At 42.6% G+C, this 218,115-nt stretch overlaps 4 protein-coding genes and 2 pseudogenes across 13 annotated transcripts; 2 read left to right on the forward strand and 4 right to left on the reverse strand.

Annotated features, from left to right (window-relative positions):
- Positions 1–52,375: 52,375 nt before the first annotated feature.
- Positions 52,376–134,176, reverse strand: LOC106603632 (probable ATP-dependent RNA helicase DDX10; annotated as a pseudogene).
- Positions 134,177–136,151: 1,975 nt separating this feature from the next.
- LOC106603635 (centromere/kinetochore protein zw10 homolog) lies at positions 136,152–145,013 on the reverse strand. 6 transcript variants are annotated; one of them, XM_014197522.2, is made up of 15 exons: positions 144,683–145,007; positions 142,560–142,694; positions 142,341–142,442; positions 140,527–140,764; positions 140,070–140,288; positions 139,662–139,856; positions 139,373–139,509; positions 138,987–139,169; positions 138,480–138,709; positions 138,254–138,325; positions 137,976–138,145; positions 137,634–137,764; positions 137,001–137,132; positions 136,666–136,868; positions 136,152–136,437 (listed from the first exon to the last, which is right to left on the reverse strand). In XM_014197522.2, exons 1-15 carry the CDS (start codon positions 144,803–144,805, stop codon positions 136,317–136,319), a joined length of 2,391 nt encoding a protein of 796 aa, XP_014052997.1. In that variant the 5' UTR covers positions 144,806–145,007; the 3' UTR covers positions 136,152–136,316. The 6 variants fall into 6 exon arrangements, with proteins under 6 accessions (XP_014052997.1, XP_014052998.1, XP_014052999.1 ...); XM_014197523.2 differs by having other exon boundaries at positions 140,070–140,255; positions 144,683–145,006; XM_014197524.2 differs by having other exon boundaries at positions 140,070–140,222; positions 144,683–145,000.
- A 286-nt stretch (positions 145,014–145,299) lies between these two features.
- Positions 145,300–149,571, reverse strand: LOC106603636 (G protein-activated inward rectifier potassium channel 3). Its single transcript, XM_014197526.2, has 4 exons — positions 149,151–149,571; positions 147,780–148,036; positions 146,405–147,620; positions 145,300–146,234 (listed from the first exon to the last, which is right to left on the reverse strand). The coding sequence occupies exons 2-4, from the start codon at positions 147,957–147,959 to the stop codon at positions 146,041–146,043; spliced, it is 1,590 nt and encodes a 529-aa protein (XP_014053001.1). The 5' UTR covers positions 147,960–148,036; positions 149,151–149,571; the 3' UTR covers positions 145,300–146,040.
- A 133-nt stretch (positions 149,572–149,704) lies between these two features.
- Positions 149,705–184,220, reverse strand: LOC106603638 (ubiquitin carboxyl-terminal hydrolase 28). Of its 5 annotated transcripts, none has more exons than XM_014197533.2 (26): positions 183,979–184,220; positions 179,100–179,174; positions 176,643–176,766; positions 176,459–176,540; positions 175,947–176,109; positions 174,350–174,436; positions 173,808–173,945; positions 173,577–173,647; positions 169,767–169,840; positions 169,338–169,486; positions 169,080–169,207; positions 166,120–166,215; positions 165,625–165,810; positions 164,981–165,204; positions 164,502–164,572; positions 163,624–163,852; positions 161,038–161,340; positions 160,522–160,676; positions 158,225–158,530; positions 157,822–157,917; positions 156,672–156,850; positions 156,364–156,442; positions 154,504–154,583; positions 154,236–154,359; positions 153,250–153,448; positions 149,705–150,417 (listed from the first exon to the last, which is right to left on the reverse strand). In XM_014197533.2, exons 1-26 carry the CDS (start codon positions 184,024–184,026, stop codon positions 150,242–150,244), a joined length of 3,642 nt encoding a protein of 1,213 aa, XP_014053008.1. In that variant the 5' UTR covers positions 184,027–184,220; the 3' UTR covers positions 149,705–150,241. The 5 variants fall into 5 exon arrangements, with proteins under 5 accessions (XP_014053008.1, XP_014053007.1, XP_014053005.1 ...); XM_014197532.2 differs by having other exon boundaries at positions 169,767–169,843; XM_014197530.2 differs by having other exon boundaries at positions 173,787–173,945.
- Positions 184,221–191,884: 7,664 nt separating this feature from the next.
- LOC106603619 (5-hydroxytryptamine receptor 3B-like) lies at positions 191,885–195,420 on the forward strand. The gene is made up of 6 exons (XM_014197502.1): positions 191,885–192,079; positions 192,384–192,428; positions 193,262–193,371; positions 193,618–193,709; positions 194,035–194,192; positions 195,151–195,420. The coding sequence occupies exons 1-6, from the start codon at positions 191,885–191,887 to the stop codon at positions 195,418–195,420; spliced, it is 870 nt and encodes a 289-aa protein (XP_014052977.1).
- A 5,162-nt stretch (positions 195,421–200,582) lies between these two features.
- On the forward strand, positions 200,583–213,196 carry LOC106603620 (5-hydroxytryptamine receptor 3A-like; annotated as a pseudogene).
- The last annotated feature ends 4,919 nt before the right edge of the window (positions 213,197–218,115 follow it).

Raw genomic sequence — 218,115 nt, forward strand, 5'->3', positions numbered from 1 at the left:
TCTCCATCCCTAACTACAACATTGTCAGACAAGATAGAACAGCCAAAGGGGGCGGTGTTGCAATCTACTGCAGAGATAGCCTGCAGAGTTCTGTCCTACTATCCAGGTCTGTACCCAAACAATTTGAACTTCTACTTTTAAAAATCCACCTCTCTAAAAACAAGTCTCTCACCGTTGCCGCCTGCTATAGACCACCCTCTGCCCCCAGCTGTGCTCTGGACACCATATGTGAACTGATTGCCCCCCATCTATCTTCAGAGCTCGTGCTGCTAGGTGACCTAAACTGGGACATGCTTAACACCCCAGCCATCCTACAATCTAAGCTTGATGCCCTCAATCTCACACAAATTATCAATGAACCTACTTGGTACCACCCCAAAGCCATAAACACGGACACCCTCATAGATATCATCCTAACCAACTCGCCCTCTAAATACACCTCTGCTGTTTTCAACCAAGATCTCAGTGATCACTGCCTCATTGCCTGCATCCGTAATGGGTCAGCGGTCAAACGACCTCCACTCATCACTGTCAAACGCTCCTTGAAACACTTCAGCGAGCAGGCCTTTCTAATCGACCTGGCCGTGTATCCTGGAAGCATATTGACCTTATCCCTTCAGTAGAGGATGCCTGGTTATTTGTTTTAAATGCCTTCCTCACCATCTTAAATAAGCATGCCCCATTCAAGAAATTTAGAACAAGGAACAGATATAGCCCTTGGTTCTCTTCAAACCTGACTGCCCTAAACCAACACAAAAACATCCTGTGGCATTCTGCATTAGCATCGAACAGCCCCTGTGATATGCAACTTTTCAGGGAAGTTAGAAACCAATATATACAGGCAGTTAGAAAAGCCAAGGCTACCTTTTTCAAGCAGAAATTAGCTTCCTGCAACACAAACTCAAAAAAGTTCTGGGACATTGTAAAGTCCTTGGAGAATAAGAGCACCTCCTCCCAGCTGCCCACTGCACTGAGGATAGGAAACTCTGTCACCACCGATAAATCCACTATAATTGAGAATTTCAATAAGCATTTTTATACGGCTGGCCATGCTTTCCACCTGGCTACCCCTACTCCGGTCAACAGCACTGCACCCCCCACAGCTACTCGCCCAAGCCTTCCCCATTTCTCCTTCTCCCAAATCCAGTCAGCTGATGTTCTGAAAGAGCGGCAAAATCTGGACCCCTACAAATCAGCCGGGATAGACTATCTGGACCCTTTCTTTCTAAAATGATCTGCCGAAATTGTTGCAACCCCTATTACTAGCCTGTTCAAACTCTCTTTTGTGTCGTCTGAGATTCCCAAAGATTGGAAAGCAGCTGCGGTCATCCCCCTCTTCAAAGAGGGGGACACTCTTGACCCAAACTGCTACAGACCGATATCTATCCTACCCTGCCTTTCTAAAGTCTTCGAAAGCCAAGTCAACAAACAGATTACCATCTATTTCGAATACCACCGCACCTTCTCTGCTATGCAACTTCGTTTCAGAGCTGGTCATGGGTGCACCTCAGCCACGCTCAAGGTCCTAAACGATATCTTAACCGGCATCGGTAAGAAACAATACTGTGCTGCTGTATTCATTGACCTGGCCAAGGCTTTCGACTCTGTCAATCACCACATCCTCATCGGCAGACTCAATAGCCTTGGTTTCTCAAATGATTGCCTCGCCTGGTTCACCAACTACTTCTCAATTCTTGGGCTGACTCTTTTCTCTGTATACATCAATGATGTCGCTCTTGCTGCAGGTGAATCTCTGATCCACCTCTACGCAGACGACACCATTCTGTATACTTCTGGCCCTTCTTTGGACACTGTGTTAACTACCCTCCAGAAGAGCTTCAATGCCATACAACTCTCCTTCCGTGGCCTCCAACTGCTGTTAAATACAAGTAAAACTAAATGCATGCTTTTCAACTGATCGCTGCCTGCACCTGCCCGCCCGTCCAGCATCACTACTCTGGACGGTTCTGACTTAGAATATGTGGACAACTACAAATACCTAGGTGTCTGGTTAGACTGTAAACTCTCCTTCCAGACTCACATCAAACATCTCCAATCCAAAGTTAAATCTAGAATCGGCTTCCTATTTTGCAACAAAGCATCCTTCACTCATGCTGCCAAACATACCTTCGTAAAACTGACCATCCTACCGATCCTCGACTTCGGCGATGTCATTTACAAAATAGCCTCCAATACCCTACTCAATAAACTGGATGCAGTCTATCACAGTGCCATCCGTTTTGTCACCAAAGCCCCATATACTACCCACCACTGCGACCTGTACGCTCTCGTTGGCTGGCCCTCGCTTCATACTCGTCGCCAAATCCACTGGCTCCAGGTCATCTACAAGACTATGCTAGGTAAAATTCCCCCTTATCTCAGCTCGCTGATCACCATAGCAGCACCCACCTGTAGCACGCGCTCCAGCAGGTATATCTCTCTGGTCACCCCCAAAGCCAATTCCTCCTTTGGCCGCCTCTCCTTCCAGTTCTCTGCTGCCAATGACTGGAACGAACTACAAAAATCTCTAAAACTGGAAACACTTATCTCCCTCACTAGCTTTAAGCACCAGCTGTAAGAGCAGCTCACAGATCACTGCACCTGTACATAGCCCATCTATAATTTAGCCGAAACAACTACCTCTTCCCCTACTGTATTTATTTGTTTATTTTGCTCCTTTGCACCCCATTATTTCTATTTCTACTTTGCACTTTCTTCTACTGCAAATCTACCATTCCAGTGTTTTACTTCCTATATTGTATTTACTTCGCCACCATGGCCTTTACCTCCCTTACCTCACCTCATTTGCTCACTTTGTATATAGACTTATTTTTCTACTATATTATTGACTGTATGTTTGTTTTACTCCATGTGTAACTCTGTATTGTTGTATGTGCAAACTGCTTATTTTATCTTGGCCAGGTCGCAATTGTAAATGAGAACTTGTTCTCAACTTGCCTACCTGGTTAAATAAAGGTGAAATAAATAAAGAAACAAAAATTTGTCTGACAGGTCATATAGCTGGCTTCACACTGTAGAGCGCCTAGAACTCCTCGTATTTGTCGTAGATGGTGAAAGGGTTCGAATCCCACTTTAGTTCCCCCCCTTTGAAATGTATAATTACATTTGTGATAGTGTGTTAAGAGAAGTGCAGCCAAAACCTTGTAAATGAAGATTACGAATGCATTTAATGAGGAGCTTCTTGTTAGAGTCCCTCTTGCAGACCGAGACACAGGCTACTGGCACTGCTACATAAATAATCGTCCCTGCTATAGGCTATATTTACATGTACAACATTTCATATGGATTATTATAATCATCCACGGTCACATATGCATTATTTTACTGAAGCGTTGAGGAGCAGCTGTAACAAAAATGCTTGATGCAAGGGGGGCTAGAATTAACAGTTAACGTGCACTATTGTTTTAGAGTCAACCGCTTTAGTATCACAAGGACCCAATGATTAAGATTTTACATGACAGCTATTTGAAGTCCATAAGGCTCTTTAATTTCTTCTACGATGTACGACAAACTTAAAATGTTGTCGACTTCCTCTATCTTTTTTTCCATTAAATCGTGGTATTTTGTCATGTGTGAATTTGTCTAAAGTTAGTAGCTAATAGCCTAGTCAAGGATGCATCATCATGCAATATTGCCACTCTACACTTGAGACAGATGATTGGAACAAAAGTAAACCTTGAATTTAGAGGTTTAAAATATCCCTCTGGTGGCCAAGTTGACCTATTTTAAGTAATGCCATGGATATAAAGTCTAAAATATTTGATTGGGTGATGCAGAATTTGTGACAGGAAAAAAATCACTGTCAGCTGGTGAGGTTAGCATAGGGCTAACGTATGCCAGGTTATTTGATGGGACCAGCTACAATGTAGCGTTCTATCACCTGCAACTACGTTGACGATTGTAATTGGCAGATGCACATTTTGAGAAGGAGGTCTAATTGAATTGAATTTTTGAAATATTTGCAAGTATGGACCCCTGTGAGGGTCAGATAAGGAAAGGGAAGGTTAAAGCTGAGCTCCGCATAACATGCTGACCACACCACTTGCATTGGGTGTGCGAGCATTGCAAAATAAATGTACACAATCATGTTATTCAATCATTGCACCCACACTGCTTTCGTTTGCGTTGACGTTCGACGCGCTGCAAGTCCTGCCTCTCCCATCTCATTGGTTTTTAGGAGCATATACCCACGTGGGTGATTGGAAGATGAACTGGGGTTTACACTCCAGTCCAGTCGGTTGTGGTAATGCACCTTAAAGTTGGTTACCAACCGCCATATAAAGTCCAAAGAAGAAGAAGCCTGAAGGAGGAGATTACTAGAAACTGATTAATTGTCGGAGTAGAGGACCTTGTGCATTTCAGGTAAAATAACAACCCAATGTTTATATCGCAGGACAAATTAACTTGCAACAGCAAGCTAGCCAACTAAATTGCCATAAATGTTTAATGCTTTTTGACCTGTCCCCAAATTAATATAGTTGGTTCAGAGTTTGTTTTGATATTTCAACCTGCATGCCTTGATCATGTTTGGTGTGGGGGGACAAAATCAACATGCGCGCAATAGCAGACACACGCAAGCGGTCTGGTCAGCATGTAAGGTGAAGCAGCAGCACTGATCGCCCCAGGCACATTTGTTATTGTTTTTTAAACAGAGCAGAGGAGCATCTTGCATCGTAGTAAAAAATAAATAGAACAGCAGTGTATGTACTATTGTGCGTGTGTAGCACATGGGGATGTGTGAAACTTACTCCTCATTATCTAGCTTTTGATGTGGCGCGATCGGCGGTGAGATGCTTGAGGGCGGTGGTCACGTGTGTTTGTGAAGCAGAGGTCCCGCGTTGGTGCCATGTATGGGCAGAATTGGGAGGAAGTGGTACGCGTTAATGAAGCAGCGTGACATCTTTTACAAGTGGAAATGATGTCCGAGGGGGATTTTTTTGTTTGTTTTAAGTGATGTCTTTGTTGTTGCAATATCGCAAACGGACGTTGCAGTTTCACTGCTATGGATTCCAGAAGTATAGTATAAAGCAGGATCAATGAGTTAGCCAGCTAAATATTCTGAAATAACTTATTTTTAATAAAGATAAGCTTGAAATATGCATGGTCTAATTGATTCAACAAACAAAAACACATGTTTAGCTTCCATAATAAATCAGAAAATCAGTAGTTATTTTTGGTTGTTTATCAAAGTTAGCTGGCTAACTCATTGATCCTGCTTTGTAGTATACCCCTCAGTTTCAAGATCACGGGAGAAGTTAAAATAGAAAACATCATTTTGTTCGACAGACTTTCAATTTTTTACCTCAAATCAAGGAAGTGCCTGCAATCCAAAGGAAACCTTTGGCAATCCCATTTTGGGGTCAAAACCCCTGGTTGGGAACCTCAAACTAGAGGATAGTAGCAGCAAACACTCCTGAGTCAATACACACATAAATTATTGTTGCATCTTGGGGCCTGGCAGAGGTTCTCTCTCCACTGTGTTCAATCGTTATCAAGGTGAACTCGTTAGACAAACAGATGGAATCATTGTTTCTCATTGCCGTGACTGATAATGACTAGGAAAATGACACACTATTTACAAAGATGGGGAGATTTTCTTTCTCCCACAAAAATGCCTGAATTGAACTCATCACTCACAGTGAAATGTGACTGATATTTGAGTCACACTGCATTACAGCAATCTTTACTCTGTTGAACACTCCCGAGGAGCCACAGAAAACATTACCATGAGATGTGGATGGAATGTCAACATACTGCACACATTCAAGATGACAAACTAGACCTTATAACATCAACAAGGTAATGAGGAAAATAAAAGTCTACAAATGGAACCATCTACTCAATGCTATACTATGGCAATGGTATATAGGGGCAGGGTTATTCTCTACCCCTCTACACTGTTACAAGGGCCAGTTGAGAAGCATTGGTAATACTGAGACAAAGATGTTGATAATAAGTGACCAAAGAGGAACTTGAGGGCTATGGTCTTTTGGCCATATGAGTGGATTGGAATGGGTCAAGCTTGTCCTCTGCGCATAAAGAAAGGAAGGAAGATAAGGATGGAAAAGGTTGGAAAAATTGGGGCGAAGTGGATGGCGAGGCGAGTGGAGGGCACACAGCACTGATGGATGACTGTGGACACAGACAGCTTAAAACTTAAGGAACTGCCTCCATCCGCCCCCATCACACACAACTTCATCAGCTCCATTTGTCACTGCCGTGAGCAGGGCCCGACTGTTTGCTGCTCCGGCTAAGTTTGATAAGGTCATTGTGGGAGAAACTCACTTTGCTGCTCCGTCTTCTGCAGTCTATATTTTCCCCCTCTCTAATTATGTAGATTTAGTTGGAAAGGACAGGCAGAGGACTCTGCGCTAAAACCCAGTAATCCAGCCTTCCCTGGATTACACACTCTCTCAAAGCACGGCAAAAGGGGGAGTCAACACCACAAAAAGGCCATCTGCTTCATTCCCAAAATTGGGGACTGATTTAAAGGCCATATATTATACAAAGGGCAAAAGCCAGATACGCTTCTAATAAGTGGGTAGCATCTAAACATTACACCTTCAGTCTTTTACTGTATAAAAACCCTGACTGCATTGAAAAGGGGATTTACTGCTGTGCAACTTTCAGGTCCTAAAGAGGTATATTCAAATAAAACAACATTGTTCCACACTTGTTATAAGTAGATATTACCATACATCTTTCAATAGCTTTTCCACAAAAATGAAACAATTACAATGACAAAAGGAGGCCATTTTCAGTACTGAAGCAACAATAGAGATTTGCTGACTTTCTATTTTGAGAGTACATTACCGTAAAATAGCTGTGAAGATAATGCAGCTCCCCTGGTTAACCACTGACATGTTAAAGGGAGAGTAAGACGAGTGCTTATGGGCTTTGCAGAAAGGAAAAACAAAGTACTGCAGAGGAAGGTGACCTCTCAAGCACACAAAGTGGGTTTAAAGACATCTTTCATACATAACTACTCATAGAAATAAATGAAAAACTATTGGATTTCAGGAAGTAAAATCTCTGTCCCAAATATTTTCAAGTGATCAGTTCTGTAACAGGAGGAGACAACAAATGTCAAAAACACTAAAATACACTCCGGGGTGGAAGATTATGAAAAAGCCCATCCTGGCATTCTACAGCATTCGGGATTTGCTAAATTACAAAAATAAAAATGCAACATGTAAAGTGTTGGTCCCATGTTTCATGAGATGAATGTTCCATATGCACAAAAGGCTAATTTGATCATTACACAGGTGCACCTTGTGCTGGGGACAATAAAAGGCCACTCTAAAATATGCATTTGTGTCACACAACACACAACACAATGCCACAGATGTCTCAAGTTGAGGGAGCGTGAAATTGGCATGCTGCCTACAGGAATGTCCACCAGAGCTGTTGCCAGAGAATTGGATGTTCATTTCTCTACCATAAACTGCCTCAGTATTTTTAGAGAATTTGGCAGTACGTCCAACTGGTCTCACAACCGCAGACCACGTGTAACCGCCATCACGTTTCAGCATAATGCACAGCCCCATATCGCAAGGATCTGTACACAATTCCTGGAAGCTGAAAATGTCCCAGTTCTTCCATGGCCTGCCTGCATACTCACCAAACATGTCACCCATTGAGCAGCTTGGGATGCTCTGGATCAACGTGAATGACAGCGTGTTCCAGCTCCAGAAACTTCTCATAGCCATTGAAGAGGAGTGGGACAACATTCCACAGGACACAAATCAACAGTCTGATCAACTCTATACGAAGGAGATGTCACACGCTGCGTGAGGCAAGTGGTAGTCACACCAGATACTGACTAGTTCTCTGATCCACGCCTCTTTCTTTAAGGTATCGGTGACCAACAGATGCATATCTGTATTCTCAGTCATGTGAAATCCATAGACTAGGACTGATTTCCTTATATGAACTGTAACTCAGTCAAGTCTTTCAATATTGTTGCATGTTGCTTTTATATCTTTTTTCAGCGTAAGTTATGTTAATCACAAGGGAGTCATAGGCAAGGCCTACGCCCATGTAATCTTTGAACATGATGTGCTGGGAGCTGGAGGTCTGAATGCTGCCTCAGGCGAGCCTCAGACATGAAACCACTTCCTTCTCTGTGAAAGGCATAACAAGCTGCACCACCGATGCCAATAAAAGTAATGGAATACCTTGAAGTCCCTGTCACCAACTGTGCCCCATTATTCTGAGCAAATGCCTGGGGTATCTCTAGAGGTATCGGGACTAAGTGCACTACAGATGCTCAGATGTAAGTGTAATAGCAGAGCTATACTATTATGACATGTCACACAGAAGTCTAATTTTGTGATGTCCCACAATTTGCATTGGGTTTTGTCATACCTAGGATTACAAAATTACCGTAACTTTACCAACATTTTTCCAGAAATCCTGGTTAGAATATTCCTGTCATCAAGAATAAGCAGGACATCTGGGAATCCTTCATCCAGGACTTCTGGAAAACCTGAGAATCTTACCAGAAAGTTAAGGGAATTTTGCAACTCTAGTCACACCTATTTTGATATTACAGTCAATGACATGGATCTTTCATTTCTATCAAGTCAAGAGGCGCTACAGCCGAGCATAAAAAAATAAATGAATAAGCCCCCCCAAAAAGTGGGATAAAGCAATAACAGCACACAGATGGCGGCTGGGACTTGAAGGTATTACATTACTGTTGTTTCTTTTGGACCAGTGATGCAGCAATTTATGCTTCACACAGAGAAGGCAGTGGTTTGAAGTAATCTGAGCCTGCACTGGCTTAAAGCCAGAGAAAGGGCAGCTTTCAAAGCTGGAACTGCAGTGAGGGGAGAGTGGGAATAGGACAAGTGGAGACAGAAAAAAAACATGATGAAAAAGCCAGTGAGAGCTAGAGAACAAAACCGAGAGAGGAGTAAGATGTAATGGGGGGAAACAGTGTGACAGAGAGCAACAAGAGTGAAAAAGAGAACCAACGGGACAGCAAGAGAATATTTAACACAAAAAGTTAAAGGGTCAGAAAATAGAGAGTGGTTTTGGGATCTGGGACAAGCATGTCTGCATAATGTACACTGCCAGTCAAAACTTTGAAAACACCTACTCATTCCAGGGTTTTTCTTTTTACTATTTTCTACATTGTAGAATAACAGTGAAAACATCAAAACTATGCAACAACACATATGGAATCATGTCGGAACCCAAAAAGTGTTAAACAAATCAACATATATTTTAAATTTCAGATTCTTCAAAGTAGCAACCCTTTGCCTTGATGACAGCTTTGCACACTCTTGGCATTCTCTCAACCAGCTTCACCTGGAAAGCTTTTCCAACAGTCTTGAATGAGTTCCCATATACTCTGAGCACTGGTTGGCTGCTTTTACTTCACTCTGCGGTCCACCTCATCCCAAACCATCTCAATTGGGTTGAGGTCGGGAAATTGTGGACGCCAGGTCATTTGATGCAGCACATCATCACTTTCCTTCTTGGCCAAATAGGCCTTACACAGCCTGGAGGTGTGTTGGGTCATTGTTCTGTTAAAAAAAGAAATGATAGTACCACTAAGCGCAAACCAGATAGGATGGCGTATCGCTGCTGTGGTAGCCATGCTGGTTAGTTAAGTGTGCCTTGAACTCTAAATAAATCCCCAACAGTGTCACCAGTAAAGCACCCCCACACTATCACACCTCCTCCTCCGTGCTTCATGGTGGGAACCACACATGCGGAGATCATCTGTTCACCTATTCTGCGTCTCACAAAGACATGGCGGTTGGAACCAAAAATCTCAAATTTGGACTCATTAGACCAAAGGACAGATTTCCGACCGGTCTAATGTCCATTGCTCAGCGTCTCTTGGCCCAAGCATGTCTCTTTTTCTTATTGGTGTCCTTTAGTTGTGGTTTCTTTGCAGCAATTCGACCATGAAAGCCTGATTCACGCAGTCTCTTCTGAACAGTTGATGTTATGTGTCTGTTAATTGAACTCTGTGAAGCATTTATTTGGGCTGCAGTTTCTGAGGCTGGTAACTCTTATGAACGTATCCTCTGCAGTAGAGGTAACTCTAGGTCTTCCTTTCCTGTTGCGGTCCTCATGAGAGCCAGTTTCATCATAGCGCTTGATGGTTTTTGCACTGCACTTGAAGAAAATGTCAAAGTTCTTGACATTTTCCAGATTGACTGAAATTCATATCTTAAAGTAATGATGCATTGTTGTTTCTCTTTGCTTATTTGAGCTGTTCTGCCATAATATGGACTTGGTCTTTTACCAAATATGGCTATCTTCTGTATACCACCCCTACCTTGTCACAACACAACTGATTAGCTCAAATGCATTAAAGAAAGAAATTCCACTAATTAACATGGCACACCTGTTAATAGAAATGCATTCCAGGTGACTACCTTATGAAGCTGGTTGACAGAATGCCGAGTGTGCAAAGCTGTCAAGACAAAGGGTGGCTACTTTGAAGAATCTCAAATATATTTTGATTTGTTTAACACTTTTTTGGTTACTACATGATTCCATATGTGTTATTTCATAGTTTTGATGTCTTCACTATTATTCTACAATGTAGAAAATAGTACAAATAAATAAAAACCCTGGCATGAGTTGATGTGTTCAAACTTTTGACTTGTACTGTACATCTGTCAGCCTGTCAGTCCCCCCTTGTAGTGTGTGGAGCAGATCTCTGGTGAGACCACAGGGGGTAGAAGGAATTATACATTCATTTCCTTCTAGAATGTGTCATTTACATCGGTGAAAAGAAAAACCTGAAAGTGGGCTTCATGCTTTAACCAAGTGAATGGTGGCCCCTGCATCGAGCTAGAATCACATCATTCCAGTCAAGGTGCAGCATGTTCCATGCCATTATATTACAATAGACATCACTTGGAACGAGATGCAGAGAAACACGTACGCCAAGGAAATGGCTGTGTGATATTACTTTGTCATAAAATGGATGGGTACTTGAAAGGTTATTTTAGAACAAAGAGAAACACTTGAGAAGAAAAGTAAAACAGTATGTGGATAGGTACTAACTAAAGCATTTATCAAATGTTTTCCATGTTAAATTTGATTTTTTTTTGCAAACAAGCACAGGGAACTACAATAAAACAATCACATGTAACAGTAAATTGTATGTTTTATTTGACAGTTTGGGAAATCGCTAATGTTCCCAAAATACTGGGGAACATCCAAATAATGATGACAAGCCATTGAAGAGGATCCTCCATAACACAGAGTGTTCGGTAAATGTCCTCTCTTTCGCGAGCCCTAGTGCCGGTTCCCAGGCAGATGCAGGACCAGCTCTTCGTCCTCAGCCAGAGAGAGACCAGTGTCCAGGGGCTTGGCAGCTGCCTTGGTCTCTTCCTGCTCCCCTCTGCCTCTTCTTCCTCACCAGAGTCATCGCTGCAGTCACTGAGGCTGCGCTTCCTCCTCCCAGCAGCAGGGCTTTAAACAAAGAGGAGGAGAAAGGTTTCAACCATCAGTTTAGCTCACATCAATGGGAGTGCACTTTATATTGAGGGTCGGTCTATGGAGATGGGCTTTGAAAAAAAGGTGTTATGAGACATTCTGTGGTTCATGGGGATCTGCGTAAGACAGAGGTAGAGGATTGCAACCCTGGGAGGTACCTTCACTAAAATTCTTCCAATGTTGCTAGCTATTTGATTGCATGAGGCTGCTCAAGATTCTTTGTAATTGAGAGGGATGGAAAGAGGCACCCGTCTCATATCTATCTGATAGGGGAGATAGCTGGCTCTCTTTATTCAAAGGTGTGAGATGGCTTGGAAATAAGCAGTTCTAAAGAGATCTCCAAGACCTTGTGTCGGGATGATCAAACACCAGCAATGGCATAATGGGATTAATTGAACAAAGGAGCCGAAAAAAAAAAGGTCTAAAACTTGGGGAACACAACTTAACTTTGATTAAGTCAATTGGTGTGGATCAAGAGAGTGGGGAATGCTTTATCATGTGAACAGGAAGCAGAGTGAAACACAGTTATTGCTGATAGAGCTGTCTCTCCTATTATCTGAACCTCTGATTCTTGACACTCCACAGCTCAGGGGCTGGGTGGTGAGCATTAGGAATACAAAATGGCTACCATGCATGCAGAACCCCATTGGGGGTCAATTCATTAGGACACACTGTAGGAAAACGGTTCGCAACAGAAATATAAAACAAGCATTTCTTTGTTGGATGGTACCGTCTCGTTTCGCCTGTTTCTTCCAATTAATGTATAATGCGTTACTTTTAAAGTAACCTTGCCAACCACAAACATGCAGGCAAGTGCATTTTCTTGACACAGTCTTTCCGCTAGCCATAAAGAGGAGTAATTTCACCCAAAGTAAAAAGGAAGGGGAAAACCAGTGGTACATTTGTCTTGCTTTGCTGTTTGTTAGTGCTGACAGGGTGGTTTTCTCTAACCTTAGCCCCTGGTAAACACAACCTGAGCCCAAATTAAGAACTTCGTTTGTAGAAAATCTGTTTTCCTGTAGACTCAATTGAATTCCAAAGGCCAGCAGGTCTCATATAGTGAAAACATGAGAATTTGGGGAATGGTCCCACCTGATCAGAGTAAGTTGTTTGCAATTTTAATCTATACTGAACAAAAATATAAAACGCAACATAAAACATTTCAACAACTTCGCTGAGTTACAGTTCATATAAGATAATCAGTCAATTTAAATCAATACATTAGGCCCTAATCTATGGATTTCACATGATTGGGCAGGGGCGCAGCCATGGGTGGGCCAGGAGGGCATATGCCCAGCCAATAATAATGAGTTTTCCCCCACAAAAGGGCTTTAGAGACAGAAATACTCCTCTGTGCCCCCGACCCTGACGATCCCGCTGGTGAAGAGCCGGATGTGGAGGTCCTATGCTGGTGTGGTTACACGTAGTCTGCGGTTGTGAGGCCGGTTGGATGTACTGACAAATGTACTCTATTAAACGACGTTGGACACAGCTTATGGTAGAGAAATTAACATACAATTCTCTGGAAACAGCTCTGGTGGACATTCTTGTTGTCAGCATGCCATTTGCACGCTCCCTCTAAACTTGAGAAATCTATGGCCTTAATGTCCCCAGCATAAGGTGCACCTGTGTAATTATCATGCTGTTTAATCAGCTTCTTGATATACCATACCTGTCAAGTGGATAGATCATCTTGGCAAAGGATAAAATGTTAGCTAACAAAATTTGAGAGAAATAAGCTTTTATTTCAGCACATGAAACATGGGACCAGCACTTTCTTTGCATGTTGCGTTTGTTCAGTATAAAATAGCTAAAAGAGCAGCAACAATAGACTTCAAAGATCAAACCTCTGACTCATTCTTCTGGCAAGTTTTGAATTTACCCCTTAACTGACCCCTGTATCATGCTCTTATCGTAAGTGTTTTTCCTGTAGACTCAATTGAATTCCAAAGGCCAGCAGGTCTCATATAGTAGTGTGTTTAATACACTCCTGGGCGCCATCACACACCAGCCAAGCTGTGTCTTCTGAGAACAAGAACCTGACCAGGGGAAAATATCATACCCTATACAGCTACATGTCTATGATGGAATAATTGGTAGTGTATCTTAAATAAATAAATCTTTACAGAAGTTCCGAAGGTAAGGAAAGCTCAGAATGTCCTGTACAAGCCGGCTGGTTGTAAATGTTGTTTTATGCATGACTGCAGTCATATGCATTTCTGCATGGATTGTTTAGTTAAATCCAGGAGTTGGAACCAAAATTATTTTCCAATCATTTCATTCAGAACCACAATTATTTTCATTCCATTCCACTGTTCCGACCTGTATAATAAAGTTCTGAACCGGTTAAAACCAGAAAAAGTACTGGTTTATATTGTTCCTTTCTATTCCTTTTTTAACTTGTTAAGTCAACAGTTTTTACAATTAGCTCATTTAGCTTATTAAATGAATCCACCAGTCAACGCAGATTGAGCAGCTTTCTATGGACCAGGCAAGCTATTTGTTTACATGCTTGATGGACAAGTGTAGGGTGTGAGATGCGATTGAAATTTTGCGAGGTGAGTGCGAGATGGGGTGGACATGGAGGCTTGGCTTAAAGCTCTGAACACCATGATATGACATGCATTATAAAGTGTTTAGGATATTAGTAGGCATATAATTACTTCACTGAACTGCATAATTATATGCTAGCTAGATAACTACACTGAACAAAAATATAAACCATTTCAAAGATCTTACTGAGTTACAGTTCATGTCAGGAAATCAGTCAATTGAAATAAATTCATCAGGCCCTAATCTATGGATTTCACGTGGCTGGGAATACAGATATGCATCTGTTGGTCATAGATAACTTTTAAAAAACAAATAAGGGCGTGGATCAGAAAACCAGTCAGTATTTGGTGTGACCACCATTTGCCTCATGCAGCGAGACATCTCCTTTGCATTGAGTTGATCAGGCCTGTGGAATCTTGTCCAGCTCTTCTTCAATGGCTGTGCTTAGTTCCTGGATATTGTCGGGAACCGGAACACACCATTGTACACGTCGATCCAGAGCATCCCACACATGCTCAATGGGTGAAATGTCAAGTGCGTATGCAGGCCATGGAAGAACTGGAACATTTTCAGCTTCCAGGAATTGTGTACAGATCCTTGCGACATGGGGGTATGTTATCATGCTTGGAACATGAGGTGATGGCGGCGAATGAATGGCACAATAAATGGGCCTTAGGATCTCGTCACGGTATCTCTGTGCATTCAAATTGCCATCCATAAAATGTAATTGTGTTTATTGTCTGTAGCTTATGCCTGCCCATACCATAACCCCACCTCCCCATGAGGCACTCTGTTCACAACGTTGACATAAGCGAACTGCTCGACCACACAATGCTATACACGCGTCTGCCATCTACCACCTTTTGTTCCTTGCACAAGATGCGCCTGTGTAATGATCATGCTGTTTAATAAGCTTCTTGATATGCCACACCTGTCAGGTGGCTGGATTATCTCAGCAAAGAAGTAATGCTCACTAACAGGGATGTAAAACATTTTGAGAACAACATTTTAGAGAAAAAAAGATTTGAGAGGAAGGAACATTTTGGGAATCTTTCATTTGAGCTCATGAAACATGTGACCAACACTTAACATGTTGCTTTTATATTTTTGTTCAGTGTAGCTACGGAGGAGCGGCTAATATAGAGTAAATTTAAACATCCGAGAGTTGGCTCAACGCTGAGGCTAGCTCAACGCCCTGGACCAGAGCTTGCTAACAAGCTTGTGTGTGGAGTGGCACCAGACTTCAAAACATATCTTAACTTTTTGTTATTAATAAATCCAATGTGAAACATACAATAATAACTATAGTATCCTTAACAACCCTAGAAAACTAGATGGCAGGACGGCACTGGAAGGAGAGGTTTGAGTGACAGTGCCTTACATAGGCACTTTGATGGCCTCGGAACATAAAAGGACATTATTAACCAGTTCCCATGCATTTAAAATAATGGTTCTGGTTAAATCATCAACACTTATGCCGTGTTCACATTGGCAGTTTGAAGTGACTCATACCATTTTTTTTGCATATCTTATTCAAATATCTTATTTGTCCTGCAGTCTGAACAGCCAAAAAGCACATGGAATCAGATATTTCAACACACATTTCAAACCACCTTTGTAGCTATTCTGTTGACAGTCTGACAAGAACATGTGGTAGCTAATTAGATAGTTAATTTTTTTACAAACAAATGAGTGAATGTGCTAGAAAGCTAAACAGCTACCCAGCTAGCTAGTTGACTGCCTTGGCTAGCCAAAAAGGACTTGTTTTGAAAGTTAGATCATCATATCCTTTGAGGCTTAAAAAAAAAGTGTTCTTACACTATGATTTTGAACATTGAGAAATGTTCATGGCAGGCATTGTCGTCACCTTCGTTTGCTACATAAACTACTGAGTGATGGGAAGCACGAGCCCACCACCACCAATCAGCCTACACCATTGTGCACACACCCGTCGTTACTATGACAACTAGCATAGCCATGTCAACAAATGACTGCTGTCTGAACACACACAAATATGATTTGGTCACTTGTAACTTGCTGTTTGGACCGTCAGTACTCCAAAACAGATTTGTCTTGCAGTGTGAACAAGGCTTAAGTCTATTGAATCATTTAAGGCTTTTCTCCAGTGGATGCACACAGAACTGTATATGGTGGTAAATAATGTATAGACTTGAATGGGGTTAACAACTGATAAGAGGGAATGTTTCATATGTTATGGTCCTCACGTCAGTCATGGCTTAAGTTGTGTTTCAAACATAATTTATTCCGATCAGGTGGGACGATTCCCCAACATCTAATGTTCTTACTATCTGCACCAAACGGATTTTCTACAAAATAAGTTTTTAATTTGGGCTCAGGTTGTGTTGTTCATCATGGGCTAAGGTTAGAGAAAACCACCCTGTCAGCATTAACAAACAGCAAAGCAAGACAAATGCACCACTGGTTTTCCCCTTCCTTTTTACTTTGGGTGAAATTACCTCTTTCTTGTTAGCAGAAAGACTGTCAAGAGAATTCACTTGTCTATATGTTTGTGGTTGGCAAGTTTACTGTTAAAAGTAACTCGCCTTACCTTATATCCTCACAGCTTATCAGCTTATACTCCAGAGTTTTATGTTTTCTGTATTTATATTGTATATTCCGTATGTTGATTATGTTTCTGTATTCTGTTTGTACATTGTCTATCGATGGCAGCAACTATTCACCAAGTCAAATTCCGGGTATGTGTATTGGTTGGTTTATTCGGATCCCCAGTAGCTTTTGTCAAAGCAGCAGCTATTCTTCGTGGGGTCCACACAAAAACAAGACAAGTAACAAAACACAGATACACAGACACACAAATCTAAAATACTACGGTGCCCTCCTGAATTATTGATCCTGTTCACTGCTGTTTATCAGCTATATCTTACACTCAAAATATCATATGAATCTAACCTTTGAGTTAAAACATTTAAGAAAGAAATGGTCATCAAGAAATAATTATACTTAACAAAAATATAAACGCTACATGTAAAGTGTTGGGCTGCAATAAAAGATCCCAGAAATGTTCCACAAGCGCAAAAAGCTTATTTCTCTCCAATTTTGAGCACAAATTTGTTCACATCCCTGTTAGTGAGCATTTCTCATTTGCCACGATCCATCCACCTGACAAGTGTGGCATATCAAGAAGCTGATTAAACAGCATGATAATTACACAGGTCCACCTTGTGCTGGGGTCAATAAAATGGCACTAAAATGAGCAGCTGTCACAACACAATGCCACATATGTCCACATTTTTGAAAGAGCGTGCAATCAGCCCCCTTTTTTTATGAGCGAACTACATGACATTTAGTGTGAAGTCACCCAGGTACATTTGGGCAAATCGTGAAGGAGACATTTGCATTCATACTACATTTTTTCTGCAAGAATATCGTCAAATCTGTATACTTGGACTTTGATTTAGCTTTTCCAGTATTAGTAGCCATATTATAAGTTCAACATTTGCAAAACAACCAGTTTTCATAACTTCATAACTCTGAATATTCTTATAATTCTTGTCCAAAAGGAAAAGGCATGCTGTCGTACAAGGTTAGTAGCTACATTTTCCGACAGATACAAGGTTTCCGGATACTCCCGTAAAGCCCAGCTCATTGGCTATCTAGCTTGCTTTGTTTGACCCCAATTGGTGCTTATTTGACAAAGTTAGAGTCGTTCAAGTGAAGAGCGTCCGCATCACCGGCGTGCCATGAAGGCGTCGCTCTCTGACCAAATATGGTGTCCTATAGGATATACTACACCCCTAATGATATAGTGAAGTGTTGTTACGTTCTAGGATCTCTAAGGAATACATACTAACGTGATTTGACTGGTTGAAACAACGTTTAGGGTTAGATTTTCACAGATTCCTTTCTTTGCTAATTGAGCGAGTGGAAATACAAAACCGATCATGCATGCTATATGGACCTTTTTAGGATATGAAAAAGGATTTTATCTAACAAAACGACACTTCATGTTATCTCTGGGACCCTTTGGATGATAAATCAGAGCAAGAAGATTTCAGAATGTAAGTACACATTTTACCTTCAGAGGTAAATTTATCAAACCTAACGCGGTGAAAAATTTGTTTTGTTAAGAGCTCTCAAACAACTGCATGGCCTTTTTTCGCAGTAATAGCTACTGTAAATTGTACAGTGCAGTTATATTAACAAGAATTTAAGCTTTCAGCCGAGATAAGACACTTATATGTACCGACATTGGTTGTTTCTCTAAAATCTGCGATGGTGACACAAGGCCCTGCATGAACTGTCCCGTTGACGGGTTGCCGATCCCTAAGAAGTTTTTAAGTCGTTAGCCATGACTTCCTGTTTCACTAGGGTATAAATATGAGGTGACAAACTCCCTTTGTCCTTTTCCATGTTGATGGATGACTGAGTACACACAAATGAAATAAGACAAAAGGTTGTTAGCCTTCACAAATCAGGTAATGGCTTTAAAAAGATAGCTACACTCCTGAAAATATCCATCTCCACTATTAGGGCAATAAGACATGTAAAACAACTGGAGCAGTGATGAACCTGCCTGGAAGAGGACGCAAGTGTATTTCGCCCCCACGCATAGTGAGAGGGCTGGTTCAAGTGGCAAAATAAATCTCCAAGAATCACAGTTGGAGAATTGCAATAGTTGGTTACATCTGGTCTCCAAAACTACAATAACACCACCTCCATGCCAAAAAGTTATTTGGAAGGGTTGCCTGAAGAAAGCCTCTGCTGTCACCAAACCACAAACGTAAGCGCCTGGAGTTTGCTAAATGTCTTTGGAACTTTGATTGGAACCAGGTTGTATGCTCTGATGAGACTAAAATATAGCTTTTTAGCAAAAAAACACCAGAGGTGAGTTTGGCATAAAAAGAGCCATGGTCATGCAGAAAATAACCTAATCCCCACTGTGAAGTATGGTGGTGGATCTGTAATGTTGTGGGGCTGTTTTACTAACAAAGGCCATGGAAACCTTGTTAGGATACACGGCACCAGACTCCATCTAGTGTCAGGAGATTTTAGGCCAAAACCTATGACAGTATAAAAAAAAAAAAAAAAAAAAAGAATTGGACGATATGATGGTATTTTGTTTTTTAATAATAAAAGTTCTAAATGTGCTTTATGAGTAATGAGTGACCCTAGGGTGGCAACACATTCATTGTAAGTGATTTTAATGGGTCCTTTCGCCACACTGTTCAATTCAATTTATTTATTTTAAAATATAATATAAAATATATAAAATTTATCAATTTTATACATTTCTGCATTTCCTGCACTCATTTGAGAATTTCCACACTGCCACGTAGGGCTGCACGATATGGGGAAACAATCTAGGCCTTATTTTTAAACAAATGTTGCAACTGCGATTTGACATGTGATTTAGGAGCAAAACACTTGGGTAAACTGTTGGAATTAGGGATGCACGATATATCGGTGAACATACTGGAATCGGCCGATATTAGCTAAAAATGCCAACATGGGTATTGGACCGATGTCTAGTTTAATACCGATGTCAAAGCTGACGTGCATACCTATATAAATGCAATGACGCCACGTAAAATGTTGCGCAACACGTGCAACACAGCATTCCTAGCCCACAATTTCTGCTGTGTGGATCGAGCAGTCAACAAGTCGAGCAGTCATTTGAAAGAGTAAGAACATTTCAGCGAGACAACTCAAAGGCGAAATCCATTAAAGTCAAGATAATGGAATTCATTGCCCTTGACAATCAAGCGTTCTCTGTTGTGGGTGATGTTGGCTTTCGCGACTGGTCTAGCACCGGTACACACTAACTTTACCAAGTGCGCTATTGTTCAGATGTTGCCGTACCGGAGTTACACAGTAACAGCGTCACTGCTATTAGCTTCATGACATACTATGGAACGCTGCTTGGGTCTTTGCGTGTCAAAAAAGATACACGTCAAATAACTATTGACAATAACACGACTTGACGCGTTAAATAACACCGTTTTATTATAGAATGTTGTGTGTTCTGAATTTGCACGTGCAAGCCAAGCACCACCACTACTATCAGTAGCACTGTTAAAGCTGTACAAAAAAGTGTACAAACAAGCAAACACCGGCCACGAACAATGCATTTACAATACAATAAAGCATTATTTGTTTGACCGCAACTTCTGGGTAGCTAGCTAGCTTCAGCTTGGTACCTAGCTAGCACAAATACAACCAGCCTGAAAACAATGACCAGTAGAAACTGCAGTCATTTTCACTATTCTTAGCAATGATTTAGGAATACTTGTGAGTAAATATTAGTTAGGTAGCCACTTGTTCACCTATTGAAATTGAACTTCAGTTCATGAAAATAAACAGCTAGCCAGCTACTTAACCCTGTTGCCCAAAGCTAACGTTATAAGCAGCCAGCTAGCTTAATCTGGCTAGTGAAGCTCAACCTGACCGGGTTATGTTGTGAAGCTAGCCACAATAAGGATTAGGCACAATAGTGGAATTTGCGATTTGCCTTCAAAATAAAAGTACCTCTGAAAGTGATGCAGAAGGTTACAATTGGTGGAATCATGCCATATTTAGACTAGATAATGTGAAGCAATGAAATGGGGGTAACAGTGACACCCACAGAACACAACTGTGAAGACTTTACGCAAATATTAGTGTTGTAGAGCTTATCGTGGGGACTGTGACAGTGTGTGAAATCACCTCCCCAGTCAGCCTGTTGTGTGTATTGACATTCATATTTCACTGAACAGCTTTACCTAAAGATTGGGGATCAATGAAATGGGGTATTAGTCTACTCAATACCCAAGATATTTCTTCCCCAAAGTCATCCTCAGAGTAATCAGACTCCAAAACACCCACGCAGTATTGTTTTTCCTCGGGAATAGGGTTCAATACACATAGGTTGACAATAAATGTGGCTCAATTCACAGTCCCGCAATAAGAGCTACAATGCTAATTTTATCTGGGTGTCACTGAGTAGACTGATACCCCATGTCATTGATCCAAAATCCATAGGTAAGGCTGTACAGTGAAATAAGTATGCCCCCAATGCAATTCTAAAGTATAATACATCCAGTGTGATTTCAACAGATTTTTGTCAAATTAACAAATGATTGTCTTTTGTTGATTTTATATAACATTCCAACCTCGTTTAGCATGATCTATTCAATTATGGAATAATTATACTATTTGTATTCATTTGCATGACATACTTTTATTCTGAAGGCTAACTGCAAAGTCCACTATTGCTGCTAATCCTTAATGTGGCTAGCTTCACATAGATGGTTCCGACCACCATTAAATCAAATAACTGTCTTATAAATGAAGGTTATTTTACATTAATGACACCTAGCTATATAGTCAGGTAGCTAACTATAGCTATTGAAACATATGTCATTTTGCTATGTTTTTGGGGAAGAACATTGTTTGCATCCATGACCTAGCTAGCTTTTTTATGACCAGCACTGTAGGTGCTCGAGACAACTTTACCAGCATCATAGCATACATATGAAATACGAGTGATAGTGTAATCAATGTGTAATAACTACGTAAAAAATTAAGTAACGCGTTAAATTATTACGTGACGTTCAGTCATATTCAGGTCCTGATTTGGTCAACAAGCTTATTTGACACGTCAGTGTTATTTGACGTGTATATTTTTTGACACGCAAAGACCTAAACGACGTTCCACAGAAATCCTGGTTGAGAATGAAATGACTGAACAAATGAACAACCAAACAGCACAGCAAGTAAGTGAAAGGAATAAGTCTTGATTATGTTTTACTGGTAATGGGAACATACGTAAATGCCAACAAAATACCTTTTGGTCAGCGCGGTGTGTGTAACCTTTATTTAACTAGGCAAGTCAGTTATTAAGAACTAATTCTTATTTACAAGACGGCCTACCCTGGCCAAACCCGGACGACACTGGGCCAATTGTGCACTGCCCTATGGGACTCCCAATCACAGCCGGATGTGATACAGCCTGGATTCGAATCAGGGACTGTAGTGACGCCTCTTGCACTGAGATGCAGTGCCTTAACACACACACATGGACGCAGTGGTCTAACTATTTAACTGCACTAGAATGCCGCTAAAATGCCGATATCGGTTATCGGTATACATTTTTAGTTGGAATCATGGAAATAGGATGATTATTCTAATTATATAGTTAGAATACAGTGTTGTTTCACATGACAACGAATGAAAATGCCAGGGAGGAGTTATTGTGACAGGGTAGGAACCAAAGTGTTCTTTTTTTTCTTCTTTTTTTAGGAACCACAGTGTTAATAAGTGTTTCCTAGGGGACCCTATAATCTTTGGCTACATTGAAAGTTCTCTCTTAACTACTTCATGTAGCTAACCTACCGTAAATTCCGGACTATAAGCCGCAACTTTTTTCCCACGCTTTGAACCCCACGGCTTAAACAATGACGTGGCTAATATATGGATTTTTCCCGCTTTCAAAATGTTTTTCTAAAAAACAAAACATTCTGTGACGTGCTCAGTTTTTTGGCGGCATGAAGCTTTCATTAGACCAATGAAATTGCAGAACGGGTAAAGGTCAAACAACTTTTTTGTTTACTGTTTAGATTAAATCGAGCGCTCTCAAACTTCCCATCATTCTGATTACGGTAGTCATTTTGTCACCCTCATCATGGCAAAGACACGGAGAAATGCATATGATGCAGCTTTCAAGTTGAAGGCGATTGATCTGGCTGTTGGAAAAGGAAATAGAGCTGCTGCACGGGAGCTTGGTCTTAATGAGTCGATGATAAGACGTTGGAAACAGCAGCGTGAGGAATTGACTCAGTGCAAAAAGACAACTAAAGCTTACTGCTAATTTTTTATTTTTTGTTACAAGCCGTGTTTCGTTAAAGCCTATTTATTTTTGTTACAAGCCGTGTTTCGTTAAAGTCTGTGTAAAGTTTATTTGTTTCAATGTACCGGTAGGCACCTGCGGCTTATAGACATGTGCGGCTTATTTATGTTCAAAATAATATATATTTTTTTAATTCAGTGGGTGCGGCTTATATTCAGGTGCGCTTAATAGTCCGGAAATTACGGTATTCATGCTTTGCATATTCCTGTTTGATTTATTAAATACTGTTGCACAAACAACATGCTGATTTAGGTCTACACCATCAATGGTTTTATCAGGCTGTATAGCTAATTACGTTTGCTCTGACATGTATAGCTAACTAACTTGCTATTATCATTAGCAGCTAACAAGATTTAGCTCAACTTGCTAAGAAAAGACAAACTAGCTGTTTGCAGATGTGTTTCTTACAAACTAAGTGTAATTATAGAATGCTAGTGGATTTATTAAGAAGCAAAGTGAAAACAACACCATTGTCATCAACATTGTTGCATGTGCGGCATTGACCATGCAGACTGAACGCAAGTGTCTCCTGGTCGAGGAACAACAAATGCGCTCCTTGAGTGACATGGGCCGGCTAGGTCTGTGTGGAAAGCAGCATGGAGAGGAGAGATGACTCAAGTAGCGAAGTAAACTATAAAAATGGACGTTACACACGGTGTATCACATTTAACAAACTAAACATTCAAATACTGTTATAGAAGGTAAAGTAAAAACCCAAACCTGTCCGTGTATCAATACAGGTATATCGCAAAATACAGTATACCGTCTAGCCCTAGTTCCAATATGGAGGAATGATCTCAAATCCCTTCCTTTGTGTCCTCCAACCTCATCAAACATTATAGCAGATGACTCAGATCTGTTATCTTGGCAAAGGGAGGGAGCACAAAATACTACATGCTGTGGCGCCAATAATTGTGACATGTATGTTTTTGAATAAAATAATGATTTATTGATGACGAAAGTTTTTCTTTTAACAATTTTAACTCAATTAAAAGGTTAGATTCATATGATAGTTTGAGTAAAATCAAGTTGATTAATAAGGACATTTTTTCACAGCCTTCTTTGTTCATACAGTATTTACCTAGTGTGCCAATAAATCAGGAGGGCACTGTACAAATAATACGTCTAAAGAATAATGTGTGTGTAGATTGTGTGTGTTAGTGTGCCTGTGTGTGTTTTTGTCATTTCACAGTCCCCACCGTTCCATGAGATGTTGTTTAAATCAGTATTTTAAAGGTCATTTAGCTGTTTGCTTGAGTAAATGGAGATGGAAGGGAGTTCCGTGTGATCATGACTCTGTATAAAACTGTGCCTTGCTGTGAATTCGTTTTGTACTTGGGGACTGTGAAGAGACCCCTGGTGCATGTCTTGTGGGGTATGTATGGGTGTCTGAGCTGAATGTTATTTGATTATGCAGACAATCTGTCATTTTCTTCAGTAATATTTCTCATAAAAACTACTGTAGGAGAGAAACAGTTACTCTCATCAACCCTCAACCAGGAGAAACTGGCATGCATGTTGTTGATGTTAGTTCTGTATGCGCAGTTAAGAGCTAGACGTGCTGCTCTGTTTGGAGTCAGCTGCTGCTTTGATAGGTCTTTCTTTTCTGCACTTAACCATATTACCAGACATATTACAAGACTGGACAAGACCAGAGTCTGAAACTAGTACAGTTGATTTTTATACTTGGCGAATAATGTGATTCTGGTGGTGGTGATACATAGTTAACACAGTGTCAGAAACGACGGTAATATGGGCTGCTAAAGGCTGAGCATCAATCAATTGCACCTCGATGGTTAGCGAGTAGCATGCTAATGATCGTCTATATCAAGGTACAGCCAATTGGCCTTAGAGCTGTCCTGGGGACATCCATCCATCCAAATACTTGACGGTGCTGCTACTCATGTCACCGGCTGTTGACCTGGAGATCACGATCAAATGACTCAGTGATTACGTCAGCCAGGGAGACTGTCAATTACACTGTCATTCATCATCACCACAGGATATGATCAGTGGAGTGAGTCAGAGGAATAGGCCAGTACAGGCATGGATGGACTGAGCAGGGATATGGAATGGATACAGTACATCCTTGGTGCGCTGTAACAATGGTCAGGCCATAAACCAGCAGCATGGGGGGGTACTCTTACAGATAGTACTGGTGTGTGGAAATCTGCCAGGGGAAGGCACTAGGAGGTGGTGTTAATATACACTGGAGGAAAGAGACGGAGCGAGGGGGAGAGAGACGGGAGGGGGGTGCAGTAGAAGGTGTCAATGTGAGGGTGATAAATAAGTGGTGGTGTTCTGAGAACCCCCTCCATGGTATAAACCAGCATCCCAGTGAGAGAGGCAGGCAGGCTAGTGGTAGATCTCCGTGGTAACGGGCAAGCGTAGTCATGCAGTGAACGCCTGGGGAGCATAAATCTGTTCTCGCCCCCAGCCCTGTGGACTAGTGGGCTTACGGAGGAGGAGGAGATGGAATTAACATCACCTGCTCCTCCACACTCCTCCACACACAGGGGAGAGGCAGAGAGAGAAAGAATTGTATGTGAGGAAGCGAACGGAAAAGGGCCAGAGAAAGGTAAGTAGAATCAAATCAGAGAGCGAGAGCACAAAGACAATACACAGGAATAGACACCTAAGACACTGAGAAAAGAGAGGAAGCAGAAAACCAGAAGCCTCGTACTGCCTGCCTCTCTGCCTTTAAATCCTTGGTGCATTGCCCTGTAGCGAGAGGCCGCGTTGCCCTTCACCCTCGGCTGCCACTTTTAATCTGTCTCTAATTACACACTTTATAGCCTAGCTGCCGCACGCCCTGCGATCAATGCCTCGGCCAGCGGGCTACAAGGGAGTTCTCCCTCCTGGAAAGGGTATAGTTCTTCTCCGGAGACAATTACACCCCAAATCCCAATAACCCTAGGCAGACGAGCAGTGATACAACATTGCAAATCTAATGAATCTAGGAATGCTCGAAGGAAACAACCATCACTACAACAGACTGCTGGTCCAATAATGCTGAGCAGCTCACTGTTTTCCAATATGGATTTCTTGAGAAATGTCAGACCATTGCTGAAATGAAGCCCATGGCTTCTCGATTCTGTCTGGTAGTTTTTAAAGGATTGGACATGTAACAGTGATATCCAAACATCTAGGCTTGGTCGAATTGATGCCTGTTCTTTCAGATCTACTAGTCACAAAATCCTTATGGGTAGGGTCTGCATTGTGAAGTGATTTTAAATGCTTGGGCTGGAGCTTTTAGTCTATCATACATTCAGTTTCAGCCTAAAAACTAGCTGGTACAGTAGCCTATAGTTTTTACCTGCTCTGGTCATCATCTTCCTCTGAGTCAGAGCATAGTTTGTCCGGGTCGGGAAGCGTGCTGGGGTCAAACTCCTCTCGATCGGCACCGTCCAGGTACGCTACCACCTCCTCTTCATCTTCTTCACCGGACTTCTGCTCCTGGGACAAACGGGACAAAATACAGTTACTTCAAATACCTCAGGTGTTGGATTCAATAAGCAAATCAACCAATTGTGCTAAGACTATATGAAACCTGATGAATGTTGCACCAGATGTCTTGAAAAAGGTCTTACTGACCGAATAATTTACACATCATGGTGAGTGGGAAAATCACAAGCCGCGTGCGATGTCAACAGCTTCACTTGGCATTGGCAATGCAATCAATGAATAGATGAATTAACATGGCAAGGAGGAGAAACATATTCCCCATACAGAGTAATGTATGGGTACCGATGTCAGTGTACCCAATTACTGGAAGCTATCTTTCACGAGGTGAAAGCTTGCCAAACCACACTAAAATCACACCCCTATATGAACTCAGCAATAATACTAAGTCTGAAGCTGGCAAGTAGCAATACTGCAGGGCGGACAGAAATAATAGCATGAAAATGTATTCACAGCGAAAGCCAGAGGGATATAAAGCAGTATAAGATAAGAAAAAAGTCCAACTGCCTGGTGCAGGAGTAGGTTAAAAGAAGATGGAGAAAGATAAACGCAGCTCGATATTGAGGTTTACAGAGACCGGCAGAAAGGTAACCCTAGTAATGTGAGCATCGTAAAGACCGAATCGGGGGCACCAAACAACTCTGCTCGTGTGTGTGTCACTAATAACCTGTGGCTCTCCCTCACACAATGTAACCTATATGCATAAAATAAATAATAAAACAAGTGGAAGTTCTATGGAGTTTTACTGTGTGCTCTTTAATGCAAGCAGGGAATGAGAGGGGAGGTATAGAGAGAGAAATAATTGATCTACTTAAAATGGATGAAACTGCCCAGTGGAACGCACTTGTTAATGAGCTTGGGTTCTCAGACACACAGAGCCCCCATCTTATGAAAGAATCTGGGACAAACACGGCTGTGGTAGATTTCTCTATGGACAGTTATAATGAGAGGGTGCTGTTTGTTCCACATATCTGAGTCCATGTCTCTAATCTCACTGTTCAACGAGCCTTATTCGCCCCACACGGACAAGTCAGACTTAATGGCTTCCAGAAAACCATGAAGAAAGAGAGGAGAACATTGCTGTTTTTAACAAAAGTCGATGGACTTTCTCAGACCGTCTGATGTGAGAATGAGACCGATCCACAGAATGTTTGAAAATGAAAAAGGTCAAAGGTATCATGACTGTTACTTCAAATCGGGTAAACGGCGTTACTCCAGAGGCTACCGCAGAAAACAGAGGGTCATGAGCACGAAACGTTGCAGATGAAAGAGTTAGGGCTGGAGTGCACTGCTGTAGCTTTCATAGCTTTCCAAACAGAATCTGCAGTATGGATTTTCCTACGTTCTGGTGGTTATACACAATGTATAAAACATTAAGAACACCTGTTCTTTCCATGACCGACTGACCAGGTGAAAGCTATGATCCCTTTTGATATCACTTGTTAAATCCACTTCAAAATCAGTGTAGATGAAGGGGAGGAGACTGGTTAAAGAAGGATTTTTAAGCCTCGAGACAATTTAGACAAGGATTGTGTATATGTGCCAGTGTGAATGGGCAAGACATAAGATTTAAGTGCCTTTGAACAGGGTATGGTAGTAGGTGCCAAGCACACCGGTTTGTGTCAAGAACAGCAATGCTGCTGGGTCAACATGAAGCTGGTAAAAACTCAATATTAGGAAGGTATGCGCAGCTAAGTAAATAGTTCAATGTACTTCGCTGATTTAATCAAGTGATATTCACATGAAGTAGAACGAAAGGCAGAGTTCTAAGCTTAGTGGATGACATTGAAGCAATAGCCATGCCGCATATGTAGGCTTAGACAGACACATTATGCCATAGTATTTCACTCTTCCTACAGTACTTTAGATTCTATATACTAAAGCTGGACGATATGGACCAAAATCCATATTGCGATAACGTGCCTGAATTGATGCGATAACGATAAACAGAAGTTCATGATATTGCGTTTTTATTTTTATCCTTTAAAGTTCTACTACTAGTTTGATGGTTGTAGCCATCAATTGTCTCATTAACAGTCACCCATATTAGCAAACTTATTTCATTTAAAAACGTCACATCTCTCTAGTATAGGCTACTTATCGTTATGAACGATATCAAACTGCCTGCGATAAGTGATTGGTGTCGATCATTTTCGTTTTAGCTTCCTTGCTCTACTATCTACTCATATATCCTATCGACTCCTATACCCATTTTCTACCCAGAGACGACAAAATGGGGGAGGTAATGGAAGAGGCGGGTACTTTATTGTAGTAATTCTTGAATCTAGGGAGGAAATCTAATCTTTGCTTTATCTAATATTAGAATACGTTACAATTAGCTGCTGTTTCCCGCCACAAGTCTTGCTGTGCAGGGAGACAGATTCAATGTCTGTATGTGCTGTAAACCAATCCTGTCTGGAAACCTGGCTTTGTGCGATTCATTTGAAATTCTGCTGACAGAGACTTGCGGTAAGAACAGTCCTGTCCATGTGAACAGAATAAAAACAAGAGTTGGCCCTGCCTCATGCTGACGACAGGGAGACTGAAAGAAATCCAACCCCTGACAGAGAGCAGGGAGAACTCAATGAGATTGACACTACCACTGTGTCCCAACACTAGTTCTTGAAATCAGGTGAGTACTGTATTTTTTCCCTAACCTGATCATAATATACAGATTAACAGCAAACATGCATAGTTTCATTCACTTTGCTCAATAGATAAGTAATTACGAAAAAACCAAGCTGACAGTATCATAAACTAAATCTACTGATGAACTGGCAGCATAACGCCACACCACCATGCAGGCCTGTGCGTGGTTTCATATCATTATCTTCAGTATAGTCTCAGATGTTCAATACAGCCACAGTGCAATCTCAGCCCCCGCTAGGGAGACTTCTGGACTCATCATAACAAGAATGCCTTATTTAGCTGAGCGAGGAGCCAGTAGTTCCTTAGAAACTGAAAACCATTTTAGGCATATTACAGATACTGTGTGGAAAATAACTGACAATATGTTCAATAAAATACTCAGAGCACCTTTAGTTGGAAATGTGTTAACATTCGACAGTATATGGCATGCCATGCATATGGATGGAAACAGGATATATAATATTATAGAGTGCATTTGGAAAGTATTCAGACCTCTTGATGTTTTCCACATTTTGTTACGCTACAGCCTTTTTCTAAAGTTGATTAAATTGTTTTCCCCCCTCATCAATCTACACACAATACCCCATAATGACAAAGAAAAAACAGTTTAATAAATTTGCAAAAATGTCTAAACACTGAAATATCACATTTCCATAAGTATTCAGACCCTTTACTCAGTACTTTGTTGAAGCACCTTTGGCAGCAATTACAGCCTCGAGTCGTCTTGGGTATGACGCTACAAGCTTGGCACACCTGTATTTGGGGAGTTTCACCCATTCTTCTCTGCAGATCCTTTCAAGCTCTGTCAGGTTGGATGGGGAGCGTTGCTGCACAGCTACTTTCAGATCTCTCCAGAGATGCTCGATTGGGTTCAAGTCCGGGCTCTGGCTGGGCCACTCAAGGACATTTAGAGACTTGTCCCGAAGCCAGTCCTGCGTTGTCTTGGGTGTGTGCTTAGGGTCATTGTCCTGTTGGAAGGTGAACCTTCGTCCCAGTCTGAGGTCCTGAATGCTCTGGAGCAGGTTTTCATCAAGGATCTCTCTGTACTTGCTCCATTCATCTTTCGCTCGATCCTGACTAGTCTCCCAGTCCCTGCAAAATATCCACACAGCATGATGCTGCCACCACCATGCTTCACCGTAGGGATGTTGCCAGCTTTCCTCCAGATGTGACACTTGGCATTCAGGCCAAAGAGATCAATCTCGGTTTCATCAGACCAGAGAATCTTGTTTCTGGTCCAAGCGGGCTGTCATGGTCCAAGCGGGCTGTCATGTGCCTTTCACTGAGGAGTGGCTTCCGTCTGGCCACTCTACCATAAAGGCCTGATTGGTGGAGTGCTGCAGAGATGGGAGAACCTTCCAGAAGGACAACCATCTCCACAGAGGAACTGGAGCTCTGTCAGCGTGACCATTGGGTTCTTGGTCACCTCCCTGACCAAGGCCCTTTTCCCACGATTGCTCAGTTTGGCCAGGCAGAAAGCTCTAGGAAGAGTCTCGGTGGTTCCAAACTTCTCCCATTTAAGAATGATGGAGGCAACCGTGTTCTTAGGGACCTTTAATGCTGCAGACATTTTTTGGAACCCTTCCCCAGATCTGTGCCTCGACACAATCCTGTCACGGAGCTCTCTGACAATTCCTTCGACTTCATGGCTTGGTTTTCGCTCTGACATGCACTGTCAACTGTGGGACCTTACATAGACAGGTGTGTGCCTTTCTAAATCATGTCCAATAAATAGAATTTAACATAGGTGGACTCCAATCCAGGATGATCAATGGAAACAGGATGCACCTGAGCTCAATTTTGAGTCTCAAAGCAAAGGGTCTGAATACTTACAGTTGAAGTATTGTTTTGGCAAGCCAGTTAGGACATCTACTTTGTGCATGACACAAGTAATTTATCCAACAATTGTTTAGACAGATTATTTCACTTATAATTCACTGTATGACAATTCCAGTGGGTCAGAAGTTTACATACACTAACTTGACTGTGCCTTTAAACAGCTTGGAAAATTCCAGAAAATGATCTCATGGCTTTAGAAGCTTCTCATAGGCTAATTGACATCATTTGAGTCAATTGGAGGTGTACCTGTGGATGTATTTCAATGCTTACCTTCAAACTCAGTGCCTCTTTGCTTGACATCATGGGAAAATTTAAAGAAATCAGCCAAAAACTCAGAAAAAAGATTGTAGACCTCCACAAGTCTGGTTCATCCGTGGGAGCAATTTCCAAATGCCTGAAGGTACCACGTTCATCTGTACAAACAATAGTACGCAAGTATAAACACCATGGGACCACGCAGCCGTCATACCGCTCAGGAAGGAGACGCGTTCTGTCTCCTAGAGATGAATGTACTTTGGTGCGAAAAGTGCAAATCAATCGCAGAACAACAGCAAAGGACTTTGTGAAGATGCTGGAGGAAACAGGTACAAAAGTATCTATATCCACAGTAAAACGAGTCCTATATCGACATAACCAGAAAGGCCGCTCAGCAAGGAAGAAGCCACTGCTCCAAACCTGCCATAAAAAAGGCCAGACTACGGTTTGCAACTGCACATGGGCACAAAGATTGTACTTTTTGGAGAAATGTCCTCTGGTCTGATGAAACAAAAATAGAACTGGCTATAATGACCATTGTTACAGTGCCTTGCGAAAGTATTCGGCCCCCTTGAAATTTTCGACCTTTTGCTACATTTCAGGCTTCAAACATAAAGATATAAAACTGTAATTTTTTTGTGAAGCATCAACAACAAGTGGGACACAAAAATTACAGTTTTATATTTTTATGTTTGAAGCCTGAAATGTGGCAAAAGGTCTAAAAGTTCAAGGGGGCCGAATACTTTCGCAAGGCACTGTATGTTTGGAGGAAAAAGGGGGACGCTTGCAAGCCAAAGAACACCATCCCAACCGTGAAGCACGGTGGTGGCAGCATCATGTTGTGGGGGTGCTTTGCTGCAGAAGGGGCTGGTGTACTTCACAAAATAGATGGCATCATGAGGAGGGAAATTATGTGGATATATTGAAGCAACATCTCAAGACATCAGTCAGGAAGTTAAAGCTTGGTCGCAAAAAGTGTGTGCGAGCAAGGAGGCCTACAAACCTGACTCAGTTACACCAGCTCTGTCAGGAGGAATGATGACAAAAAATTCACCCAACTTATTGTGGAAAGCTTGTGAAAGGCTACCCAAAACATTTGACCCAAGTTAAACAATTTAAAAGGCAATTCTACCAAATACTAATTGAGTGTATGTAAACTTCTGACCCACTGCGAATGTGATGAAAGAAATAAAAGCTGAAATAAATAATTCTCTCTACTATTATTCTGACATTTCACATTCTTAAAATAAAGTGGTGATCCTAACTGACCTAAGACAGGGACGTTTTACTAGGATTAAATGTCAGGAATTGTGAAAAACTGAGTTTAAATGTATTTGGCTAAGATGTATGTACACTTCCGACTTCAACTGTATGTAAATAAGGTATCTATTTTTAATATATTTGCAAACATTTCTAAAAAGCTGTTTTCGCTTTGTCATTATGTGGTATTGTGTATAGATTGATGATAAAAAAAAAATATATATTTAATCTATTTTAGATTAAGGCTGCAACGTAACAAAATGTGGAAAAAGTGAAGGGGTCTGAATACTCTCCAAATGCACTGTACCTCAGATCCTTTTAAGGCTCCATTACGTTAACTCCGTTCCGACTGACATTTTGCACTTTAGTTATCGGTCTTAGATGGCTTGCATTGAGCGGTAGCCCCGGTTCTCAAGGACACAGGAGTATATATCTTCCGCCTGTGTGATGTAGGATGTGAAATCTGACACCACTTGAATATGGGATGTCCCTCCTACCATTTCATCCGCTCTTCCGACCGTCCAACTCCTGGCTGAACCCTACGTCACCCCTGACAAAGCACATGCCTGCAATCCTGACATCGTAGCACAGCAGGAGAGTGTGGTTTCGTCAATCTAGCACATTTAGACTATAATATAATCTAAAATAATTCAGAGATTTGAAACAAAAAAACACTATCAGACTGACAATATTAATATAAGATGAAAGGAGAGTTCCTAACGAGTTCAGGAAGTGAAGCTAGAGCTCTGTTTGATGTTCACAGTGGTGGTGGCAGATGTTTGATCGAGAGAGACCATTAGAAAATATGCAAATATTTTCCAACACTAAACCCACAAATACGTATTTTACAGTAATAAAGGTGAAATCATAGTCATTTTATAATTTGATTATACAATATTTAGAAACCAGTCATTTCAAGCCTTATACAGTTTTGTTGAATGGGAAATACATAATATTACAAGCTATTGTTTATGAACCTCATGATAAATAATTACTTTACGAAATTACGTGGATTACATTTAACTGGTTAAGGTCAAAGTAAAAAGCTGACATTCAACATCAAGCAATGCTTATTTCCCAAGTGTTTGAGTGAAAGTGTCTTGTACAAGCCTTTACTGTGTCTGCTGCTTTAACACACACACACACATCTTCAGAGGCACCCCCTGGGATGTCACGATCGTTGAAGATGTCTGACAGTGTACGCACGCACACGCAGAATCCATACCTGGTGCCAGTTTAGAATGGCTCCAGAAAGAGCTATTGCCTATAAATATTTAAATAAATGCTGCAATCACTTAACATTAAGGAGACCATCAAATGTATGTGACGTCTTCCCCATGCCCTATATTAACTTGTCTATTCCTTTTGTGATTATTCTGAAGGCCATTGAAGGCCGCAACGTCAATCTTTTAAACTCGTCTAATAAAACTATGCATTTTTAATAGTGAGCGAGCATTGCACCTCTTCCTGTCCAATGATGTCTACACATTTTTAGTTTCCACCTCTACTCACATTGGTTGAGCACCTTCTACTTCTTTCCAGCAAGCTAGTCAACCAGCTAACTAGTTATTTGCCTAGCCAACTACCACGGTTATGGTCACTAAGCTAGAGCCCAACTACTGGAGACCAGCTAGAACACAAATAACAAAACTAGGACTGTCCCCGACCCCAAAAAATATTGGTTGACCGAACGTTGTCTGTTCTTTCAACCAATCGATTGCCCAATTTTTTTTTTTACATGCATTTTTCCATATATATACACACACACTACGTGTTTTAGTAAAATCAACTATATGCATTGAGCTTGTCTGATGCTTATGTTTTGATGCCTCAAGAGGGTGCCAGAGATCTAGATAGCCGGAAGAAAAAAAACCTGACCCAACTATTCTCCTTCCGCTCCTGCTGGTTTTCGCAAATTCTGCTAAAAGGCTACAGGAGGAGTCGGCAACCTTTCTCAGGTGGAATGCCAATTTATCTTATCATTTCTACTGATCTGTGTGCCAGTAATGTTTTTTATATGCACATTTTCCTAAAACAGTTTCATTTAATTTAGAATGTATCTCAAAATCATTGTCACGTGGTTAATCAAAATTCTATCCAAATCTAAATGGAAATGATAAACCTAAAAAGTAACTTGAGCTGAGTACCGGCACCTCAAATTTGCTACTGCTTGAGCTCCTGTTCCTCTAATAGAATATTAGCTCAAAAGTATTGTGGAGCTCCTGCACCTAAATATTAACAGTACCAGCACCCAAAATGAGTACCGGAACCTATTTTAGTCCAAGTCAAACAACGATAAGAAGCCTATTTTATGACGTATCCACTGGATCAGAGCCTGACATTTTTCCTTTTCAGGCTGAGTGGTTATCCAAAGGGAGAGAGCTGGAAAGATTTTTCAAATAAATTGAGGAACTATTATAATTCTCAATGGATGTAAAAACAGACTTCGTTTGCGGTGAATAAAACATTACTTTGAGAAGCTCCACAAGTCATTAGTGTTGGTGCGTTAAACCAATCAGAACTACTATCAGATCCCCAAATGGGCACATTTATATGCCTACATTTGTGCGCAGGCCAGGCAGCCTATAGACTTACTTCTATGCTTACTCAACATTGACAGGAGCGCTCCAAACAAAAGACAATGACTAAATTGACAGAAATCGTAAATGGAATTAAATAAACCAAAACTTGTTTCTCACAAATGTAGCATAGGTTGTGCACTCTGCAAACGTGTCCACTCCAACAATGAGAACAGGAAGACTGGAGTATTAATATTGAATTCATGAAAATAAATTACCATAACCAAATTATAAAACATTGTAGATTAGAAGTAATAGGAATTAGCGATAAATGTACTACTGGTGATATATGTAATGTGGAATTGATATACACTAACAATCAATTCACACAATTCATTTATGAAACAATGAATGTACACAAATCGTCAGGAGAGTGTGCATTCTGGAGAGAGCATTGCATTGTGCATCTAGGCGCATGGTCAATCTGACATCTGCATTGGCCATGCAGCATTTAAGGTGATATGGCCTCAGCAGAAGTCAGGGCATTCATACTTCTTGCGCTTTGCAGAGCAGTGCAGAGCTGTTGTCAAGGAAGTGAGTTTGTGTTTAACCTGTTGGGGCTAGGGGGCAGTATTTGCACGGCCGGATAAAAAACGTACCCGATTTAAACTGGCTACTACTCTTGCCCAGAAACACTCTAACGTTTCTAAAACTGTATGAATGGTGTCTGTGAGTATAACAGAACTCATATGGCAGGCCAAAACCTGAGAAGATTCCATACAGGAAGTGCCCTGTATGACAATTTGTTCTCCTTCTGTGGCATCTCTATCGAAAATACAGCATCTCTGCTGTAACGTGATATTTTCTAAGGCTTCCATTGGCTCTCAGAAGGCGCCAGAAAGTGTAATGGGGTGTCTGCAGTCTCTGGGCTAAGTACAGCAGCTCTGTTTGTGAGTGGTCAGGCTGGAAACAGTGACACTGGAGATGCGCGTTCATGAGAATTCTCCATTTTTTTCTTTCAGCCTTTGAATGAATACAACGTCGCCCGGTTGGAATATTATCGCTATTTTACGAGAATAATAGCATAAAAATTGATTTTAAACAGCGTTTGACATGCTTCGAAGTACGGTAATGGAATATTTTGACATTTTTTGTCACGAAATGCGCTCGCGCGTCACCCTTCAGTTACTGACCTGAACGCACGAACAAAACGGAGGTATTTGAATATAACTATGGATTATTTGGAACCAAAACAACATTTGTTGTTGAAGTAGAAGTCCTGGGAGTGCATTCTGATGAAGAACAGCAAAGGTAATCCAATTTTTCTTATAGTAAATCTGAGTTTGGTGAGGGCCAAACTTGGTTCGGTGTCTAATTAGCTAGCCTTCATGGCTCGGCTATGTACTCAGAATATTGCAAAATGTGCTTTTGCCGAAAAGCTATTTTAAAATCTGACACCGCGATTGCATAAAGGAGTTCTGTATCTATAATTCTTAAAATAATTGTTATGTATTTTGTGAACGTTAATCGTGAGTAATTTAGTAAATTCACCGGAAGTTTGCGGTGGGTATGCTAGGTCTGAACATCACATGCTAATGTAAAAAGCTGTTTTTTGATATAAATATGAACTTGATTGAACAAAACATGCATGTATTGTATAACATAATGTCCTAGGAGTGTCATCTGATGAAGATCATCAAAGGTTAGTGCTGCATTTAGCTGTGGTTTTGGTTTTTGTGACATATATGCTTGCTTTGAAAATGGCTGTGTGATTATTTTCTGGCAGGGTACTCTCCTGACATAATCTAATGTTTTGCTTTTGCTGTAAAGCCTTTTTGAAATCGGACAATGTGGTTAGATTAACGAGAGTCTTGTCTTTAAAATGGTGTAAAATAGTCATGTTTGAGAAATTGAAGTGATAGCATTTTTGAGGTATATGTATTTCGCGCCACGCGATTCTACTGGCTGTTGACTAGGTGGGACGCAAACGTCCCACCTTGCCCAGGGAGGTTAAACAGGATGTACCGCCCCCACCGAACCGTCAAACAATCATGTCAATGAGGAGCTATACAGAGCACTCAGCATTGTTACAACATTTGGAGCCGTGGACCACATTTTCTAATCAAGCATAAATTGGCTTTTAGTTCAGGCATCCGCAATGGATTAGTTCACTGAGATGGGCACAAATATATACAGGTGAAGTTGGAAGTTTACATACACTTTAGCCAAATACATTTAAACTCAGTTTTTCACAATTCCTGACATTTAATCCTTGTAAATATTCCCTGTCTTAGGTCAGTTTGGATCACCACTTTATTTTAAGAATGTGAAATGTCAGAATAATAGTAGAGAGAATGATTTATTTCAGCTTTTATTTCTTTCATCACATTCCCAGTTGGTCAGAAGTTTACATACACTCAATTAGTATTTGGTAGCATTGCCTTTAAATTGTTTAACCTGGGTCAAACGTTTCAGGTAGCCTTCCACAAGCTTCCCACAATACGTTGGGTGAATTTTGTCCCATTCCTCCTGACAGAGCTGGTGTAACTGAGTCAGGTTTGTAGGCCTACTTGCTCGCACACGGTTTTTCAGTTCTGCCCACACATTTTCTATAGGATTGAGGTCAGGGCTTTGTGATGGCCACTCCAATACCTTGACTTTGTTGTCCTTAAGCCATTTTGCCACAACTTTGGAAGTATCCTTGGGGTCATTGTACATTTGGAAGAGCCATTTGCTTCCAAGCTTTAACTTCCTGACTGATGTCTTGAGATGTTGCTTCAATATATCCACATCATTTTCCTACCTCATGATGCCATCTATTTTGTGAAGTGCACCATTCCCTCCTGCAGCAAAGCACCCCCACAACATGATGCTGCCACCCCCTTGCTTCACGGTTGGGATGGTGTTCTTCGGCTTGCAAATCTCCCTCTTTTTTCTTCCAAACATAACGATGGTCATTATGGCCAAATAGTTATATTTTTGTTTCATCAGACCAGAGGACATTACTCCAAAAAGTACGATCTTTGTCCCTATGTGCAGTTACAAACCTTAGTCTGGCTTTGTCATGGCTGTTTTGGAGCAGTGGCTTCTTCCTTGCTGAGCGGCATTTCAGGTTATGTCGATATAGGACTCGTTTTACTGTGGATATAGATACTTTTGTACCCGTTTCCTCCAGCATCTTCACAAGGTCCTTTGCTGTTGTTCTGCGATTGATTTGCACTTTTCGCACCAAAGTACGTTCATCTCTAGGAGACAGAACGCGTCTCCTTCCTGAGCGGTATGGCGGCTGCGTGGTCCCATGGTGTTAATACTTGCTTACTATTGTTTGTACAGATGAACGTGGTACCTTCAGGCGTTTGGAAATTGCTCCCAAGGATGAACCAGACTTGTGGAGGTCTCCAATTCTTTTTTTCTGAGGTCTTGGCTGATTTCTTTTGATTTACCCATGATGTCAAGCAAAGAGGCACTGAGTTTGAAGGTAGGCCTTGAAATACATCCACAGGTACACCTCCAATTGACTCAAATGATGTCAATTAGCCTATGAGAAGCTTCTAAAGCCATGAGATCATTTTCTGGAATTTTCCAAGCTGTTTAAAGGCACAGTCAAGTTAGTGTATGTAAACTTCTGACCCACTGGAATTGTCATACAGTGAATTATAAGTGAAATAATCTGTCTAAACAATTGTTGGATAAATTACTTGTGTCATGCACAAAGTAGATGTCCTAACTGGCTTGCCAAAATGATCGTTTGTTAACAAGAAATTTGTGGAGTGGTTGAAAAACTAGTTTTAATGACTCCAACCTAAGTCTATGTAAACTTCAGACTTCAACTGTATCTATCTATATACACATTTATCTATCTATATACACATCTATCCAAATATACACACACAGTAACAGTCAAAAGTTTGGACACCTACTCATTCAAGGGATTTTCTTTGTTTTTACTATTTTAGTGAAGACATGAAATAACACATATGGAATCATGTAGTAACCAAAAAAATAGTTAAATCAAAATATATTTCATATTTGAGATTCTTCAAAGTAGCCACCCTTTGCCTTGATGACAGCTTTGCAAACTCTTGGCATTCTCTTAACCATCTTCATGAGGTAGAATGTATTAACAGCTGTGACTTGTTAAATGTGAATATGTTGAAATCCGTTTTGTCACAAAAGCCTCATATACTACCCATCACTGCGACCTGTACTCTCTCGTTGGCTGGCCCTCGCTTCATACTCGTCGCCAAACCCACTGGCTCCAGGTCATCTACAAGTCCTGGCTAGGTAAAGCCCTACCTTATCTCAGCTCACTGGTCACCATAGCAGCACCCACCCGTAGCACACGTTCCAGCAGGTATATCTCACTGGTCACCCCCAAAGCCAATTCCTCCTTGGGCCGCCTTTCCTTCCAGTTCTCTGCTGCCAGTGACTGGAATGAACGGCAAAAATCACTGAAGCTGGAGACTCCTATCTCCCTCACTAGCTTTAAGCACCAGCTCACAGATCACTGCACCTGTACATAGCCCATCGGTAAATAGCCCATCCAACTACCTCATCCCCATACTGTATTTATTTATTTTGCTCCTTTGCACCCCAGTATCTCTACTTGCACATTCATCTTCTGCACATCTATCACTCCAGTGTTTAATTGGTATATTGTAATTACTTCGCCACCATGGCCTATTTATTGCCTTACCTCCCTTATTTGCACACACTGTATATAGACTTTTTTTCTCTACTGTATTATTGACTGTATGTTTGTTTATTCCATGTGTAACTCTGTGTTGTTGTATGTGTCGAACTGCTTTGCTTTATTTTGGCCAGGTCGCAGTTGTAAATGAGAACTTGTTCTCAACTAGCCTACCTGGTTAAATAAAGGTGAAATAAAAGAAAGAAAAAAAGGTAACCAGATCGGGACTCCGACTACGTTACGTCTTTGACCACACTGTGTTGTTACATCGGTGAGTAAAAACTCATGCTTCTACATCTGCATTGCTTGCTGTCTGGGGTTTTAGGCTGCGTTTCTGAATAAACACTTGGTGAGACATCTGCATCTGTAAAATGGGCTTTATAAATACAATTGATATGATGCTTCCTATCCTTTAAAGAGGTAGGACACGGAATTATTATTGAAGGTGGAACAGTGTCTAATAGTCTTGAAAGAAAGAAATATTGATTAAAAATCTGTTCATGGGTAGTTCAGAGCTACACAGGGTTGAGGTAGGACCATATTCCAATCAATGAAGGAATTTGCTGATTAATGTATGGACTCTGTATCAACATTGGGCCAACAACTATGCACAAAACACAAACCTAAGTGTGGCCACATCAGATTTAAATCCCAATGTGGGAGTAATAAGAGAGACTGGTGGACAGATTGATGAGACGAGAGCAAGTTAGTATTTTAGGAGACACTCTGGCATGACACCACAGCTCACTCTCACTGATGGACTTTTATCAAATCTCTTCAGGCCCCTGGGTGAAGGATTCTCATTTAGAGCTTCATGTCTGCAAGTCTAACTCCGGAAAATGTGTAAAGCAGTCTCAGGCAGCAGGGAGGGAACATTTATTACTAACCTGTCAGACATTAGACTGTCTGCACTCAATGGTGCATGCAGATCTCCCCCCTGCATTTCTCATTGGTATTATAATCAAAGTTAGACCTAAAAGCCTTTCCGGGATAAAAAAAATGAAATATATGCTAAATGTAAGAGGATTTATAGATAATATTGTGAAGGTTATGAGACTAGATAGTGAACACATCTGAAAATCATTGAGTTTACATTGATACAGCTCATTAGATAACATTCGTATCCATCTGGACACCTAAACAATATACAAAACGAGAATCTGTTCCTTGGTCGGACAAGCAAAGTAATAAACAATACTTAATTTGCTGTGCTTAAAAATAACACTTAAGAGATGGGCTTTTGGCTATCGATTGAAAGACAGTCATTCGACGACAATAAATAGTAACTTCGGTTCAGGTACCAAATAGATGTGATAACTGAGCACATAAAGCACCACCAGGTCCATTGAAAACAGGCTGTCAAGGGGTGGGATGGATACCTCTTCCCTGTGCCGAGGCATCGATTGGATGATTAATCGCTGCATCCACACACCTGCATTTGCATATGCTTGCTATGCGAGGTATCCCCAAGTGAGACTGAGAAAAGAATGGACATGACAGCTGCCATCCTGAACCTGTGGACAGCCTCCTGAAATGGATGACAACAGCTGCTTTCAGGCATCTCTGACTCAGTCGGATATAACCATTCCAAGGGGAGCAGAGAAACACTTTGGATTGGCCATCACTGGGCTGCTGCCAAATTCTCTGCAAAGCTGACTTTTAAAATGGCAACAAAGAGCGGTTACCCCTTCCAAGTTCAACTTCTGATGCAGAGTCCGGGCATTGTGGCTTTCTTGGCATGACATCACAGTAATACACTTCTCTTGGGTGGAAGTGAATCGAGCAAAATGCCATCTGTCCGAAGTGGGGGCTTTGTTTGATAAATCTTGGTCTTAAGAGATCTCTATTTAAAAGCATGGGAGTGGGGGTCCATCTGCTCCCATTGGTGTTTTAATCAGATTCACTCAAATGTCAGCGAGCTAAGTGAGCTAACTGGCCTCAGTAGGGCCAGTATCAAAATGTTCATGTTTGTGCACTGGTCTGTGTGACGATGATAAAGGTCTCCAAAGCCTTACAGATTTGTATATGAAATATTCTTTACACGACTGCACTGTGCAACATATTGGGAAGCACTTCACGTGAAGTACATAAAATCAACAAAGTGTATATATAAAATCATCAACCAACTTCAAACACATGGCAACTGAAATAACTCCATGATAAGCATTAGCATTTTAGTTTGTTTGAGGACAGTCACCTCAGTTGACAGAAGCACATAGATTATTTCCATGACTTGTTATGACAGGATTCAATGTCAATATTATCACTGGGACAAAGCCTACATGAGAGAGGCCGTTAAATGAACTGTTACAATCTATTGCTTTGAAAGTCAACCTCCTCCTTTCAAGACACCAAAGCTCTTGTGTAACAAATCTTTCAAATCCCTTGCTTCTGAAGACCAGCAGAGTCTGCAGCAGGGGAGTTCATAAGAGCCTTCCCCATGAAGATAGTTTAAGGGGGCTGGAGGGGTGAGAAGAATTTGAGCAGTCTCCCACTACTAACAAAAAATAACAGGGTTGTTCCATCAATTTGGTGCCTTTTGAGAAGTGCAAGTTCGTCCAAAAAACATTTGATTTCACCTAATTTTAACATTCTGTCTAAGAGCACATTGAAATTGATGAAAAACAAGTTCTCATCTCAAGAGGTTAAATACAAAAATGACTATAGTATGTGCCTATTAAGTGCCAAATAAAGTAAAAAGGTTGACGATTTCTTAAATCAGCCATAAATCCCCTCGTGACCGGGGAATGGAAGTTTGTGTGCAACAGAGAGTGGCAATTGAATGCAAGCTTCAAATGTTTTTCTCCTGTTAAAACAATTCTAGACTGTCTAAGGGTAATAGGGTTGACATGTTATGCTCAACCCGCTCAGTTTCCCACATCAAAACACCAGAAAATTTACAAAAATAGTGGTAGGCCTGATCACCAACAACGATGAGACAGCCTATAGGGAGGAGGTCAGAGACCTGACCATGTGGTGCCAGGATAACAACCTCTCCCTCAACATAATCAAGACAAAGGGAGATGATTGTGGAGTACAGGAAAAGGAGGACTGAGCACGCCCCCATTCTCATCGATGGGGCTGTAGTGGAGCAGGTTGAGAGCTTGAGGTTCCTTGGCGTCCACATCATCAACAAACTAACATGGCCCAAGCACACCAAGACAGTTGTGAAGAGGGCACGACAAAACCTATTCCCCTCAGGAGACTGAAAAGATTTGGCATGGGTCCTCAGATCCTCAAAAGGTTCTACAGCTGCACCATCGAGAGCATCCTGACGGGTTGCATCACTGACTGGTAAGGCAACTGCTCAGCCTCCGACCGCAAGTCACTACACAGAGGGTAGTGCGTATGGCCTAGTATATCACCGGGGCCAAGCTTCCTGCCATCCAGGACCTATATACCAGGCGGTGTCAGAGGAAGGCCCTAAAAATGGTCAAACACTCCAGCCACCCTTGTCATAGACTGTTCTCTCTGCTACTGCACGGCAAGCAGTATCGGAGCACCAAGTCTAGGTCCAAGAGGCTTCTAAACAGATTTTACCCCCGAGCCATAAGACTCGGGAACAGATAATCAAATGGCTACCCAGACAATTTGCATTGCCCCCCCCCCCCCCACCCTCTTCTACGCTGCTGCTACTCTGTTATTATCTATGCATAGTCACGTTAACTCTACCGACACGTACATAATTACCTCGACACCGGTGACCCCGCACATTGACTCTACCGGTAGCCCCTATATATAGCCTCGCTACTGTAATTTACTGCTCTTACTTTTTTAGGGATTTTCTTAAAACTGCAATGTTGGTTAAGGGCTTATAAGTAAGCATTTCACTGTAAGGTCTACACCTGTTGTATGTGGCACATGTGACAAATTAAATTTGATTTGAAAAATAGTAGAACAAGCTCATCTGCTTTCATACTATGATGTTCAATGTTTCTTTTGAAAACATTTTTAAAAGAATAGTTTCATCATATTAAAACGAAAGTTCAGTTCACATTACATGGTTGACCTTAAAATGGTTAAATATCAAAATGCTTAAGTAGAAATTGTGTATGGAGATTTCTATCAAAATATTTAATATATATGAGCAGTAAGTCACAAACAAAAGATGTGTTTTGAAAATAGAGAATGCTACTTTTTTCCAGATTAACACTGCACATTTGCAAACAACTCCCTTTCCTCCTCACATTTCCTAGACCCTATCCTCCTATCCTTTCCTCCTTTCCTAGCTCATTTACATTTAAGTCATTTAGCAGATGATCTTATCCAGACCGACTGTGAGTGCATACATTTTCATACTGGTGCCCTGTGGGAATCAAAACCCACAACCCTGGCGTTGCAAGCCCCACGCTCTACCAACTGAGCCAGATGGGAGATCCCTTTCCTCCTTTCCTAGCTCCCTTTCCTTCTTTCCATTCATAACTCACAGGAAAGAGAGCAAGGAAAGGAAGCTTGGAAAGCAGTAAAGGGATCTAAGAAAGGGACAGTAAAGGAAGCTTGGGAAAGAAAAGTAATAAGGAAAGGAAGCTAGGATAGGAGGAAAGGAAAGGGAGCTAGGAAAGGATAGGAAGAAAGATCTAGGAAAGCTAAAGAGGTTTAGGAAAGGAACAGATCAAGGAAATTAAGATAGGAAAGGAGGAAAAGAAAGGGAGATGAAAGGATAGGAGGAAAGGGAAATAGGAAAACAAAGGAGGGGAGAATGGGAAGGAAAGGGGGCAAGGAAAGTACGCTAGGAAAGGAAGAAACAGAACTAGGAAAGGAGGGGAGGAAACCATGTAAGGAAAGGGAGCAAGGCATGGAGGAAAGAAGCTAGGATAAAATATAAGGAAAGGAGTTGGGATTAAAGAGCTAGGAAAGCAAAAGAGGGGAAGGAAGGAAAGGGATCAAGGAAAGGAAGCTAGGATAGGAGGAAATTAATATAGGAAATGAGAAAAGGAAGCAAGCATACCAAAAGGATACATTTCTAAAAGTAATTGTGATATATACAATTTTATCTAATGACAATTTAGGATGTCCAGTATTTTATTTCTGCACAAAATGACCATTAAAACACAACTCATATACTCAGTATATGAGGCCACTCACAAATATGTGGAGCAACCTACAAATGTGAGACAAGTCACAGATGTGTAAAATGCAGGTCACAAATGCAATCCGTAGCGTCACAAATGTTGTCACACTCACAAAAACATGTGACCACTTGTGCTTGCAAAGCAACAAATCTGTTTGTAAAACGTTCTGTGTTAATCTGAAAAAACCTGTCCTGCATTCATTTGCTAATCATTTGGTTTTGTTAACAATGACTGATTTGTTTTCGGATCATGACATGCAGTGCGTTTGGAAAGTATACAAACCCCTTGACTTTTTCCACATGTTATGCTACAGCCTTATTCTAAAATTGATTAAAACAAAAACAGGTTTTTACAATTTTTTGCTCATTTATAAAAAATGAAAAAAATGAAATATCAGATTTACGTAAGTATTCAGACCCTTACCTCAGTACTTTGTTGAACCACTTTTGGCAGCATCAAGTCTTCTTGCGTATTATGTTACAAGCTTGCCACACCTGTATTTGGGGAGTTTCTCCCATTCTTCTCTGCAGATCCTCTCAAGCTCTGTCAGGGTGGATGAGGATCAATGCTGCACAGCTATTTTCATCTCTCCAGAGATGGTCGATCGGGTTCAAGTCCAGGCTCTGTCTGGGCCACTCAAGGACATTCAGAGACTTGTCCCAAAGCCACTCTTGCGTTGTCTTGGCTGTGTGCTTAGGGTCGTTGTCCTGTTGGAACGGGGACCTTCACTCCAGTCTGGAGCAGGTTTACGTCAAGGATCTCTCGTACTTTGCTCCGTTCATCTTTCCCTTCATCCTGACTAGTCTCCCAGTCCCTGAGCTGAAAAACATCCCCAAAGCATGATGCTGCCACCACCATGCTTCATGGTAGGGATGGTGCCAGGTTTCCTCCAGACATGAAGCTCGGCATTCAGGCCAAAGCGTTCAATCTTGGTTTCATCAGACCAGAGAATCTTGTTTCTCATGGTCCGAGAGTCCTTTATGTGCCTTTTGGCAAACTCCAAGCGGGCTGTCATGTGCCTTTTACTGAGGAGTGGCTTCCGTTTGGCCACTCTACCGTAAAGGCCTGATTGGTGGAGTGCTGCAGAGATGGTTGTCCTTCTGGAAGGTTCTTCCATCTCCACAGAGGAACTCTAGAGCTCTGTCAGAGTGACCATCGGGTTCTTGGTCACCTTCCTGACCAACGCAAATATCCCCCGATTGCTCAGTTTGGCCAGGCAGCCAGCTCTAAGAAGAGTCTTGGTGGTTCCAAACTTCTTCCATTTAAGAATGAAGGCCACTGTGTTCTTGGGGACCTTCAATGCTGCAGAGATTTTTCTGTCAATCTGTCAATCTCATGGCTTGGTTTTTGCTTTTAACATGCACTGTCAACTGTGGGACCTTATATAGACAGGTGTGTGCCTTTCCAAATCATGTCTATCAATTGAATTTACCACAGTTGGACTACAATCAAGTTGTAAAAACATCTCAAGGACGATCAATGGAAACAGTATGCACCGGAGCTCAATTTTGAGTCTCATAGCAAAGGGTCTGAATACTTATGTAAATAAGGTATTTCTGTTTTTATTTTTAAACCTGTTTTCATTTTGTCATTATATGGTAGATTGATGAGGGAAAAAAATATTTAATCAATTGTAGGATAAGGCTTTAACGTAACAAAACGTGGAAAAAGTCAAGGGGACTGAATACTTTCTGAATGCATTGTATGTTTGAAAAACTTTATGGGCATATTCACAGAAAAACATTTGGTTTGTGACTCACTACTCATATATATGAAAGATTTTGAAACCTATGAAACCTGGGTCCATAATATTGCACTTTTCTCATGGAATGACCCAACGCGTTAGGGAAGAGAGACTAGTAATGTGACTTGTCAAAGAAACAATCCTCAATGGATGACGACCGGTCATTCTACATGGAAGGAACAGATTTATAATTAATTTTGTGGACCAAGGTTGAGCTCAATTTTCATTTTAAATTAAATCAGTTTGGGAGGTGAACTAAAATGACAATTCAAAAGTGTGTTGGTAGCTAGGTTTCCAACCAATTGGTGACAGATTTTCATAAAAAAAAAAAAATCTAGTTAGGGATATTTTTGGATGATATTATATTGATATTTGACTCCAGATATCGATGTGTTAAAAACAAAAAAATAAACACTACTGTAGATAGCGCTAGTCGGCTGTGCCTGCGCCAAAACTCAGCTATTTTTCATCCTATTGTTTGTTCTCCAACTTCTTTTTAAATAGTGAGCCAACGTGTTTTCAGAACTTATTTCTCTGACTGATCAAATCTACTTTTCAAAGCTCTTGTTGCTCTGCACTGAGTGTACAAAACATGACAGACTGACCAGATGAAAGCTATGATCCCTTATAAATCCACTTCAATCAGAGTAGATGAAGGGGAGTAGACAGTTTAAAGAAGGATTTTTAATTGTGAGAATCGCAATACATATATCAGCACCTACGTATTGCGATATCGTATCATGAGGTCCCTGGGAATTCCCAGCCCTATTAAATGGGTTTCCATCTCAACTGGTGGTTTCATCCCAATTTTTTGGGTCGTTAAATAACAAAATGTGCCCACACTGGTCTTGGCACGCACTAGCCAACAACTCACAGTACAGTGTGAGTAGGCTACCTACAGTTGAAGTCGGAAGTTTACATACACTTAGGAAAACTCGTTTTTCAACCACTCCACAAATTTCTTGTTAACAAACTATAGTTTTGGCAAGTCGGTTAAGACATCTACTTGGTGCATGACACAAGTAATTTTTCCAACAATTGTTTACAGACAGATTACTTCACTTATAATTCACTGTATCACAATTCCAGTGGGTCAGAAGTTTACATACACTAAGTTGACTGTGCCTTAAAACAGCTTGGGAAATTCCAGAAAGTGTCATGGCTTTAGAAGCTTCTGATAGGCTAATTGACATCATTTGAGTCAATTGGAGGTGTACCTGTGGATGTATTTTAAGGCCTACCTTCAAACTCAGTGCCTCTTTGCTTGACATCATGGGAAAATCAAAAGAAATCAGCCAAGACCTCAGAAACAAAAATTGTAGACCTCCACAAGTCTGGTTCATCCTTGGGAGCAATTTCCAAACGCCTGAAGGTACCGCATTCATCTGTACAAACAATAGTACGCAAGTATAAACACCATGGGACCACGCAGCCATCATACCGCTCAGGAAGGAGACGCGTTCTGTCTCCTAGAGATGAACGTACTTTGGTGCGAAAAGTGCAAATCAATCCCAGAACAGCAGAAAAGGACCTTGTGAAGATGCTAGAGGAAACAGGTACAAAAGTATCTATATCCACAGTAAAACAAGTCCTATATCGACATAACCTGAAAGTCTGCTCAGCAAGGAAGAAGCCACTGCTCCAAAACCGCCATAAAAAAGCCAGACTACGGTTTGCAATTGCACATGGGGACAAAGATCGTACTTTTTTGGAGAAATGTCCTCTGGGTGGATGAAACACAATAGAACTGTTTGGCCATAATGACCATCATTATGTTTGGAGGAAAAAGGGGGAGGCTTGCAAGCCAAAGAACACCATCCCAACCGTGAAGCACGGGGGTGGCAGCATCATGTTGTGGGGGTGCTTTGCTGCAGGAGGGACTGATGCACTTCACAAAATAGATGGCATCATGAGGTAGGAAAATGATGTGGATATGTTGAAGCAACATCTCAAGACATCAGTCAGGAAGTTAAAGCTCGGAAGCAAATGGTTCTTCCCAATGTACAACGACCCCAAGCATACTTCCAAAGTTGTGGCAGAATGGCTTAAGGACAACAAAGTCAAGGTATTGGAGTGGCCATCACAAAGTACTGACCTTAATCCTATAGAAAATGTGTGGGCAGAACTGAAAAAGCGTGTTCGAGCATGAAGGCCTACAAACCTGACTCAGTTCACCAGCTCTGTCAGGAGGAATGGGCCAAAATTCACCCAACTTATTGTAGGAAGCTTGTGGAAGGCTACCCAAAACGTTTGACCCAGGTTAAACAATTTAAAAGCAATGCTACCAAATACTAATTGAGTGTATGTAAACTTCTGACCCACTGGGAATGTGATGAAGGAAATAAAAGCTGAAATAAATCATTCTCTCTACTATTATTCTGACATTTCACGTTCTTAAAATAAAGTGGTTTTCCTAACTGACCTAAAACAGGGAATCTTTACTAGGATTAAATGTCAGGAAATGTGAAAAACTGAGTTTAAATGTATTTGGCTAAGGTGTATGTAAACTTCCAACTTCACCTGTATATGAGATAATTATTATTTGTCAAACAGCAGTGAAGTGTGGCTCATCATGTCACCAGAATAAGACCCTCAATATTTATTGGAAAGGAGCATCAGGCTCATCACCATGCACTTTCACCACCCCGTGAAGATGATCATAACTCATGTGTAGCCTAATAAACTGCGTTTCCACTGCCAATTATCGCATTATTAATTTTACAAACAAAAATATCACTTTGTTTAGTGTATTTTGTTTTGTCAACATTTAAGTTCACCGACAAATTAGCTCTTTCTATTTGGCCTGTTGTGATTTTTATTCATCCGACATGTACCTTACTCGCATAAAAAGGTTGGCTGGAAACCTGGTGAGTATGCCATTTATTTTTAACTTAAAGTGGAATTTAAACTCCAATCGACTAAATTGAAATGGAGTTGACTCCCAATCCTATTGTGGACATTAAAGATTCTGATTGTAGTTATGACAATGTCAGAGGCTGTTTCTAGACTTGACAGTCATGCAGCTTTTGTATTCTGATAATGGAGTTCTGATCATTCGTCCACATGGTGTCCGTTCCCGCGCTATATTCAAATGCCAGTATCTATTGATAATAACAATAATAACAACAGCTGATGGCAGTAGCTAACTACTGTAGCTAAGTAGCAAGCTAACCTCTGTTGCTAGCCAGCAAGGAAACAAGCAACGCTAAAGGGATTGCAAACGAGTTAGCATTTTTTTAAAAGCTTTATTTAACTAGGCAAGTCAGTTAATAACTTCTTATTTACAATGACGGCCTACCCCGGCAAAACCCTAACCCAGACGACGCAGGGAAAACTGTGCGATGCCCTATAACTCTTGCCAAACATAATGTTTTCCCCCTTCTAAACATTAGCTAGCATTTATGAGGGCAGCAAAAGCGTTCTCCACACTCTAGGAACATATTTCATCCAACATTATAATGAAAAGGTGCCCCTCTGTCCAAAAACATACTATTTTTGGAAACTTGTGGGAGGAGTGCTGATGATGTCGCCCACTGTATGTGCTTTCGGATGCCACCTCCTGAAGTGGTCAGACAGATATGAACACAATCAGACCACAAAGCAACATTTGTGCGTCGAGACTCGTCTTTTCAATGCGAGCTTCGTATTCTGATAGCAGAAGAATGTAAGTGTCAAGTGTAGACACGACTAGAGACAGTAGGGTTTGAGTGAGGACTCATCAGGACTTTTACCAACATAGAGCCTATAAATTAGATATGTTACGAAAATAAAATCAGATAGGTGTCACTTGAAACGTAATCTCTCGTGGACAGATGCATTTAACATAACGGGTATCTTTGAATCTGTCAGACTGCGGGATGCGACAACTAACAATTAACTTCGTTCCGGTGCGCAGATTTCTTGTCACTGGCCCACAGACTTGACCGTAACTTGCAAAAAGAGGACAGGTAGAACTACCTCCTGCTTCCGCTCCTCGTTTTAGGATCTTTACTAACATGTCTCCCCCTAGAACTTAAACATCTGATGCAATTACACAAGATTTTACTTTTGTGCTTCTGGAATTAATGGGAACCAGAGGAAAAAAAATGAATCGTCTGGATTCAACATATTCCTGTGAGAAAACATGAGCCCTGTCATTTGTCAGAGTCAAATCTTACATAAAAATGTGTATAATATCCTTAAGTTATCAAACTACTGAGCATTGTGCCTAAATAATCCATAATAGCACCCTTAGAAACAAGATGGTGCATCTTATGTTTTATTTTAATCCTGCCCAGAGAACATCTAAATGAAATATGTAAGAACTGAAAAAAACTAAGGGACCACACAACTACACAAAACTTCAAATTACTTTTTTTTTTACACTCCCTCAAAGGCATGGTAGAAGGCACTAATTGTTGTTAACATTCTATATCTGATCCAAGATATTCCCAATTCCCTCCAAATCCTTAACAAACCTATAAAGCATAACACCTCCAACATTTTGATCCGCTTTAGCCTGGATAAGTCTGGCCTGCTGCCTTATTGAGGCCACCAGTGTTGCGCTGGCAGGCTTCAGGAACAGTTTTACGGATGATAAATTAGAGGACGGTGGAGAGTTGAAGGCCCTTTGCCCAGTGGAGACAGCCTGTAATACTCAAATTGTCTCTGTGTGCGAGTGGGAGGACGGCAGCGGGAGAAGTGTTCGGCATGGCGGAGCATGGGTCAATACACACAGCCCCCATTTATACCAGGACGAACCGGCCTGGCTTAACGTGCAGCTGGTAAAACATGAGATTAGACTTGGAATGGAGAAGAAAGCTACTTTAAAAAAATTGCCTGATTTAAAGAAAGATGGGAAATGTGGCTTCTGAACCCAATGAAAGGGAGGATAACTGGAAAATGTCAATAAATGTCTGATTTAACCAATAGGAGGTTTTCACGTGGGGGAGAATCCACTGAGTCGAACAATGGTCCCATACATCATGCCGCATTCAGATGTTGCATTTTGGATTTGTCTCCCGCGTCTCTGGCAAAGCCAAATAGGAGGGCTAAAAAGAGCAAGAGACGTGAGGTAGGCTATACACCAGAGTAACAGGAGGCAACAGAAGACTTGAGCTACCGGAAGCAGGATTAGAGAAATGCCGCCCTAACACCTCCAGAGTATCTATCGCCGGAAACCAACATTAATGCAATGGCATCGGGTGTGTTGATTGACACAGAGGGAGAGAACGCGAGAAGGAGAGAAATGAAGAGAGCTTGGTAATCCTGCTGAGGCTGAACACAGTTTTAATTTCACATTACGCAAGACGAATCCAGAAGGCGAGCAGACTGACGGGCTGAGAAGAGGGGGATTTAATATTACACTGAGAGGAAGAGGGGCACTCTTCTCTGCTGAAGACACCCCGGATGCTTTGTGACAGGGGTTTTACATAAGACAAGGCACTTCTCTCTCATCCTCCCTTGTAGGTGGCATAAGTGGAGCTGTGACTCAGCTGGAGATATTCTCTAAAGCGTTTGGCATTTGTCTGCAGAAAAACATGTCCCCTTTTGTGAAGATATAACAATTCACATAACTCACTAGAGGGGCTGACATTGAAGACAATGTAAAGTACTGTACCATTGTGCTCAACCCATTCTCTCAATGTATTCTGTTCCAATCTGAAGGCTAAGTGCTACATCGGCGACAGGGGACTCAGCATTCCATGTCTGACATACAGTAGGGTGAAGAGGAGAGAATGTTCTTCTGCCTTGGTTACAAAGAAGAGAGGGAAGAGTGGGCTCCTCACCTATAAAGACTGCCTCCCCTGTTGGAACTAAACTGGAATTCAATCGCACCCTCCTGACAGAAGTATAACTAAACAGCCAAGGCTGAATGTAGCGTGAGTGAAGAGGAGCTAGTGCCTGGAATCAAAACCATTCACGTTGTGATGGATATGCTTTTCAGGGTGGGAGGGAAGAAATGGTGCTGTAAAATGGAGGAGAGGGGGAGACTTACCTCAGTGTGCTGCTTGCTGACTTCTCTTCTGGCAGCCTTCTCCTTCAGTCTCTTCTGTGAGAAAGGAGAGAGAATGAGTTAAGAGCAATGTCAGTCTTAACAGACTTTGGTGTTGTATAGAGCAGTTTAATCCATGCCTTTCAGGGCAAGTCGTTTTTTGGTGAAATGGATGTAATTCATTTGATTGTCAGAGATTCCATGAGAGGATATGCTTTAACTTTTTTGTTCCATGTAGCTTTTCATTTTATGATGAGTTACATTCTCTGGGAAATCGGCCAGGGGTCATAGGAGAGAGAGGGAGCGAGAGGATGGAAAGAGAGCAGAGCGACAGAGGAGTGCTTAGACAGGTCGCAATCAGAGTATCAAGAGGTAGCCACGTACCTCAGGTGGGAAACCAACCACTAAACAAACTGACATGCAAAACACAGTTCAAAATAAAGCAAACCTCTGCCATCATTAGGCCAAAACGGCACTTTTCAGGGAGAACAACTGATCACAGTAAACAACTTGACACTGGAGTGAAACCCCCCGCTGGAGGGGGAAATAAGGATAGTGTGTGAAAACAGAAGCCTAATTAGATGCGTGGGGAGACTGCTTTAGAAAATTCAGAAGCTGATTCATGAGTTTTTCATTTCTGCTCCAAATGTCACCCTGTGAAAACCACAGTTTGCATTATGCGTGTGTGGTGGAATGGGGGGGACAGCCGATGTCCTCCAGCCATCCCATCCCTCTTCATTTGTCCCTGATATAGGGCCCTATAAAATACGTTACATTTTGTCTTATTCCATTTAGTTTTTCCCCTAAATTCTGTTTTCTTTTTTTCCAGACTTCTGAAACGTCCATTTTTTCAGGTTTTTGCTCTCTGACACTTTTTTTATAACAAAAACTAAATTATGTTCTATGTCCACAACAATGCTTAAACTACATCAGGTGACCATTTGAGGTCTGAAAAAAAATACATGAAAATATTGATTTTGGTGTGTAGCTAAGTACACACCTAGCAGGAGGCTGTTATTTAGCTGTGCTTCTGTAGAGCACGTGATGGTAGATTTTTCTGAACAAATATCCTTGACTGACGCAAATAATCATATCATTCTGCAAGGTAAGCATAGGTTACTTTGTAATTAACTAATTGAGTTTTTTGGGGAAATCCTTTCCATCTACCAGAAGACTGTTTTCATTAGAATCCTTGCTAACGGCTACACAAAGTGGAAGACGCGCACCGCACACACACACACAGAAGCGGAATTCTCGTGCCATTGCCTCTTCAGAAGGTTGCAGGAAATACGAGTCACTGATGCATTTTGTTAATGTCTTTTGATGTAAATGTATTAATTTGCCCAAGTTTAATACATTTAGTTGATTCCCAAAATGTTTTAATATTGCTGAATTCCGTTATGCTGTCTGCGTTCTCTGCACACACAGATTTTATATAGGCCCCTAGAATATGGGAGGAGGGCTAGCTCCTGGCTCTCATTGGTTTTCAGGCCCACTAGATATGAGCGGTGGGGGAAAGGTGTCTTGGGGGTGTCTAAAGCATTTTACAGAGCTAGCAAGGAGCACTAGGCCATGACTAGGGTTGCAAAGGGTCGGAAACTATCCTGTAAATTAACAGAATTTTCCCGGAAATTTTCCATGGGAAGTTAATTTTGCTTAAATTCATCAAAAAAGCTAGCTTATAACAGTGAACCTTTTTTGCGGGATACAAATAAGGCAATTCTAGGTCTTGTGGCATATTTTGGTTAAACTATCCCCAATTCAATGGAATTGCAACCCTCTGCATGTACAGTGCATTCTTCCATCACATGTACAGTGCACTCTTCTATACCATGTACAGCTGATTCTCAAGATCTTGCACACGAATGAGATGCTATTGAGCCCACACTACTACACTGTCTGAGCCAAGGACTACATGCTTTCTGGGAAGTTTTGATTACAATACTGGGTGGTGTGAATATATTTTATATGACATACATGATTTTTTGTTAACTAGTAAATAGTAGCCTACAGCAAAGTGTGTTTTAAATCATTTCTAACTTGTTAACAATTTCTGCTAGTTAGTTTTTGCTACCATGTGGTTTTAGCTTGCTTGAGCCTGCTATCTGAGGAGTGTAATTCACCTGTTTCCATACATGTTTCATTTTAAATCATTTATCTTACAAAAGAGTTGTTTAATCTAACTGCTTAACTATTTATCTGTACATCGAATTGTATTTGTTGTTTTTTTACAATTTATTTTCTAATCTTTATAGGAAGATGCCAAGGGCACCATCTGATGTGTGGAGACATTTAACTGCAGCTAATGTAAAAGGAAAAGCTGTGTACATTTGCAAATACTGTGCCAAATCATATGTGAAGAATGCAACAACCCTGAAATTTCCATCCCTAACTACAACATTTTCCCACAAGATAGAACTGCCAAAGGGTGCGGTGTTGCAATCTACTGCAGAGACAGAACTCTGCAGGCTGTCTTACTATCCAGGTCTGTACCCAAACAATTCAAGCTTCTACTTTTAAAAATCCACCTTTCCAGAAACAAGTCTCTCACCTACGCCGCTTGCTATAGACCACTCTGCCCCCAGCTGTGCCCTGGACACCATATGTGAATTGATTGCCCCCCCATCTATCTTCTGAGCTCGTGCTGCTAATTGATCTAAACTGGGACATGCTTAACCTGTTAGGGCTAGGGGGCAGCATTTGCACGTCTGGATAAAAAAAAATGTACCCGATTTAATCTGGTTACTAATCCTACCCAGTAACTAGAATATGCATATACTTATTATATATGGATAGAAAACACGCTAAAGTTTCTAAAACTGTTTGAATGGTGTCTGTGAGTATAACAGAACTCATTTGGCAGGCAAAACCCTGAGACATTTTCTGACAGGAAGTGGATACCTGATGTGTTGTATTGACTTTAAACCTATCCCATTGAAAAACACAGGGGCTTAGGAATATTTTGGCACTTCCTATTGCTTCCACTAGATGTCACCAGCCTTTACAAAGTGTTTTGAGTCTTCTGGAGGGAGATCTGACCGAACAAGAGCCATGGAACGATGATGTCCCATTAGACACCTGGCGCGCGAGTTCATGTTGGGTACCCTCGTTCCAATACGTTATAAAAGAGTATGCATTCGTCCACCTTGAATATTATTCATGTTCTGGTTAAAAAAAGGCCCTAATGATTTATGCTATACAACGTTTGACATGTTTGAACGAACGGAAATATTTTTTTCCCCTCGTTCATGACGAGAAGTCCGGCTGGCTTAGATCATGTGCTAACTCGACGGAGATTTTTGGACATAAATGATGAGCTTTTTTGAACAAAACTACATTCGTTATGGACCTGTGATACCTGGAAGTGACATCTGATGAAGAGAATCAAAGGTAATGGATTATTTACATAGTATTTTCGATTTTAGATCTCCCCAACATGACGTCTAGTCTGTATCGCAACGCGTATTTTTCTGGGCGCAGTGCTCAGATTATTGCAAAGTGTGATTTCCCAGTAAGGTTATTTTTAAATCTGGCAAGTTGATTGCGTTCAAGAGATGTAAATCTATAATTCTTTAAATGACAATATAATATTTTACCAATGTTTTCTAATTTTAATTATTTAATTTGTGACGCTGACTTGACTGCCGGTTATTGGAGGGAAACGATTTCCTCAACATCAATGCCATAGTAAAACGCTGTTTTTGGATATAAATATGAACTTGATAGAACTAAAAATGCATGCATTGTCTAACATAATGTCCTAGGAGTGTCATCTGATGGAGATTGTAAAAGGTTAGTGCATCATTTTAGCTGGTTTTATGGTTTTGGTGACCCTGTCTTTGACTTGACAAAACATTACACACAACTCTTGTAAATGTACTGTCCTAACATACTCTAAATTTATGCTTTCGCCGTAAAACCTTTTTGAAATCGTAAAACGTGGTTAGATTAAGGAGATGTTTATCTTTGAAATGGTGTAAAATAGTTGTATTTTTGAAAAATTTGAATTTTGACATTTATTTGGATTCAAATTTGCCGCTCTTGAAATGCACCTGCTGTTGATGGAGTGCACCACGGGTGGCACGCTAGCGTCCCACCTAGCCCATAGAGGTTAACACCCCGGCCATCCTACAATCTAAGCTTGATGCCCTCAATCTCACACAAATGATCAATGAACCCACCAGGTACAACCCCAAATCCGTAAACACGGGCACCCTCATAAATACCATCCTAACCAACTTGCCCTCCAAATACACCTCTGCTGTTTTCAACCAAGATCTCAGGAATCACTGCCTCATTGCCTGCATCCGTAATGGGTCTGCGGTCAAACGACCACCCCTCATCACTGTCAAACGCTCCCTAAAACACTTAAGTGAGCAGACCTTTCTAAATCGACCTGGCCCGGGTATCCTGGAAGAATATTGACCTAATCCCGTCAGTAGAGGATGCCTGGTTATTCTTTAAAAGTGCCTTCCTCACCATCCATTCAAAAAATGTATAACCAGGAACAGATATAGCCCTTGGTTCTCTCCAGACCTGAATGCCCTTGACCAGCACAAAAACATCCTGTGGCGTTCTGCATTAGCATCGAATAGCCCCCGTGATATGTAACTTTCAGGGAAGTTAGGAACCAATATATACAGGCAGGTAGGAAATCTAAGGCTAGCTTTTTCAAACAGAAATTTGCATCCTGTAGCACAAACTCCAAAAAGTACTGGGACACTAAAGTCCATGGAGAATAAGAGCACCTCCTCCCAGCTGCCCACTGCACTGAGGCTAGGAAACATTGTCACCACCGATAAATCCACTATAATTGAGAATTTCAATAAGCATTTTTCTACGGCTGGCCATGCTTTCCACCTGGCTACCCCTACCCCGATCAACAGCCCTGCACCCCCCTCAGCAACTCGCCCAAGCCTCCCCATTTCTACTTCACCCAAATCCAGATAGCTGATGTTCTGAAAGAGCTGCAAAATTTGGACCCCTACAAATCAGTCGGGCTAGACAATCTGGACCCTCTCTTTCTATGTGTATCTAGATTTCTAAGGCACTTGCTTGCAGTTCCTATCGCTTCCACTGGATGTCAACAGTCTTTAGAAATTGGTTGATGTTTTTCCTTTGTGTAATGAAGAAGTAGCAATGTTCAGAACGAGGGTCGAGTGAAGTGTACTGTTGTGGTTGAGGCGCGTGATCTGAAAGCACGCTCCACTTTGTTTTCCTCCGGTATTGAATGCAGTTTATCCCGTCTTAAATTTTATCGATTAATTACGTTAACCTCTCTGGGATTTGTGGGACGCTACCGTCCCACCTCGATAACAGCCAGTGATATTGCAGGGCGCCAAATTCAAACAACAGAAATCTCATAATTAAAATTCCTCAAACATACAAGTACTATACACCATTTTAAAGATAAACTTCTTGTTAATCCAACCACAGTGTCCGATTTCAAAAAGGCTTTACGGCGAAAGCACACCATGCGATTATCTGAGGACAGCACCCCAACAAACAAACACAGACAATCATAATTCATCCCGCCAGGCGCGACACAAAACTCTGAAATAACTATATAATTCATACCTTACCTTTGAAAATCTTTTTTTGTTGGCACTCCAATATGTCCCATAAACATCACAAATGGTCCTTTTGTTCGATTAATTCCATCGTTATATCTCCAAAATGTCCATTTATTTGGCGCGTTTGACCCAGAAGAACACCGGTTCCAACTGGCGCAACATGACAAAATATCTCATAAGTTACCTGTAATCTTTGTCCAAACATTTCAAAAAACCTTCCTAATACAACTTTAGGTATTTTTTAAATGCAAGTAAAACTAAATGCATGCTATTTAACCGATCGCTGCCCGCACCTGCCCGCCCGTCTAGCATCACTACTCTGGACGGTTCTGACTTAGAATATGTGGACAACTACAAATACCTAGGTGTCTGGCTAGACTGTAAACTCTCCTTCCAGACTCACATTAAGCATCTCCAATCCAAAATTAAATCTAGAATCGGCTTCCTATTTCGCAACAAAGCATCCTTCACTCATGCTGCCAAACATACCCTCGTAAAACTGACCATCCTACTGATCCTCGACTTCGGCGATGTAATTTACAAAATAGCCTCCAACACTCTACTCAACAAATTGGATGCAGTCTATCACAGTGCCATCCGTTTTGTCACAAAAGCCCCATATACTACCCACCACTGCGACCTGTACGCTCTCGTTGGCTGGCCCTCGCTTCATACTCATCGCCAAACCCACTGGTTCCAGGTCATCTACAAGTCTCTGCTAGGTAAAGCCCCGCCTTATCTCAGCTCACTGGTCCTCATAGCAGCACCCACCCATAGCACGCGCTCCAGCAGGTATATCTCACTGGTCACCCCCAAAGCCAATTCTTTCTTTGGCTGCCTTTCCTTCCAGTTCTCTACTGCCAATGACTGGAACTAACTGCAAAAATCACTGAAGCTAGAGACTCATATATCCTTCACTAGCTTAAAGCACCAGCTGTCAAAGCAGCTCACAGATCACTGCACCTATACATAGCCCATCTGTAAATAGCCCATCCAACTACCTCCTTCCCATACTGTACTTATTTATTTATCTTGCTCCTTTGCACCCCAGTATCTCTACCTGCATATTCATCTTCTGCACATCTACCATTCCAGTGTTTAATTGCTATATTGTAATTACTTCGCCACCATGGCCTATTTATTGCCTTTATTGCCCTTATCTTACCTCATTTGCACACACTGTATATAGACTTTTTCTACTGTATTATTGACTGTATGTTTGTTTATTCCATGTGTAACTCTGTGTTGTTGTATGTGTCAAACTGCTTTGCTTTATCTTGGCCAGGTCTCAGTTGTAAATGAGAACTTGTTCTCAACTAGCCTACCTGGTTAAATAAAGGTGAAATAAAACATTTTTAAAACAAAGACGCACAATCTTCTGGCCAAGTGCATAAAATTCCCTCAGCGCTCACAACAAGCAACCTCTGACAAAAGTACCTCTAGTTCTATTCGAGGTGAAAATGATGAATCAGACACCTTATCGATAGCAACAGCCCATGGTCCTCCTGGAATCAGAAGTGTTTTTGACTCAATGGAGGAACATAATCAGAGAAATGCTGAGGAATGTCTTGCTGGCGCTGTGGATGCAACTGGTTCACCTCTAATGCTTACAGGCAATGTGTATTGGAAGAGATTTCTGAATGTTCTTCGCCCAGCATACACCCCTCCAACCAGACATGCTTTATCTACTCATTTGCTGGATGCAGAGTTCAACAGAGTTCAAGTGAAAGTCAAGCAAATCATAGAGAAAGAAGACTGTATTGCAATCATCTCTGATGAGTGGCCAAAAGTTTATGGGCAAGGAATAATTAAGTACATCTCCACCCCTCAACCAGTATTCTACAAGAGCACAGACACAAGGGACAACAGACACACCGGTCTCAACATTGCAGATGAGCTGAAGGCAGTCATCAATGACCTTGGACTACAGAAGGTATTTGCACTGGTGACAAACAATGCTGCGAACATGAAGGCTTCTTGGTCTAAAGTGGAGGGGTCCTACCCTCACATCACACCCATTGGCTGTGCTGTTCATGCATTGAATCTGCTCCTAAAGTACATCATGGCAATGAAAACAATGGATACATTCTACAAGAGAGCCAAGGAAATGGTTAGATATGTGAAGTGTCATCAAGTTATAGCAGCAATCTACCTCACCAAGCAAAGTGAGAAGAATAAGAGCACCACATTGAAGCTGCCCAGCAACACCCATTTGGGTAGTGTTGTCATCATGTTTGATAGTCTCCTGGAAGAGGAGTCTCTACAAGAAATGGCCATATCACAGTCTGCCGATATGGACAGCCCCATCAAGAGGATCCTCCTGGATGATGTACAGTTGAAGTCGGAAGTTTACAAACACCTTAGTCAAATACATTTAAACTCAGTTTTGCACAATTCCTGACATTTAATCCTTGTAAAAATTCCCTGTCTTAGGTCAGTTAGGATCACCACTTTATTTGAAGAATGTGAAATGTCAGAATAATAATAGAGAGAATGATTTATTTCAGCTTTTATTTCTTTCATCACATTCCCAGTGGGTCAGAAGTTTACTTACACTCAATTAGTATTTGGTAGCATTGCCTTTAAATTGTTTAACTTCGGTCAAATGTTTTGGGTAGCCTTCCACAAGCTTCCCACAATAAGTTGGGTGAATTTTGGCCCATTCCTCCTGACAGAGCTGGTGTAACTGAGTCAGGTTTGTAGGCCTCCTTGCTCGGACACACTTTTTCAGTTCTGCCCACACATTTTCTATAGGATTGAGGTCAGGGCTTTGTGATGGCCACTCCAATACCTTGACTTTGTTGTCCTTAAGCAATTTTGACACAACTTTGGAAGTATGCCTGGGGTCCATTGTCCATTTGGAAGACCCATTTGCGACCAAGCTTCAACTTCCTGACTGATGTCTTGAGATGTTTCTTCAATATATCTACATAATTTCCCTTCATCATGATGTCATCTATTTTGTGAAGTGCACCAGTCCCTCCTGCAGCAAAGCACCCCCACAACATGATGCTGCCACCCCCGTGTTTCATGGTTGGGATGGTGTTCTTTGGCTTGCAAGCCTCCTCCTTTTTCCTCCAAACATAACGATGGTCATTAAGGCCAAGCAGTTCTATTTGTGCTTCATCAGACCAGAGGACAATCTTTGTCCCCATGTGCAGTTGCAAACCGTAGTCTGGCTTTTTTATGTCGGTTTTGGAGCAGTGGCTTCTTCCTTGCTGAGCGGCCTTTCAGGTTATGCTGATATAGGACTTGTTTTACTGTGGATATAGATACTTTTGTACCTGTTTCCTCCAGCATCTTCACAAAGTCATTTGCTGTTGTTCTGGGATTGATTTGGAGTTTTCGCACCAAAGTATGTACATCTCTAGGAGACAGACCACGTCTCCTTCCTGAGCGGTATGATGGCTGCGTGGTCCCATAGTGTTTATACTTGCGTATTATTGTTGATGAACATGGTACCTTCAGGCATTTGGAAATTGCTCCCAAGGACACATTTTTTTCCTCAGGTCTTGGCTGATTTCTTTAGATTTTCCCATGATGTCAAGCAAAGAGGCACTTGAAATACATCCACAGGTACACCTCCAATTGACTCAAATTATGTCAATAAGCCTATCTGAAGCTTCTAAAGCCATGACATAATTTTCTGGAATTTTCCAAGCTGTTTAAAAGGCACAGTTAACTTAGTGTATGTCAATTTCTGACCTACTAGAATTGTGATACAGTGAATTATAAGTGAAATAATATGTCTGTAAACAATTGTTTGGAAAAGTACTTGTCATGCACAAAGTAGGCGTCCTAACCGACTTGCCAAAACTATAGTTTGTTAACAAGAAATTTGTGGAGTGGTTGAAAAATGAGTTTTAATGACTCCAACCTAAGTGTATGTAAACTTCCAACTTCAACTGTATTTTGGGAGAGAGTGGTAAGCAGTCTGAAACTCCTGAAATCTATAGCAATAGCCATTGCATGGATTGAGGGAGACATTGCCATCCTGTCTGATGTTCAGACTCTGCTTGCAGATGTAAGAGAAGAAATCCGTACTGTCCTGCCCACTTCACTGTTGCTCCAAGCAGAGGAAACTGCAGTTCTGAAATACATCAAAAAGCGTGAAGACTTCTGCCTGAAGCAAATACACGCCGCAGCGTGTTGGACCCCAAGTATGCTGGCAAGAGCATCCTGTCTGGTGCAGAGATCAACAAGGCCTATGGTGTCATCACTACCGTGTCTCGCCACCTTGGCCTGGATGAGGGCAAGGTTCTTGGCAGTCTGGCGAAGTACACTTCCAAGCAAGGGCTTTGGGATGGAGATGCAATATGGCAGTCGTGCCTACATATCTCATCAGCCACCTGGTGGAAGGGACTTTGTGGATCTGAGGCTCTTTCCGCGGTTGCCTCAATCATCCTCAAAATCTCACCAACATCAGCCGCTTCAGAGCGCAACTGGTCCTTGTTTGGGAACACACACACCAAAGCACGCAACAGGCTGACCAATACAATGGTTGAAAAATTGGTGGCCATTTAAGGCTTTTTGAGCCTGACAACGAGCCATCCTCAACAAGGTTGGAAAGTGACAGTGAAGATGAGGCCCCAGAGTCTGATGTTCAAGAGGTGGACATTGAGGAGGTCCAGGGAGAAGACATGGAAGCCTGAGAGGAAGACAACCAAAGCTTTAGTTTCTAGACTACCATTTTACAGATGTATGTTGCAAATGTTTTTGGGAGATGCGATGGATCATTGGGGATAAATCAATATTCCCTTTCTTTTGTTGTTCAGTGAAATCATCCCATGTGAAGAGTCAACTCATTTAATTAAAGTTCAATTCGTAACAATTGTTTTTTTTTATGTCTATTGGAAGGATTTAATAATTTGCAATTATGTATACTTATAAGGTAAAAGGTTTATGTTTCTGTCTCCATATGATATGGTAAATATACTGCTCCAAAAAATAAAGGGAACACTAAAATAACACATCCTAGATCTGAATGAATGAAATAATCTTATTAAATACTTTTTTCTTTACATAGTTGAATGTGCTGACAACAAAATCACACAAAAATAATCAATGGAAATCCAATTTATCAACCCATGGAGGTCTGGATTTGGAGTCACACTCAAAATTAAAGTGGAAAACCACACTACAGGCTGATCCAACTTTGATGTAATGTCCTTAAAACAAGTCAAAATGAGGCTCAGTAGTGTGTGGCCTCCACGTGCCTGTATTTTTACATTTACATTTAAGTCATTTAGCAGACGCTCTTATCCAGAGCGACTTACAAATTGGTGCATTCACCTTATAATATCCAGTGGAACAACCACTTACAATAGGGCATCTAACTCTTTTAAGGGGGGTTAGAAGGATAACTTTATCCTATCCCAGGTATTCCTTGAAGAGGTGGGGTTTCAGGTGTCTCCGGAAGGTGGTGATTGACTCGGCTGTCCTGCATTCAAAAGTGACCAAAACATCAGCCAGGAAGCATAGGAACTGAGAAGTGGTCTGTGGTCCCCACCTGCAGAACCACTCCTTTATTGGGGGTGTCTTGCTAATTGCCTATAATTTCCACCTGTTGTCTATTCCATTTGCACAACAGCATGTGAAATTTATTGTCAATCAGTGTTGCTTCCTAAGTGGACAGTTTGATTTCACAGAAGTGTGATTGACTTGGAGTTACATTGTGTTGTTTAAGTGTTCCCTTTATTTTTTTGAGCAGTGTATATCCAATGCAAAAATCATCTACATTTAAATGGTATTAATATTCATATATTCCCGTTAATTCCCATATATTCCCGTTAATTCCCATGGCAAGTTTAACCTCTGAATATTCCACAAAATGTGCAACCCTAGCCGTGACCGAATCAAAATATGGATTTCTACCCTGGCCCGGCCTCCAAACGGTGCAGAAAAGGGTTGAGGGGAAGAGAGTGCAGGAGAGGGTGAGAGATAGCAAGTGCATAAGAAAGGGAGTGGGAGAGAGAACACCAGAGGGAGTCGTGACTAACCAATAAGTTAGGGATCCATTAAGACGGTCTGGGGAGAGTAATACCATTTCCCCACTGAGCTGCCCTCCATTAACATGGGCCACGGCCACCAGACTAGTAACTGCCTGCCCATCTCGTTGTCAGTCTGTCAGTATGCCTCCAGTCACTCTGTCAGCATGTTGTGTGCAGTTACATTAGCTACAGGGGTCCAGAGAGGTGAGTTGGCTCTCTACTGTAGAAGTACGAGCTAAAAAGTTAAGTTAGAGCTTGGAATTAGAATGATCCCCTTGTCACTGAAGTCAAATGATGACAACAGCGTTTGAGTGGTGTCCTAGCAGAACAGCCAGAAACAGAGTGGTAGCTACCTGAGGGGGGATATTTAGAACGCCAGCCAGCAAGCCAGCCAAGAATGATTCATGTGCTGGAGCATGTTGCTAATTGATTTCTGGGCCTGGGTCTCAGATTGTCAAAGGCAGCTCGCTGCACAGAAATGAAAATTGAATTTTAAAGCGTCTGTTTTCTCCTTTACGCATCAGCCATCATCACAACACCCCTTCTTGGCAATGCTCGGCAAGCATGACAAATGAACGTGACAAGGTGTTAAACACAACAGGTAAGCCTAATAGACGTGCGGTGGAGTACCTGAGGCATAACTTAATTGTCTAGACAATGACACAATGGCAAAGTTAAAAGCATTTCCCAGGTCTAAAGAACAGATATAGGTTTTGATGTACTGTAACCTATACCACTAAAGTGAAACACTAGTAGGGTATTTAGCTTTGTGGTAATCTTGAAATTAAACGGTAATTGTATAGCATAGAATCCCCCACAAAAAATGACAAGGACTACTCTGCTAAATTGACTCCATTCCGTTCTATACAAGTTTTCTACACATTGTGCAATGTTTACCCTCATCAATATTCACCACAACACACCTTCCTTCCAAAGGCCAGTCATTACTGCCTCCAATCAAGTCATAAGATAATCACTTCATAAAAGCTAAATAAGGTAGCAACGAGCATGGAGAGAAAATACAATCCAGTAGTCAGATAAGCTGAGCAAACTTCCTGCAGTTATTTTAGGACTTTTAGTGGAGAGAAACGAAGCTCACACTTGAAAATATTAACTGAACTCCCCAGCCCAATCTCCCGCCGTCTGCCTGCAGGCTCCCAAGCAGTGTGCCAGACTCAGCTCTGTCAGTAATTTTCATTTGGGTTCCAACCTGCGATATATCTCGGCTTATAAATATAACCTGGAGTGAGTGGGAGGGACGGGTGCAGCAGGACAGGCTTTGACTTCTCTTCTGGGCAAATCTAGAACACTCGTATCCAAACAGAGTTTGTGCCCCAGTACTATACTAGCGCAAATGTTACAGCTTATACTGCAGTACCACTGAGCCTTTTGAAACAACACTTTTGTGTTTAGACACATTGGAAACGGTTTAGAAATCACTTACATTTTGACTACGTTATTCATAAAGGCTAAAATGGGCAAATCAATATCAATTATCGATCCTTCATGTTTATTGGCATATACAGTGGGCTCCGAAATGATTGACTACTTTGACAAAGATGGGGAAATATGACTATCAAATCAATTAAAATACTGAGCTATATTGTATGCTCCAGAAAATTGGGAAAATATATTGTTTTATACAAAAAAATATATAAAAAATGATTGACAAACCTGTATTCAATACCTCACCTAGCAAGGATAACAACACTGAGGCTTTTTCAGAAATGTTATACAAGTTGGAGAACAACATTGGGAGGGATCTTAGACCATTCCTCCATACAGAATTCTTCCATATCCTTGATATCCACCACGATAATTTACAGTAGGTATGGGGTTCTTTTCTGCTCATGCAGTATCATTTTAATGCCAAACCCACCACCGGTGTGTGGACAAAGAGCTCTATTTTCATGCCATCTGACCAAAGCACCAGTTCCAATCCAAGTGGCAATGCTGTTTAGCAAACTCCAGATGTTTACATTTGTTGGAAGACATGAAAATAGAGGGTTACGCATCAAAATGAGAATCCATGAACAGAAAATGACCCCATAAAATATGGTGCTGGATCTTTGATGTTATGGGGCTATTTTGTTCTACTACTCCTGGGGCCCTAGTTAAGGTCTACAGCATCATAAACTTTACCCAGTGCCAGGATATTTTAGCCAAAAATCTGGTTGCCTCTGCTAGGAGGCTGAGTGGATCTTCCAGCAAGACAATGACCCCAAGCACACATCAAAATCCACAAAGGAATAGTTATATTTGCCTCAAAATCTAAATTTCACAAGAACCATCTCAGTCTCTAGACTTGAAACCCATTGAAAACCTGTGGTATGAATTTAAGAGCATAGTCCATAAGCACAGACAAAAATACAGTGCCTTCAGAAAGTATTCAGAGCCCTTGACTCTTTCCACATTTTGTTACATTACAGCCTTATTCTAAAATTGATTAAATCAACTTTTTACTCAGCAATCTATAGACAATACCACATAATGACAAAGCGAAAACAGGTTTTGAAATTTTAGCAAATGTATTAAAAAAACAAAAATACCTTATTTACATAAGTATTCAGCCCCTTTGCTATGAGACTCGAAATTGAGCTCAGGTGCATTGATCATCCTTGAGATGTTTCTACAACTTGATTGGACTCCACCGGTGGTAAATTCAATTGACTGGACATGATTTGGAAAGGCACACACCTGTCTATATAAGGTCCCACAGTTGACAGTGCATGTCAGAGCAAAAACCAAGCCATGAGGTTGAAGGAATTGTCCATAGAGCTCCGAGACAGGATTGTACACAGATTTGGGGGAGAGTACCAAAAAATGTCTGCAGCATTGAAGGTCCCCAAGAACACAGTGGCCTCCATCATTCTTTAATGGAAGATGTTTGGAAACACCAAGACTCTTCCTAGAGCTGGCTGCCCAGCCAAACTGAGCAATCGGAGAGGGCCTTGGTCAGGGAGATGACCAAGAACCTAATGTTCACTCTGACAGAGCTCTAGAGTTCCTCTGTGGCGATAGGAGAACCTTCCAGAAGGATAACCATCTCTGCAGCGCTCCACCAATCAGGCCTTTATGGTAGAGTGGCCAGACAGAAGCCACTCCTCAGAGTAAAAGGCACAAGTGCCCGCTTGGAGTTTGCCAAAAAGGCACCTAAAGACTCTGACCATGAGAAACAAGATTCTGTGGTCTGATGAAACCAAGATTGAACTCATTGGCCTAAATGCCAAGCGTCACGTCTGGAAGAAACCTGGCACCATCCCTACATTGTCACAATCTGAAATTAGACAAACTATTACAATTTTAGCAAGCAGGAAAATAGGGAGCAATATCTGCACATTGCACCTTTCAACAAAATCTATTTTTCTCAGCAATTGTATTAGTATAAAATCATTTCCTACTTAAAAAAAAAAGTAAAAAAGTAAACACAATATAGCTTAGTATTTTTGTTATTTATTTTATACAGTCATTTTTGCTCATTTTTATCAAGGGTGTCAATCATTTCGGACGCCACTGTATAAGCCCAATACAAGGCCCATAAAGACCACCTAGAGGCTGATAACTATTAAGTCCCCATATCTGACGGGTTATTGAATTTAATGTGCAGAGCCCATTTTGAAGCTTATTGAATGCTTGGCCTTGCTATCGCTTTCATCTGGTTTCCATTGATATCGTACAGCTCCAACAGCTGCTTCAAGTCATTCCAGAGCCCCATCTGGCCCATGCCTCTCTCCTCAATCACTGAGGTAATAACCTCCGGGCTGGCAGGCGGGCGTGTGTGTGATAATGTGTGCGTCTATGAGTTTGTATGCGTCTTTGAATGTGTATCTGTGCGTATGTGTGTGTATTTGTGTCTGTGTATCTGTGCGTATGTGTGAGTGAGTGTGCACGTGTCACAGCTGTGACATTTAGTTTTCATACCTGCTGGGTGCAGAGTGGGGAGATTAAGTTAAAGCCTTTAACTGGCTCCATTGTCCGTGATACATCTAAACATCCAACCAGGTTGAGGTACCTTAAGGGACCTTGCAGCAGTTACAATTTAGGAATACATTAAGTCATGTATGTTATTATTATGCAATTCGTACTTCATTTTCAATACTTGTATTTATTTATTTGTGCAGTATGTATCTCCTGTACCTATCTGCAGATAACCATTAGGATAAAAGTCTCTCTCTGCACCCTGAAGCTGCTGTAGGGGCTAGTGGAGCAACTGTTTGACGATGTCCCTGCACTACAGCAGGGCTCTACACTGCCATTTTCTTTAAGGAGCACACAAAGAAATGGAAGAGCCCAATGGAAGAAAAAAAATATTCAAGATATTAATGATGGTAACTCGATAAGTTACCATCATCTGTGGTTACCAGGTTGTTAGCTTGCGAGTAGTTTTAGAACGGCCCGCAACATGGTTTATGAATGTAAAATGCGGTATTGCAAATCTGTGATAGAAAAACATTTGCTTGGTTTGGGCTAGAAACAAGACGTTTTCTCTGTAGTAATGGTGCAAGCATAATGGTCACTAATCAGCTTATTCTCTATGGCACAGCAAAGTCATAATTACAACTATTATTATCTGGGTGATTTGTTTCTGGTCGCAGTGTAGTGCCCTGTACTGTCTTACCCTGTGTGTTTGACTGATCTGTACAGCTGTGCTGCAGTCTTAACCTGTGAGTTTGTTTAACTTGAAGGATGTACTACAGTCTTACCCTGTGTTTCTCTTTGACTTTACGTCTGTACTCCAACTTGTCAAACTCCTGGTCCTCTCGGCGCAGCCTCTCTCTGGCCTCCTCCACATTGATGCCAGTTGTGCCATCATCCTCCTCCCCCTCTGACTGGCACAGCCGTCCTCTGGAGCAGTAGCTACTGCTGCACCATCTGGAGAGAGGGGCATTGATCAACACACAGTTAAATTACAACACTGCAACTTTGCCATCTAATTTTCAGCTGGATGGGAATCAACACATGCACACACACAAACACGTTTACTCACACACAAATGAGAGTACATCGACACACACACACACACACACACACACACACACACACTATTTAGTGTCCTTAATTGAATTTTCAGCTGGCTGAGCATCAATACACAAAACATGACGTGCCATCTCATTTTCTCTGAGTGAAAAGGCTGTTAGTGAGGTAAACAAACTGGTTTTGACAATAAGTGGTCTTCTCATTTAGCTGAGCCTGAAGCCACCAAAACAGGTTATTATTGGATCTGAATCAAAATAAACATTTGTCGTCAGGAAGAAAAATGTTTGTACAGACTAATTTGGTGTTGACTTGGAAGTTTCTCTTCAAGATTTTCTTGGCCTCTTTGAACTTTGTCTCTTTTTCAGTCTTCTTCATGGTGTTGCTGTCGCTTTCCTGTGATGAGAGGGGAAATGATCAGAACACTGCATATATGTACATATCATCCTAAGACAATTTCACTGCTAATGTAACACCTCATAACATTGATCATGTTGAAACGGTCTGTCCCTGCTGATCTCGGTTAGAGGTTGCTAGACAATTCTGCTAGTAGGTCAGCAGCTAAATACTGGAGACTCAAGAATGCTGACCAAGACAAATTCACAGAGAACCCCCAGTACTGTCCACTCATTGATTTCTTCAGCAAATTAACTGTGCAACAAAATGAAATTCCCAGCCCCTGACAGAGGGTAGTTTAGCCATTTATTTTGGTAGTAAAGAATTGAATTATCAAATTGTGTCAAAACTATTTATTTACAGGGCAGCTGGCCTGTCCTCTGAGGTAGAAATCAAGACTAAGGTCAGTGGTACACTATAGTTGTAATAAGACCTCTGCATTCTGGAACATTGATTCAATAAATGTATGAATTTTCCATTGCTCCTCTAATTAGGATCTGGGCCAAATCCAACCTGCAGGCTTTACAGTGTTGCAACATCAAACAACATTCCAATGTTTGCCCAGATAACAGATCATCTCTGGTTAAGCAGTTGACAAGGACACTAGACATAACATAAACAAAGGGAATCTTTCATTCCTGAATTGCTGTTCCGCAACAGCGATTATTCCCTAGGAATTATTCAGTGCAAACAACCCATTTTGTTGTTGTAGTCAAAGCAGAGGGTAAATCAACTTTCCTTGGCACATTCCAGCATATATTCTCTCGTATCCAGAGTGATAGAGAGAGCACTCTTGCCTAGGGTGTTAATAAAACAAGCCCTTGGAATATGACTTAAGTTTAACGAGCAGTAGACTCTGCTGAGTCGTCACTTGGAAGGAGGCATAATATTAGTGAAGAGACAAAAAATATATGTAGTTACATATGGGGATATTGTTTTTGACGATTTATCAGATCGACAATATCTCTATATTTTTGCGCTAGTTACCTGCACCAAAACGGCAGTATTTTTCTTTCCTAGCTTGTTCTCCATCTTTTTAAATAGGGAGCCAATTTGTTTTCAGCTCTTTGTTTTCTCATGACTCTCTTTTCCCCCTGCAGCAGACATATGGTGAACAATATGTTCGGGAACATCGAATCGAATAAAATCACATTATCGGCATTTAACTATCTTGATAATATTGTATCGCGAGGTACTTGGCAATTCCCAGTCCTAATAAATACTGCATGCCTGATTACGTTTTTCACTTCAGAATGACCCACTACACAATTTATGTCGGTGTGCTCGCTCAACCATATATTGACGTATTTGGTCTCAATTGGCGAGGTTGTGCATTTTATGGTTTAATAACTGAAGTCATCTCTCCCTTGGGGACATTGATCACCATCTTCAATTAGAAATAACTGATGTGAGATTTTGGTAGAGAGAAGCATGTGATTCAAAAGGATGTGACATAAATATGAAATAACGGCCATCATGCTGAGAATGTTGTCATACTGAAAGATATTCAATTTCCCCCAAACCAAGAAATAATTCTTAATTCTCTCACCATACATGTATTGAAGGTAATCTCAGAAAAATGGACAGAAAAACTTCCATTGCATTTCTATAGTTTGTTCTGCTGACAAACATAGACTCAGCCAACAGAAAGTAGTGCCATCCATTTCGAGAGCCCTATTCAAAGCCACAACAACCAGTCGGAATACATTAAGGAACAATGGACACTAGCAGACTACCGGAGCAATACAAGAATGTGAGGCAGCAAATGAAACAACCTGTGGCAAAAGTCACTTCATAAACCTAGTGAGGTGAGCACATAATTAGCGATAAATGACAACAACAGCTCCGCGCCGTCCCAACTCCCTTGTCAAAATGAATCAGTAAATGTTACTCCCCCTCCTGCCCCAGTTTCTATCTTCCCACTGAAAATCTAAATTGGGAGGTGGAGTTAGGACTCTCACCTAGCCCTCCCAGTTTTAATAAGCGCTTTCCCACTGGAGGCGCAGAGTCTCGCCGCTATTCTGAATGAGTCAATTCAATCTCTTTGGGTGTGAAGTTATTGCACTGCATTTCTATGGCAAAATTATGGGCCTCGTCGAAAAGAGGAAAAACCAATTTCATTAGAAATCCAATATCAGCAGTTTCCACAAAGGGGCATGGCTTTCTTTATGCATTTGAAAAGATAAGGAGATAGGACCCACAAAGTCAAAACTTACCCCCCTTCTTTATTTCATCAGCTTTGGAAAAAAAGAACTGTGAGAAATGTTTGATCCCGATTTAAGAGCACGTGCTCTACTTCACCTTTGGAGTAAGCAAAAGCCCAGTATTCCAGTGCACGTTGCTCTTTTCTTGCGAGTTAAAATGTTCTCAAGGTTTGGTACCTGGCAGGTTGGCTTTTTGAATGGGAGGGACATTGAACAAATTCTTATAGTTAAGATATCGTTCTAAGCATTTTTTAAATGTATTTAGCACTTTTAGTTAGGCAAGGACAGCAAACAAACTTCAATATGGATTCAGGTTAAGACAAGAATGTACTCATAATGAAATGTGATGCTTAGACACATCATAGTAGAGGGTAAGTCAAATCTTGGAGAGGTGATTTATTGCTTGTTCCATCACTGGACAGTTGTGCGTTGAGGAGCATTCCTCAACACCGGTGCTGACATTCATGCCGGTCCTGATATGAATGGCTGAGGGCCAATTAATGGATTAGAGTGAGAATCAGATGCTCAGTCAATCAATGAAACAATCAATCCTTCAATAAATGGGCCAGACCAAACACCACTGTCAATAGGGGGGAATGGGGGAGTCAACACATCCTCAGAGGACTTAGCATTATGCAATACGTGAGTCTTTATAGTCAGAGTTTGAGCATTCTTTCTTTTCGCTCTTAGTAGTTATAAAGTAAAGGAAGAGAGAAATGAAATAACGACTGAGAAGAAAAGTCCCGAGGCTCAGTGTCAAACTGTTTCATCACATTAGCTAAATGCCAGTTTGACAGTAATAGTTCTCTAAAGCACTTGCTTGGGAAACAAAACAGAGCATACACCAGGCATTTAAGGCAGGTAGTTATTAAGTTACATTAAAAACTCTATAACTTCTGAAAAAACACCAATAGACTGAAAAAAGAGCAGAGAGAACCCCAGATGGTAGCATAACAATGTACCCTTCTGGAATTAACTCAGTCTTTAAAACATTTGATCACAAATGGAATCACATCGGAAAACAAAAGTTCAAGGGAGGATGGACACAATGTCCTAAGGCCATTTCACCATTAGTAAGTGACCCAGAGAAAATGAAAATGGATAGAAACATTACCCCAGGTAAACAATACTCCGGTTTTACCGTATACCGGGGTATTTTGAAATCTAAGATGTCAAATAAATGATATCCAGCTCAGGGCTCCAGCCATGCATTTGGTTTGCTAACTTGATAGCCAAGTGGATAGATGTCAAGATCAAGCTTCTTGGTTACAGCAGACACATTCCATCCCCTCCTGGATCAATATCCCTGTTGCCTAAATTGTTTGGTGCATCCCGCATAATATTAAATAGAAATTATTTCGAATTAGCGCCCCTTGTGTGCACTTACGGTAATACAGTATACCCCAATATGGTATCAAATCTAATCAAATGTTATTGGTCACATAGACATGATAAGCAGATGTTAATGCGAGTGTAGCGAAATGCTTGTGCTTCTAGTTCCAACAGTGCAGGAATATCTAACAAGTAATCTAACAATTCCCCAACAACTACCTAATACAAATAAATCTAAAGTGGTGAATGAGAATATGTACATATAAGTATATGGATGAGCGATGGCCAAGCGGCATAGGGAAGGTGCAATAGATGGTATAAAATACAGTATATACATGTGATATGAGTAATGTAAGATATGTAAACACTATTAAAGTGGTGTTATTTAAAGTGGCATTGTTTAAAATGACTAGTGATCCATTTATTAAAGTGTCCAGTGATTGGGTCTCCATGTAGGCAGCAGCCTCTCTGAGTTAGTGATTGCTGTTTAGCAGTCTGATGGCCTTGAGATAGAAGCTGTTTTTCAATCTCTCGGTCCCAGCTTTGATGCACCTGTACTGGCCTCGCCTTCTGGATGTCTTATCTTATCTTTAACTCTGCATTGTTGGAAATGGACCCGTAAGTAAGCATTTCACTGTTAGTCTATGAAGCATGTGACAAATAAAATGTTACTTGATCTGATTGTGAACAAGTGCTTCCATGTTATTTTTATTTAACCTTTATTTAACTAGGCAATTCATAAAAATAACAAATTCTTATTTACAATGACGGCCAACCCCCCAGGGTCTGTAGTGAAGCCTCTAGCAATGCAGTGCTTTAGACCGCTGTGCCGCTCGGGAAGCCTGTATGTGTTGTATGATTGATGTTTTTTTTGTTGACTTGCATTGTGTTTGTTTGTGAATATCAGTTCATTTTTGAAAGATTTTTTACTTTAACATTTTGCTTAATAAATAAATAAAATTAAAATACTATATAAGCCTATAGAATACCATCTCTATGATAAGGCTAGGCCTAAACCTTCTCAATTTGGGAGAGACCTACAACGCGATGTCCAAGGGGATTTGGGTTTGGCAGGAGACGGTTTCTTCTCAAAGTAAGGGTGTGAGAGGACGACAAGGATGCAATTAGCATAATGGAATTGCCATGCGGTTCGTTCCCAATGAAAGGTGTCATTTGACAAAGAGGACTGTCAAAGGACTTATGTCCTTCCCTGAGATTGTTATTGCAGGCTGAGGGGGCTGCTCTCACAAGATTGCCTCAATCAATCTCATACTCACAAAGCTACATTTAAAAGGACACAATGAAGGATGTGTTATTATGTTAAGCTATCACCACCTCAAAGACCAAAAATGAATGATGGCATCCACGTGTGAAGAAAATAATTATGTTTATTTTACGTTATCCAATGATGGAGCATACAAAAACCCTGATTGACCCTAACGTTTTTGGTTAAACCATGAAATTAGTAGAATGGTATGAATATGCTAGATACCTTGTGCCAGAAGACGGCAGTCATTGACCTGATTGATATTTTAAAACATCAATACCACCCACAACATCAATACCACCCACAACATCAATACCACCCATAATTCTTGAAACACTATCCGAAGGAGCTTCTAAGCCCCTCTAGAGCAGGATAAGGCCAGCGACAGAAGAAATGTTGGGGGCTTTTTGTTTCTCCTGGTACAATGACAATTTCAGAGGTAATTGAGCTGAACAGACCCTGCCAGCTGTATTGAAAAGATGGGGTGACGGGTGAAGTCACCCGGATCTCGATAGAGGAGGTAAAAGCATCCCCAGCCATAGCGTCCAGACCGCGATAGTGACAGTGGCACAAATCAGCCTAATTATTGTCCCACGCTGGAGGTGAAGTATATGGTCTGAAGAGACGGCAGGTATTTCAGGGAGAAAAGCTTCTCTAGGAGTCGGTGTAAACTGACAGTTGGCAAGTTTTTTTGGGATACTCATTACAACTCATGTGGAAAGTTAACTTACTCTGGTCAAGAAATTCCTCTATATTATAAACCATTTCTCCCCTAGGCAAACAAAGACATGTTCATTTTAATGATTTCATATACAATGGCCCCAAAAGACCCTTAACTGACCCACGGCCTCTCATAAGCCTCTCATGAGACTGTAGATAGCCACATTTATCTAGAGTATTTCACTGAATCTATAGTGATGAAGAGCAAAAAATAAAATCTTCTTCCCCCATTTGAAGACAGTGAATCATGTCTGACAAGAAAACCACCACTCCGCAGCCTCCCACACTCTAGCTGAAGGCACACTACAACAGCTGTGACCCTGCCACCTACAGCATATTACTATCCCACTGCAGAGGAGTCAATGAAAGAGATAGCCGGAGATGGCTAAACTCACCCTGACCTCTATTCAAACACTCTTCTTCGCCAAACCGTTTCTATCGTACGGCTGTCATTTTTTTGCGGGAAAACCAGGATGTTATATTCCCATCTTCACATGGGAGCTAGCCCAAATTGTTTGCCTCAAGGTGCACAGCAATCTAAATATAAGCAACAAATAGCTTGGAACAACCCATTTTTCTCCAGGAAAAACTGAGCATTTCAATCAGCCCACTCCAATTCCTGAGAAAGGGGCAAAAAGGTAATAAGCTGAGTCACACAAGTGTGCACTTGCGTAGGGGTTTAAGAGCTGTAGCTGCCTACTCCTCACTTAACAGACAGCTTAGTCTCAGCCATTGAATTATGTTATAAGCTCATCACCCACACCAGAGTGATTACTGTGATGAGGTCACCACTTCAGCATCTACATCCCCTGCTAAGGGACATACCTGTAGGTGGGCACTCAGCGCAAACAGTGATTTACCGGTTCTCTCTCTAGCAGAGAGGAACCATCTGGCCAGAATTAAATCTGACATTAACTAGTATCCATCCACTGCCAGGTGTGTGTAGAGTGGAGTCATTAAGCCTTCTGGAACATGTTGCACCTAACTTTGATGGAGGTTTAATAAACAACGGAACTCTACAGAAATACAGGGCAAAGCCAGGCTGAAGCACACCAAGCGCCAATGACTCAGGGCATCGCATATGAGACAACGACATTGCAAGTTGGCAACTCTGTAGAAAACAGATGGTTGGAGATGGGCAATAATTGAACCGCTTGTCCAACTGGAGACTACAGACGCATGCAACAAAAAAAAAGCGCACCTAGCTAGTCGCAAGTGAAAGTCCACAATCCCTTGCAAAGTTCACATTTTGCCGCCTTAAAATTTTATCTCAAAAGGAAATACATTGTATTATTTCGTACCAATCTACACAAACTAGTCCATAAGAAAAATGATTAAAAAAAAATATCGATTTTTTAAGGTTTTCTAACTAAGATGTCTTGATTGTGTATGTCTTCACAGCTCAGAGTTAATACTTGGTGGAAGCACCTTTGGCAGCCATTACAACTTTGAAAAATAAAACTATAACCCAGGGTTAGGGTTTCCTCTAACTTTTTACCTGGGATTTGCTCCTTTCATATTTATTTTGATCCTGACAAACTCTAACCAGTCCCTGCCGGTGACAAGCATACCCATAACATGATGCCTCCACAACAATACTCCAAAATACATTAGGTTTCACGTGTTGCATTGGATTTGACCCAAGCCTGGAGTTTTTCATTTAGGCCAAAAAGTTAATTTCTTTGCCATGTCATCTTGCAGTATTATTTAACGGCTTCGTTGCAAACAGAATGGATCATTCGGAGTGGATTTTTTAAAGTTTTTCCAGAATAAAAAAAAAAGAAACAGAACAGAGCTAAGCGCAGACAAAAATCCTAGAGGAAAACATGGTTCAGTCTGCTTTCCACCAGACACTGGGAGATTAATCTTTCAGAAGAACAATAACCTAAAAACACAAGGCCAAATCTACACTGGAAATGCTTACCAAGAAGACTGTGAATGTTCATGAGTGGCCTAGTTACAGTTTTGACTTAAGACTGCTTGAAAATATATGGCAAGACCTGAAAATGGTTGTTTTGCAATGATCAGCAACCAAGTTGACAGAGCTTGAAGAATTTAAAAATAATAATAAATTGGCAAATGTTGCACAATCCAGGTGTTTCACAATCTTATTGATTTACCCAGAAAGACTCACAGCTGTAATCTTTGCCAAAGGTGATTTAAACATGTACAGTTGAAGTCGGAAGTTTACATACACCTTAGCCAAATACATTTAAACCCAGTTTTTCACAATGCCCGACATTTAATCCTAGTACAAAACAAAGCAGAGCTCATGCCTTTCATGCAACTTTTTCAAATCATTAGAGTCGCATCATGCAGCCTTAGAATGTATAAAAAATCCAAACATACAGTGCATTCAGAAAGTATTCAGACACCTTGACATTGTCCAAATTTTGTTCTAATATGGATGAATTGTTTTTCTTCCTCAATCTACCCACAATACCCCCTAATGACAAAGCATAGTTTTTTTTACACATTTGCAACAAAAAAAAATACAATCACATTTACATAAGTATTCAGACCCTTCACTCAGTACTTTATTGAAGCACCTTTGGCAGTGATTACAGCCTCGAGTCTTCTTGGGTATGACGCTACAAGCTTGCCCCACCTGTATTTGGGGAGTTTCTCCCATTCTTCTCTGCAGATCCTCTCAAGCTCTGTCAGGCTGGATGGGGAGCTGAAAGTTGCACAGCAACCTTCCAACAGCAACTGCACAGCAACTTTCAGGTCTCTCCAGGGATGCTCGATCGGGTTCAAGTCTGGCTCTGGCTGGGCCACTCAAGGACATTCAGAGACTTGTCCCAAAGCCACTCCTGCGTTGTCTTGGCTGTGTGCTTAGGGTCATTGTGCTGTTGGAAGGTGAACCTTCACCCCAGTCGGAGGTCCTGAGCGCTCTGGAGCAGATTTTAATCAACGATCTCACTGTACTTTGCGCCGTTCATCTTTCACTCAATCCTGACTAGTTTATCAGTCCCTGCCACAAAAAAACATCCCCACAGCATGATGTTGCCACCAAGCTTCGCTGTAGGGATGGTGCCAGGTTTCCTCCAGATTTTACGCTTGGCATTCAGGCAAAAAGAGTTCAATCTTGGTTTTATCAGACCAGAGAATCTTGTTTCTTTAGGTACCTTTTGGCTGTTATGTGCCTTTTACTGAGAAGTGGCTTCATTCTGGCCACTACCATAAAAGGCCTGATTGGGGGAGTGCTGCAGTGCTGCAGATGGTTGTCCTTCTGGAAGGTGTCGTGGAATTATTCTAATCAAAACAAGTAAACTTTATTATTTAATTACTGCAGTAATGGAGCTTGTCAACGAGCCCCCCGTAGGTGACTCGTTGAGAGCCCAACCAGAAGGACTAAGCCACAGCATTTTATAGCAAAGTCCATCCTCCTGGATGTTCATGACAAACAGATGTATGGAATGGGTCACAAGGTTAAGATTCGTATGAAAGATAGTAATAATTCACAGCAAACAGTATCTGCTGTAAAAACTGATCTCATTGTGAAGAAACCAGAGTCTGGCCCCCAACTCAATACTGGAGCCATCTCCCCTTGGTATCCCAGTACAGAAACATTAACTCATGCTATGGAATGCAGTATTGTTAGGATTATGACCCAAAGACACAGTAAAGCTTCTGTCAGCATTAAATCAGAGGCCCATCCTCAGTAGAACACACACAGATGAAAGTGTTCTAAGAACCCCCTATTCTGTTCCACCATTTGACGCCATACCAGTATTAGAATATAATCTTGTAATTTCTGTTCTGACAAAGGTTCTCCCATCTCCACAGAGGAACTCTAGAGCTCTGTCAGAGTGACCATCAGGTTCTTGGTCACCTCCCTGACCAAGGCCCATCTCCCCCCGATTGCTCAGTTTGGCCGGGTGGCCAGCTCTAGGAAGAGTCTCAGTGGTTCCAAACTTCCTCCATTTAAGAATGATGGAGATCATGGTGTTCTTGGGGACCTTAAATGCTGCAGAAATGTTTTGGTACCCTTCCCCAGATCTGTGCCTCGACATAATCCTGTCTCAATTCCTTCGACCTCATGGCTTGGTTTTTGCGCAGACATGCACTGTCAACAGTGGGACCTTATATAGACACGCGTCTGCCTTTCCAAATCATGTCAAATCAATTGAATTTACAACAGGTGGACTCCAAGTTGTAGAAACATCAAGGATGACCAATGGAAACAGGACGCACCAGAGCTCAATTTTGAGTCTCAAAGCAAAGGGTCTGAATACTTAAGTAAATAAGGTATCCGTTTTTTATTGTTACTAAATTTACCAACATTTCTAAAAACCTGTTTCACTTTGTAATTATGGGGTGTTGTGACTAGATTGATAGAAAAAAAATCATACATTTTAGAATAACGCTGTAACGTAACAAAATGTGGAAAAAGTCAAGGGGTCTAAATACTTTCCGAATGCACTGTATAGCCCAACATTTGTATCACAACTAAAGTTGCATAAATAACTAAATGAAGAATATAGGAGGACCTGTTTCTTTGTTAACCGCTGAACACAGAATAGCCGCATTTGCACACTCCCTCAGAAATCATTTGGAGAAAACATCCTTTTTATTTTATTCAGCTATGTTCAATTGTATTCTTCATACTATAAAATAATGCCACAGAATTCTAAGCAAATCATGTCTGCTAAATGAACTAATGTAGCCCACAGCCATATGGCATAGCCAGATCAGGGCAACTCAAGAGTATGCTAATGTGTTCTTCTGAAATATACTACATTTTGTTCATATCATGTTTCTTTAGACCAGTCTAAAATAATTGATTTATTATGATGGTGTAGGTTATATTAAATGGATTTACTAGACTTATTAAAATGTAGATATCCCAAAGGTCTGCATCAGTGGCTCGTAGGCTACATGTGGAAGCCAAAAGATGCAAAATGTGTTTATATTAATTAACGTGAGACTGGCAGTTATTTGCTTGACAATCACCAGCTGACGAAATTTCATGACCGCCACAGCCCTTGCGGACATCCTACATAATGATGTACTGTCTGAGTACCATCACATGCACAAATAACAGGCATATTGTGGCCTGGCTTACAGTCTGTCAGTATTGGGAACTGGGAAGACGTGAACAATTACAACATATGAAGAAAATGCTCCTGCACCGGTCGACAGCTAAGAGCTCAAAATGGCCCGTCTCCATCTTACTCACGCTGCGTACTCCTGGAGCTTGAGCTGGAACACATCAAAGACGTCTTTGTTCTTCATAGGTAGACGGAGTGCAGGTAGGAGACAAAACACTACACAGAGAAAGAAAGCCGAGAGAGAGGGAGATGGAAAGGTGAGCGATATATTGACGCCAGCCATCTTCTCTAACAATAACAGCCAGCCGAGGGAGGCGATGAATCACACTGGATGGTGCAAGATGGTGATAAGGGCCCCTCTTTTCTCTTTGAGTGGGCTCTCTCCTCAGGAGAAATGTGAAGCCAGTCTCAAATTATGATTAGAGGCTGAAGATGAAACAACCTGACGCCTCACAAAATGGTGTAAAATCACATTGTTTTGAGTTCAAAAGAAATGGGAATAACAAATCGTACCATCTAGGCGGCGAGGTTGTTAGTGACAAAGCCAAAAACACACTGTTGGTGCATAAGAGGCAATTTCGATTTTCCATCGCATTTTTGTCATTTAGTCAAAAATGTAAATAATGGAGAATGTAAATGCAGGTGCCAAATCTCCATTTTATGGGTGTAAGCACTATAGGTGAAATGAACAACTCCTGTCCTGGAAGGCTACTGACTTGCCCGCTGATTCATCTCAACCCCTTGCCCTCACCGCCCCCTCTAGGACACTGACCCTCTGCGCTCGCTCCTTCTCTTCCTTCTCTTGGGCCAGGAGGCCTCCAGCTTCTGCTGCACGCTTGTCAGCTTCTCTGGGTTCACCCTGACAAAATAAGAAAATAAAACATTTAAATATTTGGTGAATTGACATAGCATTACATTTGTAAAATGGATTAAAACAGTGAAAAGGTCACAGATGCATGGACACCTACATGGATAGAAACACACTGACACAAAGGTTATTAGAGTGGACATGGTCGGTAACAAAACTTTTCCCATAATGGTTTACCACATTGGAGTTCAGCAACAAACCCCAAAGTCAATGCTATTTAAGTCACAGCATGTCATTATATCGAAAACATGGACTTAGCACTATAATCTTCTTTGAAAAAGCTATCCCGCTAAGTCCATTTGTAGCACTATAATGGATGGACTTCTCCAAGGGTCTAGTGAGCACCTCTGACTGGCAACACAGCCCTCTGTGCCAGGCAACTCTGCAGGAGAGAGTGGGAACATCAAAAGGTCAACTTTCTTCTCCATTGCCCGCCTCAGTGTCACAGACGCCAAAGGAGACTGAAGGGGGATAATATAGTAGGGATGACGGAAATTAGTAACTGTCCCCCCTAACTGTCCAATGACAACATTAACAACCACCAGCCAAGGTTTTTGTTTTGAAGTAGGAACAAGGGCTGCATTCCAATTCCCTACCCCTCCGCTCAGTGAACTTGCTCCCTCCGCAAATGGATATAAAAGCCACTGCATGAGTGTAGGGCATGGCGGTCATTAAAATGTTCAGCCGGTTATTGTCAAGCAAAAGACTGTCGGTCTCATGGTAATTGACCATTAATTAAACATGTTTAGCATCTCCAGGCCTCCACGCATACAGGCCACTGATGTGTGCCTTTGGAACATCATTTAAAAAAGTTGAATAAATCAATTGAATATACACCATCACAATAAATCCATGATTTATTTTAGGCAGGTCTTCAGGTTGCCTGAAGAAGGCACAGTGATGCCGAAATGTTGGTAAATACCCAATAAATTACTGGGAGTTTATATACGGAGTGTGCGACTCTTTATTTTGATAGTTTATTCGCCGTTAGGCAGCACCTCCACACAAAAGAAAATTCTGGGTGTGTGCCAACTCAAGTTTTTTAGGCAGGTTTAATGCTAGCTAGCACCTTACCTCGTTTTCTGTTCTTCTGAAATACATTTTCTGGTGCAGTGATCTGTGAGCTGCTCTGACAGCTGGTGCTTAAAGCTAGTGAGGGAGATAAGTGTTTCCAGTTTCAGAGATTTTTGTAGTTCGTTCCAGTCATTGGTAGCAGAGAACTGGAAGGAGAGGCGGCCAAAGGAGGAATTGGCTTTGGGGGTGACAAGTGAGATATACCTGCTGGAGCGCGTGCTACGGGTGGGTGCAGCTATGGTGACCAGCGAGCAGAGATAAGGCGGGACTTTACCTAGCAGGGTCTTGTAGATGACCTGGAGCCAGTGTGTTTGGCGACGAGTATGAAGCGAGGGCCAGCCAACGAGAGCGTACAGGTCGCAGTGGTGGGTAGTATATGTGGCTTTGGTGACAAAACGGATGGCACTGTGATAGACTGCATCCAATTTGTTGAGTAGGGTGTTGGAGGCTATTTTGGAAATGACATCGCCAAAGTCGAGGATCGGTAAGATGGTCAGTATTACGAGGGTATGTTTGGCAGCATGAGTGAAGGATGCTTTGTTGCGAAATAGGAAGCCAATTCTAGATTTAACTTTGGATTGGAGATGTTTTATGTGAGTATGGAAGGAGAGTTTACAGTCTAACCAGACACCTAGGTATTTGTAGTTGTCCACATACTCAAAGTCAGAACCGTCCAGAGTAGTGATGCTGGATGGGCGAGTAGGTGCAGGCAGCGATCAGTTGAAGAGCATGCATTTAGTTTTACTTGTATTTAAGAGCAGCTGTAGGCCACGGAAGGAGAGTTGTATGGCATTGAAGCTCGTCTGGAGGGTTGTTAACAGTGTCCAAAGATGGGCCAGAAGTATACAGAATGGTGTCGTCTGCGTAGAGGTGGATCAGAGACTCACCAGCAGCAAGAGCGACATCATTGATATATACAGAGAAGAGAGTCGGCCCAAGAATTTAACCCTGTGGCACTCCCATAGAGACTGCCAGAGGCCTGGACAACAGGCCCTCAGATTTGACACACTGAACTCTGTCGGAGAAGTAGTTGGTGAACCAGTCGAGGCAATCATTTGAGAAACCACGGCTGTTGAGTCTGCCGATGAGGATGTGGTGATTGACAGAGTCGAAAGCCTTGGCCAGGTCAATGAATACGGCTGCACAGTACTGTTTCTTATCGATGGCGGTTAAGATATCGTTTAGGACCTTGAGCGTGGCTGAGGTGCACCCATGACCAGCTCTGAAACCAGATTGCATTGCGGAGAAGGTACGGTGGGATTCTAAATGGTCGGTGATCTGTTTGTTAACTTGGCTTTCGAAGACCTTAGAAAGGCAGGGTAGGATAGATATCGGTCTGTAGCAGTTTGGGTCAAGAGTATCCCCCCCTTTGAAGAGGGGGATGACCGCAGCTGCTTTCCAATCTTTGGGAATCTCAGACGACACGAGAGGTTGAACAGGCTAGTAATAAGGGTTGCAACAATTTCGGCAGATCATTTTAGAAAGAAAGGGTCCAGATTGTCTAGCCCGGCTGATTTGTGGGGGTCCAGATTTTGCAGCTCTTTCAGAACATCAGCTGACTGGATTTGGGAGGAGGAGAAATGGGGAAGGCTTGGGCGAGTTGCTGTGGGGGGTGTAGTGCTGTTGACCGCGGTAGGGGTAGCCAGGTGGAAAGCATGGCCAGCTGTAGTAAAATGCTTATTGAAATTCTCAATTATAGTGGATTTATCGGTGGTGACAGAGTTTCCTATCCTCAATGCAGTGGCAGCTGGGAGGAGGTGCTCTTATTCTCCATGGACTTTACAATGTCCCAGAACTTTGAGTTTGTGTTGCAGGAAGCAAATTTCTGCTTGAAAAAGCTAGCCTTGGCTTTTCTAACTGCCTGTGTATATTGGTTTCTAACTTCCCTAAAAAGCTGCATTTCACGGGGGCTGTTCGATGCTAATGCAGAACGCCACAGGATGTTTTTGTGTTGGTTAAGGGCAGTCAGGTCTGGAGAGAACCAAGGGCTATATCTGTTCCTGGTTCTACATTTCTTGAATGGGGCATGCTTATTTAAGATGGTGAGGAAGGCATTTAAAAAAATAACCAGGCATCCTTTACTGATGGGATGAGGTCGATATCCTTTCAGGATACCCGGGCCAGGTCGATTAGAAAGGCCTGCTCGCTTAAGTGTTTCAGGGAGCGTTTGATAGTGATGATTGGAGGTCGTTTGACCGCTGACCCATTACGGATGCAGGCAATGAGGCAGTGATCGCTGAGATCTTGGTTGAAAATAGCAGAGGTGTATTTAGAGGGCAAGTTGGTTAGGATGATATCTATGAGGGTGCCCGTGTTGACGGCATTGGGGTTGTACCTGGTAGGTTCATTGATAATTTGTGTGAGATTGAGGGCATCAAGCTTAGATTGTAGGATGGCCGGGGTGTTAAGTATGTCACAGTTTAGGTCACCTAGCAGCACGAGCTCTGAAGATAGATGGGGGGCAATCAGTTCACATATGGTATCCAGAGCACAGCTGGGGGCAGAGGGTGGTCTATAGCAGCCGTAAAAGTAGAAGTTCAAATTGTTTGTTAGGGTGCAGACCTGGATAGTAGGACAGAACTCTGCAGGCTCTCTCTGCAGTAGATTGTAACACCGCCCCCTTTGGCCGTTCTATCTTGTCTGACAATGTTGTAGTTAGGGATGGAGATTTCAGAGCCATTGGTGGTCTTCCTAAGCCAGGATTCAGACACGGCTAAGACATCCGGGTTGGCAGAGTGTGCTAAAGCAGTAAATAAAACAAACTTAGGGAGGAGGCTTCTAATGTTAACATGCATGAAACCAAGGCTTTTACGATTACAGAAGTCCTCAAAAGAGAGCGCCTGGGGAATAGGAGTGGAGCTAGGCACTACAGGGCCTGGATTCACCTCTACTATGCCAGAGGAACAGAGGAGGAGTAGGATAAGGGTACGGCTAAAAGCCAGGAGAATAGGACGTCTAGGACATCCGGAACAGAGAGTAAAAGGAGCAGGTTTCTGGGAGTGATAAAATAGATTCAAGGTATAGTGTACAGACAAAGGTATGGTAGGATGTGAATACAGTGGAGGTAAACCTAGGCATTCAGTGATGATGAAAGAGATATTGTCTCTAGAAACATCATTGAAACCAGGTGATGTCATCGCATGTGTTCAAGAATTCAAGAATAGTCTGATGGGTGATAATATTAGCCTATCACTTGTGAATTATGCCCAGCATAAGAAACTGCCTTGTTTTTTGCAACTTCTTTGAATCAGTCGCACACCTCATGTAGCCCATAGGCGTATATGTTTGAATAAGGTTTGTATCACAACTAAAGTGGCCAAATAACTTCTTAAAATTAAGCACATTAATCCGCGTTACAAGGGGTGGAGAGCCTAACTGGCATATATAAGTAGCACGTGAGTTTAACCCTTTCATGCGTGAGTTCCAAATATCTTCAACAGTCGCCCCAGTGTGAGTTGTTTTATGCACCTGATGCTAGAACGTTCTCTCCATTCCAGAATGTGATTGTTACGCAACAGTACATTTAATCCGCGCTGCCCTCAAACCAAGGCACGCAGCCTGTTTTTATTTATAGGCGGTTTTCAATTAGTCAATTGATTATTATCAAGTTATTTTCTAAGAACAGTTTGAATTGAGGTGTGTTCCGCCACCTCATTCATTCACATAAAACTAGTTATTTTTACTTTTGCGGGCAATTAATATTTTTGACATTTCTGACCCGGACAAAATTCCCCAAGCACTTCGCAATTGTTTGTGCGGTTCAAGTCTGCAGACATTTGCACATCTCCCGTCAGAACAGGATCTGCACACGTGTTCACATTTTCCGTCTGTTGCCCGCATCGCAGTCAATGTTTTCGTTACCAATAATAACTTTGGAAATCTGTTCGTTTCTATCAAAGTAAGTGCCTTATTACGTTATAATAGTTTCTGTATGTCGTTTCTACTGTAGCTCACTATGTATGGAGCATAGTATATTTGTGTATATTCCTTATAACCGCAGACACGTGAGGTAACGTTACTCATTTCATAACCTTTATGGTGTTATATTCATCGTGCTTATGTAGCTAGCTACATTCTTCTATTAGCTCTGTAAAACAATGCTAATTGCATCAGAAGTATTAGCTTGTGTTGTATTTTGAAGCTACCCTGGCCTTATGACTCCCAAGTGGCGCAGCGGTCTAAGGCACAGCATCTCAGTGCTAGAGGCGTCACTACAGACACCCTGGTACAAATCAAGGCTGCGTTTCTATCAAAGTAAGTGCCTTATTACGCTAATAGTTTCTGTGTGTGATTTGCATGTTAACTGTACATCCAATAACAAAAAATACCTTGTTCAGTAATCATCTCACCTTTAGTTGGCGATGAACTATGTGCCAATGACGGCAGCGGTGATCTGATGGAAAAACATTTTTTTATACCACTTGGTCGTTTTCCAAGTGCATTCCACAAAGCTGTTTATCATGTCTGCCTTATCCACTGCCCCTATTTTGAGGTTATAGTCAAGCACACAGTCTGGTTTGATTTCTCTCTCTCCCGTCAGGTGGTCCACCTTCCCTCTGGCCGACATGGTTGCTGTATAGACAGTGGAGAGGACATGGACGTCTCGTTTGTCATGCCACTTTACTGCCAGCTGTTGACCGTTCTCCTTGAACTCTGCCTCCTCTCTCTGCATCTTCCTGCATCCCCTTCCTGGTCGACCTGACTGTGCCACAGGCCCCTGTGCTGTTGGAGAGCAGATGCTGGAAGAGTGTGGGACTGCCTTACCAATTTTCCACATACAAAGTGTGTCCCTTACTGAGACGAGGCGCCAGCATGGTCATCACCACGGACCCGGACACCCCAAGCCCCTCATAATGTTGGATGTCAGTGGTGGACCCTGTGTAAACTATAACGTCCTGGACAAATCCTGTCTTCATGTCGCACATGACAAAGAACTTGACCCCAAACCTGTGCCTTTTGGTGGGAATATATTGACGGAACGCCAGCCTACCCTTCCCTAAAATCAGGTGTCCATCAATGCAATGGTCCTTGTGGCACAAAGACCCGACCAAATGCTGATAAAAACATTTCTTATTTTGTATAACGGGTCATTTAGGATGGCAGTAGTATTGTTGACGAAATGCAGGCATCGCAGCAGAACTAGGAAGCGGTCTTGAGAAAAGAGGGTGGCAAAGAAGAGAGTTGCAAACATAGGATCTGTGCTCCAGTAGTCTCTTAGGGAGTTTTTCTTTACTATCCCCATGAGAAGGACTATCGCCACCAGGAAGGTATACATTTCACTAATTGTGGTTGTCACCCATTTAGCAAGTTTCCCCCTCACTCCTGGCTCCCTCTTCTCTTGTAGCTCTAAGACATAGCGATTGGTCTCCTCTACTACGTCTCCCACCAGCTCCTCTGTCAGAAACAACTTGAAGCACTCTGCCTCAGATAGAAATGGCAAGGGACGTTGCACTCCAGAGTGGGACTCATCAAAGCAAACAGCAGGGCCAGGAGGGGTGAAATGGCTGGCAGCCTTCCAGCTACCACAGAACTCCTGTACTTCATCCACTGTCGGTCTGCCTCCATCACCACCAGCATCTTCAAAGGGACCTGGGACTTCATCAGTGGACAAGGAGTCCTCAGATTCAGGGTTCTCAATTGCTACAATTTTGGGGGGCAGCTCCTCACTGTCAGAATCTGATTCCTGACTTTCACACTCATTGTCAGATTTTTTTTTTTTAATCTCCAGAATTTCCGCATTTGTGAGTTGTCTCCTTTTGAAAGACATTTCTAATGCTACAGCTTAGCTCACTAGCTACATACATAAACAACAACACTGAATGGCTCCAAGTGGGAGTGAGAGGTTACGTAATTGACTGCCGACACGCACCACTTGTATCAATAAATCACTATCAGAAAATGTTTTGTGTAGTAATTATTTATACATTTACTGTTTTCAATTACTGGTGACAAATCATATATTCCGATTCTTGCATAGATTGTAATGGGCAAATGTGTGTGTAAAATACTTTATTGAAGGTTGTACTGATTATGATGAGCTAAGCTAATTACAGCTGTGTGTGGAGCCATGTTTGTTGACATACAATGCATTCTGGGTCGGACCAAAGATGTTATAACAAAATTAGGTGAGTAAGGGTTCACAAATTTTTGGAGAACTTCCGGAAATGAATGGTGGGATGTGAACGATGGTAGACGACACACCCCATTCAACATGCATACTATAAACAGACCAAACTCATGTTGTCTTCTCTTATTATCTTTGGTTTCTGTGAGAAAAGAAAAGCATGGCAGCGTGCAGAAACTACCCATCGTCGGATTACTTTCGATTTCTAGAGTGTTTTACGCAATTATCTCGATCAATGGTGAGCTCACCCGTGATGTGATTAATTATAAATAGTAATTTCTATTAGCTAATTCATTTTGTAGTTTATGTCAGCTGAGAGTTATACAAATAGGACCGCTTGTGTTACGTCAATCTTTCCTCAGTTAGCGCTAGGACAAAAGTAGCCTACATTGTTCCGGTTTGGATGATTGTGTTATGATGTAGATACTTCTGTGAATGTCTGTACATTGCATCCAAAAATAAACTGCTCACATTCTGGACATAACTTTGTAAGGACTGTGTTTGTGCAAAATGTTTCTGAAAAAACAGTGTGGCCAGCTCAAATGCTGATTGTTGCCTCATTTGAAACTGGCCGTTCTAAATAAGTGTTCTAAATAAGCGTTCTAATCTCACCGGTGTGATCGTAGCTACAGGGAACACTGTAGAATGATCACACCAGTGTGATGGTACGTGTGAAAGGGTTAAAGTTTCAAGTTTCACCATAAATGCAGAATTGCATTTAACCTCACTAGGGTAGGGGGCAGCATTCGTAATTTTTGATGAAAAGCGTGCCCAAAGTAAACTGCCTGCTACTCAGGTCCAGAAGCTAGGATATGCATATAATTGGTAGATTTGGATAGAAAACACTCTAAAATAATGTCTGTGAGTATAACAGAACTGATATGGCAGGCGAAAACCTGAGGAAAATCCATCCAGGAAGTGCTATTATTTTGAAATGCCTGTTTTTCCATTGAAAGCCTATCCACCATACAAAGACTTATGACCCAGTTCACGATCCCTATGGCTTCCACTACATGTGGCCAGCCTTTAGGCATTGTTTCAGGCTTTTACTCTGAAAAATGAGGGACAAACACCACTTTCAATGAGAGGACAGTGGAAATTTCCAGACATGAGTCCAGTGCATGACAGGGAGTGCGCCTTTCTTGTTTCCCCTTTTCTATTGACGAAGCTATTGTCCGGTTGAAATATGATTGATTATTTATGACAAAAACAACCTGAGGATTGATTATAAACATCGTTTGACATGTTTCTATGAACTTTTAAGGTACTTTTTAGATTTTTCGTCTGTCTGTTGTGACCGCGCTTTGTTCCAATGGATTACTGAACAAAACTGAGGTTTTTGAATATAAAGAGAGACTTTATCGAATAAAGTGAACATTTATTGTGTAACATGGAGTCTTGGGAGTGCAACCATATGAAGATCATCAAAGGTAAGTGATACATTTTATCGCTATTTCTGACTTTTGTTACTCCTCTACTTGGCTGGTTACTGTTTGTAATGATTTGTCTGCTGGGCGCTGTTCTCAGATAATCGCATGGTTTGCTTTCGCTGTAAAGCCTTTTTGAAATCTGACACAGCGGTTGGATTAACAAGAAGTTTATCTTAAAGCTGATGTATAACATTTGAATCTTTTATGTATGTTTATTATGAGAATTTCTGTTTTGTTGAGTTTCATGCTCTGCTATTTCACCGGATGTTGTTTGAGACAGTGGATTACTGAACAAAACACGCTAACAAAATTAAGGTTTTTGGATACGAGGGACTTTATCGAACAAAACAAACATTTATTGGATAACTGGGAGTCTTGTGAGTGTAACCATATGAATATCATCAAATGTAAGTTATTAATTTTATCGCTATTTCTGACTTTTTTTACTCGTCTACTTGGCTGGTTACTGTTTGTAATGATTTGTCTGCTGGGCACTGTTCTCCGATAATCGCATGGTTTGCTTTCGCCGTAAAGTCTTTTTGAAATCTGACACCGTGGTTGGATTAACAATAATTTAATCTTTAAACCAGTGTATAACACTTGTATGTTTCATGAATTTTTATAATGAGTACTTCTGTTTTTGAATTTGGCGCTCTGCAATTTCACTGGATGTTGGCCAGGTGGGACGGTAGCGTCCCACACCCCCTAGAGAGGTTAAGGTAACTTTTGATAATGTAATTTTCCCGCTAATGGTACATTCGCGCTTATAGTCTACTGCCATGTGCACATTGCTGCTCTTATGTGAAGAAATAGCCTAATAGTTTATCAACATTTTAAGCTAAAACGTTCTGATCAGTAGCGTCAGCCACTTTTTAATGCTAGTGATAGTATTAATTTGGGATCTATTGCACCCCACAAGTGTCCCAGACTATGTTGGGAATATGTATTTATTGCACAGAATAGGTCAACTTTTGAACTATGGAGGATATGCTAGTTCTTTCGCTGTTCGTTAAGCCTACTCATCTTGTTGACTGACGAAAAGTAAATGTGGACAGTTCTTCCAATATGCACCTCGGAATTGGATAAGGACGCACACAGTTGCGTCCCCGATGTGTCGGTCTTCACTTTTAGCCTGTGAGAAAGACCTGATCACGTGATGGAGAGCCATGTTAGTTACAAGCGCTTTGGATTGCACAGCACTCAGGGAGAAGGGCACAACGCAGCACTCCAGGCTGCAAAGGCATGGATTGTTTAGGGTGCAGTACGGCCACAAAGGGGATGCTGCCGTGAAATTCGAGGCATTATCAAGTGCTTGTCAAATTGTGAATGACAGAATATTTTAGTGTGTACAGCCTGCGCAAAAACAAAGCAGAGCTTATGCCTTTCAAGCTAATTTTTTCAAATCATTAGAATCTCATCATGCAGCCTTACAATGTATTAAAAATCAAAACATATAGCCAACGTTTGTAGAACTAAAGTTACATTAATAACTAAATTAAGCATATAGGAGTACCTATTTCTGAGTTAACCGCTCAACGCATGTGCACACTCCCTCAAATTGCTTGGATAAAATATTTATATTTTATTCAGCTTTGTTCAATTGTATTCTTCATACTATAAAATAATGCTATGAAATTCTAGGCGAATCTTGTCTGCTAAATGAACTAGTGTAGCCCACAGCCATTTGGCATAGCCACATCAGGGCCTAACATAAGGACAACTATGAGTATGCTATTATTTTCTTCTGAAGGACATTTTCTTCAAAATCATGCTTCTTTAGACCCATCTAAATTAAATCATGGATTTATTGTGAAGGTGTAGGCTGTATTACATGGATTTATTGTACTTGTTAAAATGTGTGGAAGCCAGCAGATGCTAAATGTGTTTATGTTAATTAACAATCAATTACAGTGAGACCGACAGTTATTTGCTTGACAATCACCGGCTGACAACATTTCATGACCATCACTGCCCGAGTCATGACTGAGGACTGCCGGTGGGGCAGCAACACAGTCACCACAACAGCCCTAGATGGGGTTTAGCAAGAGTAAGTTTCCACCATATTTCTTCCACCAGTCCATTCATTTTGAGGGGGGAGTGAATGAGTGCGCACTTCGGGGAAAAGGAAATGAGCCCTTATAGTGCATATTAACGAGTTCACAAAAAAAGAAAAAAATACTGACTTGAAGCTGTCATCAAATCAAAGGGTGACTACTTTGAAGAATCTCAAATACAAAATATATTTTGATTTGTTTTACACTTTTGTGGTTACTACATGATTCCATGTGATATTTCATAGTTGGTGTCTTCACTATTATTCTACAATGTTGAAAATAGTAAAAATAAAGAAAAACCTTTGAATGAGTAGGTGTGTCCAAACTTTTGACTGGTGCTGTAGGAGCACAAATCAAGTCCCTAGGCAAGAGAGTAATCGCCTCATTCTAAAATCAGTTGTTGATTTAACAGAAAGAATGACTGAGCAGCATGTTACGGATGTTGGGAGATCAAAACTTTGCAACACTAGCCAGGACAAATAAGATTAGTGAGAGATGAAATGGGATGATTTTCCACTGAACGACTCACTATGCATTGAAACACACACAGGAGAGGGTAAAGCCGCATTAACCACCATCCATCCTGAACGCCCCCCCCCCCGTAATTCCCATTCTCCTCACGCAGTCACTCTGCCAGGTGGAGAGAAGCCGACGACCTTGCAGCTTGCTGATAAAACCATGGCGGCCCAGCTCTCACACACACACACACACACACACACACACACACACACACACACACACACACACACACACACACACACACACACACACACACACACACACACACACACACACACACACACACACACACACACACACACACCAGCCCCAACAAACATCTTACGCAGGCAAGACCACCAGTCACCTCTACAACATGCATGAATTCACACCAGATCACTCAAACACACTCGAAAACAGCACACAAAATTCTCACCACAAGAGGAGGACTGGAGGTATGCGTGTCAAAGTGAGGTCTACTGTACATGTCTTGTTTTTAGTCAAAACAGATCCCATAACATACATTGCTGCAGGTTAACCTACTCCTCCAGCCAGAACCCCAACTCCCCGTCCTCCCCCATCTTACTCTCCCCCTCTCTTGGTCTACCCCTCTTCTCTATAATGAAATTGTGTCCTGTTGATTTTCAGTTAGACAAGCAGCGTATTAGCTCGCGGCTTCCCTCAGGCCAACCTCACAATCAAGAGGAAGAAAGAGATCATGAAGAACTTCTTTTGATAACCATTATATACTTAATTTCCCGCGAATAATACATTTTCATCGTGTGAAAACATCTGTCTGGTTTACTATTGGCATTAATATTAATGGATTAAATCCCCAGCCAAAATGTCAATAAAACACGTGCAAAGCATGCAAGACTGTATACGAGTGAATCCTCAGGAAACCAGGACAAAAAAATACCATGATTTGGGGGGGAATTTCACAAAATGTAATCTATAGAATGTATTTATGACATTTTGGCCTTACCCAGGCCTCCTTTAAGACTTTCATCTATAGGTGCTACAAAGCAAAAATGGTGTCATATGAAGCTTTACGGCTTGCTCTGTAACATGAGTAGTATTTTGATACAAATATTTGTTTTACATTAATTTATGAATATTGAAAGACAAACATGAACATTGAAAATACAGCATTTTGATTTGGCACATTTAAAAAAAATGATTGCACACCCCGAGAGAGAGAGAGAGAGAGAGAGAGAGAGAGAGAGAGAGAGAGAGAGAGAGAGAGAGGAGAGAGAAAGATATACAGCTGCATGTGAGCTCTCATTTTTCAACATGTTTTTTACAAAAGGATAGATTTGGAGTTAGATAAACTTGGATTCAGCAGGTACATATGCAAGATGCTACCCTCCACAGCACGGCCTTCACTCTAGATCAAAACTCCAAACCTACAACCTAATTTTGACCAAAATAAACCGGAGAGATTACTGCTTCCAAGGTTCTTTTTCCAAGCAATACGGAGGGTGCTCTAGCAAACAAACAGCAGAGACCTGAGGACACCATCCATCCTGGAACTGAGTGAGTAGTGTTTGGTCGATGCTATTTTGAAAGCAAAGAAGAAAATGAAAAAATGAAAAATAAAGTATATTACAATGATATATTTTATGGGGACTGAGCACTGAGTTAAGACTTGCAAGGTCAGACCAGATACAAATTAAATTAGCACCAAGGTGTGAAGTAAAGGGTGTCGAGGCCTTTAGGCCCAACAAGTGGCAGGAGTCTTTGAAGCATCCTCAGAAGCCCCCTCCTGCTGTTGAAAAATCATTCACTGGCATTTTCTACAAGAAAACTGCCTCCAGAAATAAAAGCTTCTCCCAAGCGGGTGTGACACCTACTCCTGTTGCCTGCTGCACTGCTGCTTGGATTCCACCTGGCGATCATTCACCAACTGCCCTGGCCTGTCTCGGCCTGTCTGGTACAGGTACCCCCACCACACTCACCCCTCTCTCTCACGCACTGTTGGGACAAGTGACTCTGAACTTACAATGGCTATCCCAAAGTCGTTATATGATATAATATAATATATGATGTAATATATATATATATATATTTTTTTTTCTTGTGCATTTTGCCTCATGACTCCTGCATACTTTGTTGACTACAAACTTCCTTTACCCAACCGTGGGACAAACTGTTTGTTCCCACACTCGGTGCTCTGACTCTCTATTGGTTACACAGACTTTTGGCCTCCCATCTTATTCTAACCACCTCTCGCCGGCTTTGTATTCATGTTACCTGATAAAATTGCTGTACAATATGATCATTGCCATCTGATGCACACAGATGTCAGAAATCAGCACTGCAGAGCTCTCCCTGTCCTCTGCCGTGCCTTGATTGTATTACTGTTGATGATATCTGGAAATGTGCATGTACACCCTGGCCCAACTACTGTTGCTAGCCCCAATTCTGACTTGTACTCTGATATCTGCTTCACTGATTTCTGCTCTTGTAAAAGCCTGGGTTTTCTGCACGTTAACACTAGAAGCGTATTACATAAAATGGATCAATTGAAAGTGTGGGTTCACAGCTCCAATACATATGTGTTGGTCATTACTGAGACGTGGTTAAGGAAGAGTGTTTTGAATACTGATGTTAACCTTTCTGGTTATAACCATATTCGGCAAGACAGATCTTCAAAAGGTGGTGGAGTGACAATCTTTAACAAGGATCACCTTCAGTGCTAGGTTGTCTCCCCCAAGTCTGTCCCCAAACAATGTGATTTGTTGGTTTTAAGCATTAAACTTTCAAATAGCTCTTTGTTGACTGTTGCTGGGTGCTATCGTCCTCCATCAGCACCGGCCTGTACCCTACCTGCCCTAAGCTCCCTCCTGGCCCCTTACACCAAGTCTGAATTTGTCCTGCTTGGTGACCTAAACTGAGACATGATTAAACCACCTGACCAAGTCCTAAAGCAATGGAACTCCCTAAATCTTTCTCAGATTATCACCAATCCCACAAGATATGACTCCAAACACCCAGAAAAGGCTACTCTCCTCGATGTTATCCTCACAAATAATCCTGATAGGAATCTGTCTAGTGTTTTCTGTAATGACCTTAGGGATCACTGTTTTACAGCCTGTGTTTGTAATGGCTGCTCAGTGAAACGACCTGTCCTGATTTGTCATAGACGCTTGCTAAAAAACTTTAATGAGCAAGCCTTCCTTCATGAACTGGCCTCTGTAAAATGGTATAGAATCAGGTTGATCCCCTCTGTTGAAGATGCTTGGACCTTCTTTTTTTATATTTCCAGTGGTATCGTTAACAAACACGCCCCCATAAAGAAAATGAGAATTAAAAACAGGTTCAGCCCCTGGTGCGACAGTGATCTTGCAGAGTTACTCCACCTCAAGAATTGCATTTGGAGAAAGGCTCGGCACACGATACTCAAGCTGACTGGCTATCGTTCAGGCAAATGAGAAATTTGTATTTATTTTATTTATTTCACTTTTATTTAACCAGGTAGGCAAGTTGAGAACAAGTTCTCATTTACAATTGGGACCTGGCCAAGATAAAGCAAAGCAGTTCGACAACATACAACAACACAAAGTTACACATGGAGTAAAACAAATATACAGTCAATAATACAGTAGAAAAATAAGTCTATGTACGATGTGAGCAAATGAGGTGAGATAAGGGAAGTAAAGGCAAAAAAAGTCCATGGTGGCAAAGTAAATACAATATAGCTAGGAAAACACTGGAATGGTAGATTTGTAGTAGGAGAAAGTGCAAAGTAGAAATAGACATAATGGGGTGCAAAGGAGCAAAATAAAATAAATAAATTAAATAAATACAGTAGGGGAAGAGGTAGTTGTTTGGGCTAAATTATAGATGGGCTATGTACAGGTGCAGTGATCTGTGAGCTGCTCTGACAGCTGGTGCTTAAAGCTAGTGAGGGAGATAAGTGTTTCCAGTTTTAGAGATTTTTGTAGTTCGTTCCAGTCATTGGCAGCAGAGAACTGGAAAGAGAGATGGCCAAAGGAGGAATTGGCTTTGGGGGTGACCAGAGAGATATACCTGCTGGAGCGCGTGCTAAAGGTGGGTGCTGCTATGGTGACCAGCGAGCGGAGATAAGGGGGGACTTTACCTAGCAGGGTCTTGTAGATGACCTGGAGCCAGTGGGTTTGGCGACGATTATGAAGCGAAGGCCAGCCAACAAGAGCGTACAGGTCGCAGTGGTGGGTAGTATATGGGGCTTTGGTGGCAAAACGGATGGCACTGTGATAGACTGCATCCAGTTTGTTGAGTAGGGTAGTGGAGGCTATTTTGTAAATGACATCGCCGAAGTCGAGGATCGGTAGGATGGTCAGTTTTACGAGGGTATGTTTGGCAGCATGAGTGAAGGATGCTTTGTTGCGAAATAGGAAGCCAATTCTTGATTTAACTTTGGATTGGAGATGTTTGATGTGAGTCTGGAAGGAGAGTTTACAGTCTAACCAGACACCTAGGTATTTGTAGTTGTCCACATATTCTAAGTCAGAACCGTCCAGAGTAGTGATGCAGGACAGGCGGGCAGGAGCAGGCAGCGATTGGTTGAAGAGCATGCATTTAGTTTTACGTGTATTTAGGAGCAGTTGGAGGCCAGGGAAGGAGAGTTGTATGGCATTGAAGCTTGTCTGGAGGGTTGTTAACACAGTGTCCAAAGAAGGGCCAGAAGTATACAGAATGGTGTCGTCTGCGTAGAGGTGGATCAGAGACTCACCAGCAGCAAGAGCGACATCATTGATGTATACAGAGAAAAGAGTTGGCCCGAGAATTGAACCCTGTGGCACCCCCATAGAGACTGCCAGAGGTCCGGACAACAGGCCCTCCGATTTGACACACTGAACTCTATCAGAGAAGTAGTTGGTGAACCAGGCGATGCAATCATTAGAGAAACCAAGGCTATTGAGCCTGCCGATGAGGATGTGGTGATTGACAGAGTTGAAAGCTTTGGCCAGGTCAATGAAAACGGCAGCACAGTATTGTTTCTTATCGATGGCGGTTACGATATCGTTTAGGACCTTGAGCGTGGCTGAGGTGCACCCATGACCAGCTCTGAAACCAGATTGCATAGCGGAGAAGGTGCGCTGGGATTCGAAATGGTCGGTAATCTGTTTGTTGTCTTGGCTTTCGAAGACCTTAGAAAGGCAGGGTAGGATGGATATAGGTCTGTAGCTGTTTGGGTTAAGAGTGTCCCCCTCTTTGAAGAGGGGGATGACAGCAGCTGCTTTCCAATCTATTGGAATCTCAGACGACACGAAAGAGGTTGAACAGGCTAGTAATAGGGGTTGCAATAATTTCGGCAGATAATTTTAGAAAGAAAGGGTCCAGATTGTCTAGCCCGGCTGATTTGTAGGGGTCCAGATTTTGCAGCTCTTTCAGAACATCAGCTGACTGGATTTGGGAGAAGGAGAAATGGGGAAGGCTTGGGCGAGTAGCTGTGGGGGGTGCAGTGCTGTTGACTGCAGTAGGGGTAGCCAGGTGGAAAGCATGGCCAGCCGTAGAAAAATGCTTATTGAAATTCTCAATTATAGTGGGTTTATCGGTGGTGACAGAGTTTCCTATCCTCAGTGCAGTGGGCAGATTGGAAGAGGTGTTCTTATTCTCCATGGACTTTAAATAAGTGCACTCAAGCTATCCGGAAGGCCAAAGTTAGTTACTTTAAGGAGCAGTTCTCTCTATGTCAGTCTAACCCCAAGAAGTTCTGGAAAACGGTTAAAGACCTGGAGAATAAACCCTCCTCCTCACAGCTGCCCATGTCCCTTAATGTTGATGATGTGGTTGTTACTGACAAGAAGCACATGGCTGAGCATTTTAATCACCACTTCATCAAGTCAGGATTCCTATTTTACTCAGCCATGCCTCCTTGCCCGTCCAACATTTAATCATTTCCCACCACTTCTAATGCGACTATCCCTGATGCTTCTCCCTATTTTTCCCCTGCCCCGCTACAAAGTTTCTCCCTGCAGCTAGTCACTGAGTCAGAGGTGCTAAAAAAGCTCCTTAAACTTGACCCCAAAAAACCATCTGTGTCAGATGGTTTAGACCCTTTTAAGGTTTCTGTCCCTATCATCGCCAAGCCTGTCTCTCCTTTCTGGGGAGGTTCCCATTGTTTGAAAGGCAGCCACGGTTCGTCCTTTATTCAAAGGGGGAGATCAAGCTGATCCTAACTGTTATAGGCCTATTTCTATTTTTCCCTGTTTATCAAACGTGTTGGAAAAACTTGTCAATAATCAACTGACTGGCTTTCTTGATGTCTATAGTATTCTCTCGGGTATGCAGTCTGGTTTCCGCTCAGGTTATGGATGTGTCACCGCAAACTTAAAAGAGCTCAATGATGTCACCATTTCCCTTGATTCTAAGCAATGTTGTGCTGCTATTTTTATTGATTTGGCAGAAGCTTTTGATACAGTAGACCATTCCATTCTTGTGGGCCGGCCGGCCGGCTAAGAAGTATTGGTGTCTCTGAGGGGTCTTTGGCATGGTTTACTAACAACCTCGCAAAGAGTACAGTGTATAAAGTCAGAAAATCTGCTGTCTCAGCCACTGCCTGTCACCAAGGGCTGTACCCCAAGGCTTGATCCTAGGCACCACGCTCTTCTAAATTCCCACAGGTGTGATTACTACCTCTGAGGGATTGGAGCTTGAGGTAGTCACCTCATACAAGTACTTGGGAGTATGGCTAGACGGTACACTGTCTTTCTCTCAACACATATCAAAGCTGCAGGCTAAAGTTAAATCTAGACTTGGTTTCCTCTATCGTAATCGCTCCTCTTTCACCCCAGCTGCCAAACTAACCCTGATTCAGATGACCATGCTACCCATGCTAGATTACGGAGTAATTACGTAATTTATAGATCGGCAGGTAAGGGTGTTCTCGAGCGGCTAGATGTTCTTTACCATTCGGGCCATCAGATTTGCCACCAATGTTCCTTATAGGACACATCACTGCACTCTATACTCCTCTGTAAACTGGTCATCTCTGTATACCCATCGCAAGACCCATTGGTTGATGCTTATTTATAAAACCCTCTCAGGCCTCACTCTCCCCTATCTGAGATATCTATTGCAGCCCTCATCCTCCATATACAACACCGTTCTGCAAATCACATTCTGTTAAAGATCCCCAAAGTACACACATCCCTGGGTCGCTCGTCTTTTCAGTTCGCTGCAGCTAGCAACTGGAACAAGCTGCAACAAACATTCAAACTGGACAGTTTTATCTCAATCTCTTCATTCAAAGACTCAATTATGGACACTCTTACTGACAGTTGTGGCTGCTTTGCGTGATGTATTGTTGTCTCTACCTTATTGCCCTTTGTGCTGTTGTCTGTGCCCAATAATGTTTGTACCATGTTTTGTGCTGCTACCATGTTGTTGTTATGTTGTGTTGCTACCATGCTGTGTTATGTGTTGCTGCCTTGCTATGTTGTCTTAGGTCTCTCTTTATGTACTGTTTTGTTGTCTTGTTGCGATGTGTTTTGTCCTAAATTTATATTTTATTTATTTTTTATTCCCAGGCCCCCGTCCCCGCAGGAGGCCTTTTGCCTTTTGGTAGGCCGTCATTGTAAATAAGAATTTGTTCTTAACTGACTTGCTAACTTAAATAAAAGGTTAAATAAAATAAAAAACAATTTCCTCAAACTCAACTCTGGACCTCGAAGCCAGTTCCACTGCATTTTTTCCATTGTTCCCCTTTAAAATCAGGGACTGATTTAGACCTGGGACCAGGTGTGTGCAAATTAATTATCAGGTAGAACAGAAAACCAGCAGGCTCCGGACTTCGTAGAGTAAAAGTTGAATACCCCTGTATCCAATCAATCAATGTCTGGTTGTGCGTGTTTGGTGGGGTGGGATCGCTTAAGCCAGGGGAGGCGTAGCTCTATGAATCCTATTTGCACAAAGTTATGACTTGGCAGGGAATACTATTTGTAGATCAGTGATTCTACATCTCATTTTGCACAAGTTGATCCTCTCCAACAGATTAAATCCCTGATCATCAGACGTTATAATAAATTAGGCAATTATGACAGCTAAAGGGGAGAGACTGAATCCAACCATGGAAATACAAAGAAAACGTAAAAAAACTAAAATCTGAATAATGCTTGAAAAAAATAAGTTTCAGAAGAATTCTTCCACCCAAGACAGTTTAGATAGGCCATGGAGAATTCGTTAGTTGCTTCTGCAAGCGTAAACATCAGTCTTGATAAAGTTGACAATCCCAAAATGCATGCATTCATTAAGACATAAAGAAAGAATGGAAGTACAGTCTCTAACACAAGTGGCCGAATAAGGAGACTGCACATACCAAGGGTAGCCACAAAACCACAAGACAAAGAGCTGGTAAAAAAAAACAAAAAAAAAACAAAGCCTCTCCATAATAATGGACGGTAACACTTTATTTGGATAGTCCAGCTGTCGATGCTCTACTGCAGGGCTCTCCAACCCTGTTCCTGGAGAGCTACCCTCCAGGGTCACTCCAACCCCAGTTGTAACTAACCGGACTCAGCTCACAACCAGCTAATTATTAGAATCAGGTTTGCTAGATTGGAGTTGGAGTGAAAAACTGTAGGACAGTAGTTCTCCAGGAACAGTAATAAAAAACTATATATTTCACCTTTATTTAACCAGGTAGGCTAGTTGAGAAAAGTTCTCATTTACAAGTGCGACCTGGACAAGAATAAAGCAAAGCAGTTCGACACATACAACAACACAGCGCTACACATGGAGTAAACAAACATTCAGTCAATAATACAGTAAAAAAAGTCTATATACAGTGTATGCAAATGAGTTAAGATAAGGGAGGTAAGGCAATAAATAGGCCATGGTGGCGAAGTAATTACAATATACCAATTAAACACTGGAGTGATTGATGTGCAGAAGATGAATGTGCAAGTAGAGATACTGGGGTGCAAAGGAGCAAGATAAATAAATAAATACAGTATGGGGATGTGGTAGTTGGATGGGCTATTTACAGATGGGCTATGGACAGGTGCAGTGATCTGTGAGCTGCTCTTACAGCTGGTGCTTAAAGCTAGTGAGGGAGCTTTGAGTCTCCAGCTTCAGTGATGTTTGCAGTTCGTTCTAGTCATTGGCAGCAGAGAACTGGAAGGCGGCCAAAGGAGGAATTGGCTTTGGGGGTGACAAGTGAGATATACCTGCTGGAGCGCGTGCTACGGGTGGGTGCTGCTATGGGGACCAGTGAGCAGAGATAAGGCAGGGCTTTACCTAGCAGAGACTTGTAGATGACCTGGAGCCAGTGGGTTTGGCGATGAGTATGAAGCAAGGGCCAGCCAACGAGAGCGTACCGGTTGCAGTGGTGGGTAGTATATGGGGCTTTGGTGACAAAACGGACGGCACTGTGATAGACTGCATCCAATTTGCTGAGTAGAGTGTTGGAGGCTATTTTGTAAATGACATTGCCGAAGTCGAGGATCGGTAGGATGGTCAGTTTTACGAGGGTATGTTTGGCAGCATGAGTGAAGGATGCTTTGTTGCGAAATTCTAAGCCAATTCTAGATATAATTTTGGATGGGAGATGCTTAATGTGGGTCTGGAAGGAGAGTTTACAGTCTAACCAGACACCTAGGTATTGGTAGTTGTCCACATATACTAAGTCAAAACCGTCCAGAGTAGTGATGCTGGACAGGCGGGCAGGTGCGGGCAGCGACCGGTTGAAGAGCATGCGTTTAGTTTTACTTGCATTTAAGAGCAGTTGGAGGCCACGGAAGGAGAGTTGTATGGCATTGAAGCTCGTCTGGAGGTTAGTTAACAGTATCCAAAGAAGGGCCAGAAGAATACAGAATGGTGTCGTCTGCGTAGAGGTGGATCAGAAAATCACCAGCAGCAAGAGCGACATCATTGATGTATACAGAGAAGAGAGTCGGCCCGAGAATTGAACCCTGTGGCACCCCCATAGAGACTGCCAGAAGTCTGGACAACAGGCCCTCCGATTTGACACACTGAACTCTATCAGAGAAGTAGTTGGTGAACCAGGCGAGGCAGTCATTTGCGAAACCAAGGCTGTTTAGTCTGCTGATAAGAATGTGGTGATTGACAGAGTCGAAAGCCTTGGCCAGGTCGATGAATATGGCTGCACAGTAATGTCTCTTATCGATGGGGGTTATGATATCGTTTAGGACCTTGAGCGTGGCTGTGGTGCACCCATGACTGGCTCTGAAACCAGATTGCATAGCGGAGAAGGTACGGTGGGATTCGAAATGGTCGGTAATCTGTTTGTTAACTTGGCTTTCGAAGACACTAGAAAGGCAGAGTAGGATAATTATAGGTCTGTAGCAGTTTGGGTCTAGAGTGTCTCCCCCTTTGAAGAGGGGGATGATCGCGGCAGCTTTCCAATCTTTGGGAATCTCAGATGATACGAAAGAGAGTAACATTTCAACTATCTAACCCAAACTTTACCCTAACTCTAATACTAAATCTAATCTTAACCTCTTATTTTTTGGTACTTATTACCCCCAAATGTAGTTAGTCGTGTCTCATCGCTGCAACTCGAGAGCCATGCGTCCTCCGAAACACGACCCTGCCAAGCCGCACTGCTTCTTGACACACTGCTCGCTTAACCCGGAAGCCAGCCTCACCAATGTGTTGGAGGAAACACTAAAACTGGCGACCGAATCCAGCATCCATGCGCTCGGCCCTCCACAAGGAGTCACTAGCGCGCGATGGGACAAGGACATCCCGGCCGGCCAAACATCCCCTAACCCGGACGACGCTGGGCTAATTGTTCGCCGCCTCATGGGTCTCCCGGTCACAGCTGGTTGCGACAGAGCCTGGGATCAAATCCGGGTCTGTAGTGCGGACTCAAGCACTGCGATGCAGTGCCTTAGACCGCTGTGCCACTCGGGAGGCCCTTTAACCTGTATTTCTATAGCGAATGAAAATGGCTACTTTTATGAAATAGGTCACATGTTCTTGGATTATATGGGAATAACAGGACTTTTATGTTGATAAGACACTTAACAAGTTAAATATTTAGGTTGATAAAGTTCGAGATAGCATAAGAATTTGGTGCATTAGGCTAAAGCGGCTGATGAGAATAATTGTCAGAAAACATTTCATTGAAGTCAATCCACATGGTTGGGAATTTATTTTAGACTAATTGGATAATTACGTTAGCGATTTATGGTACGCAGAGACATAATTAATTCACGTGGTGCGAGAAGACACTATAATCGGCCTCTAGAGGTTGGATGATCGAAAGGAGGGCTTTGATTCATTACAATGCCTACTATGAATATTTCACTGTATAAAAATGGGCCATAACTCTAAAATTAGCAAAGATCCCACTCCGGAACTTTGATATGACCGTATGTATAGAAACATTTGCCAAATCAACAGTGGTATATTTTTTTACATTCATATTTATCTTTTTTAATATATATATCTTAAATCAAAACACTACTCAGATTACAGAGAAGGCCGTAAAGCTTCATACAACAATTCTTGATTTGGAACACATACAGATGAAACATTATAGAGTCATACAGGAGGCCTGGGTAAGGCCAAAACATCCTAAATATGTCAACTTTGAATAATTATTTCTCAATTATGCTTTTAGATATAAAATGTCAAATATGTCAACATAAACTCAGCAAAAAAAGAAACATCCCTTTTCCAAGACCCTGTCTTTCAAAGATCATTCGTATAAATCCAAATAACTTCACAGATCTTCATTGTAAAGGGTTTAAAACACTGTTTCCCATGCTTGTTCAATGAACCATAAACAATTAATGAACATGCACCTGTGGAACGGTCGTTAAGACTCTAGCAGCTTACAGATGGTAGGCAATTAAGGTCACACTTATGAAAACTTAGAACACTAAAGAGGCCTTTCTACTGACTCTGAAAAACACCAAAAGAAAGATGCCCAGGGTCCCTGCTCATCTGTGTGAACGTGCCTTAGGCATGCTGCAAGGAGGCATGAGGACTGCAGATGTGGCCAGGGCAATAAATTGCAATGTCCGTACTGTGAGACGCCTAAGACAGCGCTACAGGACGGACAGCTGATCGTCCTCGCAGTGGCAGACCACCTGTAACACCTGCACAGGATAGGTACATCCGAAAATCACACCTGCGGGACAGGTACAGGATGGCAACAACAACTGCCCGAGTTACACCAGAAATGCACAATCCCTCCATCAGTGCTCAGACTGTCCGCAATAGGCTGAGAGAGGCTGGTCTGAGGGCTTGTAGGCCTGTTGTAAGGCAGGTCCTCACCAGACATCACCGGCAACAACGTCGCCTATGGGCACAAACCCATGTGACGATCCTCCCACTCCGTCTGCCGAATTCTCTCTCTTTGCTCTTGTTTTCCTTAATAGGATGTCGGTGGGCGGAGCAGGGAGGGTCATCAGCGAAATGGGACACACCTGGGCTCGGGTGTGTCCCAGGATAAATGCACCCCTTCCCCATTCATTGAGGAAACTCTCTCCATGCAGACACAGATTTTGGTTGTGGCATTTTTCTGACTGTTTTTGGTTGTTTGCGTTGGCACCTTTCAACACCCCTCATTATCACATTTATACACGCAACCACTCACTTACGACTGATTACACACACCATTGTTAATTATATTTAGTTTAGTTAAATAAATATATTTTGTTATTCCTCATCTCCACGTTGTCTCCTTTTTTGTTACGCACTTTGAGCCGGTTGGTGACAAGTGGGGGCTCATCTGAGATAATAAGGTTGGTTCCAAGACAATTTGGCATATAGCACTTTGTTGCATTATGAAGGACTAATACTAGTGTCGTTTGGCTTACGAGTACAGTGAGGGAAAAAAGTATTTGATCCCCTGCTGATTTTGTATGTTTGCCCACTGACAAAGAAATGATCAGTCTATAATTTTAATGGTAGGTTTATTTGAACAATGAGAGACAGAATAACAAAAAAATCCAGAAAAACACATGTCAAAAATGTTTTAAATTGATTTGCATTTTAACCTGTTATGGATAGGGGGCAGTATTTTCACAGCCGGATAAAAAACGTACCCGATTTAATCTGATTATTACTAGTGCCCAGAAACTAGAATATGCATATAATTATTAGCTTTGGATAGAAAACACTCCAAAGTTTCTAAAACTGTTTGAATGGTGTCTGAGTATAACAGAACTCATTTGGCAGGCCAAAACCTGAGAAGATTCTGTACAGGAAGTACCCTGTCTGACCATTTCTTGGCCTTCTTTGCCATCTCTATCCATTACAAAGGATCTCTGCTGTTACGTGACACTTCCTACGGCTCACATGGTCTCTCAGAAGGCGTCAAAAAGCTGAATCGTGGCTTTGCAGGCTCTGATTGAAACAAAGTAGCGCGTTTGGGTAGTGGCTGGTTACAGTACTGTGAGACTCAGGCGCGTGCCCGCGTCGACAGAATGCTTTGTTTTCTTTCCTCTGTTTACCTAAACGCAGATTCCCGGTCGGAATATTATCGCTTTTTTACGAGAAAAATGGCATAAAAATTGATTTTAAACAGCGGTTGACATGCTTCGAAGTACGGTAATGGAATATTTCGAAATCTTTTGTCACGAATTGCGCCATGCTCGTAACCCTTATTTACACTTCGGATAGTGTCTAGAACGCACAAACAAAACGCCGCTATTTGGATATAACGATGGATTATTTTGGACCAAACCAACATTTGTTATTGAAGTAGCAGTCCTGGGAGTGCATTCTGACGAAGACAACAAAGGTAATCAAACTTTTGTAATAGTAAATCGGAGTTTGGTCAGGGCTAAACTTGGTCGGTGTCTAAATAGCTAGCCGTGATGGCTGGGCTATCTACTGAGAATATTGCAAAATGTGCTTTCACCGAAAAGCTATTTTAAAATCGGACATAGAGTGCATAGAGGAATTCTGTATCTATAATTCTTAAAATAATTGTTATGTTTTTTGTGAACGTTTATCGTGAGTAATTTAGTAAATTCACCGGATGTTTGCGGGGGGTATGCTAGTTCTGAACGTCACATGCTAATGTAAAAAAGCTGGTTTTTGATATAAATATGAACTTGATTGAACAAAACATGCATGCATTGTATAACATAATGTCCTATGAGTGTCATCTGATGAAGATCATCAAAGGTTAGTGCTGCATTTAGCTGTGGTTTGGGTTTATGTGACATTATATGCTAGCTTGAAAAATGGGTGTCTGATTATTTCTGGCTGGGTACTCTGCTGACATAATGTAATGTTTTGCTTTCGCTGTAAAGCCTTTTTGAAATCGGACAGTGTGGTTAGATTAACGAGAGTCTTGTCTTTAAAATGCTGTAAAATAGTCATATGTTTGAAAAATGGAAGTTTTCGGATTTTAGGAGTTTGTATTTCGCGCCACGCCCATCATTGGATATTGGAGCAGGTGTTCCGCTAGCGGAACGTCTAGATGTAAGAGGTTAATGAGGGAAATAAGTATTTGACGTACCCAAATACTTTTTTTCAAGACATTGGAATAGTCCGGTTGGAATATTATTGAAGTTCTATGTTAAAAAGGCCCTAAAGATTGATGCTATACAATGTTTGACATGTTTCAACGAACGTAAATATAACTTTTTTTAAAACTTTGTCATGAAATTTTGGGCGCGCTTCCTACATTTGGAGTAGCTTACTGAACGCGCAAACAACAAGGAGGTATTTGGACATAAATTATGGACTTTATCAAACAAAACAACATTTATTGTGGACCTGGGATTCCTGGAAGTGCCTTCTGATGAAGATCAAAGGTAAGTGAATATTTATAATGCTATTTATGAATTTAGATGACTCCAAAATGGCGGGTATCTGTATTGCCTAGTTTATGTTTCTGAGCGCCATACTCAGATTATTGCAAAGTGAGCTTTCCCTGTGAAGCTTTTTTGAAATCTGTCACAGCGGTTGCATAAAGGAGATGGTTATCTAAAATTCTTTGAATAACAGTTTAATATTTTATCAACGTTTATGATGAGTATTTTTGTAAATCGTTGTGCTGATTCATCCGGCTGTATTGGAGGTAAAATGTATTTTGAACATCACGCGCCAATGTAAAATGCTGTTTTTGGATATAAATATGAACTTTATCGAACAAAACATACATGTATTGTCTAACATTGAGTCCTAGGAGTGTCATCTGATGAAGATCGTCAAAGGTTAGTGCTTAATTTTAGCAGAATTTCTGGTATTTGTGACTCCTCTCCTGCTTGGAAAATGGCTGTGTGGTTTTTCTTGTGTTGTACCTGTCCTAACATAATCTAACTTTATGCTTTCGCTGTAAAGCCTTTTTGAAATCGGACAATGCGGTTACATTAACCTGTTAGGGCTAGGGGGCAGCATTTGCACGTCTGGATAAAAAAAATGTACCCGATTTAATCTGGTTACTAATCCTACCCAGTAACTAGAATATGCATATACTTATTATATATGGATAGAAAACACTCTAAAGTTTCTAAAACTGTTTGAATGGTGTCTGTGAGTATAACAGAACTCATTTGGCAGGCAAAACCCTGAGACATTTTCTGACAGGAAGTGGATACCTGATGTGTTGTATTGACTTTAAACCTATCCCATTGAAAAACACAGGGGCTGAGGAATATTTTGGGACTTCCTATTGCTTCCACTAGATGTCACCAGCCTTTACAAAGTGTTTTGAGTCTTCTGGAGGGAGATCTGACCGAACAAGAGCCATGGAACGATGATGTCCCATTAGACACCTGGCGCGCGAGTTCATGTTGGGTACCCTCGTTCCAATACGTTATAAAAGAGTATGCATTCGTCCACCTTGAATATTATTCATGTTCTGGTTAAAAAAGGCCCTAATGATTTATGCTATACAACGTTTGACATGTTTGAACGAACGGAAATATATTTTTTCCCCTCGTTCATGATGAGAAGTCCGGCTGGCTTAGATCATGTGCTAACAAGACGGAGATTTTTGGACATAAATGATGAGCTTTTTTGAACAAAACTACATTCGTTATGGACCTGTGATACCTGGAAGTGACATCTGATGAAGAGAAACAAAGGTAATGGATTATTTACATAGTATTTTCGATTTTAGATCTCCCCAACATGACGTCTAGTCTGTATCGCAACGCGTATTTTTCTGGGCGCAGTGCTCAGATTATTGCAAAGTGTGATTTCCCAGTAAGGTTATTTTTAAATCTGGCAAGTTGATTGCGTTCAAGAGATGTAAATCTATAATTCTTTAAATGACAATATAATATTTTACCAATGTTTTCTAATTTTAATTATTTAATTTGTGACGCTGACTTGACTGCCGGTTATTGGAGGGAAACGATTTCCTCAACATCAATGCCATAGTAAAACGCTGTTTTTGGATATAAATATGAACTTGATAGAACTAAAAATGCATGCATTGTCTAACATAATGTCCTAGGAGTGTCATCTGATGGAGATTGTAAAAGGTTAGTGCATCATTTTAGCTGGTTTTATGGTTTTGGTGACCCTGTCTTTGACTTGACAAAACATTACACACAACTCTTGTAAATGTACTGTCCTAACATACTCTAAATTTATGCTTTCGCCGTAAAACCTTTTTGAAATCGTAAAACGTGGTTAGATTAAGGAGATGTTTATCTTTCAAAGGGTGTAAAATAGTTGTATGTTTGAAAAATTTGAATTTTGACATTTATTTGGATTCAAATTTGCCGCTCTTGAAATGCACCTGCTGTTGATGGAGTGCACCACGGGTGGCACGCTAGCGTCCCACCTAGCCCATAGAGGTTAAGGAGAAGTGTACCTTTAAAATGGTGTAAAATAGTCATATGTTTGAGAACTTTGAATTATGACATTTTGTTGATTTGAATTTGGCGCTCTGATTTTTCACTGGCTGTTGAATAGTGTAAACCGTGAGTGGGGCTAGCGTCCCACCTGCCCAAGAGAGGTTAAGCATTGCGCTGTTTATGACTTCAAGCCTATCAACTCTCGAGATTAGGCTGGTGTAACCGATGTGAAATGGCTAGCTAGTTAGCGGGGTGCGCGCTAATAGCGTTTCAAACGTCACTCGCTCTGAGACTTGGAGTAGTTGTTCCCCTTGCTCTGCATGGGTAACGCTGCTTCGAGGATGGCTGTTGTCGATGTGTTCCTGGTTCGAGCCCAGGTAGGAGCGAGGAGAGGGACGGAAGCTATACTGTTACACTGGCAATACTAAAGTGCCTATAAGAACATCCAATAGTCAAAGGTATATGAAATACAAATTGTAGAGAGAGAAATAGTCCTATAATTCCAATAACTACAACCTAAAACTTCTTACCTGGGAATATTGAAGACTCATGTTAAAAGGAACCACCAGCTTTCATATGTTCTCATGTTCTGAGCAAGGAACTTAAACGTTAGCTTTCTTACATGGCACATATTGCACTTTTACTTTCTTCTCCAACACGTTGTTTTTGCATTATTTAAACCAAATTGAACATGTTTCATTATTTATTTGAGGCTAAATTGATTTTATTGATGTATTATATTAAGTTATAATAAGTGTTCATTCAGTATTGTTGTAATTGCCATTATTACCCCCTCCAAATAAAAAATAAAATAAAAAATTATATATATATATTTTTTTTTATAATTATTTTTATATATAAAACAAAAAATTAAAAAGAAAAAATAGTAATAAAAGAATAAGATTTTTTTTTTAAATTATAAAAATAAATAAATAATCGAAAAAAAATAAAAATAATAATAAACAAATAAAATCGGCATCGTTTTTTTTTTTGGGGCCCTCCAATAAATCGGTATCGGTATTGAAAAAGCATAAATCGGTCGACCTCTAGTACCTAGGGGTCGCTCCTCTTTTGGTCGTGCACCAGACACATTTGATATTGTTGGGAACGTACGGTTGTTGCCTAAATTTAATGAAAAGGACCCTGAGACATTCTTTTCGTTGTTTGAGCGTGTTGCTGACGCTAGGAGTTGGCCTGATTCTGACCGCACTTTAATGTTGCAGTGTGTGCCGACTGGTAAAGCGCAGGAAGCATATTCAGCTCTTAGTGTAGCCGACAGTGTCAGTTATGATAAGGTTAAAACGGCTGTGTTACAGATTTATGAATTGGTTCCTGAGGCTTACTGCCAACGATTTAGAACTTTAAAAAGGGATGATAAACAGACTCATGTTGAGTTTGCGCGAGAATTATCTTCACAGTTTAATCGCTGGTGTTCCGCCTCTGCAGTTATGACTTTCCAAGCGCTGTGTGATCTGATTATGTTAGAGCAATTTAAAGACACAATCCCTGATCGTATATCCACGTACATTAACGAACGAAAAGTAGACTGTCGCTGAAGCTGCGGTTTTGGTGGACGAGTATGTTTTGACTCACAAAAGTGTCTTTGCAGAGCCCCGTATTCTGAGTGAGTTCGGAGATATTTGGGCCTCGCTCACCGAGATACTTTGGTTTACGGGCAGAGTTTCATTCAACTAGGGTTGAGCCTGACTCCCGTGGTAAAGCTGACTTTGGTCAAGAGTGTAACTACTGTCAAGGTTCAGGTCATTGGAAAAACTAATGTCCGGTTCTCAGGGCTTGGGGTAAATTCAGTACGTATGCTTACGTTAAATCTAAGCCTATGGCGTTAGCTGTGCCTGTTCCACATCAGTTCACTCCTGACACATTGTCTCATGCCCAGGGGCATGTGAAAGTCCATATTGACTATGTCTATGTTAGGAAGTAAGGACCTAGTGCCAGTGAAGATCCTGAGACACGTTTGTGTTGGAGTCTGTGTTACCCTTCTCTGCTGAGACTGATTCGGGGAATAGTGTTCTTATTAGGGGAATAGGTTTGAACACGGTCAGTTCCATTGCATAATCTGATGTTGGATTGTGGACTGGTGAAAGGTGAGGTTGTTGTGGGGGTGCGTCCTTCGTTGCCTATTGAGGGTATCGTCATTATCCTTGGGAATAACTTGGCTGGTGAGTGTGTATGGCCTGTCGTGTTTCCATCTCTAGTAGTTTCCACTATGCCGTCATTTGTAGGGATTCCTGATGAGAGTGTGCAGAGTTTCCCAGAGGTGTTCTCTGCGTGTGCAGTGACGCGTTCTATGAGCCGTGGCGACCTGGTCACTACACCAGCTAACGAGAATACAACCAAGAAGTCTGTCACTGCTTTCCCTGTTATCCCGTTATCTGTATCCCACTCTGATCTAATCAATGCGCAACGGACTGACCCCACATTAGAAGAGTTGCGTGACCAAATTGTGCCTGTGGAACAGTTGGGAGATGTCGCCCATGGCTATTTTCTCCAAGAGGATGTCCTGATGAGAAAGTGGGTGTCTCATGGTAGTTGTTTTCTGGGGGAGGTTTCACAGGAGAGCACGGGTTTCAGTCCAAATGACATTGTGTTTGGACATAGGGTGCGTGGACTTCTATCTGTTCTCCAGGATGACTGGAAGTCTCCCGAGCCCCCTCAGTCCCTGTTATCTTATGTGTGTGATTTCCAGCGACGCCTGTATGCCGCTGGTGAAATGGCTAAAGAGAAGCTATCATCTTCACAGGAGAGGATGAAGGGCATATTTGATCGCCGAACTGAGCCTCGTCACTTTAGTCCAGGTGACCAGGTTCTTGCTCTGCTGCCAATTGTTGGTTCTCCTTTTCAAGCCAAGTTTCAAGGTCCATATACGGTGTTGCGCCAGTACACTGAGCAAAACTATCTAGTTGCCACTCCAGAACGGAGAAAAGCACACCAACTGTGCCATGTAAATTTGTTAAAACCCTATTAAGCAAGTTCCTCTGAGACTGAACAGTGGGAGTCTACAGAGGAGAGTAAACCTGTTCTTTTGGCCGATACCGTTATTTCCCTGGGATCTTGTCATGCTAGGTCCGTGCATGAGGAAGATGTTCTTGGTCCCGACGATGGCATACTGCAGGGTCGATCGAAAAATTCAGAGACAGTGGATATTTTAGACAGCCTTCTCGCTCATCTACCTGTTGATGGGCGGAAAGAGATGGTTGGTCTGATTTGGAGATTTCCAGGTTTGTTTTCTGAAACACCTACACATACAAACTTAATAGAACATGATATTGACATTGGATATGCTGACCCCCTTCGTCAGCGGTTCTATAGTTTCTTCAGAGAAACTACGTTGTCTGGATGCTGAGGTCAGGTACATGCTGGAGAGTAAGATAGCAGAGCCTTCTTTCTCAAGTTGGGCTTCTCCCTGCATCTTGGTCAGTAAACCGGATGGGACAAACAGATTTTGTACGGACTACCGTAAGGTAAACAGTGTCACTAAGCCAGATTAATTTCCTCTTCCTCGGATGGAGGACTGCATTGATCAAGCCGGCGCTGCTAAGTTTGTGAGCAAATTTGACCTGTTAAAGGGCTATTGGCAGGTGCCACTGATGAGTAGGGCACGTGAAATCTCTGCCTTTATTACACCCTCGGGTCTGTACTTGTATTCGGTTATGAGTTTGGGCCTGCGTAATGCCCCTGCCACTTTTCAGCGACTTATGAACAGGGTTGTCTCCGGTCTGGCCGGGTGCGCTGCTCATCTGGACGATTGATAGAATAATTTGTATGTTTTAAGATAATGGCTAAAGTGTTCCACTCTGAAATTGTATAACAGTGTGAAATGTGTTAGAATCATAAGAAGATCATCTGAGGATGTGTGTAGCTGTTAGAATTCTAATACTTGGGTATTATATTCTTTTGGAGATATGCAAGCAGGGTGAAGTTGTAAAACAGATAGCAGAAAACCATGAGAGGTTTTCAAACCAAGGGACCCCAACGGGGGAGGAGAAGTGAAAGACTTGAGGAATGTGACAAGATTGATAGTTCTTTCTCTATAATGTGGTTAGTGGAAAAATACTGGCTGTTTGAACAGGGAGTAGCCTAAGATAAGGATTTGTGTGTATAAAAGACTGGCTTTGCTTTTAAGAGGCCAGAGTGCTCTCTGAATAAAGATTTGACCATTGCAAGCTGAGTCTCCGTCTGTATCTTTGAACTGGAGATTTACAACCTTCAGAATTCAGACAGAGATATTAAAATAGTTCAGTTAGAACATTGGAATAAAAATTCTTGTGACAACGATGTAGTGATATCTGCAGATACTTGGGAGGAACATCTGTCCCGTATTCAAGCCTTGTTCGACCGCCTAGCTGCGGGTCGCCTCATGATCAATCTGGCTAAATGTGAGTTTGCTCAGGCGAACGTTACATACCTTGGAAAGGTGGTTGGGCAGGGTGAAGTGCGTCCTGTTCGGGCTAAAGTGGTAGCTATTGATGCTTTTCCACCACCAACTACTAAAAAGGAACTGATGCGTTTCTTGGGAATGATTGGTTATTACTGTAGTTTTTGTAGGAACTTCTCTACTGTGGTCGCTCCCTTGACAGATTTGCTGAAAGCTAAGGCTGTTTACGTATGGTCTTCTCGTTGTGAACAGGCTTTTGTTGATGCAAAGAGGTTGCTTACCTCAACTCCGGTGCTGGCTGTTCCTCGCGTGGATTTGTCATTTACCTTGCAGGTGGATGCTAGTCATGTGGGGGCAGGTGCAGTTTTACTGCAAGCAGATGTGTCCGGGGTTGAGAGACCTGTTAGTTTCTTTTCCAAAAAGTTTAACCATTATCAGTTGAACTACTCCGTCATTGAAAAAGACGAGTCGCGGTTTTGTCTCACCAGAGGTGATGGTCGGATTCGCGGTTAACGTTGAAGGAATGAGCTTTACACCGAGGCCTGTACTCTGGAGCGGGATCGATTTGGAGGTGGAGGGTCCATCATGGTCTGGGGCGGTGTGTCACAGCATCATTGGACTGAGCTTGTTGTCATTGCAGGCAATCTCAATGCTGTGCGTTACAGGGAAGACATCCTCCTCCCTCATTTGGTACCCTTCCTGCAGGCTCATCCTGACATGATCCTCCAGCATGACAATGCCATCAGCCATACTGCTCGTTCTGTGCGTGATTTCCTGCAGGACAGGAATGTCAGTGTTCTGCCATGGCTAGCGAAGAGCCCAGATCTCAATCCCATTGAGCACGTCTGGGACCTGTTGGATCGGAGGGTGAGGGCTAGGGCCATTCCCCCCAGAAATGTCCGGGAACTTGCAGGTGCCTTGGTGGAAGAGTGGGGTAACATCTCACAGCAAGAACTGGCAAATCTGGTGCAGTCCATGAGGAGATGCACTGCAGTACTTAATGCAGCTGGTGGCCACACCAGATACTGACTGTTACTTATAAATTTGACCCGCCTTTTGTTCAGGTACACATTATTCAATTTCTGTTAGTCACATGTCTGTGGAACTTGTTCAGTTTATGTCTCAGTTGTTGAATCTTATGTTCATATAAATATTTACAAATGTTAAGTTTGCTGAAAATAAACGCAGTTGACAGTGAGAGGATGTTTCTTTAGGTCAACATTCCTAACTCCCAAGGAATATTCTAGAGGTCGACCGATTAATCGGAATGGCCGATTAATTAGGGCCGATTTCAGGTTTTCATAACAATTGGCAATCGGTATTTTTGGCAACCGATTTGCCGATTATAATTTTTTTCTATTTTTTTAAACCTTTATTTAACAAGGCAAGTCAGTTAAGAACACATTCTTATTTTCAATGACGGCCTAGGAACGGTGGGTTAACTGCCTTGTTCAGTGGCAGAACGACAGATTTTTACCATGTCAGCTTGGGGATGAAACCTTACGTTAACTAGCCCAACGCTCTAACCACCTGCTTTACGTTGCCAAGGTAAGTTGCTAGCTAGCATTAAACTTATCTTATAAAAAAAACAATCAATCAATCATAAACACTAGTTAACTACACATGGTTGATGATATTACTAGTTTATCTAGCCTGTCCTGCTTTGCATATAATCGATGTGGTGCGCATTCGCGAAAAAGGACTGTCTTTGCTCCGACGTGTACCTAACCATAAACAATGTCTTTCTTAACCTGTTAGGGCTAGGGGGCAGTATTGACACGGCCGGATAAAAAACGTACCCGATTTAATCTGGTTACTACTCCTGCCCAGTAACTAGAATATGCATTTAATTATTGGCTTTGGATAGAAAACACCCTAAAGTTTCTAAAACTGTTTGAATGGTGTCTGTGAGTATAACAGAACTCATATGGCAGGCCAAAACCTGAGAAGATTCCATGCAGGAAGTGGCCTGTCTGACAAGTTGTGTTTCATCTTGGCTCTTTTTATTGAAGACTGAGGATCTTTGCTATAACGTGACACTTCCTACGGCTCCCATAGGCTCTCAGAGCCAGGGAAAAAGCTGAACGATATCGAGGCAGCCTCTGGCTGAAACACTTTATCGCGTTTGGCAAGTGGCCGATCAGAGTACTATGGGCTTAGGCGCGTGCCCGAGTCGACCCCATGCTTTATTTTCTTTCGTCTGTTTACCTAAACGCAGATTCCCGGTCGGAATATTATCGCTTTTTTACGAGAAAAATGGCATAAAAATTGATTTTAAACAGCGGTTGACATGCTTCGAAGTACGGTAATGGAATATTTAGATTTTTTTTGTCACGAATTGCGCCATGCTTGTCACCCTTATTTACCCTTCGGATAGTGTCTTGAACACACGAACAAAACGCCGCTATTTGGATATAACAATGGATTATTTTGAACCAAACCAACATTTGTTATTGAAGTAGAAGTCCTGGGAGTGCATTCTGACGAAGACAGCAAAGGTAATAACATTTTTCTTATAGTAAATCTGACTTTGGTGAGTGCTAAACTTGCTGGGTGTCTAAATAGCTAGCCCTGTGATGCCGGGCTATCTACTGAGAATATTGCAAAATGTGCTTTCACCGAAAAGCTATTTTAAAAATCGGACATATCGAGTGCATAGAGGAGTTCTGTATCTATAATTCTTAAAATAATTGTTATGCTTTTTGTGAACGTTTATCGTGAGTAATTTAGTAAATTCACCGGCAGTGTTCGGTGGGAATGCTAGTCACATGCTAGTCACATGCTAATGTAAAAAGCTGGTTTTTGATATAAATATGAACTTGATTGAACAAAACATGCATGTATTGTATAACATAATGTCCTAGGGTTGTCATCTGATGAAGATCATCAAAGGTTAGTGCTGCATTTAGCTGTGGTTTGGGTTTATGTGACATTATATGCTAGCTTGAAAAATGGGTGTCTGATTATTTCTGGCTGGGTACTCTGCTGACATAATCTAATGTTTTGCTTTCGTTGTAAAGCCTTTTTGAAATCGGACAGTGTGGTTAGATTAACGAGAGTCTTGTCTTTAAAATGGTGTAAAATAGTCATATGTTTGAAAAATTGAAGTTTTTGCATTTTTAAGGAATTTGAATAACGCGCCACAGGATTACTGGCTGTTGAGTAGGTGGGACGCAAGCGTCCCACCTAGCCCATAGAGGTTAAAATCAATACACAAGTATATATTTTTAAACCTGCATATTTAGTTAATATTGCCTGCTAACATGAGTTTCTTTTAACTAGGGAAAATGTGTCACCTCTCTTGCAAACAGAGTCAGGGTATATGCAGCAGTTTGGGCCGCGTGGCTTGTTGCGAACTGTGAAGACACTTTCTTCCTAACAAAGACAGCAGACGTCGCCAAACGGGGATGATTTAACAAAAGCGCATTTGCGGAAAAAAAGCACAATCGTTGCACGACTGTACCTAACCATAAACATCAATGCCTTTCTTAAAATCAATACACAGAAGTATATATTTTTAAACCTGCATATTTAGCTAAAATAAATCCAGGTTAGCAGGCAATATTAACCAGGTGAAATTGTGTCAGTTCTCTTGCGTTCGTTGCACGCAGAATCAGGGTATACAGAATCTGGCTCGTTGCGAACTAATTTGCCAGAATTTTACGGAACTATGAAATAACATTGTAGGTTGTGCGATGTAACAGTAATTTTTAGACTTATGGATGCCACCCGTTAGATAAAATACGGAACGGTTTCGTATGTCACTGAAAGAATAATGTTTTCGAGATGATAGGTCATTAATATCAGAGTACGACCCTGCCTCACACAGGAAGCGGCGCAGGTCCTAATCCAGGCACTTGTCATCTCCCGTCTGGATTACTGCAACTCGCTGTTGGCTGGGCTCCCTGCCTGTGCCATTAAACCCCTACAACTCATCCAGAACGCCGCAGCCCGTCTGGTGTTCAACCTTCCCAAGTTCTCTCACGTCACCCCGCTCCTCCGCTCTCTCCACTGGCTTCCAGTTGAAGCTCGCATCCGCTACAAGACCATGGTGATTGCCTACGGAGCTGTGAAGGGAACGGCACCTCCATACCTTCAGGCTCTGATCAGGCCCTACACCCAAACAAGGGCACTGCGTTCATCCACCACTGGCCTGCTGGCCCCCCTACCTCTGAGGAAGCACAGTTCCCACTCAGCCCAGTCAAAACTGTTCGCTGCTCTGGCACCCCAATGGTGGAACAAGCTCCCTCACGACGCCAGGACAGCGGAGTCAATCACCACCTTCCGGAGACACCTGAAACCCCACCTCTTTAAGGAATACCTAGGATAGGATAAAGTAATCCTTCTAACCCCCCCTTAAAAGATTTAGATGCACTATTGTAAAGTGGTTGTTCCACTGGATATCATAAGGTGAATGCACCATTTTGTAAGTCGCTCTGGATAAGAGCGTCTGCTAAATGACTTAAATGTAATGTAATGTAATGTAATGTAATATGGTCAAATCCGGAAACTAAGGTTTATTATATTATAGTTAAGTCTATGATTTGATATTTGATAGAGCAGTCTGACTGAGCGGTGGTAGGCAGCAGCAGGCTCGTAATAGTCAAAGGTATATGGTTTAGAGAGAAATAGTCGACGCGTCATAATTCCTGTAATAACTTGCGGCTAAACTTGAAAGGGGTTCCTTCGTTATTTACATTTACATTTTAGTCATTTAGCAGACGCTCTTATCCAGAGCGACTTACAGTAGTGAATGCATACATTTCAATTAATTTCATACTTTTTTTTTTCTCCCGTACTGGCCCCCCGTTCATGTCTTCCATAGAGAATGTCTTGATCTACTTCAAATAAGGTCTGTGTTTTGTGCTTAAACCGCCTCGGCGTTTTGATACCCGTGTAAATCTCACTAGGTAACGTTTGTCAACATATTTTCATAAATCCCCTCTACAATTTTTTTTATCTTCGCTTATATTGATCAGAGTTATATCCTATGGATATCTACACAGTTATAAAATTAGCAAGGTGGTGTAAGCCTAAACCAAACACAGACCTTATTTTAAGTTAATCTAAAAATATCCTATGGAATAAATGAAGGAACCGCTTTTGCTAGAAGGTGTCATGGGAATTGTGACTCGCACTTTGGTAGTCAATTCTTACCATGCCCATTATTAAAATAGGATTTCCTGCATATAGAAATTACAGTTGTTGTTTTCAGCATTCATCACAGGTAACTTAAACTCTATTTTTATTATTCAAACAGTTGAGAGTATTTGTCTCCTAAGCAGACTCTTCAGTATCGTTGTCACTTCAGAGCTGTGTGTGTGTGTGTACACACACACACACACACACACACACACACACACACACACACCAAAAACAAAAATTAACAAAAAATAAAATTAAAATAAATTTTAAAAAAATAATAATAAAAAAAAACAAAAATAACAACAAAAAAAAATCGGCAGATTCAATCGGTAGCGCCTTTTTTGGCCCTCCAATAATCGGTATCGGCGTCGAAAAATCATAATCGGTCGACCTCTAGAATAGTCTTTGTATTATATTGTGAAAATCCCTAAAATATGATATTTCTCTGTCTTGTTTTTTTTACCCTCACTGCATATGTGAGTAATATCGTATGATGTTAGATTGCACCTCGAACGTGATAAACACTGCCAAAATGAAAAAGAGTGATGAGTGTGTGTGTGTGTATACATATTTGTGGAAGTGAGAGTGGCGCGAGTTTGTGTGTATGTGCTCACTGTTTCCCATAAGCACCGTCCGTCGGCTAAATAGCCGATAACTCATTGTAAGCCAGCTACTTTTTAAAATGAACTAGGCTTCTTTTCATTTAAAATGTGTAATTCTCTAGTCAAATAAAGTCCATATAGCCTTCTCCCGCTAGAATGAACAATATGCACACAGATAGATCAATGAGTGAGTTAGTTATAAAAAGTATTTGATATGCATCTTCTAGTGATCTATTTAGAGGACAGGCGCATGTCAATCACAAAGTGAGCGATGACAGGAAAACTGCTGGTTTGTCAGTCTGCCGACTGTCCCTCTCGGTACCCGTGTTATTGCTGTACGCTGTGGTCTCCAGTGAATTAATTTACACGGCCCATGTAATGCGAGTGGTAACGATTAGTTGAAATCCACTTACTGTTTTGTGGCACATTAATTTATTATTTAATTTTGCGTGTTTCATAGGCCTACACAGCCACAGAGGCTATTTACTGTGCTTTGATGATCGAAGAGCTTGTGTTGACTAGTTTATAAAAGGTGTCCATCTGACTGAATAAAGTCAATCTCCTATATATCTTTGCTATTCATAAATCATACAACGTAGTTATGTCAATGGTATCGCATCGGAACATGTAAACCAAAGATCTTGTTTGCTTTTTGGCAATTATATGTAGACAAATTATGTATTGACAATGGAGTAGTCAACTGCGGCATTCTGTGTAGCAAAGCCCATGTTTAACACCATACTTCTAGGTCTATTCATTGGCACCTGACTTCATATAAAATGTGGGGGTGCACAATCTGGCAGAGGTCTGGGAATCCTCCCTCTGAAAATGTTTGCATTTAAAAACATTTTTCCTGCAATTGTATATTGTTTCCCAACAGAGAATCCAAGTTTACTTGAGAGAACACAACCTTTTTTCTTAATTTTTTGCAACAAACTAAATTGAGTAGACTAGATATAGTTTACCACAATAAATTAAATTGAAAGAGTAGATTAGTAATCTAGTCAGAAAAACTAGTCTAATCTACCACCTTCCCTCAAAGTCCCACCCACAGTGAATGGCTGACAGGCCAAACTTTTAAAAAGATAGGGTAAGGAAATAATGTAATTTCAGTGAACTAAGTGAAATAGCAATGCCAATAAAATACATCATTGTGGCAATTCATATCTTGCTGTAAAACTATAAACTCAAGAGAAGACACGTTTAATTTTAAATAAGGTTCTTACATAAAATAGTTCTGATTATATAGGCCTAGAAGATATCCAAAACCACCACCACACTAAATTCCTACATTTTCAGTCATTTAAATTATAAAGTAATGTCTTTCTACTCAATACAACAACTACTTTTAACAATCTGGGAGGTAAAGTCATTAAAGTATTCAATAATTTAGCTGTGTATTTAGGATGGAACACCCCCCCCCCTCCCCGGGGGACTACTCCATGTACGGAAAACACTGTACTGTGAGGGCATCATGCTGGACACTGTGCCCATCAGGATTTAGCCAGAGGGGCTCAGGCCTGGTCTCCTCTGTGACAGCAGAGCCAGTCTCACTCTCTCCCTCACATGGTTGGCCTACTTACTGCACTGCTCAAAGCCCCTCAGCTACACCAACATCTCCCCATCTCACAAACAGGTCCAACAAATAGAACCTTAAGTCAATATTAAAACGTACTGTGACAACATGAAACTGGTATCAGGCACACAACGGGTACAGGACAAGGGCACAGGTTGAATATGGGTCATTCAGAATATTACACATCAGTCATAGCATGTCCATTTGAAGTGCATGATTGAACTAATAGACACAATGAGGATGTTTCAGAATCCGAATATTTAGGAAAGTCAGCTGGCTCACTTGTTGACCCTGCCTGCTTTGTGAAATCTCCCCCATCTGTCCAATGCATCTCCATGAGGGAAAATAGTCTTTGGAATCATATGGTATCATGTAAACATTCTCATAAGGCCTCAGTTTTTTGCTTGGAGGGAGGGGGTGAAAGGGCAGTTGGGAAGATGGAGACTAGAGCTGGGACAATACCAGTATCGCGTCACTCGTTAGTATCGTGGCAAGGAAACAAAACACGAAGCGGGTTTAACTTATTTAGGAAAATGACCCAAATGTTGGAAACAAATATCATTGTTGTCATCCAGTCGCATGCATTTATTTTCTAAGCTATAGCACACCATATTTCACAAACAGCAGCTTTTTAAAAAGGACCAAAGAGTTGCCATGGAAAATATATTACGATACTTGTACCATCACTGCCCAAGTGGAGAAACAGAAGAAAGCTTAAAAACAGTAAAAACTAAACTACAGTCCACCACCTGTTTGTTTTAATTTCTCACCTACAGTAGATCTCCACAACCAACAGCCTGCCCAGTCCCAGTGAAATACAAGCGTGTGTGAGGAGGTTGTAAGGGAACTCACTGGATTCTGTTGATGGTGACTTTTTTCTCCTGAAGTTGGGATAGCATGCTCTCCTCCTCTGAGGGCAGCAGGACGAGCAGAGCCTCTCCTCCCTCCTTATATCTGTAAGGCGAAAAACAGTAGATATTTTTTTAAATTGTATGTCCTAAATGTTCAGAGGAGTGGGTTTAATAACATATGATGAACAAAAATATAAACACAACATGGAACAATTTCAAAGATTTTACTGAGTTACAGCTCATATAAGGAAATCAGTCAATTGATATAAATTCTGCAGGATTGGACATGGATTTCACATGACTGGGCAGGGGTGCAGCCATAGGTCCACCCACTTGGCAGCCAGGCCCACCCACTGGGGAGCCAGGCCCAGCCAAACAGAACGCATTCTTTCCCCACAAAAGGACATACAGAAATACTCCTCAGCACCCCACCCTCCCCCTCAGACGATCCCGCAGGTGAAGAAGCCGGATGTGGAGGTCCTGGGCTGGCGTGGTTACACATGGTCTGCGGTTGAGGCCGGTTCGACTTACTGCCAAATTCTCTAAAACAACGCAGCTTATGGTAGAGAAATAAAACTTATATTCTCTGGCAACAGCTCTGGTGGACATTTCTGCAGTCAGCATGCCAAAACTTGAGACGTAGCATTGTGTTGTGTGACAAAACTGCACATTTTAGAGTGGCCTTTTAGTGTCCCCAGCACAAGGTACACCTGTGTAATGATCATGCTGTTTAAATCCCCTTCTTGATATGCCACACCTGTCAGGTGGATGGATTATCTTGCCAAAGAAGAAATGCTCACTAATAAGGATGTACAGAAATGTGTGCACAATATTTGAGAGATGTTTTATTTCAGCTGTAAAAGGATACTACTGCTCAACCACAAATGCATACATAACTTCTACAATCTGCTACATTTGCACAGTTAATGGTACACCTCTTATGATCATAATGGACTTATTTTCATCATGGTTTTCATAAAGAAGTACTTTATGATTATAGGAGGGTTATGGTTTTGTGACCAAGTCAGAGACGCAGTGGGAGAGAGATGGGTTGCAAGACAGAAAGGTGGTGGGGAGAGACCTACATTCTTCAGCTCACCAAGAAGAGCTGTGAAATACATGCAGAGTCAGACTTTCTGAGGAGAGAAAGAGAGATAAACAAACAGACTGAAACAAAGCTGTAGAGGCTGAGCTGAGGCTACATTGGCAGCTGCTACAACTCTATTTGCAACAGTGCACATTACTCCTAAATACCAGGCAGCTAGTGGGGTGTTCCCAGCTCAAACAGTTTGTGCATATATTATGATGACATTTTGGTCTTCGGCAAGGGTGTTCTCAAGGCAAGCTTAAGTCGGTCAAGTGTGCAATGGCAGTCCGCAATGAGGCTTTCCCCCCCATTTAAGGCGAAGGACACTGTCTACCGGTCGTACCCACCTCCCACGTGCTAGCTCACGTTGCCCCCGCCTCATGCTTGCTGTGTACCGGAGAAAATCGTGCCCGACAGGTGGGGGCAAAGGACACTGTGCGCGCTTGATAGTTAGCGACACCGTGCGCGCTTAATAGTTATCTAGCTAGCACACACTGTCGTCCCAGCCTCATGTGTACCAGAGTCCTCCTTAGCAGTAGGTGGCTAAGCTAGCACACAGTGTCCTTCGCTCCCGCCTATTTAACTAGGCAAGTCAGTTAAGAACAAATTCTTATTTACAATGACGGCCTACCAGGGAACAGTGGGTTAACTGCCTTGTTCATGGGCAGAACGACAGATTTCTACCTTGTCAGTTCAGAGATTCAACCCAGCAACCTTTCGGGTACTGGCCCAACGGTCTAACCACTAGGCTACCTGCATGTGGGCATTCCTGCATATGCAGGAACCCCGGTTTATAATTCTATTGGTCAATTTTTAAGTTAGGACAAATAGAAGTTTAAAGAGGGGTTCCTGCAGATGCAGGAATGCCCACATGCAGGAACGCCCTAAAATGCGGATCATAAGTGCCCCATTCTCTAGTCCGGAGCCGAAGTTTACGCCCAATTTGTCGGTGATTAGTCAACAGTAAAGATTCTTCAATGAAGTGTTTGTCATTCAACGGGAGATTATTATTCTTTTTTTCATGCACATTTTTTTACTTGAGAAATACTATACCAAACATATTAGTTCGAAGTAAAATTGGACGACTAAGATCTCCTGTGCAAAAATCTCAAAATGAATGACAGATTTCTTGAGTCATCTTAGATTAATTCTTAATATTTTGAAGAAGAGTACACTGGCTATAGCGCCGCAAGATGGACAAACAGTACTATTACCGCTTTTTTCTCATTTTAAAAGCGAAGGTCTTTTAAGTGAGGTGCCAGCCGAACTGAATCATGCTGACACCTACTCCAACAGCAGCAGCATGCTTCAAAGACCCCAAACAAATGCAAATGCCTGATCGCAGTAAGCCTAGAAAGGATTCCCCTTCAGTCCTGTTAGTTCACACAAAACAACCAACAAGCGAGAGTTTTATCAAGGGGTATGGCAACCCAGAAGCTTCAAATTGTGAGATTGGGAGCCCAGAGGTTTTAGCAGCTCACTAAACAGACTGCTGAACTAACTGCAATTACACACTGTAACAGCGCAGTGGCTCGAAGCACAACATGACTGCTTAAGACGTGCGTACATTGTTGCTGTCATTAAGTGTGTGTCTTTGACACAGCTGCACAGAACTCCGAATAAGTAACGTCTGTCTTAGACACACACACACACATTGTCTTACACCAATACTCACTCTTTTTCACACACATACTGCTGCAATTCCCGGGTGCTATTGGAGTGCGATTACACCCCCCCCATGAGTCAGCACTGCAGCTGGACAAACTGCTATGGTACCAACTGACCATTGTACTAGCAGAGAACAATATAAAACCAGAACAGCATCATGTGTCACCTACAGTACAGTAGGTACCGCTGGATTTTGGAGCTTTGGAACATAATTTAAAGCCAGTCGGTGTTAACACTCGAGGTTATAATGTGCAAACTGTAGGCTACAGGGAGAGGTGGTGTGAGAAGTGGACCATACAACACTGCCATCTAGTGAGTAGGTAAACTATTGTGATATGTGATGATAGGATAATGGATTGTCTATAAGAAGGAACTTAACTGTTGCACTCTATACAATCATTGTAATGGTGTCTTGTGTCCCTGGAAGATTCAGCACTTCACTGTGATAACTTCACTTTAAAACTACTGTTGGAAAAATCACAATTTGTTGAGTGCATATTAGGGATTCATATTTTCCCGAAAGTCTACCAAGTTTCAATAGAGGAAAAATGTATTTATCACGAGACTCCCAGGAAATATCACAGAAATCAGAAGTGCCAATTTAAAGCGTTTAAAACCAAGATAGGGTCACGATGCCAGGGTTCTCCACAAATAAGATGGGTGCTGCGCAACTATGTAAAGATTTGAACAGTAATGATAGTTACTCCATCTTTGATCGCCAATAATGTTGTGAATTGCAAAACAGGCCGTTCATAAATTCTGAGTGTTATGTTCCTCAATTCAGCAGTAAGCTCTCAACAGAGAGCTAAGGACGCAACCCGAAAACAGCATTGTCGAATCATACAAACTTTGTAACGGCGGTCAAACACAAATGTCAAATGACCAAAGATGCTAAGCTTGTTAGATAACCTAGAACTAATGACAGAATATCTCCTATATTTGGCAAAATCGAGTTTATGATTATACAGATGGCAGATCAGCTCATAGATGACTGGGAGATGTAGTTTAAATAAAAGGCCTCTTAACGGGACCAACATTTAAACAAAAATATGCATATCTACTCTCACACAGTTTGTTGATGTCACATTCTCTACCGAAGCTCTCGTATGGGCAGCAAGAACAAGACAGCACAGAGAAGCAGGGGAAATGTTATAGCAGTATTCTGACATGCAAAGGCAAAAGACCTGCTTTGATTATGCAACCGATGAAGTACAGAATAAAGTTAACAATTTGAATGCGAGACAGGAGTCATTTTGGGTTTCAGTGGGATTGGGACTGGATAGGAAAATAGTCTAGGCTCTAGCAGAGAAGATAAAATGTTTCATTATGCCACTGAATGGTAAATGGACTTCATGTCTGTGACAGAGATGCCTATGTAGTGAATTGTGCATCGTTTCAAGTTTTAGTCGTATGTACGGGATACGCATATTCAGTGCATTCGAAAAGTATATGGACCCCTTCCCCACATTTTGTTACGTTACAGCCTTATTCTAAAATGGATGAAATTATTTTATTTCCTCATCAATACCCCATAATGACAAAGCATAAACAGGTGTTTAGAAATTTTTGCAAATGTAGAAAAAAAAAATATTCAGACCCTTTGCTATGAGACTCAAAACTGAACTCAAGTGCATCTTGTTTCCATTGATCATTCTTGAGATGTTTGTACAACTTGATTGGAGTCCACCTGTGGTAAATTCAATTGATTGGACATGACTTGGAAAGGCACACACCTGTCTATATAAAGGTCCCACAGTTGACAGTGCATGTCGGGGCAAAAACCAAGCCACGAGTTCGAAGGAATTGTCCTTAGAGCTCCAAGACAGGATTGTGTCGAGGCACAGATCTGGGGAAGGGTACAAAAACATTTCTGCAGCATTGAAGGTCCCCAAGAACACAGTGGCCTCCATTGTTCTTAAATGGAAGAAGTTTGGAACCACCAAGATTGGCCGCCCGGCCAAACTGAGCAATCGGGGGAGAAGGGCCTTGGTCAGTGAGGTGACCAACAACCCGATGGTCACTCTGACAGAGCTCTAGAGTTCCTCTGTGGAGATGGGAGAACCTTCCAGAAGGAAAACCATCTCTGCAGCACTCCACCAATCAAGCCTTTATGGTAGTGGCCAGACGAAAGCCACTCCTCAATAAAAAGGCACATGTAAGCCCGCTTGGAGTTTGCCAAATGGCACCTAAAGGACTCTGACCATGAGAAACAAGATTCTGTGGTCTGATGAAACCAAGATTAATCTCAGATATCTCAATTCTTATTAGCCAAAAATTTGCCAATGCCCTTCACGGGATCAGGTTCTTCTCACAGGCTTGTATCTCAGCGCGGAAGTAAGGAGGGGGAAAAAAAACTATTTTAGAATAAGGCTGTAACGTAACAACATGTGGAAAAAGTCAAGGAGTCTGAATACTTTCCGAATGCACTGTACATCATCCAATGAAATGCTTACTTGCAGGTTCCTTCTCGACAATGCAACAATAAGAAATAGTAAAAAAATAATATGAACATAAAGTCAATGGCAGTAGAACAGAATAAATATTTTGGCATATGTACAATACAGGAAGGCACAATTTATAGGCCTATCAAATGTGACTGTTTGAAGAGTCAATGACAGGTCAAAGAGGCACATCTTTTATCGGCGATACTGTAGGGGTTTCCTGTAGGGTTTATGAACTGCATTTGTGTTGCGTGTGCAGTACATAAGTGTCAATTGTGCGTGTGCTTTTACTTTGTATGAAGTAAATACTTTAGGCTAAAGGCTTCCATGCAACAACCTGATTAGATAATGTGGCAGAATATTTTTTTTTTGCTAATCTGATGCTGCACATGTGCATTTTATGGAATTGCATTAGTGACGACATTGGGGTAAAATGTTGTAATTTCACATGTCTTGTCATAAACATTTTTCGGAAAATGTAAAGTGTGTGCCCGGGACCCCAGTTACCCATGTTAATCCCTAGTATGTACATTTTCATTCATTCTCCATATACAACAAAAACATGCACTTCAAGCCGATGGTGCAGAGTCTGCACACAGTCAATGTCTTTCCTTTTATTCCAGGTCCGGCTAGAGAGGGGTTATTACCTGCCGGTTCGTCCCATTCTGTGGATGTATGTGTTGGCGTCCTCTGGACAGTCAAACTGCAACACCCAGTTCACAGCAGGGAAGTCTGCAAAGTGGGAGGGACGTAACAATTATTCACCACCAGCCGTGAAGAACCTGCTGCCTCGTATCAGAGCAGTAAATATTTGACCACGGTATCTCTGTCCCTACTGACTAAAAACATCGAGCCAGTCTGTAGACTAGACTGCTGAAGTGTTAGCATTACCTAGGCCTCTGGCTGCAATGTCTGTGGCGAAGAGCACAGCGTTCTTCTTCTTGATGAAGTTGTTGTAGACCTCCACCCTCTTCATCTGCTGTTGCTTCCCATGCAGGGCCAGGATGGGCATGCCCGGACGCAGCCGGCAGAAGACCCGGAACAGGTATTGCACCTATGGATGGTGAGACTACAACTAGACCATGAAGCTATAATAAGCCAAATGGAGGAGCGTTTACACAAACTAGCAGAGCCTTACCTCTTTGCAGCAGGCAAAGAAGACTATGACTTTCTTCTGCAGGTGGCTCCTGATGAAGGAGAAGAGCATGTTGACCTTCTGATGCAGCTCACACACCACGTAGTTCTGCTCCAGTGTGGCCGGCGTGCTACATGGACACACAAACATGACGTTTTTAGATTGGCCTCTTTCAGGTTGTTTATGTTTGTCTTGTTGCTACAGAGGATAAAGAACTAAGGCGGTGTGTGCCTTAACATTTAAAGCCGGGGTTGCATTTGATTGTGTAGCAGACCTAAGTTAAAAAAGGCAACAATTTGAAATAATTTTAAAAACTTGAGTGATTTAAAAAAAAAAAATCGAATAGTTCGCTATTTGAAGCCATACCAGCTTTGCGCCTAACAGGTCTCAGGTAAAATGCAGTTTAAAACACTGACGTGCACTGCCTGAGGAGCCCTGACAGGGCTGACAGAGTCCTCTTTAATCTCTTCCTCTGCTGCAGTAGCCCGTCCTTCCTTAATACCATATAATAAATGAGCTTCAACATCGAGGACAAAGCCATTACAGCAGCATAAACACTAAACCAGCTTATCAGCAAAGGCTCATCGAAAAAGCTACAGAAGAGCATAAAGCAAGCACTGTATGATCAAAGTGTAAGACTGGATTGAAGTTGCTGACATTCCGATAAAACATTCTAGGTTAGTGGGAAAGAAACCACACTATCAATCAGCACCTGGCTGCACAGTGACACGTCATTCTTTAGAAGGGCTAGGGACTTCACAGAACATCCATGACAACGCTCGTATTTGTTGCATGTACCGGCCCACTTTCCTCTTTCCCGTATTCATACCAAATACTGGATGTCAGTTTGTCCCGATATAAGCAATCAATGTAAGCACCCTGCAATCACTGAGTAATAACATTCACATGATCTACGAGAAGCTCCGGAGACTCATTGAAATTCCGACTGAATTCAAACATCACCTTCCACAAGTATTTTCAATTGACTGTTTTCCATTTGCTGAGTTTATAGAAATCCAAGTGATGTTAACCCCAACTGCCAGATTTCTAAAAGCCAAGGCCAAGAGTCTTTGACACAGGACTATAGTGGTGTTGTTGTGTTATATAATAGAGCTCCTACCTGAACTTGGCCTTCTCGTGCACCCAGACGTACTCTGGGTCTTGAGGCTGAGGCGGGCCAGGTCTTTCACTGACTTGGTCTGTGTGGCTGAGAACAGCAGTGTCTGACGGGTCTTGGGGAGGTTCTCCACTATGGCATCGATAGTGTCGACAAAACCCATGTCCAAGATACGATCCGCCTCATCCAAAACGAAGTTAAAAAGCCATTAGGACCATGCCACAAGACTATATTTTGCAAACAAATATATAAATCTCCAATGATCTGACTACAGATCAAAACAAAGTGCTACTCAAGCAATGTTGCTTAATATTAACGGTAAGAATGTAAAAAAAAAGTCCATAAACAACTTATAGCTCATACAACAGTAAAACTATTTGTATGCTGGCCTAGAAGCTCAGGTTTAACTATGTACCTAGCATGTGCAGATCGGAAGCGTGGAAGGCAGCCGTCTCGTCCATGTGCTGGAGCAGGCGTCCTGGCGTGCAGATGATGATGTTAGTGCGGTGGATCTTCTCAGACTCATTCTTCAGGTCCTGCAAAAAACCATACCACAGAGATAAAACTCTGGCAACTCCAGCTGTATTTTACATACGGAATTTTCTGACATTCTATGTCAGTCTATCCCTTAAAAACACCCACACCAGTAGAATTGCACTTTTTCGAGCTGAAAGAATGGCCAGAGCTTACACGAAGTTGCACATTGATTAAAGTCGTTTTCGTCAAAGTATGATATACAGTGCCTTCAGAAAGGATTCACACCTTGACTTTTTCCACATTTTGTTGTGTTACAGCCTGAACATAAAATGGATTAAATTGAGATTGTGTCACTGGCCTATACAGAAACACAATACCCCACGTCAATGTGCAATTATGTTTTTAGAAAATGTTTCACTAATTAAAAATGTTTAAGCTGAAATGTCTTGAGCCAGTAAGTAAATATTCAACCCCTTCGTTATGGAAAGCTTAAATAAGTTCAGGAGTAAAAATGTGCTTAACAAGTCACAAAATGTGCTTAACAAAGTTGCATGGACTCAGTGTGTGCAATAATGTTTAACGTGATTTTTGAATGACTACCTGCTCTCTGTACCCCACAGAATTATCTGTAAGGTCCCTCAGTGAATTTCAAACAGATTCAACCACAAAGACCAGGGAGTTTTTCCCAATGCCTCACAAAGAAGGGCACCTATTGGTAGATGGGTAAACATTTAAAAAAAGCAGACACAGACAATGAATATCCCTTTCAGCATGGTGAAGTTATTAATTTCACTTAGGAAGGTGTATTAAATCACCTAGTCACTACAAAGGTAAAGGTGTCCTTCCTAACTCGTTGCCGGAGAGGAAGGAAACCGCTGAGGGATTTCCCTTTTTTTTTTTGTATCTTTCTTTAACTAGGCAAGTCAGTTAAGAACAAATTCTTATTTTACAATGACGGCCTAGCCCGGCCAAACCCTCCCCTAACCCGGTCAAGGGACTGTAGTGATGACTCGAGCACCGAGATGCAGTGCATTAGATCGCTGCGCCACTCAGAAGCCCAGAAGGCCAATGGGGTGAGCAAAGTCATTGCAGGGCTCTACAGTGTGACCATTTTACTCACATATGCACCCAAATATTTTGCTGTGCAACCTGCAATTTTTATTTAGGCGCACCAGTGGTCGCGAGGAGATGTGCTTGTTTTGAGATCAAAGCGAGAGCTGCATGTAGCCACGTGTGCATATTTGTTCATATTCTTTGCTAGTGAGTTATTAGACCAGTTATAGCTCATTTCTAGTCAGCTATGAGGGAGCGGTTGCTTCCTACAAAAGCACAAAACGTGTACATTTCTAGCCATCTTCGAAAAGCAAGTGAGGTAAAGAGTTTATTTTTTGATGTCAGTGCTGTATTTTGAGAGAGGTTTGAATAAGCTAAGTAGCCAATAGGCAGAGGGTAGCATAATTTGTCTGATTCTCTGTAATATGGTATTGGAATAATAATTACATTTATTTTGTAAAGTGGTTTCTTGAATCAAACATCTTCAGTAACCTCCTTATCTGAAGGAAAAGTGGTTAAACAAGTTAATGTCAAGCCCTACATATTTTTTCCGAAAAGTCTCACAGAATGTAGGCCTAAATTGAACACCACACATTGACTGCTACTGTAGGCTGAATGATAGAACAGCTATTTCCATGTTAAATGTTACAGGATGCATTTTCTCCATTGTTTGAGATGGTAGACCACTAATAGGGATACATTATGATCAAAATAGTCAGTGCCCTACTTGGCCACTGTTATAACGGTAACTTAAAGCGGGTACAGCCTCAGTGTTCACAATAAACGGGTGCCAGAAGTTGCACAGAATTTTCACAACGTTGAAGTTTGCACTCAGCAGACCTGAAATTTGCTCAGTGCCGAAAAAAAACGAGGGAACATTGCTTTCAATAGTTATCCATATTACCGGAGCTTCATCTTATTCTAACTATTTCTATGGCAGATTGTCGGCTGCAATTTATGGAAGATGCCAAAACTTGAGATAACAGATGGCGAAGTCAAAGATAGTAGATTACCTGGATGGGTCTGACCTAAAAATGGTGCTCGATTAAGGCACACAGCATCAAAGGACCCCACAGACGAGCCGTTTTCTCCCCAACTGTCGGGCAGATGGTCTCTGAGCCAGTTGGTATCTGAAACCCATCAGACTCCTGAACACTTGAACTGGACTAACCACCTGCTCTGATTCTCCTCACCTCAGCACACATGCACTCACGCATGCACACACATATACTGAACAAAAATATAAAAATGCAACATTTTTACTGATTTACAGTTCATATAAGGAGTTAATTGAAATAAAAATAATTAGGCCCTAATCTACAGATTTTACATGACTGGGCAGGGGCGTGGCTCAGTGGGGAGCTAGACAGTCAATCAGAATGAGTTTTTCCCCACAAAATGGCTTATTACACACAGAAATACTGCTGAGTTTCAACAGCTGTCCGGCCTGCTGGTCTCAGAAGATCCCGCAGGTGAATAAGTCGGAGGTGGAGGTCCTAAGCTGGCATGGTTACACACGGTCTGCAGTTGTGAGGCCAGTTGGAAGTACTGCCAAATTCTCTAAAATGACGTTGGAGGCATATGGTAGAGAAATGAACATTAAATTCTGAAACAGCAGCTCTGGTGGACATTCCTGCAGTCAGCATGCCAATTGCACAATCCCCAAAATGTAGACATCTGTGTCATTGTGTTGTGTGACAGAACTGCACATTTTAGAGTAGCCGTTTATTGTCCCCAGCAGTAGGTGCACCTGTGTAATGATCATGCTGTTTAATCAGCTTCTTGATATGCCAAGCCTGTCAGGTGGATGAGAGAAATAAGCTTTTGTGCATATGGAAAAATTCTGGATCTTTTATTTCAGCTCATGAAACATAGGACCAACACTTTACATGTTCCATTTATATTTTTGTTCAGTATATACATTTATGCTACACAATCACAACTGCTCCTACCAGACTTATTATACTGCTAAATTTATACACTCCCCCCCAATACATGTGTAAATATTGGACTATAAATTGTGCCTTCATGTACCATTCTTATGCTAAAATTTTTATTCTATTATACTGCCATTTACTTTATGTTGGTATTATCTTTCATTATTTCTTGTTGTTGCATTGTCAAGAAGGAACCTGCAATTAAGCATTTTGTTGGACGATGTATACCATGCATAACCCGACGAATAAAACTTAAAACTTGATAAGGTTAGCAAGACACTGTAGCTAGCTAGCTAGACTGACGGTGGTCAGTGCTCTATTTGTTGATTTTTATCAACTCCATGTGGAAATTCCTTATATGTATAAGTAGCCTAAGTATGTATAAGTAGCCTAAGTATGTATAAGTTGACTATATTATATGTATAAGTAGCCTAAGTAACCTAAATGTGCATGTCCTCTCTCATTTCCTCTCTAGGAAAATAAATTGTTCAAAATAGTTGCGGCAATTTCGTCTGGGGTGGGGGGGTCCTTTTACCTTGCCTAAATGAATCACAAAACATTTCCTTTGAAACACCACCAACAGTGGTGTTAAAACCAACATGAAGTGATCAACAAATACAGGCACTTGAAAGTAAATACAGTACCTTTCCGCCAATGATGAGGCCGGCAGAGAACTCCTGGTTCTTGCCCACTTTACGGAGCACCTCGAAGGTCTGATAGGCCAGCTCTCGTGTGGGGGAGATGATGAGGGCCCCCAGGCCATCCATTGCTGTCCACACAAACATTCCAATACCTGGAAATGAAACCAAGATGTGTGAAAGGCAATGACATACCATCAATAGCCTGAAATAATGGATGCACATTGCATCTGCATTCATATCAGCTTGCAATATTGCATTGATACAGAACACAATTGGGTACTCACGGGAATGAGAAAGGACAGTGTTTTTCCAGAACCAGTCTTTGCAGCGCCCAGAACATATTTTCCATGCAATGCAAAGCCAATTGTCTGTCTCTGTATTTCTGTGGGCTGACGATACTGTGCTTCCATTAGACCTGGGGTAAACAACAAAACTGTCAATACCAAACAAGATGCTGTCAATGGTATAATATGTTTGCCAATGGCATGTTGGTCCACATTGCATTAATGGCAAATGCAGTCAATGCCATTTCAGAACCAATTTATGTTTACCTCGCAGGGTATTCTTGGAGATGGGGAAATCTGAAAACCTCTCAGCATCCTTGGCATTTATCTAGAAGACAAAACTGTTCAAGTGTATCTACACTGCCCCAGAAGTAATGATATGATACAAATCAATGTCAACGGCAATAATTTAGCTATCGTTACGCAACCTAGGACTTCCTAAAATGTCTTATGGGACAGGAGATTGCTTTGATAAGACTGAAGATGTGATAGCTAGCTAGATATCTCATTTACAGTCCTAGGACATGTTCAGTTGCCTGACGTTCTCCAACGTTGCAGGTAGACATGCCACGAATAGCGCCGATGTGATTCCTTATTCTACATGTGAGAGAGGTGTTTGATCTACATAGCGTATTTCTATCTTAATTCTGCAGAACGCGGTCCTAGCCATCTACGCCAGCTAACGTTAGCTACCTAGTCTCGCCCTGCCTAGTAGGATAAAAACAAAAACGTTGTTTACCTCGTAATATTTGTTGACAAGCCGTTGAATACCTTCTTTCTCCACCTGCCATTCAGGTTTCCTTTTCTGTCTTTTCTCCTGTTTGACTCTTGTTTTTGTCTTATTGTATTTCTTCTTCCATCGCTCGAAGTTCTTCGCAGGATCAGCGGTGTCGGTTGGGTTTTTCTTCCCCATCTTTTTCTTGGGGGACAGGTTTGGTCGTCTGCCCTTCTCCATGGTAACATTTTTTGGGAGGAGAATTCAATGTTTGAAAAATACATGTTTGGGAATTCAGACATACGGCATAAGAACGCTGAAGCAGACACGCATGTAGACTCATAAATACGACGTTAATGAAACCGCAAGAGGGATATGGGAGATGTAGTTCATTAGTCAGATTTGTTGCAAAGCTTTTTGCAACGAAAACCGTTCACTCTAAACGGAAAACGTGTTGCATCTCTTCGTCCATCTATGGACCCAGAACTTAATGGAGCAGCTGACCAATTATGCAAGACTTTAGTTTTGGGTTAACCAAAATTAAGTTGTCTTGAACGCACCATATGGATCATGCTTGAAGAGAGGTGTATAAAAGTCCCATCTGAACTTTTCAGATCAGCTCTTTTGCCAATAATAAGGCAAAATATCATAGTTGGGCTGCCTGTGTTAACACAACCATAGTGCTCATTCAGAAAGCAGTTTCAGATACAAATAATTGTATTAAAGCTGCAATATATATATTTTTGTGCAACTTGATCAAGTAATTGATCGGTTATTCTCATTGAAAGCAAGTCTGCTAAGAAGCTGTTGGTAGATCTGTTCTGAGTGCTATTTTTATGCTTCCCATTTTTAAGCTTCATTTTTTGTATCTTTTACTTTCGGTTTTGTACACCAGCTTCAAACAGCTGAAAATACAATATTTTTGCTTATTGAAAATATATCAAATCAAAACACATTTTATTTGTCACATGAGCCGAATACAACAGTGAAACGCTTACTTACAAGCCCTTAATTAACCAACAATGCAGTTAAGAAAAAATACCTAAAAAAATATTAAATGTAAAAAATTATTAAAGAGCAGCAGTAAATAACAATAGCGAGGCTATATACTGGGGTACCGGTACAGAGTCAATGCGCGGAGGCACCGGTTAGTTGAGGTAATATGTACATGTAGGTAATTAAAGTGACTATGCATAGATAAACAAAGTAGCACAAGCGTAAAAGAGGGGTGGGTAATGCATATAGTGTGGGTAGCCATTTGATTAAATGTTCAGGAGTCTTATGGCTTGGGGGTAAAATCTGTTTAGAAGCCTAGACTTGGCGGTCCGGTACCGCTTATCGTGCAGTAGCAGAGAGAACAGTCTATGACCAGGGTGGCTGGAGTCTGACAATTTTTAGGGCCTTTCTCTGACACCGCCTGGCATAGAAGTCCTGGATGGCAGGAAGCTTGGCCCCAGTGATGTACAGGGCCGCACGCACTACCCTCTGTAGTGCCTTGCGGTCGGAGGCCAAGCAGTGATGCAACCAGTCAGGATGTTCCCTATGGTGCAGCTAAAGAACCGTTAGAGGACCCATGCCAAATCTTTTCAGTCACCTGAGGGGAATAGGTTTTGTTGTGCCCTCTTCACGACTGTCTTGGTGTGCTTGGACCATGTTAGTTTGTTGGTGATGTGGACACCAAGGAACTTGAAGCTCTCAACCTGCTCCACTACAGCCCCGTCAATGAGAATGGGGGCGTGCTCAGTCCTCCTTTTCCTGTAGTCCACAATCATCTCCTTTGTCTTGATCACATTGAGGGAGAGGTTGTTATCCTGGCACCACACGGCCAGGTCTCTGACCTCCCTATAGGCTGTCTTGTCGTTGTCGGTGATCAGGCCTACCACTGTTGTGACATCGGAAAACTTAATGATGGTATTGGAGTCGTGCCTGGCCGTGCAGTCATGAGTGAACAGGGAGTACAGGGTGGGACTGAACACGCACCCGAGGGTCCTCCGTGTTGAGGATCAGCATGGCGGATGTTGTTACCTACCCTCACTGCCTGAGGGCAGCCCATCAGGAAGTCCATAGCATTCTCAAATAGGTGTTCCTTTTGTCCAGGTGTGAAATGGCAGTGTGGAGTGCAATAGTGTGGAGTGCATCATCTGTGGATCTGTTGGGATGGTATGCAAATTAGAGTGGGTCTAGGGTTTCTGGGATAACTGTTGATATATTTCACAGCAGGTTAGATGGTACAATGATTCTTCACAGTATACTTGATATTTTTGTCTCAAACTGAAATTAGGTTAACTATTAGAATTTTAGCATCCAGGAATGGCAGTGATTTCTGCATATCGCACCTTAAAATATTTTTGAAAAGAAGCTGGACACAACATTGTATTTGAAATGCTGTTTTATTATATACAATGGCATATATTGCATTTAAATTCACAACTAGGCTTGAACAAAGACATTAATGAACACTGTTTTCCACAGCAGTGAAGGAAAGTGGTACAGCTTATTGGGGTCGTTTGTTGGAAGCAAGAGAACAAAGGAGAGTCTATTTGATTTTGGTGAGAGCCACCGCACGCCTCTCAGTGTTCTGGAACAAAGCTCGGATTAGGCTCTTCATATTGGAACTAGAGAACTCCAGCGCCAGTGGCCCTTTCCCCTCCGCCCACCTTCAGACAGGAAACAAGGACAAATCAACCAATTAGAGGACTCAGTGGTATACCAATCAAACATCAACCACAATTCCAAAAGTGTACACACAAGTAATCCAAATAAGAAAGTTAATTATATGGATTAGCCGTGTGTACACTTTTGGAATTGTGGTTGTCATAATTTTTTGTTATGAAAATTAATAGCTTTAATGGTGATTTGACAAGCTGAGAAGTTCCTTTTTGTACCTGTCAACTATCTCCTGCAGGTTAGCTCGCAGCACTATGACCAGCTCCTTGAAGGTGATCCACTTCTTCACGTAAACGGGTACCTCCTCCTGGTACTTCTTGTTCTTGTTCTCCTCAGGCAGTGGAATGAACACCAGGGGTCCTTCCTCGATAATGGTCTGACAGAGGATTTGTAGGTGCTCCCCATCTTCAGTGGAGATATCCTAAAGAGCCAAATAGGATAGAAACCATGGGACGAGGAAGCCCAGTCATTCAACCAAGATTAACTATATTTGCCCCCTGTAAAATCATTGCAGAAACACAAGCTACATTGTCAAATAAGAGCCTGCCCTCACCTCCAGCATCATGATTTTGGCAATCAGCTCTGAGATGGCAGTGTTGAGGAGAATCCCCATGGCTTTACAGTATATGTTGACTGGTAGAACGTCTTGCCAGACGGTGCCCAGCCTTTTCAGCTGATGGATGACCTGCAAATGAAACAATCAATTTTCAGTAATAGAACAGTGACCCCATCCTATAAGAATTGTTAGTGCATTTGATACAAGCCAAGCATGGCTAACTTTTGATCTGAATCTTAAAGGGATAGTTCAGCCAACATTGATGTTTTTGTAAAATTCCTCTTACCTTGGGTTGTGTCTGTAGGCCAGTAGTGACAGCATCCACAATAATCTTTCGTTTACTTTTGCCACAGCCAGGAGTTAGCATAATTAGCATTGTCCGAAAAATGAATGGCCTCCTGCTATGCTAATCATGCTTACTTAAAAATTTGACCTAAACATCAATTTTCGTTGAACTATGCCTTTAACTGATGCTTAACTCACCATTTTAGAATGTCTGGCTGATAGTTGCCCTTTGAGACAACGTATTTTAAAATACTGGAGATATAATTCCATATTTGTGGCTACAGTCATCATACGCATAATTGTAGATCTCTTCCAGCGATATTGCCGGTTTACTTGAACACTGACCTGCCTGACGGCCTTGCTGGCTGCGGAGTAGTTGTCCTCGTCATCCAGGTTGGAGAAGTTACGTGCGGTGGAGAGACGCTCCAGCATCTCTGCTCTCTGGACGTTCAGATGGGCCAGGAAGCAATGAGCGCCTGGGGAATATTGCTAGTCAGAGCTAGAAGTGTACATTCGCTTTTCATCTACTTTGGCGTTGAGATGTCGCTAGAACATGATTGACTCATATCTCCCTGGTCTCATTATCCTTTTTAGAAATAAAAAAAACAGCTCAACCTCCACAAAAGCCTATCAAGTGTGTAGCCATGCTAATGTTGGGCGAGCAATGGGACACGCCCCTTCCCTTACCCAGTTTCCTGAAGCCGGGCACCAGATCCACAAAGGTGGCAGCACCCTCACTGAGGGGGTCAGGCAGGTGTGGACTGAACTGGTGGCCCAGGGTGAGCAGGTGGTGGGCGATGTACATGCAGTTGTTGTGCTGGATGGCCGCCAGATGTGGGAACTTGAGCAGGTTCTCTCTGGAGAGCAGAGAGAGAGAGAGAAGTCAGTGAGAAAGAGAGGAGGAAATGCTCATTCTGAAATTGATTATACATAAACAAAAAAAGAAGAAACCTGAATATACTCACTTATGGTATGTAGGCACAACATCATAGAATAGCTGGAATATATTCCGCACTGTGAAGAACAGTTGGGTAGCACTTTGAGGGACAAAAATTAGAGAAGGAAAAAACGTGTAATTTTTGCAACACAAACAACTTTAGTGAAACACTGGGCTAAAGCTGAAGAGTTAATATCATGTCATCATGTGCAGTGACAGTGGGTAACATGGTGCTGCATAACATGAGAGCGTACCATTGGCTGGAGCTTCCCACAGCCTCGGACAGCGTGTGCAAGGCCAGCTCCATCAGCTGCTGCACTGACTCGCTGATGCGACACACAGGCAGGCACAGCGTCCGCGCACCCAGCTGCTTCTCGTTCTCAAACCTGGACGCCTCAAGCTTCTTGGCCCCCTGCTTGTCCTTGATGTCCCCAGAGCCAGGGCTGGGCATCATGGGGACGGAAAGCTTAGAATCTGGGGTGAGCTGTTGGCAGGAAATTATGTTAGAAGTATATTCGAGTATAACCTCTGTGCATTTACCTGCAGTGAAGATGCAAAGCAGTTCACCTGTCCCAGCTGCATTTATTTTCTTCTCTGGGTATCTGTATGTTCTGATTTAGAACATGCATTCACATGTTGCAGTGGCAAGCAAACCACATTCTGTACATCAGGTGTCAACTGCGTGGCTATTGTCAGTGTACTTAATAATTAGAAACCACACAGATAAGACCATAGATAGACTGCAGGAGAACATAACACACTTTGACGGTGTTGTGCATCTCGGAGGTCATCAGCTTGCGTGCCGCCACGATCACGTCTTTGCATTTCTTGCTGGCAAAGTGGCAGTTGACGTCCTGGGCATACTTGAGCAGCTCGGTGGAGTCTCCTCGGAGGTACTGCATCTCCTTCAAGGACTTCTCAAACTCCTCCGTCTCTTTGATCACCTAGGGATGAGAACATACATGGTGGTATTAATGAATGACAGAATAAAAAGTCTCCTTGTTCTATGTCAAGTCACTAGTTCCAAAAATATAGGGATTTGTATCTCTTTGATAAAACAGACTGTATTGCCTTTAAAATGAATTGTTTGTGCATATTGAGTGTATAGAGGTGTATTTGGAGTACTTGGTTAGACTTTGATACATACTGCACTGTACTGTTCAAGCTGGCAGCTATTGGTTGGGATGGAGTACAGGAGGCACTCATGGATGATGCAATGAGACATCTCCTGCCATACCAGGTCTCCGAGTATCACAGACACTTTTCTCTCACCAACTGATACGTCTGCAAAGAAAAAGATACATGTCATTATAGGGCCAATGGTACTGCTCTAAAATGGTGGCTGGCATAGCAACTGGTTTCATATTTTCAATGACTAAAGGATCTTGACAAGCGCTAAATGACCAACAAATAGGACTATTTGCAAGGGTGCCTACCTAGCAGGTGTGTGTGTATAGTCTTGAGTACCATCAGGACTTTGGTGTAGACCTGTGAGGGGCTGGGGTGCTCCTCGGGGGTCTCGGCAAACTGGAGAGAGAGCAGGGTGCCCTCACCTTGCTGCTCCGACACCTCCACGTTCAGAGAGGGGTACGTGATCAGGGGCTTCAGCAGGTATTTCAGCAGCACCTGGCCTAGAGCGGGGAGAGGCTGGCTGTCTCATGATGGACTAACAGGATGCTATGGAAGCAGCCTCACAGTGTATGTACAGAACAGAGAGGCATTACAGATTATTAAAACTCAATAGTCGGACTAATACAAACAGAAAATGATCTGTATTCAAATAATTTGATTCTGTCAGCTTTACAGTAAGAAAAACATTGACTGACTGATTGACTGGGTCTTACTGAAGAGTTTGATCTTGTGTTGGAGTTCCCCCTGGATGGTCAGGGCCTGGAGGACACAGGAGAGCAGAGGCGAAGGGCTCTGCTGGGGCTCCTTGGTCCCGCCCAGGGTCAGCTGGAGCTCCGTCTTCAGGAACGACTTCATCCCAGTCGGCTCTGAGAGGATGGATGGACACACACAACCAGTGTCTGTGGTGGCATGAATCAAGAGCAATTTACCGCCTTTAAAATAAAAACGTACAAATGACATTTTAAATAATATATTTATATCGGAGGATTCCATGTTGTACCCTTTGGAGTGCGGCTGACACCTCAGGCAGCCTACTTATCCTCAATACAAGTGCCCTAGATATGCTACTTTCTAACACTTCATGGTCAAGAACTTGAGGCATGTCATTATGAGGCCAAACATCAGCCCAGGGTCTTCCATACTCTATATGATGCCTGGTAGCCTTTTTACCTTTGGAAGGAGGCAGTTTCCAGACGGCCAGTCTCTTCCACTCGTCCCCCAGATGGTAGATGAGGTTCTCTCTCTGGACAGTGAGCTCTGAGCTGAGGGCTCTCAGCAGGGGCAGCTCAGAGCCTTTCCACGCCTTCAGAGAGTCTGCACTGTGCCGGGCCTTTTCTAACTGTTTGGCCGCAATTACATACTTCTTCTCCAGTAGGGCTTTGTGAAACTCCTCCATTGCAATGTGAAACTAAATTGAACAGAAAAATTAACAATACAGAAAATGTATGACATGTAAAAATGCATTGACATTTACATTTATGCATTATGATAAATAACACCATTCAGTTTAACAGGGCCCTGTGTAGATATCAGTGGGGAACAGGTTAGGGCTACAGTGGGGAGTAGCCCATAACATATAGCCAACCAGTACCTGTGCCTGTTTGGCAATGCTTTTCCAAAGTCAAAGAGTAACATCCGTAGTTGGTGGATGATACTGATAAAGAAATCGTTGTTTGCGTCGCCCACGAAAGAATTACATCCAATTGTTAACGTGTGTGCGCAAACACTGACATCCATTTGATTTGGAGGGGAAGGTGGTAGCATCTAACAATTGGATTTAATTCATTCCTGGGCAATGCAAACAATGATTTCCTCATCCAAGCCGTCCACCGACCACGGATATACTCTCCGACGTGGGAAAAGCGTCGCCAAACAAATACACTACATGACCAAAAGTATGTGGACACCTGATTGTCAAACATCTCACTCCAGCATCATGGGCATTCATATGGAGTTGGTCCCCCCCCTTTGCTGCTACAACAGCCTCCACTCTTCTGGGAAGGCTTTCCACTAGATGTTGGAACATGGCTGCAGGGACTTGCTTCCATTCAGCCACAAGAGCATTAGGGAGGTCGGGCACTGATGTTAGGCAATTAGGCCAGGCTTACAGTCGGCATTTCAATTCATCCCAAAGGTGTTCGATGGGGTTGAGGTCAGGGCTCTGTGCAGACCATTATTCCTCCACCCCCAAACTTTACAGTTGGCACTATGCATTGGGACAGATAGCATACTCCTGGCATCCGCCAAACCCAGATTCGTCCGTCAGTCTGCCAGATGGTGAAGTGTGATTCATCACTCCAGAGGACATGTTTCCACTGCTCCAGAGTCCAATGGCGGTGAGCTTTACACCACTTCAACCGACGCTTGGCATTACGCATTGTGATCTTAGGCTTGTGTGCGGCTGCTTGGCCATGGAAACCAATTACATGAAGTTCCCGATGAACAGTTCTTGTGCTGACGTTGCTTCCAGAGGCAGTTTGGAACTTGGTATTGAATGTTGTAGTGAGTGTTGTAACCGAGGACAGACTTTTACGCGGTACGCGCTTCATAACTTGGATGTCATGTTCTGTGAGATTATGTGGCCTACCACTTTGCGTCTGAGCTGTTGTTTCTCCTAAGTGTTTCCACTTCACAATAACAGCACTTACAGTTGACTGGGGCAGCTCTAGAAGTGCAGAAATTTGACAAACTGACTTGTTAGAAAGGTGGCATCCTATGACGGTGCCACGTTGAGTCACTGAGCTCTTCAGTAAGGCCAATGTTTGTCTATGGCGATTGCATGGCTGTGTGCTCGATTTTATACACCTGTGAGCAACGGGTGTGGCTGAAATAGCCGAATAGACTAATTTGAAGGGGTGTTCACGTACACTATATATAAACAAAAGTATCTTGCATGCCTCTCCAATGGTATGCCCCAAGACGGAATTTAATTGAAAATAACTGTACATGACTGTGGGGCTACAGCAGGGAGCTACTTAGGCTACCTCTTCTAGGTGCCTGAGCATGGCAATGACAGTAGTGTTTCTCTCCAGCTGTTGCTTTAGCTTGGCATATTCCGTCACAGCTGTATGTAGATTCTGCTGCACCTGTAAACATACATACACTTATTTTTAATAGTATGTCTCTGCCAACTGTCAGTTCGGTTACACCTCCCACAAACACAAGGAGATGCCAATGACTCATGAACAGTTCCTGACGCTTACCTCTGTCTCAATGCAGCTTTTGAGGACATCAATTTCTTTAGAGACCTCTTCAGCCTGTCCCATGAGTACCTCTGCCCCCTGCATGCTGGGTAGAAACTCATTGTATCTCTTGTTGATCATGTCACATACCTCTTCCTATGGGGAGATATAGAGAAACACCGATAGTGAGATTGGGGGAAATAATCAGAGGGAAATAATCAAAGTGTAAGGCGATGACGAGAAGAGTCTGAAATACCACATTGCATAAATACCCCTGATAAAAAAGCAAGATATATTATTTTTCAATGTGGGCAGAGTAGGTAAGACAACCATGACACATCATTCAACACTGAACAGCTGTTTCTGTGTGGAATGGCCACGAGTAACCTAACTACCATGCTTCTTACAAAGCCAACTTGTTCAGAACACGTTGCTAGATAACCTTGTCAAGAAGCTAGGTTGCTACAGCTACTTTGGCATGATCCTTGGCCTGTAGTCAGCTTGCTAAGCTGCCACAGACAAGGCTGTGGCATTGGCACCAAGCTAACATTAGATAGCAAGCAATTGGCTAACAGCGACTCCTTGTGGCTAGAAAGCTAACATTAGATTTACAGCTAATATTTATACCAAACAAAAAAATATAACGCAACAATTTGACAGAGTTACAGTTCATATAAGGAAATCAGTCAATTTAAATCAAGTCATTAGACCCGAATCTATGGATTTCAAGACTGGGCAGGGGTGCAGCCATGGGTGTGCCTTGGAGGGTATAGGCCCACCCACTGGGGAGCAAGGCCCTGCCAATCGGAATAATGCCACAAAAGGGCATTATTACAGCCTCCCGAGTGGTGCAGCACTCTAAGGCACTGCATCGAGTCACTACAGCCCTGGGTTAGATCCCAGGCTGTGTCATAGCCGGCCGTGACCGGGAGACCAATGCGCACAATAGGCCCAGCGTTAGGAGAGGGTTTGGCCGGACGGGATTTCCTTGTTCCATCGCGCTCTAGCAACTCCTTGTGGAGGGCTGGGCGCCTGCAAGCTGACTTCGGTCGCCAACTGGACAGTGTTTCCTCCAACACATTGGTGCGTCTGGCTTCCAGGTTAAGCGAGCAGTGTGTCAAGAAGCAGTGTGGCTTGGCGGGGTCGTGTTTCAGAGGATGCATGCCTCTTGACCTTAAGACCTTGACCGAAGACCTTGACCGAAGACCTTAGACTTACTTCAGAACTCCGGCCTCCAATTCAAAAAGCACGAGGAAGAAGGGTCAAGACCGTAACTACCAATTGGATATCAACAAATTGGGGTAAAAAAAAAAAGGTCTTTATTACAGACAGAAATACTCTTCAGTTTCATCAGATGTCCTGGTGGCTGGTTTCAGACGATCCTGCAGGTGAAGCCGCCAGATGTGGTGGTCCTGGGCTGGCGTGGTTACACATGGTGTGCAGTTGTGAGGCCGGGTGGACATACTGCCAAAATCCCTAAAACGACTTTGGAGGTGGTTTATGGTAGAGAAATTAACATTAAATTCTCTGACAACAGTTCTGGTGGATAATCTTTCAGTCAGCATGCCAATTGCACACTCCCTCTGTGGCATTGTATTGTGACAAAACTGCATATTTTAGAGAGGCCTTTTATTGTGCCCAGCACAAGGTGCACCTGTGTAATGATCATGCTGTTGAATCAGCTTCTTGATACACCACACCTATCAGGTGGATGGATTATCTTGGCAAAGGCCAAATGCTCACTAACAGGGATGTAAACAAATTTGTGCACTCAATTGGAGAGAAAGATTTTTGTGCGTATGTAAAATTTCGGGGATCTTTTATTTCAGCTCATGAGACCAGCGTTAGGAGAAATATAAACGCAACTTTACATGTTGCGTTTATATTTTTGTTCCGTGTAGCTAGCTAGCAAGCAAATCGTGTCATAATCGGGGTAATGCTCGCTAGCTAATTTAGCTAGTTAGTCCAGTTTCTGTTCGTTAGCTAGTTAGATTGGGCTAGCAAGACGGTTTCGAACGATAAAACCAAAGATTTTGTTCACTTTGTATAAGTTAGCCCAATTGTTTTGTTTATTTCGCGGGCTAGTTTACGTTAGTTATTTCGCTGTCTAGTTAAACGTGCGCTAGCTAAACTCGCCTGTTTACCTTAGTTTCCTCTACTTTCCGTGATAGCTTGCTAATTTTAGCAGCGAGGTCTTCTTTTTCAAGTTTACCAGAACTAGCAAGGACTTCTGTCACGAAAGACGCCATGTTTGATTTGGAGAACATCTGACTAGCTAGCTAGCAGCACCAAAACCCTTCAAGCTGAAGAAGCCCTCACATAAACCAATCAAAAGCAAAGTTCCACTATGCCCAAGACTCTGGCCACGCCTAGGACAGATTTGCGATTTAAAAGTGATAAATACTGAACAAAACAAAAGCAATAAAAATAAGTAATACTGAAATGACTAAATATCTTGCAGTCTGCCTTCTCCCTACAGTTTCCCTACAGCCTCTCAACTGTGTTTGTCTGGGAGTGTTGGGGAATAGGCAGAAGACGACTTTACCTTCGAACCAAATGGACAATAAATAATCTAAATCGTCTATTCTATTAACAAATTAGCAACTGCAGTATATATTAGCAGTAGAGTTGTAGTCTGTCAATTAGAGGACCATGTATGTGATTAAATCAGTGTTTGATGTATTTCACTTTTTTTTTATTGGATAGACTGAGGGGGAACCTATAAATAATTATTCCCTTTTTGAGGGACAAATGTCATGACTTCTCAGAAAAAAAGAATCAAAGTTTAATATGTCAAAAGGCAACCATATTAGAAAACTCTGGTGGAGGACACTTTTCAAGGCACTGTAGAGGACTGATATGTGTTATACATTTACATCAGGACAGAGTAAATATAACAGCTGAACAACACTGACATTCAAATGTATCACATTTTGAATCATTATGGCCTTATCACTACATCATCATGAATTCACAATCACTATGAAATACATGTGACATTGTGATTCAAAACAGGCTACAGATTTAACCTTTCAAAACAACAAAAATCCTGACAAAAACAAGAGGGAAGCAGTTTCAACACCTATAATGATTGGTTCCATATTTCTATGATTTGGGAGGTAGCAGTTAACAAATGTATCCATAATGAACTACAACTATCCATTATGAACTATAAACTAGACACACAGACACAAACAGTATTGTAATCTAACAAAGCATGGAGTCATGGCTGCATACTCATTACTACACTAACTTCTGTGTAAATCACCCACATGAATGCTGTCCCTGTCAACACAGTTCAAATTCTGGTTGAGGGTGTAGATTATCATGCTAATGTATAAGTCTTACTCTTTTGAATAATGTTTGTCCACAATATTAGAGACAACAGGAAAGTTTGTCTCAGGGAGGGGAGGGAACTAAGGGCATTCACAAGAAGTCTTGGCCTTTAAATTATATTAATACAAGGGCTGTTTGCTCAGTGTGAATAGTACAGTCCTATTATCTAAAAGAGGACCTCTTCTTTTTCATCACTCTTCTCTTTAGCACTAATGGTGGGGGTTTGTACTGTGAAGGTTTTGTCAAATGCACCACGGTCTACCCGGTAAGACCCCTTTTCCAGAGACATGCAGGATTCAAATCGGTGGCCCCATAGAATCTCGTCCTCAGTGTAGGAGGTTCTGGCTTGGCATATCATACCTACAACACAGAAGAGACCAATTTTTTTCCACATTTTGCACAGCAAGGCATTTATGAGACGTTTAATCTTTACACATCTATCTCTTATGCTACAGTCACAGACATGATGACATTACTTTTTTTCTAATGATTTTAGAAAGGTCACATTCTAACATTCAAAGCCAACCAACCTGACGCCTCCACGATTCCCTCCAGAATGATGATGATCTCAAATCTCTCCCTTGTCAGACGCTCAGCCCCTATTTCCCAGAAGGGGCTGCTCTCATTGATTACATGGGTGATGGTCTGTGGCTCGACCAACAGGAGCCTGTCTCCTCCGGTATCGTAGCCCAGGTTGATCTCTGACTGCTCCAGTGGTATGAACTCCCCTTCCTTGGTCTGTCTGGACTTGATCAACTTGGCTCGTATCTTGGCGTCCACCATGTGACTCGCCCTCAGGTCTCCGATGCGGAAGAGGAGGCAGAGTTTCTCGTCGCGCTCCGATATGACACAGTGCTTGCTGAAGATCAGAGTCTGGGCCCTTTTCTGAGGCCGGGAGATCTTGACGAACATGCAGCCAACCATGAGGGCATCGATGATGGAGCCAATGATAGACTGGGCCATGAGGAGAACCACACCCTCCATGCAGTTGGCCGTCACCAATCTAGAGCCATAGCCAATGGTCCTCTGGCTCTCCACCGACAGAAGCAGGGCGGAGATGAAACTGTCCACATTCTCGAAGCACGGCTGCCATTGAGGGTCGTGGACGTGGGCCACGTCATCCCGCAGCCAGGCATCTAGGAAGTAGATCTCGGCAAAGGCCACCCACGTGACAACGTAGCACATGGTAAAGACAAAGAGGAACCAACGGTACTTCAAGTCCACCAGAGTGGTGAAGATGTCCAAGAGGAAACGGCTCTTGTCCTCGATAGGGCCCAGGTTGACCTGACACTTCCCGTCTTTAGTGACGTAGCGCTGACGCTGCTTGTTGGCTGTGCCATAACTTGGCCTCTCGTCACCTAGGAGTTTGCAGCGTAGCTTGTGGGGCTTGTTCTCACCACTTGTGCCATGGGCGGAGCTACGGGTGCTACCAAAGGGGCCACCAAAGGGAGCGCCTGAGTACCACCTGGAGCTGAAACGCTTGAGGTGGCGTCCGCGGTGAGAAGTGGCTGGCTCCTCTGGCTCCTCAGTGGGGATGATGTACTGGCAGGTGTCTACCTCCTGGCTGATCAATCCTGCAACAACCTGATGGGGCCCTGGGCTCTGGGGCTGTGGCTGGGGGGATGCAGAGGGGGATGGCTGGGGTGAGAGAACTGGGAAGTTGTCATTGTTGTTATTTGAGCTGGGGATGAGAGAGACTCTTGTGGAGTGGAGCATTGTCAAATCCATGTTGATTTTTGCTGCAACCTGAACAAAAATATGTTAGAACAATTAATTGACTGACTCATACATTACATACATGATCTACAACGTATTTGTGCTGGAAACAGTATCCAGTGTCAACACAACCCACTGAACAATATCCCAAAACACAAATTAACGAAATTGACTCTCTGCAATAGGTACCCTCTTTGGATATGGGGTGAAGCGTGTTGATTCTGGGGGTGGTCTAGGGAGGTGTTTGGCTGTGAGAGTCTGTGCTGGTGGAATTGAGTTCCTGCGGGGGTCAATTCTCGTAGGACTCCTGTAGTCACTGTTATGGGGCTCGTGTAATGTCACCCTGCTGCACATCATGGTGAAAGCCATCAGCGAGACTACTGTAGATTCCTGTGCTCTGTGTGGCAGTTGAGCTACTGAAGGCCCAGAAAGTTGATTTCTTGTTCCTGTTGAAGCAATAGAATCCGATTGAGAGTTGCCACACAATTATCAACCACCACTACAAAGGAAAGAGACTAAATTAAATTCTTCCACCAAGTAATAATGGTGGAACTTAACTCCTTATGTCCTGATTACAGATAGTCAAATTTCATAGTTCAGGGATTGTTAGTAGGCTAAATCCAGCTGTGGGTCAGTGGGTGTATGCCAGATCTCTGATACACTGAGGGTGTTCTTTCAACAGATGGTTCCCTCTCCTCAGGATAAATTCTTACATCATTCCTCCCCCTCTCCTCCCCTGCCCCCAACAACTTTCGAGTCGTACAAATCTGACGTACGTCGTGTGATATCATCGGTCTCTGCTGGATATAATTAAACTATAGGGATTACGATTGATCCTCTAAATTAATCTGGTAACAACCAAGGCGCATGGTGATGGATTTGAGGAGATTACGGTTTTACTCTTACTTACGGGGGCTTAGATAATTGATTTGCCCAGATGTGGCCAAATAAACCCCGGGCAAATCTCTATTTCTTGTTGTCACTGTTTCTGTTCGTGTTGTCACTCACTCTCTCCCCTACTGGACCGCCAAAACAGCTCGTAGCGGCAGACGTGCTGCGCTGCGTGCAGGATTTCAGGACCACATCAATGTCGATTCTGACTCCAGAGTGCAGCAGACCATGAACTGCCCAAGGCATTGTAATCAACAGTACTAATTGCACTCCGAATGTTTTTCTGTAGAGGAAAAACTAGAGATGTCTCATTACACCTCATCTGTAGAATAGTTGCGATGCTACATTTTTGATGTGCAGCTAATGTTGAACAACATCTTCTTTGTAAATGTGTTGATTTTACACAGATGGGCTTCACCAATTCTGAGATGTGTAGCCCATTCCTAAAAGTTACATAATACTGTAAAACAATTCACTCTTTGCTTTTTTCAGTTGCAACCTTAAAACAACATCCTTATAACCAGACCAACACCAGAAGAAATGTGCTAGAACAACCAGGGAAACTATACAAACACAAACAGAGAGGGAAAGTAGGTATGTATGTCTGTACATTAAGGAGAGTCATCATAACTAACTGCCAAAAGAAAGACACAACAAACTAAACCATACCTGAATAGAGATGCCAGTAGTTGTTCTCAGTTTGGGATCATCTTCCACCGGAGAGATAACAAGCAGCTATCAAAAATAAATACAAGCGGGATGGCTTTTTTGTGGTAAAGCTGGTGCTGTGGTTTCTCTCCCAGTGATGTCAAGGCGAACTGGCAGGATGCCTGCTGTCCAGCTGCGGACCAGAGGGGGCCGTCCCACACTCCCCCCTCACCTCCCTCTGCTCACACAGGGAGGTCAGCTGTTAATCTTCTCATGGGGTCAGCAGGGCTGGCGAGCTGTGCAGGAAGTAGTACGGCACCATGGGAAGTGACAAATAAACAACAAACACAATGCACAGTACAGAAATGTTAAGTTGGTCGTTGGACAATCAATATTGTTTTCTCTCTCTCTGTGTGTGTGTGTGTGTGTGTGTGTGTGTGTGTGTGTGTGTGTGTGTGTGTGTGTGTCAAGGGGTGTTGTAAGGTAAAAGACAGAAATATAGATTGAAAAAAAGGGGACAGACACAAAAGAAGACTAGAGCGCAAAGCAAGGAGAAAAGAACAACAGAAAGAACAGAAAGTTTGAAAGTTTATTGAGCGTCAATACAGGTTTCAACAAGTGGAAATCAGAGGAGTGGAAGGAAAGGCTTACATATATAAACAAGCGAATACAAAACAAGATAGGTTTGGACAAAGGAAACAGAATTTCTATGTTCACGGCAATCCTAATTCGTCATGATAAATGTAAAATATCTAAGAAACTATAAAAATACTCTTGTGTTTTCACTTTCTTAAAACACACCTGCATAGGTTCAAAGCACTAATACCTTAATAATGCATAATAAAGAAATCTCTCCATCTCTCCTTGATGTCTCTGTGAGTATCATATGAGCGTATAAGCTCTGCCTCAAGTCACTCAGAATCTACAACATTTTCCAGCTTAGAAAAATATGGTAAAAGCACATTAAAAAGTACAATAAAAAACTGCTTTGCAATACTAGGCAAAAATCCAGTGTTTGTCAACTCTACATCAGGATAAAAACATTAGCGGCCGTCGGCTGGCGTACGGGCCCTGACACTTATTCTCAGAAGCTGACCTCTGACCCCTTGGCCTTACTTGACAGCGACCACAGAGGTGTTGGTGATAGACTCCATGATGGCGGCCAGGCGGCTGCACAAGTCGTGGGGCACTTTGGAGCGCACTGTTGGTGGATCTTTTAGAACCACCATCTCTGTTGAGCAGTCCAGAACCCTGGGCAGAAACTCACCCAACTTCTCCTGCAGGGAGTCTGAAAAGGAGTGGAAGGGGTGAGAAGGAGAGAAAGACTTAGAGCTTCCATGAGAGGAGTAAAATACAGTTAAGACCGCCAGGTGAGCAAGAGATGTGTGAGAAATTAGATGAGACAGAGGAGAGGAAAATGTGCTACAGAGACACGCTAAGCCATATAATAATACATTATACAGTTGAAGTCGGAAGTTTACATACACCTTATCCAAATACATTAAACTCAGTTCACAATTCCTGAAATGTAATCCTATTAAAAATTCCCTGTCTTAGGTCAGTTAGGATCACCACTTTATTTTAAGAACGTGAAATGTCAGAATAATAGTAGAGAGAATTATTTCTTTCAGCTTTTATTTCTTTCATCACATTCCCAGGGGGTCAGAAGTTTACATACACTCAATTTGTATTTGGTAGCATTGCCTTTAAATTGTTTATCTTGGGTCAAACATTTCAGGTAGCCTTCCACAAGCTTCCCACAATAAGTTGGGTGAATTTTGTCCCATTCCTCCTGACAGAGCTGGTGTAACTGAGTCAGGTTTAGGCATCCTTGCTCGCACACGCTTTTTCAGTTCTGCCCACAAATTTTCTATTGGATTGAGGTCAGGGCTTTGTGATGGTCACTCCAATACCTTGACTTTGTTGTCCTTAAGCCATTTTGCCACAACTTTGGAAGTATGCTTGGGGTCATTGTCCATTTGGAAGACCCATTTGCGACCAAGCTTTAACTTCCTGACTGATGTCTTGATGTTGTTTCAATATATCCACATAATTTTCCTTCCTCATGACGCCATCTATTTTGTGAAGTGCACCAGTCCCTCCTGCAGCAAAGCACCCCCACAACATGATGCTGCCACCCCTATGCTTCACGGTTAGGATGGTGTTCTTTGGCTTGTAAGCCTCCCCCTTTTTCCTCCAAACATATGGCCATTATGGCCAAACAGTTCTATTTTTGTTTCATCAGACCAGAGGACATTTCTCCAAAAAGTACGATCTTTGTCCCCATGTGCAGTTGCGAACCGTAGTCTGGCTTTTTTATGGCGGTTTTGGAGCAGTGGCTTCTTCCTTGTTGAGCGGCCTTTCAGGTTATGTCGACATAGGACTCGTTTTACTGTGGAAATAGATACTTTTGTGTTTCCTCCAGCATCTTCACAAGGTCCTTTGCTGTTGTTCTGGGATTGATTTGCACTTTTCGAACCAAAGTACGTTCATCTCTAGGAGACAGAACGCATCTCCTTCCTGAGCGGTATGACGACTGTGTGGTCCCATGGTGTTTATACTTGCGTACTATTGTTTGTACAGATGAACGTGGTACCTTCAGGTGTTTGGAAATTGCTCCCAAGGATGAACCAGACTTGTGGAGGTCTACAATTCTTTTTTCTGAGGTCTTGGCTGATTTCTTTTGATTTTCCCATGATGTCAAGCAAAGAGGCAGTGAGTTTGCAGGTAGGCCTTGAAATACATCCACAGGTACACCTCCAATTGACTCAAATGATGTCAATTAGCTTATCAGAAGCTTCTAAAGCCATGAGATCATTTTCTGGAATTTTCCAAGCTGTTTAAAGGCACAGTCAACTTAGTGTATGTAAACTTCTGACCCACTGGAATTGTGATACAGTGAATTATAAGTGAAATAATCTGTCTGTAAACAATTGTTGGTAAAACATTACTTGTGTCATGCACAAAGTAGATGTCCTAACCGACTTGCCAAAACTATAGTTTGTTAACAAGAAATTTGTGGAGTGGTTGAAAACGAGTTTTAATGACTCCAACCTAAGTGTATGTAAACTTCTGACTTCAACTGTACATGGTAACACATGGGTTGAGGTCAGGGATCTGTGCAGGCCAGTCAAGTTCTTCCACACCAATCTGGACAAACTAATTCTGTATGGACCTCGTTGTGCACGGGGGCATTGTCATGCTAAAACAGGCAAGGGCTTTCCCCAAACTGTTGCCACAAAGTTGGAAGCACAGAATCGTCTAGAATGTCATTGTATGCAATAGTGTTAAGAGTTCCCTTCACTGGAACTAAGGGGCCTAGCCCGAACCATCAAAAACAGGTCCAGACCATTATTCTTCCACCACCAAACTGGCACTATGCATTGGGGCAGATAGAGTTCTCCTGGCATCTGCGAAACCCAGATTCGTCTGTCGGACTGCCAGATTGGGAAGCGCGATTCATCACTCCAGAGAACGTGTTTCCACTGCTCCAGAGTCCAATGGTGGCAAGCTTTAACACCACTCCTGCCAATGCTTGCCATTGCGCATGGTGATCTAGACATGTTTGCGGCTGCTCGGCCATGGAAACCCATTTCATGAAGCTCCCAACGAACAGTTCTTGTGCTGACGTTGCTTCCAGAGGCAGTTTGGACCTTGGTAGTGAGTGTTGTAACCGAGGACAGACTTTCACTCGCTACCCGCTTCAGGACTCGGCGGTCCCGTTCTGTGAGCTTGTGTGGCCTACCACTTTGCAACTGAGCTGTTGTTGCTCCTAGATGGTTCCACTTCACAATAACAGCACTTACAGTTGACTGGGGCGGCTCTAGCTGGGCAGAAATGTGACAAACTTACTTGTTGGAGAGGTGGCATCCTATGATGGTGCCACATTGAAAGTCATTGAGCTCTTCAGTAAGGCCATTTTACTGCCAATGTTTGTCTATGGAGATTGCATGGCTTTGTGCTCGAGTTCATACACCTGTCAGCAACGGGTGTGGCTGAAATAGCTGAATCCACTCATTTGAAGGGATGTCCACATACCCTTTGTGTATATATATAGTGTATATTTAACACAGCTTGGATAAAGCCCAGGAAAAACCTCTTCCCCTCCACCTGTCCTCACCATCCAGGTCTACTCCCAGGTAGGAGCACCAGTGGCTGCGGACAGCCTCCATGGTGTCCAGGTCTTCCTGGCTGACCATGTCCGGCCGGCTCATCAGGTGCATGCAGGGGATGACCGCCTCGTTCATGATGATCATGCCCTCCTCCACGTCGCTCACCTCGCCGCTCCTGAACAGGGTGGCCGCGTTGTCATTCATCTCCTAGGAAGGGGGCAGAACGGGGAGAACAGGGGATATGCAGGTGCAGTGTCACTATGGAGTCTCTTTGGATAGTTTGTATTTTCCAGTTAAGATCCTGGGGAATTCATGTACAAATGAACCCCATAACAAACACAAAAAAGTGGCTGCAACCAGGTCTAGCTTGAAATGAAAAACAAAACTTGTTCCTAAATAAGTGCATCAGTTTTAGTGAGCTGTTGAATGTGGGGCTTAAAATACAGACTTCATCAAGGTGAAATCCCAAGTATGATGACACCACCTCTATTGGCTCATTTTGCAAAGTGACTGAGGCAGAGAAGGGGGTTGCTTTCTTGATCTGGAGAATACCATTAGTTCTCTGCATTTAAGATCAATTTGAGCTGAAAGAGGTTATGTTGGACAACAAACGCTTCCTGCAATTTGAGAAATGCCTCATCTAGTATGGGAGCAGTGCTATAGGTGATGGTGTCATCTGCATACAGATGTAGGATCTTAATTTAAGCCAGTTTGCTACAGAAGGGAAATAACCCTGCAGAACAGGAAATGTGAATTATTAGTCTAGAGATAAGTAGTCTATTCACGCATAAAGTTTTATTATACTATATAGCAGGGCTATTTAACTCCAGCCCTATGATTTTTTTTACTCACACTGAAGTTTAGCTTCTTATTCCCTATATTATTAACATTTAATATACCTTTAATTCTATATTCCCAACTGACATCATCAGTCTCATGTCCAAAATCTTTTTAAACTTTCAAAGTGAGCATCTGTATCATCAGTAGCACTCACTTTGAGACACCTCCTCCTGTAAAATGCAATAAGCGACTGCTCCATCCCTCTCTTCTCCCCTCTCCTCAGCAGCATGGCGTTGTCTTTGTAGGCGTGGTTGAGGTAATTCAGCGCCTCGCGCACCCTGGTGGAACACAATGATGATATTACATCATGACACGTCAGCCCACTGATGACATCACATAAGACAGTCACAGCCCACTCACTCAAACCACCATACAGGCTGATCACGTAGGGGCAGAGTCCCAGTTGCCATGACAACACTTACTTTCCATGCTGGTACTGTTCCAGGCCCGTCAGCAGGTAGACAAACACTGTCCGGAATAGGCTGTAGTCGTCATGCCATTGCTGAGGAGAAGAGCACACAGACACATTCAATTCAAGTTTGGGTTTCCAATGGAGAAAAATGTCTACCTAGAGTTTTGGTGTAGATAATATACAGTACCTGGTTCCTCCCATCAGTCATCAATGCTTGTGTAATGCAACAAATTCAAAGATTTGACTGAGTTACAGTTCATAAGGACATCAGTCAATTGAAATAAATGAATTAGTCCCTAATCTATGGATTTCACATGACTGGGCAAGGGTGCAGCCATGGGTGGGCCTGGGAGGGCATAGGCCCACCACTGGGGAGCTAGGCCCAGCCAATCAAAATGAGGTTTTCCACACAAAAAGGGCTTTATTACAGACAGAAATATGCCTCAGCACCCCCTCAGATGATCCCACAGGTGAAGAAGCCGGATGTGGAGGACCTGGGCTGGCGTGGTTACAAGTGGTCTGTGGTTGTGAAGCCAGTTGGAAGTACTGCCAAATTCTCTTAAACAACGTTGGAGGCGGCTTATGGTAGAGAAATGAATAAATTATCTGGCAACATCTCTGGTGGATATTCCTGCAGTCAGCATCACATCTGTGGTATTGTGTTGTGTGACAAAACTACTTATTTTAGAGTGGCCTTTGATTGTTCCCAGCACAAGGTGCACCTGTGTAATGTTCATGCTGTTTAATTAGCTTCTTGATATGCCACACCTGTTAGGTGGATGGATTATCTTGACAAAAGAGAAATGCTCACTAACCGTGATCTAAACCAATTTGCGCTAAAAATTTAAGAGAAATAAGCTTTTTGTGCGTATGGACAATTTCTGGAATCATTTATTTCAGCTCATGAAATATGGGATCAACACTTTACATGTTACGTTTATATTTGTGTTCAATATAAATAAGCATTTTTATAAAGTTTTGCTCAAATTGTCCTCATGTGAAATGACACAAGGGTACCATTAATCACTGATTGTCTTGGATTCTTTATGATTGGTGGAACAAACTGCTCGTCAGTGAGGCCAAAATGGTGGAAAATCTGAGTTTAGAGGTAATGATCATTCATACTCTTTAATCATGTTTCCATCCAACTATTTTTATGTGAGTAAAAGTTTGTATGCTGGTGACATGATCGGTGCCTGGCTGCCAATTTGAAAATAATTATTAACTCCAATAACCAGATAAAAAAATATTAAATCTACTTTTTGCACAGAGTGAGGAGTGCCTTCGCCATTTTAGCTGACCGACATTTCCCATTATCTATGCTGAAAGTAGTAATTTCTAAGCGCCCCGGCCATAGAAGATGACAGCGCGCCACACAGTGCGATTCCAACAACGCAAACAAAGATCTACACATGCCAGAGGCATTTCTCACTTCGTACAATATTCCTCTACACTCTTAGAAGAAAAGCTGCTATATAGAACCTAAAAGGGTTCTTTGGCTGTCCCCATAGGAGAACCATTTGATGAACCCTTTTGGTTCCAGGTAGAACCCTTTTGGGTTCCATGCAGAGCCTTTTCTATAGAGGATTCTGCATGGAACCAAAAAGGGTTCTCCTATGGGGACAGCCAAAGAACCGTTTTGGAACCCTTATTTCTAAGAGTGTCGTTATCCGAGTTCCACCTGCAACTGGAAACACAGGTGCCTTCCAAATCGAGAATAAAGAAAGGATTGGCAGTAAAGGTTGGTTGAAAATAAGTTTACTATGCTTTCATTAGACCATCAGATCAACCTTCAGTACAAGCTAGCTTAGCTATGCCGCTGTCGGTTGATTCTGGATTGGCTAAGGGAAACGTAACTATTGACACATACCATATATTCCTCCATATCCATATCCTCTGGCTTGATGAGGCGTAGTTTGGCGCGGGCCTCTCTCATTATACTAATGGACCTACACAGGAAGTGATGACACAGGAAGGGATGATTTGCGCCACAGCAATATACCTATGAATAATACTGTCAACTTGATGACAATGTTGATGATAAATTATTTTTAATTGTTCAACAAATCATTGTAAGAATAGCAGCAAGTACATTTACAATGAAATGACAAAACATGAACACATTTGAAGTTTTTAAATATACATTTCAATGTATGTCAGAAAGTTGTGCTGACTGACCTGTCGTCGAAGCTGAGGTTGCGGTCGGTGAAGCCCTCCAGCAGGGTCCTCTCGATGACGCGACTGGGCGCCTGGTTCTGGAAGAAGTAGACCAGGGCGTGGTGCAGTCGCGGGTCCTGCTGGGGAGTGGTCTCCTCCTGAGACAACTCAAACAGACGAGAGTACTCCTCCTGGAACGCCTGGGGAGAGGGGTGTTAGAGGTGTGTGTAAGTATGTGTGTCTGTGTGTTCTTTGTCGGGTACTGAGGTGTGTGGTACAAATATCATCCTACAAAAAAACTGTACAAGAGTGCATGATATCTTAACTTCATCCTCCTTGATTGGAGTGTGAGGTCCCAACAGTATACTTTTTCTAACAAGTGTTTTTAATAAGTACATGGAGTAGCCAGACAATTAGAAAAAGTAGCCAGCCAGGGAATTCCGGGCAGGTGGGGTCCGGGAGAGCACGCCAACAGTGAATTTACTTTAACAACCTTACCTCCCAGATTAGTAAAATGAGTTGTGGTACTGGGTAGAAAGACATGACTTTACAATAAAAATGACTTAAAATATATGAATTCAGTGTGTTGCTACTTGTTGTGGATATCGTCTAGGCCTAGGCCTATATAGTCAGGACAATTTTCCAAGTTAGATACCCTTTAACATTCAACTGGTGTTCTCTTGAGATTGACAGCTTTACTGCAAGATATGAATTGCCACAACGATGTTTGTTCTTCAAATTATGTATTTTATTGGCTCTGATGCTGTGGACACTTAGGGAAAGGAAACCAATGTGTAATTTTGTAATGGGTGAACTATCCCTTTAACAGTTTGGCCTGTCAATCAATCAATCACTGTGGGTGGGATTGTCAGGGGAGGGGGCAGGATGTTTGAGTCACACAGTTGGTAGGGTTTCAGTCCTGGTGGCCATTTGATTAATTGTTCAGCAGTCTTATGGCTTGGGGGTAGAAGCTGTTAAGGAGCCTTTTGGGCCGAGACTTATGGAAAACAATGCCTATGGCGCAAGTCTGCCAAGACTCTACCTCTCCCTTTATGTATGTGCATATACCTCAACAAGAGGAGAAAGACAAAATGTTTACATGTATAACATTGTAGAAGGACATAGACTAGCGAGATGATAATGGGCAAACTAAGGATACAGCCTACTTTACCTTGATGAGGCCAGCCTCAGGGCCGTCTTTGTCGAATACCTGTCTGGCTTTGGCTATGGCCATAATGATGCCCTGCATGGCTGGAGTTAGCATCATCTTAAACACCACAGAGAAGGACAAAGAATTAGAGCAAGTCCACTCACAAACAAACTCCTATAGCAGCAACGCACCTTTCAGCGATCCATGTATGCTGTCTCCATTCATTGAATATATGCAAGCTATAATAGTAATATTTGAAGCAACAGCCAAAGAGTGTCATTGCCCAAAATGTATCTAAACGATTTTCTAACCAAAAACCAATAGAAGTCCATGTAACATGGAACAGCATGCTCTCAATGTATTATTATTGATTTGTATTTATTCATGTAAGTTAAATAAAGTTAGTTAAGTAGCGGCTCTCTACCTCTTCATTGTAGCCGTCGGTGTCGGCCTGGACCAGGATCCTGCCCACGTTGGGGATCTCCACCTCCGACACCACATTCTCTGGTTGCTGCTGCCTGCTTCTGGTCGCCGCCGGGGCGTCCTGATCATCCTCGCTGTCTGCCTGGGTGTCAGGCGCTGCTGCAGCTTCCGCCACTGCCTCTCTGAACCCAGTCTCGCTGTCTGTCTCAGTGGTGACGTCTGTGGAGGGGTCAGGGGTCACAGCTGCCGTCTGGGCCTGGCCACTCATCTCTGCTGCAGAGCTCGGAGACTGAGGTGGGGGGAGCTGCTGGAGATATGAAGTTGACATGAACGTTTTAGTCATTTAGCAGACGCTCTTATTCAGAGCAACTTACTGTTAGTGCATTCATAGCTAGGTGAGATAACCACATATCACAGGCATAGAAAGGACATTTTTTGTCAATGAAGCTAGAAAAGGGAGGGGGGAGTCAAGTGCTTGACTTCCCCCCCTTAATTAATTAATAAATAAATATATATATATATATACACACACACACAGTCAAAAGTTTTAGAACACCGACTCATTCATGGGTTTTTCTTTATTTTTACTATTTTCTACATTGTACAGTAGAATAATAGTGAAGACATCAAAACTATGAAATAACACATATGGAAACATGTAGTAACCAAAAAAGTGTTAAACAAATCAAAATATATTATATATTTGAGATTCTTCAAAGTAGCCACCCTTTGCCTTGATGGCAGCATTGCACATTCTTAATTACAGCATATATAATTTAAATAAAATATAATAATTTTTCTAACTGGATCCTCATTCGATTGATAAACTGAGTTGTAAAAAGTACATTTACTGTGCATGAAGGTCCATAAACAAAAACAATTCACTACATTGGGATTCATTCAGGACTATATGCATTGACCACTAGAGGTCGCATGTACACCATTTATGATTAAAGTTTGCCGTTTCCCCAGGCACGGTCGTCTGTCCAGCAAGCAATGGAATATGTGACACAAACCCGATACCAGTTAAATTAAGCTTAAGGCATGTCAATCTAGACCTAACAATCAGATACTACTGATACTACTATCAGACTGACAACAAAGAGTAACTGATATATCACAATGGATCCTTGTCAACAGCTAATATACCTACATTTCATGCACATTCACAAAATTCTGTCATCACTCAATGTTGTCAAAAGCCACATCATCAGCATTCACAGAAGCATTGTCAAAACATTTTACAGGCCTGAAAATGAGCATCAGTTCGAGCAAGCAACTAACCTACGGCTTGTCGCTGGAACACACCAGAACTCTCAACTAACCAACCGTAAAGTACAGTAAGGGATATAAAAAGCTCATGTTCTATTTAAAACCAGGCCTGTCACTGGTCACAGCTCCTGAACCCCTTGACAGAGTCACCCCAACATCCCCCAGTGATAAACCAGTTAGCTGAGGACTGACTATGTGGAATGCTGCTGGGATGGCGGGGGGAGGGTGTCCAGTGACAGGCTGTTAGGGCCTTATCGCCTCCAGGGAGGGGGGTGTGGTATGTGGGGAAAGGAGCTTTGGCTAAATAGTTGAAAAAAATACTAAAAACACTAGTATATTGTCCAAACACAACTAGTATGAAATGACATATTGAAACAAAAATAAAGCTCACACGTAAAATCTCACAAAAGACTTGGTTAAAACTCAGACGAGATTGCAGGAGGTTGGCCGAGTGGTAAACACAGCTGCCATTGGACTACAGATAGCCAATGTCTAAAATCTTCTTGACAGAATGCCTGCTTAACCTGGAAGTCAGCCACACCAATGTGTCGGAGGAAAGACTGTACACCTGGCGACCGTGTCAGCGTGCATGCGCCCGGCCCGACACAGGAGTCGCTAGAGTGCGATGGGACAAGCCGGCCAAACCCTTCCCTAACCCGGACGATGCTGGGCCAATTGTGCGTCGCCCCATGGATATCCTGGTCGCGGCCGGTTGTGACATCCTGGTTCGAGTCCAGGCTCTGTCTAGTAGCACAGCTACTGTAGCAACTGTGATGCAGTGTCTTAGACCATTGCTCCACTCGGGAGGCCTACCCTTTTATTTTTTATATGTTGTTTATCTCACACTGAACCCATGGGTCACCCTAATGTCACGCCCAAAACATCCAGTAGCAGCAGCTGTCACTATCAACAGGGAAGAGATATAGGCCTAGGTATATTTGTGTATGTGGCCTAGATAGAGTATATTACATTTATTCAATGGGTGCTCATATGACAACCCCAGACCCCTCTTTTCACCCTGCCCACCTGACAGTGTTGCTGCCCCTCCTCGTCCTCACTGGTATGTTGGCAGGGCTCTGGCGTGACAGAGACAGCCTGGTGGTCGCTCTCCTCTGGGCTGCTGCCAGCACTCTCCGGTGACACAGGGACCGGGGACTGGTGCTGGCTTGTTGGGACTGGCTCTGAAACAGGACAAGGACCATGAGTTGAACAAGCAACTATAGTCAGAACTCAGATCTTAAAGACTGTATAGAGCAGGTGGTATAACTCCAGTCGTTAAGGATCCTGCAGTCCTGCTGGTTAACATTTCTCACTAGTGCTTAATTGAACAATTTAATTTAATTAACTTGATCAATTTTATGGAGAGAGGAAAACTGATTCCTCACCATCGGCAGACAGACAGAGACAATAGTGTTTAGCCAAATGCGGTGACTGTATAATTCAGTATCCGACTAAAAGACAAGGATGAAAACCAGCATACACAGCCACCCTCAAAGACCAGAATGGTGTAACCCTGACATATACATTCATGTCCAGACCAACCTCCAGATTCCACAGCTGGTTTAACAACCGATTCTGCCACATGTTCCTGTTCTCCAGTGGGTTCCTGTGCTGCGCCAGGTTGGGGGACTGGTTCTGCTGGGTCGTCTTTACTGGGAGCACGAGTGGAGGTGACGGCTGCTGTGGGAGAGACCAGCTCCTCCTGTGGCTGCTGGCAGAACTGGTCTTCCCACTCCTTGAGCTCCTGCTGGAACCAGCGGTTGTCCTCGCACACGTATTGCCTGAGGATGGGTGGCAGGGAGTCCATGGCCTGCATGACCTGGCCTGTCTCGTCATCTGTGTCCTCTGTTGACATAAATATCATAAATATAACAAATCACAATGACCTAACTGATAACAGTCAATAGTAACCTAAACTGCTAAGCAGCAAACAGTGAAAAACTTTATGTAGATAAACCTGTCAGGTCTAAAAAAAACCTAACACCTGGTCAGGCCATGAATTGGATGAATTAATGTATAGATCAAGAGAAGCAGTTACAGTGTTGACAGATATAGCAGGTATACACTATATGACCAAAAGTATGTGGACACCTGCTTGTCGAACATCTCATTCCAAAATCATGGGCATTTATATGGAGTTGGTCCCCCCCTTTGCTGCTATAACAGCCTCCACTCTTCTGGGAAGGCTTTCCATTAGATGTTGGAACATTGCTGCGTGGACTTGCTTCCATTCAGCCACAAGAGCATTAGTGAGGTCAGGCACTGATGTTGGGCGATGAGGTCTGGCTCGCAGTCGGCGTTCCAATTCATCCCAAAGTGTTTGATGGGGTTGAGGTCAGGGCTTTGTGCAGGTCAGTCAAGTTCTTCCACACCGATCTTGACAAAACATTTCTGTATGGACCTCGCTTTGTGCACGGGGGCATTGTCATCCTGAAACAGGAAAGGGCCTTCCTCAAACTGTTTCCAGAAAATTGGAAGTACAGAATTGTCTAGAATGTCATTGTATGCTGTAGCGTTAAGATTTCCCTTCACTGGAACTAAGGGTTCTAGCAAGAACCATGACAAACAGCCCCAGACCATTATTCTTCCACCAAACTGTACAGTTGGCACTATCCATTGGGACAGGTAGAGTTCTGCTGGCATCCGCAAAACCCAGATTCGTCCGTTGGACTACCAGATAGTGAAGGATGATTCCTCACTCCAGAGAATGCGTTTCCACAGCTCCGGAGTCCAATGGCTGCGAGCTTTACACCACTCCAGCTGACACTTGGCATTGCGCATGGTGATCTTAGGCTTGTGCGGCCATGGAAACCCATTTCATGAAGCTCCCGATGAACAGTTCTTGTGCTGACGTTGCTTCCAGAGGCAGTTTGGAACTCGGTAGTGAGTGTCGCAACCAAGGACAAACGATTTTTACGTGATACGCACTTCAGCACTCGGCGGTCCCATTCTGTGAGCTTGTGTGGCCTACCACTTCTCAGCTGAGCCGTTGTTGCTCCTAGACATTTCCTCTTCATAACAGCACTTACAGTTGACCGGGGGCAGCTCTAGCAGTGCAGAAATGTGACTTATTGGAAAGTTGGCATCCTATGACGGTGCCATGTTGAAAGTCACTGAGCTGTTCAGTAAGGCCATTCTACTGCCAATGTTTGTCTATGGAAATTGCATGGCTGTAGCCTCAATTTTATACACCTGTCAGCAACGGGTGTGGTTGAAATAGCCGAATCCACTCATTTGAAGGAGTGTTCACATACTTTTGTATATATAGTGTACATACAGTATAGGTATGGTTAGATATATGTAAACAGCACTGTGACATGTCAACTTGAGCCTTCTAATTGGCGCTGGGCTGGGGCTTGATACTTGCCCAGGGGCCAAGAGTACCTGCGGTGGCATCTGTGTGCTCAAAGAGACATGGAGCTCTGCTTGCTGGACAATGCCAGCAGGCAGTCCAAATTCATTTAGCTGATATGTTTTTGGTCCCTGGAATACATTTGATTTGATTTATTAGGATCCCCATTAGCCGACGCCAGTAGCGACCGGGGTCCAACATATAACGAAAAAGACATTACAGACAAAATACTTTACAATTTACATACATTTAAAAACATGAACATGTAGTGTGTGTGCATCTATCAGTTAAACATACATGTCAGTACATACACAGGTATGTCACATGGGGGAGAGGCATGCCGCGAGGTGTTGCTTTATTTGTTTTTTGAAACCAGGTTTGCTGTTCACTTGCACTATATGAGATGGAAGGGAGTTCCATGCACTCATGGCTCTGTATAATACTGTACGTTTCCTTGAATTGTTCTGGACCTGGGGACTGTGAAAAGACCCTGGTGGCATGTCTGGTGGGGTAAGTGTGTGTGTCAGAGCTGTGTGTATGTTGACTATGCAAACAATTTGGAATTTACAACACATTAATGTGTCTTGTAAAAAAAGGGACGCAGTCAGTCTTACCTCAACTCTTAGCGAGACAGACTGGCATGCATAGTATTAATATTAGCCCTCTGATGACAATGAAGAGCAAGATGCTGGCAGCAAGCTGATAGGTCTGCTGTTAGAACCAGTAAAGAACCATAGCTAGTTTCTCAGTGGAATGGGGCGGAGGGAAATGGGTACCTGCGATGAGGTGAGGCAGCCTGTCGTCGATGTACATGAGACAATAGGCACTGGCGTTGGTCATGCCTCCGTACGAGTCCCTGACCAGCTCCTCCCAGGAGGACTCGCTGACGATGACATCGTTGTACTTCATCCAGCGCTGGTTGGCGTGGTCGTAGATATAAGCCCAGTAGTGGCCGGCTGAGGCTTGGCCCTCGTGGACCAGGACGGCGTGAAGCCTATACGGCACCTTCACACGTCAAACAAGGTTAGGACCAGAAAAGTAAAGTTTCAGCAGAATCTTTCTGTATTGGCCGGTGCATATTCAAACAAGAACTTTAGGTCCCGAAAATTCAAGTTTCAGCAGAAATCTTCGGTATTGACACATGTACACATTAGACAAAGGATTAGGACAATTTTTTTTTGCCACAAACATTCTATTGTTGCTTCTGCACACATCAACCAAAAGCTTTTAATAACCTCTGCTGTGTTACTAGCATAGCATAGCATGCCATGACATCTCATTACAAATACTGAACTCATTCCATTCTTGTTAACTTCTCATGACATTCAACCCCCATGTATTCTCTGTTCCCACCCACAATTGTGCTGCATTGTGATAATGCACAAATGCTAAGGCAACAATATCAAACCCATTGCCAAAGGTAACATGTAAGAATGTTTTTCAGTGTGTGGGACACTGTTAATCAGTATAGTCTCTTGTGACCGAACATTAACAGAATGCCAAATCGAGTACCTGACAAGATTTGGGACTTGGTTCCTAGATGAATCCTTATGCAATGTTTGTTACACATGTTCAACCTGACAAAGTGATATTAGTGTATCTCATGCTTTAACCTGACATGGACTGTCAGATGGATGAGTACGAGGGATCTTACCTGACACAGGCTGTTATCCGAGTACATGCCCTCCAGTGCTTGGCTGACCCTGTCGATGCTGGCCTTTAGCTCTGAGCACCGAGACACAGACACACAGATCAATGCAGTGCACCTGGGGCCGTGCCAGACACACACACTCTAGAGTAGACACTGACTGCCAGGATAGGCTGTCAGCTCATGATACACATCCAATTGAAAAACGATCACTAGAAATGTACAGTAAATGAGCATGATCAAATATAGCTTCAAATCATCTTTAAAAAGTTAACTTGCCTCAGTGTATAATTTCTCAATCACTACAGATATACCATATAAATCAAGTGCTAATTGCATGTCAAAATGTCAGGGGATGTATCCATTGTTAAAATGTTGGTGCTATGCATATCTTACAGTGTGTCTTTAATGTACAATAAAAATAAATAAAGTTGAACCCAAATACAGAGGTTATCATTAGTGAATCCAGGTGTAAGTCACTGTACCGTTCATGTTGATCTCCACCTCTGTCCTCCAGCGCTGCAGGCAGGTCTTGACAAAGCGCAGCTCCTCCTCGGTCACACTGTGGGGGGCGGGGTGAGGTGGGGTGTCCATGGGGGCTCTACACTGGGTGAAGGGCTTGTAGATGGGTGTCCTCTGGCCCGAGGGGGGCTGCTGCTGGCAGGTGGGGCTGTCGGGCAGGCCTGTGTCTCCTGGCTCCTGGCACTGACTGTGGAGACCCGCCGAGGAAAAGCAGGATATCAACAAAAATACAGTAAATACAGTGATTGATGTGCTATACACAGGCTAACAGGTAAAACATTATAGGGTTTTGGTCAATTTCATTTCAGAAATTAAATAAATAGAAATCTACAGTATTTCATATTACCCATCATTTTTTACTACAGGTTTCAAATGTATGAACTGATTTTCTGAATTTTCATCTCCTGAATTGACTGATTCACATTGACATTCTAGGTAGGAAAACATCAAAGTCTTTAGCTCTCTTCAGCAGCTGGCACTGCAGTCATATTGTGTAACATGGAGTACCGGTAAGTGATGGCAAGACTTGATATTGTGTAAGCACATGAAACTAGAAATTCACTCATAGCCTTGACAAGTGAGACGCAGTTGTCCCAGAGGTCCTTGCCTGGTGTCATCAGGGTTGCCCTCTGTGTGCTTGGGGTTGCTCCCGGGGGGAGTGGGGGAAGAGGCAGCCAGCCTCACATCTTCAGCTGGGGACACACTGGTGGGCTTGGTGCAGGCGAACTCCAATACGTACTGTAACATGTCCGCCAGTGGATACTTTGTTGGCCCTGAGCCATAGTTTCTGTAGCTGGAAACAGAAGGAGACAGAGGTTGAACTGACAGTACATCGGCAAACAATTACAAGTAGGTTTCATCAATAACATTGTCAGTCATGACTCATGAGCAGGACGTTTCCTACGTGAATCAAACAACTAATATTATGGGACCACTATGTGTATGACAGTTTTTATACTAACTCATGATTAATTCACTCTCAAATGGACACAGTTGCAGTCATCCCTGAATTTTTCATGAAAAATGATTAACTAAAATAACAGGTGTAGAAACCTGACGTGTCACACTGCTTTACAAACACTAAACTCAATAGTAAAGTCACCATTCCAGTTTCTGCTGCAGGACTACGAGCTGCTCCTTCAGTCTCTTCACCTCTTCTCTCCTGTTGTGGATCTGCTCATTGTTCTTGTCAAGGTATCTGTTCGCATACAGTAAACTTAGTTTACCACAACAAAAGTTTATTTGACTCTGATTCCCCACTTACAGTATCAACATTACAATGCAATACAATGCTCAGTCTAAGTGAATGCCGATAGTTGAAGTCGGAAGTTTACAAAAACGAGTTTTAATGACTCCAACCTAAGTGTTTCAACCACTCCACAAATGTCTTGTTAACAAACTATAGTATTGGCAAGTCAGTTATGAAATCTACTTTGTGCATGACATTTCTCCAACAATTGTTTACAGACAGATTATTTCACTTATAATTCACTGTATCACAATTCCAGTGGGTCAGAAGTTTACATACACTAAGTTGACTGTGCCTTTAAACAGCTTGGGAAATTCCAGAAAATTATGTCATGGCTTTAGAAGCTTCTGATAGGCTAATTGACATCATTTGAGTCAATTGGAGGTGTACCTGTGGATGTATTTCAAGGAATACCTTCAAACCCACTGCCTCTTTGCTTGACATCATGGGAAAATCAAAAGAAATCAGCCAAGACCTCAGAAAAACAATTGTAGACCTCCACAAGTCTGGTTCATCCTTGGGAGCAATTTCCAAATGCCTGAAGGTACCACGTTCATCTGTACAAACAATAGTACGCAAGTATAAACACCATGGGACCACGCAGCCGCCATACCGCTCAGGAAGGAGACGCGTTCTGTCTCCTAGAGATGAACGTACTTTGGTTCAAAAAGTGCAAATCAATCCCAGAACAACAGCAAAGGACCTTGTGAAGATGTTGGAGGAAACAGGTATAAACGTATCTATATCCACAGTAAAACGAGTCCTATATCGACATAACCTGAAAGGCCGCTCAACAAGGAAGAAGCCACTGCTCCAAAACCGCCATAAAAAAGCCAGACTACGGTTCGCAACTGCACATGGGGACAAAGATCATACTTTTTTAAAAATGTCCTTTGGTCTGATGAAACAAAATTAAGAACTGTTTGGCCATAATGATCATCGTTATGTTTGGAGGAAAAAGAGGGACGCTTGCAAGCCGAAGAACACTATCCCAACCGTGAAACACGGGGGTGGCAGCATCATGTTGTGGGGGTGCTTTGCTGTAGGAGGGACTGGTGCACTTCACAAAATAGATGGCATCATGAGGTAGGAAAATTATGTGGATATATTGAAGCAACATCTCAAGACATCTGTCAGGAAGTTAAAGCTTGGACACAAATGGGTCTTCCAAATGGACAATGACCCCAAGCATACTTTCAAAGTTGCGGCAACATGGCTTAAGGACAACAAAGTCAAGGTATTGGAGTGGCCATCACAAAGCCCTGACCTCAATCCTATAGAAAATTTGTGGGCAGAACTGAAAAAGCGTTTGCGAGCAAGGAGGCCTACAAACCTGACTCAGTTACACCAGCGCTGTCAGGAGGAATGGGACAAAATTAACCCAACTTATTGTGGGAAGCTTGTGGAAGGCTACCTGAAACGTTTGACCCAAGTTTAAATTGTTTAAGGCAATGCTACCAAATACTAATTGAGTGTATGTAAACTTCTGACCCATTGGGAAATATGAAATAAATCATTCTCTCTACTTTTATTCTGACATTTCACATTCTTAAAATAAAGTGGTGATCCTAACTGACCTAAGACAGGGAATGTTTTACTAGGATTAAATGTCAGGAATTGTGAAAAACTGAGTTTAAATGTATTTTGCGAAGTTGTATGTAACCTTCCGACTTCATTGATTATAAACTGGGTGATTCAAGCCCTGATTACCGACTGGCTGACAGCCATGGTATATCAGACCCTTATACCACGGATATAACAAAACATTTATTTTTACTGCTCTAATTACCATGGTCACCAGTTTATAATAGCAATAAGGTACCTCGGGGGGTTTTGGTACAGTATATTGCCAATATACCACGGCTAAGGTCTGTATCCAGGCATTCCACATTGTGTCATGCATAAGAACATCCCTTAGCCATGGTATTTTGGCCATATACCACATCCCCTCGGGCCTTATTGCTTAAATATAAACCATCACACTACCTCCACAGCGACATTTGAGACTGATCAACAACTACAAGAAGCGTTTGGTTGGAGTCATTGCAGCTAAAGGTGGCACAAGCAGTTATTGAGAGTAAGGGGGCAATTACTTGTTCACACAGGAGCACTGGGTGTTGCATAACTTTGTTAATGTAATAAATGAAATAAGTATGTAATTGTTGTGTTATTTGTTCACTCAGGTTCCCTTTATCTAAAATTAGGTTTTGGTTGAAGATCTGATAACATTCAGTATAAAAAAAAAAATGAAAAAGTTGAGAACATTTCAAAGGGGAAAATACTTTTTCACAGCGACGACACAGACAGACCGACAGACAGACAGACGGACCACGACAGACAGACAGACCAGACAGACGGACAGACAGACAGACAGACCAGACCAGACAGACCAGACAGACAGACCAGACCAGACCAGACCAGACAGACAGACCAGACACAGACAGACCAGACCAGACAGACAGACCAGACAGACAGACCAGACCAGACCAGACAGACCAGACCAGACCAGACCAGACCAGACCAGACCAGACCAGACCAGACCAGACCAGACCAGACCAGACCAGACCAGACCAGACCAGACCAGACCAGACCAGACAGACCAGACCAGACCAGACCAGACCAGACCAGACCAGACCAGACCAGACAGACCAGACCAGACCAGACCAGACAGACCAGACCAGACAGACAGACAGACAGACAGACAGACAGACAGACAGACAGACATATATATATATATATATATATATATATATATATATATATACACACATAAATAGTTTTAGTTTTTTCTCAAATAAAATCAAACAGCTCACCTGTCCATATATATGATTTGTGGGAATTCCAGTTTCTTGTGAATCTTTTCTGGGCGTCCTAAAGACTGGTTGAACTCAAACCTGGACAGTTCAAAGGTCAACACTGGTGGTAACTTTGAGAACCACCTCTGGAACACAACAGAATTCACATTAACATTTCAATTTCTATCTATACTACATTTACATTCATATGTATTTGGCTTAACATTCACAACAACTTTCAGAGTAAACATAAAGCTAGGGGTTTGGTATGCTCACCTCGCTGCCAGACGAAATGGTTTGATCCAAATGTAGGGCTTCAATCTCCCCCTCTATCATGGCGCCTTCAAGACATTCATCCAAGTTGTTGAAACCGTTCACTTGTAAGGGGTACTGGCCAAACTGCTCGATGTTGGATAAGGTCTTGCCTACACATTGTCAAACATCGATGTGAATTGACAGAAAAAATAAGGATTGCATCAGGGTCAGGAGTTTTTCTTCACCATGTGACCTCAGCAGGAAAAATTATTGTGCCTACTTAAAGGCTATATCAGATTACGACTAGTCATATAGGGTCATAGCCCTTGTATGATAGTGACTACGGTCATAGCATAAAAACAAGCTTTTCATGGTCATGTCAAGTGATCAGGAAATACTTGAGGCCCTACAGTATGTATAACCAAAATGAAATGTCCATTCTATACTTACCCGCATGAGTTCTCTGTGCCACAAATGTCCCATAGAACAGCTGAACCATTGGGTTTTCTTTTTTATCTTCCGGGCTGCTAAAGATAAGATCACTTTTATACCTCAAGCAATTCAATATCTGATTTCCTGTACTTCAAGACACAAATAATACTGGTACAGTAATAAGAATACTTATTACATGTTCAGTACTGGAATGTCAATAATGGAATGTCACATAGCTTAACAAATGACCATATCTTTGTTAGTTACAGGGGAGCAACTTTGGTTTTAGAAATTTTGGGGGGCATCACACACACACACACACACACACACACACACACACACACACACACACACACACACACACACACACACACACACACACACAAAACCAGCCAAAAGTTTGTACACACCTACTCATTCAAGGTTTCTTCTACATTGTAAAATAACAGTGAAGCCATCAAAACTATGAAATAACACATGGAATCATGTAGTTGACCAAAAAGTGTTTAAAAAAATCTAAATATATTTGAGATTAGATTTTTCAAAGTACATTTTACATTTACATTTTAGTCATTTAGCAGACGCTCTTATCCAGAGCGACTTACAGTAGTGAATGCATACATTTCATACATTTATTTTTTTTTCTGTGCTGGCCCCCCGTGGGAATCGAACCCACAACCCTGGTGTTGCAAACACCATGCTCTACCAACTGAGCTACAGGGAAGGCCCAAAGTAGCCACCCTTTGCCTTGATGACGGCTTTGTACACTCTTGGCATTCTCTCAACCAGCTTCACCTGGACTGCTTTTCCAACAGTGTTAAAGTAGTTCCCACATATGCTGAGCACTTGTTGGCTGCTTTCCTTCACTCTGAGATCCAACTCATCCCAAACCATCTCAATTGGGTTGAGTTTGGGTGATTGTGGAGGCCCGGTCATCTGATGCAGCACGCCATCAGCCTGGAGGTATGTTTTGGGTCATTATACTGTTGAAAAACAAATGATAGTTCCACTAAGTGCAAACCAGATAGGATGGCGTATCGCTGCAGAATGTTGTGGTAGCAATGCTGGTTAAGTATGCCTTGAATTCTAAATAAAACACCTATAGTGTCACCAGCAAAGCACCCCCACACCATCACACCTCCTCCATGCTTCAAGGTGGGAACTACACATGTGGAGATCACCCGTTCACCTACTCTGCGTCTCACAAAGACACGGCGGTTGGAACCAAAAAAAAAAAATCGGTCTAATGTCCATTGCTCATGTTTCTTGGCCCAAGCAAGTCTCTTCTTATTGGTGTCCTTTAGTAGTGGTTTATTTGCAGCAAGTCGACCATGAAGGCCTGATTCACACAGCTTCCTCTGAACAGTTGAAATGTTGAAATGTCTCTGTCCGTGAATAATTTTTTAGGTTGCAATTTGACTCTAATGAACTATTATCCTCTGTAGCAGAAGTAACTCTGGGTCTTCCTTTCCTGTGGCGGTCCTCATGAGAGCCAATTTCATCATAGCGCTTGATGGTTTTTGCGACTGCACTTGAAGAAACGTTCAAAGTTCTTGAAATGGTCCGGATTGACTGACCATGTCTTAAAGTAATGATGGACTGTCACTTCTCTTTGCTTATTTGAGCTGTTCTTGCCATAATATGGACTTGGTATTTTACCAAATAAGGCTATCTTCTGTATACCAACCCTACCTTGTCACAACACAACTGATTGGCTCAAACGCATTAAGAAGCAAAGCAATTCCACAAATTAACAAAACACACCTGTTCATTGAAATGCATGTGTTATTTCATTTCTACAATGTAGAAAATAGTAAAAATAAAGAAAAACCCATGAATGAGTAGGTGTGTCCAAACTTTTGACTGGTACCGTATGTGTGTAATAAATAAATAAATAAATAAATAAATAAATAAAAACATACATACACATATATACATATATATATACACATATACACACACATATACATACATACATACATACATACATACATACATACATACATACATACATACATACACACACACACACAGTACCAGTCAAAAAAATAAAGTCAAAAAATAAAACTCAGCAAAAAAAGAAACGTCCTTGCACTGTCAACTGCGTTTATTTTCGTCAAACTTAACATGTGTAAATATTTGTATGAACATAACAAGATTCAACAACTGAGACATAAACTAAACAAGTTCCACAGGCATGTGACTGACAGAAATGGAATAATGTGTCCCTGAACAAAGGGGGGGGGGGTCAAAATTAACAGTCAGTATCTGGTGTGGCCACCAGCTGCATTAAGTACTGCAGTGCATCTCCTCCTCATGGACTGGACCATATTTACCAGTTCTTGCTGTGTGATGTTACCCCACTCTTCCACCAAGGCACCTGCAAGTTCCTGGACATTTCTGGAGGGAAGGTCCCTAGCCCTCACCCTCCGATCCAACAGGTCCCAGACGTGCTCAATAGGATTGAGATCCGGGCTCTTCGCTGGCCATGGCAGAACACTGACATTCCTGTCTTGCCGGAAATCACGCACAGAACGAGCAGTATGGCTGGTGGCATTGTCATGCTGGAGGGTCATGTCAGGATGAGCCTGCAGGAAGGGTACCAAATGAGGGAGGAGGATGTCTTCCCTGTAACGCACAGCGTTGAGATTGCCTGCAATGACAACAAGCTCAGTCCGATGATGCTGTGATACACCGCCCCAGACCATGATGGACCCTCTACCTCCAAATTGATCCCGCTCCAGAGTACAGGCCTCGGTGTAACGCTCATTCCTTCAACAATAACTGCGAATCCGACCATCACCCCTGGTGAGACAAAACCACAACTCGTCAGTGCAGAGCACTTTGCCAGTCTTGTCTGGTCCAGCAACGGTGGGTTTGTGCCCATAGGTGACGTTGTTGCCGGTGATGTCTGGTGAGGACCTGCCTTTCAACAGGCCTTCAAGCCCTCAGTCCAGCCTCTCTGAGCCTATTGCGGATAGTCTGAGCACTGATGGAGGGATTGTGCGTTCCTGGTGTAACTCGGGCAGTTGTTGTTGCCATCCTGTACCTGTTCCGCAGGTGTGATGTTCGGATATACCGATCCTGTGCAGGTGTTGTTACACATGGTCTGCCACTGCAAGGACGATCAGCTGCCCGTCCTGTCTGCCTGTAGCCCTGTCTTAGGCGTCTCACAGTACGGACATTGCAATTTATTGCCCTGGCCACATCTGCAGTCCTCATGCCTCCTTGCAGCATGCCTAAGGCACGTTCACACAGATGAGCAGGGACCCTGAGCATCTTTCTTTTTGTGTCTTTCAGAGTCAATATAAAGGCCTCTTTAGTGTCCTACGTTTTCATAACTGTGACCATAATTGCCTACCGTCTGTAAGCTGTTAGTGTCTTAACAACCGTTCCACAGGTGCATGTTCATTAATTGTTTATGGTTCATTGAACAAGCATGGGAAACAGTGTTTAAACCCTTTACAATGAAGATCTGTGAAGTTATTTGGATTTTTACAAATGATCTTTGAAAGACAGGGTCCTGAAAAAGGGATGTTCCTTTTTTTTGCTGATATATATATATATATATATATTTTTAAATCCAGTCTGATAAACACTCCAAACAGCCTACCCGACCGCTCGGAGGCGTACACATGTTCCTAAAGCACACAGGTGCCTCGTTTTGTATCACATTTCAATTATAAAACTGGGGGGGACAAAAATGTAATTTCAGAATGTGGTGGTGACGTCCCCCCCGTCCCCAGTGAAATTTGCGCCCCTGGTTAGCTATGACAATAAATGTGTTTTCGTACAGAACTGACTGTTGGGATAAAATCCTTGACTTACTTTCCATTAGCAGCCAGCTGAAAGGCATCTTCAAGCCAGTCAAGGAGTTTGTGGGTGAACTCACTCACATCCTAGAATGAACACATCTGAAATGAACATCTTTGTATACAAAGCAGTTGATGTAAAGGGGTGGCCATGACCCTGGTGTGTGTGTGTGTGTGTGTGTGTGTGCGTGCGCATGCATTGACACAAGTGAGTATGCGCGTATACCTGTTGGACCTCAGTGTGTACCTGTTGGGCCTCACTGGATCGGAAAGCATCTCTCAAAAGCTCTACGGCAGCAGACGGGTCCACAAACCTGCGAGTGGAGCCCACCATGAGAGCAAAGAGACAGCGCAGCTCCTGCATGAAGGCTATGTTCCTCTTGTCCTGAGAACACAAGCATATGTTAGGCTTCTCTCACTTCACAGAGCTGCACTGGAAAACCTGGGTAAGACTTTACTGTTTTCAACAATACATCTTCATATGCAGAGTGCATATAACTTTGTACTTACACTTAATAATAACATTCATGAGCCTTTCTTATAAACGTATATACATTTTTATAACATTTGATTATAACATGTAGCCTACACTGTTAATAAATGGTTTATCAATGCTTCTTCTTGGAAGTTACTGTTAAGTGTTAACCACTATCTTTATACACAATGTATAACCCTGTAGTCTAGTTTCCCCTCTAACACCAGCCAGACATCCCCTGACTCTTCAGCCTCTGGGACCCAAAGGTCCAGTCTCTGTTCCTCAGGGCTCCTGGCTCTCCATTGGACACTTACCGAGTGGCTCTTACATTTCTCCAGGATTCGCTCAGACAGGCAGTAGTTAAGTACCAATCTGCGGAACACGGGCAGGTGGAACAGGGACTGAAATAAGAGACAAAGATGAGAGAGTGACGGAAATGTATTAGTGTGTAAAAATGTCATTGTCGAGGATACTTATGGAGGTTTTAACACACGAGAGTCACAGTTAAGCAAACAAAAGAAAATGCCATTGAGAACTGTATTGTATGAGACAGGGTGATGGTAATTTTCCTCTCATAAGACGAATAAATTAGATAATCTTCTCTTTATATTAGTGACAAGACACTTCATCAATGCTGGTGAGCCACAGTGTGTTTTATTGCTAACTCTAACATATACAACACAAAATAATGGAGCCTTTTGTGCAGTTTTGAAGAGACAACAATATAGCCACGTTTTTGATCGCATTAGGCCTATGTGTCTTCTCAACTTTCTCGTTTCCCAGAAACTTAATTACAGCTTATCACAATCTTACTGTAAAGCGTAACACACCAGATACCACAGAAATATGAGTACACAGCCACATGCAGTCATACAGTGAGTCTCAATCACAATCTATGGATAAATTGTGATGGAAAGAGTCAAATAAAAGGATGGATTTAAAATGGAACAACTTCAAACGACTTCTCAGCCACTCAAAATGTGTGCATGCATTGCTATTCCCTGATGATATTTCCTTTGGGTTTTTAGTGCTTTAAATCGATGTGGCGCATATCTTAACGAAATTAAGACAAATGAGCGTTCCCATTTGGCCTAATCTACCGATATAAACTCATTTCAGTCCATGCTGCAGAGTTCATCGCTTGCTCTATCATCACAACACTGCACTATTTAATTACCCTTGCAGTCTATCAATATCAATGAAGGCTTGAATTTCAGCAGAGCCACCTGATAGGCCCAGCTAAATTTAGTCTGGAATGGACTCTTAATAGAATTAAAGCACCAAGAAGCTTTTGCGTTTGGAAAGTAAAAACCCTTACCCCACCACTGCCCCTCATCCTCCTGGTATTACCGACAACTCAATTAACACAATATGGCTTAATTGTGTGGTAACAGGTTGAAAATAAAATGTTCTTCCTCTGTTTGCCAGAAGTTGACATCGTTCAGCAAATTGGACGGAAAAACAAACGTGTTTGGAGCCTTCTCTCCTAGTGGTAATATTTTGAACCGATTCACACCAGAAGTCTTGAAAGGTTTTGGAAAACTGAGAGAGGTTCTAAACATGGTCATCACATATACACCAATTAGGAGGTGGTGCAGAAAGTCAAGGCCGTATTATAGAGACCAAAGGAGTCCAAGGGATTCTGCAGATTTTGCAAAATTCAAATACAACCTTTACTGTACGACATCAACCTTAGTAACAGCCAGGACCTGACTGGTGATACAACAGGTGGTCTTAAATGGCAAAGCATTAACAAGGTCCACAGTTCAAACCCCAAATGTTGTACTTATCTTTTTATCCTGTTCATTTCACTGGCACAATTCTCTTTTTCTGTGCATATTTTTTTTATATTTTAAAGATCAAGCTCCAGAGCAGACTCTGTTAATAACTGTGCATTAGTGTGTATCTCACCTGTATGACGGCACTGAACCAGCAGGTGTTGCCCACATTGCGGATGCCCACTGGCCACTCCTCCTTGCGGATCCAGTCTGCAGGGCTGCAGCTCTCTCCTTGGGCCTCGCAGCGCTTCCTCTTCACCCGTGCAGCGCTGTCCTCCACACTGGCCTCCAGTGCCCTGGAACACACCAAAACATGCCACTCATCAACTGTAGACAATGGTCTGATTGAGAGTTTAACCTGGGTTATGTTCAATAGGCAGCAAATAGAAGAAAACTGACAAAAATGGGGAGGGAATCCAATAAGAAATGCACATTTTTGTTTTCTGTTTCAAAACATTTTCTGTTGCGTGCTCTTATGAACCTGGTTTTCCTTTTTCGTTGATGTTATCTATTGCTCATACTGTACTTCTGTGTTCACTTCAGATATTATAACCTTTTAATTGAGAGATGACTCTCAATTGGTTACTTCGTTCAGCAAGGAAACAGCAAGCAAAGGGGAAATGATGAGGTACTGGACGACTATACCTGTTGAGCTCTCTCTCCTCTGCCTGGGATTCTTGCAAGCTGAGCTCAATGGCTGTCTGAAGGTCATCTTTAGGAGGAGCACCTGAGGACAAACATTAGGAAACAAATGATCTTCTATGTTCATCACCAGACCCTCAGTATTTTGCTCCTTTCCTTAGACTTTCCTTCCCAACTTCCGGCCTACCTTTCTGGGCCCCCCAGGCCTCCCTGTTGACTTCTGTGTCTGGTGTGTCCTCAGTCCCCTGGCCCTCCTCTGGCGGCTGTGTGGTCAGCAGCCCAACAGCATGGCTAATGTCCCCCTGACTGGCCTGGTATCAGAGAGATAAGAGTAGGCATTACAATGTGTCCTTTCCAAGAACTCCCTGGCCTGGTGCCAGTCTGGTTCTGATTTTGATGATAATTCTGACGAAGGACAGAGCAGCTAAAGCAGAGATAAACTGGCACCGAAGCAAGCGGCTACCCCTAACCTTAAGTTTGACCTCTACGTGATAGAGTCCATCTAAAGGATTTGTTCCGGGGACTAAGCCCATGAAAGAGCCGCATGAAAACAATGTCTGTGACAATATCATTTATTTTGCCTTTTTAAGTACGTAAGTCGCTGAGAACTCTTTTGCAACAACAACAACCTGAAATCTTCATCGCTCAAATGTACAATATGCAGGTTTTCCCTCCATCTAGTTCATGCTCATTGACTAATGGTGTTGGCATGACATCATCTCACTGTTGCCTTCTTAGACACTACAGTAAGGGAAAAAAGTATTTGATCCCCTGCTGATTTTGTACGTTTGCCCACTGACAAAGAAATGATCAGTCTATAATTGTAATGGTAGGTTTATTTGAACAGTGAGAGACAGAATAACAACAACAAAAATCCAGAAAAACGCATGTCAAAAATGTTACAAATTGATTTGCATTTTAATGAGGGAAATAAGTATTTGACCCCCTCTCAATCAGAAAGATTTCTGGCTCCCAGGTGTCTTTTATACAGGTAACGAGTTGAGATTAGGAGCACACTCTTAAAGGGAGTGCTCCTAATCTCAGTTTGTTACCTGTATAAAAGACACCTATCCACAGAAGCAATCAATCAATCAGATTCCAAACTCTCCAACTTGGCCAAGACCAAAGAGCTCTCCAAGGATGTCAGGGACAAGATTGTAGACCTACACAAGGCTGGAATGGGCTACAAGACCATCGCCAAGCAGCTTGGTGAGAAGGTGACAACAGTTGGTGCGATTATTCGCAAATGGAAGAAACACAAAATAACTTTCAATATCCCTCGGCCTGGGGCTCCATGCAAGATCTCACCTCGTGGAGTTGCAATGATCATGAGAACGGTGAGGAATCAGCCCAGAACTACACGTGAGGATCTTGTCAATGATCTCAAGGCAGCTGGGACCATAGTCACCAAGAAAACAATTGGTAACACACTACGCCGTGAAGGACTGAAATCCTGCAGCGCCCGCAAGGTCCCCCTGCTCAAGAAAGCACATATACATGCCCGTCTGAAGTTTGCCAATGAACATCTGAATGATTCAGAGGACAACTGGGTGAAAGTGTTGTGGTCAGATGAGACCAAAATGGAGCTCTTTGGCATCAACTCAACTCGCCGTGTTTGGAGGAGGAATGCTGCCTATGACCCCAAGAACACCATCCCCACCCTCAAACATGAAGGTGGAAACATGCTTTGTGGGTGTTTTTCTGCTAAGGGGACAGGACAACTTCACCGCATCAAAGGGACGATGGACGGGGCCATGTACCGTCAAATCTTGGGTGAGAACCTCCTTCCCTCAGCCAGGGCATTGAAAATGGGTCGTGGATGGGTATTCCAGCATGACAATGACCCAAAACACACGGCCAAGGCAACAAAGGAGTGGCTCAAGAAGAAGCACATTAAGGTCCTGGAGTGGCCTAGCCAGTCTCCAGACCTTAATCCCATAGAAAATCTGTGGAGGGAGCTGAAGGTTCGAGTTGCCAAACGTCAGCCTCGAAACCTTAATGACTCTGAGAAAATCTGCAAAGAGGAGTGGGACAAAATCCCTTCTGACCTCTGTGATTGCCAACAAGGGTTTTGCCACCAAGTACTAAGTAATGTTTTGCAGAGGGGTCAAATACTTATTTCCCTCATTAAAATGCAAATCATTTTATAACATTTTTTACATGTGTTTTTTACTGGATTTTTGTTGTTGTTATTCTGTCTCTCGCTGTTCAAATAAACCTACCATTAAAATTATAGACTGATCATTTCTTTGTCTGTGGCCAAACATACAAAATCAGCAGGGGATCAAATACTTTTTCCCCCTCACTGTACATCATTGGTCTCTGACATGGCCTACAGCTAATGTCATGTCACAACCCAATTAATCAAATATCAAATCAAGTAGACATGTAGTAATAAAAACATTTGTTCCCTAAGTGTCTTCAGGACCTACCTTGAAGTCCTCTCATAGTGTCATTGAGACAGTCCAATCATTTAGCTGAGAAATGGTTTGGGTATATGGTAGGCCTGGACCACCAAGAAGAAATCAAACTTTGAGAGGGCTTAGGTTACTGTCTATCTATCTACAATATGACAACGATATACTGATTAAGCAGGCAGAACTGAAGCCCATCTGCCTGTCTGTCCACAGTGTTTGGTACTCACATTCAGGGCCCTGAGGAGGATCTGTGGGTCTTGGATGCCAGTGATCTCCCTCAGCTGGTTGATCAGCATCAGGCTCTGAGGAGCGACAAATGTCAATGAAGAACAAAAGGCTTTCCATTAACCTGTTGCTTGGGTGAAAATAGTCTCTACAACGAAGGTATGCAATTATTCATATGACCTTCCTGGCAAGATTGGTAAGAGTACACATTCTAGAGGTTATTTTTCCAGTCCTTTAGTTTAAACTGATTAACGTGACAGAGTATTGCTGAGTAATTATTACTTAGATGAGCTTTGGAGCCCGTTTATTACAATTAGATTTTTTTCTCTCCAGGGCTAGGTTGAGCAGGCTGGTCTCATAGACTAGACGTAAAATAGTAAATCCGAGACACTCAAATAAGTATGATATGTTACGTTTGGTATGGTTACATAAGACAGAAGGTTACTTAAGGCACAAGCAAAAATCAGGGTGGTTGATCGGGTGTATAACGCAAACGTCTAGCAACCCAAAGGTTGAGTGTTCAAATCTCATCATGGACAACTTTAGCATTTTAGCTAATTATCTACTTTGCAACTACTTAGCATGTTCGCTAACCCTTCCCCTAACTTTAACCCTTTAACCTATGTGGAAGGACCACCAGAGGGCAGGCTGGTCCCACGGATAGTAGGCCAGCGCAACATGTGAGTCAAGGTGATCAGAGGCAATTAAGCACAGCTGACGGCACTAATGACTTATTCTCTTTCCCCTACAAGAGAGAGGAGGGAACCGGCAGTAGGGGAGACTGGAGGAAGAAAATAGTGTTTGCTTCTACAAAGGGGAGGACGTACAGTTGAAGTCTGAAGTTTACATACACCTTAGCCAAATACATTTAAACTCAGTTTTTCACAATTCCTGACATTTAATCGTAGTAATAATCCCTGTCTTAGGATCACCACTTTATTTTAAGAATGTGAAATGTCAGAATAATAGTAGAGAGAATGATTTATTTCAGCTTTTATTTCTTTCATCACATTCCCAGTGGGTCAGAAGTTTACATACACTCAATTTGTATTTGGTAGCATTGCCTTAAAATTGTTTAACTTGGGTCAAACGTGTCAGGTAGCATTCCACAAGCTTCCCACAATAAGTTGGGTGAATTTTGGCCCATTCCTCCTGACAGAGCTGGTGTAACTGAGTCAGGTTTGTAGGCCTCCTTGCTCGTACACACTTTTTCAGTTCTGCCCACAAATTTTCTATGGGATTGAGGTCAGGGCTTTGTGATGGCCATTCCAATACCTTGACTTTGTTGTCCTTAAGCCATTTTGCCACAACTTTGGAAGTATGCTTGTCCATTTGGAAGACCCATTTGCGACCAAGCTTTAACTTCCTGACTGACATCTTGAGATGTTGCTTCAATATATCCACATCATTTTCCTGCCTCATGATGCCATCTATTTTGTGAAGTGCACCAGTCCCTCCTGCAGCAAAGCACCCCCACATCATGATATTGCCACCCCCGTGCTTCACGGTTGGGATGGTGTTCTTCGGCTTGCAAGCCTCCCCCTTTTTCCTCCAAACATAACGATGGTCATTATGGCCAAACAGTTCTATTTTTGTTTCATCAGACCAGAGGACATTTCTCCAAAAAGTACGATATTTGTCCACATGTTCAGTTGCAAACCTTAGTCTGGCTTTTTTTATGGCGGTTTTGGAGCAGTGGCTTCTTCCTTGCTGAGCGGCCTTTCAGGTTATGTCGATATAAGACTCCCATTACTGTGGAAATAGATACTTTTGTACCTGTTTCCTCCAGCATCTTCACAAGGTCCTTTGTTGTTGTTCTGGGATTGATTTGCACTTTTTGCACCAAAGTACGTTCATCTCTAGGAGACAGAACGCGTCTCCTTCCTGAGCGGTATGACGGCTGCGTGGTCCCAAGGTGATTATACTTGCGTACTATTGTTTGTACAGATGAACGTGGTACCTTCAGGTGTTTGGAAATTTCTCCCAAGGATGAACCAGACTTGTGGAGGTCTACAATTCTTTTTTCTGAGGTCTTGGCTGATTTCTTTTGATTTTCCCATGATGTCAAGCAAAGAGGCACTGAGTTTGAAGGTAGGCCTTGAAATACATCCACCTCCAATTGACTCAAATTATGTCAATTAGCATATCAGAAGCTTCTAAAGCTATGAGATCATTTTCTGGAATTTTCCAAGCTGTTTAAAGGCATAGTCAACTTAGTGTATGTAAACTTCTGACCCACTGGAATTGTGATACAGTGAATCATAAGTGAAATAATCTGTCTGTAAACAATTGTTGGAAAAATGACTTGTGTCATGCACAAAAAAGATGTCCTAACCGACTTGCCAAAACTATAGTTTGTTAACAAGAAATTTGCGAAGTGGTTGAAAAACGAGTTTTAATGACTCCAACCTAAGTGTAAGTAAACTTCCGACTTCAACTGTACCTTTTGGAAGGGGGAAAAAGAGGACAAACTACCTCTTGGGAATGGCCGCCATGGATCCGGACCACTACCCTAAGGGAGCTCTCCACAGACAGATCATGAAGGCGGTGACACACCTGTAATTTATGTTATAGTTTGAAGATACTCGCCTTGTGTTCCTTGTTCTTGTAAAGAAGATGTGTTTTCATTGTGAGGTCATCTTTGATTGTGTTGGAGGGTTTGGGAATAAAGAAATACCTCAATAGAGAACTTTATTCAATTAAGAACCTGCTCCTGACTCGTTTACTCCACCTTTCCGCTTTAGAGCAACCTCAAACGACTTGGGCGCCTAGCTAACGTTAGCCACAATAAATTAAAATTCATAAAATATCATATGTTTTTCAAATTCATAACATATTGTACGAATTGCAATTTGTAACATATGATATGAAATGGATGATGGACATCCACAAATGAACACATACCATATGAAACTTTACATATCATACTAATTGCAGTGTCCCGGATTTACATTTACTATGTTATGTCTACCCCCGAGTCCAGGTTGGGTTGAGAAAACAACGAGAGCGAGACCATACCAAAATTATTTGTGCATATGTCACCTCCAGTCCACATTTCTAGGTCAATTTTGAACTGGAGTAGTGTCGCCAGAGTCTGTGAGGCCATATGAGTCTGAGGCAATATGTTCCACCACCACGTGGGTACTCTAACCCAATGTTTCCCGAACTGGTCCCAGTCCTGTATTTGATCTATTCTAACACACCTGATTAATTGTCTAGTTGAATCAGGTGCGCAATAAAATAATGTGGAATGGCTGAGGGTCACAAGGACTAGTTTGGGAAACACTGCCTTAACCAATTACAAACGTGCCACATTAATGGGATGGGACCAACTGAAACATTCCCCCAAAGCTATGCCCATGGTTACCTGTCTGCCAATTTGCGAGACCAGTTAAGTCTCACCTAAGTCTGCAGACTGGTAAATACCTTAAGTCCTCAAAACATTAAGAACATCTGCTCTTTCCATGATATAAGCTGACCAGGTGAAAGCTATGAACCCTTATTGATGTCACTTGTTAAATCCACTTCATTCAGTGTAGATGAAAGGGAGGAGACAGATTAAAGAAAGATTTTTAAGCTTTGAGACAATTGAGACATGGATTGTGTATGTGTGCCATTCAGAGGGTGAATCGGCAAGACAAAAGATTGAAGTCCCTGTGAACGGGCACGGTAGTACGTGCCAGGTGCACCAGTTTCTGTCAGGAACTGCAACGCTGCTGGGATTTTCACGCTCAACAGTTTCCCATTGGTATAAAGAATGGTCCACCCCCAAAAGAGATCCAGCCAACTTGACACGACTGTGGGAAGGATTGGAGTCAACATGGGCCAGCGTCCCTGTCCTTGCCCCAAACATGCAATTTTAGGAAGGTGTTCTTAATGTTCTACACACTCAGTGTATGCTCAACATCACTCATTCATAGTGTACATGAGTCATCATGTATACCTTATACAATGCAACTAAAAGTATTCCTAACCAGCCGTAGCTGAGGCTTTGAAGTGATACACCGGATCAATAGCGGCTAAACAGTTAAAAGAATATGGGCCAGCTAAGAGGAGTGAGGCTATATAAAGCACTCACCCCCATAACAGCAGGTGGACATGTCAGGGTAACAGTGTGAAGGCAGCCAGACACACAGACCTGGGACCATGCAGACTTATATGGAGAGCTGGGGTCTGTCTTAGCCTCTTGGTCAGCCTCTATTTTGGGCCATGGCATGGATAGCTACCACCTCTGTTTATCATTCCACTCGCCATGCCACCAGGGTTTGAGTGACAAAGGCAGTGGGTGTTTCTCTGACACACACAAAAAGCCACCACAGAACCTGGACACACACAGATGAATGTAGATAGACATTAATTGTGGACAAAAATACAGTTATCGTCATGCTATAAAGAGACATGTTTAAGATCAACCATAAAAAAAAAATCAAAGCTGATGGGTTTGTGTCCAGTTAAGACATGGGTTTATATAACAAAAACCTGTGGGTATGCATGTTGTTGTAGTGGTTTTGACAGATGACCTTTCTCTGATTACTGTTGTTATTGCAGAGATTGATTGACAATAACACAACTATTTTGCCAACTGGTTGTCGTGATACGTTGAACGAGACAAAATGTCAAACATCTTTGCAGGACAGGATACGTAGTGACAACAGTTTAGAAACACAGAATTCCCCACACGAGGTAATTGAAGCACCTGTGTCATTGACTGTTTCACTAAGGAATAAGGTCTTGTCGTGATATATAATTTAGTGTCTGTCCACACAGAAAATGTAGGCTGTAACGTTATGTGTTCTGGTTACGTTAGTTGTTAACAATCTCATGCAAGGTTAGAGCTTTTGAAATGTCACTTGTCATTCCACTCTGTTACTTAGTGCTCACCGAATTCGTTGAGTTTTCCCCATGTTCACTCTGTTGTTCAACTCTCATGGCAGCAAAACCCGAATTTCTTGTTTATTTCCACAAATGCCTTCAGCCCTACTTCGGAGTCAAACCAACTCCATCTGTCAAACAGCCACACACAAGCAAAGCAGAGTGGTGTCCTTGCCTGTCCCAAAAACGGGCGCGTGCAAAGCGACGTGTGTGCGCGCGGTTACGTTTGATACAGTATATCAGTACAAGGATTAACTGTTATGAAGTAACAGTTAATCACCTATAGGCAAACTGCAGGGGCATCATTTCAACTAAATCTAGGATATGGCAGAGTGACCGGACGGTGGGGGGATTGAGTGAGGGTTTCCTCCCCAATTTTTTTTTGAAAGCTGAAGCTCATTTATTGCATTTTTACACAATTTTAAAACTAAAAAATGCTATTTGGAGAATAGCAAAAACAAGAAAAAAAATTACTCCAGACATTATCATCGTGGCTGCTGTAGCTTCATTTACATCAGTCAACATGGGACATAACATCCTACCAACAGGTCATACAGCAATTAATTAGCTGCTACACACTAGCTCAGCATCATGATTAAAAACTATAGTTTAGTAAATCAATCAGCAGTTAGATAGCCTACCTAGCCATCTACAGCCATCATCCAGCTATGTTGGGGGCAGTGGCGACCCGTTATTTTTTGTTGTTGCCTGTTTTGCATGTTATTTTAGCATTAATACGTGTCCCATATCAGTTTGCAAACAATGTAAAGATTTTTTTTTATTGAGTTAATAAAGCCGCATACAAATATGGTCAATTTTTTTGCTTTCTTGAGTAAGGCAGGTCCAAATTGCAGGTGTTTCAGTTTAGCTCAGTGCTTTCTGTCGTGGAGGGGCAGCCAGTGGATAATAAAGAGCATAGGGGTTAGTAATCTTCTCTAGTTGTGCAGTGATTGGCTCAGTGTTTTGTCGTTTATGGGGAAACTATGTCATCGCAAAATCTACAGCGAGAGCTAGAAAGTTCAAGCCCCCTTGGGTGCTGCCATAAATTTACATTAGAAGTGCCCATCCGAGAATGCTCAAGGTCATTGTCCACAGGTAAGATGACATCAAATCGTTATATCTACCATAGCTTTGATTGGACTGATCATACTTTCAAAATTTTAGCTAGCAAGCTAGATAAGCAGTCATCATCATGAATCACGTCAACAATCTACTGGCAAATCCTTTTTAATCCTTGTCATGTGAAGATCTCTCAAATGACTGCCTCGCCTGGTTCACCAACTACTTCTCAGACAGAGTTCAGTGTGTCAAATCGGAGGGCCTGTTGTCCGGACCTCTGGCAGTCTATGGGGGTGCCACAGGGTTCAGTTCTTGGGCCTACTCTTTTCTCTATACATCAATGATGTCGCTCTTGCTGCTGGTGATTCTCTCATCTACCTCTACGCAGAGACACCATTCTGCATACATCTGGCCCTTCTTTGGACACTGTGTTAACAAACCTCCAGACGAGCTTCAATGCCATACATCTCTCCTTCCGTGGCCTCCAACTGCTCTTAGTAAAACTAAATGCATGCTCTTCAACCGATCGCTGCCTGCACCTGCCCGCCCGTCTAGCATCACTACTCTGGACGGTTCTGACTTAGAATATGTGGACAACTACAAATACCTAGGTGTCTGGTTAGACTGTAAACTCTCCTTCCAGACTCACATTAAGCATCTCCAATCCAAAATTAAATCTAGAATCGGCTTCCTATTTTGCAACAAAGCATCCTTCACTCATGCTGCCAAACATACCCTCGTAAAACTGACTATCCTACCGATCCTTGACTTCGGCGATGTCATTTACAAAATAGCCTCCAACACTCTACTCAGCAAATTGGATGCAGTCTATCACAGTGCCATCCGTTTTGTCACCAAAGTCCCATATACTACCCACCACTGCGACCTGTATGCTCTCATTGGCTGGGCCTCGCTTTATATTCGTCGCCAAACCCACTGGCTCCAGGTCATCTATAAGTCTTTGCTAGGTAAAGCCCAGCCTTATCTCAGCTCACTGGTCACCATAGCAGCACCCACCCGTAGCACGCGCTCCAGCAGGTATATTTCACCGGTCACCCCCAAAGCCAACTCCCCTTTGGCCGCCTTTCGTTCCAGTTCTCTGCTGTCAATGACTGGAACGTATTGCAAAAATCACTGAAGTTGGAGACTCATATCTCCCTCACTAACTTTAAGCATCAGCTGTCAGAGCAGCTTACAGATCATTGCACCTGTACATAGCACAACTGTAATTAGCCCACACAACTATCTCATCCCCATATTGTTTTGTTTTCTTACTCCTTTGCACCCCAGTATCTCTACTTGCACTTTCGTCTTCTGCACATCTATCACTCCAGTGTTTAATTGCTAAATGTAATTATTTCGCCACTATGGCCTATTTATTGCCTTACCTCCCTAATCTTACTTCATTTGCACACACTGTATATATACTTTTCTATTGTGTTATTGACTGTACATTTGTTTATTCCATGTGTAACTCTGTGTTGTTCGTGTCGCACTGCTTTGCTTTATCTTGGCCAGGTTGCAGTTGTAAATGAGAACTTGTTCTCAACTGGCCAACTGGTTAAATAAAGGTGAAATAAAAAAATATATAAAATTAAATATAAATTATAGATAAAACGAATCGGTGCTCATCGGCCATTGCGTTGGACATAAACTTTACACAACAAGTTGCAAATCACAAATTCAACAATGAGTGGTTTGAAAGGAATCAGTGGCTAACTGCAAACGTTGCAAAGCAATCACTATTTTGCTTCCCCTGCTATTCGGTGGAGAGGATGTGTGGTCCAAGTCTGGATTTAATAAGGGGCTCTTTTCCAAGCTTAAAATGATAAACATTCACATGAAACACCATGGGCCAGAAAAGGTTGAATAAATTGGCCATGCTGTCAATCCAGCATGACTTCTGCCACCTTCAAAACATCTGGAAACTCGGAACTAGGAAATCTCAGACTTCAATGAGTTCAGGACAACTGGGAACTCAGAAAAAAATCGATTTCCGACTGTGAAAATACGTTTTGAACGGTCATCCAACTCGGAATTCCAAATTGGGCTTCTTTCGAGAGCTCCGACCTTAAAAACCACTGACGTCATGATTCAACCTTGTTTTTTCTGAGTTCCCTGTTGTCTTGAAAGCACCATAAATCCAGAAAATGCCAGACTTTGATGACAATGTTTTAGGACCAAATTTGTCCACAAGAAGGACCGACACACCACCTTCCTATTCAAGTGAGCACAGTACAACGGCGAGTCCAAAAATTTATGTAATATGCCAGGGAGATATGTATATTGTAGCTAAGAAAGTAATACTAAGTGTACAGTATGTTAGTAGCCCATGTGCCTCACCCTTTCCCTTATCCCCTCATAACTTAGCCTGCTGTTCTGACTTGGTGGTGGACATGTAGCCTATGGCCTGTTTTAGAGAAATGTAATCATTGAATATTGTAAGTGCTTTCATTGTCTGCTTATATGCCCCCTTTATTTATCCTACGGTTCTGACTTGATGTACCGGGAGAATACCGTAAGAACGGCCCCTGTTTTGAATTCTGTAGCTGTACATTTCAAAAGTGCTGAACAAATAATTATATTGACTACGTCTGTCTTAGCTTGCTCATTAATGTCTTAAACGAAATGACGGATTGCCTCTCATCCGCTCATCGTTCCCTTTTGCCATAGTTTTCACATCTCAATTGTCCTTAGAAACCACATTTGTTTAAGCAGGTCAGCAATATCAGCTATGTTTTTTTAAAAGGCAGTAAATTAGTCTGAGTTAACTGTTTCACTGCCAGACAAGGCTCCACTAATAGCCAGGTGAAGCGGTGGTAAGGATTCCTTCCATGGCGCTAAAAGAAAACTCTCCTGTTGGGACAGCTTTTTGTAGACCCTAACAGTTTGTAAGGCACCGTTTCAAATCAAATTAAATCAAATTGTATTTGTCACATGCACCGAATACAACAGGTGTAGACCTTACAGTGAAATGCTTACTAACAAGCCCTTAACCAACAATGCAGTTTTAAGAAAATCCCCCCAAAACGTAGGAGATAGGAAAAACAAATAATTAAAGAGCAGCAGTAAATAACAATAGCGGGGTGATATACAGAGGGTACCGGTACAGAGTCAATGTGCGGGGGCACCGGTGTCGAGGTAATTGAGGTAATATGTACATGTAGGTAGAGTTATTAAAGTGACTATGCATAGATAATTACAGAGAGTAGCAGCAGCATAGAAGAGGGTGGGGGGGGGGGCAATGCAAATAGTCTGAGTAGCCATTTTATTCACTGTTCAGGAGTCTTATGGCTTGGGGTTAGAGGCTGTTTAGAAGCCTCTTGGACTGTCACGTCCTGACCATAGAAAGCTGTTATTTTCTATGGTAGAGTAGGTCAGGGCGTGACAGGGGGGTTTTCTAGTTTAGTTTTTCTATGTTGTTATGTTCTAGTTTTGTATTTCTATGCTGGGTTTTGTTTGGGATGATCTCCAATTAGAGGCAGCTGGTCATCGTTGTCTCTAATTGGAGATCATACTTAAGTATGTGTTTTTCCCACCTGGGTTTGTGGAAGATTGTCTTTGAGTTAGTGTATGTTTCACCTCTGCGTCACGGTTTGTTGTTTTTGTTATTCAGTTTATTTGTATGTATTGCATAGTTTCACAGTTCAATAAAAATGTGGACCGATACACACACTGCACTTTGGTCCGCTCCTTCCTACGACCACCATGACATGGACCTAGACCTGTCCAGGTGTGAAAGGACAGTGTGGAGTGCAATAGGGATTGCATCATCTCTGGATCTGTTGGTGCAGTATGCAAATTGGAGTGGGTCTAGGGTTTCTGGGATAATGGGATAATGTTGTTGATATGAGCCATGACCAGCCTTTCAAAGCACTTCATGGCTACAGACGTGAGTGCTACGGGTCGGTAGACATTTAGGCAGGTTACCTTAGTGTTCTTGGGCACAGGGACTATGGTGGTCTGCTTGAAACATGTTGGTATTACAGACTCAGACAGGGAGAGGTTGAAAATGTCAGTGAAGACACTTGCCATTTGGTCAGCGCAAGCTCGGAGTACACGTCCTGGTAATCCGTCTGGCCCTGCTGCCTTGTGAATGTTGACCTGTTTAAAGATCTTACTCACATTGGCTGCGGAGAGCCTGACCACACAGTCATCTGGAACAGCTAATGCTCTCATGCATGCTTCAGTGTTACTTGCCTCGAAGCGAGCATAGAAGTTATTTTGCTCGTCTGGTAGGCTTGTGTCACTGGGCAGCTCTTGGTTGTGCTTCACTTTGCAGTCTGTAATAGTTTGCAAGCCCTGCCACATCCGACGAGCATCGGAGCCGGGGTAGTACGATTCGATCTTAGTCCTGTGTTGATGCTTTTCCTGTTTGATGGTTCGTCGGAGGGCATACCGGGATTTCTTATGTACACTATAATGGTTTGTCACCGTTATAGTGCAATTAATGTGTTGTTTAGTGTTGTGGCTTTGCTGGCATGCATCCCCACATTTCTTTTTGAGTTTGCCCCTCCAAGATTTACATGCTAAAATCGCCACTGTGCTGGCAGCTGTCTCAGAGCATTTTATATTATTTTGTACATACATTTGAGACACTCCATTTAGTATGATATGTTATGTTTCGTATAGTATGTATTCATTTGTGGATGTCTATCACCCATTTTGTATGATATGTTAAGAATTACAATTCGTATTATATGTTACGAATTTGCAAAATTACAATATGTTACGAATTTACAAAGTGTGTGATATGCTAATGTTAGCTAGGGTTAAGTTTTAGGAGTTAGGTTAAAGGGTTAAAGTAAGGGTTAGGGGAAGGGTTAGCTAACATGCTAAGTAGTTGCAAAGTAACTAAAAAGTATTAAGTAGTTGAAAAGTTGCTAATTAGCTAAAATGCTAAAGTTGTCCATAATATGTCCACCGATTCACCCCTACCAAGCCACCAACTTTTTTTTGCCTTAAGTAACCATCTGTCTTATGTAACCATACCAAACATAACATATCATACTAATTTGTGTCTCGGATTTACATTTACTCGAATCATACTAATTTGAGTGTCTCGGATGAACATTTACTATCTTATGTGTAGTCTGAGACCAGGCTGCTGAACTGCCTCAATACCAAAAGGAGTGGGACTGCCCCACTCCTTAAAAAAAAGTATAATCTTACCATGCTAATAGAAAATCAATACAGATGCCACAAACTTTCACACACAGGTCCATTTAATGTTGAAACCAAGTCAAGAAGAGACATCTTCAGACTTAAACTATTCAGAATTAATTTCAGAAAGAGGCTAAACAGAAAGAAAGGAATATGACTTTGAAGATCATCTGACATTACATTTTGGAGGGGAGATTTGGGTGTATCAAACTGGTTGCTCAGCATGATATCGGTCTTCTGGCTCCTACTAAGCTCAGGTAAGATTCACTCAGACAGTTTTCCTCTTCTACAATCAGCCATGACACAATGGATTAAATAACCATAAATATTAATTAAATACAAACATTAAAGTCCAGTTTACCAGTCTGTGCTATTAGGAATTGTCTACATGAAACAAGCAACATTTAAAGATGATTGACATATTGAGACAGTAGTTTCTACTCATTGCTATTAACTGTTTTCAAATACATTTTTAACTTGGTCTGAAATGACCAGTCGCATTGAAAGAAATTATTCCAATGTCTGAGTGTGTTGTTTTATTAAAATGCTATTTGTTATTTTATAGAAAATGTATGACTTAATGGAACCCTTCTGTGAGCGTCCTATCCTGTAAATCCGATAATATGATTTTAGGAAGTCCATCCGTTTGAATCAGGGTTTTAACCAACTCAAACTAGAGTTACGAAATTCCAGTAACATTCTCGGAATTCATAGGTTTTTCCAGAAATCCCGTTTGGAGGCTTCCCGGACTTCCTGCTCATTCCTTTCTGATTCCAGAAATATTCCAACTGGGATTTCTGGAAAACCTGGGAACTTTGTGAAAGTTACCTGGAATATTGCAGCCCTATCTGATAATAATATTGCAGCCCTATCTGTGAGACGAATTAAGAATATCAGGCAATTTCCTGTCACTTACAAATAAATGAATGCATGGATGATAAAATATTTTCAATTTAATGATAATATGTTTATTCATTATGCTTCATAAACATATTTTTCATTCTAAGTAGTGGTTTGTAGTTAATTGTTGTGGAGACATGTCTTGAAACATAACACATTGAAAATTATTGTGTCTTAAAAAATGACACAATAATCATGTTGAAAATAGATGAATACCATAAATCAGGTAGAATTCTGTCATATGCAAGATGTTTTATTTGAGATATCAATAGGATTGTAAAATTCTGCTAACTTTCCCCAAAATCCCAGGTTTTCCAGAAATCCCTGTTTGAAGTTTTCTAGAAATAAGCAGGAAAATAGGAATCCTCTGTAACGGCCGTCAAATGGAGTAGACCAAGGCACAGCGTGGTGAGTGCTCATCATTCATTTATTTACTGAGAACACTTTAAACAAAATAACAAAACAACCAACAGTTCCGTCAGGTTCAACAAAACAGAAATTAACCACCCACAAAACCCAAAGGCAAACAGGCTACCTAAGTATGGCTCCCAATCAGCAACAACGATGTACAGCTGTCCCTGATTGAGAGCCATACCAGGCCAAAACAAAGAAATACAAAACATAGAAAAAAGGACATGCCCACCCAATGCCCACCCTAGTCACACCCTGGCCTAACCAAAATAGAGAACAAAACCCTCTCTATGGCCAGGGCGTGATTTGCTCCAACCAAGATTTCTGGAAAACCTGGGAATTTTTTAACCCCTTCTGTATATATCAATGAGTTGAATTTCATATGATTGATTTACTACTTGACTTCCATTCAGCCTCTCTGGCTGAACAGATAGCAGATAAACCCAAGAGGTCTGCTCTGAACCAACTCACCAGGACCCTCCTGCATAAATACAACTGTGGAGTCAGACCTGTTCAGAACTGGACCAGTCCCACGCTCATCCACATAGACCTCATAATGCAGTCTGTGCTTGATGTGGTAAAAAACCCTATATAGCTTTATCTAAATAATTAATTATTTAAATCTAAAATACAATATGATTACCTGCCATGCTTCTGGTAATATGTAACACAGGAAATGAAAACATTGTTGATGTTGCTCAATTATATATTTTTTTGTTATGAAATATTAATCTTGTATCAGTAAATACATTTTGACCATTTGTAGCTACACATTTCAATGGTCTGCACAAATAATTTACACCCAAAAATGTAACAAAAAAGTAATACTCAATAATAGATGTTTTGAAAAAAAATGTTTTTGAAAATCTTACTTTTTACAGGATGGAAAGACCCAGCAAGTAACCACAAGCATTTGGTACCGGCAGGTTGGTATGAATTGTATTCTTCTATTGGTGTTAAACATACGTTTCAAAATGTTCATGCCATGTGAAACCATCACTGGCCCCATCCACAAATAGGAATACTTAAAAATGTAATTACTTTGATTACCCCTTCAAGGAATAATCACGTCTACGCATTATATTTATAGCTTCAATGGAGTGGTGAAGTGAGCCATTAAAAAAAAAAAAAACTGAAAATAAAATCAGGATGAGGAGAATCTCATTAGGGTTCATTTGGTCGGTGGGGCCAGCGGACATGAGTCTCCAGGCTCACTCTCCATTCACTTTAATGCAATTGCAACACCATTGTTGTCTTTGCTAATTTTCCCATCCGCCGCTTGTCCTTGTGCCATTGATTGAGCGCCAGAGGGTAGACCTAAAGTCAAACATTACATTTTCAGTATTTTGTTCAAAAACACTGAATGACAATGCCGTTGGTGTACTTATACAAATGCAATGTTCTCTTCAGATATTTGAATATGAGTGAATGAGGCACAATAGTGTCTGTTTTGCATTATTCTTTTCCACCCAATATACACATTATGTCTACCTTAACATGTATACCACATTTAGCTGTTTCTACGAATCCTGTGTCTGTGTTCCATGTTAGATTTCAGTTACATAATATATATAAAACTTCTGCATGGTTTTCACATGGTTGTCTGTCTGAAAGACAGGGAGCCTGCTTCAGCCAATGTCTCTTCAGCCTTGTCTGGCATGCAACAATTGCGTTATTGAATGCCAAAACAGTCAGGCAACCATCTGTCATGTACTTCATATGACTGGTCTTGTGATGTATTTCCTGTTTATGATGTCAGATCTGGACTGATGAGTTCTTGGTGTGGGATCCCGAGGAGTTTGACGGGATCACTGAGATCTCTCTGCCCTCTGACGCTATATGGGTGCCCGATCTCATCATCAGTGAATTGTAAGAATTTACACTATGTATTCCTGTTCAAATTTCATAACATGTCATTGGATTACTCAATACACTCAGTCTCTTCGCAGAAATATTAAACATTTGTCCTTTTAATTTAAAATGACAGACTGAAAAGGAAGTGTGTTGACCAGGGTCAGAGTGTCTCATGTTCAACATGCAGTACTGTAAGCAGCTGGAACTCTTGTCTTCCCCATAAGTCATGTTCTTCCCCCTGTTAGTGTGGATGTAGGGGAGTCAGGTGGTGTCTGCGTGTGACTTGGAGTTGTACGCCTTCCCCTTTGACAAGCAGAGCTGCACTCTGACCTTCCGCAGCTGGCTTCACTCAGGTTAGCATAGAGGATAGAGCATAGAGGGCTGTAAACACGCTAACATTAATACCCAGTCAAATGACTATACATCTGGATATGCACAGATGGATGACGTGTCTAAAACACACAATTAGAAGTGCAAAATAACAATGGCATACCTTTCGATGCACAAAATACATGCATAAAGCTATGGCACATACAGTATTAAGTACACAAACATGAGCACATAAAACCCATACAGCTGGTAATTTAATATTGTATCAAATCAATAGCAGGTCAAATTGACTGAGTGTCATTAAGGCTTAGTAAACTCTCTCCCTGACCTCTACCATCATGTATGCAGTGAGTGAGGTTAACCTGACTCTGTGGAGGAGTGCGGAGGACATGGACGATGATCAGAAGTCGTTTATGGATGATGGCGAGTGGGAGCTGATGTCTGTGCCCTCCTGCTACTGGCAGCTCCGGCTGGATGGCAGAGACTACGCCCACATCCAGTTCAACGTGTGTGCCTACTGTTACCAGATCTAGGTCTCTCTTTGTTTCTCTTCAGATACTTGATTTGAAGGAAATTATCTGAAGAAATACAAATATGACCTATATGTCTAGTGCCAACTGTATCCACATATACAGCAATACATATCCAGTCAGTAAATATGTAATATGTGAATAGGTGTGTTAGTGAGATTTTCTATATGGATTGATGTCTATCCAACAGGAAACAAAAAGATACACACTTCTCTTGTAGGGAGACTGTGACTGTACAATGACAACTAAATCAGATTGAGTATCGAGAGGAGGTTTTTAGCCATCCCCTCCTCCTGGTACTCCTGTTGTGAAGGTGTTAAAGAGATCAGCAAGGGCTTCACGGACAGGATTAAGCGCTAATGCTAATAGATGAGGCGCGTCCAGCATGCTGAGAGAGAGAGGCACCATAATGAGGCTGTCTCTGTGGCAGCTGATCAATGGCCGTCTTGTTCTGCCGGAGAAATGGGCCCTGGGCCTGGTGCAGGTGGGGGAGAGACTGCCTGCGAGGATAGGCTAGGCGGGGTTCTGTTGTACATTCAGCTCAGGAGGGCACTTAATGATGGAGTGTCGATCCAGCAGGGCTCATTGGGTTACCTTTACACTACTGCTCATTGTGAAAGCGGTTAAGGGGATTCATGTCTTTTGGGGTACTGGAAGAGGACAGGGTAATAGGGTAATACTGTGGAATAATACTGTGGAATAGGGTAATAGTGTGGAATATGGTTTTCTTGTGGGTTCAGTTGAAAAAAGTATAGTTATTATCTAAAGCTAAAATGGGGCAGATTTAGGTTTAAGTTAGTGAAGGGAAAAACATTTATTTCTCAATTTCTCACCTATGGGGGAGTTCAAACACGTTCTTGACCCACGTGTGACATGAAATAGAAAAGTAAAACTCTCTCCCTCTTTTTCACTCCCTCTCACCCCCACTGGTCAGGTGTTGATCCGCCGGCGCCCCCTGCTGTACGTGGTGAGTCTGCTCATCCCCAGCATCTTCCTCATGGTGGTCGACGTCATCAGCTTCTACTTGCCGCCCAACTGTGGCACGCGCATCACCTTCAAGACCAGCATCCACCTGGGCAACACTGTCTTCAGGGTAAACCTGATGGACGAGATGCCTGCCACCACCATCAGAACACCACTCATAGGTATCATACACCAGCTCCTCTCCTCATCTTTGTTTCAAATGTTCTCTCATATTGTTTGACACACCAAGCTTGCCCTTCATACCCAGCCAAATTAGATGGTTTAGGATGAGTTGGACCGCAGAGTGAAGGAAAAGCAGCCAAGAAGTGCTCAGCATATGTGGGAACTCCTTTAAGACTGTTTGAAAAGCATTTCTCATGAAGCTGGTTGAGATAATCCCAAGAGTGTGCAAAGCTGTCATCAAGGCAAAGTGTGGCTACTTTGAAGAATCTAAAATCTAAAATATATTTTGAACACTTTTTTGGTTACTGGATGATTCCATGTGTTATTTCATAGTGTAGATGTCTTCACTATTATTCTACAATGTAGAAAATAGTAAAAACAAAGAAAAAACCCTTGAATGAGTAGGTGTGTCAACTTTTGACTGGTACTGTATTTTAAAGGATCCAGCGAGTACAATGAGTAATGACTGATTTGCTCTTAGTAGCTACATATTTTCAAGCGTTTTTGTGTCATTAATGGACATGATTTTTCAACAAGGTTTTATCTCTTTAGTCCCCCAAAACATGAAATGTTTAATTGTTGATATATGCAGTAGGCATGTTTTTTTATCCAAAGATTACGCAAATCCAGATAATTCCATATGGTTCACATACTTTTTTTTGCCACTGTATTCAATCAACAGTTTGACTTTTATTTAATTTACTTGTTAAGATTGCGTTGTAGCAACAGAATATCTTCTCTTCGGACATTCATGTGTCCAACCCCATCATAACCCCACTTACATGTTGTCCCTCCAGGCTTTGAGTTTGACCTGGCTCCAGAGGAAGTGCTGTCTCTGAGCGAGCCCCAGGAGAGTGCTCCTCGGCTGGAGAGTATTCTCCAGGAGGTGGTGGCCCTGAGGCTCTACCTACAGGAGGGAGAGAGTGACGACGCAGCCCAGGCTGACTGGGTGGCCCTCTGCTGCAAGGTGGACCTCCTCCTGTTCCGAGTCTACCTGCTAATCCTGGTTGTCTACACCAGCACTCTGCTGCTACTGTGGGCCATCTGGAGCTTTGCATGAGGATAGAAGGGGAGAAAAACTTTGTTCAAATGCATTTATTTTGCTCTAATAAAATGTTAAAAGTAAATTAAGGGTCATTGATGTGGTTGAGCCGACACCCTTTGTCCCCACTTCTTCTTTTGATACGGTAGCAGGTAGAAGCAATTTAATCAATACTGTATTGTCATGTACTATTGGAAGATTGCCCCATACATAAATACAGACTGATGTATTAACATATTCATTCTGATGTGTTTCATAAAAATATATATCTTGCTCATGTTCTCCTGGCACATTCTGTTACATCAATGCTATGTTATTCTACATGAACTTGAATCACCATGCTGCCCTGAAACTTGTACAAAATCAATAAAGCACATTCAAAGTCTAGCTTAGTTATTGGTTATTTGTCATTGTAGTTTGGTCAGGGCGTGGCAGGGGTGTGTTTGTTTTGTGTTGTCGGGGTTTTGTTCTATGTTGTATATTTCCTTGTGTTGGCCTGGTATGGCTCTCAATCAGGAACAGCTGTACATCGTTGTTGCTGATTGGGAGTCATACTTAGGAAGCCCTTTTTCACCTGTTGTTTGTGGGAAGTTGTTTTTGCACTGCTGTGTTTAGCCTGCGATACTGTGCGGTCGTTTTCTTGTTTTGTTATTTAAGTGTTCAATAAAAGTACAAATGAGCACTCAACCCGCTGCGCCTTGGTCTACCCCGTACGACAATCGTTACAGCAACTGCATTCCATGTTGGCTCACTGATAGTCATAAAAAAGATACATGAGCTACTCATAAAAACCTTTGGCTGGGAACAATCTATGTAAATAGAATTTTCACTTGAACACCAGACATTTGCTTTGAGCAGATCACGTTACAACCCATTGTATGGCCACCTCCTTGAGTTGAGGAAATAAATGAATGCTGGTTATTGTTTGCTGAAAATGTTATGTACTTTCATATTTGTGATGTAACTTCTTAGTCCCCTTCCTATCAAACAAGTCATGTTGCTAGCCTACATATAAATTAATATTTTCAACTGTGGTTGGATTATGTATCCTGTTTTTAGCTAGAGTTGTACAGGGATATAGATGCTGTTGTCACAGGTGTCGTTTTGAACAGACCAAGGCACAGCGTGTATAGTACTCATTTTATTTTATTTTGAGAGAACACTTGAACAAAATAACCAAACGACAAACAACAGTTCCGTAAGGTACAACAACTATACGGAAACAACCACCCACAAAACTCAAAGAAAAACAGGCTGCCTAAGTATGGCTTCCAATCAGAGACAATGAAAGACACCTGCCTCTGATTGGAAACCATACTTGGGCCACACAAGGAAAATGAAATAGAAACAGAAAACTAGAAAAATTCCCCTAGAAACAAACCAACCCCAAAACACACAAAACAACCCCCCTGCCACGCCCTGACCATTCACTATGGCAAAATGACCCTTCTCACTGGTCAAGACGTGACAGCTGTGGAACTACAGTACCAGTCAAAAGTTTGGACACACCTACTCATTAAAGGGTTTCTTTATTTTTTACTATTCTCTACCTTGTAGAATAATAGTGAAGGCATCAAACTATGAAATAACACATGTGGAATCATGTAGTAACCAAAAAAGTGTTAAACAAATCAAAATATATTTTATATTTGAGATTCTTCAAAGTAGCCACCCTTTGCATTCATGACAGCTTTGCACACTCTTGGCTTTCTCTCAACCAGCTTCATGAGGTAGTCATCTGGAATGCATTTCAATTAACAGGTGTGCCTTGTTAAAGTTAATTTGTGGAATTTCTTTCCTTCTTGATGCGTTTGAGCTAATCAGTTGTGTTGTGACAAGGTAGGGTTGGTATACAGAAGATAGCCCTATTTGGTAAAATCCAAGTCCATAATATGGCAAGAACAGATCAAATAAGCAAAGAGAAATGACAGTCCATCATTATTTTAAGACATGAAGGTCAGTCAATGCAGAAACAATTTCAAGAACTTTCAAAGTGCATTCGCAAAAACCATCAAACGCTATGATGAAACTGTCTCTCATGAGGACCGCCACAGGAAAGGAAGACCCAGAGTTACCTCTGCTGCAGAGGATAAATTCATTGGAATAACTGCAAATCAGATTGCAGCCCAAATAAATACTTCACGGAGTTCAAGTAACAGACATCTCAACATCAACTGTTCAGAGGAGACTGCATGAATCAGGCCTTCATGGTCAAATTGCTGCAAAGAAACCACTACTAAAGGACACCAATAATAAGAAGAGACTTGCTTGGGCCAAGAAACACGTGGAATTGACATTAGACCGGTGGAAATCTGTCCTTTAGTCCAAATTTGAGATTTTTGGTTCCAACCACGTGTCTTTGTGAGACGCAGAGTAGGTGAGAGTGCTCTCTAAATGTGTGGTTCCCACCGTGAAGCATGGAGGAGGAGGTGTGATGTTGTGGGGGTGCTTTGCTGGTGATATGTCATCCCATCTGGTTTGGGCTTAGTGGGACTATAATTTGTTTTCAACAGGACAATAACCCAACACACCTGTAGGCTGTGTAAGGGCTATTTGACCAAGAAGGAGAGTGATGGAGTACTGCATCAGATGACCTGGCCTCCACAATCACCAGACCTCAACCCAATTAAGATGATTTGGGATGAGTTGGACCGGAGAGTGAAGGAAAAGCAGCCAACAATTGCTCAGCATATGTGGGAACTCATTCAAGACTGTTGGAAAAGCATTCCAGGTAAAGCTGGTTGAGACAATGCCAAGAATGTGCAAATCTGTCATCATGGCAAAGGGTGGCTACTTTGAAGAATCTAAAATACAAAATATATTTTGATGTATTTAACACATTTTTGGTTACTACATGATTCCATATGTGTTATTTCATTGTTTTGATGTCTTCACCATTATTATACAATGTAGAAAATAGTAAAAATAAAGAAAAACCCTTGAATGAGTAGGTGTGTCCTAAACTTTTGACTGGTACTGTATTTTAAAGGATCCAGCCAGTACAATGAGTAATGACTGATTTGCTCTTAGTAGCTACATATTTTCAAGCGTTTTTGTGTCATTAATGGACATGATTTTTCAACAAGGTTTTATCTCTTTAGTCCCCCAAAACATGAAATGTTTAATTGTTGATATATGCAGTAGGCATGTTTTTTTATCCAAAGATGACGCATGTGTTTTCGCAGCAGTGTGTATCGTCTATCCATGTAACATAAACTGTATCGGCAGGATCCTATCACATAATAAAAGTCATAGATTCAATTTCGTTGTAGATTGCAGTACATATTCCCCCAACATAAGCAGTTTAAGAAATCAATGAACAAAATGTTGTCTAAGATCAGTATCAAATGTCAGTTGGATGTTGTTAGTGAGATAAGAGAAAACCGGCCTGCACTTGTTTAAGTCCCATATGAAAACCAAGCGGCCAGAGAAAATAGGCCTATGCTCCTCTGTATGTTCAGGAAATCCATTTCTTAATGCAGGATCTTTTTTGAGAGAAATCATTTCTCCACAGTAAGCTTATAAAATACATTGAGGATTCAGTTGGAGGAAAAAAGCTGATATACCACACGAAACTTGATCCATACACAGACATCTGTTAGGCTACACAGCCAGATACTGTAAACTTGGATAGGCCTGAGTGCTCCGAGTTATCTGCTTAGGACATGTGATGACATAAGATAACCTCAGCTGCTTCCAATCCCCATCATCAAATCCCCGATGGACACACCTTCGTGTTCATAGTTACATCAGCTGGCTAAGGCAGCGTCATGCAGAATGAAACTGAATTTAACTAATACATGATACTGTAGACATTAGGCAACAGTGGACACTCCTGAATATGGGTCTCGGCGGCGCCAGTAGACTGCTGCATCTCAAAACTGAGCACTGCTCATTATTGACAAGCTCAAGGCAGAGAAGTGAAGCGTAGTGCAGAATAAGAAGTTCAGCACTCTGGACAGGGCTTGTCTTGCTCCTGAAACAAGGTACCGCGCGAGCCTGCACAGGTAAGAAGATGCACCGCAAAATTAATTCCAGATATGTTGTGGCGTTATTGACAGAGGTTGCCTGTTTTGGAAGTTGCCATTTTATATAATGCTAGATTTACACAATAATAATTGTATAACCCTCAATATGTTGCATTTAGTGGATAGCATAAGTGGATATGTTGAATCAGTATGTTGAAGCGATGTGTTTTACCTCCGTTAGTCAAGAAACATAATACCGGACGCTTTGCCAATGCCACTTTGGTACGTCTCTCCGAGTACTTGAGTGCTGGGTACAAGAAGGGTGTTCGACCCGTGCACAACTGGCGAAATTGCACAATGATGGCCATCGACCTTATGGTGTACTCTATCCTCAGTGTGGTAAGTAGGCCTCCTGCTCTTAGTAGAATAATAGTTCAGTATACTGAGATTGTGTGAAGCCTATGTTGATCTTCACTATTTGCCCTATGTTACAACAGGACGAGAAGAACCAGGTTCTGACAACATATGATTGGTACAGGCAGGTAAGACAAATAACTATTTGCAATAAATAGCTAAATAACTATTTAAACAACAAATTGATTTTGTTGAAAAAAAGTTTCCAAGAAATTAAAACATACATTTATCAAACACATCTTCTCAGAGGATCTTACAGTTATAAGCCATTATACCATACTTGTTATTATTAATACTAGACCATGCTTACTGGCTTATGCTATAACTCTGTATCAGGAATGGACAGATGACTTATTGGTATGGAACCCAGAGGACTTTGATGATGTGAATCAAAAGTCCATACCGACTGCCAATGTGTGGGTGCCTGACATACTAATCAACGAGTTGTAAGTCCAGTGTTTTGTGATCGTTATTGTCGGTGTAAGCCATCACATTTTTGGCCATGCAGTCAAATCAAAGTCTGCATAAAAGAGTATCATTTATCTTTGATTACGCATTACTAAAGTACAGTGCAGTGTAAAGTGTGTGTGTTTAATATGCTGAAATATTAGTTGTCCAAATCAGCCACAAACATATTTATTGCATCTCTTTGCTGTGGTTTGAGTTGTGCTTCCTGCTGTAATCTCTCAGTGTGGATGTGGGTAAATCTCCGGATATTCCCTATGTGTACGTGACCCATTATGGTCGGGTGCGCAACTACAAGCCCATCCAGGTGGTGACAGCCTGAACTCTCAACATCTACAACTTCCCCTTTGACGTCCAGAACTGCAGCCTGACCTTTTCAGAGCTGGCTCCATACCCGTAACACATGTCTTATTTAGTCATTTGGCTATGCATGTGGGGAAAAGCTTTTCAACTGCACATACTGTAGGCTACAATACCAGGTAAGGATGCCTTTTAAAATCATTTTCCTAGTGCCAGCTGTGGCTGAGGACTGCTGATAATGGTCATTTACATAATTTACATTCATCTGAACCCACTGACCTATGTCTCCTCCATGTCCATGTCTGTAGTTAATGACATTGACCTCAAGCTGATGATGAGCGCAGAGGAACTCAAGGTGGACAAGAGTGTCTTCATGAACCAGGGGGAGTGGGAGCTGCTACACGTCTTGTTGAAATACAAGCGCTTCGGTCTGGACAACATTGACTCCTATGCCGAGATGAAGTTCAATGTGAGTATACATAACATAATCATTCATTATCTTTTATTTATGTATTCATGACAGGTTTTGGAAATATATTATTTGGCAATGATTGACCTGGTTTGTAAGATTGTTAGGGTTGCAAAATTCTGGTTGCAAACAACTTTCCCAAAATTCCCAAGTTTTCCAGATATTCTGGTTGGAGGATTCTCAGATTTCCTGCTTATTCCCTCCTGATTCCAGTAATCTTCCAACCGGGATTTCTGGAAAACCGGGGAATTTTGGGAAAATTAACGGAATTTAGGCAACCCTATGCATGATGATGAAGTAAATGGCAATAGTTAAAAGAGTACAATAAAGGGATGGGAAAGAACCCCACAATTCAGCAAGTGCATACACATGTTAAAATGATATGCAGTATAAACTTTTCAATTACTATATACAATCATGTTCAAATAAATCATATCATGTACATAATACCTTAGCGCAAATCATTTATTCAAAACCAACTGAACCTGACAGAAAAGCAAGACCTTTAGTAAGAATAGATAAAACAGAGAAATATATGAAGATAGTAGACCCTTACATTGACCTCTACCGCATGAGGCTTTATTAGAAACATAATATCTTCAGCTGTATTAAATATGTATTGAGAATGGACATTTTCCTTATGCATCATACAAAGAAAGCAGGCTTGCTTTATGGAAAATTAACTAAAGGATATGAGTGAGGATCTATAGGTGAAAGTGTGATAGAGAGTGCACTCCCATCCCACCTCCGTTTTAGGGTCATTGATAGAATCTGTTGGTATATTGTTCTCTCCACGATCAAAATGTTTTTCTGCCAGATATATGGAAATGCGTACTACTTCTTGTTAATTACTGCTCTATTCCCAATTATTGTTTATTTGGATCCCCATTAGCTTTTGCAGAAGCAGCAGCCCACACACACCAATAAACATCACAAGTAACAAAACACTGATACACTGATAGACAAGCACAGTCACACAAATAAAAATTACAACGATATACAAACAATGATCGAGTGTCGAGTGTCTGAGTGTCTGTTTGTGCGTGTCCTCTCACAGTCCCCACCTTCCATTGTCACAGGATCCAACGAAAGTGGCGCCCCTCCTCGGTCGGGCGGCGCTCGGCGGTCGTCGTCGCCGGCCTATTAGCTGCCACCGATCGTTGTTTCTGTGTCTTTTGGTTTTGTCTGTCTGTTCCGCACCTGTTTTGTGTATGTCATTAGTGGGGGCTTATTTAGTGTGTGTTTTCAGTTGGGGTGTTGTGCGGGATTGTTTATTGTCCACTCAGGACGGTGGGACGTGATTTGTACATTTTCACTGACAGTTTTGTCAGAAGATTTACCGGGCTGCGCCCCTTGCTTTTTGTGCCGTGTGATAATATTTTTCGTGTTTTATGGGAATGTGTTTTTCCCAGGTAGACTGTAATTAGCGCCCTGTGCCTTACGGCCTTTTGTGTGTGTCGATTTATTAAAAGACACTCACCTCCAGCACCTCTGTCTCCTGCATCTGATTCCGCCTCTACACTAGTCCAAGTCAGTCGTGACATCCATGAGATGTTGTTTAATCAGATGGAAGGGAGTTGGAAGGGAGTTCCATGTGATCATGACCCTGTATAAAACTGTGCCTTGCTGTGAATTCGTTTTGTACTTGGGGACCCCCTTCTCATAAAAACTAGAAGAGAGGCAATGACTCTCTCATCAACCTTGATGAATGTCATCAGGTGGTAATTCGACGCAGGCCTCTGTCACGTCCTGACCATAGAAAGCTGTTATTTTCTATGGTAGAGTAGGTCAGGGCATGACAGTTTTATTTTCTAGTTTAGATTTATGTTATGTTCTAGTTTTGGTATTTCTATGTTGGGTTTTGTTTGGGATGATCTCCAATTAGAGGCAGCTGGTCATTGTTGTTTCTAATTGGAGGTCATACTTAAGTAGGTGTGTTTCCCACCTGGGTTTGTGGGAGATTGTTTCACCTCTGCGTCATGGTTTGTTGTTATTAAGTTTGTTTCACCCCTGCGTCATGGTTTGTTGTTATTAAGTTTATTTGTATGTATTGCATAGTTTCACAGTTCAATAAAAATATGTGGAACTGTCACGGTTGTCAGTCGTGACAGAATCCCGCACCGTCACCTATGGAGTCAGCAGGAGCAGAAGCGCCATCCATGGCTAAGCAGGTCTCCCAACATGCCAGCCTCCTCCACCGCCTAGGCTCGGCCATGGATCAGGTGTTGGCCCGGTTGGAGAGCTGGGAGAGAGGTGCCTCCCCAGCCAGACCAGCTCCGGTCCCTCACCCTGCGCCCCTACCCACACCCACTGAAGCGGGTGCCGGCGGGATCCGGATTTCACCTCCCAGGGAGTTCGATGGGACGGCCGCTGGGTGCAAGGGGTTCCTGCTCCAACTAGAACTGTACCTGTCGACCGTCCGCCCCCTCCCTCCGACGAAGAGAGGGTGAGCGTCCTCGTCTCGTGTCTCACGGGTCGAGCCCTGGAATGGGCCAATGCGGTCTGGGATGGTCCAGACTCGGCCCGGGGTGACTACCCTGAGTTCACCCGCCGCTTCCGGGCGGTTTTCGATCATCCCCCGGAGGGCAGGGCGGCGGGTGAGTGACTATTCCATTTGAGACAGGAGACGAGGAGCGCTCAGGATTTCGCATTGGAATTCCGGACTCTCGCCGCTGGATCGGGTTGTGGAACGAGCGGGCCCTGATAGACCACTATAGGTGCAGCCTTCGCGAGGACGTCCGCCGGGAGCTGGCTTGTAGGGACAACACCTCCACTCTGGACCAACTGGTGGATTTGTCCATTAGATTGGACAACCTGCTGGCTGCCCGGGGACGTTCCAGTCGGGGCCTGTTCGTTCCGCCTCCCAGTTCTCCCCGCTCCACAGCCCATGGAGATAGGGGGCTGCATCGAGGAGGACCGGAGGGGGGGGTCTCTCCTGCACCCGATGTGGGCGCAGAGGACACACTGTGGACCGGTGCTGGAGAGGTCCCTCCGGGAGTTCGGAGGGCAGGCAGAGCACTACTTCGACCCCCCAGGTGAGTCCGCACCAGCCACACCCAGAGCCCCCTGTCGACCACTTGTACACCTCCGTTTGTTTTCCTAATTTTTCCCCTCACTTCCAGTATAAGGCGCTAGTCGATTCAGGTGCAGCTGGGAGTTTTATGGACCGTGGGTTAGCTAAGAGGTTAGGGATTCCCCTGGTTCAGCTGGACCACCCCTTCCCCGTGCACGCCCTTGATAGTCGACCGCTAGGGTCAGGCCAAGTAGGGGAGGTCACCGTGCCACTGGTTATGCAGACGTGGGGGGGTCATGAGGAGCGTATCAGCCTGTTCCTCATTGACTCCCCAGCGTTTCCGGTGGTACTGGGAATCCCCTGGCTAGCCACACACAACCCCCAGATTTCGTGGGGGCAGAGGGCTCTGACGGGGTGGTTGGGGGAGTGCTCAGGTAGGTGCATAGGAGTTTCCATCGGTGCGACTACGGTGGAGAGTCCAGACCAAGTCTCCACCGTGCACATTCCCTCAGAGTATGCCGATTTGGCTATCGCTTTCAGTAAGACGAAGGCGACTCTATTACCCCCCCCATCGACGAGGGGATTGTGCGATAAACCTCCAGGCCAACGCGGTTCTTCCTAGGAGTCACGTGTATCCTCTGTCTCAGGAGGAGACAGTGGCTATGGATACATACGTCAGTGAGTCCTTGAGACAGGGATACATTCGGCCCTCTAAGTCCCCCGTCTCCTCGAGCTTCTTTTTTCTGAAGAAGAAGGAGGGAGGTCTGCGCCCGTGCATTGACTATAGAGGTCTAAATGCTATCACAGTGGGTTTCAGTTACCCGCTACCTCTCATTGCTACGGCAGTGGAGTCATTTCACGGGGCGCGCTTCTTCACGAAATTGGATCTCAGGAGTGCGTATAACCTGGTGCGTATCCGAGATGGAGACGAGTGGAAAACCGCATTTAGTACCACATCGGGCCATTATGAGTACCTCGTCATGCCGTATGGGTTAAGGAACGCTCCCGCTGTCTTCCAATCCTTTGTGGACGAGGTCCTTAGGGACATGCTCGGGCAGGGTGTGGTGGTGTACATCGATGACATCCTGATCTGCTCCACCACACGCGCCGAGCATGTGTCCCTGGTGCGTAAAGTGCTTGGGCGGCTGCTGGAGCATAACCTATACGTCAAGGCTGAGAAATGTGAGTTCTTCAAACGAGCCGTCTCATTTCTAGGATATCGCATTTCCACCTCGGGGGTGGAGGTGGAGTGTGACCGCGTGACGGCTGTGCGTAATTGGCCAACCCCAACCACTGTGAAGGAGGTGCAGCGGTTCTTGGGGTTCGCTAATTATTATCGGAGGTTTATCCGGGGTTTTGGCCAGGTGGCAGCTCCCATTACATCACTGATGAAGGGGGGGCCGGTGCGGCTACGATGGTCAGCAGAGGCGGACAGAGCCTTCCATCGTCTGAAGGTTCTGTTTACCAATGCACCTGTCCTGGCGCATCCGGACCCCTCTTTGCCATTCATAGTGGAGGTGGACGCGTCCGAGGCTAGGGTAGGAGCTGTGCTATCGCAGCGCTCGGGCGTTCCTCCGAAGCTCCGCCCATGTGCGTTCTTTTCTAAGAAGCTGAGCCCGGCGGAGCGCAACTATGATGTGGGGGACCGGGAGCTGTTAGCCGTGGTCAGGGCTTTGACGGTGTGGAGACATTGGCTTGAGGGGGCACGTCACCCTTTTCTCATCTGGACCGACCACCGTAACCTGGAGTATATTCGGGCAGCGAGGAGACTTAATCCCCGTCAGGCAAGGTGGGCCATGTTTTTTACGAGGTTTAACTTTACCCTCTCGTACATTCCAGGTTCCCGGAACCGGAAGGCTGATGCACTGTCGTGTCTCTACGACACCGAGGAGCGGACCATCGATCCTACTCCCATACTTCCCGCCTCCTGTCTGGTGGCACCGGTGGTATGGGAGGTGGATGCGGACATCGAGCGGGCGGGTCGGTCAGAACCCACTCCACCGCAGTGTCCCGTGGGCCTGAAATACGTTCCGCTTGGTGTTCGCGATCACCTGATCCGATGGTCCCATACTCTAACCTCCTCGGGTCATCCTGGGGTTGAACGGACAGTGCGGGGCCTGAAGGGAAGGTACTGGTGGCCCACCTTGGCTGAGGATGTTCGGCGTTATGTCTCTTCCTGTTCGGTGTGCGCTCAGTGTAAGGCTCCTAGTCACCTACCGCGAGGGAAATTACAGCCCCTCCCCGTTCCACAACGGCCCTGGACTCACCTCTCGGTGGATTTCCTTACGGATCTCCCGCCGTCTCAGGGGAACACAGCGATCCTGGTCGTTGTGGACAGGTTCTCTAAGTCCTGCCATCTGCTCCCTTTGCCCGGTCTTCCTACGGCCCTGCAGACCGCGGAGGCCCTGTTCACCCACGTCTTCCGGCACTATGGGGTGCCCGAGGACATCGTATCTGATCGGGGTCCCCAGTTTACGTCCAGGGTGTGGAAATCGTTTATGGAGAGGCTGGGGGTCTCGGTCAGCCTGACCTCGGGTTCCACCCCGAGAGTAATGGGCAGGTAGAGCGCATTAACCAGGATGTGGGCAGGTTCCTGCGGTCGTATTGCCGGGACCGGCCAGGGGAGTGGGCGCAGTTCGTGCCATGGGCCGAGATGGCCTAGAACTCTCAGCGCCACTCCTCCACTAACCTGTCACCCTTCCAGGTGGTGCTGGGGTATCAGCCGGTCCTGGTGCCATGGCAACAGAGCCAGACAGAGGCTCCTGTGGTGGAGGCATGGGTCAAGTGCTCTAAGGAGACCTGGAACGCGGTCCAGGAATGTTTAAGGAGGGCTAGCGAACGACACAAGGAGAGCGCTGACCGCCACCGCAGTGACGCCCCCGTGTTTAACCCGGGGGATAGAGTCTGGCTCTGGACCTGGAACCTGCCTCTCCGCCTGCCCTGCCGGAAGCTGGGTCCGCGGTTTGTGGGGCCGTTCAAAGTCCTGAGGAGGATAAACGAGGTGTGTTACAGGTTACAACCCCTTCATATTACCGCATTAACCCCTCGTTTCATGTGTCTCTCCTCAGGCCGGTGGTAGCTGGTCCGCTGCAGGACAATGAGGTGCTGGAGGTCCCCCCGCCCCCCCTGGACATCCCGGCGTACACAGTCCGAGCCATCCTGGACTCCCGACGTCGGGTAGGGGGCCTGCAGTACCTCGTGGACTGGGAGGGGTACGGTCCGGAGGAGAGGTGCTGGGTTCCGGCGGCGGACGTTCTGGACCCCCCTATGTTGCTGGATTTCCACCGTCGCTGACTGGATCGGCCGGCGCCTCGCCCTCCGGGCCGTCCCCGAGGCCGGCGTCGGCGTCAGGGGAGGGGTACTGTCACAGGATCCAACGAAAGTGGCGCCCCTCCTCGGTCGGGCGGCGCTCGGCGGGCGTCGTCGCCGGCCTATTAGCTGCCACCGATCGTTGTTTCTGTGTCTTTTGGTTTTGTCTGTCTGTTCCGCACCTGTTTTGTGTATGTCATTAGTGGGGGCTTATTTAGTGTGTGTTTTCAGTTGGGGTGTTGTGCGGGATTGTTTATTGTCCACTCAGGACGGTGGGACGTGATTTGTACATTTTCACTGACAGTTTTGTCAGAAGATTTACCGGGCTGCGCCCCTTGCTTTTTGTGCCGTGTGATAATATTTTTCGTGTTTTATGGGAATGTGTTTTTCCCAGGTAGACTGTAATTAGCGCCCTGTGCCTTACGGCCTTTTGTGTGTGTCGATTTATTAAAAGACACTCACCTCCAGCACCTCTGTCTCCTGCATCTGATTCCGCCTCTACACTAGTCCAAGTCAGTCGTGACATCCATGAGATGTTGTTTAATCAGATGGAAGGGAGTTGGAAGGGAGTTCCATGTGATCATGACCCTGTATAAAACTGTGCCTTGCTGTGAATTCGTTTTGTACTTGGGGACCCCCTTCTCATAAAAACTAGAAGAGAGGCAATGACTCTCTCATCAACCTTGATGAATGTCATCAGGTGGTAATTCGACGCAGGCCTCTGTCACGTCCTGACCATAGAAAGCTGTTATTTTCTATGGTAGAGTAGGTCAGGGCATGACAGTTTTTTTCTAGTTTAGATTTATGTTATGTTCTAGTTTTGGTATTTCTATGTTGGGTTTTGTTTGGGATGATCTCCAATTAGAGGCAGCTGGTCATTGTTGTTTCTAATTGGAGGTCATACTTAAGTAGGTGTGTTTCCCACCTGGGTTTGTGGGAGATTGTTTCACCTCTGCATCATGGTTTGTTGTTATTAAGTTTATTTGTATGTATTGCATAGTTTCACAGTTCAATAAAAATATGTGGAACTGTCACGGTTGTCGTCTGGAATGGAGGACCAAAACGCAGCAGGAATGTGGATGCTCATCTTGATTTATTCTAAAATAAAGTTAACACCAAAATAACAAACAACGAAGAACTAACGATCAACACAGTCTTGTCAGGCTTACATACGCAAAACAAGAAACAATCTCCCACAAACACTACACCAAACAATTACCCATATATAGGACTCTCAATCAGAGGCAACGAGAAAGCACCTGCGTCCAATTGAGAGTCCAACCCCCCATTAACCTAAACATAGAAATACAACTAACTAGACTAAACATAGAACTACATTAACAAGGAACAGTGCCCAAAAACCCCAGAATACATAAATCAAACACCCTTCTACAGAAACACCACCCCGAACCACAAAACAAATACCCTCTGCCACGTCCTGACCAAACTACAATAACAAATAACCCTTATACTGGTCAGGACGTGACAGTACCCCCCCCTAAAGGTGCAGACCCCGGATAAACCTCAAATAAACAAAAAACCCAAAACAACAACAAAATAATCCCCCTAAACTAAAGGGAGGGAAGGGAGGGTGGCTGCCGTCACCGACGGCACTTGTGCTACACCCCCCTCCCCAACCCACCTATACAGGTGGTGGTTCAGGCTCCGGCCTACTGTCCTCCAGAATGCAGACAGACTTAATCCGTTTCGGGCCGTAGGCAGACTCCCCTCGTCCCGGATCGTAGGCAGACCTCATCCATTCCACACTGTAGGCAGACTCATTTGACACACAGTTACTTATATTTAGTTCTGGATCATCAATAGACTTACTCAGTTCCGGGTCGCAGGCAGACCCCCTCGGTTCCGGGTCGCAGGCAGACCCCCTCGGTTCCGGGTCGCAGGCAGTCTCCCTCGGTTCCGGACTAGACACTGCTGCCGGATACTCTGGACTGCACACTGGTGCCGGATACTCTGGACTGCACATTGTTGCCGAACTCTCGAGGCGGGGCTGATGCACTGGAAGCCTGATGCGTGGTGCTGGTACTGGAGGTATCAGCCTGGGGACACGCACCTCAGGGCTAGTGCGGGGAGCGGGAACAGGCCGAGTCGGACTGGGTTGATGCACTGGAAGCCTGGTGCGTGGTGCTGGACGTGTCAGCCTGGGAACACGTACCTCAGGGCTAGTGCGGGGAGCGGGAACAGGCTGTACTGGACTGGACTGACTCATTGGAAGCTTGATGCGTGGTGCTGGTACTGGACGTGCCAGACTGGGGTTTCGCACTTCCGGGTCAGCACGAGAGACAGAAACTGGAAACACTGGTACATGAAGGCGCACAGGCGGTCTTGAACGCACCTCCTGCACAACCCGTCCTGGCTGGATGGAACTAGCAGCCCTGTACGAGCGGGGTGCTAGTACAGGGCGAACTGGGCTGTGCAGGGGCCTGATGGTTGCCGTGCGTAGAGCGGGAGTAGGGTAGCCTGGTCCTAGGAGGCGTACCGGCGACCAGACGCGCTGCGCAAGCATCCCCCTACCAGGCTGGATGCCCACTCTAGCACGGCATCTGCGAGGGGCTGGAATAACTCGCATTGGATTGTGCGTGCGTATGGGCGAGATTGTGCGCACTTCAGCAAAACACGGCGCCCTCCACTCCATACGTTCCTCCATATAAACACGGGTAGCTGGCTTATGGCTCATCCTTGGCCCAGCCAAACTACCCGTGTGCCCCCCCAAAAAAATTATTGAGGGTGCCTCTCGTGCTTCTCCCTCAGCACGTACAAGGCCTCGTACCTCCGCCTCTCCGCCTTGGCTGCCTCAATTCCCTCCCTTGGGCGACGGTATTCCCCAGCCTGGTGCCAAGGTCCATCCCCGTCCAGAATTTCCTTCCAGGTCCATTTCTCCCGCCAGTCCATCTCAAAATCCCTTTGCTCCTCAAAGTCCACCTGTTGCTCCTTCCTCCGCTGCTTGGTCCGTTTGTGGTGGGAGATTCTGTCACGGTTGTCGTCTGGAATAGAGGACCAAAACGCAGCAGGAATGTGGATGCTCATCTTGATTTATTTTAAAATAAAGTGAACACCAAAATAACAAACAACGAAGAACTAACGATCAACACAACAGTCTTGTCAGGCTTACATACGCAAAACAAGAAACAATATCCCACAAACACTACACCAAACAATTACCCATATATAGGACTCTCAATCAGAGGCAACGAGAAAGCACCTGCGTCCAATTGAGAGTCCAACCCCCCATTAACCTAAACATAGAAATACAACTAACTAGACTAAACATAGAAATACATTAACAAGGAACAGTGCCCAAAAACCCCGGAATACATAAATCAAATACCCTTCTACAAAAACACCACCCCGAACCACATAAAACAAATACCCTCTGCCACGTCCTGACCAAACTACAATAACAAATAACCCTTATACTGGTCAGGACGTGACAGGAACGACAAACACGCTGCGCTTTGGTCCGCTTCTTCAACCTACGGCAACCGTGACACTGTTCTACACTGTGAACCTGCTGCTGCCCAGCATCTTCCTGAGGGTGATGGACCTGGTGGGCTTCTACCTCCCCCCGGACAGCAGAGAGCGGGTGTCCTTCAAGATCACCCTGCTCCTGGGCTACTCCGTCTTCCTCATCATCGTCTCCGACACGATGCCCGCCACCGCCATCAGCACGCCGCTCATAGGTGAGAAATGCAGCTAGTGCATTAGTGGCTCAGATTTCTGAGATGTGTCATTAAGGATGGGATTGTGAGCGCTATTGCAGTTAAGAATAGGTTGAGGTGGTAGTAGTGAAGGACTATTGTTTGTTGGGGCCCTGGTCAAAAGGCCCTGGTCAAAAGTAGTGCACTACATAGGGAATAGGGTGCCATTTGCGACGTAGCCGTTGTCTTCTAAGAGTATACCTTGTAGTGTGCAGAGGTCATATCGATTCATCCCTCTCTCTCTAGGTGTATACTTTGTAGTGTGCATGGCTCTGTTGGTGATCAGCCTGACAGAGACAATGTTGATAGTCTGTCTGGTGTATAAGCAGGACCTGCAGCCCCACATGCCCCAGTGGCTCAAACACTTGGTGCTGGAGCGGGTCACAGTCCTCCTGTGCATCCGCAACAAGCACAGCCTGTGCTTCATGCTGTCCCGGGACTACGACCACGTGGGCCATTACAAAGAGAACAACATCAGCCAGGGTATTGTATCTACACGAGGGTTGGGTAGGAAAAAGAGTATGAGATGAGGAGAAAAGAGGGAAAAAAAGACATGGGCAGTAGTTCTAGTATACAATGTTCTCTCTGAGCAGTATTCATTGATTTAAAAAATACAGCAGCATTACAACATCTATCATAGAGTGAGAGAGAAAATGATAAAAAGAGATACATTTACAGGTCTGTTTTCTCTCTTTGGAAATAATCAATGTCTGTCGCTTTGGGACAATAAATAAATGTTGCATCCACAAACTCAACACAACATTGGATACTTAAAATACAAGTACATCCTGTTATATGACCCCACTCCACCCATTCTCTCCCTGTGTGACCCCTTGTAGCTCTATGTAACCACCACCACCTTCACCACACCTGCGAGATCGGCCGTGGCGGCGAGGACAGCAGGGAGCGGGGTCTGGGGGGCCTGGTGGTGCTGCCCGTCTTGCGTGACACCACACAGCCCGTTATGGACAACATCTTGCACGAGATCTCGTCCATCCGCGGCATCCTGGAGAAGAAGGACGAGTGCTGGGACATTGCCAAGGAGTGGCTGCAGTTGGACTACGTACTGGACGTGCTGCTCTTCAGGGTCTACCTGGTGGCCATGCTGGCCTACAGCATTACCCTGGGGACCCTCTGATCCGCGTGCCAGTACGCATGAGCGCCTCACAGTGGAGGAGGGTCAACGGTGGATGTGGAGGGCCTTGTTGTGGAGCTGGGCCTGATGATGTAGGTGGAGGGCCTTACTGTGGGGGAGGGCCTGACGGTGGAGGTGGGGACATAGAGGGCTTACGCATGCCTGATACAAAGAGTTTTATTGAGGTGGATCTGTTCAGTTGAGCCTCACGGTAGGGGGTACTTTGAGTCTGAGGTCATTCTTGGGAGTAGAGAGATGAGGGGGAAGATGCAGTGGATGATGGTATAGGAGGATATGTGGACTGTGGAGGAGAGGTAATGCTATTTGGTTGCATTTGCTTTTACATGTCATAGTTTGTATATTCCAAGATCAACTTCACTCCTTCAGTTGAATATAGTGTTAATATTGTTAATAAATTATAAGAAACATATAACGTGATATTAATCATCACATTTCAATTGATAAAGGTTATTTATTATTACGAAAGTCACTGCAATACTTGTTCACCTGATGTTCACTCTAACATTACGAAATGTGTGACTATTAAAGTTAATTGAATTATGTCCCTTACATGCCATCAATCAGGTATCTAGCCATGCTGATGACAGACTTGATTCCATCTGATCATGCTTGTAGACAATGCAGCTTTTAAAGGCAATGTTACCACGTTTGCGCACTTCGCGGAGATCGCATTCAAGGAAGACGCTGCAGATGTCTGTTCAATTGGAAATTGGGATGGAATCCTGGCCAAAGTTTGTTTTAAGCTTTTTCCATTGAACTTCCTTAACACTGTCACATTGTATAAATGATTGGAGACAGGTGCAGGAATACGTAATAGTGGGTTTTAATACTCCCCCCAAATTACACAACATGCCATGAAAGGCATGGGGACGAAGCCCAAAACAAACATGTATACAAAACACACAGGGATGTAACCCAAACAAAAGAGCGAGGTTAAACCTCTAATAAATATACGGGACGAGACCCGTAATAACAATTGCACAAAACACGCAGGTACTCACAGGACCAATGGACATGGTATCAATAACCGACAAGACGATGATAAACAGAGGGCACATATGTACAGTTACTAATTAGGGGATTTGGAATCAGGTGTGCGTAATGAGACAGTTCAGTGAAGCCTAGAGGCCGGTGACGTAGACCTCCGGAATTGGTACACGGAAAGAGCAGCAGTACTGGGGGAATCCGTGACAATGTCCACATTCAGGAAAATGCCAGATAGGCTGGTCCATTTTTTGCCTCCTGGGCCTGTCAAACTTTTCTTTTTCTCACCAAATTATCATTATCTGGCTAATAATGGGGGCCTCTTGGGGGAAAAATATGGGCTGGTGTGGGGGCCTCAAGGAATCTGCTAGGGCAGATTTCTAGTCCCAGTCCGCCCCTTTCAACATTCAAATGATGGGAGGTGAAAATAAAGCAATTTTCTGCTTTATATTATAATTATTTGTATTATTATTAAATTGCCGGTTAGGGTTTAAGCCATACAAGAGACTTCAATACACCACACTAACCACAAGGTGGCACAGTAGTGCTCTGCCCAGCACTATCCACCCTCATGCGCCAGTACAGAGAAGGTATGGGTATTATTAATTCCTCTCAGGGATGGCCTATTTTTATAGATTTTTTATTTAACCTTTATTTAACTAGGCAAGTCAGTTAAGAACACATTTTTATTTACAATGACGACCTACCCCGTCCAAACCCTCCCCTAACCCGGACGATGCTGGGCCAATTGTACGACGTCTTATGGGACTCCCGATCAAGGCCGGTTGTGATACAGCCCGGGATCAAACCCGGGTCTGTAGTGACGCCTCTAGCACTGTGATGCAGTGCCTTAGACCACTGTGCTACTTGGAACCCGTGGACTGACACTAATGTACTAAACGTAAAGATTTTGGCCTCACTGGAAAATGGACTCAGTGGGAGTACTCAGATAGGATAAATGCCATTGACACCCAACATAATTAAAGCCTAAAACCGTTCCACAGTAAATGGGAGCATCGATCCCAATATATTCAACAAGTATCCAGGCTGCAGCAGGTCCTGGGTCTGTGTGGACGACTGACTCTAGCCCTTTTAGTTCAGCACTATGCCTGGCTTTTTTATTCCCCCTGAGTGTTAGTTGATTTTCAGCTAAAATAAATGCTTTATCAGTGTGACGCTTGGATTAGAAAATTTCTGAAAATGTCTGGTATGTATAAATGGTGTTCTAAAACTAATTACAGTAAACATTCCAAAATGGTAATAGAAAACAACACAGGAAATGTTATCAATGAGTATTGCCATAAATAAGCATGACCTCAGGCTTTCAATAGTTTGTCTATTTAAAAAAAAAAAAAGAAAGTACAACCAGAGAGGGTAGACATCTGACTAGGGCTGCAACATTCCGGAACTTTCCCAAATTTCCAGGTTTTACTCAAATCCTCTTTGGAGGATTCTGGATTTCCTAATTATTCCCCCGACACACCTGGGAATTTTGATAAAGCTAACCAGAATTTTTGCATCCCTACATCGGACTGTAGCCTACCATCTTTGCTAAAAGTAGTATACTGTAGTACACTAGACTAACACCAGAGGGTTCCATTACCAGCATTAACCAGTACTACACTTATGGAATTGCAGGAACACACACTGAGCTTCAACAGTCATTTCTACATCAGTTACTAAAAACCACCCAACAGGTAAGTTCATAAGACACATCTCCAAATTGCAATGAAACTATGGACCTCTATTTTATAAACTCCTTGAAGAACATCTACTTTAAATAAACAACAAATTACAATTACAGAGATGACGCCAAAACTAGTTACTATTCCACCAACGGATTAAATGATCAAGATTGAAGCCTCAGCATTTTTTGTCATGCATTATAACTTCATTCTGTGGCCAGTGCACAAAACAGTTTGTTTAATCAGTAACCTCAGTAAACCTTTTTAATAATTATCCCCATCCAACATATTCACAAACCACAAAAGTTAAGTGACTACAAAAATCATACATAACTAAGTCTACCATAACAGCAACAACATGAAACACACAGAATCATTCAGTTACGTGTTGCTCAGGTTGCTTGCTGTATTACAGTAAATTAGTAGGGGCGGCCATGTTGTTTGGCTCTCTCCTCTCCGAGGCTGGATCAATGCCTGGGGTGGGGGGAGGCTAACGCCTACAGGCCAGGCTTAGCTGAGAAAACAATCCCAGGGATTTGGACAAAACCGGTCCCCCTCCATTCAACAGGCCCACTGTCTGAACCCTCTCTATCCATTAGATCATATCTGGGTCAAAGAGCACATAAAGATGGGACCCCCTGGCTCCCACACACACAAAGCCCTGCAACCCTCCCCCCCCCCCCCACTCGAGAGGCCATTCACTGGACCCTGCCCCTTCCACTCACATCGCCCACAAGGGTCACATGAGTCCAATCAACCAAGGCCAAAAATCCCCACTCTGCTTCGTTTCTAAAACAGAATTGGGATCAAACCGAACTCATGGTGTCCCGTTGATGAAGGAGCATACTCATCATCAGGGGATGTGTCCTCCTCTAGTGTCCTCCTTTTTCTAAATCACCAAGACCCTTAAAACAATCAAGACAGTCCAAGACAGCCTAACTCTCCACTACGACTAGCCACATTGGGTTTGATATGCAGAGGCCGGTGGTGATGGAGTGAATAGCTAAAGAAAAGTAGCTCATTAGCTGATCCTTCTGAGGGGAGAGGTCAGGGTCGGCATATGCTGCCCAAAGACGGCTGGGAAGGGAGAGGGCTGCCTGCTATAATAGGGAGCCGAAGGAGAACCTCTGGTCTCTTGTTTGCGCCGAAACAGATGGCAGGATATCCTGGCTTGATTAACCTGGTTAGGTCAGCTATAAGGAAGCCGATCTTAGATGTTCCAGATTGAAAGAAGGGCTCTCATCTCTGGGAGAAACAACGATGAGCCCTATTATTCAGGTTGCTATAATACTTTGTCTAATGAGCACAGGACATTGAAATAATAATGTTGACGTGAATATGATGGTGGTGATTTGGAAAATAAGGACATCTAAGCCTGTGCTGTGATTCCAGGAGTGTTTGGATAGTGTCTAGATGAGTTGCTTGTCAGTCTGGTGTGTTGCTGAGGTGTAATGTTGTCCATTGAGTTAGCACAACCTTCCAAAGCGAAATGGTTCCAAATAACACAGAGAGCGAGAAAGAGAGACAGAGCCAGAGAGAGGAGGTGGGGTGGGGGAAGGAAGAAGGATAGAGGAGAGGAAAATAGAGAGTGCTAGAAAGAGAGAGTGAGAGAAAGATAGAGGGAAAGATAGAAAGTGAGGAATACTAAAGCCCACCAGATAGCTCAGTTTAGTATAATGCCACGTTTGTATCGCTTCCTAGATGCACGGAAAAACTGAACCATTAGTGTCTCGCCCCGTTTCCCCCCTAACAGCAATCCGGGTGGCAGCAATAATGGTGTGCACCCTGCATATCTAATGATAGCATTTATTACCTACATAATGAGAGAGGAATGTAGGACATGGTCGCTAGGCAAGCACTGACACAATGCTAACCATTAGCACTTCCATTTGGTTCTATGTCAACAGACTACCGTCTCTGTCAGAAAATACCTATCTGGTCATTCTACATGCAGAACACATACACCCACCCATGGCTCTACTGTCTGGTAGATGTAATAATTCCAGCCACAACACTGGCCATGTCATGTTCAAACTCAAGAGGCTTTTCGCTACAGCTCAACAGCAGGGGGTGCTGCTGTGATCAACAACACAAATGACCTCTTCATATGCAATATAACATGGCTTCGCATCAGCCTCCTGTAGTGGATCATATATTCTGTGCTACACTTAGCGGCCCACTTACACTATACCCAAATGAGCTCCCGTAGTGGAGAGCAGCCACAGGGAATAA

The sequence above is a fragment of the Salmo salar genome, chromosome ssa04, assembly GCF_905237065.1.
Source record: "Salmo salar chromosome ssa04, Ssal_v3.1, whole genome shotgun sequence".
NCBI classification, from domain to species: Eukaryota; Metazoa; Chordata; class Actinopteri; order Salmoniformes; family Salmonidae; genus Salmo; species Salmo salar.

Bases quoted from the DNA above. Each gene is read 5' to 3' on its own strand.
- LOC106603635 (XM_014197522.2), bottom strand. From the start codon at position 144,805: ATGTTCTCCAAATCAAACATGGCGTCTTTCGTGACAGAAGTCCTTGCT. The intron at 142,695-144,682 runs GTAAACAGGCGA...ATCTCCCCATAG, and splicing joins GGAAAGTAGAGGAAACTAAG to GAAGAGGTATGTGACATGAT. The intron at 139,170-139,372 runs GTATGTATCAAA...TCTCATCCCTAG, and splicing joins AGCTTGAACAGTACAGTGCA to GTGATCAAAGAGACGGAGGA.
- LOC106603636 (XM_014197526.2), bottom strand. From the start codon at position 147,959: ATGGCTTTCACCATGATGTGCAGCAGGGTGACATTACACGAGCCCCAT. The intron at 147,621-147,779 runs GTACCTATTGCA...ATTTTTGTTCAG, and splicing joins TCACCCCATATCCAAAGAGG to GTTGCAGCAAAAATCAACAT. The intron at 146,235-146,404 runs GTTGGTTGGCTT...TCTGTGTTGTAG, and splicing joins GGGAATCGTGGAGGCGTCAG to GTATGATATGCCAAGCCAGA.
- LOC106603638 (XM_014197528.2), bottom strand. From the start codon at position 184,026: ATGAGAGTTGAACAACAGAGTGAACATGGGGAAAACTCAACGAATTCG. The intron at 166,216-169,079 runs GTGAGCTGTTTG...GTATGCGAACAG, and splicing joins CAAATCATATATATGGACAG to ATACCTTGACAAGAACAATG. The intron at 154,360-154,503 runs GTAAGTGTTGTC...GTGTTCCACCAG, and splicing joins GAACAGTACCAGCATGGAAA to GGTGCGCGAGGCGCTGAATT.
- LOC106603619 (XM_014197502.1), top strand. From the start codon at position 191,885: ATGATTGATTTACTACTTGACTTCCATTCAGCCTCTCTGGCTGAACAG. The intron at 192,080-192,383 runs GTAAAAAACCCT...TACTTTTTACAG, and splicing joins TGCAGTCTGTGCTTGATGTG to GATGGAAAGACCCAGCAAGT. The intron at 192,429-193,261 runs GTTGGTATGAAT...TTATGATGTCAG, and splicing joins CAAGCATTTGGTACCGGCAG to ATCTGGACTGATGAGTTCTT.